Below are 255636 nucleotides of genomic sequence, written 5' to 3'. Positions count from 1 at the left end.
ACAATATTTTACAAGCAGTTATCTACACTGCTGTTATAACACACTGGAACGTGAACAACAGACAGCATCACCTCTGCATCTTCCTGTTGGTTTCCATATGTAATCATGTCACAACAAATGATCACACAATCTAAATTTTAACAGATCAACCCAAGGCTAATTATCAGTCCACTCTGGTGGTCTGTTTTTCAGGTACCTGAAAGCTTCCATAACTCCTCTGCAACATTCCCACAGTTCTCCGGAACACACTTCTGTTCCCTGGGAGGAATGTGCCATGAGATATGTGGGTATGGAGGCTCTATCTGGAGTTAATGGAAGCAGTTGGTTTGAGTGGCCTATTTAAGAGCACTTCATGTGAGTCATGAAGTCGTGAGGGCTCTCCAAACGTAGCTCCTATAGTACAGCTCGCATCACAACAGCACAGCTTCAGGTGAGTAATGCTGTGAATGTGTGCTGGAAAACAGTATATGTCATTATTCAGGTACAAAAAGATGCCAAGCGCTAACATCTCTCTTCGATGTAGTGTCTACAAGTGAATTAAATGCATATTACTAAATTCTGTTTGAATCTTCCATACAAAGGAGCTTCCTTACACGGTGGAACATTATGTTTCCCGTCATAAAGTCTACCTTGATCCCAAGATAATCTCACTAAGTGCTTTCAACTCGCCTAATCCCTGCACTCTTTCCATTTTTCATCTTGTCTCTGGAGTTTTGCTTTGGTGTGACATCAAAGCAGCAGCACTGCGAGCACAACAAATGTCTCTTTTAGCTAATGGGAGATAATAGTGCATGATTTCAAAAATAAGCAAACTGACTAAGTAAGAATAATACTGAAACTTGGCAGGTAGGCTTTTTAACACAAGGAGCACTGATTTAAATTGTACATGTCAACAGAAGAACAGCAAAGAGATCATCCTGTAAATATGTGTGTATGGAAATAATCTGAACATGTCATTGAATTGCAACAATCTGGCATGTTCAAAAAACTCTAAATGGAATTGAGACTGAAGGATCAGAATTATCACTTTGCTGTTGACGACATGAATGCGCTTCAGATTCCAACACGTTCGGCTGAGCTCTCCCACACGACATGTGAAGCACAGAAGACAGACACCTATTTTTAGTGGTGGATATATTATGACATATCAAACTACATGAACATTCCCAAGGAGAGAAAATTGTAGCAGTAGAAGGCTTCTAAGCGGTGGAAAATGAGTCCTCTAGTCCTTTAATGTTTCGACCAAAACTACCCAATGCCAAGTAGAGTGGTGTCAGAATTTATCCTGTCAAAGCTATGATTTTGTACCCAAAGTGTAGAAAAATATTCCTATTTGTGTGTTCTTCTTCAGCAAGAACAGCTACACACAAATAGAACAAATGAATCCATGAGCTTTGTCGACTCAGTTGTTCTTGGACACAAGCTCAGTGTAAGTAATCCACCAGTGTGATCAAACTAGATAAAATGGAGTTTGTTATTATTAGAGGCACTAAATACACTGAAGAATGTCTGTTGATACATATATGAAATATTCAAAAGACGTTTATTGTTTTTATCAATGCTGACATAACAGTATATACAGATTCCGGCCATCATAGTGTGAGTAGAAACTAACAGCATTCTTGTCAACACACTTTGTAATCATTCTGGATTAAAAAGGTTATTGTCATTACTGATAAAAGAGCATAGTTAGAATACACACCGGGGGCCACGGCTGAAGAGAATCAGGCTGCAAATCATGGGTTCCAGGCAAACACAGGAAAAATGTATTTTTCATGAAATGGAAAACCTCCATTAATCACTGAATGTACAGTGCCTTGCGAAAGTATTGGTCTCCCACAAGAACGTTTTTGACATTTTGCCACATTTCAGACTTCAAACTTAAAGAAAACAAACTGAAAATATTTTTCATGAATCAACAACATGTGAGACACAATCGTGAAATTGAACCAAATTTATTCAACGTTTTATATTGTGTTTACAAATAAAAAACTGAAAAGTAGGATGTATAGAAGTATTGGCCCCCTGTTCTCTCAGCTCAGCTAACCAACTCCAGAAGTTCCCTGATGACTTCTGAATGATCCAATGCTGACCTAAATGACAACAATGACAAACAGAGTGCACCTGTGTGTCATTTGGTCTCACATTTGCACATCTTACTTTTCATTGTCTCACTTGTTGTCGATTCTTGAAAAATATTTTCAGTTTGTTATCTTTAAGTTTGAAGGCTGAAATGTGGCAAAATGTCAAAAAGTTTTTGGGGGGCCAATACTTTCACAAGGCAAGGTATAAATGCATGAGAATTTTCAGTCCTTGGTTTGAGGAACAGTAACCGTGAGAGGAAATGATCTGCAGTAAACATGAGACAGGTCAGGCTCTGTGCGTCAGCAGACGCATACAGTCTCAACCGACCACCTGAGCCCGTTCCGACATCATCATCATCATTATCATCACCATCCAGAGTTTCCTGTTCAAGTATCTCATCTCTCTTCTCGCTCCGTCTCCAGGTTCGCAGCTCTAAAACCCCTCCTGGAACACACGCACACACAAAAAATGGACATAACTCAGAACCTTTAGTGATTGATGCCCAGAGGATAAAAAAAAACTACCTGAATCATATTCTAAAAACCATATTTTCTTTTATTCACACAGAATCATTGGGTTATTATTCTTTCATGATGTTGTACACATACAGATTTATATACAATGGTACTTTCACCTCCATATTTCTTTCTGTGAATGGGCAAAAGATGATTAAATTCACATGAAAATCTAGACCGAAGAGCTGATCCAGGAATACTATAGTATTGAAAATAAATATTAGTTGGAAAATTTATGATTTTTGCTGACTTGATTATGGCTTCTTTAAGTTTTTGCCATAAATGCACTGACAAAAAGAAAAGCTGATGTTCACAAAACATTAATTAAATATGTTTTTTACATGTATTTTAAGAAACATCTTCCATCCCAGTACCGTAAATAGAATTCAATCACCCAATGGAATCCACTCATTGAACTGATGATGTGGTGATGCATTATATAAAGTAACAATCTGGTTGTGAGTCTTACAGAGGTAAAATGAACAACACAGGTGACAACGATGATGACGAGGCCGATGAAGATGGAGGCGACAGCAACGTAGAGAGCGTTCCTGCCCAGCCGCCAGGACCCGTCATAGTCGCCGTGATCGTAGCTGTTCCTAGACTGAGAGTAAGAAATCATTACACATTCAGGTTTTCTTGAAACATGTCACTAGTTTTAATGTAAAAACCAAACACAGCAAGCATTTAATCAGTCCAAGACTTAAAAATAAAAAGTCATTACATTTATTTTCTTTAAGATTTGTAAATTATGTGAAACTAAGCAAATCATCAGGGGATCCCAGTTGGTTATTAAATGTCCATCTATGAAACTTTTAAAAGGCCTGCAGACAAATTATCTGGTTTTTATTTTGTCCCATCATTTTTCATCATGGATGTCTTGTTTCATTTTGCAGCATGGCTGTTCCGTGTGGGTTAGTTTGACAGGCAGAGCAGCTGTGTGACCGGGTGACACGTCGGACGTGACTCACAACAGATCATTTCAGAGCAGCTGTGACTGAAACACGTCAAACGGTCTGAAGAGACAACATGTTATTCCTCCAGCAGGTTTTTCCTACAGATGATAACAACACACATGCTCACCATGATAGAGAAGATCAGGGCCACGATGTTGACGGGGTAAGCAGGACAGAAGCAGGTGAAAATAGTCAGACAGAGGTAGCTACGAAGAGGTGGTGGATGTTCCCGCTCCTCTATGGAAGTGTGGTCCAGAAAAGCGCTCCCACTCAGGGAACTTTTTACTTGCGAATTCAGAACTCCGAGGGCCATAGTATCTCACAGCAACGAGACATCAGTGAGTGAAAAATATCTGATGAGAAAGGGTCAAAAGGTACAAACAGGCTGATTAAAAAAATCCGGAACAACAGAGATTCACGTTGAGGAGAACGGCAACCCTCAAAACGCCTGTTTAGTGAGTCTGAGATGTGTTCATGGTTCTAGTCCTCTTTCAAAATGGAAAAATGAGATTTGTGGGGAAAGATACGAGTCGGAAAAACATGTGAGTGTATCATTAACCCTTCTGGCCTTCAACCAGGCCACAACCCTAAGATGAAGACTCAGTTTACTGCTGCTGGCATCCTCAGAGACACAACATGCTGACATGTAGAAACGATCCACATCAACAGTATGAATGGTGTCAACACAACAAATCATTCATCGTCTGACAGGATCAAAGATTTAAGTCCACAGTGTTTTCCCTCTCTTTGTGCTTCACTGGATCTGTCACAGTTTAAGTGAATAAAACACATCAAAACCCTTTTTAGAATATAAACAAGAACATTCTCTGTGCCTGGAATGTCATTTCATCTTCTCACATTGTAAACTTGGGTGAGATGTGTGCGTGTGTGTGTGTGTGTGTGTGTGTGTGTGTGTGCATGCGTGCGCATGTGTGTTAAACCCCCGACGGCTTCTCATTGCATTTTTCAAATTGCTGTGTTGGAAGTTTAGTTTACAGATAAATGTCACTGAAAATTTGTGGTTTGTTCCACGAATTTAATCGCCTGGCTGATGACGCTGTTTTTAAAAAAACAAGCACAATTAAATGCTTTAGAATAATTTATTAGGATTTTAAAATTGAAATTATCAGAAAAATAAAACAAAGGAAAAAAAAAAGAAAAGAGTTGCTGTAAAGCTTGGCGGGGGACAGCCCAAATCATTACATGAGCTCACTGGCTCCATCCAAAGCATTGGCCCTTTTCTTTACATCAACACAACAAAAGACATTATTTAAGTCAACAAACAAGGGGAACAAGATCTCAAAACAGAAAAATATAATTTCTTTTTTTTTTTCTGAAAATAAATCTTAATGCCGCAGAATTATGCACACATTGTCTGCTATAACCAATAATAGTACTATTTTCATTTGTAAGGTAAAAAATAACTTATTGCTTTATTGTAGGTTAAAAAGTTACAGTGTTGGTGTCCAGCAGTAGTTTTATGTCGTGTCCCAGGCGGTCTGACGCAGGAACTGCTGGCTGGATCAGGAAGATTTCTGCTGTGCTGAACATCAAACAGGCTGCAGAAGAAGGCTGAACAAACAGGCTTCTTGTTTTTGCAAACTCTGAATTTGTTCCTTTTTTTTTTTTTTTTTTTTTTACTTTTCCTGTCAGCCAGCGTCTTCTGATCTGAGGTCCCGGATCAGATCCGACTGGGAGCGAAACCCTGTTCCATTTCTGATTCGCTGCCCAAACCCCTCTGTTCACCACTACACAAGCAGCGACTGTATATAAACAATATGTCACTTCCAGAAGAGCACAAGTTCGTTCAAAAAAACTAAATATGAAATGAGAGGGAGGCGGGGGGAGAGGAGCAGATGAGCCAAAATAGAACAGGGCTTTTTTTTTTTTTTCAGTACCAAAAGATGGCAAAAGAAACACTCCTTCATCGCCAAAAGTAGTTCCATATTACACCTTGATGTATGAGCACACTCATTCACACACACTCAGATCAATAGTGATAAGAGGAAAGAACCTGATTGTGATGTTTTCTGCAATTGCTTTTCAGTGAATGTCCTTCATTTTGTTATCTAGGCGGAGAACACCGCATAAACGGATTTTCTTTTCTTTTTTTAAAAAAAACAGAAACAAAAACATTGAGAAGTGAATCGCGCAAAAAATATATATAATATTTTCAAAAAGAATTCAAGTCAACCCCCCCCCCCCCACCTTTCCCCCAAACCCGTGCACCCCCGGACTTCTCCTGCTGGGAGTTGTAACTGTCACCATCAAGCGAAATCAAAGTCGTTTTCGCTAAGGATTCCAGATATCTGGCTTATTCTGGTGTTAAAATGCTCGGATTTGAGAAGTAAAGCAAACGAAGTGATTACAGGACTTCTGTTTTGAACAATGATCCCACACAAACTCCTGGAAGTCATTTTCTCAAGAGCTGCAGACGACAGCCAAGGAGCTGTCCTTCACGTACGCCACATGCTTACTGGTAAAAGTAGTGAGATGACCTAACATGACATGTAGATGCTGTCAATCTTTTCCAAACCAACCTATGGCATGCCAGCCGGTTCAGTAACCCCTCCCCTCCCCACCCCAACCCACCAACCCTTCACCCCTTATGTACAATATCATACAGGAAGACATAAAAACATTGCTTTAAAACCAATTACAGAATAAAATACCTTACAGATTAGCATTATGTCAATATTAATAACAATATTACAAAGACTTTGTTTTTAAAGACTACCAAAATATACATTTTAGTTTTTTATCATGGTTTTTTTTTTTGTTTTTGTTTTTTTGCGATGCTCAAGTTAAAAAAGGACTGCTTGATTTGTTCTTCCTTTGTTAAAAACGGTTTTCAGACAAAGACCCATCTCACGCAGCTTCGTCTGTCCCTGTTCACATCGGCAACAGCTTTGAAGGATGTCATGATGAAACCATATATCACTTTAAAGTAATGGTTTTTTTTAAAAAAAAGAAAATCAAAAGAAGTCCTTGTCTTCATCAAAGATGACAAATGTTTCCTTGGAGATTTTTTTTTTTGTGTGTAGTTTCCTTTTTTCAGCTTCAGGGGGAAAAAATGGATAACGGAGGCAGGGACCTAGTTATTAGACTACATGAGAAGAGACAGGAACCTTATGTTGAAGTGAGTTAGTACAATAAAACAGAGTTCAGGATTTAAAAAGATATTCAGTCGGTCGGTGGAGCCACAGGGAGCCAGGGGAGCCTGTTTGAGCCTGTGGCCCGGCCAATCAAGTTGTGCCATCAGTGGGCAACCAGCTTTCTGATTGGCTTATCAGCAAAGGAGAATCCCTCCCATCATGAGTGACCTGAGACTTCTCAGTGGTAGCCATTAGTGAACGCAGTAGCAATCAGGGGACCCTAAAGAAGCACAGAGAGGAGAAAATAGACTTTCTTTTAGCTTTGTGAATAACATGTATCCATATACTGCAGTATATACCCATAACTATGTGTGTGTGTGAGTCGGTGAAGATGTGTGACATACCCCGAGACCATGGCCGAACCCTGTGCTGGGAGCAGGGCTGGCGGCGCTAATGTAACTGCTGACTCCTGAGTCCTGATTTGCTGCAGCGTACAAGTCAGCCATTGGTCCGGGGCTGCTAGTTCCCAGGAAACCAGCTGTGCGTGAAGGGGTGGAGCCTGAGAGAGAGGCGGGGGGGAGCCAGACTTTCAAAGTATTCCTTCACTTTCCTAGAAAGATGCACACAAATACAAAAACAAACTCACCTCGAACTACTGCTGCTGCGGCCGCTGCCATTGGTCCATATGCAGTGAGAGGAATGGCTGAGGGTCACAAGCACAAAAACAGTTACACATATTGCCTCAACAGATTATGAGCTACAACTTATAGCTCTGTGACAAATACTCATTTAAAAGAGCACCGCGTTAAAGAGGAGAATGATTCTAACTGTGCAGGTGCTGCAAAGAGCCACTAGATGGCGCTGTCAAGAAGGAGCAGCAGGAGTCACCTGGAAGTGCAGGCTAAGGAGAAACTCCAAAGCAGCTAGGAGGGACTCTAAAATTAAGGTTTCAGGTCTCAGTTACAAATTTAAGACTCCGATATTTTTGATCCAACAATGACGCACAAAAATAAAACTATGTTCTAATTCAAAGAAGAGCTAGACACTGGCCAAGACACACCAACTTGCAGTTATTCAAATGCTGCTAGTTTCACCTATTTTCAATTTCATTGAATTCTGATCCATTCAAATTTTTATTTAATTCCAACAGTTTTGTAAATAGTTCTTCAAAGGGAACTTTGCTTGGAGATTTTAGCATGATGAGGACTGATCAGTCTGGTGAGGCGCATGAGCCATATTTCCAGTGCACAGTGTTGACTGCTAAACAGTGGAAGTGGAAGCTTTTCTTTCAAACAGTTGTTTTAAAAGAATTATTTGCAAGATAACACAAACACTACTCAGGGATTTTATGAAAACTGAGGAATGGGTTGAGAATGTAGCAGGGAGCAACCCATTCCATTAGAGTTAATGGACATTGTCCTAAAAGAGGGAATCACCTGAATAGATCCAGAAAACAGTGTCAGTTTCAGTTTCTTATACATTGTGGTAACTCTGAGGGCCATGACTGTTAGAAGAGGTAATGTTTTCTGCTTTTCTAGTTCACTTCTTCTGAGACACTTTTTCACAGCAGCTGAAAAAACATTTGGGTAAAACATTTCATTGTTCTCAGTCTACTGAGTCTTTTTGTCAAATCCTAAGATAGTTACATTCAGTTAAATGCATAGTTTGACATTTCGGGAAATGTGCTTTTTGCTCTTTTGCCGTGGTTTTAATTTGACTCTCTGCTGCATAATAGCTTTTATTTTTCTCTTGGTGAGGAGCCACTGACCTGCGAGCTCAGGGGGGTGGGATGATGTCAGGAGGGGGGTCCTCTCTAAATGGAATTCTAGAAACAGAGAAGGTCAAAACAGAATACTTTAAAAGTACAGTCACCATCCACCAGCCAAAGTACAAAGCCACGTTCACTGAGACCTTAAGCCATTTAGCAGTACGCTAGCTTGGACTGAGAAAGTTTAAAGCCTAATGTGAGGACAGGCAGGAAGGTCAAAGCAAAGGAAAAGGAGGAGCAATACAGCCAAATGAAAGGGGTTTATATAAGCAGATAAAATAAACACAGATGAATATAAGGGGAAAATGGGCAAATAATAGGCAAGAAAGGGGGAGGACGTACTTTAGTAAAGGACGGTTAAGAAAAAAGAATTGAAAAATCACAAACTTAAATCTACAGGCAGCCATAATTTTTTAATTAAGACAGTGTGTATGTGTGTGTACGTAAATAATAGAATAGCTCTGCACTTAGTACACATTTCATGACCTTTATATTTAAATCAATGACACCATTCTGGACCTTGATGTGTTTGGACTGACCTGGGAACTGATAAGTGTAACCAGGAGCAATCCCAGAGTAACTGCGGCTGGTGTAGGTAGTAGTCTGGAAGCCTGGGTAGCCTGATAGGAGAGGAAAGTAAGCATCAGTTTAGTGTCTGGATAAAAACATTTAAAGACATGCAGAACGAGCATGGAGAGCAATTAATTCGGTGCTCAAGACACAAGTGTTACACCTTTAGCAAATGCTAACAAGGTCAGAGAAATTATGAATGAAAAAGACCTAATGAGGAACCGTAGCGCTGCAGTACCGTCATTATCTCAAGCGTCCAGTAGAGGGAGCCAAACACCCACAAGCGCACATGTAACTGAGTTTGTTTTCTCAATGGGGACGTTTTAAAGACTTTCCAATTGTCTATTGAGGTCTGGTACCGTTCATCCTGTGGTTTCTCATACGTTGTCAGTATGGTCTGAATTTAGTTTTCATTGCAACAACGGTGATAAAGCGTAATAAACTGGCCCAGACCGTAATAAACATGATTTAAACCTCAAACTGGTGACAGGCGTTGAGGTGAGCTCACTAATAGACAAAACATGGTGTTACTGAGCCGTTAAATATTTATGGTAACAAATAGAATGGCAGTAGCGTTCCCTTTGTGAAAGCTACCTCTGTATGAATAAATATATGAAATGGTTCTCCTAAAAACTAAATCCACTGCTTTGAAGTAAACATTTAAGGAGCGTCCCCAGATTTTCTGTGTGTATAAATGGGTGCTTCTGCTATATTTGAGACACTGAATTTGTTTCAGGAATATATGATTGAGGATCTTACCCAGCATGCCTATTCCCAGCATGAAGGCGTCCATCCCATAGGGCATTACCCTGGAGCGACCTCTGGCTGAGCCTGTTGGCGTCATCACCTCTTTGGGTTGGGCTTTCTTACACTCGACCTAAGGCAAGTCAGTGTTCAGTAATTCAGAGTAAATACTGAGATGAGAGCTGAAGCTATCACAGTCCCTGCATCCATGCATACCATTTTGTTGTTGATCTCATGGAAGTGGATCTCGCACACTTTTTCCACCACGTCTTCATTCTCAAAGGTAACGAAGCCAAAGCCTGGAGGAGACACAAACAGACTCATTGCTTCACTTCGCTCCACTGATTGTTTGCCGTCGCTATATTCCATGATTTGAGACAAAAACACGTAGTGGAGACCCCACAACCTCCAGTGTCTGGGATTAAACATCCCAGGAATATAATTTAATTACGATTCAATCATATGTAGACACCACCACACCATTTCTCCTTAGGTAAAACCGTGTTTACGGATAAATAAATGGAACTTTTTTTCATCCGAACGGAGAAGCATGTGAACACTGTGTGGAGGACAAACGCGTACGTACCTCTGTGTCTGTTGGTCGTTTTGTCAAACATAAGCATGGCATCATCGACCTACGAGAACAAAGCAAAGAATGGATGACCTTCGGTGTATTAACACACTCACACACACACTCACACACACAGCAAGGGGTGCCATTGTCCCTCCTTAGCATTGGAGTAAGATTGTAAAACAGATGGAGGTTGTGGAGGGAAGAGAGGGAGGGTGACAGGTGGAGAAAGGAGAAATAAAGAATGAGTGGGGAGAAAAAAGAAAAGAGTGATGGGGAAACAAGGGAGGGAGACACTGTATAAAAATAAAATCATCTCTATCAAGTTGAAAAAGGAGTGAACGCTTCCCATTCAGGAGGTGAAACTCTCCTCCATTCTTTGCTGCCTTTAGTTCTCACAAACTGCTCTCTCTCTCTCTCTTCTTCCTTCTTTCTTTTCTTTCTTTCATCCTTGCTGCCTTTTTTCTCTCCCCACAAAGTTTACTATTCCCATGGAGACCCTGTGAAGAATTTCAATTAGAAAAAAAAAAAAGTATACCCCCCCTCAACTAATTTCAATGAATAGAATAGAGAGACAGGAGGAACGGAGTGAGAGTAAGAATATAGAAAACAGAAAGAAATAAACACAGAAAAATAGAAAAAATAAGTTTTGATGGAGGTTAAAATCTGTGAAACATTTTGGATTTGAGTTTTGAACAAAGTGAATGGGGGTCTTTGTCAACACGCTCTCCTTTTATTCTCTTTTCCCTCCACTTTCCTCTTTACACTCCCTCCACTGCCCTATTCATATTCCTCCTCCTCCTCCTCCCCCTTTTCATTCTCTGTCCTCCCTCCCTTCCTCGCTAGTCCTTCACTGGCAGGAAAGTTAGCAGCTTGTGCTGGAACTCTCATGGCACGAGGAGAGAGGACTGAAGGCGAGGACGTGGTTCGGACAGATTGTAGATTCACAAAAAATCTGTGACTTAGCCTTTCCACATCCCAGGAACACACGCAGAACAACTACACACCTATTTTTATTAGCCAACAAGCAATGTAAGTCAAACCAGTGTATGAGTGACAGAGGCCTCTGATTGACTTGATTTCTATCCTTTACATCAGACGACAAGCAGATCAGCTCAACCAATCGGATTGAGGTTGCATGTGTGTGAATAAAGACGGAGACCTTTAGATTTTCCTTCCCAAAACGACGAATATGAGAAAAGCACATCCCTGACACTTTCAGCGCTCATCCTTGAACACAGACAGGGCAACCTCTCCTCTTTCTGTCCTTCATTCAGTTCTTACCCCCCCCCCCCCCTCCCTGCTGCATGCCTCTCAACCTTCCGGTTGTCCGAATTCAATGACACAGCAGAGAGCCAGGGAACAGGACAGTAAGTAGACAGCTGCAAGCCAACATGTTATCATAAGAGTAGAGTTACACGCACAGCTAGCCCTCCTGTTAGCATTAGTAACATCTATTCTGGACCAGCTGAACAGAGGTTAGCGTTACCAGCCTACGGCGCATTTTGAGCCGTGTGGCTCTGAAGCCAAATTTGAAACCAGGAAAGAGATAATACGCTGCTCAGAGATGTAAATACGGTTCATGTAATTGCCTCTGTCGCGTGTGCGCGCGCGTGTGTGTGTGTGTGTGTGTGTGTGCGTGAGACCTTATGCTGTGGTCACACAACAGCCCCTCGCCAAAACCAATAAGAAGACGAGCTCTGATGTTCATTTCCCTGGGTGCTGTAAGACAATCTGATTGGATAGCTGCGGGGGTCTGGGATTGGCTTAGCGGCGGCTCAGTCACCAAATATCCAACATGCATGTAGAGACTTAATAAAAGTTAAGGTCATACTCTCATGAAATTGTGACATTCTCAGACGGAGGCAAACAAGAGTCGACTGTGATCACGGCCAGCTTTCAGAGCATCCCGTTTTTAGTGAAGCACGCAGCTATTGTCTGAAGAACAAGCATTTACTGAGAAGTCCATTACACTATTTGCCCGATCATGAAAGGTAGCATTCACATTTTTTCTCCCCTTCTGTTTCACATCTCCCTCTTTCATTCTCACTCCCTCTCGCTCTCTCCAGCCATCTCTCTCTCTCTCTCTCTCTCTCTCTCTCTCTCTCTCTCTAAACAGGCCAGCAGACAAAGTGTTCAGTCAAGCCTCCTAATCGCCAGCTCACATGGGTGAGTGGAGTCCCAACTTTTCCCGTCTGCCCTGTCCATACTGCATATTTCTCCTTATCCACTCGCGCCTCCTTTGCTTGCTGCTCTGGCCTCCACTGAGTCTCCTCTCACGTGATTGACTAATCAGAAGAGTTTCAAAAACACCATTCTGCATGTGAGGTACTTTCAGGAAAGGAGCGCAACGAGGTAAAGAGAGGAGCATGAAAATTAGGGATTTCCTGCAGATTTAGTATAAATGACTGCGCGACTATAAAACACTGAAACGTTCATTATCAAATTAACTGCAACACGTTTTACGGCTCCACATGTTTCAGCCTCCGTCAAAAATAAGGGGGATGTTCTTGACTCTTCTCCAGATTCGGGGGGAGAGATTGCAAGACCTTCACCTCGGGCTTGTGACTCTTTTTCCCTCATACACATGGCTGCTGTGGCCTGATTGGCCGATGAACGTTTAGCTATAGGAGGTCACTTTTGTTCAGTGCTGACACCACGTGTTAAAATACGCCTGTAGCTCCTCAGTTTGGTTTGAAACATCTGAAATGTCAGCTGTGTGGTGTGATAAAGTTAGTGTAGGTGTGCTTTCTGAAGTAGAATCCTCCCTAAAAATAAATAATGGAACAGATCAAAGACTTGCAAAAGGTTAATAGTGTATTTTGTGTGTTCCTTAGTGAGGCAAAGCTACGGTAAGAAAATAAACAGGACATTAAGTCCTCCTCCATCCCAACCTGCACCTTGTAAACAGGCTCAGATAATAAACAAGAAATACCTCCCGCACAGCAGGAATGCACTGCGGGATTGGCGCTATCCTCCGTACAGCTTTGGTCTCACGTGTCCAAACAGTCCAAATATTCCCCCGTCCCGCGGAGGGAGTGTTGTCTTAAATACGAGTGTCTGCGATCAACAGAGAGAACCGATTCGACGCAGAGCTGCCATTTTAGGAGACACAGGCAGGAAGCGTGACAGATGTCAAACAGTGCACCTTGCAATTAGTGCGATGGGTAAACAAGCGCCGAAAATCAAAGACGCAAAATTACAGGAAGTTGAATTTGAATGGAATTAAATTCGAACGAGCACCTGAAATATGGTTGACTCAGAGGCCGATGGAGAGGAAACAAAGCTGGACGGGAAGCACACAGATTTGTGCTGTTAATTTCTTCCAACTCATTAGTCATGGCTCCTGAAGCCATGTTTCAGACAACTACACGCTTATTGTTTCCGACAACTGGATCACCGGTTGTGAATCTTGGAGCTGGCAAAAAAACAAAATGTGTCTAAACTTGCCTGGCTCCACAGGGACAGTACTGTCACACTTTCATGCTTGCACAAACTCTCCTCTTTCCATTCATGCAAATTTACACTTCTTACACTTTTTTAAAAGAAACAAAAAAAACCCCCACTGGATTACAGTGGGACAATGGGGGAAAGCAGGTCACCACGGCAACAAGCAGAGAGCGACTGGGGCAGGGTGTGTGTGTATGTGGGATGGAGGGAGATGGTGTCAGAGGTACTGATTTTGGATGAGATGGAGGGGGGGGGCTGTTACAGGAGCAGCTGTTGCATTTGATTAGTTAATAGAGAAGAGCCTGAACCCCCCTCCTCCCCAAAAAACAGTAGCAGGCTAAAAAGTAACCCGACATTTCATGCATGATGAACACACTGATGCATTTACAGCCCATCAGTTTGTTGTTTTCTCTTCTTCAATCACTTCTCCTCCTCACTATCTCAAAATTCCTCCCTTTCTCAGCCCTTCAACCCCTCTGAGCTCCCCTCCTTCTCTCTCCATGGGGGGCTTCTTCTTCCCTTACAGTCCCCCACCATCTTGCCTCTTGTCTTCCCCTCCTTTCGCTGCCGTGTTTTTTGTCCTTCCCTCTCCCCGGCCACTCATCTGTCTCCACAGCATGTGTTTGCCTTTCACCAAATTTCATTCAAAGGAGCTGAGCAGGACAAATGTAGAAGCCAAAAACACTAGGATGAGATGGGAAAAGACAAAAACACTTAACAAAAGTGATAAAATAACACACTAACTACTACTGGGTACACAGAGCAAACCATAAACCACCACACAGCATCTTTCCTTCCTTTCTCCTCTCTTCTAATCCTAATTTTCCCCTGAAAATTTCCTTTATACGCTTCTAAAATTTAGTACATTTTTCCCGAGGCTTGATTCTAATAAAAAAGCGACTACAAAACAAAAACAAGCTCAAGCTGAAAGATGAATAAGATAGAACCCAAAGATTAATAAAGTAAATCAAAGGCACAGAATCCACCAGTTACCACCGGGGTAGTTCTGCTGCTGGGATACATAATTAAGAATAGGACCAGTGATTTGTAACACTGATGAAAATTTTTTTATTTGATTTTAAAATCACTGAGTCAACTGTAACACTTGAACAGTACGGGTCGTGTTTGTGTTGGACAGCTAATTAGCACGCTAACAAAGATGAGCTAACTCAGCTATAGATGGATGGCTGAAATTGACTTCTAAATAAATAACAAATAAAATAGTGAACAATTTGTTAAATTGACAAATGTTTAAAGAAGGAACTACTGGTTAAAAACAACCACAAAAAAAAAGTGTAAAAATTAAGCAACAGCTAGCGAGGCTGACTCAGCATAAATTAAACGGGTGAAAAAGGCACATGTAAGCTAAAATCAATGTGACATAGATAGCTGGAAGTAATGGAAAAATATTAGAAATACATTATGAAGGTTCATTAGTGAATGATTGTTAAATTGATAACTAGCATAGAGTAAATTGCATTGAACAAAAAATGAAATGATTGACTTAAAATGAACCTGCAGCTAATGAGACTGAATTAGCTTGAAGCTAAAATAGCGCAAACTAACAGCGAAAGTTTAGAAACAGACACAGAATACATGGCTCAAATAGTTCAAGAATGGTTATACTCTTTTTGACATTGTTAGCTAATGAATGAATAATTAAATAAATAATGTAAGAATAACGTAATGTTGGGAAATAGTAATAAAAATGTGAGGTGCATCAAACCAGGAGAAAGCTAATGCTATAGTTGAAAACTACAGCGGGTGTAAATAGTACACAACAACACAAGTTCATCAAAAAGACCTAATAAAGTAAATAAATAATTTTAAATTTATACTGTCCAGGAATCCACTGAAACACAAATATACGCACCACTTCAATGACCCACAAGTTTTAGCCACTGTCTGAACCTGAAGCTAACGGGCCAACCCGGGACACAAGCATGAGATTCAACAACCATGTTTCTCACATTCAGCATAAACTAATCAGACATATAATGAATCTAAACAACATCCAATTAAACTCGGTTTGAACACATTAGTAAAAAGATGTTTGGGGGCTTGTTTTGAGTGGATATTGGCATTAATCCGGCGAGATTCCCCGTATGGCAGACGGCTGAGAAGCGTCGCGCTAGAGGATCTGAGTTTATCACAGACACACGCCAGTTCTGTGCATCGTTTACCTTTCCAAACTGGTCGAAGTAATGCTTCACATCTTCAATGGTGGTATTGACTGACAGTCCTCCCACAAAGATCTTCTTTGTCCGAGTCACCAGCTAGCAACACAGAAGAAGAAGAGAGCATCGTTTACCTCTAATCACATCAGGCGAGGGGAAGATGCTGGTGACAGAGAGGCTTGTGTTTGTTGGTGTTTATCTGATCTCACATGTTTGTGAACTGAAAGCTCCTTCTGAGCGTTCGGTTTTCAGTCTGTTTCATTTCGGGGCTCGGGGTGTGTGTCAGGTGTGGACACACAAAAATGTGTGTTTGTGCATAAGATATTAGCTGCTGATAGTTGGGGGGGATGGGTGGGGTCATGGGGGTCACGGTGTCAGGACAAACAAGTGGATTGCCGCTCCTCTTAGGTCACTGCCTAAATCTAATCTCAGCCAACCAGGGCTGAGGGATGAGGGGTGATGGATGACGTCATCATTACGCCTCCTTGCTTGTTAACCCTTTCAAGGCACACATACCTTAGGCTGCGCCCGGCGAGGGAACGCCACCTTTGGGTCGATCTGTGGAGGAGAGAGATGAGTGACGATGAGTTTAAAGATAATAGAATTACAGGAAAGACATTACAGTCATTACTTGAAATGTCTACATTACTTCAACACACCCCATTACGGGTTGGACTGCAGATTTGACAACTATGACAACAGTATATATTTACCGTATTTAAAGAATTCTATTAAAGAAGTGCTATTTTTTGACATTTGATTTTGCCTTGTTAGGAGATGCACAAACAAGCCCACTGCGGTACTACAAAAATAAGAACTGCACTTTTTTGAGCATCATTAAAAACTTAACTTTGACACAAACTAGGCTTTTATGAATGTGCTAAAACAGATGTGCATTGTTGTTAAACATGCATAGGTGAATGTATATTCCTTTAGTTAGCAGAATCTGTCACAAATATAGAACAGGTGAAAATGAATAACATGTCATCATATTTAAAATCTGAGGTTGTGGAATCTCAAAACAGAAGTACCGCAATTAGTTCATATTTATAAGATATACCTATAAAATTATGAAGGAGTGATGCGGTAAAAATTTTTAAATTATGCTGTTAAAGGTTTCAAAGGTGCTGAAAAAATATTAGGGATAAATAAAAAGGAGTTAAAATACGTTCCTGTCTTCTGAGACTGGGAGGTCGACCTCTTACTCACAGGGCTCTCTATTTAAATGCACCCGTCCAGTTTTTTTGGGCAATGACACCAAATCTGTACCTGCTCTGGATACGTCATGCACTTGTGCAAACTGATTTTTCGCTCTGGCCAGCGGTGAATTATCATGCTGTTAACTAGCTAGAATTAGTTACAAAACAGAGCCGCTAAGTCTGAACCAATCTGAAGGCCTGCAAATCCAAAAATAGAATGAATGCTAATCTGCAAGTATGTATAGTAGACCCTTGTTTATGCAAACCCCCCAAAAATCCAACACACCAACCAAACAAACAGGCTTACAGAACAAAATACACAGTGAGACGTGAATATGTACATTTACAAATTGACACGACCAAATGCGTCTCGGCCACAAAACTAGACAGAACAGCGCAGTCTGGAATCCAAAATGAGCATTTAATATTCTGAATACATTTCTGCTGGATATGTATGCTTCAAATCCCACATATTCAGACAACTTCCATTTTGGATTAGCCCGATTTGACTACATCCATATTTCTCCCAAAGCGGAGAAGTCTCAGCAGTGGTCAAGGTTATAGATAAAATTAAACGTAAATGAGTTTTGAATGAGCTGTCCTTTAATAATGCTAAATATGCAAAGCCTGTCGTGGCATTTTTTAATTTGTGAGGAATCTGGTGTTATTCTCACTCAAGCCAGCTAGAGAGAAGATTTTAGGTCACAGGACCTTGTAGTGTATTATGGTCTTAAAGTTCCATCTTTGTTCTAATAATTGGATGTGCGAAGCAAACCCCTTGTGTCTCACACGGCCACTATCAGCGATATTGAATTGATATTGGCAACTAAAAAGGGGCCTTTCAAATGGCCAGAAATAAGCACTTATTATGTGAATAATGCACACAATGCGAGGGAGGGTGTTCATTCAATATTCAAGCAATCCTTTCATCTCTTTCCTGTGATAATGACCTGCTTCTGATGACAAATCTACAGACAAAAATATCCCACAAGGACCTTTAAGAACCTCATATTTAACGCTGCTTCGAGAGCGCAGCACCGAGTAACTAAGATGCAGCTGCAGCGTCCTTGGAAGGGATTGCAGAAGGACTTTGCACCTTAAAGTGGGACGCAAAGATGAGGAGAGTCATGTCATCTCCAGCTGGTCTGAGCAAAAAGACAAAGGTGACAAGGACACTCAAAGCCACCAGTGACTATCGGCGAAAGCAGCGCACCAACAGACGGCGCTCAAAATGACAGCGAAGGATTTTTGCTAACATTCTATGTGCTACCTGGAAGTGGTTTCACTCCTATAGACCAGTGATTTGTTACGGAAGAAAATTACTATAAATTGCCTGCGTATTCTCTCTGTCCTCTGTTGTACTGATGGAGCTGTCCTACAACACCTCCTGTTATTTGGTTGGTTGCCATGCATTTAATGAAAGAAAATCGAGCAGATCGCGTTAAGTAAGGAGAAGCTGCAATGACCTCTAAAGCATAATACAATGTCAGAATTACTCTACTCTGTTTTCTTATGAATATTTTTAGAACAACACACATTTATCGCGTCCTGGTGTAGAATACTGTGAACAATACATGTGTCCAGTGTTTGCTCTGAACTAAAAACGCCAAGAGCAATACAACCTGGCGTCTGCGGGTTGTCGCACCGGCCTTTCGCTTTTTTAACAGGACTGGAGGTGAGGCGCTGCCCTGAGGCGAGTCTGTGACGCCGCGAGCTGACAATGACAGCGGACACAAACCAGGTCGCATCGGACGCAAGGCTGCAGTCACACACGATATGTGAAGGAGGCGGCAGAACATTCTCGACAAAATATGATGCTTTTTGTTAGGATTATATGTCAAGGTCGACATATATATAGATACACAAACTGAAATGAAAAGCTTTTTATTAACCGTATATTCTTTTTTTATCTGTTTACCCTTCAAGTAATTTCAGTACCTGTCAAATCAAAGTGTGACATCACATTGATGCCAGTCCAGTTATTACAATGTTATAACAGGTAGATCCCGAAGTGTTAATAATAAAGAAAATCCAATTATGGATAAATGTGGAGCTGAAAAATAACACTTAAAATGTTTCATCTATTTATCATCTATGTTTCTACCTACCTATCATTTATCTATTTAATCAGTAATTTATCAAGAGCTGGCAAATAGAGTCAACGAGTGCAACATCTGCATATTCATTCATCCTGTAGGCGACAGTGTGACCCTTAAAGATGGTTTGCAGGCCACCGATATACACAGAGAAGAAGAATACAAAAAACAAGAAGAAAAAGAAGAAGAGGAAAGTGATACATCCGTGATGTCAACCTCCTACGCCTGGGTAAAACCACACAGCGTAGCCTAGAAAGCCATGTTGACACCATGGTGGGGATTTTTCTTCCAAAACGGGGGGGGGGGGAGTGTATATGAATGTTAACACCTTCGAACCTTACTGGAGACACAGAATACTGCTGAATTGCTCTTTCATCCATTTTTAGACAGCCTTTGCCACCCTCAGGTTTCCATAAACCACATGTTATCATTGTATGGGTTACCTTTTTGTTATGAGGGACTGGAAACACTTTAACAGCTATGACATGGATCCATAATGTGCTTCCTATACATTATTATATACTGTACACATATAACCATTTCATAACTTTAAAATTACAAACAGTTATTTTCAAGCATGTTACCAACTAAACTACGTTAGGCCTAATGCAAGATCTGTAGTAGTGCTGCTACGGCTACATTCATGCCATGCAGTTAAATAAAAATAATCATTCCACGTCTGCAAAAGAAGAGAATTTATCAAAGAAAATTTCTATAACTGGCTATACTTTTTAAAAAAGCTGTAATAAATGAAAGCTATGCATCTAACAGACTGGGGGGGGGGAAATAGATACTTAGCCAGATCATCAGTTGCAACACTCAGAAATAATTCTTCAGGAGCTCAGTGTTTGTGTATCGGATCTGATCGGCAGTCATGAAAATGTTAGAACAATGTTAAAAAGAGTCCAAGGCCGACAAAGAAGAGTTACAACTGAGTGTTCATGAAATGGTCTGACTAACATTCTGCTTCATGACATCCAACCTCGGCTCAGTCTAGGTAGCACAGTTACGGCAGAGCCTACAATACCATGTAGGTGGTTTAGCTGAAGACTAAACTAATCTACTACCGATAGTCACCTCATGAGGCCCAGCGCATCCACCAGTGTTACAAACTGGAAAACAAAAAAATAAAAAAAGTCAAATTAATAAACTGATAGCGAGAGCAAGTAAGAAAATAAGAAAACCAAAAAAAAAAGAAAGAAAGAAAGAAAGAAAGACATGGCATTCATTTGGAAAACAGGGAGCCCATGAGAAAGTGGGCCTAACCAGTATAGCGGTGCAGCGAGGCCGTCCCAGCAGGCAGCCCCTGTGATTTCATTAATTAACAGGACAAAGAGTACAAAACAGATGGGCCCGTAGAGGAACTGGGGCTCCTGTGCAACCCCCACAGGCACACATGCAGTCACAAGCATCGTCCTAACGCAGCACCAACACCAACAGCAGCACACGTCTGCAAAGTGACACATACAGTATATGTCATTAAACAGGCAGGAACACATGGAACAATCTCAACGCTACCCAACAACAGACAACAAGTGTTTTCATCATGTATGCAGACGATCAAGCTCTTGCGTGTCAGATAATCTCCCACACATTATTACAACGTAATGGCAATCATCTACATTGATAAGCTATCAGACGCCGTCATGATGCATTATAATCAATGGAACCGCAACGGCATACAAAAGAAGTTGTTGTGTCGCTACGTCCACACAAAGTAGAGAAAGACTGTTTAAGCTCAGGCTGGCGGGGTCAATCTGTACAGACGGACAATGGTAGAGTAATTAGTTAACGAAGCTCACTAATGAGCCCATCCCCCCACACACACACACATACACACACACACAACTGAACCCTTCTAGGTTGCCGTATGTGGCAGTGGTACGGGGGAGCTTATGCAGCAGGTACAGAGAACCCTGGAGCCGCCGTTAGGGCAGGTCCAGACCTTATCCCCAGATCCGAGACTGCGTATGGACCCTGGAAGCCCAATCCAGTTTTGTCCCTTCAATCCGATTAGTTGGTTTTCAGATCTATACTAATTACCTCCCTCCCTCTCTGTCCTCCACCTTCTCCACCCCACCCCCCCAACCCCCCTCCGGTTTTGTCCACGTCAGCATTAACAGATAATCCCCCAGCCAGGAACAAGGAGCTATAGCACTAGCATCTCCGCTCCCTGCTGAACAGGTGTTAGACCAGTAGCCATGGCAGACCACGGAGTCACCGTTCCACAGGGGCCGCTTGTGTTGTGGAGGCACAGCCACAGACTGAAGCAGCTATATTTGCTCCATGCTGATGACTACAACTGTGGCTTCACTCCTCATCCTGTAGTCGCCACGCGATAGTACCTCATTTCCAAAGGGGAATTCCTGCTGAAGCCATGGGAAGGAAAACAAAACATCTTTATATGACCTTCATCCCATTCCTTGAAAAAAAAAAGTACTAATCTTTTAAGTACCGTTAGTTAAGTGTTACAGTTTGTGGAGTTAATTTTGGGTGCTGGTCCCCTGAAGCTGTTAATACGGGTGTTATCAAGGGAAATGAGGCTTCCTCCATGGCCTTAGTGAGACTAAAGTTGTGTTTAGTCTTCTTCAGAAGGACCTTAAAATACAGTATTTTCTGTACTGTAAGGCGCATCTTCAATGAATGGCCTATTCTAAAACTTTTTCATATATAAGGCACACTGGATTACAAGGTGCACTGTGTTTTTTTGAAAATATTAAAGGCTTTTAGGTGCGTCTTATAGTGTGGAAAATACTGTAATGATTCCATCTAAAAAAGGAAAAATCCATTTGTAGATATTTTTAAATATTGATGCTAGAACATATGGCTTGCCAAAAATTATAGAAAGGCCCAAACATCTAAAGACACAACTACTGTACGTCTCATAGGTAATATGTGTATGTCTGGTGAAGCTATGTATGTATGGTTTGCGAGATATGCTCTTGACAGAGAGACAAAAAATATTACGGCTACGCACAATTATACGTCACTTATTCACTCAAAGAGAAGAAAAATACTGCTGACGAATCTGGTATCACAAATATCATAAATTATCTTTTTCTCATTTTAAATGTGTTCTAACTAACACATCAAAGCCTAACATCATCCTGCAAGAAGAAGACGCTCTAACGTTTCAGATCGGGCCTCATCTTTTCCTCTTCCCATAAACTGGTTCCAGCGAAAGATCTCTCTAAGAAAATAAATAGCAGTTGTGCCTTTCTTCTCTGTCCAGGGACACAAAACGGCACACCACCGCCCTCAGGCCACACTCTAGCCCCACGAGGAAATTTAACCTCCAACAAAAACCAGAATCTCAACAGGACGTACTCCAAAAAAACAAAATCTCTTCATGTTTCATTTTTATTTTCGTCACACCGGGAACTATATTGTTTGATTAATTTGGCCCGCGGCTTTTGTCTTCAAGGAGCAATCCCAGACGAAACAGGACTGTAAATGTTTAATACCATGTGTAAACCAGTGGTGTGGACCTTTGGACCATCGGTTCATGTAGCTTCTCAACCTCAGTGTCCTCCTTCATGTGACGACTGCTCTTAGAAACCAAACACTCAAAGCATGAAAAATGAAAACAGAAATCTGAATGTCAAAAATTCTCCTGAATTCCAGGCAGGAATCCCCGTCTCACATCTCGTGATGATCAAACGTTCGGCGAGACAGGGAGAGGAGAAGCATCCAGGTGTGAGACAAATAGAGGAATAACTAAGGGTGGAAAATAATTCAAATGGGACGGCCGTGGGAATTACGATATTAAAAATGAACTCTTAAGTCGCTGTGTGTTTCAATAAAAAACTATTTCTGAAGCTTTACTCGTAAATATTTGCACCACATAAATGGGGATCATCCTAGCTAGTAGGGTTTGAATTAGGCGGGTGTTTCGGTACGTTGTTTTCACATTTTGCAGGAAATATTTTGTGCTTCTTTGACTGACAAAAATTCCGTTTGTGATCACTTTCTGTCTCAACAGTCTTGAAAAAATTTGCAAAGACATAAAAACCGTGCTGATATTTTCAAAATGAGATCGCAAAATGGCAACCATGACCCTGTTTGAAACGTGTGGTTGGATAAACCACCCCCCCCCCCATTAGACTGCTGCCACAATAACCTGAGCTACCAAATCCGCATCTGAGTGGGACGCGTTATTATTGTTTAGCCCGGTGCTGTATTTGGGTTTATAATAGGGCGACGCCTAACTCCACCAGACAGGCCTGCCAGACGCCATCGCCTCCAAACTACCGTTCATTTCACACACACACACACACACACACACACACACACACACACACACACACACACACACACACACACACACACACACACACACACACACAGTTTAGTTCATGAAGACCCAGACTGCAGGTTATATCGACTGAGTAACATCCAGTCACTACTCTGGACCCACTTTAAAGCTCACAGCTGACGACAACTGCACAGAAAGATCCAACTTTTACAGTAATTAAAAAAAAAAGTTCCTTGAAACACACCGATATGACATAACACCTTGTGAGCGTAGGTGTGTGAGTGTGTGTCAACGCTTGTCTCTACTACCCAGTCGGGGGGGGGGGTCTAAAGTTAATGCAAAATAGCTAAGAAGTTGTTATGGGGACATAAATCCCATCAGGCTGTGCAGTAACAGCGCTGTCTCCTGTGGCCGGTATCGCCCCTGGCAACAGGTTTGCTCCAACAACGAACCAACTCTACACCTTCCTCAGCCCCGGGCTCTGCTGCCTCAATGTTCCACAGATTTTCACTCTCAAATGATCCTAGTGTATGTGTCTGTGTGTGTGTGTGTGTGTGTGTGTATGTGTGTGTGTGTGTGGTTAAGGTCAGAACTTCAAATCTCCATAACCAAGACAGCAAGAATCACACCTTCATAGCTATTTAGATATGACTCAGCAGCTTTGAATCAGACGTACGCACTTTTCCTTCAGCGCTGATGTTGTGCTGCTGGACACAAACCCAACAACACACACACACAGACACACACACACACACACCCCAGGCCTCTGATTGGTGATTTATTTGTACCATTTACCCACATCCACAGGGTAAAGTGGGGGGAATCACAGAAGCACAGTTGCTCAAACAAACACCATCATCCATACCAATAATTAAATTAAACCAGGACTCATTTGAACCCCCCCACCCACCACCTCTCTGTCCAACCTCCCCCAACATGGGAATCATCCACTTCCTTCTGTCAAACTTTTCCTCTCCGCCACTAAAAAACTATTTGCTGTTATTTTCTGAGAGGAAAAAAAAAAAAAACTGGTGAACTCTCTGCATAAGCCCTTTGAGGGTTTTGCAGGGGCTCCTACCCTATTCAGGTCCCCAGGTAACCATGGCAATGAAGACCAAGAAAGAACGCTTTCATGTTGGCGCCCTGAACCGGGATTTGTAGGGGGAAATGAGCGGAGAGGAGGAGGGAGGAGTGTGTGTATGTGAGTGTGGGGAGGGGGGGGGGCTCTCCTCTCAACTTTACAAGCCATAAGGTGGAAAGTAAAATGCACTGAGGTGGGTTGGGGGGGGGGGGTATGCTACACAAAATCAGAAAAGTTATGGACAGCATCGGATATCCACTCACCGTTTTAGAATCCAACTCATGTCTGTTTTGCGCCAAAACCTTTTCCACGCCGGCCTGTTCGGCATACGTTACGAACCCAAAACCTCTGCGCCAAAGAAAGAAAGAAAGAAAGAAAGAAAAAGATATTCAATTCCTAAAAATAAAATTAAAATAAAATCACAATCCACAGCATGCAAACAAGTCTGATAGGAAAGCATGGACGGGCATGAGGCATCCGGTGATAGGACGGCGGAGCGCACACGCCTCCTTCTTACCTCGACCGCTTGGTAACGGGATCCCGCATCACCATACACTCCTTCACCTCGCCAAATTTACAGAAGTACTCCTTCAAGCCCTCTGCGGAGACAGCAAGGCGACGGTGGTTACAACACATCCATAAATCACAGGCGATTTCCCTACAGGCCACGGCGAGGTGATGCGGCGGGGGGCTACTGGCTGGAGCAGAGACAATGGGGTCGGCGGGCCACGTTGTGTTTGTGTCCCTCCAGAGACGGGGGCTATCTGGCTAGGCAAGCCTGATGGCCCCATTAAGGCCCCCTCAGATCACAAACACAAGCCCCACTTGGTGCCGATCGCTGTGTGGAAACACGCCGTGGCCGCGGCGGTCCAATAACGCGGGCCATCGCAACAAGAATAAACTGTATCCACGCACCAGCAGCGCTCACGGCTCGTCGGAGAAATGAATGGATTCACCGGAGCGCCACGAGAAAAGGGGGGAAAACAACCACGGGAAGGTTGAGGAGGAGGACCGGTCCGAGTCGAACTTCTTGCTTTAACGCGCAAATCATCGATCACTTTTTTTTTTTTTACTACGAATGTCTTTCTTGCGTTTATTATCGGTGCGTCATGCGCTCCGTGGAGCCTCGGACAAAGTCGATGAACGTGTGCACGCGTTTCCCGTGATAATCTCCCCGCGTCTCGGCAGGTCTAAATCCGAAAGAGCTGATCCTTAATGAATGAGAGGCTTTGGTTTAACTTCGGGAAGCCTGGCGGTGGAATATGGGACGCGTTATGGATCCGAATGGGAGACAAGAGAAGGGAAACAACCGGGCAACAGTCGGACTTATTAAAGTGGTGTGTGGGACAGCTCACCTTGTGTTGTCTGCCAGCTCAGACCCCCGATGAACATTTTGCTGAATGAGAGAAACACAAGGCGTAAATGAACACGGAACAACGCGCGTCTTTCACAACACAAAAACAGATGCGTTCAAGGTGGGGGGAAAAGGATGTGTGTTTATAGCATCAATAAAGTAAGAAGAGAGCATCGGCCATGTTGCGAAGTCACCGATCGGCCAGTCGGGCCGTCATAATCCCCTAGAGGAGTAAAAAAAAAAAAATAAAAATAAAAAAAAAAAAAAAAAAGAGAAAGAAGAGGATTTTCCAGTGTGATGGAGAAGTTGCGATGTAGCCTTCTGGATGAAAAATGAGATAAATAAACAAACAAGAGGAGGAGGAGGTGGAGGAGGAGGGGAGCAGAAAGCAGCGGCGCGTCTCCTCCACTGAGTGGATCCATCCCACACACACACACACACACACACACATACACACAAGAAAACACACGCACACACACGGCGTGCTTGTCTTTTGTCTCGACGCGGCTCCGCTCCCGCACAGAACTCAACTAAAGTCCAAGGTGAAGTCAAAGCGAGCCGAGAGGCGAGAGGAGAGCGGGGCGGCCGGGCTGAGGCTGTTACCAGGGGTCGTGGGGGGAGTTGTCCGTGCCGGAGGACAGGCTGCTCTGGCTCCCTTCCGTATCCATTCTGCTCTCCGCTGCTAGATTCCCGCACTGCGAGGCGAGGAGAGGCAGTGAAGCTACACACACACTGCTGCTGCTGCTGCTGCTGCTCCAGACTCAGGGGCGGGCAGGGGGGTGGGGGGGTGGGGATGGGGGGTGAGGGCAGAGAGAGAGAGAGAGAGGGGAGGGGGGAGGTGGAGGAGGGGCGAGCAAGGATACACACACACACACACACTCACACACACTCATAGATGCATGCATACGCGTTCACAGGGAAGCTCCGCCCCTACCTCGTTTTTCCCGTACCTCACCCGAGCCTCGGACCTCCCCCCTCCTCCTCCCCCATCCTCGTCCTTCCTCCTCCTCCTCCTCCTCCTCCTCTTCCTCCTCCTCCCCTCACTGCTGCACGTTGCCTGGTTTTATTCAGGCTGCTAGTGGCGCTCTCTCTGAGTTCCGACCATCGGCTGATCTCGTCTATTTGTATGTCTGGACATCCACAGGAGGATTTTTATATGTGCTGTCTGTTTTATATCATATCATTATAGTGAAAACAGGTAAAAAATAATAATAATTATAATTTAAAAAATATGGGGATCAGGAAAACATTCAAGTTTGTATTTTCAAAAAATCCATATCGGTTTCAAAAGCGCTTTAATATGACTTCCTCCTTTGAGTTTGTGCTATATCAGATAGCATGAAGCATTTCTAAGCAGCATAAACCTCCGAGATTCTTGGTTTTTTTAGAGGATTCCATGTGAGACTAGTGTTTGTTTATTTATTTGTGTGCAAGATATATTTTTTTAAAATCCATCAACAGATTTAGATGAAATTTTGATGAGTTGGGTGAAGTTCTTGAAGCGTCCCACAGATTCTGAATCACAAAATAAAATAGTGGGTTTTTTGGGGGGGTTTTACCAATAATATATATAATCTCACATAAAAAGAAAAAAAAAACAATAAGCCTTTTGGAATACATAACTGATTCAGATATGGATCATAATTGATTCGTGTATCTGTGAGAGATTAAAAAAAGTTACATCAAAAGGGAAAATAACTCTATAGATCCATTCTGATGGGAAATTATGTGTTGATGACTGATTCTAATGCTAATAGTAAGATAACATGTTAAAGGGCTTAAATGGTGATTGTTAACTTAACCACTGGGTTCACAACTACTGGCGATCCCCTCATGGTGGAACCATGACGCACACATTGCGCATGCTTAGTTCCATCAGAGGCCCCACATGCTGGTGGAAATTAGGCTCCTTGTGAGAAACCATGAATATGCAGTAACACGGCAATGTCAAGTGACAATGTAGTTTGCGGCTCTGTGAGTGTTTTCTGGCGTCACTTAATGTTACGCTCAAAGTTTTGATGGCTGAGTCCAGATGCAAGGAGGCTGCATCTGACTGGACCTGGATCAGTAAAAATCCATCAGTCCATCACTAGATTCAACCTCATGATGATGTTTGACATTGAAAATTCCTTGAGCGCCCAATTCAACTCAGAGATCAGTAAAATCCATCCATCATTTTCCTGAAATGTTCCTCTTCTGTTTAAACATTCGGCTTCTTTTGTTCTGCGGTGTAGAACATGTTGATCTTTTACATCTCATTTCCACATTAAACTTCTGAGTCGTCCACAGGCACGAGGCATTAGCATTGATGACATAACGTAATTTAAATGACACTCAAATGGAGCTGCTAGTTTCCATGCAACCAGTATCTTTGTACCAAATATTATTCCAAACCTGACAATGGACTGTGAAGGATCACAGCAGAATTCATGCATTTCATGTCACACAAAGTTGTTCTGAGGGACACTTTTAGCCTGTGGGAAGAATTCAAGAACTAAGTGTACTAAGATCCCACATGTAATATTGAATTTGATAATACTATTTACTTTATAATGTGAGATCTAATGTGATCTTATCAGACTCTGATGTGACCTTGAAGCAATGTGATGTGCTCTTGAATGATTTAATGTAATGTAATGTAATATGATCTGGAGGTGAGATGTTGTATTATGTCACAGTACATGTTATCATGTGTAGCCATGACAGTTCAGACGTCACCTGCAGTTGACGTATTCTTCATCAGCTTCTGAAAGTATTATCATCAGCATCTGAATATTCCAAAGCTTAATGAACCGTCTCTCCAATCCATCAATCATTTCTTCCAGGTCCCGCCCTCCACCCACCTGACCCCTCTGCCCAGAGATCATCCCCGATCCGTCACATCCTCAGCAGCTGCTGTCACCACTTCTTACCCGATTCTACCAATCATCTCTCTCTCTCTCTCTCTCTCTCTCTCTCTCTCTCTCTCTCTCTCTCTCTCTCTCTCTCTCTCTCTCTCTCTGTCTCTCTCTCTCTCTCTGTCGCTCTCTCTTTTCCTCCAATGTGACAGACCTTCAGAGCCAGCTAAGTTGAAGATTAGCAGCAGGTCGGCCTCCCTCTCGTCCCGGGGGCAAGTCTGGTCAACTGAGCAGTTTCGTCACACACCTCGCCTGCTCTGACAAAAGTGAAACTAATGCTCACACGGTTAAATGCACTTTCTCCACTCATCAAACCATGACCTTGGTACACAAAAACCAACACCTTACAGCAAACATGTACAACACGGTTCAAGAATGATGACATCATATCCATTGGAGGCACAGGTGAACGGGAACAAACTGAGATGTAAAGTTTTCTGAATTTTGTCACCTGTTTACAGCAACACAGAATATTCGTCGCTGTTGAGTTAGTTTCAGTATTTTCCGCATTATAAGGCGCACTGGATTATAAGGTGCACCTTCAATAAATGGCATTTTATTAAAAAAACATTCATACATAAGGCGTACTGGATTACAAGCACACTCTCGGTTTTTGAGAAAATTAAATGTTTTTAGGTGTGCCTTATAGTGCGGAAAATACTGCAAATTAGATGGTAGAGCAGAAGAGAGAGAAATTAGTTTAAAAAAAACAACATATCAAATCCCTTCTTCACCTGCTGGAACTGTTTTGGTAGAGATGAGCTAACATTCCCAGCACCACATGATGACCTCTGCATATGCTGGTTCTGTGATGAGCTGCAGGGGGTTTGTGTGTGTGTGTGTGTGTCTGTGTGTTTGTGTGTGTGGCAGCAGGGGGGGAAGTCGGCGAGTGGGAGGCAGATCAGGGGGAGGGACTGTGACTGTGGCCTGGTGGACCATAGCGAGAGAACAGTATGTAGGACAGGGCCTTGTGCTAGCTAACCTATCCTGGCTATGGTTGGGCGTGCTGAATTTCTGCATGCATGATCAATGGCACTGAATAAAAAAGAGGGGAGAAAGACAGCGGCGTGGGGGAAGGGATGGAACAAGTTAGAGTGATCTGAAGAGATATGGCTTGGACAACGGGCCAACACTTGTATTTACTTGTGATTTCATGCTAAAATGAGTGAATGTTTGTCAGAGATTCCTCATTTAAAGTAGTAAAAGTGAGCACGGAGGACAAAGAGGCGGATCTTGTTTTAGGTCGATGTTGAGACAAGCAATAGTTTCCTCCCATATTTAAATGCATGTATGAGAGAAAGTTTTTCACTTAACTCTCTTACACTTTTTATCTGTGCCTTTTCTCCATCGCAATTTCAGTTCCTCTGTGCTGTTGTCACGCCGCCACCTGAAAACACTGACAGGTTGTCCAAAACCAAGCCATCACTGCTTTTGTTTCTTTGACCGCGGCTGACCCAGAGAGGGAACCTATTGTTTGCGTGCAACCTTTGACCTGTCAGGGCCTGGGACCTGCTCCCGCCACCCTCCAGGCAGTTTGAAAAGGAGCCCAAAGAAAGAAGGAAGAAAGGCAACTTCTGACCATCTGTAAAGCTAGTAGCTGTGTCAGCCATATGCCTCAGATGTGGCAGCAGCCTTTGGAGCCATATTTGCATGTGATGCAAAATGTAAACCAGCAACAAGTAGCGCCAGGAAGATCTCTGTGAAAGAAATGGAGGTTAAAAAAAATAATAAGCAGGATAGAAAAGGAATGTTTTACAAAACAAGAGTCGAACAAAACAAGCCACAGGTCTTTTAAGGTGTAAGCCAGCAGACTATTTTAAGGTGCTTCATTTGCTGCGGGTGTTTTATCCACCTGGCAGGTGGTGAGCCAAAGAAATCATTACATGAGAGAGGAGAAGGGAGGAAACAAGCACACCTGTGGTTTGAGCCAAAAGCCCCACCTCCGTTCTCCGATCACAATCCCTTCATTCCCCAGGGGAAGGTGTGGCAAAGGGAGAGAGATAAAGGGAGGAGAGAAAGGGAGAGGAAGGAAGAGATTGTGGGAGAGATTTACAGGCCTCTCCAACAGTTGATTTAACCTTTTATTAATCGTACGCACGCAAAACAAACTGGACTGATGGTGGATGAAGGCTCAGACAGGCTTCCGAGTGCAGCTGTGTACTTCCTGCTCGCGCAAACAGACCACAACCTATTTACCCTGATGACACTGGACTATTTCTGTCTGCTGGCTGTCTGGAGTGGAAGCAGCAGCAGCAGGAGCAGCAGGAGCAGCAGGAGCAGCAGTGGAGGAGATCTAAATTGTAATACCATACAGAGGGTTGGGCTAACTAATGCAGGGAAACACACACAGACAGCGCACAAAGGCGCTTGGTTACAAATCAGCAGAGCACTGTCACTTAAAGACAGATCGTCAATACTGCACTTGACACCATGGAAATTGGTACCGGAACCACACTTTGTTAAGGGACTGTCTATCCATCACTACCGCACCACATTATTAACTCCAGGATAACTAATTATCTGTTATCTGTTGTCACCACAACAAAGCTCCGCATGGGATCACATTAAATTACAGAATGTACTTAAGATAAAATGAGATGTTCCATTTAAATCTGAAGCCTTAATTTTTTTTCCTGTTTGACATCGATTAAAAAGGCGCTGATGATAAATGAGCCTCCACATCCACACTTATTCATATTTAAATGCAGCCTCTCCATTCGCAGCCTCACATCTTCCTCAACCCCTTTTCAGGGATAGGATGATGTCACTAAGCGGTTGCTGGAAATGACATCATGACATATGCGGATAGAGTCATGACCATCTTTGTGACCGTTGCCGTGTCGACCCAGAGGGGAGGGCTGAGCTGTGACGCATCATCTCTTTGTAGGGTGAGGCGCCACTGGTATTGTTATGTTAACAGATGATGTATTTCAAGCCGGGGCTTCGGAAGCGGGACATAAAGAAGAGAAGAAAAGGAGGGTGACATGGAGGAAGAAGAAGAAGTAGAGGATGGAGAAGCAGGAGGAGAAAGGATGGATGGTGTTTTTGTCAGGGAGGGATGTCAGAGGAAGAGAGAGATCTGCCTATAGCAAGAAATTCATAAAACCTCTCTCCAAAGTTTCTCTGACACAAACACACAAACTCTATCTGACACACATATGCACGTGCGCACACACACACACACACACACACACACACACACACACACACACACACACAGATGAACAAGCACTGCATCTCTGTGTCTCTTTTAATCCTTTTTCCACTCCCCCCTCCATTTCTTTTCACAGGACCTATCAACGCCATTCCTAGCTGCTATTTATAGGAGACCACTATCCCCCCGTCCCTTTGCCTGAGTGTAGATGTCTCTATGTGTGTGTGTGTGTGTGTGTGTGTGTGTGTGTGTGTGTGTGTGTGTGTGTGTGTATGTGCGTGTTTCAAGGAACCTCAATAAACCAGAGGGTCACACTCTCAGTATCAATATGAAGCAATTCAACGAACAGGATATCTGGGAAAACCGGTTACTAAAATAGGTGTTTGTGTGAGCGTGTGGCGGGACGAGGGTCAGTGAGGCTGATTTATCCCACCTGTCCAGTTGTTTCCGGCACGTGTGCACTGATGCACGACTGACTGCTGAAATATGTTCCACGACGGCCTGGGAACACAGATCATCCCCAGGAAGTTTGTAAAGTGTGTAGTTATAGCTATGGATGTGCATGTGTGCATGTGTGTGTGTGTGTGTGTGTGTGTGTGTGTGTGTGTGTGTGTGTGTGTGTGTGTGTGTGTGTGTGTGTGTGTGTGTGTGTGTGTGTGTGTGTGCATATTCTGCTTGAAAACGCTCAAGCTGGGAATATTGAGATTTATATGAGGGAAACACGGTACAGCTGCTGTACTTGCATGCAGGAGTGTGCAGGCCCTACAGGCTGATGGGAGGTTGAGTCCATTGATTTATGAACTCAGTTAAATTGTACCCTGCTTTGTGCTCCAATCAGCAGCTTCACACCATCGGTTTTCACGAATGATAAAGGGATGATTCACTTTTTGGAGCACTACTCTGCTCAAGATTAGCTTTCTTAAATGTATAGAAGATCTTTTGATTCCCATAAGGACAAAACGTGATATTAGCACCAGTTGTCTTTGTTGCTAAATGCATAAAATAGTATGCAATAAAGTGAAAGCAAACTTAGTGACAGAATTAGTGGCCACTAACTTATCGTTGCAGTTTCTTTGTTTATATAGAGGTGATAAGTCAGCATTAAAGCAGCAGTAATAAATAAATCTTTATAAATACAGAGGACCAATTAATATTTAAAATGTAAAAACGGTCAGTTGTGCTGACAAAGGATCAGAATCACCTGTGATTCCCCTCAAGTCGACTCCATGCTTTAAAGTGGTTCAGCTTGTGTATTTGTTTTATAACTCCCTTCTTCAGTGACGGGTTTTAGTCTTAGTGCTCTTATTACATCCCGCAAAGCGGTGATGTATTGTAATTTTCAGTGTTTGTGTGTTCGTCTGTCCGTCCACCAAATATCTTCACAACCGTGACCTTGAAAAACTAGGTCAAGGTCAAATCTTCCCTTTTACACCTTTTTAGGTACACATCTCTGAAACATGATGAGATATAATCACAAAACAAAAAGCAGCATTTTCAGGAGTCTAGGGATTTTGCAGTCTGATGCCTTGTTAGTGTTGTGTATGGTTACAGCAAGGAATTTATTTTTTGTAAAAACCTATAATAAACCTCATGTACACAAACTGGAGGCACCAAGAGGCAGAATAATCAGCCCTCAACCAGCTGATAGTGATAGGTAGTGGAACATTAAGCCACTGAAGGGGTCACAAATACAACTCATAAATCTTGAGGAATCCTTACGTTGTTTTATATCTGCAGCTTTGGATAGGAAACACTTTCCTGACATGCTGTTAGTTTTTGGATTAGAATTGCACTAAAAAGTTCTTACAAATGTCAAGAAGTTTTTGTTATTAGACTTATTATTATTATTAAACATATCCTGTTTGCATGAAGTCACTACCATCAAAACAGATTCCCACCAAGAGACGCGCTGAGCAGGGTACATAACTCTACCAAATGACTTCCCTCAGGGTCATCATAATGTTTAAAATGTTAAAACAAAAAGCCATCATGGATCCACTGCTTTATATGGATTGACTTAGAAATTCAGTGGTTCCCTTTTGGGATAATGTTCACCCTTCCACCAAATGTCCTTGCAATCCATCAAGTAATTTAAGCAGAACTGACACAAAGGCGAGAAAAGCCCCATCTTGCAATGTCCAAATAAGTGGAAAAAATCCTGAATCCTTCCCTGTATATGGATCCACTCCAGATAGATTTTAGAAGAAACTCTACTGATGTCTGTGTAGGTTCTCAGTCATCCAGGTCATGGAGACTTCTTCAGTCTCTGAAGAAGTCTCTTGGATGAGAGACGAAACGTCTTCAAGAACTTTCTTAACGTCCAGTGGATCAACTCAACAGCTTTTGGATAACTCTACTGAGTTTCTTCTAAAATCCAACTGGTAGTTTTTGTACAATCCTTCTCCCAGACAAACAGTGCAGTTTCAAACAGTATTCTGTGTCATGAACGTCTCACGGTTAATTGACCCTCAGGTGCAGAAACACAATACTTTTCAAAATGTTTTTATGACCTGGGAGGATTAAGGAAACTACACCTGAGGAGTCACAGCAGAAATGTTCTTTTCTGATGAAAACATTTCATTTCATTTTATACCCTTGATAATTTTATTATTATTATTATTATTATTATTATTATCATTATTACGTTGATATTGTGGAATCCCTCTCAAGTGCCCAGTTTTTTTAAACATGTATCTCCTTAAAGTAATCAAACAGCTTAAAAATTTTAATCAAATGAAGGCTGTCACTGTGAACACAAAAAGTGAAGCAGAAGTTGAAAAGAATGGATCCGACTGGAGAAAATGTGAAACACACACAGAGAGAAGTGAAAGAGATTAATGAGAGGGCAAATTCAGAAAAGCCAATAAGACAAAAAGAGAGCACAACATGTATCCATATATAATTCAGCATATGTTTGTGTGTCTGTGTGTGCAGCTGTTTTGTCACAGTGAAGGGAGGAGAGAACAGAGGGGGTCCATTATTGGTCTTTGTGTAGCTCAGATTGTCCTCTTCTCTGGGAAAGTGGAAACTCAACACTCCTCTCCAGAGGTCTGGTTACCAGGTGAGAGGGGAGAAAAGAAAAGGGAAAAACAGATCAGGAGAGCGAGGGATGGAGAGCTACATAGGTGTGGAGGGGAAAACAGAAAAGGAGAGGCGAGGGAGAAAAGGCCACAAGGTTTTGGGCATGGGAGTTGGAAAGTGAGAGAGGCTCAGAGTGAACAAGAGATGAACACAGAGATAGGAAGAACCAGCCAGGAAGGGAAAAACAGACTCAGATTGTGTTTAACTGCCACAAGACTCAACAAATGGATGATCAAGGAGTAATAATCCTGAACAAATTTATAATATATCATAGGTTGTGGATGTTTGCCACATGTAGATAAAGTAGTGAAGTTGAATTAACTTGTGGTAAAATCATCACCATAAAAAAATGGACATGGATCGGGTCACGACTTGATGTACAGTTTTGAAAAAAATATCAGAATGTCAACACGCTCACAGATAATAAAACCACAGCTGTGATCTTCTCCACGAACTAAAACTAACAAAACTAAAAGCAGTTCCACTCTTTAGCAACCTAGCTGTGATTTGTCTCCCCCCGGTGGTCATCTTTGGAACTACTCATCCTGTACCACCAAGATCAGCCCAAGTCCAGTTTCTGACATCCATGCAAATGAATGCAAATGAAAACAAGGCACACATTTTGATTTGGATCTGCAAATGTACATTTATTTTTAAGTAGCTATTATGTACATTTTTACAAACTCTCTCCCCCCCCCTCTCTATACACACACACACACACACACACACACACACACACACACACACAAAACAAACACCACCCTTAAATCCTGAACACCAAAGTTTACAAGGGGCAGTACACTAGCTAGAAGATCACTCAGTTTCCAGACATTTTTCAACTCTTGTTTTCTGTTATGAGTAACAAAGCATTAAAAAATACAATTAAACATAATTTTTTTAAAAACATAATTGTACTCATCTTTTCCATTTTCGTCTTCGAAATGAATTCCAAATGATTTCTTATAAAATATTTCCCTTTTTTGTTTTGCATCATCTCGTACGTCAAGGTGTCATATCCTCTCTGAAATTCTCTGAAATCATGAACATTTTCTACGTGACTTTTCCTTTTTCATGCTCCCTGACATGATGTAATTTTTACAACTGAATCCATCAGCAGTTATTGGCTTCAGATCCATAACGCTGTAAATACACAAATTATAGCAATAAAATTGGACACCTTTGATTAGGCTCATATACCCCTGGTGTTGTTGTGACTCTCTGCAGGAGAGGAGGAGGAGGAGGAGGAGGAGGAGGAGGAGGAGGAGAGAGAGGAGGAGGAGGAGGAGGATGAGAGGGAGGTGGGCTCTCAGGAGTGACCATATGTGTTTGACAGGAGTGTTTTCGTGGATGATTTGTTTTTTTCCTTTAACGATATTGTCTAGAGTGGATCGCTGAGGCACTGCTGTGAGGACAGCTGCTTCTGACACACACTGCGTAACAAAAACATGTACAGTATCACATTTGGGATTGAGTGAGTAGTATGCATACTGAGGCGAGGGGGGTGATAGGATTATTAAGAAGAGACTTGTCATCTATCGAAGAAATGTTTGATTGGTCAATAAATACAAACAAATCAACCCATTTCGAGTCTTTTACGATCAGAAGCTTCACATTTCAAAGCATAAGTAGCGATCAATCTGCAAAAATCAAACAAATCCCCTATAAAATGACACCAGTGAAAAAAGAATTCCTTCCAAACACAGGTAGTTTTCTGCGAATGACTACGTTCAGCCATGTATGTATGCATGTGTCTACAGGTAGTCCTCAACATATGAACACAACTGGTTTGGTTTGGTTGTTCGCAAGCTGAATTGTTCGTAAGTCGTCATTTATTAAATTTTATCTATAACTGCTGTTTTAGGTCATTTAAATACCATTACTACTCTAAATACGAAAGTATTATTCCCTAAGACCAGAAACAATTACAGGACATAAAAACAACATAGTACAAGGTAATTAAGTAAAATACATGTGCAGGTTGTTTTTGAGTTAAGTCGTACGCAATAATATGTCGAATTTTTAAAAAAAATACACAGAAAAAAAAAATTCAAGTCAACATCATTTCACTCCACTTAACGGCTGTCCACCACAAATATTGGACTACTAAAATCAATTGAAAACAGTTAAAAGCACATAATTTTGTAATAACCCTGCTATTAACTGCAACTGCAGTAGAGACGGAACCCAAAGACACAGGCTTTATCAGGCTTCATTCATCTCTTTACACAAGAACTCCAAACAAACGCCCGCACATAACTCACTGATTTTCGTTTCCTTTTCCCAAGTCTCACGAACTTCCTCCAGCCCAACACATGTGAAGCCTACGGCTCAAGGCAATATCACAGTCACAGTCTGCATAAGCACAGGCTATCACGATATCATGTTACTGTACAATAAATAATAATCAAAAAAATATAATCACATTAAAATATGTATGTATAATTCCAATATCTACTGTTAAGCGTCAATCGTGATTCATGCGTTTTGAATTCAGATTAGTTTATGCACGGTAAGATTTTACTGTATTACTTAAACTTTAATCCTTGAGGAGGATGTGGAGAAGAAGAAAACACTTCAAGGAACTCTCAACCAGTATTGTATGCGTATCCAACAACAACAGCCAGTCTGCTATTGATTTTGACGATCCACTGTACTGTAATGTAGTAACATATAGTTTGTAATTTACCGGTACCTTTAGCGCGAAGGAAGAGGAGATGGAGGGGGGAGTTATTGTCTGTGAGAGGCAGTGTTGTCATCAGAGAGATAGTCAGCAGGAGAACTGCAGTACAATAGTCAAGATGTAGGGGCATGCATTTGTTCGTACCTGCGAATGTTTGTAAGTCAAATGTTCGTATGTTGAGGACTACCTGTATATGTATATCTATCAACATGAGGAAATATGTATGCACGCATTTTTTCTTGATGTGTGTGTGTGTGTGTGTGTGTCTGTGTGGGGTAGATATCACTGTCCTCCATTGTAGGCATAGTCCGCTTTATTGTGCATGACCAGTCTGTCCTCCACGAAATAGAAGCTGTCCGACCGGGTCTCATAAGGACACTCCACCATCTGACGGACTGAAACACAACGAGACACGAGCACATCATCCATCCAAACACAGACACTCATAAATATCCATGCCCAAGAAGATCGAATCAGTGATATCGATTAAGATCTTGAGATGTCCAAGGGAGTTTTTTCTTAACCAGACTTTCACTGCAAACATGTTCCTCCACTCGCATAAATAATGTCACAATACAATCAGTATGAAATTAATCGGAAAACGCTGATGTGGCATAATTTGTTTTACACAGAGTTAACCTCATTTCAACATGGAGTATTTCTCTCATGTGACTCACCCATGCTGTCAGACAGCTGGGGGAACTCGTAGATGTGCTCACACGTGTTTTGGCTGTTTGGGATACAGAAGCCAAAGTCAAAGTCGAAGCTCTTCAGCAGGTGGTCGCGGAAGTAGTGCCTCTCGATCATTCGGAAGTTGTTCAGGGGCCGGTTTCCGACTGTGAATTCGACCCTGGTTGGATGACACAGAAAGGAAGGAGACTGGGATGGCCTGCAAGACCAGAAGGCCTGCTCTTTGTATTAATGCTTCTACAGTCCTACAGTAGGACTTCTCTAACCGCGAGAGTCCCGTTGGAGACAATGCATCAGTTGTAATGCAACATGTCCTTCACTCCTCCACATATAGAACAACAAGAATATGAACCCAATTATTTCAAAGGTAAATAATGCAACATGTCCTTCACTCAGTGTCGCAGTTGTCCTGAAGAAAAACTGCGTGCATGCATATTTCCTTACGTTGATAAGTGTGTGTGTGTGTGTGTCTGGTGTGTGTGTTTTGGGGATGTGTGAGTCACTCACGTCGCTCCCACAGTCCTCAGTCTCAGGAAGGCTGGGGTGAACTGGTAACGCACAAATCGACCTGCACTGGCATCAGCATCTCGGTTGTCCTCGTCGTCATCTGAGACACACAGACACTTAAAATGAGTCACACTGACAACAGAACCACATCGAGCTGCTTTTCTCTTTAGCAGAGATTTTAAGATGATGATGACAACCAGTTGTCAGCAGGGCCAGTGGCACATACTTCACAGCTGACAGCTTCATTTGCATCACAGAGCCAAGGAGTGGGTTGGAGAACAGTACCTATGTGGGGGGGTTTGGCGATCTCAAACAGGACCGTGCTCGTCTCCAGGTCTCTGATCTTAAAGCGCACGAAGTCGACATTGTACACGTTGTCCTCAGGTTTACAGAGGTACCCTGTAAAAGATATAAGCCGGATATGACAGCACTTTAGAAATATTAGAACAAATATATTACATATCCAATCCGATCCAATCCACTTTATTTATAAAGCACAATTTATATAAACACAAGGTTTCCAAAGTGCTGCACAGCAACTGGATAAAAAACAGAACAGACATGCCATAAAACCATGAACATAATGCAGTTAAATAAAATATCAAAATAAAAATCCAACAAAACAATTTAAAATAAGTTAAAAGCGGAAATAAAATCAGATAAAAACAATTAAAATAATGTGAAGTAATACACAAAAACACTCTAAAAGGTGTCAAACGCCAGGGAAAAGAGGTACATACACCCTTAAATGTTCCCTATATGTCCACATGTAGAGCAACAAGAATATGATCGAATAATATGAATTATTTCATAGTTTAATAATGCAACATGTCCTTCACTCAGTCTCACAGTTGTCTTTTATTTCAGATGTCAGATGAAACACGACGAAAACACTGATGACAGTCTAACTTGTCACATTATAACTATGAATGAATTAAGACCACATTATGTGTCTGGTTTAGGTGATCACATCGCTTTGAAACAGGAACAAGGTGACAGAAAACGATGTCAAACAAGTTTGTCAGGTCTTGTATTTTCTTAGATAATTAGAACAAGTGGCATCCACAGTGTTAAATGTTAAACCGGGTGTGTGCTGTATAGTAAGTAGATTATGATCAGGCGTAAATAAGAGAGAACAGCAGAAACCTCGGGTAGCCCCACTCAGCCTCAGCACATCTTCCGGCGTGATGTGTGCGCTCTGTGCGCGCAGGTCTTCCTCCGTGACGGGCCTGCCGTCCAGCTGGCTCCTCCGGGACTTGAGCCTCTTCAGAACGCTACCACCGGGCTTTCGGTCACGCGGAGGAGCCGCGGTGCCGTGCCCCACACCGGAGACGTTGTCAGCAACAGGCGCGTCGCCGCGGGCTTTGGTTCCTCGCATCGCTGACGTTCCTCGGCCTTGAGCTTCTCCGTCTCCTTCTCTGATTAATGCCAGAAGAAGAAAATGGCGTCGTAGATGTCGAATGTCGAGAGAAGTGTCGGCGAACGGTCAAGCTCTTGTTTTTGTAAGCACATGCTGTACAGTTGCCATGACAACTTGTCCTGTGAGTCAGAGGAGGGGGATGAGGAGGTTCTGCAAAATTTCCAGCAGGGGGCGATGGCGATCGAAAAGTTTTGACACTACACGTTTCAAGGTTTAGTGACTTCTGGATTTAAAACAGTATAAGTATTTTAAAAATGAAGTTATTATTTATAGCTTTGAAGGTGAAATCACGAAATACTTAATATAAAAATTACTATTAAAATGATTTTCGAAATATTTTTATTTCATGTTAATTTTTAGTCTGTTGACAAATCAATCAATTTAGTCTACTTATTTCAGCTGCACATATTTAAAGGGTCTTCTTCTTTTCCTTTCGGCTTTTCCCTTCAGGGGTCGCCACAGCGAATCAATTGCCTCCACCTAACCCTGTCGTCTGCATCCTCTTCTCTCACATCAACTACCTTCATGTCCTCTTTGGTCTTCCTCTAGGCCTCCAGCCTGGCAGTTCAAAACTCAGCATTCTTCTACCAAAATATTCACTATCTCCTCTGGACATGTCCAAACCATCACCTACACCTACTGTACACCTACAGCACACCTCACCACTGTCTTACTGTCCTCATACATGTCCTGCACCACTCTAACATACTTCTTTGCCACTCCAGACTTCCTCATACAATACCACAGTTCCTCTGTGGGCACCCTGTCATAAGCTTTCTCCAGATCTACAAAAACACAATGCAGCTCTGTTTGGTCTTCTCTGTACTTCTCTATCAACATCCTCAAAGCAAATAATGCATCTGTAGTACTCTTTTTTTGGCATGAAACCATAGTGCTGCCCTAGGTCTAGCTTCCACTACTCTTTCCCATAACTTCATTGTATGGCTCATCAGCTTTATTCCTCTGCATTTGCCACAACTCTGCATGTCTCCCTTGGTCTTAAAAATGGGCACCAGCACACTTCTCCTCCATTCCTCACACATCTTCTCACTATCTAAGATCCTGTTGAACAACTCAGTCAGAAACTTTACTGCCACCTCTCCTAGACACTTCCAAACCTCTACAGGTATATCATCAGGACCAACTGCCTTTCCACTCTTCATCCTTTTCAATGCCCTCCTCACTTCATCCTGACTAATCTTTGCTACTTCCTGGTCTACAACAGTCACCTCTTCTAGTCTTTGTTCTCTCTCATTTTCCATGTTCATCAACTCTTCAAAGTACTCTTTCCATCTTCCCATCACACTACTGGCACCTGTCAATAGACTTCCATCCCTATTCTTAATCAACCTAACCTGCTACACGTCCTTCCCATCTCTGTATCTCTGTCTTGCCAACCGGTATAGATCAGTCTCTCCCTCCTTACTGTCCAACCTAGCATACAAGTCATCATAAGCCCCTTGTTTGGCCTTTGCTACCTCTACCTTCACTTTACGCTGCATCTCCCTGTGCTCCTGTCTACTCTCCTCAGTCCTCTCAGTGTCCCACTTCTTCTTACCTAACCTCTTTCTCTGTATACACTCCTGTACCTCCTCATTCCACCACCAAGTCTCCTTATCTACTTTCCTTCCAGATGACACACCGAGTACTCTCCTACTGTCTCCCTGATCACATTAGCTGTAGTTGTCCAGTCATCTGGAAGCACCTCCTGACCACCCAGAGCCTGTCTTAACTCCTTCCTAAAAGTCATGCAACACTCTTCCTTTTCCAGCTTCCACCATTTCATCCTCTGCTCTGCCTTTGCCCTCTTCATCTTCTTCACCACCAGAGTCATCCTACACACCACCATCCTATGCTGTTTGACTACACTCTCGCCTGCCACTACTTTGCAGTCACTGATCTTCTTCAGATTACATCGTCTACACAAGATGTAGTCTACCTGTGTGCTCCTACCATCACTCTTAGAGGTCACCCTATGTTCCTGCCTCTTCTGGAAGAAAGTATTCACTATAGCCATTTCCATCCTTTTCGCAAAGTCAACTACCATCTGTCCTTCTGCGTTCCTCTCCAGGATACCAAACCGTTTATTATTTTTCTCGAGTGCCATAATCGCATGATAATCTGGTAATAACAACATTTTTACAATATCTCCAGTAGCTCCAGACATTAATTAATTATCCACTAAACCTTGGGAATTCAGAATAAATACTATGGGTTGTCTGACAATGATCTTACCTTCAAATCTCTGTGGAAATCCTCCGAGTTAAAGTGTTCATGAAGATCCTCGGATCCTGGGTCATTTTGACCCAGTTTATCCGTGCTCTCCATCTCCTTCCTAGCTTCCCAGAAGGTATTCTAAAGAACGACAGGTCCTTGTCTTCGCGTCCTTTTGCTGTTCTGTTGACACAACCGTTCACCGCACATATAACCATGATAGTTTTGGAGTTAATCACATCTAGAATTGCATTGTTTCTTATGGCTGCTAAGCTATTTTGGGCGCCAGTGACGTACGACGCCCACGTGACCACTGAATGCGGAAGCTGCTGCGGCGCAGATTTTGAGCTTTTTTGACCAAACGGATGATGCTACACATATAAAATTTATTTTTTCTTCTATTTTTCATTATGATGAATAACATATATGTCACTTAAAATTAACTTTACTGTCCCTTTAAAGTAGTACTAACTTCAACCAAATTGCCAACCAATCTAAAACTACCTATTACTCTGATTTACTAAACGTCAGAGACGACTTAACTTTTGTCGGCATACTCTTGCTCTCAATCACTGGCAACGCAAATGAGCGCTTTAAATGTGCAGGTGTTATGCAAATAAAAGTTTTTGTGAAATTTGATTGGACGCGCAGCAGTTGAGACACTCTGGATGACCTCAGTTTTCTCCATGAAGCAGTGAGAGCTCCAGGCATCCATTTTCTTCTCACTGTTTGTCAAGGTGGCTTTCACCTGGCTGAGAACCTGTTAATCCAGTCAATTGACCCAAAGGCGTCACCAAACGTGCAGTTAAATAACAGCACGTTTCCGGTTTCTACTGTCAAAATAAAAGACAACCTTAGTTCAAATTTCAATCTATTAATTTAAATGATAGTTACTCGGTTCAGCCCATTTATTAAATAAAATTTATTATATTTCTTGGGTGTTACAGAAAGGCTTATGACTGATTAATCCATTCATCCATCTTCTCATCTTCAAGAGGACCACAATCGTCCCGTCTACAGCCGCTGTGTGGGTCACGGATGTCCTGGAGTCTATCCCAACTGAATATAGGCGAGAGGTGCATTGTAGAACACATGAAAGCCAAATACTCACTCATGCATACATTTACATCTTAATTGCGTGTTTTTGGAGGTGGGAGAAAACCAGAGTACCCGGGGAGAACATACAAACTCTGCACAGAAATCTCTCAAACCCAGACCCTTCTTGCTATGAGGCAACAGTGCCCCTAATTATTCAATCAATGAATTCATACCTGATTAACTGCAAAAATAGGAAAAAGAAGAAACAAAAACTGTAATATTATAATCACCTTTGTTTTATCTTAGATTCAGGCTAGACATTTTTCATACATATTTTTAAAATGGGTGAACTGTACTGATATGATACATAAATACTGATTACAGAGTCATATCCTGCAGATAATAAAGCTTTCTGTACAAAAGGCAGCCATGGCAGAGGTATATGCACTCCAACGCCCTCTAAGTTTAATTATCAGGCCAATATTTTCCCTGAATGCAAATTCATGTGCTGCCTAAAATGAAATCATGCGCCTCTTTATGGACCAGGGGCGTCACCAGACCATTTTGTTTTAAAATGTGCCCCCATCGTAGACTCAGTGGCTCAGTAAAACCTGATATTCTTTTCAGCATGCTCCTTTACATGCATTATTGAACAGAACATTTAGCAAACATTAGTAGACTTAGCATGATCAAACATGATTATCCTGTTGACTTTTCTTGTGACCAACTAACATCTTACCAAACTCATTTCCAGATAGGGGAAGAAGCGGTTCGTAAAGTGAATGAACGAATGAACGAATGAACGAATGAATGAATGAATGAATGAATGAATGAATGAATGAAATAATTCCAGTTTGTATGATGATGTTTTGACAGTATTACACTTTTATTGTGAAATCAATACACCCAATTTCCGGTTGCGTCCTTGTATGAGCTTGACGTGGGAGCAGCGTGGCTCAACCTGAGGCGGGCGGAGGGAGTGTCTGCTGGGTGTAGGAGCAGTCTCATGTCTCGTTAGTGTGAATTACTTGGGGAAAACAGTCTGACAACAGAAAGGCAGGCAGGACGACCGCGGAAACCAGAGAAACACTTTTCTTTCGTAACTCTGCTGCTTCCTTCTTTGCTCTACCTGCATGTCTGCGTGAAGACACAACGTAAGAAACTTTATATGTATTCTTTTAACAACCCCGTGGAGAAGTTTGCAAACTTCGCGCACCGTAGTTGTTACTAGGTTTGTAACGAAATAATTCGGAGGAAACGACTCTTTATTTTCATTGAAGAGTCATTTCCTCCATTCATTAATCTAATTTCCAGTGGCAGGGACACGCTACTGGTTCAGTGACTGGGAGTTCAATGTCGACCTGTTTATTAGTAACCTATTAACAACCTGTAATGAAGAAACATATGGACTGATAATGCGTTGATTTCTCCTTTAATTTTGCAGTACAAGTCGTTACTGTATGATATGTGGGTCTCAAAGGACCAGCGCCCCTCACCTCCCCTCCAAATTAAGAAGTTAACTTTCCACCATCTTTATCAGCATCTTTTAAATAAGTAAATAAATGTGAAAGACAAACAGTGTCGGGTTGGTCTTGGGCGGGCTGACCGGGTAAAGTGGTTCAAGGCTGACGCGAAATGATTTTTTTTCCCCCCCACTGAGTCCTGTAAGAGAAAACATTTAACTCCAGCTTTGTCAGCCAGACACTGTTAACATACCAGGAATTAATTTGCTACAAAAGCAAAAGGGAAGCTCGTACAAACAGGTGAGATGAACTTCGATGGGTGTTGCACGGAGCTGCCGGTGTCCCCGTTTCCGAGGGTACCTCCACATGCATACCTGTAGTCTCTGATCAGTGCCGCAGAAAGTTATGACGTCATTAATCTCAGACACAGGTTCCTATCTGTAATAAGGTGCACCTGTTGCTTCTAATGTCAGACTGACATGGTGAGCGCTTTGCTGACACACTTACAAAGCATTTGATTAAACTCCTGGGCGTGGAGTTACCGGTTTGTGCAAAAGTCTTACAGGTCAAACTACATACCTCTTGGTAGTTGGAGTAACAAATATGGAAATATTACTGTTATCGTTTTCCACTGTGTATATATGGCCTTTGGTTTTGTGTCACCTCTGTGGCAGTGCTTGCATCGAAGCTCGTATCTCCAGTGGTTTTGATTCAAATGTAAATGGAGGTGATAGTGTGTTCCCTGCAGACCGTACTGCTGATGACTCTAATTGTATGTTTGATTTCATTATTTAACATTAAAAGTGCAACACATTTTATTTCTGCTGTCAAAAATCACATATTTACGTGCAATATTGTACCCCATGTCATTATTTAATTCTTCTATATTTTACAAAAGTTTGTGTTTCAGGAGTGGTATTACATGATCACATGATCACAGCTGCTTAGTTGCCGACAGCACTTGAAATCCATCATGAACCTACTACAGATCTGCAGAATGCTGAATACAATAGTATTGGAAATACTTGGAACTAGTTTGTTGTCTGTGAATGTGTGGAAACCGCAGTGACTCTAGGTGTGTTCATGCTTTTTATTCTTTGTCCAATAGCTCTCCATTCATTTAGATTGACTTCAGGTCAGCTTTTGGAAATACAGGAGAGCCCATACTTGCAAAATGACAGTTGTTCCGTAGGCTATAAATGAAATAGGTGGTCATTTTTAACCATTTAAAACTTAACCTTTGAGGAAAACTGAATAAGGAAATAAAGAGTATTTCTGGTCTTTGTTTGGAATGAGTGATGAGTATCTGTTTACTTCTGCACAGATAATGTGTTTTCAAGAGACTTATCTAGTCATCTTGGTGTCAACAGGCATTGTGTCTGCTGTGTGTTCTTTCATTGTGAAAATGTAACTTGCTTTATGTTAATTCTTCTTCCTCTTCTATTTCAGCCACTTCAGTTATGGAGGGCTCGATTCAAGCTCCCCAAACCAAAGGCGTATCCAATCCCAAGCCTCCTCTTGGACCTAAGCCTCTGCTTGCCCCCAAACCTTTTTCTCTGCAGAAGAACACCAGCATTCACTCCATCCATGCACCAAAGATCGTCACTGCCACCTCTAAGCCAACAACAACACGGCAGAGTGGAAAATCTGAAGCCACGGGGGTCCCCAGAAAGACTGTGCCCATCCCTGCCCAGAAACCCTCCGTCCCTGATTCTAAACCAAATTCTCATGTTGTCCCCAGGAAAGAGAAACCCAAAATACCCAAAGAAACCAAAGTGAGTCAGCCTGACTCACATGTAGAAAAACCAGTTCCAGTCCCAAAAACCACTCCATCCAAAGAGATATCCAAGTCTGAATCTATCGTTAAAGACAATGTGGTCCAAACAAAGCATAAAGCACCCACAGATACCAGCACCAGCTCAGAACAAAAGGACCAAAAAAAGAAAGAAGATGAAAGTCAGACTTCAGTCTCCCAAAAACTTGAAGAATCAAATAATGACATTTCATCGACATCCAAGTCTGAATATCGTTGGGGCAGCACCAGGAAGCGCCTGTCCATGGAGCTCACTTCAATGTTTGAAAACAGTGGCCCTCCTCAGCAGTCCCAGCCCAGTTTTGCAATGTCTTCAACCAGCAGCAAAGATTGTACAAAAAAGCCAAAGTCCTCCAACACAGAGCAGAACCAGATGGCAGCCGATCCAACTACCAAAGCAAGTGATGAAGGTGGGCCGAGTGAGGAGTACGGCAGTGGAGGAAGTATAAAAAACAGAATCAGTCTTTTGTTTGACTCAGCATCGAGGCCAGAAGTCCCAATAAAGAAGGAGGAGCCAGAAATCATAAACAGTACAGGAGGTGTCAGGGCCAGAATCAAAAGCTGGGACATGGAAACAAGCTTTGAGGATCCAAAATCTGACAGAAAGCCTCAGGTTGTGCCACGACCTCGCCCTAAGAGGTAAGTGAGCCTGCTGTCAGCAGTGTGGTTCGCGTTTGCTGACATGTTAAGACATGAATAAAAGATAAGTTCATTTTATTACAAGTGTAATGGAGCAAGAAGTTTACTTTAAGGTTAATGGCACATATTATGGTTTGGTTTTATGGGCCAGGATTTTGCATTTCATTTCAAATCAATCTCTTTTAATTCCAAATCTTTTTCTTATCTTCACTTGTTGTAAACTGTCGTACCTGATCAGCGTTTCTTGTGCAAAGCTTCATTTGGTGCTTATAATGTTCACATTTCAGGGGAAAGAGGAGGATTGTGTTGCTTTATTTGTTTGGTTTCCTTGGAGAGAGGAAAGTTTCTCCAGTATTTTCACTATGCCTCCCAGCTTTGTGTAAAATAATCATGGACAGATAAGTGAACGTTAAGAACCGTTGATGCAGGAACTTTAAGTGCCTGTGGCAAAGTGGTCTTTTTCTTTTTTTTCTCCTGACATGCTGGTCTTTGTATGAATGGTAATAAGGGTGTGGTAATAGACTGATACACATGTAATGAAATACTGACATTTAAATAAGCATGTACACAGTGTATTAATTTGCTCATGCTGCCTGCAGCATTGAAAACACAAAAACATTTCACACTATTAGAGATTCTACTTTCAGCGTTCTGTACACTGCACATTGAGTGAAATCCAGAGATGAAGGTCTTAAAATTAGAGACAATCAAGTGTAGAGTGCTTTTTTTTGTTTGAACTAACTCTTAAAGCAATGGTTTGGCATTTATGACTGAGATGACACATAATTGGGAGATACATGAAATCTCTTTCTCAATGAGAAACAGGTAAAAGGGATTGATGCCACGCTCATGTCTGCACAATGTGCAGCACATATGACTAGAGCCCCCAGATGATTACTTTAGCTTAGCATTAAAACTGGTCAATAAGCCCGGTTCTATCCATTCTCTTTAGAATGCAGGATTTACACAGATCACCTGGCATGATCACTTTAATGGCAAGATTACAGCACAGCACCACATTAAAAAATATTCCAGCACTTCATGAAACCACAACTTGTTACTGTTACATTTTTTTGCATTTTTCTTTTCAATTGAACAGATACAGAGTTCAAGTCATGTACACAGTATAATTAGTTTTTACCTCTTCCACAGCTTTGGGGCAGAGACCCCTCCAGCAGCTAAGGAAGCGTTGAAAGCACCACCTGTTGAACCTACTGCAACCGATATATCCCCCCCTCAGGCTGTGGATCCTCCTGCAAAGGTCTCACCTACTGCACAACCCCAGGAAACCCAGATGAAAACATCTGAAGGTGCTCTTGTTGTAGATGAGTCACCAGGAAGTCATAGAGGAGCATCAGGAGAGCATTTGCAGAATGAAGTACCAGAGGTTGAGGTCAAACTGCGCAGACGCAGCCCTTCAGGAAGCCAAGCTGCTGCTGTTGCTGATCAGGCAGACTCAGAGGCCAATGAAAGCACTCAACAGCTTCCCAAGAAGACTCTTGTCAAACGGCGTTCTGTTCGCTTTGGTGTCGTAGAAAGAGATGATGGCATGCCGCCGTTGGTCTTAGGCTCAGAGTCTGACTCCAGTGAAGAAGAAGTAAAAAAAGAAGGTTCCAAGAATGAAACCGAGGAACACATCTGCATTTCATCACATGAGAAAGAGGAGGCAGAGCGACTGAAACATTTGGAGTTTGAAAAACGGCGGCGGGCAGAGGAGGCTGAAGAGGCAAGGCTTAGGCATGAAGAGGAGCTGAAACAAAAAGAAGAAGAAGAAGAAAGGGAGAAAGAAAAGGCAAGGCAGAGGGAAGAGAAGGAAAGGGAAAAAGAGAGGCTGCAGGAAGAGGAAATTGAGAGACAGAAGAAAGAGGAGTGGGAGAGAGAAAGGTTGAAAGAAGAGATGGAAAGGCTGAGAAAAGAAGAGTTGGAGAGGGAAAGACAGGTAGAGCTGATGTTGCAGAAACAGAGGGAGGAGGAAAGAGAGAGAGCAAAACAGAAAGAAGAGAGACTTAAACAAGAGCAAGAGGAGAGGGAACGAGAAAGGCTGAGAGAAGAGAGGGAACGGGAAAGGTTGAGAGAAGAAGAGATGGAGAAGGAAAGACAGATAGAGCTGATGTTGCAGAAACAGAGGGAGGAGGAAAGAGAGAGAGCAAAACAGAAAGAAGAGAGACTTAAACAAGAGCAAGAGGAGAGGGAACGAGAAAGGCTGAGAAAAGACAGGGAACGGGAAAGGTTGAGAGAAGAAGAGATGGAGAAGGAAAGACAGATAGAGCTGATGTTGCAGAAACAGAGAGAGGAGGAAAGAGAGAGAGCAAAACAGAAAGAAGAGAGACTTAAACAAGAGCTAGAGGAGAGGGAACAGGAAAGGCTGAGAGAAGAGAGGGAACGAGAAAGGCTGAGAGAAGAGAAGGAACGAGAAAGGCTGAGAGAAGAGAGGGAACGGGAAAGGCTGAGAGAAGAGAGGGAACGAGAAAGGCTGAGAGAAGAGAAGGAACGGGAAAGGCTGAGAGAAGAGAGGGAACGGGAAAGGCTGAGAGAAGAGATGGAGAGGGAAAGACAGCTCATTTTGTTGAAACAGAGAGAAGATGAAAGACTTAGACAGGAACAAGATGAGAAGGAAAAAGAGGAGAATAAGGAGAGGTTGATTCTCGAAGATGAGGGTAATAAATTGGAGGAAAAACTCAGAAAGGGAAAGAGTAAAAATAAACAGAGAGAGGAAGAGTGGGAAAAAGAGTGGGTGAGAAAGACAGAGAATATGGGAGGAGTAGTAGAAGATGAAAAAGAGAAAGAGTTGGAGTTAATGTGGCAGAGAAAGGTGGAGGAGGACAGGGAGAGGGCTCGACAGAAAGAGGAGAGTCTCAGAAGAGAGGAGATGGAGAAAGAAAGGTCAGGAAAAGAGGAGGAAAAAAAGAATGAGGAGAGGTTGATTATCGATGATGAGGGTCATAAACAGGAGGAAAAACTCAGAAAAGGGGGACTGAATAAAAGTAAACAAAGAGAAGAAGAGTGGGAAAAAGAGTGGGTGAGAAAGACAGAGGACATGGGAGGAGTAGTAGAAGATGAAAGAGAGAAAGAGTTGGAGTTAATGTGGCAGAGAAAGGTGGAGGAGGACAGGGAGAGGGCTCGACAGAAAGAGGAGAATCTCAGAAGAGAGGAGATGGAGAGGGAAGGATTAGGAAAAGAGGAGGAAAACCAGTGGAAAAGACACACTGATAACCTGGAGAGACAAATGCAAGATGAACTGGAGAGAAAACAAAAGCAAGATCAAGAAGAAAAGCCCAGAATGGAGAAAGAGAGAGAAAGGGAGTGTCTGACCACTAAGAAAGGAGAGAGTACATTGGGTGATGTAGAAACAAGTCTAATCAGCTTTGACTCTGAACATGTGCCCCCAAAGTCACCATCACTGTGCCCTTCCCACGAGTCCATAGAGAGTACAATTGAGGTTCCTTACGAGGACTTTTCTGTCAAAAGGTCTTTGATTGATGTAGATTTTGATGATTTTTCTGTTAAACCGAAGAGTTGGGGTTCACAGGCCAAAGTAGAAACCAGTGAGACCATTCAGAGTGAACCAGGAGACCTCATGGGTAAAGAAGAACAGGGAATGAATGTGCTGGTGCCCCTCAGTATCGGTCATCATGAAGAAGAGCCTGAGCAGGTGGAGAAAACAAAGAGTCCAGAGCCTATTCTACCAATGGAAAGAAAGGTAGTGGAGGAACAGCTCATCTCCTTTGAGGTTGAGGAAGAGAAAAACGACAGGGAAAGAAAGGTGGAGGTGGGACAGCTCATCTCCTTTGACGGTGAGGAAGAGGAACTCAAGATGGAAAGAAAGGTAGAGGAGGAACAGCTCATCTCCTTTACGGTAGAGGAAGAGGAAAAGCAGCTGGAGGAGTCAAAGGAAGACAAAGTCGACGAAGATGACCACAAGGAGGTAAATGCGCCTGGATTTGTAATCACGCTTGACAAATGTTTTTTTGGGAACCTTTGGCACAGATATGTGAATAGTTTATGGGAAAATGTACGGATGTGTGGCGTTCGTGTCCATGCAGGTAGATTAGTCCACATCAGCCACACACTCCTGCATCTCCATATTGTCATCCGTGTAGCACACAGAAGAACATACTTATAATTGTGTGTGTGTGTGTGTGTGTGTGTGTGTGTGTGTGTGTGTGTGTGTGTGTGTGTGTGTGTGTGTGTGTGTGTGTGTGTGTGTGTGTGTGTGTGTGTGTGTGTGTGTGTGTGTGTGTGAGAAAGAGAGTGGTACATTATCAGCCATTCTAACAGGGAGAAAGTATTAATTACATAACCACTGTAGTCTTTGTTAGACAAATTTAAGTATTGATTTAGGAGGTGTAACCATAAAAAGCAAAGCTGTGACTTTGCATGTTTCTAAATTGTGCTGTCACATTGCTGCCACTGAAGATAAGTTAGGAATGAGCAAAAGTATGCGTGTCATAAATGTTACAGTCCCTTTAGCTTAGGGCGTCCTACAGTCTGAGAACTGCAAGTGTAGATTTTTTGTAGTCGAATGCTTTCAGTCAGTTTTTTATTTCTGGGTGCATTTTCTGAAGCTTCCAGGCAATAATCCTTCTGTTTGCGTGTCAGTCCATGTAAATACTGGGGCGTAGGTGTGTGGTTATGACAGTTAGTAATCTAAATGTACATGCTTTCAGTTTTCCTTTCGTAATTGTAGTTCAAAATAGTAATTGTTAAAGTCAGAAAAGGCAGAAAATAAAAAAAAAATTACAATGATTATTTCACATCAGCATCTTGGATGTGTTTGATACAGCAGCTGTGGGTGATCTTTACAGATGAAAATGTTATCTTAAATATGTTAACAGCTTTACCGTGAATTGCAAAGTCAGCTCAGAGATGTGCACTTTGAACAAGATTCAGCAATAAGTGTTTGATATCTGTGTTCGTTTCGACACAATAACTTGGCTGTTAGCTGTAAAGACTGCTGTTTACTGAACTAATTAAAGCAACATTGAATATCCCACACAGAATAATTCAAGGTCTGTGGCTGTGTCAATGGTAAGACTTACACATGAGTTTTCCATTATATTAAAGTATATTAAATCTTATTTAGACTGAACTGAGTCAGCCGTTTAAAGTCTTTAGAGCAAGGGTCACCAACCTTTTAGAAACCGAGAACTCCATCTTGTGTACTGATTAATCGAAGGGATACCACTTTGTTACACACTTGTGAACAACAAATTAAGCAAATAACAAATTTGCTTAATTTCCCTTTAATTCTATGTTATCATTAATAATTAATGTTATTCATCTATGTAAAGACAATTAATTATTAATTAATAATCTTTTCACAATAATCATCAGCAATGATTTAAAAAGGAAGGAAACGGCTACATATCAATAAGCAACACATTATTTCTATAAATCTTTGCAATATTTTCATTTTCAAATAATCACTTCTATAACATTCCTAGGAAATCAAAAGATTCCGTTTTACCGAGCCACTAACAATTTTTAACAAATCATGCCCTACGTTGTACCATGTTGGTACAAATTATCAACTATTTAACAAAAAAAATCTGCTTTTGGATGTTCTTAAGAATTCTTAACACATTTTGAACCTATCACCAATCCTGCAGCATTTTTCACAAAATTATCAAAATTAACACTTTTGTCACAATTTTTCAATGTTTGAATTCAGCTTTGCCGTGGCACTGCCATGCTATCTCTGAGAACATCTGGTGTGTTTCCTTATCTGTTAGTGGGAAGCCTGACATTGCTTGCTGTTCACCAGTGTATTGTAATCTGGTGTGGAATTTGACACTGCAACTCTCAGTGAGTCGTGCAGATGTGCACCATTGAGACGTGTTCTGTGTTTGTTCTTGATGAAGTTCATGTCAGAAAAGGCTGAATCAGAGTTACGTTGAACCAAACAGGCTGGCAACATTCATAGCTGCTGTGCATACACCGCTGTACTTTTCTGTGTCAACAAGGCACCACATGTTCAGTGCAGCCTGATGGAGGAGGTAGAAGCCATTTTGCTATGTTAGTTTTAAACTCCACCTGTCCAGCATCCAAGCTGAATATTGCACCTAGTTGTTCAGAAATACATGTTGTGACCACGTTCATCTTCTACTTTAAGATATTAATTTACCCTCATTGTTAATTTGAGCCTGTAAAGATGAGGCCAATCTGAATGCTGAAAAAAATCCTACTTGCAATTTTAGTGGCAGTTAATGACCATTATTAAATGAATAGATAGCAACAGAAGGGAAAAACAAAATTCTGATTGTGTAATGTAGTTATAGAGAAATGCAAGTCTAAGTTGCCATCAAAGATAATTCCAGGATAATGGAATAAAGACTGAGATACTTAAGTGGTGTAAGAGCCGACAGTACTAGTTAAGACACATCAGTTCACCACCTGTTTGAACACGCAACATTTTTGCAGTTAATGAAGGCTGAATGCTGGAGCCTTGTGTGCATCCCTGTCATATTGTACTTCTGTTTGCTGCGTGCACGCAGGAGCAAACTGCAAGCAGCATACAAAGCCAGTGCTGTAAGGAGGCTTTACACTGTATTGTATAACACTATGGGTGCTGAAGCACTGACGTAGAGAGAGTTCCAGCTTTCACATATTGTACTTCAATAAGTGACACACACTATGGACATCTTTCTCCCAATCCTGACCTACAGGTTATGTACTGTACTTCACTGAGTGACACACGCTCCAGACATCTTCCTCCCAATCCTTACCCGCAGGACGTTTTGTGCTTGAATAAGTTAGGTGTATCCTTTCAGTTGCTGTGGTTTCGCCACTGAGAGGTGCTGCTGCTCTGTGAGAACGCCTGTCCTTGTTTGTCTCCACAGAAGTCCAAAGTTCTATTTGACAACACCTTACAGTGCTGTAATGTCATCAACACAATATCACGTAGCTTATCATGTGACTTGTAGCCTCTTGCAAATATGCACAACAAAGACACGTGTGTAGCAAAGAGTGCCTTTCTAGTTTGGCAGAGTCCAATGAAGAAAATATTTACAGGGCAAACTCAAGCTGTGTAGCAAACTGATGCCTTCAGTCAGGCTACTGACTCAAAGGTACAGACAGACTGATGGTTGATGTTACTATAAGGGAGGTTTGAGGTCATCCATGTCCTCATTTGGATCTGGTCAACAGGGCACAGTGTCAGAATGACCATACATGGTGCCCCTCTTTCCCTGTTTCCCTCTCTTCTCAACCTCTCCACCCCATTTTGAACCCTCCTACACACACACACACACACACACACACACACACACACACACACACACACACACACACAACACACACACACACACAGAGGATGGGCTCATATGCATACAATAAAGTCATCCTCTGTCCTTTCTGTTGGTCATCCAGGAAATCCCTGTTGCTCTCAGCTTTCTGAACGTTGCTCTGCACTCTTCTGCCTTCTGGTCTCAGAAAAGACAGGGTCCATTCAGTTAACCACAGTTTACCTACAGGAAGAGATCAGGTACAGACAGCACCTCGGACCAGCCTGCTGAACCTTCTGCTCCCCAGGAGACCTCAGCCTTTTTTTTTTTTTTTCTACAGTCAGTCAGTACAAGAAGCGATAGGGGAGGGTCTACTTCTCTCTACCTGTTTGACGATTGCAGTGGCACAAATTTCTCATCATACTTTTTTTGTAGTTTTTTTCCTGACTGGACAACAAACTGGGATGTAAAAGGAAACTGGTTTGACTGCAGCAGAACTATTCTCAACACACAGGAGACAGAAGCTGCGTATTTAAAAGAAATGTAATCCTTTCTGGTGCAGGACTACAAACCTCTTTGAAATTTTTATTTACTTTGAAAGTTGTGGATTTTTTTGTATAGGCTGTGCCTTTAAAATGGGTGACGATGCAATGATGGGAAAGTCTTTCAGGATTTTGCCATGTAGCGTAGCACATCAGTCATAGTCAATGCTGCAGTAAAATACTGTTGTCACTGTGCAAACACTTGCCCAGTCAGACTATTTACTTCCATACTGACAGCAAATAATACTTCAAGGAAGCTTATGTGTGTGGCATCAAAGAAATGTGGAGAGAAGCTGGATCCTGCTCAAATGAAAGACGGACTACATTCCATTTTTTATGATTTTAAAAAAGGTCTTACAAAAGGCAGTTTGAAATCGAGGTCAAAGACTGCTTTCTGACCGGCCCAAAAAGTCCTTGCATTTCAAACCAAGTTTCTGCAGTGACCCTGATCTTATAGTAGCCCTGATGGTTGTACAACCAGCTGTGTGAACTATGCAGTACTGGGGAGGGAAACTGTCGGCAGCCCAGCTACAAGTAGCTGGCTGGGTGCGCAGCCTTCAACGCTCCCTGCAAGGAGGTCTGGATCTGGTGTGGGGAGCCGCAGAGAAGAAACAGGAGGAGGAGATAGAGGGAGAAGATGTGGAAGAAAAGTTTCATAGAGCCTTGTCACCGCTTCGTAACTTCACCAGACGTAGCAGGAAATCCTTGAGTCGCTTCTCCATCAGGAGTCGGCCACCGCCACAGAGAAGCAACAAAACCTGCTTTGTAAGAATTAACACAGCAGTTCAATAGATGTCTATGAAATGATCTTCTCTCATAACATCCACATAGTCTATTTGATCGAAAGCTTTTTACATGAATTATCTTATGAATTGTCTAGCTAATTTAGACAGATAGATGTACTTTAATGATTCTGAACTGGGAAATTCACAACATTTCACCTAACATCAGGTGAGATTAAACCATAAATGAATGAAGCGTCTCATCGAGCCTGAGCTGATCCCAAGTAACTTATGCATTAGTCACATATTTGTTATCTAGGGGTTTATAGATAACCCTGCAAATGGGAGTACAGCAGACATTGGCTGTCTTTTTCAGGAAGGACAAGCTGCTCAGATAAGGTTGACCAAATGTACTGTTTTATCAGCGTACATGCCTTTTTCCTCCGTGGTTGATAAAACAGAGGACTACTACAAAATGTGACATAGGGTGTGTGTGTGTGTGTGTGTGTGTTGTTTTTTGCGTAAAATTAACAGCAGGGTTATTCCTGTTTGAAATGACTTGGGTAATGCATCCATGCATTTTTATACATTTCATTTCTTGATTGGGTGGTGAGGTTTTATTTGATTTATGCTTTGTTGAAGATATTTTAATATGTTTGCATTAATTTTAATAGTTCATTACTGTTTGGAAGGGTGCACTTACATTACAATCCTATTATGCTGTCATTTTGTCAGTAATGACTAAAATGATTATTCTATGGGTTATTGCCATTGCTCTGAGGCAATTTAATATCCACATATAATCCTGACAGCTATAATTAACCACAGAGACAAACCCAGAGCAAATGATTACAACACTCCTCAATGAATGAGCATTTCAGCAGCTTTCATACATTGCTTTGCGCTTGATTCACTCTCAGCTGGAAGTGAATGGAGGTGTCTGGGTGTCCACAAACATCTGCAGTAGACTTGTCCTCCACTTCCTCATCTACATCCTACTGATGTCCAGACGTGATGTCTGGACAGTCAACCTCAATAGGCTTTCATGTCGTAAAATATATCAACATACATGAAAATTGCAAAAATTGACCTCTTTGCATCATTCACAACATTTGTGTCACCCACTGCTTTGCATTGGGTTAATTTCCCACCATCAAAATTTGCATTGGTGTGAGTGCAAGTCCAGAAATATTGTCAACTGTAGAAAATGAATTTAATGTTTCTCCGTCTCCACTTCTTATTCACCATATTCGGTTTATTTATTGATAACAGGTTAATGTGCCATATACATATCAAGAAGAATCAACTGGACTTGCTACTGGACTGAAGAAGAAATATTAGCATAATAAGGTTGTTTTCTCTTTGAATTCACATATTTTGAAACTGGGAGTCATATAATGTCCTGATTAAAAAAAACATCAGCTAGTTCATAAAAAGCGGTAGAACTGATTTTTCTTTATGGTTGTAGGAAAATTACTGGAAGTCCATTCATTCACACTATGATTCAACACATCACAGGCATTGAGTGAATGAAGCTGCTTTGTGAGTCCTGTGTCATAAATGAACTTATGAAGGGGATGAGATGTGTATGACATCATATGGAGGGCAGGAGTGTTTACAGTTGTGTTGTTATGTATCCAAGTGACCGTATTAGACAAAACATTGGGATGTGGCCCTTGACAAAATGTTAAGTGAGCTCAAAGGAATGTTTGTGATGAAGTACACCGTTGCTATTTGTGTGTGTGCGTGTGTGTGTGTATGTGTGTGTGTGTGTGTGTAAGATAGGGTGTGTGCATGCATTCACATGCTCATGGTTTGTACTAAGGACAGCCCAGTCTCTGTGACCAGCTCATTAAAAGATGCATGCTTGGCTAGCCCTTACTCTTCACTCTCTGTGTAGGAACTGATTTTGTCTCAGTACTTGGTTCATTTTCTCCTTGCATCAGCTCCATAATCTGAAGTTCATATGTGCTGATTTATACGTCAAGACATTGATTTCTATAATACCATGCACTTGGGTCAACAGAGAAACACAATAGGAGTCGTATCAGTGTATATCTTCTAATATCTCTGTTTGCAATGAATGTTTTCTTGTTCTCTACTCTGCTTATATGACTGTTTCTTTCTGTTTCTCAGGTCCAGGTTAGCACTTATTCAAATGAGGATGACAGAGACCCTGATGTTTTGATAGACAATGAGCCAGACCGGCAGAATGATGCCTGTGAACAAACAACTGAACACACGTCTGAAGATGAGAGGTAGGCAAGAGGTTGCACTGTAATGCAATTAAAAGCTAAACACGTTTGGGGCAACAAAGATTTTTCTGATGGGTACTTTCAGCAGGCCTGAGAAGCACGTGTAAAATAACCAAATAAATGATGCATTAACAGTCCAAACACATTAGGTACTGACCCGTTTCCAAGCACCTTAATTTCCTTCATTTAGTCTGATGGAGACAAACGGGACCAAACTGGTTTTAGTGTCATTCTTTGTCTCGAATTGAAGGTGTGGCTTCAGGGCACGTGTATGTGTAAGACTTCAGAACTGCCATTCTAGGAGCACATATGTTTTTGTGTTCATACAGCACTGAAAAATATAAAGATTTGAGACACTTCAATCTGACAGTGAGACATAGGCTTAAGGTGCAGTTTGGAGGACCTGGTTTATCACTGGTTTCTTATTATATATCACTTCAGTGTGCATCGTATTCAATAATAGCTCTCTGTGTTTCTGAACCAAAATAAATGTATCTTGTGATGATGTAATTTGGTGTAACTATTGAACCAAAGTTCAATATTGAACCAAAGTTCAATAGTGTTTTCCAGATTTTAGCTTCATGTGCCCCCTTGTGGTCAACAGAGAGACAAGACAGAAATTGTCGATCTGGACTTTGTGAAACTGGACAAGATAAGACCTGAGATCATTTTAAACTTCACACCTGAATTGAATAACCTTTGTCTTTGTCTTGTCTCGTCTCAGTTCAAGGACCATCCCTGACAACGTTCCTGAAGTCTCCTCTGAAGATCCTGATACCACTGATTTTCCCAGGGAGATAGAGCTGCCGCCATTCCCTGAGGTTATTCCTTACAGTCCTTTTTTTTTTTTTAATTAATGATGACAATTGGCATCTGTATCATTGCCTGCAAACTCTGCTCAATAGTGACATTCTCTACCTGCAAGTGAAAATGTGCACCTTTGCATACCTGTGTCTGCAATGTTCTGGTGTGACAGCATGTCAGCACACCTGTGAATGCAGTTGAAATCAGTTCTGAATGTCTGTGCACAGAATTCCACTCGCCTCCTCGACACCAGTGCACAAAGAGCGAGGGCAGACCTGGGCAAGAGTCGACGTCGAGCACGTCCATCACGTTCTCTCCGAACGGGTTTGTCACAGAAGAAAACCCAAAACTGGAGGATCTGTGACTCCTCAGGTTAGGACTACACTCAAATGTCACTATCAAACACATTTATACATGTAAAGTAGTTTAGAATGGTTTACTGTATATTCCGATTGACCTGTTTTATAATTTTAGAAAATACAGAAGCATCTTCTAAGCAAACTGAAATAGACTCTGAGGATGAGCAGCCTAAACAGAAGATGGCCCGTTCTCCTCCTTCCTCCTCTCAGAGAGTCCCAATGTTCCCCGGGTTGAGCCCTGCAGCCTTACTTGTGAGTATTGTTTTTATAATGTACACTAATGCAAATTGGTGACGTCTTAATCAGGTTAAGTGTATCTACATTATTTCAAAAGGCTCAGATAAAAAAGAAAACGAGTCCGGGAGGACCTGGAGGACAAGATGAAACAGAGGAAGATGAGACAAGAGAAGAGAAGGAAGGTCAAATTGAGGAAGAAACACCATCACCTTTCCAACCGTCCCGTTCTGCCCGCTCCCCTGCACATCTAGCTGGTGCAGCGCGAGTCCTTCCGCCTTTAAGTGGTGCAGACGAAGGGTAATAAAAAATGCATGGTTGCACATTTTAAAAGAGATTATGAGGAAATAGTTAAACACTTGGTCTGTGTGTGTTTGTGTGTCATTCAGTGCTGCCTCCTGTCCTTCATGGCTGAAAGAACTGAAGTCTAAAAAGCGCATGAATCAACAGGATGATGAGGTCTAGCAGGTGACAGGTGAGTGACAGAGTGATGATTACTCCATCACTACTTACTCAACCAAAACTATAATTCTTCTTCCACAATCAGGAATATGAATTATTCAGTAATTTTTAAGAGGACCAATTTGCCTTTTTAGAGATTACGCAGCTTAATAGTTTTGTAGTAAAAGAAAAACAATGTTTTAAACTTCAAAGTATTTTTTGGTTGTCATGATCAGACCTGTGCAGAGACTGAAACCATTCACGTTGCAGGGCAATACTTAATATTCTTTTTACCACTGAATCAAAAGCACATGTTGGTCGGTCGAAGATTTGAGGTCTACTTGGTCTGTGCTAGAAATTCCTTCAGTCATAGTAGTGGAGAGAACCATCATTTTTTTTCATGATCATTGTCTAATGCACTGATTTCTCCTGTAGTCTGTTATTTGGAAATGTTAATCTTTTTTTTTTTTCTGTTTAGGAGACTGCTGTTGCTGTTTGGAAAGAATTAGTCCTCCTGAGCTGCTGCTGTCAAAGCACCATTATTTCATTGCCATTATTTCCTCCCTTTTGCACACAGAGTGCCTGATTTTGGACGTTTAATGTGATATGCAGGACATCGAGATTTTTTTAAATGAAATATATTCTCATGGTTAAGTGCCAAGACTTGTTTGTTAATGCCAGTGAAACTTCAATTTATGTTTGTACAGACTCTTAATGGGAGTGATTGTATAGTTTGAATGTGTCCATCTTATACTGAAGTGGACTGATGGCACCTGGCCTTCAACAGGGAATCTACATATTTACATACACAGACACAATCACACATATTTTACCAAAGTACTGAATATATACTAATAACACCCTTGTGTGGATTTAGTTAACAATTGCACAAAAAAACCTATATCTCTTTCCGATCAAATTCGTTTTCAAGTACACGTTTTTGCACTTTAAAAACAGTTAAAAAAATCATGTGCAAGCAATGGAATCATCCGCTCCCTAACTCTAGTAACATGGTCATGGGAATGTTTCTTTTTTTTAAATATGAATGTCTACTGTTTAAAATATGGACTCTTACAACTACAAATATCGAATCAGGAAGGGTGTTTTTTAATTATTCGCTCTCAATTCTTTTCTGTACCTTTTTAATTGTTGGAGAATTGCATGTTATCAGTGCTGTACTCATGTATTATCCACCAACTCTATGGTCAGAGGAATTTGAGGGAACTTTATTGAATAAAGTTTTTCTATGAAATACTGGTATTGTGTTTTTTGAGGGGAAATCTCAACACAACACACAAAGTTGGCTGGGAGAAGAGTATGACGCAACCTGAAAATGTTTCATGTTGCAAGTAGCTTTTTGAATCCTGGATGAAGGCAAAGAAATGGGTAGAAGACAAAGCTGGAGAGAAAGGTAGCTATGTGGCGTCGCGTCGATACCGTGAGTGAGACAAATTTCTCATCTGTCTCTTGGCTGGCAGGCAGTTTTTGTGCCCACTAGGTTCTTGGTTAGCATGGCAGCATGAGCAGAGCTGGCCAGTGTTACCAGTATGCCAGGGAGAGAGGTGCAAGCCTATTGAGAAGATGTGTTGGACACAATGAGTGTGACAGATTCCCTGCATCAATACCCTTTTTGCTGCTGTGGCAAGAAAAAAAAAATCAGATACTCCCATTGGCTTCCACCGACCACTTGCCAGGCCTCCACAGACTGTCACAAACACGCGCTGAGAGAGACATTAGAAAGGAAAGACGGTGAGTGTGGCTTGTATGTGGTGTAGTGAACCAAAACCCATCCAGGTAAAATGTACGTAATCCCTTTTTCCAGAAGACCTTTCGCTGTTGCTGTCCCGTCCTATCAACATGTACATGCTCCTTTAGTATTTTGTGCTTTATTAATGTGTTATTTGTACATATATGACTAACATATTTATATAAGATTTGCTTAAATGTATTAAAAGTACAAATGTTTTAGAGATTTGTGAGATTGAGATATTTCTCTCGTTACATATGTATACACACACACACACACACACACACACACACACACACACACAATCATTCACAAACCATAAAGGACTATTAAAATAAAACATTAGGAATATGTTTTACTTTATTGTATGTAGTGACTGTGTGATTACCATTAGTAATAACTAGTACCTAATACATTATAATTTACACTCAAACGGCAATAAAAGGATTGGTAGTCATTTACTAAATGTTACACCTCAGGGATCATAAAAAATGGTATATTGTGAGTGCCTGCACTGCTCCTTCTCTTCAACTTTCACTTAAAAATTGAAATTTGTGTCTCAAAGATATTCTGTTAGGAATAAGAAACTGCATTTGAAAAACGGACAATTTTTACGTAATAGCCTTGATAATGAAAGAACATTTACTTACGACTCATGATAAATGTATTTGTCTTGTCAGGGCGTACTTGGTCTCTTCATTTCTTTATTTTTTATAAGTCTTGAAAGTGAAGGCTGTACCAAAGTGGAGTAAGAAATAATGTTTAAATAATGTTTAAAGACCCTATTTCAGCACATTATAACACTGGTTTAAGATGGTACTGACAGGTAGACACAATTGGTCATTACACTTTTTTAAACAAAGATTTTCCCTTTGGTACATTTTGTTGTGGAAAACTAACTTCCTGGTGTAAGACGCTGTCATGAGAGTCTTTCTTTCATCGCGAGCCGCTAAAGAGTAAAGCATCAGTCATTGGCTCATTTTCACTCTTCTACCCGCCCATATATTCCACCGTGTCCAATCAAACGTCAACGTAATTCAGGAAACTCCAGAGGTGGGCGGTGAACGCGCAAAATTTGAAAGTTCACCGGAAATAACGTTAAACGGGAGGAAAACGGCACCCTACCGCACGTTGTTGTTTTTGCTGGTATTAAATACTATAAAATAGTTCCCTACATGGCCGTCTGGTGAGTAATTTCATACCCAATTAATTATCAGTTGCTAACTAACGTGAACACACTATGTGTGGTAACGAGGCGCACTGTTGACATTTGTTGACATTCTCACTTCGTTGATCTGAAGTCGCTCAACTGAGCCTCCGGGTTTACCGTAGAACTGAAACCGACCCGGTGTACCTCTTAATCGGCAAACGGTTACTGCTGTCTGCGACCCACTTTCATTGTGAAAATGCAATTAAGGGACACTATATCACATCTTCACCCACAACACTTTGGGAAATCTGTGATTATGTCATAAAAATATTCTCTAAATGAGTGGATCCTTTACATGTGAAAATACATAAAAAGTTGATTTACCTTTTTTTTTTTGCAAAACGAACAAAGTCTCTTTCAGAAACTTTATTGATGGTTACAGCAACGTGTTAAAAATTATTTTCTCATTTTCTAATCACTGTTTTGATTTTGGAGAGAAGACTGTATATCTTTTGGAACAGTGTTCCCACAATAGGAGTTGTATGAATTATGGAAGTTGGGTTGGAGAAAAACTATATTAAAGGTCTGGATTCTTCTGAATAGTCCTGTACAATACATTAATAAGTAGCATACAAATTTGATGCCCTAAATCTGTATTTTCAGTAATTCCATGGGGATCAAACGGATATAAAAACAATGCGGAAAAAAGGTGCTGGTAGAAAACGTCAGAGAAAGAAACCAAACAAATGTGAAGGGCAGGAAGTTGGAGATAATAGTAACAGCCAAGGAACAGGTGAAGAGAGATAGGAAGTGTAAAGAAAAATGAAAAGATAGGGAAAGTAAAACAACTGATAAAGAACTAGAAGGATTAATAAAAGCTATCCACATGACACAAAGGCAGGAATAAGAAAAAGCCACATTGTATCTAGTGTCTTCACATTAAATTAATAAGTACTGTATTAGGTTTTTTCTAATTTCAATAATAAGGTATAAATTTTACAAATTTGAAGATATTCTTAAAATGATTTTAACCTCAGTGATAGTCATGTCCATATTTGAGTCATCTACTCATATTGGGCTTTGAAAGAAAGCTGCTTCAAAATGGCATCAATGGGGGAAAACAAAAGTGAAATTTCTCTTAATTGCAGTTTCAAAAAAGACAGCAACACAGTTTTAAAGTCCAATATGTTTTTGCGACAGTAAGAGGTTCAGAAACACAGATTATCAATCTCTGATTTGTACCTAACCTAACCTATGAAATGTAGTCTGGAAATCAGAAGCTAACTTCAGCGTTATTTGTGTCTTTCTATTCTAGTACATTCTTCTGGTCACATTGACCCAGTGTATGTCATTTGTCTAGCTTGTCTACTATCAAGAGGCCATGTTGAAGTTCAAATATGTTAGTCAGGGAAACCTGAAAACGGCATCAACTTCTGAGGACCCAATCACCAGCCGCAGCTCACGACTCAATCAGGTGTTTCAGGTAAAGTAATGAATATACTCTTTCCTGATGACATGAACTGATAACGATTTTACAGTGACTTTGCACACTTCAAAACCAGCTTTATTAACAACCAGGAGCTGATTTTGTGTTTGTGTGTTGTCTTTAGGGCAAAGTCAGCCTATTTGGGCTGCGGGGAGGATGCACTTTAGGTCGGGAAGAATTTCTAGAGGCTCTGCTGCTTCTTTATGAAGAGTGCACTGCTCCAGACCTTATGAAGATACATAATGTGGCGAACTTTGTCAACAAGTGTAAGATTACATTTTTATATTTGTTGCGTTCATTAAGGTTTTATTTTAGATTAAGGTGGTTTCAATTTGTGCCTTTGGTTTGCTATTGCTGTTTGCTTTTAAATACAAGTGTACATTTTACACATTATTTACCGTGTAAATTGATAGCCCACAAAGAAAAAATACATTCAGATGCTAAAATTAGCAAATACGTCTAATGAAAATATTTTATAACATGAAATATTTTATATTTAATTCCAGTTTTAGGAGAATTGATTTAATTTTCTTATTAGTTGTAGTACAGTATTTACATGCAATTGTATATCTCTAATAGAACATGGTCTTGTAACTGGTATATTGGCAATTGTACACTCTAAATGTAATTTCACTTCATTTCTCAGAATGAATAGGAGTAAATCATCAGGGCTTTGTGTCAATTTATTTTGTTAAACAGTTTCTGAAGTTGTTGCAGAGCTGCAGACTCTGCAGCCAAACCTACATGACTTTGAAGTCAGAGCGTTGGTGGGCCAAGGTCACTTCGCGGAAGTCCGAGTGGTCCGAGAAAAGGCCACGGGTGATGTCTTTGCGCTGAAGGTCATGAAGAAGGCAATTTTACACTCTCAAAAAAATGTAAGATTCCAATGGCTTATTTTATTGAAATAAAGGACATTTCTCCATTTCATTTTCCAACCAGAATCAATGGCTAAGCCAAGTTCGTCAATAGTTTTATCAGTTATTGTGTAGGGTTTGCATTGATGATAAACACATTTCAGAAAATCAAGTGGTTGCTTTTCAAATAAAACCAAGGTTGATTTTTTTTAAATAACATTGACAGTCATAAATGCTATTGACAAATTTGTTCTTTTTAGTTCTGAATAGCTCAAATACGTAGAAGAAGATCAAAGATTAAACACAATTTTATTGTCCCCAAACAGGGAAATTATCTTTTCACTCCACACTGTAAATACTATACATATATGTTAACATGCATACAAATTCTTGTACACACCCCTGAAACAAACACACAAATTTTGCTGAGAAGCAACATTTATGAGCAACGGCATTTGTAGCCTCTTCAGACTGGCACAACCCTTTTTATTATGTTGTTTTTCAAACTCTTTAACCAACCCCACTGGAGGGTGCTGCAGAGTTAAAATTTCAACAACAAAATGTAGCTGCATTATTCTGCAGCTGCATACCCTGACATGTGACTAATACAACAGATATGAGTCAGAATGATTTTTGAGCTCCAAATTCTGAAGTGAACTATACAATTAACAGATGTATTTACCACACTAGTCACAACGTGACGTAATTTCAACAATATCCCACCAAGTTTGCTTTTTTTATCCATTAAATTGCTGAAGATGCCAGCTGGTTAGTGTTTTACACAGATTATGTGGCAGATACATTACTTCTAATATGTGCAGCACTGCTGTTGCTTACGTATAATAAGTATGTATCACTGATGACAGTCACCATTTCAATTCCTCTCAAGATGGTGTTTCATGAAGAGGAAAGGAGAATCCTGTCTGTAAATAGCAGTCCTTGGATACCACAGCTTCTCTATGCATTTCAGGATAAAGAACATGTCTACCTGGTAAGGGTGATGGGCTTTTTCCTGTCATATGAATGTTGAACTAATTTTATAATTTTACATTCACCATTTCTCTCATTTCACTCATGGCACTAGTTGATGAATAATATACATTCTAATAACTGAGGCGAAAGGCCAAGCCCGTATGGTGCAATCAAATTTTTCAGCTAGTCGTCTGATTGACGTACATAATAGCTGCAACTGTGGCATGATTTAAGGGTGATTTTAAAATGGGCATATTGTACGGTCTTTATATTTGTTGGTAGTTGAGTTAAAATTATGCTCCTAAATTTTACTTTATATATATATATATATATATATATATATATATATATATATATATATATATAAAATGTTTAATAACTAGTTTCTTACACAGCTGTGATTTCCAGAATATCAGGAATACAACAGTTGGATCAGTCAGAATAGGATATATGAGATGCTACAGGACGGTATCTGAAGTGAGCAGTGCAAAGAACAACTTGCATGAAGAAATGCTTTGAAGTATGGAGGAATACTTGGCCTCATTTATCAAGTAATAACAAAATAATCTACTTTCAGGAGCTTGAGCATGGTTGTGGTGTCACATGCAGTAAGCAGGGTTTTATTCAATGACAATGTTGCATTAGAAGTCTTTGTGATCATGTGTGCAGTATTGAGCCTAGCTGATATTTTCAAAACATGGACAACATTCAAGAGTGGAGCTAGCATTTTCCTCATCTCCGTGTGTTATAGCTTTGGCATAAGACCTTTTCAGTATCTACATTTAAAGCGAAAATTAAGAATTAATGAGCATTCATCAAATTTGATTCATCATTCCCAAAAGGTTGATATCCTTGTAATAGCTGAATCTCAAATCAAGAAGCACATGGTCAGGTTTGTATTCACAGATAACGTCTAATGTTCTCATCAAGGAGGCTGTTTATTTTTTCCATGATCTGAAAGACTTTCATATGGCGTAGGTAAAAGGCATATTGTATACTACGCTTTGTTTTTCTTCAACTGAACCTTTGCTTATACCTGCCACCGTGTCGTCGTTATGTATATCCACTCTTCTTTCTTTTCAATCCTGTCTGTCTTACCCTGCTCCCTTACTGAGCATGGAGGAAAATACAAAGCATCCATCTTTATCCATGTGTCAGAGAGGCACCCAGTCTTCTTGTTGCTAGGTAACACTGGAGAAAGCTCCCTTTCATTCAGACTCACCGACCATTCATGCGCCAGCAACTCTTCTGTTACGACCTCCACCATATAGCTCAATTCAGCTTGACTAATACCTTAAATCTCATGTAACAAGAACTTGGTCCAAACATGGCTAAGGTTGATTTGTGTTTGACATTATATGATTAATGGGATATTGTCATTTTTTGTTGTGGTATGTTGCTTTGAATGTAAACATATGTTGTTTCAACCTGTGATCACGAATGCAAAAGGCTGTCACAGTTATGCCTAGGGTATTATTAGCTTTTGAAGACCAGCTTTTTCACCACAATATCACAGATGAATCTGCATTAATATCCTGCTGTGTTGCATAACTGAATTTATAATGAAAAGAGCCACACTATAAGATTAAGCTGATGAGCACTTTGATCTAAGCTCAAACACATGCGCTCCTACACATGTTGCTTTATTTTTTTCTTCATTTTGTCCTATTTCACATGCATTTATAAATGTATAAAAAGAAAATTATATCTCTTCATATTACTAATGATAAATAAATCCGATTAATAAATAATACATTTAGAATTTAAATCCAAGCGATGGCCATAGCTTTATACTGTCAAATATTGACTGCTTACATACATATGCTTCTTCAGGCGATGGAGTACTTGCCGGGTGGGGATCTGATGTCACTGCTGAACCGATACGAGGAACAGTTTGATGAGTCCATGGCTCAATTCTACTTGGCTGAGCTGGTAGAGGCCATTCACTCTGTCCACCAGCTAGGATATGTCCACAGGTTAGCCACCAGCTACTGAAGCTCACCTCTCACTGATGAAATATACAGTACATGTGGCAAGGCCTTGAGGAATAACACAATCTCAGATCGCTATGATAGCTTCACTAGATATCATTCTTCACGTGTCTTTCTTTCACTGAAGGTCAGGATCCTTTATTCAGAAAAATTGGACATGATAAATGCAGCATCGTTTTTTAACCTAGAGCAGTGAGCGCGGTGTAATATACACAAAGGCGTGTTTCCATCACCGTTGCAGTGGCAATGTTACAGTGCTCAGGCAGAATGCAGATCTGTAATAGAAGTCTCAAATCCTTCCTAAACTATCCACTTGCAGAGATGTCAAACCGGAGAATGTTCTCATTGATCGGACTGGTCACATTAAGCTGGCAGACTTTGGATCAGCTGCCAGGCTGACGGCTAACAAAACAGTGAGTGGATTACAGAGTTTGCTCTGTGTATTAACTATGGCATGTTTGACAGTGGCTTCATTGCATTTCAAGGTTGCAGCTCCCACAGTACCTGTTGGCACGCAGGACTTCCTCTCACCTGAGGTCTTGGCAGCTATGACTGGAGGCTCACACAACACATACGGGGTTGAGTGTGACTGGTGGTCCCTTGGGGTCATAGCCTATGAGATGATCTATTCCAAGTTGCCCTTTTCTGAAGGCACGGCTACCAAGACAATCCACAAGATCCTCAACGTGCAGGTATATATTACAGATTCATCTCAAATAAAATATGCTGCCTGATATAAATGAAACAATATACAGTATTTGGAATTATATTATAAATCTGTGCTATATGGTTTACTTCCAGCACTTTCTTAAGTTTCCAGAGGAGCCTCGGACCAGTAAATCATTTGTAGACCTGCTGCACAGATTGCTGTGTGGAGCCAAAGATCGACTGGGTTACCAGGGACTCCGTTGTCACTCTTTCTTCTCTAGCGTAGACTGGAACAACCTAAGACAAGGTGTGGATAAACTCTTGAGACAGCTCCAGTGAAAATGGTTAATTTGTCTTAAATTACAACATTGGACAAATGATATATGAGTAGTCATCAAATGTTAATTTTCACTATGTGAATGTGGTTGAAAATAGACTATCACCATTTGCATTACCAGGGGTGTTTTCTGTGATAAAATAACAGGATCTTGTGTACCACTGGCAGTAAGCCAGCTCCTCCCTATGGAGGAGTTTGGGAGGGACGCAGAAGTAAGAAATGATGCAGATGGAATAAAGATTTGCAAATCATCTTCTCAACAGCAGCTGCACAAATCTTTTACATTGAGGAGACCAGAAATGGTCTTTGATGTGGAAATGCATCTGTGTCATATCATTGATAACATTAAATCTGAGGTTCAATGACAGTTTGAAATTTCCATCTGACCAGCTGTGGCCAACAATTACCTTAAGGATAAATGAAGCAATTTTCAGTGAAGCGTGGTCACAATGAAGAACTATAATTCCACAGTGGATCTGTAATTCAAAGCATTTAGCCGCAGGGGTGGTCAGTGATTTTGCAACTGTTTTTGCAACTGTGAAATACTCGCCAAATATTGCAATGCTAGTCATTTTCCCTGATTTGTTAGAATGCTATCCTCACTAATGATTAATGGGGTTGTAATCTTCGTGATGATCAGTAGACTATGCAGTGTTTGAAATGTTGAAGAGAAGATGTGTAGACTTATATTAAAATTATATCAATTGGATGTCCAGTTTAAAAAAAAAAAAGAATAACATACAAAAATATGAGTGTTAAAATACAGAATTTCTTGATTGATTATTGGCTAATTGGAGCTTCAGCTTTAGCTCCAGCTGATTAGCTTCTTCTGCTGCAGTAAAGAAGAATGAGAGAGCATGTGTATGAGGGAGGGAGAGAGAGAGAAGAGGGAGGGAGGGAGGGACAGAGAGGCAGCATGTGCATCAACGCGCGACTTACCGCACTCTAGGTTTCAGCCACTGCTCTGTTCCTCCTCCCCTCCTTTCTCTCCCCTTTCTCCTTGTTGTGTTTTTTTTAATTTATCCATTTTTTTTTTACAACTTGGTCGCTCACTGCCTCCTTTTTTCCTTCCCTTCTCTTACTCCCTCCTCTCGTCCGTTCTCCTGCAGTTCTCCCGCCTTTTGTTCCTGTACTGCATGCCGAAGATGACACCTCTAATTTTGAGGAGCCAGAGCAGGCAGCCTCCCGGCCAGGCTCAGCAGCCCAGCGAGGAGGTCTGCCATCGGGCTTCCAGGGCCAGGATCTGCCCTTTCTAGGCTGGTTCTTCAGCAGACCATTGACAACATTGGCTAAAACTGAGTAAGTGCTACCTGTTTTTTCATGAATTGTTTGGCTTTTTTTTTTCTCTTTTCAAAAACAACCTCTTTTTTTGTCACCACAAAGACCTCCTGCATGCACATCTTTCAAACACCTTAGTTGGTTAAAGACCTGATGATATCATTAGCTGCTGTTCTACCATTTAACTCCTCCTTACCATCACCACAATTCCAGATAGCATTCTTATAGGAAGACCTGATGTAGTGCCCCAGGCAGTTAGTGTTATGTTCCTGTCATTAGTGTTATGCCTGTTGGAACCAAAATGGGTTTGGCCATATGCAGTGTCAGATAGGCAACGATGGAGGAAAGGGATTTCCCTGTTCTCTGGTGCTCTTCCTCCTCTGAGCTTGGATTTTGGGCTTTTGAATCACATGTAGATGATCCAATGCTTAGATGGATCAAATGAATGTACCAGCGGATGTGAGCTGGCGTTATCTCGCCATGAGTGCTGATTGGTATGCGGCTGAGTGTGTCAATGAGGTTTGCTGAGAGGTGGAACCCCAGACATAGACACACTCCCTCCCTTGCTGCTATTATTGTGCTTTCTCTGCTACTGTGTAGCATAATGGGATTCTGACTTTTATAGCATGGGTTTGGGACTGTAATCATCCCTAATGGTGTTTGGCTTCTTAACCTCTGATAATAATACAAGAGGATGGGTTTCATTGCTGTAGCCCCATGGCAGTGCTCTAGCCAGTTAATGGTCCTGGAGACTGCGGATCATGACAGCAGCAGCAACAGACAGGGAAGGAAATGCGTTAGCAGATTAAACAGCGAAAGGGATGGGATCTTAGATTTCTATGGTTAGAACTGCTTTTTTTCCCCAATCCCCACCCCCACCTTTATCCATCTCATCTCTTGTTTTGTTTTTTTCACCCACTTCTAGTGTCTCTGTCTTTGCTGTTAAACCATCGGTCAACTGATATAATTTTTCATACAAGCCAGTCATTTTCTTTGCTGCATTTGATTTAGAAGAAATGAGCGCTCATAGAATGTGTCAAATCTTTGTGCAGGCGCATGCTTATGTGTTTACATAGTCATCACATCCCCCCCAAAAAAGGAAAGAGAGCTGAATGAATTCAGGGCAATGCATAATGAATTACTAATACATTTTTGGGATTCCCGCTATTCTGTTTTTTGTTTTTTTTTCTGTATTACTTAGTTTGCCTGTTTGCTTGGTTAATTTGTTATGCAATATGCGTATGTGTGTGTGTGTGTGTGTGTGTGTGTGTGTGTGTTTGTGTGTCTGTGTAAACATGCATGCACACACATTTTTTTAAACAAATTGTTTTTAATTCTTTGGACTTTGAGCTGGATGGTTAATCTGGCTAATCAGCTGTTACGCCTTTTTAGTCGCTATGAACCCAAGAGGCAGATCCTGGTTATTTGGGGATGTTACGGCCAGACCCACTTTTTCTGTTTGGGGAAATAGGGCTTTTCTGTTATCATGCAGAAGCTACCTAACATATTTTCATCACATTTGGTAGAAGGGTTGAGCTGCAGCAAGGACAAACCCATTAAATTTTGGTGCACAGCTGGATAAAAAGATGGATATTTCTTAATTTTCTGCTCAGGAAAGCTGAGCAGAAAATGTGTGGAAGTCTTTGGTCTTAGTAGTAGTATGTGCTTTTAATGACCCCAATGATATTAGTGCCACCATTGGGTCAAACTTTCCAATTGGGCCAACATGAATATTAATTGTCCACAGCTTCTGGATCTGATAAGAGAAGCCTAATTCTAAATGTAAATAAATCAGAGACTTATGTTGTCAATCAAAAGTTTCAGTCTAGTGATTACAACAATCTGCAGTTGTTTAGCATGATTGCTCCTTAATGTCAACCACTGTAGTGCATCAAAATTTCCTCCTACTCACTCTATTGAGCAGGCTCGGTAATCAGCGATAGATTGTCTTGCCATGTTATGTACAGTGTCGCCCTTGTTGAGAATCTTTACTGTTCTGTACATGCGCTGTCATTCTCTGCTTCACATCCGAGTTTTGTATTGCCACAGTATGTAATGACCATTATACATCATTCCCCATCATAAGTTTCAGTGTGACTGATCTTGTTTTTGTGTACTTGCTATACACAGCCATGTGCCATTTTATATTTTCTTCTCTAATGGCTGAATCATGTTACCTACAGTTTCTTGTGAACCAAATCTTCTATTTCTGGCTGAAAGTGAGCTTTGGCTTTAAGGCACATTGCTGTAAAGGAAATAATTGAAGCTTCCTTTTGCAACCCCACTTGTGTGTTGTGTGTATATTTGTGTGTGTGTGTTTGTGTGTGTGTTTGCATTGTCTTCAGTGTGTGCGCAAAGCCTTTATCTTCCGTACTTTCCCTGATTCCCCCGTCGCTCTTTGAATCTCTTCAATAATGCAGCCTGCACTGGCTACTCATTTATTTTCTCTCCACAGTACAAAGAAAAGACAGCTATCTCATTCCTCAGTCAGGTGGAGAGTGGCCTGATATATTCTGTCTTATAAAAATGTGAAATGTTTGATTTTTACTTTCAATTATACATAATAAGAAATGAGTGGGGAGAACATCTAAAACAGTAATGAAGAAATTCATCCATCTTCCATACTGTTGGGTTTAAAATTCGCCAATAATTTTGGCTAAAACATAAGAAAACAGATAAGTGGAAATACAACAGAACTGAAGGCAATACACTCCAGCTGAATACATTTAAAGTATCATACTGTTATTTAGAATATCCCCCCCAAAACTGTTCAATGAGGCACTGGAGGACTTGATGAATTGTACTGTCTAACATCGGTTGTTATTTTGCAACAGATTCAGCTAACTCGAAAACCTTTAGGCAAGGTCTTAAGAACATGTTCTAGTTTTTATTAGTGGTATGACTCAATGCATATTTCTTTTTTTTATGTCTGCATGGTCCCTTTACATGCTTTAAATTTAAGTTGTATGTGTTTGCACACAAATGGATGTTTGTCAATGCAGAGAAGGGAAGACTGCGTCGCTTGTTTTCCTGAAAATTTTGTAATAATGTGACTCAGACTGACTCAATTTTATTAAAGATCCTGCTGCTGTATTTGTGAGATGTTTCATACTGGCTCATTCATTTTATTTGGAAGACTTCTGGTTCACTATTTCTGGACATGAAGAATATGAAAATTAAGTTAGCTGCAGATTATTCCCAGAATGCAAACAAAATGGGACATCACCAGAGAAACAAGAAAACTGAGTGCATGCGAGCCACTCCACAGCTCTGTGTAGACCGACCCCAGACAAAAGCACAGTTCGTATTATCCTGTGACATTATTTTATCAGGAATACAGCTAATGTTCCCAGTTCTACACAAAGATTTGTTCTATTTCTTCCTGAGTGTATTGCAATGAATGGAATATTGTCAGCTGTTTCTCACTTTGAAAATGGTCTGTTTTAGTGCTATCCTAATTGTCTGTATCCTTTTTGTATGAGTACATGCTCAATTATTTTCTTTTCCAGAAAACTTTAGTCTGTGCTTATTTTTATGCTGTCTGAGTTTGTTGCTCATTCATAATGTGTGGGTGTTTGGTCTTTATTTCAGCCAGCTAAATTACAGCTACAAAACATTGAAGGCTTGCCATTACATGATGTGACTTTGTCGAGACAAGCTGATATATCTGAGCATATGCAATCCAATGAATTGTCATCACATTCTTACATGACATTGTTATTGTTTAGTTGTTTGAATTGTGTAGATCGCTGTGCTGAAAAGAGTCAACTGGACTTGTAGGAAAAGCTTGAGGATGTTTTACATCTCATGCAAAAGATTTTTTCAATCCTGTACAGTTGGTGGGGAGTTTTTAACTTAGTGAGAGTTGTCAAGTTTTTGTCGTAAAAAGAATTGTTGACACCCGGTCATACAGACTTCACTATGGGCTGTAGGCTGCCACCCCCAGGAAGTGGGGGTCACCTGGCAGTCGATTTGATGATGCTTCACAGCTTTAACAAAGGCCTAGGTGGGATATCTACATTCGGAGTGTATTTGATGTGTTTCTTTTCTTTCACTTTCTCCTCTGCAGTTGAGGGTATGTTTTGGACTCAGTGGCCTGGTGGCTCTAGTTTGTGTCTCCCTAGTCATTTGAATGACTAGAAAGAAAACTACACAATCATCATTCAAACGACTGCCAGGTGACTCTAACCTCCATGGGAAGGGAGACTACAACCTGTAGGTGAAACCTATATAACTGGGTTTCAATAAGTCTCTATGATATATTGACCTTGGCAGGTACATTCAATATCTAGAACTTCCCACCACACGTCTTCAAGGTTTTCCTTCAAGTGCAGTTGACTTTATTCAGCACAAAGTTCTATCAGACTGAAAATCTTCACGGATATTCTAAATTTGTTTATTTACACACAATATACACACAAGTGATGTCCTATTCCTGAGCATTAGGGTCAATATGAAGTTAGTCTACCCTTTGACCAAGTCTTCCAGAAGCACATTTGCAAGGTCACACACTGATACTGGACAAGAAGGCCTGGCTCTCAGTTCTAGCTCTTATTCATCCCAAAGGTGTTCTATCGGGTTGAGGTCAGGTCAGGCAAGTTCATCCACACCAAGACTCTGTCATCCATGTCTTCATGAACCTTGCTTTGTGCACTGGTGAACAGTCATGTTGGAAGAGGAAGGGGCCAGCTCCAACTCGGAGCATGGAGTTTTGGCTGAAACATTCAGAGTTATTTTGTCTTAAACATCACAAATGTTTGTAAAAGCAGTCTGCATGCCTAGGTGCTTGATTTTATACATCTGTGGCCATGGAAGGAATTCGAACACCTGATTCTGGTTATTTGGGTGGCTGATCAAACACTTTTGGTAATATGTGTACTATGCAAGTTTGGTAAAATATTCTGCAGAATTACACTTAGTGTATCCTTTTTATTTTGAAGTGCATCATCAAATGTGATCTGGCCTGTTGTACTGGTATCTGGCTTGAATAGAACTGGAGACCATCTTCATGACATCTATTACTATCCTCAGGTCAGTGTCGGCAGGCCTCAATTCTCCTGCTAAGACCAACTCCATGGAAAAGAAATTACACCTTAAAAGCAGAGAACTACAAGAAACTCAAGACAAATGTCACAAGGTAATCATGTTCCTTTTAGTCTTTATTTCATTCTATTATTTCAATATTTTCTTACAGGAAAACAAAATGAGTCCCTCTCAAAGTAAACCAAAGCAGCCCAGAGTAGGTCCACTGCTGGCCAAATAAAAGTGTTCTGTTTGTTATATTTCCATTTTGAATAACCTTGTTTTGAACAAATTTTTTTAACAAGAATTTTATGACCAGACATGCAGTTTGTGCTGACATTACACAGATAAAACAATCTTCAGTTTATTCTGTAAGGTTAATTTAACAGTTGTCCAACATTATAGCAAAATTCTTTTCGCTGGGCATCCTGAGGTGGGGGGGGGGGGTTATCAGTGGAATCTGTAGTTAATAGACAAGTTATACAACTTCATCATAGTTAGAATGAAACTGTGCTGTTTCATCCAGATGGAACAGGAGATCTCCAGGTTCCAGCGTAAAATGACTGACCTGGAGTCAGTGCTCCACCAAAAAGATGTGGAGCTCAAGGCGTCTGAGACTCAGAGGAGCATTCTGGAACAAGACCTCGCCACCTACATTACTGAGTGCAGTGTGAGTCTTAATAACAACTTTGTGCATGTGGGTGTGGGTGCAAAATTCAAAAACGTTTTTTTTAACATTATGCTCCTGGGTATGTTTGTGTTTGAAGAGTCGTCCTCAAGACCTCAAAAATCAGCTTTGATTTGAATGAACATTGTCCTGGCGCTGATGTGCACACATGTATTTGCAGAGCCTAAAGCGAAGCTTGGAGGAGGCACGTGTGGAGGTCTCAAGAGAAGATGACAAGGCCATGCAGCTGCTGCACGACATCCGTGAGCAGAGCAACAAGCTGCAGGAAATTAAAGAGCAAGTATGTAAATCTGTTCGTTCCAACGGTCCCCTCCTCCTCATCACTTTAATGATGTGGTGCATTTGGAGTGTTTTTAAAAAAAGCACTTCAGGATATTTATGCTAAAAAAAATGTGTAGTGGAAAGGAAATAATGCCTTCACCGTGCATCCAAATCTGTCGTTGTATTTTTAGAGTTTCTTCATGTTATTCCTATACCATCGTGGTGGACAAAGGAATTACAGAAGCAGCAGGGAGAGTGTAATTATACTGTCAACCTCACAGTGTGTCCCTGTTACACATGCAGGGGCCTCCCCTCTGAGGACTCCCTTGTCTTGAACGCTCACGTAGGTCATCCTTGCAAGGTGTGAAAGTGCAGGAGACTTTGATCATTCCCCAAGAGATTCCCCCACCATCCTCCCTTTCCCTTTAGGATTGACCCACTAAATTAACATTGTCTTGTCAACATTTATAATTCAAATAACTGATTGAGTTAGGACTGGTATATTTTTACATAGCAAACATAAACAAAACGACGAATCATCCGTTGTGATTAAGACCCATACTAAGCGCTACTTATCCAAGAGTAAAGAGTTAACATGTTTTCTTACAACTATTTTTTCATAAATTGAAGCAGATATTTGTCCGTTTGTTGGTGGTCTCTGTTTAGAGAATGTGTTGACATTTTGTAAAAAAAAAATATCATTCCTACAGTGGCTTTTCATTTATGAAGGAGTGTATAGCATCGGCAGCATTTCTTGTGAAATTGCTGAATTTAATCATTTTGTAACCTGATGTGGTACGTTGATGTCATCACGACTTTGTGCCGTCAATGAATTCAGGAGTACCATGCCCAGCTGGAGGAGATGCAGGTGACCATCAGACAGCTTGAAGAGGACCTGTCAGCTGCCCGACGCCGCAGCGACCTCTACGAGTCTGAACTAAGAGACTCCAGGCAAACAAGTGAGGAACTCAAAAGAAAGGCTGTCGAATACCAACAGAGAATCCAGAAGGTATGTTTGCTGCAGAGATGCTCATCCAAAAAAAAAAAAGTCCATTAATGTGTGAAGTATGTATTTTTACTGGAATCATAGTTCGTTTCACTGACCACCTATTTAATGTGATGACTAAAATTTGTGTAGTAATATTATATTTGAGACTGCACTTGTTTTAAGTTTGTTGTTTCCTTAATGTCACTCCTGAAAATATCAATTTTTTTATATTCAGCACAAAGGCATACCTCTCTATTAGTAGGAAGGAATAGACATTGGCCTACAGATTCCAAACACTATGAAATATTTTATTACAAGATGTATATTTTATTTGACTGAGAGCATATTTCTAAATTAAAATAAATATGCATGGTGGCCTGGGAGCTTTTGGTGATTCTTCAGGAGGGACTAGAGGAAAGTTTTATTGAAAGTGCTGCATGCTGTATGTTTGTTGATGTGACCACTGGAAGACAGAAGGATTGATCTGTATTAATCATCCTTTGCTATGTTCCAATTATTCTGCAGGCAAAAGAGCAAGGAAAAGCTGAGGTGGAGGAGCTTCTCTCCAAACTAGAGAAGGTAACTGATCAGGCTTGTCAGTTTATTCTATATGCCAATTGTACTTGCCCTTAAATGCCCTGATTTGACTGGGGGTTTTTTTTCTAGACCAATTTAGAGCAGCAGGTAAAAATCCAGGAGCTCCAGGACAAACTGTCCAAGGTAAATTAATTATTAAATAAATTGTAATTATGTGATATTGAAACATATATTTTAATAACTTGGAATATTTTTAATATTTTCTATATCAATAGTTTTACTTAAATATTATTTCATTTTCAAAAATTCCATTTCTTTTTTAATCAAAATGGATCCTTTTGATTTGTTGAATTTTCCTGAACATCATATCAATACAGTTAACAAGCATAAAGATACAATCTAGCCATTTTTCCAATGTGTGCAGACTATAATGGTTCACCGTTTACAATACCTTTTATTACTATTGTCTCTGCGGGGAGGAATTACTCAAGCATATCAAGACAATTGTCTTGGGGTCCACTCACAACGTTTGACCTCCTGACCTCCCACAGGCAGTGAAAGCGAGCACAGAAGCCACTGAGCTGCTGCAGAATGTTCGGCAGGCCAAAGAGCGCCTGGAACGAGACCTGGAGCGTCTGCGAGGAAAATCTGACTCAAGTGACACTTTAAAACGCCGCCTAAGAGAGACAGAGGTACCAGATTAAGCACTAAATCATGCAAATGCATTAAAAAAATATCAGCTTATTACATAACATACCATGGCGCAGGTTGCATTTTCTGTGTGGTTGCTCTTATGTTATTGTTTTTAATGTGTAAGCAGGAGGGCAGGAAGACCCTGGAGAACCAGGTAAAGAGGCTGGAGATGGTCGAGAGACGGGAGAATAAGCTAAAAGACGACATTCAGACCAAGTCTCAGCAGATCCAGCAGATGGCTGAAAAGATCCTGGTGAGATAGCGACAGATAAGACTTGCTAATCCAGCCTCTGTAACCCCCCCCCTCCAAATTAACACACACACATGAAACATGCACATTCAATCATCCAACTCTCTTTCATTCACTTCTCAGTCAGTTACGGTAGACTTCATCACACACTTCTGTCTAGTTTAGCTGATCAGTGTCATTACATGCACAGATCTTAACATACGTGTACGTGCGTCAACATGAGCAGGCGACGCTGCAGCCGTCTTTTGGATTTCCAGCTTTTCAGTGCAAGTTTCTTTATTTTTATTTTTATCTATTTTAATTTTTTTATTATGGTACAAATACAGTATTTGGTTTTTTATTGGTTATTGGTTTTTAGTAGCTTGTGATATCATGTGTTTTTTTGATCTTTTTAGGCTATGTGAAGCAGTTTACATTAGATTATATTAATATTAATGTAGGAAATGTATATTGGCCACAATATCAGATGTCTCCAGTTATATTTGGAAGGTAACTCATTCCAGGAACTGGAGGAAAACTTGAGGGATGCCCAGTCGACAGCCCAGAGGATGGAAACCCAGCTGGTTCAAAAAGAGCGGTTATATGAAGACAAAATCAAGGTGAGCCAGCCCTTAACGTTTTGGCTCCTGAAAACTAGAAAATTGGCAGTGTTTTTATGAAAATATAGCTATACCTTGTCAGTCTTTCCATTTTGGACTTCTTTTACAGCACCCCATCACCAGAGCTCTCACATGTTGTACAATAATGCCTAGATGTCACAAAGTGTATTATTTGATGGCCCTGTCTGATCAAGGTTCTGGAGGCTCAGATGAAGGTGGACCTGGCTGACAAGGAGAGCCTTGAGGCAAAAAGGGCCCAGCAGGAGGAGGAGTCCAGAGAGAACTGCAAACTCATCAGTGAACAGAAAGCAGTAAGGACATGCAACAGGCTTTTAAAAAATTATATCTATTTAGACATTAGTCCCAAGCTTTACATCCTACAATCTAGTTTATTTTACTGGGTTATTTTGTAATATAGGAAAGAAGAAAATGCATAATATAATTTTCTGATGTGAAGTTTTATCCTTCTCAATTATATAATGCAAGTCACTGTTTCTCGGGGGGTTAAAGTTGTTTCTGAACAAACATACCTTTCCATTCTCCTCTGAATTTGTTCTTTGAATTTGACATTTGGACTCCATCAAAGCTTTTCCCTGTACAGTCATTTGATAGAGTGGTTTGACTGTATTGGAAGGTCCGTGTGGATTAAATCGTAATATGCTTCATATTCTACTATAAAGCCTGGGCTAAAGTCCTAATCTGGTTAATGTGGTAGAATCGAAGCACATAAGAAGCTTTTAAAGGCAGTCATCCGACATTGACAGTAGAAGATTGAAGCAACACCTCAATGGACTCTAATAGGATTTCATTGCTCCACAGAATTCTGTTTTCTGTAAGCATTGCTGCTGTGCAACATGATTCTTAGCTATTAATGAAATGGGAATATATTTCTTGCAGTAGAACCTGTTTGTTGAAATGTGATTTCCACCAGGTTATTTTGTCTCCAATTTCAACAGACAATTAATGCAATGGATTCCAAGATGAAGAACCTGGAGCAACGCATCGCTGAGCTGTCAGAGGCTAACAAGCTGGCCGCTAACAGCAGCATCTACACTCAGAAGAATATGTGAGTTGACTACACCCTCTGCCCACACCGTGCTTTTATGATTTCCCCAGCCCACACTGATTCTAACTCCTTAAGCATCCAATTGCTTCATTAGTGTGTACTTGCACCTTTGTGTACTTTAGCGTCTCTGTTTCCCTTGTGTAAACTGCAACATAAATAAATATTTAATATTAATAATATAAAAATAAAAGTAGTGGATTCCATATGTGTTTTAAGTATGGAAAAATAAATACCTTAACAAGACTTACTGTCTTGGTGGTTTTGGTTGTTTGTTGTTTTCTGCTCCAAAAGGGGTGTAAGCATCTGGACTTCTTACCAGTCAGTTAGAACAGAAGGAGCCTCTTGGATGAGAGTCAAATATCTTCAATCAACCTTAATCAAGTCCAGTTGATTCTTTTTTTTTTTTTTTTTGCTCTACACAAACATTGGATTCATTTTAATCATGCCCCACTTATACTTCTCATCTAAAAACAGCCAGTTTTTGGGAGACCTCTTCTTCTAAACAGAGGTTGCAATAGACACTTGTGTGTTCATATTTTTGTCAGGAAAGCCCAGGAGGAGATGATCTCAGAGCTTCGGCAGCAAAAGTTCTATTTGGAATCTCAGGCAGGCAAGCTGGAGGCCCAAAATGCTAAACTAGAGGAGCACCTGGAGAAGATGAGCCAACAGGAGCAGACCAAGAGGACCAGGCTGCTGGAGCTGGAGAGTAGGCTACGGGAGGTAGGCTGTCGGGGAGCAGGGGCACAGCTTAAAATCTCTTTGCTCAAGATTAAGTAATTCGCTCTAACTACCAAAGTTTAGCCTTTCATTATTACTATTCTACTAAGGGGATTACGGTAGCTGATCAGCTCACAAATACAGATCCCTTTCAGATGAACAGCTAATTAAATAACAAATGTTCTTTTAACTGCAGTCTAAGAGATTGACACTGGGTTTGTACAGATGCTGCATGCAGTGAAACTGGCAGATACTATTTATTTATTTATTTATTCATTTTTAATCTCTGGTACATTTATGTTGCCTTGGGTATCTCACACACACACACACACACACACACACACACACACACACACACACACACACACACACACACACACACACACACACACACACACACACACACACACACACACACACACACACACACACACACACACACACACACACACACACACACGGGGCCTGTAAGCATTACAAGAATACTGAGGCTAATATATATATTACATAGCATAATAAACAATTTGTTGGGGTCAGTACCTTGCTCAAGGGCATCTCAGCAATACTCAGGAGGTGAACTGATTCCTCTCAAGCTACATTATTAAAAAGAAAGAAATATTGTTCTTTTCACCTATTTTAGAATTTGATATTGAGGTGTAAATTCTGACTACGGCTTTAAGGCTTTAAACCAGGTCATAGCTTTTTACATATAAATGCTACTAAATCTTTCTGATAGGTGATCAGCTGTTTGCGCTTCCAGCCTGAACCTACTCCATAAAAATATGTTTTGACTTAACTGTGAACCGCAATTCCCCCGACTGCTGTTTGAGAGCCCTGACAGCCCTGTTGTACTGTCTGCTGACTGGTTATCCAATTTCTACTTCCACACAATCTTCCCTACTGAGCTGTGATGTGCAGTTTGGCGCTAATTTCTGGCCTATTTGCACATTTACATTCACACAATATCCTGCAATATCCGGCTCACACACAAATAGCTATTTTCACATGAGAGCTCCAGTTCTGTCACTATTGTAGTCAGAAACCTATGGGAAGCTAAGTGCTCCCTTGTAGTTTTTCCGATTTTATTTGCTTCACAATTATTACATGTATTATTTCACTAACAATTTAATAGGTTTATTATTTATTCAATATTTATATTTTTGTTCCTTTTTTTAAAATTGTCTGGGGTCTCATATCTCACTTTGCATGTATTTGTGTTTGTATTTTTTTATTATACTGTTCATTCAGATTGAAATACTTGAAATACTTGAGATTAAATACTTTTTCAGCTTTATTATTTGGTTTTTATATTTGATGCTAATTTATCATGACAGTAAACACACTGAAGGGAGTCAGCGATTCCAATATAGTATATGATTTCAAGTAGTGCTTTGTGTTATTTTAAATCAGTTTTTAGATTCCCTCGAATGATATCTTTTGGTTCTCTGATTAGAACAAAATACTGAATATTATATATACATACAAACTGCTCCAGTTCAGATGACACTAATATATACACAGCATTCAGACTACTCCTGTTCTCACTACATCCATAAACCTCCTCTTTGGTCTTCCTCTAGGCCTCCTGCTTTTCAGTTCAAAACTCAGCATCCTTCTACCAATATATTCACTATCACTCCTGTTTCCTTGTAGATGGGCCTAGAACATGAAGAAGAGAAGCTAGAGATCAAGCGACAGGTGTCGGAGTTGACCCTCTCCTTGCAGGAGCGTGAGTCCCAGATTAGCAGCCTGCAGGCTGCACGTCTCGCCCTAGAGAGTCAGCTTCAGCAAGCAAAGACTGAGCTGGAGGAGACCACCGCTGAGGCTGAGGAGGAGATCACCGCCCTCAGGGTAAGATGAAGAAGTGCAATCAGTCACTCATTGAAGCGCAGGTGTACATATACTGTATACATATACAGTATATTAGCCTCAGTATTCTTATTGTTCTTATTATTGTTCTTATACAAGGACCATGATTACTACTGTTTACAAGGAATAGGTGTGAGGAGGAGTCAGCTTATAGCATGTTGAGCACTTTGTGTTACATTTATTGAATGAAAATTGTTCAAAAATATCGATTGATTGATCAATGTGTACTTTATTTTGGCAATCTGTATTTTGCATGAACTCAGAAGGAAATCAGCATTGCAACATTCTTTATTTAATGTAGCAGTTGTATTTCTTCATAATTTTGCTCTTGTTTTTTTACAGAATCACAGAGATGAGATTCAGCGTAAATTTGGTGCCTTGAGAGACAGTTGCTCAGTAAGTGCTGCCAAAGTCTTTCGTCTCACACAAAAGATGCTATTTGACCACTGGCTCAGTCATATATGTTATCCATATTTCATATGTACAAACATAGGTTTCGTGCAAGTGGCATTAGGAATTAGAATTATTAGAATAATTAGAATTAGAATTATCAGTAGCACCACTGTGATTTACTTGATATGATTCTCTGTGTTCAAAATCTAAAAATGTATATTCTCCCCCATAAGCATGACTAACTCATCTCCACATATCTTGTGTTGACTCAGGTGATCACCGACCTTGAGGAACAGCTAACACAGTTGAGCCAGGAGAATGCTGAGTTGAACCGCCAGAATTTCTACCTGTCCAAACAGCTTGATGAAGCATCCGATGACAGAGAAGACCAGCTGCAGCTCAGCCAGGAAGTAGACAGGCTGAGGAGGGAAGTGGCTGACCGGGAGATGCACCTCAACAACCAGAAACAGGTGAGACCCTTGCATACCTAATGTAACGTAAAGTTTAGATATTCTGGGAAGCAGAATTTTTTCTGTATATTATATTTCTGATAGATGTCTGAATTTTTTCTTTTTAACCATATTTAATCTTAGCTGGGAGACCAAAGATGACATGAACATTTAAATCTCATTATACTGTGCTGTCTTTGAAGATGCATGAGAACTAGCAATCGTGGTTTCACCTAAAAGCTGTGAAAGATGTTCTCTTCATTCTGTACTTTCGTTCCTTCTTCCAGAACATTGAGACACTGAAGACAACATGCAGCATGCTGGAGGAGCAGGTGGTGGAGCTGGAGTCTTTAAATGACGAGCTGCTGGAGAAGGAGAGGCAGTGGGAGGCTTGGAGGGGTGCCCTGGAAGATGAAAAAAGCCAAGCTGAGAGACGTACTAGAGACCTACAGAGACTATTAGACAATGAGAAACAGAACAGGTAACATACAAGCAAGATCTCCACTAGATATGGTTGTACAACTTGAAAGAAACTGTGGCATTCATTAACATGCATTGCTGTTGTAAAACCTATAATTTTCATCAATTTTAGGTTGCGTGCCGACCAGCGCAGCACTGAGTCTCGCCAGGCAGTGGAACTGGCAGTCAAAGAGCACAAGGCTGAGATACTGGCTTTACAGCAGGCACTGAAAGAGCAGCGACTGAAGGCTGAAAGTCTGTCAGATACCGTGAGTTCCAAGAGTTAGTGTGTCCATCTCCCAGAAGTCTCTTGAAGCGACATAAATATTTGTATTAACTCTGTGTTTGTGTTTGTGATTCAGCTTTTAGTTGTGACAGTTTGATATACACTCACATGTTCTTATAGCTGAATGATTTGGAGAAGAAACATGCCATGCTGGAGATGAATGCCCGTACCTTACAGCAGAAACTGGAGACGGAGAGAGAACTTAAACAGAGGCTGATGGAGGAGGTAGACAATGAAATACCAGTGCATGAACATGTCTTTAATTTATATTATGTTTTGGATTTGTGGATTATAACTCAATCATTCAGAACATGAAAACAAATTCCATATATTTTAAATATGTTAAATCAAAGTACATCTGTTGTCTAAAATGGTCTTCTGTTGGGGACATCTGTTCGGTTCAGATGAGACAGGTTTTCCCTTAATTAAGCTATTTCCTACCAGGCTGAGGTGTAGCTGGTTTTAAACAGGTTTCCTAATTTAAATATCTGTTTGCTGATGGCCCCACAGCAGGGGAAACTGCAGCAGCAGATGGACCTCCAAAAGAGCCACATATTCCGTCTGACCCAAGGCCTGCAAGATGCCCTGGACCAGACTGACATGCTCAAGACGGAAAGGACGGATCTGGAGTACCAGCTGGAGAATATTCAGGTGCTCAAAAACAATGCCTTTGCAATGTGATGAAATTCAGGTAGAAGGATAATCGGTATTTGGATGGATTGATTAATTTAAGTGGCAAAATAAGTTTCTAATCAAGAGCGTTCTTTTCTATTCAGAGATTTAACCCCCTTAGATCTGTTTTCTTTTCTGCAGGCTGTATACTCCCATGAGAAGGTAAAAATGGAGGGGACCATCTCCCAGCAGACCAAGCTCATTGACTTCCTCCAGGCCAAAATGGACCAGCCTACAAAGAAAAAGAAGGTCTCTGAAAATGTTAAGCATAATTAGACGGAAAGCTTCTATATTGAAAATTGTCATAATTCTGTTGAAAAGTATTGCTAACATCTTTCGTATTTTCACAGGGTATATTTGGACGGCGGCGGGAAGATGTAGGCACTACAACTAACGGAGCAATAGCTCCACAGGCCCAGCCGGCCATTCCCATGCAATATGGTGATATGAAGCTGGCTTGGGAGAAGGAACGCTTGAGGTGTTCAGAGCTTGAAGAGGCTCTGCAGAAGATGAGAATAGAGCTACGGTCCCTCAGAGAAGAGGGTAGGTATTGGTGTTAGGCAGCAGAATTACTGCATCACTTATGACTCACCCTGGATTATCATACTCACATAAAGAGGGTAAATGCTGTAATTAAGAGGACTTTAATTAATGTTGACAAAGAGTTATTGATTTATCTCTACTTAATATCAAATCAATGCCTCCTTGTCATCACCAGCCTTGCAGAGTAATATTAGCTGAAAATTATGCAATTTGGAACATGAACTAAAACCCATCTTTTAAATCCATGATAACATAATTTAAAGGTTGAAATGTATACACTTATTTTTACTACCTATCTATTATTATTATTACATTTCATCAGCACTTGTAAAACGGTTTGTATCACAGACATAGAAAAGATTCTACACAAGGAAAGTTTGACTTATTGATGTAGTGATTTTTCAGTCAGCCTTCCACTTCATTAAACAGGCTGGTTCCATCGTTTTTACTGATCTATCATTCGCTCATTTGTTTCTGATCATATAGCAGCTCATTTCAAAGTCCAGGAACATGTGGCTCCATCCACGCCCGCCCAGGCTCGACATCAGATCCTCATGTCAGCCATTGTCAAATCCCCAGAACATCAACCCAACCCCAGCGGCCTGCTCAACCCATCTACCCGCTGCAAAGAGACCTCCACACCTGAAGGTTAGCACCATACACACAAAATACGAACACATACGTAAACTAAACCACGTGCCCATCAGGGTGAGTTTGGACCCAGTATTTCCTATGTTGAAGGTACCATTTCCCTGTCAGGAGTTGTTCCGTCTTAAGTCATCAGTGTCAAAAATGGATTCTTTGTTCACATATTTTGTCAAAGTGGTGTCTTTGTGTGTTTTTTATGGCCTGTCTCATAAAACAGGATTAAGATGTTGGATAACCGTGCTCATTTATGTTTAACTCGGAACTCCCCCTCAACCATAGACTGTTTTTATTTGTTGAGCATTTATCCAGGTAACATTATAATCCTGCTTGGGTCTGCCTCACAAAGTAAGAATGAAGCATTCAGCAGTCAATTGTTTTTAATCCAGCCTTAGATAGATTGGAAAATAGCAGCCTGACTAAAGGTATCTTGCTTTGTGATTCAGTCTCAGGACTGTTCCTTTACTTTCATGTAGCCATTGTTAGACTGCTGTCTCCCTTCTGTCTCTTTCCTCTTGCTCCTCACAGAAAAGAGGAGAGTCACCTTTGAAAGTAAGTTAGCGGTCACAATTGGGTCATCTTTCATTTATTCATTCATTTGATCATTCACATGCACGTTTTTAGTGTATACACATATCAGTATTACTCCTTATATCCGTCGGACTGTCTCATTGTCAAGCTTTAACTTGACCAATGATTTTATGCTTTGAGATCAAGGTTAATGTAATACATTCTTTATTTACTTTCAAATTTTTGCTGGAATTGTAATGTATATTGCTAAGTAGTGAGCTTTTCACCCAGACAGAATCCCATGGTCAATTTATTTCTGACAATATTAATATATTTGAACCTTGATATACCTGCTTAGAAATTTTTCATTCATTTTTTTTTAATTTGGCTCATGCTGCTTGAAAAAACCTTGTGGCTTACAGTTGACTTTGGAAGTGGTTTAATAAACTATCATCATTGTTTTTTTCTCGTTCAGTAGTACCTATCACTGCAACTCCGCTCCCCTTCTTCCATTGCAGAGTTTGGCCGTCGTGTGAAAGAAAGAATGCATCACAACATCCCCCATCGTTTCACTGTGGGCCTCAATATGAGAGCTGCCAAGTGTGCCGTCTGCCTGGACACTGTGCATTTTGGACGGCAGGCTGCCACTTGTCTAGGTTTGTATCCTGCTTTTTAGCTTGGTGTGAAATTATTTAAGAGGACACATTTATTGGCCAGCATGAGCATACATACTATAAATCCTTCTGGCCATCACATTACTTTCTGTTCCTCTTTTCACACACAGTCTAGATGCACTTTTAAAGCGAGTTTAAAAGAACAGTTGTGCTTTATGGTTGTATATTTTATGCTATATATATTTATACTCTATTTTTATACTTTAAAAAGCAAAGGATGGATGGACGCATTGATAGAGTGAGAGAAAGAGAGCAGCATTAGGGATAAATATTAACTAACCCATTATCAATCAATCATTATCAAAAAGACTTCTATGTAGGGTTTGAAGACATTTCACCTCATCCAAGAAACATCTTCAGTTCTAACTGACTGGTGGGGAGAACAGATATTGAAGACACAAGCAGTTGTTTTTTTCTAATGTGGCATCGTGTGAGGCAGTCATTGTCATTTCATTTGACTCATAGGGTAAACAGTTGTGAAGATATGCTAATACTACATCTTATATGGGTAATAGGTGGTGGTGTAGACCCCCACTTCTGTTTAGACATGGTTATCATTAGATGAGTGGACAAGAACAACTTCATGAGGGAGGATGTCAGGCAGACGCAGCTTCCCCTGCTGGAGTGCGCAGTAGAGGTAGATGGATGGAAGAGTAAATGTTTATCGGAAGCCTACACACACAAATCAATACCTGCTTTTGACTCACAGTTCATGTCTGTTGGTAGGTTGTTTATGTCTGTGGTGCATTGCTTCCAGGGTTTGACATTAATTTGTCTTCAGCTTTCATGTAGCTGAGATAACTGTTCTTGTTATGGCTGGTTGTATATTTTAATTTAATTACCCCTAACACTGACAGGCTTTACTCTCTCGTGCAAGTTGTAAACATTTCAAAATTAATACCCAACATTTTTTCTCTCCCCTTTCTTTGTTCCTTTATAGAGTGTCACACCTTATGTCATCCTAAATGCTCACCGTGTCTGCCTGCCACCTGTGGTCTGCCAGCTGAGTATGCAACTCACTTCTCAGAGGCTTTGTGTCGAGAGAAGGCAAACTCTCCTGCCCTGCAGGTCAAAGAGGCCAGTGGGCATGTTCGCTTGGAGGGATGGATGAAACAACCCCGGTAATCTCAGGACTTTTACAATCATGTTGGCAGAGTACCTTTTTTCCCCCACAGCTTTAACAGTATCATGCATTTGTGTGTTTGTTCACCCAGAAATGGGAAGCGTGGTCAGCAGGGCTGGGAGAGGAAATATGTGGTGCTTGATGGAACTAAAATATCCATCTATGATACAGAGCCCAGGGAAGGTCAGTCCTTTCCTGATTTGAGAGAAACATTGCGGATCCATTCTTGCATTAGATCACTAGTAAGCAGTTAAGCCTTTGTAATACATCCAGTGTGTTGATCTTCTAGACTCAATAAAATTTGAGGAGGAGTTTGAGCTCTGTCTGCCCGATGGGGAGGTGACCGTTCATGGAGCAGTTGGAGCATCAGAGCTCATCAACACTGCAAAATCAGGTACCTGATCAGTAACACCTAATCCTGATATACAGTCAGCTTATTGTAGGATTTAAAGTATTTCACTTTCTCCCCAATTTGGAGACAATACCCACTTATTTTATATATACAAAATACACTTTCAAATGTAAAAAGATATATCTTGATTCACCTCAGCAGCAACATTAAGTTGTTAGTAGGATAACAATCTCATCTGTGTCTGCATGAAGACATCCCGTATGTGCTGAAGCTGGAGTCACATCCCCACACCACCTGCTGGCCAGGCCAGTCTCTCTACTTCATGGCTCCCAGCTTCCCTGACAAGCAACGCTGGGTGGCTGTTCTGGAGTCAGTGGTGGCTGGTAGCCGTGGATCCCGAGACAAAGTGGATGCCGATGCTGTAAGTATTGTGTTTTTCTTATCAGCTTTCATCTCAAATGTGTAAAAAAAAAAAAAAAAAAGATAGCCTAGTGTCTCCTTCATACAAAAAAACCCTCAATAGTAACTTTTTCAGCATACAACAGGGTGGCTGTATTGTATAGTGTGAACATTGGGCAAAATATATTGAATGCCTCCATTAAACATCAGCTAGTTTCTTCATTGCTTTTTCTCTCCCTTCCTCTTCTTTCTCTCTCCGCATGTTCTCAATATCCATGTCTCCTTGTGTGTTGTCATCATCTTTGTTCATGTGGTTAAACTGTGCGTTTGTATCTCCATTCAACTCGGTTGTGTGGATCATATTATAGGCAGGTGTTTCTAAAAGACAGAAGAACCTATCCCCTCTGGTTCAGGTACAGTAAGTGGCTGCACGAATGCTTGGGCTTCAGTCAACCGACCAGCTAAGCATGCAGTAGCTGTCACCTCTACACATACAGCACTGATACTGTTCAGTGCAGGTTAACACAGTCCCAGGCTGACTGACTGGAAACATTCCACGAAAGGAACTGCCCTGTGAAAATTGCATTCAGTGGTCACACAATGCACATCAATTACATCATACACTCATAAACTTGCATAGTGCATGAATGTGAACAGGCACTGCTTTGCACCTCTGGTCTGGTGTCATGCACTATGTCATGCATGTTTCATAAAAGCCATGTACTGCTCGCAATAGCCTTCTTCACGGCAACCTGATAGACATCCTACGCCTGCAGGCTTCCGCTGTTGGTGTACGTGTTTTTTGTATTGAATTATCCATTTCTCCTTATATCCCAGAATAAGTTATTATGGATGTTGTTGGGTTTTTTGTTTTTTTGCTTTACTACAGAATATGCTACATGGCCAAACATGGGAATACATGTACTCATTTTAACATAATGTCCAGGTGTGATTCTTGGACATCATGTTCAAAGTCGCTAGATTCTTAAGGTTTCACATTTACATTTCATTTCTAAGATTTTCACACATTAAAATGTAACCCAAATTTTGACAGGATTAATTTTATGGCTCTATTTAAGGGAGTAAAGGTTGTCGAGTCACTAGTGTATTGTAGTCAAGGGGCCTGGTTCATATACACTACATTCATTTAGCATCAGTTTATTTTAGTTAAATGAGAAACCTGTCACACCTGCTCTCCAATCAACATGTGCAAAGTACTGTATAAAACATATTCACTAGAACACAGTTGCACATGCTTAATAGTGTCACAGTATGAATTAGAAAGACGTGCAGAGCACATACATCTGCCAAAGAACAATAAGCTATGGGATTAAATCCCACAGTTTGCCTGGCCCATTCTCCACTTCTCTCAATGCTTTGGAAGCATAAAAGCAAAATCTTGGAACTGCCCCCTGTCTGGTCTGCGTTCAATTTATTGGGTTCCTGCTTATTTCATATCTCTCGCGCCTCTAAAAAATATTGTGGAAATTGCTTCAGTCAGTTTTTTCTTCGTCTGGGGAATCGGGGAAGTATTGATAAATACCCTAACTAACCCTTATATTAAAGGAAGTGGAAAAGCCCCAGTCGTCCAAGTTTCATAGAAATCTGTCACATGTAATTTTTGGGAATTGAAACAAACATCTCTAGACCAGAAGTATTAAAAAATGTATGGACATTTAGTCTAAATACTTTTGGCCACATAGTGTATTTATCTTCTGTAATGCGCCTTTTCAGTCCCATCGTTCTGATTCACACTGCAGCTCATATCTTCAGCCAGACGTAGTCTTCACCATATAATCTGAGGTGAAGAGCATCCATAAAGCTTTAAACACTAAAAATAACTAGACTGGCACTCATCAGTGAACCAGTGCTAAAACTGAACCATCATGCTCATCTGTGTAACTTGCTTGGCCCATGCCCCAAACGCCAGTTTCATCAAAATCAGTTCAGTAGTTTTGCCTAACTAGAGAAAAAAAACCAGAAGAATACTCAAATGTTGAAACTTTACACAAAGTTTCAGAAAAGAATTCTTGGATCCTCACCAAAATTTATTGGACTCCTTGATTTCAACTGCTTTCCATGACCTTTGCTGACCATTGCTGCTGCTGTGAATCTTTTGTTTCTATGGCCACCCAGAAACATTTGCACAGCTTTAAACACACTGATTTTTCTGTCCACATTATTGAATGAATAGAGAGATAAAAATAGATAGTTAGGAAATTATGAATATCAGAAACTGGCAAATAATCAAAATTTGCTTCAAATGCATTCTCACCTCCAATTCTTTTTTCATTTATTGGAATTTGTTCAAATTTATGGACCTTAGTACCATATTCAGTGAATTCAACGTGGATGGGTTGTTTTTGGAATACCCCAAAATACAAAAAAGAAATCTGTGTTGCTGTCAGTCTTGCAGGGATACCTTTTATTGCTCTAAACGGATAATTGGTGGAAGATGTTTAAGCTGTCTTCTCCCTCTGTTCCGTGTCTCTCTCTCTTTCTGATTCTTGTCATAATAGAAACTTCTGGGTAATTCTCTGCTGAAGCTGGAGGGTGATGACCGTTTGGACATCAATTGCACTCTGCCTCTCACTGACCAGGTACCAACAGGAACATAATGCAGTTGAATTAAACTTTTGCTCAGTCTAAAGCCTTTCTGCTATAGAATGAAATTCCAACGTCTCCCTTTTCCTCTCCTTCAGATTGTGTTGGTCGGCTCTGAAGAGGGTTTGTACGCTCTTAACGTCATTAAGAACTCTTTGACCCACATTCCAGGACTGACCTCAGTCTTCCAGATCCAGATCTTGAAGGATCTTGATAAGCTGTTGATGATCACTGGTCAGTAACAGATTTTATGTGACATCCATTAAAAATTTAAAAGTAGATTTTAGTTGTCTTGTATCAGTGCAAGCTTGTCTGTATTGATCCTTCTTTTCTTACACAGCTTTTTGATGTATTAGTTGTTTTGAACCTAAGACCTGGAGGGTAAATGTAGCTTTGCTGGTTGATGATAATAATGCGAATCTACTGAAGTAAACAGCTTTTCTTGTGTTTTTGATCAGTTTTTGTTCTGCCTTCCAGGAGAGGACAGGGCTTTGTGTCTGGTGGAGATCAAGAAGATTAAACAGTCGCTGTCTCAGTCCCATCTCCCAGCTCAGCCCGACCTCAACCCTTTTATCTTTGAGACAGTGAAGGGATGCCACCTCTTCTCCTCAGGGAAGGTGGGTAAAGAAATCGCTGCAACCTATGGCTGCTGATAAAATTAACATCACACAAAAAGCATAGCAGTATTCCATCCTGAGTGGAGCGTTAATCTTTCTTCACAGATTGATAATGGGATGTGTATCTGTGCTGCAATGCCCAATAAGATTACAATCCTGCGACACAATGAAAGTCTCAACAAGTTCTGCATCAGAAAGGTGGGTGGCCTTTAACGATTGATAAATAAATAATAATACCATTGATGAATGGCAGTGGTTTTGAGCAATGCAGATGGTTCTCATTCTCAGGTGATGAATGCGTTTGAAAAAGTTTTTCTTGATTTTCGCAGGAAATCGAGACATCAGAGCCATGCAGCTGCATCCACTTCACTGGCTACAGTATCATTATCGGCACCAACAAGTTCTATGAGATTGAGATGAAGCAGTACGTACTTGAAGGTAAGTCACCTCTCGATGTCACTCACTTATATAGAATCCTAGTTTTTTAAAATGAAATCTTTCATCAAGCAGTTGACCTTATAAGCAAGTATAAACAATCGTGTTTACATCATTGTTAGTTTTCAGCATTAACAAACGGACTCACGGTGATGTGATGTTTTTCAGAGTTCCTGGATAAAAACGATGTGACGCTAGCTTCAGCTGTCTTCGCTGCATCCTCCCACAGCTTCCCTATCTCCATCATCCAGGTCACTACAGCTCCACAGAAGGATGAATACCTGCTATGTTTCCATGGTTAGACTCCTGGTTTCTCTCTGTGTTGGCACATTGTACCTTTTGTATCTTTCAGAAAACCTGAATTTAATATAGTGGAATAGATTTCTTTCGTCTGTTGATTTGTGTTGTCGTCTAAAGGAAGGATATTTGTGTGATAGTTGTGATTATATTTTTCAGAGTTTGGTGTGTTTGTGGATGCATATGGCCGCAGGAGCAGAACTGATGATATCAAATGGAGCCGTCTGCCTCTCTCATTCGGTCAGTGGGAATCACAATATCTTCCACATAGCTTTAAAAATGTCTTCAGTCTGATTTATCACATGATGTGTGGATGTTTGATTGCCAGCCTACAGAGAGCCTTACCTGTTTGTGACCTACTTCAACTCTCTGGACGTTATTGAAATTCTTGGACACGCTGCTCTGGGGTAAGATTGCCTTCTGCTCTTCTGACAGTACCAATATATCAGTGAAGTCATTTTTACTCATAATCATATTTTTATGGATCTTTACTCAGCATCATTGTGTATTGTTGTGACTGAATAGTTAATTTCCTATTTCTGCCAAGGCTCAATATCTACCGTGTTAAGTATCATCCATCTTACGATAGTGTCTGTTTTCATCTCTCTCCAGGCCCCATTCGTACGCACACCTGGACATCCCAAACCCACGCTACCTGGGCCCAGCCATCTCATCTGGGGCGATCTACCTGGCCTCCTCCTACCAGAACAAACTGCGGGTCATTTGCTGCAAAGGCAACTTAGTCCAGTGTCAAGAGGGTATGGGAGACCTCCAGCGCAACGGCTCTGGACGCAGGTGAGAACTCTTACTATAATACACTAACTAACACTAACGATTAGTTAAACCTTTATCAGGTCACTTGTTCTGGCTGTTCCTCCAAGTTGTCTAAAATCTGCTCATTTACCAAACTATTCTTAGCTAGTGTCCTAAATAATGTGCTGTGACAAGTCAAAATAACAAATTATAATTTGGTCACTGCACAAAAATGTGATATTAAAGTAACGGACAAACATAACTATACCTTTCCTTCATGTAAGATGTCTTCCTACCTCCTGTTTTATGTAACGCTACTGTGTTTAGAGAGTTTGTATCATGTGACAAATGACTAAATATAACTCCAAGATGCCTCAATGAAGTTTATGTTTAATTGGATAATAATGAATTCAGGACAGATGAATTCAGGACATTTCACTTACTGAATAATTAAATGCCTTATTTTGTTTTAGGAATAGAAATAAATCAAACTTCAAGAAAAGTCCTGCTAAATTAAACCTAAAAATTATTTTTACTGAAGGAAAGTTTAGTTATTTTTGTCCTTTGATTCACTTTTTTATCTTCATGCAATGTTTTGTCTTCATTGTCATGCAGACATTGCACAGTATGAGCACACTGTCATTTATCCCATGCACACTGGTGGTGTTAAGGGCCAGTAGGGCATGCTGGCACTGTTGGGCACAGGGTGGCATCCTAAAGTGGTGATGGATTAAGTGTAGTGTCTATGTTTGCTGTTTTTGAAACAGAAGCATAACAACTTTATTTTGCTCTTTACAGGAGGAAGAGCTCATTTTTTATCTGTAACAAATCTTGAGGTGTAAAATTTTAGATTAAAAGACTATTAAATGCCTCCTGTCAAATGTAGAAAGGAAACTGTTGAATAAAGACTGACTTGATTTTGCTGTTCTGAGACTGGTCTATCACTCTGTGCTGATTTTGAAAACTGGTTTTAGAAGCCATTCAAAAGTTTTCTTTTGAGTTATTACTATTATTATTCTTACTCAGAGAAAACCAGATTGAGTTGGTGGGAGTAATTTCTACTTATTGTGAATAATAATGCACCACAGCTCATCATTTTGAGCTTAGATGGTGAGCCCGTCATCCTCACCACATCTGCTCACTGACCTGACGGTGCCAAGCAAAGCCCACAATCCGAGACACCACCCCTCTTCACCTTTTCACCAAACCTTCCTGCTGGTCTTTACGCCTCGGTTCTTCCTTAACAGCCCCAACAAGCGTGGGCCTCCTTCTTACAATGAGCACATCTCCAAACGGCTGGCGGCCAACCCCCTAGTTCACGGAGATCCCGGCACACCCCACCGCTACCGAGAGGCCCGCACAGAGTTCCGACGGGACAAATCGCCCAGCCGTCCATTAGAGAGAGAGAAGTCTCCTGCCAGAATGCTGGAGAGTCGGATAGCGGGGTCTCCAGGCAGGGCCATGGTTGACCCTCGTTTAGAACGCTCTCCAGGCAGGGCCATGGCAGACCCTCGAATGGACCGTTCTCCTGGCCGAATGATGGACGTCCGTAGGGAGAGGTCGCCTGGGCGATTCGAAGAGCATCAAAGGCTTCACACTGGCTCTGGACGCACACCCATAAACCCCATAAACAAGGTGGGTCGAGCAGTAGGTTGATTTTTGCTGCTTTGCATTTCATACTCTTGTCATGGATGCGGCTTTACTTTTCGTACAGTTCTTGCATGAATATTCAGTAATCTGACTTACTTTATTTGAATTAATCTCACAGGTATGGGACCAATCCTCTGTTTGAGGGACAGCGGAGCGACGTAGACAGGAATCCGTCTTTGGAAAAGAGGAAGAGAGAAGCAGAAAATCAGTGAGAATGTCAAGAAGTCATGATGAAACACTGCCACACATCACGTTTGACTGACATATGAGCTGACAAACCCACAGAAGAAAACAACTGTATCTATCAGAATGGAGAGAACTAAATAGATGTCATTAGAATCAGGTTATTTTTTTCTCAATGTACTGACCCAAGTCAATAAAGGTCAAAAAAACGCCATATTGAATAACTTTTTTAGCCTGCTTTTATGAGATATATTTGGGCATGCGCTCTGAGAAAGAATTAGTCATTGATTGGCTTCAAAGAGAAAATATGAGGTATGATTTCTCCACTTTAGATCTGGCTCTGTAGGTTTTTCTGGGTTTTTTGGTTAAATAAAGACAGCAGTGAATATGAAACATAAGCACAGCCGCAGCAACTTCATTAAAGCCTAAATATTTCCAAAGTCAGTCGCTAGTGAAAATGGCAAAAAGAATCATAGCTGTAAAACATCCGGTCCTTTACACCCTCGGCTCTGTTCTTCGTAGCCTCACATCAGGGCAGGAGCATTCTGTGCATCGAATAGCATTTCTGGCTACAGCCCTGTGCTGTTGTGTCAACACACAATCGTCCTCTGCTAATTACAATCATTTCCTGTAAAGATCAGTCTTTTATCAAGACTGTGCTTTAACACGGTGACAGGATCTGGCTGGAGCACAAACAAATTTAAATGAACCCTCCCTGACCTGTAGAACCACACGTGAATGATTGTCTGCCCTCAGATAGGTTGAGACTAAAACTGCACTACCCACAATCCTCAGCAGGACTTTCTAATCCTTCAGAATGCTATCTGACTGTAAATAGACAAGACATAATTTTATATATATTGAGAAGGAATTTCAAGGCTGGACAAGCCATGTCTATTTTTGTTAAAGAAAAAAAGTGATTGTGTCCTCTTGAATGTCCTATGAGTATTATTTTAATATGTCCAAACATTCTTTATCAAGTGGGTGATTGTATCTGATCAAACTCATGTATGCACTTCATTCTGTCAGAGACAAAACCTCAGTGCTAAACTATATGACAGGAAGGGGGGGAAAAAAGATAATCTTTGAAGCTTACAACATAGTACTTGAGCATTTCCTCTTGTATATTACCCCAAACTGTTTTAGGTGAAGATAATAATCTATGTTTTGTTCCTGATTCGTAAATGGCATGGATATGTATAACTGAAATTAAACGGAGTGTTGTCTTCTGCTTCCGCCTCCTTTTGAATTATATTTAATTCTACCACTGAACAGCGAAGCACGTGAAAAACATCTTTATTTTAACAGTTTACTATTTGCACAGTAGATTCATCATATTATTGTCATGAAAATAACTGTTTAAAGATGAAGCAGACCGTCCTAAATGACTGTCCAGCTGCTGAGACTGATGGTCACATCATCATTTTATTTCTGTATCGTTTTCATTTTTTTATTTTATTTATAGAATTATGAATATTTCTGCAGTTTTCATGTGTTTAGAGAACAAAAAAAAACACCCTTTACGTTCCTAGTACGTCTACTGGCAGTAGGAAAGTCTTGTTTCTTCAATTCTAAATCCAAGCTGAATCTATTCAAGCCTAAATGAAACCAACTGATTGGTGACAAATGTTGCAGATTCCATACAAAGCCCTGTCTCTATGGGAATGGTGCCCCATCCTGTTTGTTTACTCTTGGTTGTCATCTGTTTGTTTTTCCAAGAATCATAAATGCCGTAATGCTGGATGTGATATTGGTGTCTGCTATCAAATGTTTTATTAGCCTTCCCTGTAGAGGTTTTGTCACAGAATATTAAACTGAACCATTTCATTTCACTTCTACTTGACCTCCTTATTGTGTGCTTGTCTGCTTGAACAAGCAATATTATTTGTTTTATTATAAATTACACGCAGAAAGAAGTAAACATGTTGTATCTGATGCCCTTTTGCCCCGGTTCTGTCTACCCATCTTAGTGGCTGCTTATGAAGTGGCCATTTGTCTACATCCTTTGTTTTGGAAGAGGCTATGCTATTTATAGATGTCTGATCCCGATGCGATGATGGCCTGCCATTCCAGTCATGGTAGCTGCAGAGGCTGCTTGGACCAGAATCTGAGAAGAGCCCGAGGAGATCTTAACAATAGCATCTGCCTGGTTAACAATAACTTTTCTAAATCTGGCCGTCGTCTCACCGCGCTGTGAGACGACACCACTGACATCTGCTGTTTGTTCATCAACTGTGTTTTACTTGACAGTGAACGGTCTGAATGCAGGAAGGCTTTCAGCACCTCTCTTAATATAGATTTCCCGCTGAAGGCCTCGCATCTTTGCTCAGGCCCATTCAGCTCATTTTCACAGACTGTCACTTTTCTTGACCTGGGACCTATAAGTGGTGCTGAATGACTTGTTAATGGTCAGGAGACATGTAGCACATTGTAAGGATGTGTTCCGTGTCAGCAGTATTGCACTTGAGTATGTTGCACTTGCTGCTGTTGACAAATTTGAGCTCAGATTCACAAGTTGTTTAGTCTCCAGTGTGAATTGCAGAGTAGATCTAAGACATCTTTTAATGCATGGTCTACACTGGTCTCTCTTTTTATTTCAGATGCAGTGTGAGTCAGATATATCTATGCACGTGTCAAATTATGTCAGTTATGTGAGGAAGTCAGAGACAAATGTGACCTCCTTACCTGAACTGACCTGACCAATGAAAGTGCTTCTCAGGTAGTATGATCCTGACAGGTCAGAAAATTTAAATGAGCTGGTGAGTTTAAAGTTCTCTCAGAATGACTTGTGTCCAGTGAGGAGCTGAAGGTAACGCAGAAGGCTGTGAAGTAACAATTCCATCTCAATCTTTCAAAAACATACTTATGTTTAAGATCTTTTATCTTGTCCCTTCATGCCTTCCGAAATATATTTGTTAAAAACAGCATATAGACAATTTTAATGTCAGTGTAGGTTTTGTTCTATATTTAAGTGATGTATTCATTATATCTTTGACATCAGTTACATCACACTGGGGAGGATTAGGGTTGGTTATGGGGTTTTATTGTGACCATCAACTATGGGTCCAATGACTGGTAAGCTTAAAGAAACCTACCTGATCTGATATAATAAGTCTGTGAATTAATCACATCAACAATTTCATTAACACTCACAACTTTTAAACACAGTTGTTGTTTTTTTAAAAATACGGATTTATAATTCAGAAGATTGATTTTTCTCTTTTGTCTTACCTTCCTGACATCACATTCATTAATGCCAAGATGTAGAAAGTTCAAAGTGATTGTGATTGAAACGGCAGACTCAAGGTTATAACACAATGTCATGACAAAACAGCCCGACTGGTCATTAATGTGTGGGTGTGTGTGTGTTATTAGTGTGTGTGTGTGTGTGTATGTGTGTCTACATTTTTAGCATGTAATACTGTATGTGCTGTATGTAGCATCATTTACCTGTCACTTCCAAAAGAGGACATCGTTTATAAATATCGTCCAGTAGCACAGAGGGATGGGGCTACAAAAGGATACCCGCGATGTCCCCATTGTTCACTGGCATCATTGTCAGACTGACCCCCCAGCCACTCAGCCATGGTAAGCCAGTATGTGTGTGTAGTATGTGGCGACATTCCTCTTGCTTCAAAGATGCTAACTAACGTAAAGATTGTATACTTTCAATATGAAAATAGAGACAGTCCTGAGTTGAATGGGTGGCTTAATGAGATGTACTCCATGCTAATAATTAAAAGTCTTTTATTGTGTTTTTAAAATTTCCTCACCATGTACTGAATGTGTTGTCTTGATACGAAATGCATCCTAGATTATATTAAAAATGTATTTTTAAAATAAAAATTGTAACAAAATTTGATTTGTTAACAGTCAGCTAGTTTTGATACATTCTGATATCCTTGGCTTGAAGTGTAAGCACATGTATGTATTGATTCCTTAACATTTTGGTTATTAATTCTTACATTCATACTATCAGACGTTACTGTACAGGCTCCCTCCTCACCCTTCCTCCTTTCTTTGTTCCAAAAGGCCCCCAAGAAAGCAAAGAGGAGGACGGCAGAGGGAGCCAACTCCAATGTCTTCTCAATGTTTGAGCAAGCTCAGATCCAGGAATTTAAAGAGGTGAAAGACTGATTTATTTGTTGCTCATTTAAATTCATCTGACTGTGGACATTGTATATGAACATACATGCAGGCTCTGATTTAAATTACTTAGCAACACACGCGTTCAGGTCTCCATTTCCTCCCTGTGTCCTTCTCCGCATCTTCATTTCCACTGTTCATCGCTGTAGTATGTCCACCTGTCTATTTTTCTGCTCCTGGCTTGACAGAAGAGAGACTTGTGGTATGCTGGTATGAGAGTCAGCAGTGCCCAGACATCCAGACTGTCATCAGTGATTAGGGGGCAGATAAACTGCTGGGCATGTCCTGAATGCCAGGAGGCTCACGAGTTATAAATACTTAATAGTGTTCACTTAAAAAGATGGTAGACGGAGTCGTCAAGGGAACCTAAAAGAGTGTGTGCCAAAGATTGGACCTTATTCTTAAAGCATAACCTCCTTTTTCTTTTATGTCTGTTATAAATGTAATTATATATACATCTATGCAATGTACATGTGTAATGAAAGGGTTAAAACATTAATTTCATTATGTCAACATAAAGTCCTTTGAAACAAGGAGACTCATTGATACCCACTGTCCTGTGCCCTGACCTCAGGCCTTCACCATCATGGACCAGAACAGAGATGGCTTCATTGACAAGAATGACTTGAGGGACACTTTTGCTGCTTTGGGTATGTCTATTAGTTTCTGTTCTTATTCACTGTGGTTGCAGATAGAGTCTCTGAGGCGTGAACGAGCAGCAGCTGAATCTGCCTAATCTACCAATGTCATGTTCTTGTTCAATGTTTGCTGCCGCAGGACGTCTCAACGTGAAACAAGAGGAACTGGATGAGATGCTCAAAGAGGCTCCCGGCCCAATCAACTTTACCGTCTTCCTCACCATGTTTGGAGAGAAGCTGAAAGGTGATGATGATGCTCGATAATCACAAAAACCTTATCCAAGTTATACAAGCAGAGGATTGATTTAAAGATATTTTTTGTATAACTGTACCATTTGGATCGGTCCAGGAGCTGATCCAGAGGAGACAATCCTTAACGCGTTCAAAGTCTTTGACCCTGAGGGAAAAGGTGTGCTGAGGAAGGACTAGTAAGTGACTGAACACACTCCACTCCACCCAACATGTCTGCAATTAGCACATTTATTGCAGGGGGTGGATGTAATATTACTGTATCCATCCATTCATCCCAGTAGGAGTCCACTATCAGCCACATTCATTCCCTCCTGCAGTGAACAGCTCATGATGTGTTTTTCCCTTCTCCTGCTGTTCAGTGTGACACAGATGCTGACAACACAAGCCGACCGATTCTCCCGCGACGAGGTACACTCTAGTGCTTTTACACCACTCATCATTCTCACGTCAGATGGGTTTGTGCGTGTGAAAGATGAGCGTCGTTATGACGATCATCAGCATCCACATCATAAACACTTTTGTACAGGAAATCTTAACTCTGTGTTGCCATTGTCAAAGCTCTGATAATAGCATTGCTCATGCTTTTTGTTGTCTAGATGGAGCAGATGTTCACAGCCTTCCCCCCAGATGTGGCTGGGAACCTGGACTATAAGAACCTGGTGCACATCATCACCCACGGGGAGGAAAAGGACCAGGAGTAACACTTTTGTCAACATGTTCATCAAATAAATAGTCCATCATCTACCTGAGCATGGTTTGAAACCAGCCTGCTGCCCTCGGAGATATGGAGTATCGTCACATCTTAATGTTAGCTGTATCGTGTCTGTACAGTACTCAGCAGTACTTAGACAAATCAGCAGCATCAACATAATGAACTGTCTCACTCCCTTTCAGCCTCTTTTTTTCACACCATGTTCTTACATTCAGCTGACAACCACTTAAATTATTGTTCATTATCCACACAAATCCACCTCTGCAGTCTGCTCATGTTCACCTAATAAAAGTTTTCAAATAAATACAAGGAGTCGGCTTCTTTCTGTTTTGTTTTGGGGTTTTTTTTTAAAAACATTTTCTGAAGATGTGAAGAAAGTAGCTGCAGAGAGAAAGCAGATGAGTTTTTATTCTTGTTACTTACATGTGACTGCAGAGAAAGCAAAATCATGAACAACAATTTCCTTCAAACCTGAAGCTTCAGTTTTAAGTGGGAAGGAATGCATCTCATTGCTGAGAGGATAGCTGACCTCAGGTTTCGGCACTGAGTTTGCACAAGTGCCTTGTGTGCATGAGTAAAAGCAATGGTGGGATTTTAATGAGATAACAGCCTGTTCTTATTTGAGTGTTGTGATAATATAAGAAGGGTAATGCTATACCCTGAAGTCTGAGCAATAGATACATGGGATGCCACCAAGTGATCCTTACCGCCCTCACCTTCCTTACTTGCCAGACCTTGACGGGGTGATTATTCCAGGGAGAGTGCTCGAGGCAGGTGGGAAGCCGGCTTGTCAAATCCAGACTAACGAATTGCTTTCTGAAGAGGAGAAATGTCAGGAATGGTGAGGGATAAGTGCTTGGATCAGCGCTTGGATCAACTCAACATCTGAGCTCACATCACATGTCCTTTTTTAACAATCTCTAGCAACAGAAAGGCCGTTGAAGGAGAGGAACTTGAGGAGGAAATAAGCATTGGTCTGATGGCTATTTTTTTTCCAGTAATGTATCAATACACTACACGGAAAATGAAGGGATATTCAGTCAGCAGTATAAAATATAACAATCTTTTATATTTACTTCATCTCTTTAGGGGGCACAAGTTATTGGAAGTCGCTTTCAACCTGCTTTGGTGTAAATGAAAGTGACAACAGGTGCGATGGGGAGGCAGTGCAGGACACCGCCCTAAAAGGGAATGGTTTAGCGTGCAGTGACCAGAGACAGTTGCTCTCCTTATCCTTCCTGATTGATTTCTTTCTAGTACTGTATTGTTGGTTTCCTCCAGCCAAATCAGGTTGCAGTGGTAATCCATCTCCTGCAGGATGGCACATCCATAGATGTGGTCACATCAGGCGCATGGTGGAGATGGCAGACCAGCTGCGCGCGTTTCCGCTCAAACTCTTAAGGGCCCGACGCCCTCTGGTGGGACCTCTGGTGGCCCACAGACCAGCACCAGGCATGTACTGTACTATCATTCACCAGAGAGCACCAGAAGTAGCACGTCCACCACTGATGTTGTTCTCTTCATGTATGAGGGGATGTCCATTAAAATGTAAAATGTGGGTTATTAAAAAGTTTTTACTATGATTATCACTACAATTTGTTCAGTTTCCAGTGACTGTTATGTCATTTTTTTCTCAAAACATTTAACAATGTACAGAATGTCAATGAATGAACTTATGTGAGTTTCTCCTGTTATTTTGAGCAGTGCATTTTAAGATTGCTTTCAACCAGAAATTAATAGATATGTTCTCACTGAGGTGCAGATATATTGTCATGAAACTTTGCATTATGTATCAATCAGATGCTGGAGTGGTGTCTTTTCCTTATATATTCATGATATGCTCTCAGAAATATGCTGTATCTTTATGTGAAAATTCACAATTCTTACTTTTGGATGAAATGTTCAAATAAAATACATCTCCCACATGTATATTCACGCTTTCAGCTATAAACGCCATATTCCTTGGATTTTTTTCAGTGGAAACATTATTAACCCTCCACCCAACCGAGACTACTGACCTTTTATTGGAGAAACATTCAACTATCACTCAATCTGACATTTTGCATAATTCATCACGCAAACACACCCTAATGACCAAGTGGGAAAATAAATGATGGTATATCAAATGAACGTATAAAATGATCAGCAGGAGCTAATGCTCAGAACATGCCCTTATCAGAAATAAATTACATCATCTTTATAAATGTTGAACATTATTCTACAATTGTAGCTTCTGTGAAATAGTCGCTATCATCTGACTGCTGAGCAGCAGATCCTCCATCCCGTTGGGAATATTAAAGGAATATTACACCAATCATTGACCAGTAGAAGCATTTTATAGTGTGCTGAGATTGCAATAATAGATTTGTCCGTGAGAATTATAATAAGATTTTAAGTTAGTTCTTAAGTGCCATTTAGTCCATAACCTCCATTTAGAAATAATGGATGAATTTTCCATTAGAATACATTTTATACCTGGTGTGTGTTACGCTATTCATCCACACGGCAATATCTTATAGTTGGAACTACGTAATGCAACTGTCATTCCATGTTATTATAATGAATACTGTACTATTTTTTGGTATATACCACAGTGCACTGGCCCAGAGTTCCCCCCGCCTCACGCCCTCAGTCAAGTGGGATAGGCTCCAACCCCCCGCGACCCGCCACAGTGGATGAAGCGGTTGACAATGAATGAATGTTATATACTAATATACTGACGTAAAAAAATCTACTGTGCTCTTTCAGTCTTATATACCTCTGGGGAAAAAATGACTAAATCCATTCATAACTTTCTTCAAAATACTGCAAACACCAGCATACATGTAACCCCTTGTTGAAAAAGACTAGAATACACAGCCGGCTAGAATTCACATCATGCCTTTTTCTTTGGTTTTAGGCATTTGGATGACTGTTTTAATTTGGTTTATATCCTTGTTATTCATCCTGACTTTGACATGGAAAAAAACATCTTACAGCAGCTTCATCCATGTAGTGTGGTTCGTCTGCATCTAGGATTATCCTGCTGAGTTTAACAATAAATGCATACATTAATTACCAACCCCTACCTGCCCAATCTTATTGGACATGTTTGATGAATCAGCTGAACCTCTTAAATTGTACTAGACCTTCGCCCGTATCTTAGTGTCCTATATTTCTGAAAAGAAACGCCCCGTCCATCTGGATCAATTTTTCTTCTAGCATCAGTACATTAAATCCATTCAAACGGTTCTGAATCTTCATTATTGCTTCTACTTATTGAGACCCAATATTTATTGTCCCCTCTACACATACTGTATATCACCCCTGTCTAGCTCATTATCCTGTGGAACAGTTTTGATTTGATTGGCCTATTATTATTATTTTTCAAATTATTGAAGAAAATTATTCAGAAAAACAAAACAAAACCTTGAAATGTTGAAAGAAATCTCTCTCTAAATTAAATCTGCACCACTTGCCACAATACAATTTAACAGCTGGCTGGCGCGTCTCTTCAGTTCCGCTCTCTACCGCTAGATGTCGCTGCTCGTTACGTGTAGGAGATGGCAGCCAGTCTGAGGGGGGGCTGGATACGGACCGCCGGAGACTCCAGGGGGCCGGCAGGGGATGTGACTGTTTTCGTCGAGGAGCAACGGAACTTAAAAACTTCCGTGCTTTCAGCGAGGAAGAGGGGAGATTTGGCGATTCGTTTGGCTCCGGTAATCGACAGAGGAGGATCGGTCCGGGTCGTTTGAACGATTTCCGGTCAACATGGATGATTTAGGTAAGTTCGCTCGCGCTGAAAGCAACATCTAACGTTCCGCCGCGCGTGTCCGCAGCGACAGTGTGAACGCGTCACGCCGAGATTAGAGACGGACAGCCGGGGACGGACCGGGGCGGTGACTGGTGGTCCGTTTGGGTCACAAGCAGCTGGACCTGGGGGGGTCCAGGTGGGTCCAGCACGAGGTGATGACGTCAGAAAGGCCCCCGCGAAATGTCCAACATCAGACTCATTACGATCACCCGCGTAGCGACCACGCTTGTCGGCTGTTACGGGGAAAGTACCGGTCGTCTCGGTTGGGGAGGACATGGCTCTCCGACCGCGGTGATCGTGGACTGGTGACACCTCCTCTTCCCCCCCACGTCACGGAACTCGGCACGTTGGGTTCGGTGGGACTCCAGTAACTTTTATCGAGCTCCAAACTGGTTTAATTGTGGACATTTCCCGCAGGTCTTTGGATTAGATAAGTCCCTCTAGAACAGCTGGACTCTGGGATCAAATCCTCTGTAGCCCATTTAAAGCCCCGTGGAAGTCATTTTCAGCTCGACTCCAGCTGATGGTCACAGTTTGGATTTGGTTGCCCTCATGCGCAGATGAATCCACCAGAACTCCTCTACCTCTGAGGATTAACTGGAGTTCCAGAATTACAGTTTAGCATTGCCTGAGGGCATAAAAAAAGCCCTTCCTGGTTCCCAGATTTTGTCTTGAACTGTTTCTTTACTTTTATTATAGTCTTATACATTTCTAATATGTTAATAAAATACTAACTCTGCCTGTAGGAACTGGTTGTATGATCATCCACTTTTTTCGCAAGATATTCTGAAAATTTAGTACTGTAAATTAGGTTTTTTTTTTGTATGGGTGGATTTTTGGCAAAGGGAGAATACATTTTTTCCTCAAGCAGATCCAGGTGTGGTTGCAGGAACATTGCGATATGGAGACTTGTTTTGGGGGTTTTGGGTTTTTTTTAAATATTTTGTCAGTATACTGAAAATTATTTTTTTTTAAAAGATTGGTGTTCATTACCAAGAGCCAACAGCCTTATCTAAAATCAGAAGAATTACCTTGTAATCAGAATTAACTCAATCCGGATGATCCTTTTATTTTGATTCTCACCAAATTGTACAAAGTTGTGGACACCAAGCATTAAGAGCCGTGGATCAATTAATCATATCTGGAGAAAGTAAAGAATATGTTGCCATATCTCACAGCATTAAATGAAACAAACAAAAAAGATTTCTATGGTCACCACAGTTTTATTGTCAGGATCATCGACGTTTGTACTCCTGCCCGGTTGACTGCGCTTTGAGTTTACGAGGCTTTGACTTTTACCCTGGCAACTGTAAGGATATGTTTAGCAAGAAATTCAAGTAATGCAGTCGGGTTCGTTGGATGCTAAAAAAAAATACCAGTCAGAGATGTCAAGTCAAAGAAGATAAATGTGGTACAAAAGCCATGCGGCCTTCTGTGAGCTGCAGGTGGACATGTTTTTAGAAGAGCTGTCGCTCTGCGCTGCAATGTTAGAACGTCCTTCCAGACAGGACAAGGCTGTTTGCTCGGATTCTGTTTGTGCTTTTTGACCTTGTGCCTTAAAGTTGAGTCTTTATTTAGCTGTTGCCATAATATTTTCTCCACAGTAGAACACCTGTATATGTTTCAGTTGGGTCAAAACCCGCTCTGCGGTTGACATCTCAGTAGTAAGAGTGAGGCTGTGCCAAGAATATTGGTCATTCTATATCCAGTCAATATTTATGGATACCTTCTCACCTTACGTGGTTTAAGGGCTTTCCTTAAAATGGCTGCTTAAAAAAGAGTGTTACACAATCCAGTGTAATTACCATGTCAAAGAGGTTATAAATTCTGTCATCGTTTAAGCAGAGACCTGTAAAAAAACATACTCAAACTAAGAGAAATATAGTGTCCACGTTCCACCCTGTCCAGTGTTGTACAGACAATGCTGAGAAGGAAGTCAGAAAATGTAAGGTGTTGAAGTGAGAAATCCATCCGTCCATCTCACACTTCAGAGAGGACAAGAAACAGAGAGTACATGTATATTTAGTATAGGAGTCCTTCTCAAGTGCTGAACCAGCAGCACTAAGAAAACTTCCACCAACCAGCTCCCATTCCCTCGATGTTATTGTTTGTTTTCAACTGTCCTCCCTGTTCCCATGCCGCTCCAACACTTGTCACACGAAAACACGTAATCTGACTGTCCAACCCCACTAAAATCCTTTTCACTATCATTCTCAATTTGTTATGAGCTCATGCTTCCAACATCACCAGACCCACACTGCTTGCAGGCAGGGCATTGGGATGGATCAGACCCACATGCAGAGACTGGGCCTCAGCCAAATTGTATTCTGCTTAAACACTGCACTGCCCCACCCTCCTCCTCCCTACTCCCACCATTCCTATGGTGAACCACATAGGAAGCTGCAGGATGCAATCTATTGACGGTTGAAGGCTGACAGACTTTGCAGGAGATCAGTCCAGCCAGACTTGAAGATCCCTGGATTTAACAAACAGGGGATTGATTTTAACACGTGTTGTCGTTCGTCTCCCTTTTTCTTGTGCAATCTGCAGTTCAGATGTTATGGCACAAAGCAAACTTTATCAATGCTGCCAGGCGTTGCTCCTGACTTCACTGCTCTGGGCTTGCACCAACAAGACCTGAATGTCAAATAGCCTCTGAAGTTTATATCCTTGTACAGACTCAGAGCCACGGTGCAGTTCAGCGTTTCTCCAAAGCTGTTTGAATCAATCTACTGGACTTAAGACAGTTTCTTGAAGATGTTTTACTTCTCACCCAAGAGGCTTCTTCAGTTCTGAAGCCAGTTCTTGGATGAGAGGTGAAACTTCTTTAGGAAACTTTCTTAAAGTCCAGTGGATTGATTCAAACAGCTTTGGATAAGCATGACCTGGATAACTGAGAACCTACACAGACTTTTCAGCGTTTGATTTTTTTTTTTTCTGCGAATTCAGTCAGTGTTTGTCGATCTGTCTTACCATTTCCTTTGTGGCATCATTTGAAGTGAAGCGATTCCCTGTAGCCCTGTCAGCACATCAGCTACAACGTTGGAGATGGCACCCTTTGAGTGGGCGATGCCAAAGTAGCTTTTAAACAACTCCAAATGAGATCTGACATAGCCTAGAGACTTAGCCAATCTAAATTTAGGTCGGCTCATTGTTTGTACACCAAAGAAAAATACTAACAGTTCACGTGAGAACATTTGACAAATTCACTGTAAATACAGAGGAATTGTTTTTAACTTTCAGTGACGGATTGGATAATAACCCAACATTTCCAGTGCTGCCTTGTCAGCCTCTTTAGTTTTCAACAACTGTCAATCTTCCTCAGACTCTACACAAAACATTCCCTCCACACCTTGAGGGAGGATGGGTTTGTGGTCTGAATACACCCCATGAAATTTTGCTGTATTCCAGAGAAACGGAAGGGATCTAGTTTTGTTTTTGTTTGTTTTTTTGACAGGACTGTGAGTTTGATTTTGGATGAGGTCTGTTTTATCTAAAGGGAACTTTTTGGTCATATGCTTATTTACATATTATAAGTGTCCCTCCAATGTGCCTCTACAGTGTAATTACTAGATAATTAGATCAGTTTTAAAAGCATCTTTTTTGAATCTATGAAGTCAAAATATTGCCGCCTTTGTATAGAATTCATAAATGTGTCTTTATCTGTCTTTTGTTGGACACAAAGTGGTTCTCACCACACATTTAAACATTTACACTAAATGTCATTGATGCCATGAAATGTGAACCTGTAGCTGTTAGCTTCTTAGCTTAACGCAAAGACTGGAAATGACAAATAGCCGTTTCCAGAGGTAACAAAGTTTCTGTAAGATGTAAAATGTAACGAACATGTTAATCATGGTCCTCAGACAGGCTGGTAAGTGAAGCTGGTAACGGTTTGGCAACGTTTTTTCCCCTGGTTCCAATTTTATGCTTTACTGCCTGGTGTGTATGTTATTTTGTAAGAAGAATAACTGAAAAAGTTTTGAACAGATTTCAGTGAATTGTGTGGAAAGGTGTGCTGTGACAAGTGACACAAGAGTAGGTAGTGATGTGGTGTCGCCATAGTTGGTTTTCCAAATTCACTTGGCTGTGGCATGCGCTATAATTCCCCTTGAGTTGATTTTAAACCTTAACCTTAATAAAGGAACTAAAAGTCACATCTTTGTCTCTCCTCCTTTTATTTATGACTTACTTTTTTTGAGTCATGGAAACTAATAAATAGAGGTTCCCATTTTCAAAAAATAAAAAAAAGTCCCTTCATTGAACTTCTCTTCTCAGTTCATGTGAATCATATTTCCAGTAACCGTGGGCTTAATGCAGCGAGGCTCATGCACTACACAAGATGACTTCTTGTGTGCAATGTGTGCATATAAATCAAACACCAAATCAATGTCTGTATGCTTGAGAGAATCCCTCCAGATCCCTGGCAGTGTTTGTCCATCTGTTGAATTTAAAAATGAAAATGCTAAAGGGCTTTGAAACATGGTGCATACACACAAACAAAACACACCCACACAGACACACAAAAACGCATACACCCTCCTGATTCAAGACTACTAGTATAGACAGACAGCTCTGAAAGGGAAGCTGACTAAGCAGTGACAGCTCTGCACTCGGCCAGCCGTCATGTCATCTCATGCACCCACTGCACTGTAACAACGGCCTGCAGGCTCTACATCCAAACAGCTACTGTGGGCTTTTGGACAGTGTGTTGATGTGGGAATAGATCTAGAGTCCAAAAAACGCATTTAGAATCTGGAGTTCCATTGTGGAGATCTGTGTGGATTTTACAACACACCAGGATGTCTTAGACAGTATATTTACTACATATTCTACCTATGGCCTCCTGTCTTGCTTCTGGTCAGCTGTGCTCCATGACTTAGTTTTTTCTTGAGCATCTTTTTGTCTTTCTGACCACATGACAGGAGTTGTGTGACAGTGGCATTCTGGAGGATGTTGTGTTGATAATCAAGAGAATAACCCACCATAGGCATCAGACATTAATTTAGTCATGCTATGTTCTGGACGTGTCTCATTCTGTCCTATTTTTGTTGCTTTCTGGTTGTAAGAACTGGGTTGTGTTTGGTCTTATTATAAATTTTTACTCTCATTGGCTGTTCTTGATTTGGTGATTGAGGAAATCAATCAGAAGTGGGAGAAAATAACACGCGGTCACATGTTATGACATTTTATGTTATTAACCACTGAGATAAATTGAATGCTGAATTGGTGAGACACTCATCCTGGGACTTGATCTGACATTCACTGATGGTTTGGTTTATGTCACGCTGCTGATCCTCTGACACAAGCTACAAAAGGAAAACAGCTGGATAGCAAAGAATAAAGATACAAATTGCGGTAATTGCAATATATATTAGGTGATACCAGCATAAATCTACCTCCGTGTTTGTAAAGGAAACCCCTGTGCTCGTGTTTGTTGAATGCTTATTAGTCACAATGTCAGAGGGCGGTTTTTTCAGCGTTTCCTCTAATTGGCTCCTTACTGTCATTTCCATGACAAGTGTACGTTTGGGGTGACTCAGCTGACGCATCGCTGGTTAATAAGGATTTTTTTTTTAAGGACTTTTGTTTTTACCTGGCAGGTTTCTTCTAGCTGTAAAGTGGGATTAAATAGTCATGAAAACAGTGCTGACGCTGATTGATATGGAATATAGAGCCAATAAATGACCTTGGGTGCATTTGGAGGGGGTGGGCTATGTGTGTGCGTGTGCGTGTGTGTGTGTGCATGCGTTTGTGTGTCTGTGTTTATAGGGTTTATTATGGAGCCCCATCTGGACCCCATTCGGGTTAATGATACCACCAATAAAGATGCAACCAGGATTACTCCGTAGGTTTATATGAGTGTACATCCATCCGTGTACATATGCTTGTTCTGTCCTCCATATCAAGTTGACTGTTAACCTCAGAATCCCTCCTCTCCTTCCTCTTCCCTCTGTCCTCATCCTGCCAGAAGGGGACAATGAGCAGCTTGTTTGTGGTGCTGTGACCTACTTCAACCCAGAAAAGACAGAACCAGACAGAATTATCAGAAGAAAAAAAACTCTCCATTCATCCATCCACCCATCCATCCATCTATCCATCCATTTATTTCTTCAATTTCATGGCTCTGCTTAGCCAAGACCACTGCAGGTCAATGTTTAGGATTTCCTAAGAAGTATAGCACGGTTGTTATTTTTAATGGCGTCGAAACTCTTCGTTTAGAAATGATTTTCAGGAGGAGCACCAAAACACATTTTGCTTCTGTTTGCACTCAAACAAAACACTCATTACCATTTTTAAAGAAATGCAACCTCAGTACAGCTGAAATTCTTCTCACCTCTGAGGCGTGAACACGGATGCTCAAAATAACCACAGGGTCAACATTTAAACCACAGGAAAGCTTTGTGTCCACAGTCGACTGCTGTGTTTGTCTGTGAGCCTTTCACTGTGAAGAAGAAGGGGGGGAGCCGGGTAAGAGACGACAAGAGTAGAGTGGTTTTTAAAAAAAAATCTTTAATATGATGAAGATGCTCACCTCACCCTTGACTGTAAGTTCCTGCTTGTCAGTTAAAGTATTATTCACACGATCAAAAACCCTTTAATGTAGTGCGTGTACTCTCGTGTAATGTAGTGAAGGAAATAGGTATTGGTCCTGTTGAATATGGTTTGCAAATAACAGGCAAAAAAAGGCAATGCAAAGGAAAGTGCATGTTCTTCAAACCCCTTTTCTTTTTACACAAAGAAACAGAAAAGAAAACACACCATCATATTTATCATGAGGTCTTTCCCTCTCATGCTAAGTACAGCCTATAAAGTAGAGATTGAGAGATGATTGAAGATCTCACATCATCCTTTGAGTACAGTACGGAGATGCTGTCATTTCTGAGTTTACTGCGTTGTAAGAGATGCCGAAATGATTGAGCAGAAGAATCAAGGGAAAATGAAATAGATATGTTTTTGCGTGAGCTGGGTGGGTGGGTGGGGGTCTGTGTCCTCAGAAAGAAATATTCTAGCTCATAATTTGAATAATGTCACTCTGTGGTGGTGTCAGTTTACGCTATAAGACATGATAACATGGCTCCGTTCAGATTATCATCAGCACTCTCCTCAGGAACCACTCTCCGTTTGAGACTCGCTCTAATTGTATTGAATTTTTTTATGGTGCAACACAAGCTGCTGTGTTAGCAGATCATTTTATTGCTTCTTTAGGCTGTGGTTGTTTTCTTTTGATAGCATTAGTTGCAGCAACACCTTACGCTAACCACATGATGCTTTGAAGCAGCACTGCAGATGTAATGTGTTGGTGGTTAGCACAAGCCTGATGGGTGGTCTGTAATCCCGACTGCTGCATGGCCATCCATCATCTACTGTATGTCTTCTCCCACAGGTCAGGGTCAGGCGGGGGTGTATTTATAGAAGGCCAGGACGCCTCGGTCTATTGCCGGTATGTGTGTGTGGCCATAGCCGAGAGGCACCTGTGTATTGCAATTTTATTGTGTATTTCTACTGTGATTTCATTTTGTGTGCGCTCCAGACCAACTCAGAAGTCACCCGTGGGCTCAGTTATTTTAATTGTTTAATTTTCAAATATTGCATTCAGACAAAATATTTGCAAAATAGTTGCCTAGTAGTTGACATTATCTCTTTTCCTCCATCCGACTTTGCTATTAGTTCCTGTGTTTCTGTGTGATCATGCTGTTGTGTTCCACCGGCACGCACCTCACATTTTTCTCCAAGTCTCTCACTTTCTTTCTAATTCTAAAGACGAGCTGCGGCACGCTTGGAATTCATATCAGCCAGCACACACCTTGCAGTGCATCAGGTGCAGAGCAAAGGGATTAAAGGAGTGAGGGTACGGAGATGCAGAAATCAGGTCAGGGAACCTCTGGTAAAGTTGCTGCACAGACAGAATCCTGCAGCTGATATCAGTACGGTTAGTTTCTCTTCTGTCAGCTCATATTTCAGCGAATACTTCAGTATTTATTAGTCCTCGCACATAAAGCTCGTTGTTTATCATCCTGTAGAAGAAAGCAGCCGGTATTGACTCAACATCTCCCCCTGCAGGCTTTTTAAAACTGCTTTTGCTACTTGACATTTGATTGGGTCTGAGATGAACCTCGACCTAATGTGATGAAGCATTGACCAGCAGTGAGCTCTGTGTGCCGCGTCAGGAAGACAGGATGTCCTGTCAGGAATAAGAGGACAAGAAGCTTCCCTCTGCTGATGTTCACAACTTCACTGTCGCTCGAACTTTATTAAAGCACTTCATGAGCATGTAGTCTAAATTGTATTCATATTCTTTAAACGGGGTTCAAACAAAATACTGATCCAACATCCGTCCCTCCTGATTTTTGTCATTGTTTCCCTTCATCCAGCCGCCTTCATTCCTTATTTCCCCATCTGATACATTCCTTTTCCTCGGCCACCACGATCTTCCCAATGCGTTCCTTTTATCTCTCCCTGTCTCTTTCCTGTAATGAGCCCCTTGCAGAGCAGCATTGGTGTAATTAAAATGCACACTATTCATCTGGGAGGAAGGGAGGCTCCTTAATCTGCGTCAACCCATATTCCCGCCTCTGAGGATTTTCACCACATGTGCACACACACACACACACACACACACACACACACACACACACACACACACACACACACACACACACACACACACAATCTAGGAGAATGCTGTTGTCTTCTACTAGCTGTGAATAAAGACACTGTCAGGCATATGATGTGGATTCCAGGCAGGTTTGTTGTTTGTGTTGCAGGTACTCTATTTTTTGTTCCCCCAGGCTTTTACTGTGTTGTTTTTTTCTTCCAACACTCCCATTACACTAGAATTCATCATTTCCTGGCTGAATCATCCAAATTTTGACAAAAGATATTCTGAAATATACTTCAAAAAGGTGAGAATGATTCAGGAGACTCATTTTGAAGACGGAGGAACACGGAAGTGTTCTACGAGTTCCTTGTTTTCCTGTAGTTCCATGTTTGGTCACTGGGGAATGAGTCTGAGCTCTGAACTCCATGGTGTGTGTCACGGTATGTTTCCTTGGCAGAGGAGGTGGACACGCCTCGGTGGGTTTGTAGTTGGTGGATGGGCTGGAGCACGCCTAGAAAACTTCACAATGAACAAAGGCAAACCTCATGCTGCTAAATTATGTTTCATGATGCAAGACTTGATCAGCATTAACATAACTGATCTCCCACACGTCACGCCAAACACATTATGCGATTGATATAGCTTGGAGGTTGGTGTTTTACCACGGCTACATTCTGGGACAGCTGATTCTTTATAACAGGGTTAAAAGCCAGTTCAGCTCGAGAGCTAAGTTGATTAACATCTCTTGTGTAAACCATCTGGATGAACATCTGCTGACTGAGATCTCCAGCGATCACAGTAAAAACCATGACATCAGCAGCAGATATGGGCCCACAATTCATGTAATCCCCGTTGCTGAGAAGTATCTGATACTTTTTTAGCATTTTTATGATTTAAACTGTCTTACCACATCATCACAGTGACAGAAGACATTATTCATTTGTTAAAAACCATCAGTAAGAAATCTGTTCCCTACAAACAGGCATGAAAAACAAGTGCAAGATGGGTTCAGAAATATTCAGCTCTTTTATCCCCTGTCAAGCATCATTGCACCTGTCTGAGACAATAAACATTCATCTCGGCTCAAGACGGAGGAGGATTAGTTACATCCTGATGCGTTTGGTGTCTAGTGTCTAACTTGTCGCGGAGGTTTCGATGGTGTTCCATCTTCAGAGTTGTTGATGCAGTACAAGTTGTTTTCCCTTCCCTGTGCCAAATGTCATGACAGTAGACATAAGTTGGAGGTCTCAGTTTTTTTCTACACACAAAAATCTCTTAGAATAAATTTGACTCTTTTTTGTTTTCTCTTCTTCTGGACCAGCAGTCGTCAGCGCATCGGCTTGTTGGTTGGGTTGCGTTATCTGTTTAATGGTAGGTTTTTATCTCTGTGTGATCTGTTGATAATGACAGCTGTGTTGTTTCTGCCGCTTTACCTCTCTGGGTGCGTGTTTTTCCTCCCCTTAAACCCAGAGCTGGCAGCAGTCGTGTAAACAGTGGACTGTGTTGCATCCGCAATGAAGCTCAGTGGAATGCGCTCAGACTTCTGAGCTGAGAAAGGAGTCTCTGCTGTGAAACCCAGTCTGTTGGCATGTTAACCATGCTAATCATGCTAATGCAAAGTTTGGCCAAGTGGATCTGGCGCTGACCGGACTCTCTGCTGTGTCTCCTCTCAGTCTAGGAAACGGTGTGGTCCCAGCAAGCATACTGTAACAGACATAAGCTCTGGTGCGGATCCACCTGTGATGTCATCCTTGCACTTTAGATGTACCTTTATCATGGGGGAAACTTCAACTAATATCTGGGAGTGTGTGACTGAATACAAAATGTTTTCATAAAGTCAAGGAGAGGTCTAAGTATCAGTTCTGGTGCATTTTCTGGTAATTCTGGTCATTAATTTGTAATTTTGACACTCAAAACCGATCAAGTTTTAAGAATTTGATCCCAACTGACCTTCAAAGCTAAATATAATTTAACCTGTAACTTTAAAATGCGACAGACAGTGAGTGTGAGTCACAAGCATGTGGTGCATGAAGGTGAGGCTTATTTGACTTTATATACCTTTGTGATACCATTCCCTCTGTTGAGCTTGCTTCTGCTGATAAGAGATCTGCTCCCAGCGCTTCCTCGTCATAACCGGTGTGTAGTCCTCCTGTCTGAAGTGTCGGCGTCAGCCTCCTGAAGTCACACCGTTTAGAGCGGGGTGTCATTTGTGAGTAGTATTTTCACCCTACCCTTTGCTCTCCTCCTCCTCCTCCTCCTGCTCCTGTTCTATCGTGATGGTACAGTTATGAAAGGCAGTTCCTGCCAGGCAGACGGTCTGTTTGGATTCCCCTCTTCCTCCGCCACTCATTTTTCTTTCCATTATCTCCTCTTCACTTCATCTGGTCTTGACTTGTTTCCAAAGGTACATCTCATCTTTATCTTAAGCTGTGTGAATTTATTTTTAAAGTGGTACTGTTGTCTTTTCTTTTTAATAATACAGGTTATTTATTTTTGTGATTTATTTTGATTATGATTCATTTTCACTAAAAAAACAACTCACAATTGAGTGCAGTGTGATACATCTTCAGTAAGCTGGTCTGTTAACCAATCAGTCTTTATTGTTATAGATTTACTGTTTTCTAGCTATGGTTGGTTTAGTTTTCCTTTGTTGGGTGTAATATAGAATTTTACATTAGTTCACGAACTTCATGTTGAGAACGCTGTCTTTAAAATCCGTAATTAATTGGTGTATAATTAAAAATCTGTCATTGAATGTAAGTTGCGTATTTAATATTTACTTAACTCTTGCTCAAAAAAATTAGTAAAGTTGAGGGTTTTATTTTTTAGGACTTGTGAAATTCTGGAGGAGAAACTGAACACTGCTGTGGTGAGTGAGCGTGCTAAAATAAGCTCAAGTGTTCAGTAATATAGTCTGAGCTCTTCCTTAAATCCCCTTTAACGTTATACCTGTAGGTCCTTCTATCTACTGCTTAGGCCTCCTTAATTATTAGTGGTAGAAATCCTCCCTGCATTTTAAATAAACCCCTCATGCAAAGACGGCAGCTATTAGTTAGTATTCAGTAAGTATGAGCATGTCTGACCTGATCGCACACAGATGAGGGTCAATGAGTAACCAGAGGAGTGGCTGTGAGAGGCTGCATGATTCAACCATTACAACTGATGTCAGTGCAGACGTGTTGCAAGAGAAGTTGTGGTTATATAGTCATGTTTCTATGCAGCTGGTAACATGCACGCATTACAAAAGTAGAGCTGAATCCTAACATTGGACAGGTTGATGTTGATAAAGCTGTCGGAACTAATACACCTGATCACCATTATTAGAGCTAACCTCAATTATTTTGTTATACTGTACTGCTTCTGGAAATTACAGACGGAAACTTTTTACTAGTAGCAGACAGGAGTGTCTGCTGTAGGCTAAAATAGTGAATCTACATCTTTGAATATTTGAATTACTTGTAAAAAAAATTCCATCAAACATTTACTGATCTGTAACATTATTTCTGGCCTAATGATCTAACTAGTAATTCCATGTGACCCTGTACATTCTATCACACGGTACTGACTGTTCATTCACCTGACACTATGTGAGAACATGGTTAACTTCAGACGGTTACAGTGTGTGCTTTGTACTTCCATAGATGCTCTGTTGGCAGACCTTGAATCCACAACATCCCACATTTCTAAGCGTCCGCTCTTCCTGTCTGACGATACTGCCTACTCCGTCCCTGTTGGGAGTCAGACTCCGCAAGACACCTGCTCTCTGAACCAAGTCCCGCAGACTCTTTCAGAGTCAAACGGAGTAGATGAAACGGAGGTAAGTCCATGCGTAGGGTAGAGTATACTTTACACATGTTAATTATATAATTTGATTCAAATTTATGTTTAATTTCATGAGGAAAAAAACATAATTTAGTTGTTCGCCTTGTTGATTTGTTGTCCTCAGTCTGGCAGCTCAGCTCAGAGAAGCCCCTGGTCTAGAGAGAGCATCAGTCCAACCCAGCACATCGGTGAAGAGGACCACGTGTACAGGTGTGTCAACAGATCATAAACAGCGTCACAAAAACATGCTCATAAAGGTGAGGAGACTGTAGCTAAACTTACACCGTAGTTGTAAGGAGCTCTTTTGTTCCATATGGAAAACATTAGAGCTCACCAAAGAAGACAAAAGACATTGTACTTCTAAAGATTTGATTTTGAATTTTGACTCGTGAATTAGCCAGAAATGCCGTCCAAATTATGCCACTGTTGAAACAAAGCCATGATCTCAGTCAGTAGCTGTTAAATTAAATGCTGTTTTTCGTCTTCACCCTGCAGCTTCCCTAACAAGCAGAAGAGCAGTGAGTCATCAGCTGTTGCCATGAATTCAGCCGTAGGTAGTAACCTGTCTGAACTGGACCGTCTGCTGTTGGAACTCAATGCTGTCCAGCAAAGCACACCTGCTTTCCCCATAGAAGGTATACAAAAAAAAACTATAGTACTATTTACAAAATTCTGCTTTTTCTCTTACATAACTTCCTGTTGCAATCTTAATTTGCTGCTGCTGTGTGTGATACTGTCCTTTCGCTCTACTGCAGTTTGGGGTTTACAATAAACCAAAGCAGATCTATGATGTCAAATATGTGTCACTTTTTTTCTGTAATTTAAGAAGCAGCTCCCCCGCTGCCTACCAGCAGCATAATCCACCAGGTTCCAGAGAACGGAGTTACTACTGCAAGCAAGACAGGACCATCTGTACTGGAGAAGCCTAAAATTAATGTGACACTTAGAGGAATAGATGATGTACGACCAAGTGTGGAGAGCCTTCTGGATGAGCTGGAAAGTTCTGTGCCCTCAGCTACGTAAGTTTTAAAAAACATTGAATCAACATATAAATATGAAATTGGAGGCATTTCTTTAAATTAACAGTCAAGAACATTACATGAACAGCTCGTAGTTGATATCATTTGTTTCTTCCATAGTCCCACACCCCTGGTTGCACCAGATGAGCAGACACTTGGGCAAGAGGAAACACCAGCGCAGCAGCAAGCCAGAATGTCTGCCTCCTCTGCCACACGAGAGCTGGATGAGCTGATGGCTTCCCTGTCTGACTTCAAAGTCCAAAGCAATGTGAGTGTGTTTAATGAGCATGTAAATTTTTGGGTCATGAGTCTTTGCACATTTGTTGGGTAACATTTGCAACAACTGAGGTCCATGCTACGAATGCATGAGGGATTTCACACTTATTTTAGGAGCATTGCAGTAGTCTCATTTGTTCTGTGTCTTTCCCATATTTATGTTATTTTTGAAGGTACTTCTGCCACAGGCAACATTCACAATAAAAATTCCCATATTTTTCTGTCAGAAGACCTTCTGCTGTTTTGCAGTTTCCATGTAAATTGCTTACAAGTGCAAACCTTTGTAATGTTACACTGGCATATTGGTTTGTAGAAAGCCCTGTTTCCTTTTTCATTCACTTTTTAATGCAAACACACACGGCATTAAATGACAGTGTGGACAGAGTAACAGATGCAAAGTTGAAATGGTATTGATGAAGGTGTTGTTTTAAAGAAAAGGTAATAGAACAGGAAACAAACTAAACAATGCCAATAATAGGGATTATGATCAGTTTGATTTTAGATGAATTTCAGGGTAGTTTTATCAATTGGGTTTCTTAAAAAAAAAAAAAATCACTTTGTTCATAAACATACATTCACACATACACCTTCCACATTCATACATTTACTATTTTTCCCTCTTATTCAGAACCATTACTTAACAGACAATTTCCCACAAAATGCCATTATTATTTTAATGATTAATTTTGTTGCAACCTTGCAATCAACAAAGACAAAGTTTATTTTCCATCAATGCCTATGAAGACTTAACAATCAATGCTATCTTTGTACCTTTGACTACAGTATTTAGTTTTCTTGAGACTTGAATGAAGTGATTCACTCTTCCTGTTTAATAGCAATGAATACATTGTTAGATTGTTAACTGGCCTTGCTTGGCTTTGTGAGATGACTTTTATTTCATTCCCTTCATGCTCAATGTGTTGTCCTCGGTCTTTTTCTCTTTTCTCTACCACTCTGTATGTCTCGTCTTTGTTTGAACTTGATCTTGACCTTGTTTTGCCCAATTCAGTCTGGTTCTCAGCTCTCTATGTGTCATGAAGAAGCAGACCTTACATTGGTTGCTCTTTCACCTCAGTCAGAAACCAACCCCTCTGAAATTCCTACTACTAATTCAGATACCATTGTCCCTTGTAGTTACTCTGCTCCAGTATGTGCTCCCCTTCAGTGGGAACTCCATATCGATGAAGATGCTTGTTCAGCCCCTGCAACTTCAGATTGCTCCACAGTAGTGCTTGAATCCTCCAGTAGCTATCAGTCCTCCCAGATGCAACAGTTAGATGATGGTGGAAGGGTCGCTGAAACCTCTCATGTTGAGAGCCTCAATATCTCTAGAACCACATGGTCTCCTAGCCAAACAGATGATTCTGTTATTAGAAGTTCTAGTCCTGTACTTACTACTCAACGTACAGCAGATAGTCCCATTCTTGAATCCGAGAGCCCTTCTGACCCTAAACACTCAAATCCAGATCAGTCTGAGAAAAGTCCAACACCAGCACCTAAAACTGACAGTTCAATTTCCTTAAGTCATAGTCCAAATGCAAACGCTGCTAGTCCGGTCACAGTTCCTAAGCTTTCAAGTCCAGTTCCAAAAAGTGCCAGTCCAGTGAGAGTACCTGATAGCTCCAGTTTGGTAGCTATTCCAAAAAGTCCCGGTCCAGAAACAGTTCCAAAGAGTGCTAGTCCAGTGACACTCCCTAACATATCTAGTTCAGTGGCTGTCCTGAAAAACAGTAGTTCAGAAACATTTCCAAAGAGTTCTAGTCCAGTGTCAATTCCTAGACTTTCAAGTCCACTTCCAAAGATTGCCAGTCCTCTGACGGTGCCTAACACCTCTATTTTGGCCAGTGTCCCAAAGAGTCCACCTTTAGTCACCAGAAAAACATACACAATTCCAGGCACCAGTAGTCCCAGAGCTTCGCCAGTTCATTCAGTTGGAAAATCAAATAGACTGTCCATTTCTCCTTTAGAAAAGCAGAAAGATCAAATAGTGTATTTAACATGGCCATGTCGGGAGCCTTTATTTGATGATGCTTTAGACAAACTGTTATCCCCTGACTCCATCCAACTGAGTTACAACCAGCTACCGGCCTCGGTTTTGCCTGGGGATGAAGACAGGTCCTGGGAGGAGGAGGATGGGTTGTACCCCGATTTCAGCCGAGAGGGAACGCTGACACCCATGACAGAGTCCAGCTGGATAGATGAGTGTTTCACCCCCTCCACCTGTCCTGGGACACCCGATGCAACGCTGGACCTTCCCACTCAGCAGCCCTCTGCTGTCGAGCGACTATCTGCTTCTGGCCAAGTAGGATGCTGAAGTTGAATGTCCCAAAATAAGTTTGATAGCCTTTATTTCTTCATGTGGTCTTTCTTTTTGGCCATGTACCCAAAAATCTCTCACAAAAACGGTAGTAATGGCAGATAATTATTCAGAGTTCATATCAAGTCACTGAAGCTTATTTTGGGAACGCAGCCATTATAAACTCACACATAGCTTTGCAAAAGTACAAAAAGGCAGTGTCTTGTTGGAGAGATATATTTCCGTCTATGTGGTTTGAAGCATGTAGTGTCATCACATAAGAGTTGCAAAATGATTTGAGAGAGAAATCTCCCTTGTGTAACTTTGTGGCCGATGTTGAAGGCTTGGCTGAAAGGATGATTCTGCACGCCCCCACTTGCCTCAAACAGCAATGCTTCGTATCGCACAGGGCTTGGACTGTAATGTTTATGCAATATGAAATACAGATATTGGCCTTCTTTTGCAAATGCATACATGCACAAAAAATCTGCACAACTAATTAAAATCATGAAAAAAACTGCTTCCTTAATCCATGGTCATGGTTTGGCACATGCAGACTTTTGTGCAAGCATTTTGTGACAGACTTGTGTTGTCTTGATTTCAGCTTTTCAACATGTTATGTCACAGACACCTTAGCAACTTTCAGTAAACTTGACAGTAGATGCAGCAAAGTTTCCAGAGCCCCTGCAGGTACGTTGATTTGGCTGCCTGACAAATTTTTCTGAATAATTTACAACGGTATTTTCTGGAGCCAGTGCTTGAGCATTTTGCCCCTTGAGTGAGACGTCCTATTTTGGGCCTGTTCTGCTTGAGCTTGTAGCTAAACATGAACTTTCTTTTGAATGGTCCAAACCCAGTTTCTCCAAACCTTGTACCACCCACTTTCCAGCTCAAGTCTGTTATCCGTCGCACCAAAGAGACCATCAATGTGCATCCAATGTATAGGGAGGGAATGTTGAGACGTAAAATGGGACCGATCATTGTCAATAAAAGCAACTCACAAGACCGATTGATTGAGGAACTGCAGGGGAAACTAGGAATTGGGCGAACAGAGAGAACCATCCGACGTAAACATGAGCCAGACGATTGGTTGACAGAGGGAGTCATCGTTACATCCAACCCACAGAAAACACGAGAAGATTGGGCCCACCCTTCTGTGGACAAGGTAGACATCGGAGGTGCATAGCAGGAGTCAGTTAAACAAACCAAGAGTCATAAATTATATTTCACTCTTATTGCTGATGTTTTCTGGCCTATAAACATATATAATGTTTCATCACATTGTGGTAGGAATTCTATATCTTTCTCAGTCACTTTTTCAGTTTGTATTACCACTTTGTTTCTTTTTCCTTCTTCTTTCTGACTCCTGTCTTTGTTCATTATCTTGCTCTCCTCTCTGCTCTGTCCCTTCTCTTTCCCCTAGATAGTACGCCCTCCAGAATCTCCTGCCCCACAGAGAAAAGTCATCTCCCCTCCACAATCTCCCCCAGCACCAAAAAAGCCACCCCCAGCCAAGCAGACTCCTCCACCACTACCCTTACCACCTCCTCCACCAACCCCTCCCCCTCCGCGAGAACCTACCCCTCCCCCCCCAAAGGAGCCTACGCTTCCCCCCATGGAACCTACACCTCCTCCTGTCCAGCCCCCTCCTTCACCTAGTCCCCCTCCCAAGCCTGTCACACCACCTCCACCTCCCAAAGTCTTTGTGTCAGTGGGTTGTCAGACAGAGTACGACCCCATCTTCCCACCACTGCAGGCATGTTTTTTCACCTCACCTTTTCTCTGACGTCCACTTTCCAATGCTTCACTTGACACTTTGAGTTGTACCGGTACTTCAGTGTGTTTGTGGGTCATCTGGTTCAAATCTAAGTAGTTGCATCTCTGTATAATTTGTCTTGTCACTGACTCCGTTTTCAAACCGTGGTGTTCCTTCATGCCAGTTTGCAACTAGAAAAGCTTTGTCTCAGATGCATTCAGTTCAAGTTATGTGTGGTGCTGACATTCAAGCTAGCAAGGTTGAGCCCCCTTTCTAATTTTGACATCTGACGGCGCCATAGGCAGTGTGTTCAGGGTGGAGTAGAGTTTGAGAGCTTAAAGGCAAGAGGATGGTAACCCCCACCCTCCAAATGTTCCCGTTACGCTAACTGTCCCACGATGCACAGGAATGGCAGGCTTGCAGTGCAACTGAAACCCTATCTACCACATGACAGGACAGTTACCATCACAATTATAGCATCTCCCTGAAGACTTCCGTCAACATGCCCCACTTGGTTAGATACCAGGCTGTTGAAGTTAAATGCCAAGTACCATCATGTATTTTAGAATCCTCAGTGTCTTTGTTGATGTAGTTTGAACATTTTTAGAGATTGATATGAAGACTAGGGCAAATATATAGTCCAGTCAAAGGACTGTCAATGTGCACTTGACCATTTTTAGTGCGTATACTCCCTCTCAGACATCCTTTCTATCCTTCACCCCTTCAACAAGACCAGTTATCCCCACCAGTCTTTATGTGCCAAAACATAATTAAATTGTCTCTTAAGGGTGGGGTACAATTGAACTGGGTGTGGTTAAGGATAAAGTGTGCGTAAAGGCTTTTCACAATGAAAGGAAGAGTCCTTGTGTGCGAGTGTGAGAAAGAGAGAGATTACATGGAGCTGTGATGCTATTTTCCCTCACACAGGAATGTAAGAGGCATGAAGCTTCAATAACTTCACCATCGGAGAAGGTCTGTTTGCTTACATTACAGAAGCCAGAAACATTCAGCTCACATTAACACTCACTTGATAGTAAAGACTGTTCATCAAAGGCAGTAGACATTTATTAGTGTTGATGTGAATGTAATTTGTACTGATTGATATGTCCTTGGCTTCTCCACGTTACTTATATCTTTGTAGGAGAAAGCGGATCACCACTACATAGATAGTTTGTTGTTCTACCATCCGTCAAAGTCAAAGACAGTGGTATCAAGAATTATATTAGCATTACTAAAGTAGGCCATGTGACATGGAGGTAAGTCCAAAAAAGGATAATCATCAATGGGAACACATGTTGAGAAACAAAATGTAAACATCATGTGATACGATTCATATATTTTAATGGCATATGATGTCCTACTACATGTCAACTTGGTAATTAATTGTGTTTTCTCAACTTTTTAAAGAGACCACTATCTGTCACTGGATTTAACTAGTTTGATCAGTTAGCTGTACAAGCAAATATCTGTTAAACCCATCCCACTGTGCAAGAACAGACGCTTGAGTGGAAATCCAAGAGTTGCCATCAAGTCAGTAAATCATCATAAAGGGTATAGGAGTTATTTTCAGGTAAAAAATAATCTAGTGTTACTTCAATAGAGAATAAGGGTGACCCGTAACTATAATAGTACAAACTATGGCTGCAGAAACAAACCGTGGCTTTGATTGAGAAGCTCTGACTGTCATGAGTTTCTCCTACAAGTGTTAATCAAGAGGGCAATATTGTTATTTTAAGAAGCTTTTCATTATCTAAATGGTAAAGTGATTCCATTTGGGTTTTCCATTTCCATCAGATCCAGTCCCAGGGAATGACTTCCCCCACCAGCCCCCCCAAACCAGCCAACAAGTTGGACAACATGTTGGGTAGTCTCCAGTCTGACCTCAATAGACTCGGAGTCCAGACGGTGGCTAAAGGTGTCTGCGGAGCCTGCAAGAAACCCATCGTTGGACAGGTGATGATATTACAAATATTAAAGCAAGAGTTCATTAATGTACATGTGAACTGGCATATTACAAAGCATAATGTTGTTTAGACAGTCGAATAGACTTACAAACGTTTTCATAGGCAGAAATTGGTGGACAGGAAGGATAGTACATCTGATCTTCAATGAAGCTTTTATTCCACATATCACCAGCGGCTTGCATAAAGGTCAAGTCCAATCGATTTACCAATAAATCAGTGTTTAGTTAACAGTAAATCAGTTATTTGGGTAAAATGAAGCTTGAAGTGTTGATATAAACAACCTATGTATTTACAACAAGGTGTGAATGCAAAAATGTTGCTTTGTAAATCAGATCTGACTCGTGCACGTTTTCATTAGATAGGGATACATACATGACTTGTGGTCATGCCACATGAAAGTGATCAGGCAGATCAAAACTCTAGTGTCTTTTTGCATGTACACATGTGCTGGTGCTATCAAAATCAACCAGAACCAGCAGCACGATAACATGAAATGACCAGAGAGGTGACGCCAGTGCGGAGCATCAGCTGTTTGCCATCTGCTGCAGAATAGATTGTGATGAAATGATCACTGTCCTCCAGAGCAAAATGTCAAGCATAAGTCCCCCACTGGTGCATTCATTTCAGTCTGAACTACCATCATTTGCCCTACAAATAGGGGTTTTTTACCGTTGGGGATGCAAAGAATTTACCGTTTTGAAGGATAGATGAATGGATCACTTGTAGGCAGCCAAAATAACTACATCTAATGTGAATCGAAAAAAAATCTGAAAATTACGTCTTACAAGTGATTTCATTTTCCTGAGCCGAGGCCCTTGAAGCTCGTTCTAATTTCGCGCAATGTTTCTCCCCACACCAGGTGGTAACTGCCATGGGCAGAACGTGGCACCCTGAGCACTTTGTCTGCACCCACTGCCAGGAGGAGATAGGCTCCAGGAACTTCTTCGAGCGGGAGGGGCAGCCTTACTGTGAGAAAGACTACCACAGCCTCTTTTCTCCACGATGCCACTACTGTAATGGACCCATACTGGATGTTAGTAATTCATACATTAACACACTCGCATGCATAACATACACTGGCGGACCACAGATGTTCCATAGATGGGGAAGATAATGATATTTATTTATTTATAACCTAATGGATTATGTACTTACTGGAAAAATCACTGCCTGTCGGAAAACGTCTTATCTGTCAGGCACACAGACACGCAGAGGAAGCCCTGCAGGCGGTTGATGAGAGGGACTTAGACTCGCCTTGTTCGTGCGAACAGATTCTCGTGTCCACTGTCATGTCGCCTCATCCTCTCCTCTGTCTCCTGTCAGCACTCTAAAACAAACCCATCAATGATTTTCGGTCTTTCTTTCATCCTGTCTTTAGTTCACAGTCAAAACCTTATTTTTGTGGGGCTTCAAGTGGTGTGCAATGATTGTGTTCTAAATAAGCTATGTGTAAAAAATTATTGCAGTGTATGCAGGGTATGTATTTGTGCTTGTGTTGGCATTTAAATTTCTGAGACCATTATGAGTTTTTCAATTGTTGTATTTTCATTTATTTTGACCTGAACCTTAACCCCCTTTGTCAGCTCTGCATTCCCTGGTAGCAAAGCCATGAATCAGATGCGGTCTACATTGTAAAAGGGTGTGTAACAGTGGTTTACATGGTGTTTTTCTAACTGTGCTGCAGAAACTAGGCAAGTGTGAATATTTTAAAACTTTGTGTTAAAAGGACAGCGAGGACTATGTGTTCTTACAGCCCACAATCACAAATCACAATACGCCTTAGGGGGCTTTACAATCAGCACAGCATGGTGAGCATCATTCCAGCTGAAGCTCCTCGGAAAACATGAGGTAACAGTCGTAGCATTGAGCACCTCCCACTCTGCATCGGTGGACCTCGTCTGCCCTCTCCTGGCCTCAGACTTCCTGACATTATTTTCTTCTATCAAAGTCAAATTCAACTTTATAATGATGAACATAATGATAATAATACATAGCTGTCATGTAGAGCCGTATGACTACCTTCTTTCTCATTTGTCACCTTTAAATAGAAACTGACTGATCATTTGGTATCCTGTATTTCACAGAAAGTAGTGACTGCGTTGGACAAGACTTGGCATCCAGAGCACTTCTTCTGTGCCCAGTGTGGAGCTTTTTTCGGACCAGAAGGTACCAACTGCTCATAAATGATTAAGATAACAACTTGTTCTGAAGGAAAAGAGCAGTGTTGAGTAACAAGCATATTGAGAATGAATGTGTTGCACTGTAGGGTTTCATGAGAAGGATGGAAAGGCTTACTGCAGAAAGGACTACTTCGACATGTTTGCTCCTAAATGTGGTGGCTGTGCTCGGGCCATCCTAGAGAACTACATCTCCGCTCTCAACTCCCTCTGGCATCCTGAATGCTTCGTCTGCAGAGTCAGTCCCTTCACACTAACTGTAATAAAGGTGAACATTTTGTTTCTTCCCATTCCTCACAAATTCTTCTTATCCTCTGATTTTCCCAGGAATGCTTCACACCATTTGTAAATGGCAGCTTCTTTGATCACGACGGCCAGCCCTACTGTGAGTCTCACTATCATGAGCGGCGTGGCTCCATGTGCTCCGGCTGCCAGAAGCCTATCACCGGCCGCTGCATCACCGCCATGGGCAAGAAGTTCCACCCAGAGCATTTTGTGTGCGCTTTCTGCCTCAAGCAACTGAACAAAGGCACTTTCAAGGAGCAGAATGAAAAACCTTACTGCCAAGGCTGCTTTTTTAAACTGTTCAGTTAGACTATGCATTTGTGTATTAGCGTGTGTACACTATCCACGTGTTATTTACGTGTCAGATTGCACATGTGGATTTACACTCATGTCTACTGTAGCATGTATGAGTCAGTGATACATTTTGAGACTGGGGGCATTGTTGTGGTGGTGGATCTCATCGTAAGGGTGAGACATTCTCTGTTATTGACCCTTGACACTGTCCAACCTCTCAGGTTTGGCGTTTTACACTCTTGCTAAAAACATTTTTAATGGAGCCCAAAGAGATTTTTATTTAAAGTTTAAATTCCCGTGTGCATCAGAGAACCTATCGTACCTTTTCCCTTCTGCATGTGTATATATACATTATAAGCATATGAGGGTTGAATTAAGAGCCCCAGTTTGTAAATGATTTTATTCCTCCATTGCAAGGCGAGTCCTTGCACTATGTGATGGTTTTATGCAGTTAAGACCTTGCTTGATCGCAAGGACCACGGGGAGTTATTCTGAAGTAGTTTTAAGATATATGGATTATTGAAAGTGCAGCGCTTGGCCAATGACTGTTGGGATAATCTGTTTAAATGATCTATTTTTCTATTGACGTGCCATGAAAACACTCCATACGTTCATGCACACAGACACACTGAACTCTACATTTTTTAAAAGTTCAAACTCGGTGCACACTCGAACCACAGATCTCTTGATGAGACCGTCTTAAGGTGCATTTTACATTGTCAGCAAGACATTAATTAGTACGTATTTTTCTACTATTTTACAATAAAAATTAACCAAGACATTTTTTCATTTTGAGCATATATTTTATTTAAGTAGGCATCTTTTTTTCCCTGTTGCAACTTTTAATTTCACTTAGTCTTTGTATCATTTTCACTATTGCCATTTAAAAAAATCACTGTTTTCAACTACTTACAGAAAGTAGGTCAGTAATAGGTATTATTACTGATGTTGTACTTAATGATGCAGTTTAAAACATTTCAAAACAGTGCTGTGTTTTCTCTGTTTAAAAGTGTCTTCACTGCTGGAGATACACTGATGTCAGATAGAATCAGAGAACTGCGCTGACATCCATTAAGAACTAAATGAGATATCCTGCTAACATACAAATAGACAATGGTTATGATGATGATGCATGCTTTTTTATCAAGTGTTTTCTCAGCACTAGCTGCCACTTGCGATTACAATCAGAAATAAATTTATACCCCTGTAATTTGTTCATCTTCGTGACAGAACTGTGTTCTGTGTGATATACTGTATTTTGAGCTGTTTGGGCTCACACTGATATGCAAAGAGCTGGCTCTATTGGCATGTAGACTAACCATAATTTACCTGAGTCATACAACACATATCAGCTTGGATTGCACATCCTAGAAACCACAGCCCTTATTATAAGCAGTTATGATCCTGCTGTCTGCATTGAGCTGGTCAGGAATCACAATATAAGATCAAGCTGGGGGCTAAGCCTTTTGCAAACTTTGTGAAATCGCCCAGTTCATTTTTATTTTCCATACAGCTTTTTTTTTGCAACATGTGTAAGACAATGTGTGATTGTACTTTATTTTTGAAATATTTTGTCTTGTTTTTTTTAAGTGTAGACATTGTGTTTTTAATTATCGGTATTTGCTCGTGCCAAATGTGTCAATGCAATAAGGTCTTATACACTGTGGAGCTCTCAATCTATTTAGATTTAACTCTTTATGGGCTCAATTCTGAGAGAGTCTTCATCTGCTGTGGTGCAGCTTAACTCCTAATACCCAGACGTTTACACTGTATTACACAAGGCGACCTTCTGTACTGGATAACAGCTGACAGTTTGGCTGATAGTCTACGCTTGTGGCTGAATCACATTTGTAATTCAGATTTGATTCATGTATATTTATCTACTTAGTTTTTTCTTTTGTCAAGGAATCATGAAAAAAAAAATCCATTTTACTGTTGATTGGATTAAGTGAATATTACTTTGTAAAAGATGATCATGTGATCTTTTTTTTCTCTAATTCTATTTGCTATGTGTTTGGGTGGGGTGTAAACTCATGTGGGTACTGATAACTGATTATTGTAACTGCTGAAAATAAAATAAGTTCATTTCTGTGATTGGTTTGTCTGTAATCTTGGTATTTTTCAATATTTGGCATTTAATCCGATGTACATGCAGAAATGTAAAAAAAAATAAAATCAAAACACAGTAGAATTACTGGTAGGTTGTATGTAGGATTGTGGATTCAAAAGTATTGATCTGAACTTTGGATGAAATTAAGAGGTTCTCTTTATCCCAGTAATACATAAAGAATATTTAGCTAAATCACTCAGCCCGTTTTAATGAGGCTTATTAGTAAAACCTGTTAGCCGTTTCCAATAACCAGATCAAATGATCATGAAGTAGCTAAATTCAGAAGATTCTCTATCTTTGTAAATATGAAACAAAATTCTAATTATATAGACTATATCATTCTCAAGATTAGTTCTCCCCTTCATATTAAATCTAATACTTTGTAGAGCACACCTTTCGGTGCAATGACAAACTGAAAACATGATACCTACAGTAGTCAAACAGCTACTACCCAGAAGGTTGTATAGACATATGCCAGATATGGAACCATTATGTAAATGTAGGCCTGAACAGATTAAAATAAAGCATAAAGAACTACACAGCTAAATTAAGTATTTGAATATTGGGATGATGTTTCAACAACACCTGATTTGGACCATGTTATGTGTGCTCTTATTTGTGGTGCTGAAATGAGTTTGAAAATCAGTATGCCAACACAATTCTTTAATAATCCTGCTAAATGTAGGAACATACACAAGACAATACATCCGTCTTCCTCCGAGAGATCTGAAATCTGTCATGTGTGAGAGCACGGAGCTTTCCACTCAGCTCAGGCAGATGCGAGATGTTATCCAGAATCTCCAAGTATTCCAGGTCCTGCAGCTGATGTAGTTCTAACAAATATTTCTCTTCAACATGTTCAAGGCATAGCTTGAGACTTTTAAGCTTTGGGAAAAAATGTGGAATCCGAGCTGTGAGAGCTCCCAAATGTGAGCGCTGGGTTTCTATGTGAAGGTGCAGGAGATTTGGCACCTGCTTCGAAATGGTTGCCATGTCCCCGGAGGATAATCCTGCGACACAAATTGTGAGACTAGTGACAGTGGAGGGAATGGAGGTGACATATGTATTAATAGGTGGGCCTTTGACAATGACCAGGGTTGACAGGTGAGGAAGATCACTCAGCCATGTTTTCAGGTGACATGTGGGTGACGTCCATCTTTCTGCCATCTCCTGGTTTGACTGCTTGTAGTAAACAGACAAACTCTTCAGGTCAGGCATCAGCTTCATTGCATTTTCTGGTAATGTGTGATCCGTGCAGTTAATAAGTTCCAAAATGGACAAAGATGAGGCATCGAAGGGCCCCGGGTCAGGGGGAGGACGCCCTAACAGTATGGGCACAGCGGACAATGAGAGATGCTTCAGTTTGTGCATGCGAGCCAGTATGGAGCGAACCATCCAAAATATTTTGTCATAGCTCCCTTTATTATGAAGGACCAGCGATGTTAGCTCTGTAAACTGGGAAACAGCAGAAATGAAGCCTTCTGTGGTTGTGGCAGGATATTTAACATCACACATGGTGAGGTGAGTGAGCTGCTGTGGTTGACACAGCATGGAAGCATCTGGCAAACGAGTAGTGCTGCTGTGTCTCATAATCAGGCGCTCCAGGTTTGTAAAGTCCTTCAAGTAGAGGAGGCTGAACTGAGATCCATGCTCGATTATGATTGTCGTGAGAGCAGGAAGCGACAGGGACAGTTCTTTCCAACCCTTGGCTTTACTGCTCCTCACCACCACAGTGGTCACTTCTCTGCGTCGAAGAGTGGCCCAGAATTGACTGTTGTAAGCGTGTTTTTTAAAAACAAGAACGACTGAGCAATTTTTCCAAAGAGATCTGTGGTCAATAAGTTTCTTGAAATACCTGCTGCATGCCCGGACGCTCAACTTGTCTCCTGCGGACAGATACCGAAAAACGTGGTTCCATATTTCTGCAGGAAGCACAGTTGTCGTCCCCGTCATGATTTGCCTCGAAAATCGGTTATTTTAGCAGGCTTGGCTTATTTCAATAAGTGTGTTACGAGTTACCGTTTCTATCTACTTTGGTGGGTAGTGGCAACATTTTCCTCGACGTGAACCCGGTTGCTTAACTTTGACACCGGATATAGTTCATGTGACGTTGGTAAAGTAGGTGGACCAATTTTATTGGTGACGTGAGTGGCACAACAATCACCCAATAGCTACACAGATAAAGCCTATCGCTCTATCGTGATTGGACACTTTTTTCTATATTAACCCCTCGTGACTGCCGTCTTCCTCTTTCTTCCACGCGCCCTTGTGTGTCAGGTATGCTTTGCTTCTCCTCTCTAAACTACCATATTGAAGTAATTTCATGTCACGTTGTTGTACACAGTGTTTCAAATCACAAGTTTTAATGCCCATAACATAATAAGGTGGTTTTGTGTCCCGTTCTAAGTGCGGTGGCACGATTCTACCGGGCGCGGCCTTTCAAGCCATTGCTAGTTTAGCAGTCAACGCGCGCTAGCTGTTAGCCGTTAACGCGCTAGCTGTTAGCAGTTAGCACTCGAACTGCTAATTGTTGGACTGTACTGTTTAGATTATGAGTTATTTTTTTTGATTTTTGATTAATATGTTTTAACATGATCGTTGTGTGGTTTTAGGAACTACCTTGTCTTTAAACCGGCTGTCAAGCGATCCTTGGAAGCACTGCAAAGATGCCCAGGGAAGACAGGGCCACGTGGAAGTCCAACTATTTTATGAAAATCATCGTAAGTGTGACTACGTTTACATGTGTTTTTAATTTTAATCTAGTGCACTCTTTTTATTGTATCAGTTGAATTATGTATAGGCATGATATGAATATGTAAAACTTGATATGTGCCTTACAGCAATTACTGGATGATTATCCAAAATGCTTCATTGTGGGAGCGGACAATGTGGGCTCCAAGCAGATGCAGACCATCCGTGTCTCCATGCGTCACAAGGCTGTGGTGTTGATGGGTAAAAACACCATGATGCGCAAGGCTATTCGTGGCCACCTGGAGAACAACCCAGCGCTGGAGAAGTGAGTAGACTCATCACTCTTTCCTGTACTTGTGTATAGCAGGATAAGTTACAATGCAGCTGTTTTAGTGCTGCCTTGTCGTTCCCCCTGCAAATAGCAACCTGTTTCCAGCTATCCCTGTATGTCTAGATTCGCCTGGCAACCAGGGACGCAAGGTTTCAGACACTGAAGTGCTCAATCGTTTCTTGAAATGTTGATTGCTGACATTTGTAACATCCAGCGCTGTGCTTTGACAGACTCCTGCCTCACATCAAGGGTAATGTGGGCTTTGTCTTCACCAAAGAGGATCTGGTTGAAATCAGAGACATGCTGCTGGAGAACAAGGCAAGTTCTCAACATCATGATTTACAAACAATAACTGTTTACTAGTTCTACAATAATGGAATGTCATATATTGCTACTTAAATCATTTTGCTTGTCATGGTACTAAATGGATGTTTGGCAACATGAAGTTTTCAAATACAAATCTTAAACTGCAAAATAATACTTGATCTATTGAGCAACACTAGCTACTTTCCATTTTTTAATACACAACTGAAGCATTCAGTCTGAGCAGTTTGCAGGTTAAGTTACAATGTGGCTTATGTGGTACTGCATTGTCGTTCCCCCTGCACACAATAATCTGTTTCCTCGCTATACCTGTCACGTCAGTATTCCTTGACTGCCAGGGACGTAAGGTTTCAGACACAGAATAAATCTTGGGCATAAAACCCATGTTCATACCTGCTGCTGGAAACGTAACTGATTTTATTTAAACCCAGGTGCCTGCAGCTGCCCGTGCTGGAGCCATTGCCCCTTGTGATGTTACGGTGCCTGCCCAGAACACTGGCCTGGGTCCCGAGAAGACCTCTTTCTTCCAAGCTCTTGGTATCACCACCAAGATCTCCAGGGGAACCATTGAAATCTTGGTGAGTTTAGCATTGATTTTTGCTTTCTGCTCAAGTTGCAAGATGGATCCCCACATGTTCAATACAGATTAAAGTCCTGGACTGCGAGCATATGGAACTCAAAGATTCATCCGTGCATATACACATGTGTCACTAATCTCTTGTGTTCCCAGAGTGATGTCAGTCTGATCAAGACTGGGGACAAGGTTGGTGCCAGCGAGGCCACTCTGCTCAACATGCTGAACATCTCGCCCTTCTCGTACGGGCTCATCATCCAGCAGGTGTATGACAATGGCAGTGTGTACAGCCCTGAAGTGCTTGACATTACAGAGGCTGCTCTGCATGCCCGTTTCCTGGAGGTGAGATGCACCACTCCTTTCAATAATCGATGCCTAGTATTAAAATAAAGTAGTATATCACATTAAACTTTTTTCCAAATTAACGTATTTAGGGTGTGAGGAACATCGCTAGTGTGTGTTTGGAGATTGGCTACCCCACTTTGGCCTCTGTGCCCCACTCTATCATCAATGGTTACAAGAGAGTCCTGGCTGTTGCTGTGGAGACTGACTATTCCTTCCCACTGGCAGACAAGGTATGTCTGTCTAACCAGTATCTTACTGATTATCTTGAATGACTGATTGAGATCAACCTGTGAAAATCCTTTTCAGTGTGACCATCCCTGACAGCCCTTACATATTAACATGTTTCATCAGCTTTGATGATCAAAAAAAATCCACTCTGCATTATTGTGAGATAATATCTTTCTTGCATCTTTCATCACAGGTCAAGGCTTTCCTGGCTGACCCCTCTGCTTTTGCTGCTGTTGCAGCACCTGCAGCAGAGGTGGCTGCAGCTCCAGCTGCGGTCAAGGAGGAAGTTAAGGAGGAGTCTGAGGAGTCCGATGATGATATGGGCTTCGGTCTGTTTGACTAAATTTGAAACAGCAAACGGAACCATGAATCAATGACATGATTCAATAAAAAAATGTAAAACCTAATAGCTTGTGAGTTTGTTAAATTTGAAACTGAGGTAGGATGTATTGACTAATATTTTTGGGAGGGATAATGAGGACATCTAAATACTGTACTCGGGTTCACTTTTTAATGGGTGTCTTAAAGTTTCATGAAAGGGTCAAAGTTGACACTGATTTGATGTATTTTTGAGGGATGTCAAATGTAGGTATTCTAATAGTGCCACAGCACATTAAATGAACTTGGAAGTGTTATGACCTGTAAACAGACTTTGAATGAAATAGAAACTCCTCAAAGGCAGTTGACCAAGATAATTGTTAATTGCTTTAAATTGGAAGCTGGAGAGATCTATTAAAATGTGGCATGAGATTTCAAACAAACGTGATACCTGTCACATCTGACTTCACTAGACTCAAATCATTTTTATAAGAGGTTCAGAAAGCTCCATTGCAACACCCATAATTTGATGTTTTCCATTGTAACTCAGTGACAGGTGTCCAGCCAATGATACGATAAGGTTCAATGACTGCGCAGCCAATCTGCATTGACGGAGCTGCTGTGCACCCTGCGGTATGCGCCGTGCAGGTTAACTAGTTCACAACAGTGCGACTCAAATGCTAACCCTTTATCATGGCTAAACGAACGCGCAGCGACACCAAGCCAAAGTAAAAAAGAAATTCAGTTCTTTTATGACAAAATTGCAGTCGGAGTTCATGTACTGTATAAAGAAGTACAAGCTGTGAAACTGGGTGAGATTTTTTTTCCGAGTGAAAAGTCAAATCAAGAAGCAGACGAAGCCATTAACCTGGACAAAGTGTACAACCACGTGAAAAATAATGTAAAATTTAAGCCAGATTTCTGCATATTTTTCTGACATGAAGATTATTAATGGATATTAATCATTAACTTCTGTTCTTCTCCTTTTGGCTTTTCCCCTTGGATCGTCACAGCTAATCAGTTGACTCCATCTCACCCTGTCTTCTGCATCCTCTCCTCTCACACCAACTACCTTCATGTCTTTCACTACAATCATTAAATGCTGTTACTACTAGATAATTTATGGGTAGTAGAAATGCTCAGAAAAAAAGAAACTAGATATTTTATAGACAGTCATAGGAATTAATTTTGTATCACAAGCAACAGCACACATCATTGTTCAAAATATAAATGTTTTAATGTGAACAAAATGTTGTCTGACAGGTGTATACAGTATGCATCATTTCTTCCAGAACAGGACCCTAAGCCAGGCCACAACTGGACATCACCGACCAAAGCAGCACTCTTGAATGAATGAATACGTTAATAATCCCAAAGAGAAATTATTTGCCTCTGCTTAGACACAACAGTAACACAGTCAAGAGTACACAGTACCCAAGAATACACAGAAATATACAAGAATAGTCATAACAATAGTTATAACTCTTCCCATAGCCAAAGCAGGACCCTCACGTATAACATACAACATATCTCATGAAGAACAAAATTTGTGTCTTCCATTTCAAGTGGGTCAAATCACTTACATTAAAAACAAACCAATGAAAATTGCTGCTGTACTTTGGTTCTTTTAATATGCCAAGTAACTCGTGATCCATTCATTAGTCGCATCTATCCTCAGCAAACCTGGGCTTTGGCTCCTTCTTTTCCTTTCCGCTTTTCCCTCCAAGGGTCGCCAGTGAATCAATTGCCTCCATCGAGTGTTTCATAGATACAAGTGGGGGTCATTTTAAAAAGGGTTATACTGTATTATGGGGTGAGTTGGATGAAAGCCATCGTGACTATTATCTACCAAAACCAACATATAGATGCATAACTAATCTGAAAAAAAGAGAGAGAGAAAATTGTCTCCTGTTTATCATGTTTACGTGTAGTTTTAATCCACATATCAAATTCAAAGCAGTGATAATTGTGTTAATGGAATTTCCTTTTTGGTACAGAAGATAGTTTATTTTGAAAAGCCTAAACCGGAAGTTCTGTCACACTGGTAGAAAAGGGAGAAAAGCGAGAGGGGAAACGTCCGCAATGGCTGAGGTAGGGGATTACTGTGGAGTTAGCTGTTGTTAAATATTAGAAAATAAATACATATTTGAATATTTAAAATATGCATCACGTGTTATTTATACAACAGATGATTTAAATGCCAGCATCGCTATGGTTCTCATCGATGTTTGGGTTAGCAATATAAGCTAACATGTCGTTAGCTAGATAGCTGACATGACACTCAAGAAGGCTCGTAGTATTCATGATTATTTTACATCTGTTGTTTACTGTGTAACTACCAATAGCATTTTCAACGTGAGGCTGGTAATGTTTCCCGTTGGATTGGAGTGATTTTAATGGGAGTAACAACCTTTTTTTTTTTTTTTTTTAAATCTCATCCTTCAAATGTAGCTAGCTTTACAGTCGACACTACGATGCAAACAGTCAGACATCACCTCATGGAACAGTTGAATGAAAATGAATTTTTCTTTCAGACCCACAGCTTACAGGACCTTCAGCAGCCAGCTGTCTCTTCTAAAGTGTTCATCCAGAGAGACTACAGCTCAGGAACCATCTGCAAGTTCCAGACCAAATTCCCATCCGAACTTGAGTCAAGGGTGTGTACCATCTCTGCAATGGTGTCAATTGTTTTAGTTAGTGACATTGTTTGTTTTAGTTAGTTTAAAGATGGTTTACAGTGTGTGTGTGTGTGTGTGTGTGTGTGTGTGTGTGTGTGTGTGTGTGTGTGTGTGTGTGTGTGTGTGTGTGTGTTTTTAGATTGATAAGCAACAGTTTGAGGAGACCATTCAGGCTTTGAACAACCTTTATGCAGAGGCAGAGAAGCTTGGAGGAAAGTCTTATTTAGAGGGTTGCCTGGCTTGTCTCACTGCCTATACAATCTTCCTCTGTATGGAGACTCACTATGAAAAGGTAAAATTACAGTTAAATTGTCATTGTGGTTGGATAGTTACCATTTTTGCAATATTTTCTCAAAAAAGTGTTCTTTCTGCTTCAGTGCATCTGCTAAACAAAATGGTAAAGATCAACGAGATTTGTTGGATCCCATGACTTTTTTAAAATATGAGAACTGTATCCTATTGGTTCATGAGCTGATCATATTGACTCCACAGGGTGGTCAAGTGGTTTAAATGTGATTTTCTGTCTGTTCAGGTGTTAAAGAAGATTGCCAGATATATTAAGGACCAGAATGAGAAGGTGTATGCTCCCAGGGGCCTGCTACTGACTGACCCCATAGAGAGAGGTCTCAGAGTTGTATCCTTCACCAGAACAATTTATCTATTATTCTATCTCTTTGTTGTTTCTGCACAGACCAAATATTAATTCGACATTGTCACAAAATGATGTTGGTCAACTACTTTCTGCCTTTTTTAAAGTTGTATTTTAAGGGTCAGCCATATTTTTTTTTTCATTACAAAATTTAAAATAAAATTTTGACGTGTTGTAACAGTGTGTATCCTTAGAACAAGAAATAGATAATTAAATAAGAAAATGTTCATATAGTATCTGTTTTCCTTAATTGGCTTTTTTTAAAGGTTGAAATCACAATTTTCGAAGACAGAAGTATTGGCTCCGGAAGATAAAGAAACTTTTGGTATGTGGCTATTATAATGTGTTTTTAATGAAGTTTTACATTCACTGAAATGTTTGGGAGTACATCCTAATATTTTTGCCATTATTTACAAACGTAGGCTGATGCTCATTTTTTAGCTACGGTCACATTAATCTTGATTATTTTTAATTTATTTTCATTATGAGTGTTAAAAGAATTTTTGTCTTTCTTTGACTAGATACCCCTCTTCTGTCTGGCGGCATGTTTTCAGACATTGCTTCACCTGAATGGATGTACTGTATATAATTTTAATATGATCCTTTTCTGTTATTTATAAGTACTGTAATGTTTGCTTCTCCCCCTAAAATGTGTATTTCTTTGTCTTTTTATATGGTGTACATTGTCTAAATCAGGTCCTAATTGATCAAGACTGGTGAACAGTGCCATTGTGTTCAATTAAACTTTCCACCGTGATAAATACAAGTCATTTGACTTGAATATTGCTTTGCATATAACAAAATCACACACTTTTTGGGGGGGTGGGAGGGGATATGTTTTGTGGAACCTATTAGAGTTAACTAGTTTTTGTGACTTCATAAATAAAACATGTTTACTCCTATTCCAAAATAATAATGTTTAGTTCATTTTATTCCTGTCATTTATGTGTTATTGTATGCACTAAATCTGTCACACGATGATGGGCAGTCCTAGGATCCACTACCTGTATTCGAAATGTCATCTTGTCATTATTATAAGCTCAAAGAAACCTGAAATACATTAAATTCCACAAATGATTGCTAATATTAGTGTTTGATACAACTGATGTACTTTTCTTACAAATACTGTTTTGTTTTATCCAAATAAATTGCATTTTCCTCAATTCTGTTGTGCTCCCCTGTGTTTGACCTTTGTGTATCTGATGATATTAAGGATTGAGACTTTTGCTGATAGATAGATAGATATATACTTTATTAATCCCGGAGGAAATTGCAAATTGCTAGACTAGTAATGTTACTGTACTGCACTATTAATGTTAACTAGAATTAACTCATTGGGTTACCTCTGCTATCACCACCGTCACAATTACTTAAAACTGGAAAGAATGTTCCAGGTTATTCATTCATTAATTTTCTACTGCTGCATCCGTTGTGGCGGGGAGCTGGAGCCTATCCCGGCGGGGGAAACTCCGGGTGCGACGCCAGTGCACTGCGAAGCCACACAGACACGGACAAACACGCACACACACTGCATCAATTTGGGACCGGCCAATAAACCTGAAGGCATGTTCCAAGTTATGACAAAAATTGTAGAACGGCTGTTTATCATCAACCATTGAAAAGCATGGAGTTAGGATTTATTCATTTAAAAATATATTTTCACAAAGAATGTAAGTCTATAGAAATTATTTAATGCATATATTTTACAGTTAAACTGTTGAGCCTCATGCCAAATTAATTTCAGCAGCTCTTTGGTGACTCCCATGTTTCTACCCGTTAGTTAATGCATTTTAATATACTTAATGATCATGGAAAACAAATCAATGCTCCTTATCTCACACCTGGTAAAAGTAATCCTGAATCTGCATCATACCTGGATTCACCAAATGTTGCTTTGTGCAAAACACATCTGCAAGAAACCATCAGTTTGATGGCAACCTTTCCTTCCAGCTTCAGCGACGTCATGAGGTAAAGGAAGTAAATAATATGTGGTCAGCAGGTTCCAAAAATAGTATTTAGTTTTTGATAAATTAAAACAGATGCTAACTAGTATGATCCCTGAAGGGTGATATTAGGGTGGATGTTTGGACCATAATTTCCCTAGTGAAAAATATTTGTGTAAATCTACCCATTTTTATTTTCCACTTTCTTTACCTTTTTTACATTGTGAGTGAATTTCTTAGTGAATAACATGGATATCAATGAAAAGCTCACTCACAAAACTCAAATGTACAAAACGGGTTTGAAACAAAAGAAACAACATAAAACAAAAATATCTGTAGGAAGTTTTAAATTGTATTAGGTAAAAAAAAAATTTTTTTAAAAAGTCTTCATTTTCCAACGACTTTTCTCCAAAATGTGGGAAGTTGTAAAGAATTTTCGAGTTACTCAATATTTAAATAAATAATTTTGGGGTCTTTTTTGTGAAAATTTCTGAAACTTTTCTGATTTTTGCTATCTTTGTTTTTAAGAAATAAGACAGAATACAGTACATGAAAATGAATGAATGAATGAATGAATGAATGAATGAATGAATGAATGAATGAATGAATGAATAAAAGAACAAAACCGAAACCATTTTTTCCCGGAGAGCGGGGATGAATCCCACTATGGTGACAGTAAGGCTAACTATTGTCTAATTATGATTGGCTTATGGCGTTAACGCCCGAACCAATCATTACTCGTTACAACTAAATCTAACCAATAAATATTCAGAACTACACCATCCCTAAGAAAACCAGAGTTCAACCAATAGTAAAGCAAATATCTAACATTATAGCGTCAAGCTGACCAATCAGAGCCTAACCGTGGTGCGTCGTGTTTTCACCATAGTAAGATTCGTAACGTATCTTCCGGTGGCTAGCTAAACGGCTAACCACATAGCTTCCGGCTGCCGCTACGAATGGAGGGTGTGTGAGCACATCATCATATAAACAAGCCCAACAGTACACGTTAGCAGTAAGGGTAAGTCCTCTTAGCAGACTTGATACTGATTTACGTAATGTGACTGCCAAACGTTTAGCTAAAGTTGTTTGTGTTCAGTAGTAAATCAAACTGCATCACAACTAGCAAACTCTCTGCCTCTCGCTTCGAACTCCTGTATATTTAATAAAAACACTCAGGCTCAAATGTCAGTCAGTTCACGCTTAGCTAGCGTTATTCATTCATTTAACTTTTCTTTCTCATGAAGGACTAGATGTGCGGTTATTACACATTAATATCGAGTTAGCTAATTTTACCACGCTGCCCACAGGATCTGTGGTTTTTTTCCGCTCTGGATTTCCTTTTTCTCTCTCGATGGAATATAAATGTTATCTTCCAAAGCAAGAATGTCAGTTCATCCATTATGTCAAGGATGAGTTGGAAACGTACCAGCAGAAAGGAACCCGTAATTGGTAAGGCTCTGAACTTGATTACATTGAAATAAGGAGGGCATTGCTTCTACACTGATAGAAAACATTGGCTGTCTGTGTCCAGCGTGCTGCTGTTCCCCCCACTGCCGAGCAGACTGCGGTACCTGATCCACAGTCATGTGGAGGACCTGCCGGAGTTCTCCACCTTCTCAGTGGGAGAGAAGTCCTGTCGTAGGGTGGTGGTCTGCCATTCTGAACTCAGGTACTGAACCTCTATTAAAAACATCCAAGAACTTTGTAAACCCACTGTTTATTCATATGTGATTATTATGGTAATTTCTTCAACTAAACCGCCTTGTAAAAATGCATGGAGATCAGGGAGAAAATTATATCTGCAAGGTAACACAACCACTGTATTATATTGTCATGCTGGAGCCTGACGTTGTCTGCAGTCCAGCAGACAAGTTGCCTGGGCAGTGAATGCTTATTATGCAATATTGTGTTTATGCCAGTATAATGCAGCCAGAGGAATGAAGGTAGACCTCCTGTGACGTGTCTAACTACGTGCAACAGCCTAGAATCAGGACTGGCATACCTACCTGCTGGACCATAGAAAGAGGTTCTCACCAGCCCCCACTGTAGCAGATTGCAGGAGCCTGTAATCGTATGGTACTGTATATGCCAAAACAATGAGAAATCGGCTGGGTCCAATGATGGAGATCTGACCTAAACCCCGTTGAAAACCTGAGAATGTGACAGCATGGACACCTTATGCAGTCATGTAGAGTTGTAGTATACATTTCCGTAGACTGCTTTTTCATAGTAATAAGTTAAGTGTGTTCTTATAATTTTCTTTTTCTTGTAGGGGTGACATAGAGAAAGACAATGACTTGGAGAACAATGACAGCTCGTGTGCCGGGACCCCCAGATGTCGGGAGGCCGAAAGCAAGGCCAAACCTAAATCTTCAATCCCGTCACGAAGCCGAGGACCTAAAAGGCCAGATAAGCCCCTTTACATGCCACGAGCTGCTCGGGAGAGGCTGCACTTGGATAACCCACAAGGACTTACAGGAGACAAAGAGTTGTCTCCAGATTCATGTAGCTTTGGCCACATCAGTCCTTCGCCAGACTCTTGTTCCTGTCCTGAAACTACAGAAAGCACAGAATCCTCATCCAGCTGCAGAGAGGAATGTCCTCCCAGTGTAACGGATCATATCCTGAACCATGCTGCTGACAGTCCAGTGCTTTGTCCTGAAGTGCTGCCACTGAATGAACCCGAGTCCCAAGTGATTAACCACACTGTGTCCTCCTTTGCTGACATGACTCTGGAGAAGGATGAGAAAGACAAGCACGATGTTGCGAGCTTGTCATACAGGGATGTAACTGAAGAGGTATGCCCGCTTGCAGTTTTCATAATGAGTCAATGAACATTTGACCCCACAAATTGTGACTTATCTTGTGTTTGTTTTGTCAGATCAAGGCACATCTAAAGGAGCCAGTAACTGTTTCCATTGAGCATGTTCACAACGACTACTCCATGTATTTGACTCTGTGCACCAATATCAGCGCAGAGGATTTTCCCCACGTGATCGAGATCTATGACTTCCCACCCTTGTTCAAAACGGAGGATCTCCTGGATGCTTTTGCAGAGTACAGGTGGGAGCAGTGAGATTAGAAACACGTGTATAGATCTGTCAGATAAAGGAATTCTTTAAGTTTATGTTTCTTCCTTCATGAAATTTGTCAAAGCTGTAGTTCAGATTTTTTTTGTCTTTTCTCTGGAAAAAACATCCAGATTTTGTCAGATCTAAGTGAATCAAAACAATCTCATTTGTTTGATCTGGCTGCCCAGTTCATGAAGCTCTTTCTTGTCTGTCTCAGTGATAGTGGCATGAAGATCAGCTGGGTGGACAACACACATGCTCTGGGGGTTTTCTCCAGTGAGTCTGCAGGTGAGAGTCCCGCTACATCTTAAACATGGTGCTGGGATTAAAATACTACTGGGTTAAAAATATGCTGATGTATCGCAATCTTGTCTGCAGCGACCCATGCACTCTCCATCTGCCATCCATCGCTGAAGGTAAGACCACTCGTCGAAGGGAGTAAAAAAGCTAAAGTCAAGGCCATTAGATCAGCTGGTAAGTGATTCATTGTATTTATTCAAGCCCTCTATGTTTCTGTACTGGCAAGTCTTGGAAAAATGTTTTTAGTTCTTGACTGGATGTTCCTGTGCTCTATTCTAGAGTTTATCCAGCCTGTGAAGGAACGTCCCAGGACAGATTGTGCTGTTGCCCAGCGAATGGTCACCAGAGCCCTGGGGTTGCAGGGGAGAGGCAGAGTGCAGCGATATTAAATGGAGTTGCTAACCCTGTCAGCTTATGTAGGTGAACACACTAACACCAGTGATAAAGTTTAGACATCAAGAGTCCTTATAATAAGTACCTTCTACTTGGCTTTCTTTGATTGGTTGAAAATGAATGTTTTGTTAAAATCAGCTTGGGTTCTACACATTTTCTTGACAGGAAAAAAGTTTGGGTTGGGTCCTTTTCTGAGCTCTGTGAATTCCTATTTTTATGCATCAATTGAAAACCCTTTTAAACATAAAAAAAAAGAAGGTTGAAAAAAAAAAGCATTACAATGTCAATTCATTAAGATAACATGCTAATAGAGGAAAGCAGTTATGGGATTCACATCTAAGTACGTCCAGCAGTTTTTAAGGAGATGTGGACGAACGATCAACTTCTGTTATTTATGGACATACATACGTACAGAAAAGAGAAGAACAATATACCCTCCTTTAACCTTAATGGGACACAAAAAGTTCATGATGAACATGGGGATCTGCTTTGAACTTTTTATTTAAAAAAATGTAATGCTCATCCACATTTACCCATGCATGCAACATGAACACAGTCAGGTAGCAGGCATTAAGTACCCTTTTTAAAATGAAGGATCTTTCAGTCTTACATTAAAAATAATTTACAAGACAACAAGGCGGCATTTTCACATACACGTCTGGCTTTTACAGTACATCATAATGGTAACAGTCCCTGACAATCATGTAACAAAACTAAGACATGGAGATAGAGACCAAGGGGATCATGAACATGGAAATGTGTCTCATAAAGTAAACAAAAGAAAATCAATAAATATAACAATTTCAGATGTGAGCTCAGCTTGAATTTTTCATGTCCTAAAGTTTTTAATATGAAACTAATAGACAATGTAAAAAATAAATCCAATTACAGTTTTTGGTGCACGCTGCCATCCCTTGTAGAAAGTTAGAAATAGCCTCCATAAAAGCAGCAATTGTTTCCTTTATATTCTGTTATTTTAAGATACTTTTATTAACTTTATACATTGTTTTCAGTCTTTAGTTCAAGTGTGTAACTGCAGAAGCAACTGTGACTTAACCTCCCCTCCACTCAGATATTTTTGGGACGATTAGGTTATACAAATTGACCAGATTTACTAGTCAGTTTTCATCCATCCTGACCAAATCGAGACAATACATTTCTTTTGGTTTGAGTTTTATGCTCTAGGAGTCTTAAAACTTGGATAAGTCAAATTTTATATGCCTTTTGGACTGAACTCTCCCAGAAACCTCACATAACAAGCACCAAGTGAAAACCTTCATTTCACTAATGAAGACATGAGGACAAAAAGCAATTCTTAAAAAGTTTCATAGCGTTAAATGTTGTAAGTAAAGTTGGAAAATAGCTCATTTTCCCGTTGAAATTTTGTCCATTGTACCACTTGAGTCCTCGTTTTAGGGATCCAGAACTGCTCAAAGGAGCAGTCTAGCTCCCTCTAGTGGTTGTTGATTTTCATTCTGCACCTCCTAACGTCCGTCCATTGATGTCCATCGTGGGTCTACCTTTGTGAAAGTTGGTTGGTGAGCAATCCAGGGAAGGATGCATCTGTGTCTGAACTCATAGAGCCGCCTGTGAAAACAGACAGGAGGTGGATGAAAAGAAGAGAATTACTGAAATAAAATAAGAATAAAATACTGATCCCTTAATCAAACTAGTCAAAGCTTAAAACTGTATTGTTGGTAAAATTACACAGTCTTGAACGAGCTGTGCTGACAATGTGGCCTTGATATGTGGAGGTGATCACTAATGATCACTAATATGAAAACATAATGTGTAAGTTACTGAAAGTAAAGTGAGAGCCCACTGTTTAACATTTCCCATCACTTAACTTTTGCAAGCTTCATTTTATATCATGTTAGAATATGAATTAATGTCTAACAGTTGTCCCCTTTTCTACACAGAGATCCAAAAGAGGTCTGTGTCTGTCTCCATTGAGGGTCTGGAGTGACCACAAACTACTAAGTGATCATTAAAGATCAACAACAAAGTGACGAAAGAACAGCCTGAGAGAATGGAGGGCTACACGTACACAACATTTACCCTGTTAAAATCTCCATCAACGAGACTCTGAACCAATTGCAACTTCAAGCCTTGGCTCAGTCGTCAAACCTTTGGACATTATCATTTGATATACGTCAAAACACAAAGGGCACTGGAGAAAACGGAAGAAGCTCAGTTTGTTTGATTGCACGTTGTTTCAAAACTTAAGCATCTTTACAGAGTGTTGATTGGTCAAGCAGGAAAATGAGTCTTTGTTTCAGGTGAAGCAGGGTTTGATGCAGAATCTATGTGAGTCATGAATCAGTTTTAGCTCAATAACTATTTATTCTTCTGGATTTGGTTCAACAATTCCATAAAATCAAACACTGCAGCAACACACAGATTGTCATACGGAGTGCCCATCTGCACATGAGAAGTGTGATATAGAGCCATGGACACACCTCACCAGTTACGTATGTAACTCTAAACAGTATTAGTAATGACACAGTAAAAACACCTGCAACAGCAGTGTTATGCTGAACAACTACTTTTAGATGCTTTCATTTTATAACTTTATTTTTAAGAAAGTTATATGAGAGTTGTTTTAATACCTTCATTTAATGAACTCACAACTACCTTTGTTTTATTGCCAGGCAGAGTGCTGCCATCACACCAAAGGCAATATGAATTTTTTTGATTACACAGATACAATGAAATGTAAGTTAATGTGAATCTTCACCATGTGATGGGACTGGTAGGACTCAGATGACATTTTCTTTTGAAAAATTTCAGCTTCGGCAAAAAGCCAAGTGACGCTGAGTCACCAATCCCATCAACGTTCAGGTCTGTTAGCACAGTGTTATTGTTCAAAGTGGAGATTTTTGTTTTTTCTAATGTTCTATGTTAGCAAGCAATGCTGTCGAAACGATTCTTGCAGTCCAACGTTATTTTTTATATGTTCTTGATGCAAGTAAGGCAGTAACCACAATAGGAATTGTGTGAAGTCGAGTTATGATGTCATCATTTTCAGGATTACCTGTTCACATGGCAACACTACGGTGGTGTTTTCAAAAACTTACATGTTCTGACAAGATTGCGTTTTCATGCCCCAAAAATGTTCTTGTTGAAACAAAACGCCGAAACACAACAACTTTCACCATTGTTGGTGAAACGGTTGTCATGGAAACAGCCCCAGAGATCCTCCTTAGTTTCAATCCGCAGGAAACATTGTGGAGTTTTCGTTATATCACTGACAAAAGTAAACCTGGTCGATCTAATGGTGACATTCAAGTAAGTACAGTGAGTAAACTTGAAGGAGGACAGCGAGGCAGTGTGAACACAACACTAATAGGATTTCTTTTTCAACATTAAAATATTCATAAATGTGTATAGGGTAAAGGAAGATGTACAGTACTATTTTCTTTTGTCATTTTGAAATAGTACGTCTCATTGAGATGACACTTAGTGATGTGAGTTAAATGACCTGTTGTCCGGTGCATCGACTCATTATTTTGGTTGCTTGATCAGTTCCAGGGACAACAGGGCTTGATTGGAGCATTGGAATTAAAAAATACAAACATGAAAAGTACTGGTTTTGAATGTCATAAATTGTGTAAAAGCTGTGAATTTTACTCTAATAATTACACTAACACTGGTTTTTTTTTGGGAACTATATAAGGGCATTGTATTTTGACTGAAAAAGTCCAGACTAATATTTTAATGTGTGCATGCTGGCCTTTAAATCTGGTAAATGGTCTAAAATCCGTCTCCCAATTAATGTTGAAAGTAACACAATGTGTTCATGTCAAAAATTTGATGGCCAATTCTCTGCAGTCAGATAAAAATAAACTTCAAAAAACTTTAATTTCAAATTGAAATGTTTTCTTGATAACGACTAATCATTAAGTACAGTTAATATTTTAACCCTATTGATCACATGATCTTTAAGGGTAATGGTCTCACCTATGACACAGTTGTACGTCCATATCCGCTGTCCGTCGTACCGAGAGCGGCACTTCATAACGTTGTTGGTGTAATCTGATTCTGCAACCTCGTAGTTTGGATTGATCACAACCTGGAAGAGGAAAGATGTACCGTTCATATTTAATTCTCAATGCACACACAAACAGAATGAATGAATTGATCTGTATCTATAAAAGTATTGGCAGACAATGGGACAATGTTACAAGAGAGTATGTGCGTGTATGTGTGTTACATGTACTACAACTGGAAAAGCAGACTTAATATACCTGGAAGATGTAGTCACCGGGCTTCAGGTCTGTTACGTCGATCCACTGACAGTCGATGTCGTGTCTGTAGGTGTCTGAGCAGCCGACTGTGATTCCCTGTGCTCCAAAGTTAGCACATGCATACCTCTTCTGGATACCTGTTAGCATTCAGAGAGGTTTAGGTTTCTGTATTAAGCCATTAAGAATCTAGTTATATCCAGATTTGTTTTAATCAAATAAACAATTTTGTTCAATCATACTTGGTATTTTGAGATTTGAGCATAATTCCAAACAAAGCAGGAAGTAAAAAAAATATATTCATTATTATTTACCCTCATCGCAATGAGTGTCCTCCAGACAGAAGCTGGCTTTGTGTCCTTCAGCGACTTTCGTGCCGTTGAGATTCAGTAAGTCATAGTGGGTGAAAACTTCCATGCTGTGGTAATGTCTGGGTGGGACGAGGAAAACACACTGTTGAAATATTCTGTTCAAATCTAAATGAAGGAAGGATACTTTTAGCCGTGGTCACTTCAAACAGGAATTCAACAAGATTAGAGGAGAAAAGCTCCTTTGGGGATACGGCAATTTTTAGAGCAGTTCCACAGTTATTTGTTATTTTCCATTTTAAATCTGATGCCTTCAAAATGCTTTCATGAGAGAATTCTTTTAAATTGGCTAATTTTAGCATGAACGACATGTTTCCCTGTGTGCTATCATACAGTCACTATTACAAGCAGCAAACTACTAACTGTGTCCCACCTGTGACACTCATGCCAGACCCAGGACTGGTACGCCGCCCGTGGTCTGAAGTCTGAGTGGCCGTTGTTTTGGATTTGGGAGGAAAATCGCAGAAGGCGGCGATAAGAGCCGGGGTCAGCATCTTCAGCGGTAGTGGACAGACAGTTCTCCTCCTGAGCGCACTTCAGCAGATACATGGGTCTGTCCTCCAGGTAGGTGGTCTGCTCCACAACCTCTGCGTTGAGGACCAGGTCTGGGGCCGCTGGGATGGAGACGGAACAAATCACAATAGAAGACCCTTGAACTCATTTACTTTGTTATTTCACATGAACCAAACTACCTTAAAGACGCTAATCCTCACCATGAGTACAAGAGACCCCAGCAGCTAAGCGGCCTCCTCCTTTAGGACAGTCGACATGTTTCCCATGATGCAGACACTGATCCAGAGTCAGCTCAGTTCCTGAACATCTCACTCCACTCATCAGGACCGCCTTAGCGGAGGCATTCCCTTGCCAATAGAGTGTTTCCTGATAAAAGAGGCACAGAAATAAATACTGCTAAAATAACTGAGTGAATGCTGATGTTTAAATTTGTTTTTGGGATGTTATCATTAAAGTATTCACAAATATTTTCCCAAGCTGAAATCCTTTCATGAGTCTGAAGATGTAAAACTGTCTTGTCAGCAGTTTAATTTTCTGTCTAAAGAATAATCAAGCAATCAGACGATCGAGTAAAATGTGAGTTCAAATTCATCCTGAAGTCCTCATGTCTGTTAATGTTGTAGGAAATATAATGGCTCTCCCTGCTGAGGGTACGAGGGTAATTTCCTTGTTTCCATTGTGTGTGCTAGCTGCTGGCTGTGGCCTCATGTTTATAATATACCGTACATATAAGTGTGTTATCGTTCTTAATCTTAAACTCTCAAAGTGGATCAGAGTTTATGAAACATCTCACACAAAATAAGGATGATCTCTTTTCCTCTGAGCTCTGACTCATACTCAGGCCTCTAGAGCATGACCTGTAAAAACATCATCTTTTGAGGAAGCAGAGGAGTCATGGGAAACGAATTAAGCTAAGGGTAATGTATGTGGGAGTGCTTTCTGGTGGGTTTATGTGAACTGACATAAAGCTGTGTCATTCGTTCCATCTGGTGGTGGGGTCTGCCTGCACATCTATTTAAAAGTAAGACAGTAGAGCGTCTCTGGGGGGGTCCAACCCCCACTTTATAATGAGAAAAACGGCCTGTGATATTCTACCATCACACTTAAAATCATCACACTGTCTGTGATGACAAGGGCACATACTAGCATATTTTGATCTAATTATCTACCAAAGAATAAGGAAAAAAAAAAAAAGTTCTCACAGACATTTTATTTCAGTGTTTGACTGAACCACAATGTTGAACTTTAAAAAGTGAAGAGAACAGAGAACCAGAAGAACAAATGAGGCCAAAATAAAATAATGAGGCTAAAATAAAAATTAGTGAGATAAAACGCCACCAACAGGTCACTTCCAAGTTCCCCCTCATAAAACCACCAGCTATTATCAAAGCATGTCTCCATGATTCACACATACTTTCCAGACTGATATCAACTTTAACCACAAGTACGTGAGAGTAATCTTTAACTTCACCAGCCTCTCATCTCATGACCTAAAGGAAGCTGTGGGGTGTCCGTTAAAAAGCAGTAACCATAAGCAGGACAGGAATGTGACGCATCCGAGACACGCCGCCGTGATGAAGTACCAGAGTCGCTCTACTGAACTTCAAACAGCAAAAAGACAGCTTCCCCCATCACTCTTGCTGAGTTTAAAGCTCATCTGTGTTCTCAGGTTTACCATCCCCGACAAACTTTGTGCACTATTAGAATACGTATTTGATGTTTAAAAGACATTTACTTAAGTGCTTTGCCTTCTGAAGCCAATAAGCATCAGGTTTAAAAGAGTGAGAGTTAACGGCATCCAATGACCGCACAGACATAGCTTTAAAATAGGCAGCACTGCCATCATGGGACATTCGTAAAAGTTAAGCTAGAGGGCACAGACATAACCTGGTCCGAGATGGGGACAAACCCAGTACTACAAAACTGACAATTCATATTAAATGTGTTGAACTTAATTGATTTAATTTAACTTGGTGGTTAAAGTACACAAAATGCACAGACATCAAACTGGAGACAGATATGACTGCATTTCTACATACAGTACATGACAAAGCTATGGTTCAAAACTGTTTTTGAAAGCTGTTCCTGTTGGTGTGATGTGGCTTTGTGATGAGAAACACAACCCTAAAGAGGTTTTCTCCTAAATGGAAAAACATGATTGTAAAGAAACATTAAAAACAAAATAGACATTTTAATTTTAGAAACCCACAAATATATCAAATGAATTATGATGATTGCAGACTCTTAAATCCCCCTCAGAAAAGCTATGACAAAATGAATGAAGTACTCAAGTGCACAATCATCTCTTTAGTTCTCAAAGCTCAAGATTCTCTAATTGTGGATGTAAATGTGGACGTTACCTGGTAAGCATGGTTAGCAAAGCCTAAGCCGAGTTGTCTGCAGACCACCATGGCCTCTATGGTCCCCCAGCTGTCACTGCACACCTCGCCCCACTCCAGGGAGCCGTTCCTCTCAGCCAGAACCTCCACACGCCCCTCAAAGTGATTACGGCCACCGCTCAACCGAAGCTGAGGACAGAGATATGCAGGTGTGTCTTCTGGTTCAACATTAATCTTGAGGTTTTTGCACAAAACAGAAAGACGTTCTTACTCTTTTTTGGAAGCCCATGGCAGGAACGTTACACTTGACTGCTACGTCTTCTTCATGGCTGCAGCCCAGAGAGTCACGGTTGAAGTAGCACTCAGTCAATGACTTTTCAAATCCAGAACACTCCACCTCGTTCATGTGTACTGGCCCAATCCCTACAGACACACACACTAAAATCTGTCATTCTGACTTCCTGGCTGGATTTACCATGACTACAAACTGGATGAACACGTGCAGCATTAAGGAAAATAGTATTCAAAGAGCTGTCAACTATTGCCATTAGTGGAAAAAAACAAAACACAATCTGACGGTTACTCAATGTTTTTAGGAAACATGATCTTGTACTGCCAACCATTCCTGAGAAGTCCTGCCTGTATGAACGCTTTGTAGGAATAGCAAATCAATCTTAAGACAGATGGAGTATTTCCTGTTCCATGGAATTACAGCATTAAAAAACAGGCAGACAGGTGTGTTAAATGAAAATAGGACTCAAGAGGCTTGGGAAAAAAAACTGATCCTGATGCTTTTTCCAAGTAAAAAAAAGAAAGAAAAAGCTTATTTTCATCCCATGTGACCAATCAGGAATGTTTCTAGTGATGTGAGCTCTAAAACTGCAGCAAGAGATGGATGGTTGGCCAGCAGGCCAAAAGAACTTCTCAACAGCAGCAGCACTACAGCAGCTGCTCCAGGTCTGACAGAAAAAAAAGCAACTTGTCAAGAAACGAAGCTGTATAATTCATCAGAGTTTTTAAAAATGCAAGCATATAAAAGTGTGCAGGTTTCACAAGAACTCCTGCAGAACCAGACCAAATCTGGAAACCATTCTTTAGCCAAGGTATTTCAACACTTAAAGAGTGTGTGTGGTTCCATTTTTGGATCCAGTGGTCAGCTCATAAAGAAATCCCTGAAATAATCTTCGCTGCTCTCCAACAAAGAATTCCAACTCAGAACCCATAAAGGTTTTTCTTCGTGGGAATATTTGGTACGCTTTGTACACTCGTTGTGTTTTGCTAAGAGAATAAGGCAGAGCAGAAACCAACTGTTCTAATGTACATATGATTCTTACAATATTAACATTAAAGTGCAACTCCATATATTCTCTGGTGCCCTGTTGTGCTGACTCCACGTCTGGACCGAATGAAGACAAAGGCAGGTTGTGATACAGAGGTCATAGATGAGGTGGAGGTGGAGGTTTCTGGTTTCAGTTCACGCTTTTCATTTTCACAGCTGGAAATGAGTTCTACTAAACTTTCTGCTGAGGTTTGTTGAGTGAGTGTAATATAAGCGAAAGATCTGCAAAGCTAAAAAAAAAAATCTGCAGATCAGAAATTTTAGGCCTGTTGTCTCAAGACCATTTCAGAATGTGTGTAGGACATGTCTTACAGTAATCTCTATAGTCAGATAATAATACATGATTTGCTGATTTTTAAAACAGCTTTGAAAAGCATTAAAAAAAATCTATTTTTAAGTTTTTGTTTTATTTTCTTTATTACTACCTTGAAACCAAAACTAGGGATCCTTTGAACCAAGGCATATGCTGAACTATGTTATGGAAAAACTCCCGTCGGTCCAACTGTAAGATTTAAAATGCGCTTAGTTCTTAAAATTTTAAAAACACATCAACCAAACACAGCAGCATTATGTTATGGAATGAATGACCTTCATACCCTGTCCCATTCGAGCGTCGGTCAAGGCCTCTTTGGCGCTTCCAAACCCCAGCTCCCGACACACCACTGTGGCCGCTCGGATGTTCCAGTTGTCGCCACAGACTGTACCCCACTCTCCGTTCTTCAACACCTCCACTCGCCCCTCACCGATCATAGCACCGCCTCTGAGACGCACCAAGGGTTGCTATGGAAACAGGCCATCAAAATTTAAAGGTCCCATATGCTTTTTTTAATTCATGTCATTCAGCTGCCAGATTTTTATTGAAGTTTGCCAGTACTTAATTTGCGGCGACATGTGACTTGTTGATATTTTCATTCTGAACTCTTTGTCCGTAAGTCAGCACTGATCTCCTGGTGGGGTTACACTCATTAGACTTCACATCTATAAGTCAGATCTAAGTGTTTGCATGATATTCTGCTAACATTCACACGTCCAATCTAATCTAGTTGAGTTTTTATTCCTGTCTTACTGTTTCATGCACTGTTGCAATGAGTGAGGAAGCTATCTGTCCTTTCAAAAATTCCATTAAGACAGATTCTTGGACAGAAATGATAACTATTGCGGCCAATAACTCAAAAGAACTGCTAAATGGTTGCTGATGCTTGTTCATCGCCCAAGTACTGAAATAAGAAGCTAATTCCAAACAGAGGTTGAGGGCTGAGTTGAAAAGCAGGACTTTCTCACTTTGAAGCTAACCACTAACCACTGACCCACCTCCACCCTGTAGGCCTTCCTGAAGCCGGCGCTGACGCTGGGAGCGAAGGCACGTCCAGGCACACAGCTGATCACTACAGGCATGCCCTGCTCACAAGTGTGGTTGCCCTTCAGCTCTATCGCTCGACCCAGCTTACAATCCGCCAGTTCGGCCTCATTGCCGGTGCAGTTGACATGGAAACCCCAGTAGTTCTTCTTACGACGTTTGGCAAGCAATCTGGGAATACACAATACAATAATACATTACAATTTATCCTGTTTGGTTTGTGTCTGTTTACAGGACTGCAAACAATATCAGGTCATCCTTTTTTAAATTTTTTATGTACCTACGGTTATCCATTCACACCAAAACCTGCAACCTCCAGACATTATTCATAAAACCAGTCCATCAATGGCAAACAGGCCACAAAAAGCATCAAAAACCAGATAATAATTTCACATCAAGTTAAATGCTGTTTCTTTCTTGACTTATTTTGTAAATTCTTCATTCCCATCCTACACAATGGGAGCATTGTTGTGACCCCTTATTTAAAAGAAAAGCTTACTGAGTAGAAAACAGCAGTGGACTTGAAGCAGGTCCTGATGTTCAGAGAATCTGACCGTTTCTTAAATCCAGCATGAGCTGCATTCACAGCCTTTCAGCCAGTTCTCACAGCTCATACAGATACTCTAAACACGTAGCTCACGTTGGTTTTGAGGAAGAATTTTTGGGCTGTAAACTTGAAACGAAGCTAATTTTGATAAGCATGTTTATGTATACAGTTGGATCTCTCCTGGCATATTTGGTCAGCAGAAATGTCTTTTAATGCATGAGATGAAAGCTAAATAACCTTTCCCCGCTGTAACCCACGATAAAACTACATAATCTCTCTGATTTTAAGGAATAAGTAAATACATAAAAAAGAACAGACTGTAAAAAAACACTCCTAATTTGCCTTAATCATTTCACATCATATAGACATCGGTTAGAGTCCATGTGGAACCCTGACCACATTGCACATGAACACTCTTTTGACTCTCACAGCCTTTGTGATGTCTTTCCAGTCTTGATGTTACTTTTGTCAGACTGTTGTTGAACCTTTAAGAAGATTTTAGACACTAACACAAACAGGTATTTAAAATTTATTTTGTGTAAACCTCACTGAAGACCAAAGCAATCAACATATGTTCATTGTTTACGACAGGTATCCACATTTATCTGCAAATGTTCAAAAGGTCTCCTGCTCTCTTCTGTGTGGTTATCTTCAGAGATCTGAGATTAAATTTGCTCCTCATCCTCGTTGTTCTCTCATGTGCCTTAAGATTCTATTTCCTTTCAAAACAAAAAATATTACACGAAAGATCTCATTATCCATTTTGAAAACATACAACATATTCGTTGATGGAAAGAATTGGATGCAGTGACAGGTTCCAAGTTTATTGCGCTCAGCTGTTTTTCAGAAAAGCCATTTCTTCATCCACTCAATCCTCCTCCGGCAGTGTTTGGCTTCTTGTCAAGAATCTCCAGACTCCGGTCTGTTAAATCTCAGTGTGCAAGAGGGAAGAAAGCTGATTGACGACAAGTCCAAACTAATGTGATTATGTAATTTTTCCTAAGTCAGTTTGACATGTACAAAATTCCAAATTAACAAAATTAACTCAGCATCGTATAGGAATGTGGGGAATCCCTTTTTATTCACATTTTATAAAACCGGCAGTTCAAACCCATTTTCTCATTGCTCTGTGTATAAGTATATGTGAAAATAAGAAACTGCTTCTCCTGTGTTCCAGCAATACAAAGTGTAATTACATAACCTACTTGAACCCTGGTATTATTACTTACTTGTAGGGTCGTAAATTGACCCGTTTGTCCGAGGGGAAGCCATACATGCCACAGATGACTCTGCTGTTCTTCTCTGTCCACTCCTCGTTGCAGATCTGCCTCCACTTGCCTCCGTCTTTCACCTCCAAAAAGCCGTCAGTAATGGGAATCCTTTTTCTGTGAGAGTAGGTGGCCCTGATCCTCACATCCTCCACCTGCACCGTCAAACCCTGAGGATCACAGGAAAAGCTTTATCACTAAATTGAATGAGAATCCCAATGATCCTAACGACAACAATGGATTACCATATTATTAGGTGATGACATACAAGCTCTTATCAAGCTCTGTAAAAGAGTACTCTAACCTTAAATGTACTGTTTGACTTGAAATATTGTATAAACGATACTGATAGTGGGTCATGAAGTGTGAAGGAACGCATAAGCAAGACAAAAATCATATTGTAGGTTTTTGAGGAACGCACAGTAGAAATTAAAAAGAAAAATCTGAAGATGAAATCTTTGTTTAAACTTGCTCCTGGGAGGCTTTTGGAAGTTGGATGAATGCCAAGAATTTTCCCTCAGTCTCAGTTTGTGTTAGAGTTTGGAGGTGTATAGGCCAGGCTTGTGGGTCAAAAGAAGACAATAATTATCAAACAAATAGCTCATGGGAGTAAATATTAATTTTCAGGCATAACATACTTGATGAAAAGTAAAATAGGAGTTTAGAAGTGAGCCAAGACTCCGGAGCAAACCAGTGCTGCACATAATGGGATTTTGTTTTTCTCTACATGGAAGCCTCTGTGTTTTATTAAAACGCTTATTCACACCTAGACTGTGACTTTCTTTGACATAAAATGAGATAGCAAGAAAAACCTTACAATAAAATTTTAACAAACCAAGTTTTAAAGGCAGAAGCTGTGAGTTAGGTTTGGGAAAGAGTCTGTGGGTGGTCTAAGACGAGCTTTTAAATCAATTGTTCAAACCAGAGGTCACTGCAGTTTGCATCATATGTCCTGAAAAGCCCTAAATCTGGGCAGAAGCAGCCTTTTGACCTCTAGGGCTTTAAGAGAAGCTAATAACTCTACTATTGTTCATTTCCTTTCTTGGACCAAGTTTTGCAGTTCATTCCTAGCAAGGCGTGAACCCGTGCTCTGGATGCCAAAAAGAGCTAAGCACTGCCCTGCAGAACACAGATGTTGATCTCAGTAATTTTATAACAGCCAACTTCTGTAATGTAAAAAAAGGCATGTCTCCTAGAAGTATTAACGTTTGCCCACAGGGTGGTTTCCTTAGATGGCGTCAGCCTAAGGGAATGTTTGAGGCGTCAAGGTCTTTATCCACCTAAGGAGGAGCCACAACTAAGTCATCCTGTTCCTACAGTGACCCCAGTCCTCCTGCTGACCGCAGCCGCTGGAGTGGCAGAAGCTACTCTTTCATGGAGAGATTCCTGCTGGCCATAGCATGACAGAGTGTTTTCCGTCTGCGCCTGGTAGGAGGGGAAGGGAAGGAAACGTGATCATGTTCAGAGACATGGTGTTCTCTCTTACTAGTTAGATTTTCTCCACTTTGGTGTTAAACATAACGAATAAACATTACGCAGTTACAAACATGAAGTTAATTAAATGAATGAAACAGCAAAAAGAAACAAGGAAATGTAACACCATATAGAGATATAGGCATGTATAAAGGGCAAGCCATATAGAAAATGTGTAGCCATGTGTGGAGAGACTACCAGAATATCCCACAGGACAGTATGAAACAGGGCACTGAGATGGGTCTCAACAGTGTTGTATTTGGCACACATGGAGGAAACTGGTCGTCTGAATGTGTGAGACAGCTCAGATCAACTTCCCCCCCACCCAGACCACCAGACATAAACTCAGTAGAGTGCTGTTTGGCATGAGCCCAAATCTACAGATTGTAGACTTCTGTGGGACTTTTTATGGAAAAACACAAGAAAACTGACACAACCATATAGTTTATGGTAATCTAGACATGAATAGTGACCTGATCCCCTTCAGATCCAATGGAATAATAGAAAGAAGCGAAAGAAGGAGAGAGTGGAGTGAATCCTTTGTACAGCTTGGGGTGGAAGTAGGATAACAGAACTTCCTGAGTGCCTGCTTGTTTTTGGCAGTAATTAAGAGGAACTGTTCTATGACAACAACAACAACAACAAAAATGATTAAAAGACACCAGCAGCTGGTAGTGATCATTTAAGTGGCATTAGACGAAGAATGGGATATAGTGGTTAAAGGCCAAGCTCCAGCAGAGAGCTTCTGACAGGGTATCAAAGGGTTTGTGGTTGCTTTTATAATTAAACATGAGTCTGACGGTTAATTAATAAGTTCTTGAGCAGCAGACACCAAAGAATTGACAGAGGTCAGGGTTGATGTGGAGAGCTTTAAAGATGCTGGTCAGATTTTGAAAAGCCACAACCTTTTCCTGGTGTGTTTGATGGGTTATGGTTAGGGTTAGGGCCGTCGCCATGTGAAGGTGGAACTCCTCTTCCAAAATCCAACTGTTGTTGACAAAGATCCTAGATAATATAACTTATACCAATATGTGTTCTGGTTGCATTACTACTGAAATACTTGGACTGCTTGGACCTTGGTATCCTGGTGTTGGGAGCCTCACCAAAGACTGATGTGAGTCCTGGACGGGGTCACACAGCCAGGCTGAGGCTGGTGGGAGGATGCATTGGTACTCTATTGATTATTTGTCCTAGTAAAGGTTGTTTGCTGGGGCTGATTAGGAAAAAACGTGGAGGAGATTCCTGGAAAAAAAAGTGTTTTTTATTTAACAAACGAGTAACTGAAGAATACTGATGATAAGAAGTTGTTGCTGTAGATGTTGCTTTACTGCAGCGATAACTTGTTATGGGGATTCATTGTGATGCTGTAGTGACAATTTTGAAATGGATTTTACGTTAAGATGTTAGCCTGTAGGGACCTGGCATTGGATAGCATTGGATAGTGAACTTTATTATTTTGTGTTTATTAAAGTTTGGTTACAGTCTAGTAAAAATGTGCATAAAGGCTCATTGTTGATGGTGGGGGTGAGCACAGTGGGGTTTGGGGAATCCTGGACTCTTGGTGAGTTTTCCATGTCTTCTCTGATTAGAAGACATGGAGTTGAAGTTTTTGGTTTCTGATGTTGTATCTGCTAGTCTGGGATTATTCATGTTGAGTCCTGGTTGCCTTGATTTTGACAGAACAGACTGTGGTCTATGTTTGACATAAGATGAGCAGATGTGTAATATTTTTAAAGTTAATAACTCAACTTGCGGAAAATAGTTTAGTAGAAGTTGAGCCTCATTTCTGGTGCAGGATTTAAGAATGAGAGACGGTTAAATGGGTTTACTCTGTTTTTACACCAGTGGAGGTGAAGCTGAGGTTTGCTCCAGTTCCTTGAATTCTGCTAGATCGCTTCAACATGAAGCAACCACCAGCAGCCAGACCTGTTTCCAGTAGCTTTGCATAAAGACTGGAAAACGACATTCAGTCTAGACGTATGATGGAGGTATGTAATGAGTGCAGGCTTTCCACTCTGCAGGTCATATTGAGGATAACTCTTAACTGAATATTTCTATTAAATTGCTTCATCTTGAATTTGATCGCTGGATGTAGTGCTGAATGGATTCATTGAGCCTTCTGTTTACATACTAATGGACCTGATTCAATCATTACAGTCTGAAAGAAATAAGTCCTAACACAAACATTGATAATTAGATATTTTTCAAAATAAATATTTATTGCAATATTTCTAAAGTACACTTACATTCCTGTTTTTTTTTTTAAATAGGTGAGTTAGAAAGAGAAAAAAACTTTCCTTGTGTAGCTCAATTCATGACTGTCCTCTGAAGTGAGCTTTGGTCATTACTGAACTATTTCCGACTTGAGGGCAGACTTGTTTATCGGACCGGGTCTCCTTAAATAAGTAGATGTGTGAACATGAATCTTTGGTCTAGTCGGTGTCTGACTAAAGTTTCCATTACTGTGCATTTCTTCCGCTTTATTCATCATTCCGGCCCCACAGCACGTTTATCTTCACTTGCTACCAGACACCCACCCACACGTCCTCGACACACCTTAAAAAAACATGGCGAGTATGAACGATAATCAAGCCACAGTTTCAACAAAAAGCAAGAGAGCTGCAAATGACTTTCACATCTGTCGCACCTCATTTTTTTGACTGACGATGCCATAATTGCATCGTCAGTCAGAAACAAATGGCAACAAATAGGTAAAAAATAATTAAAATAGGTCGACTAGCAGTATAATTATTATTTAAAGTCCTCACAGTCTCATCTTAAATTATTTCATATAATTAAATGGATAAGAAAATGAAAATTTGGGAAATAATTTTGTCATTTACTTGTTGGGACTGAGCAAAGACAGCAGAACCACTCTTAACTTTAGTCCTACATTCAAGCAAGACCAGGAGATGATTATTTTATATAAGCATGAAGACTGAGAAAAGAAGAAAAGAGTCTGGCTCCAACCAAAAGGTAAAAATTTCCCTTCCAGTGCATCAAAAGCTCACAAATGAACATGTTGAATCATGGTTCTACGATCAGTGCAAACACAGAAAGAACAAATTACACAGGATTATAGTTTCTCAAGAACAAACATACTTCCTGTACTTTGGATCCAGTCGTTTGCTCAAGGCTAAATGGAGGTCTAGCACAAAAGCCTTTGTGATTAATCATTTCATCACTTCAGTATGTGTATTATCTAAATGCACATGACATAAAATATTTTAGTAATACATGTTTTAGAGGTATACGTCAGTTTTCTTTTCTAAATCCATAATTTAAATAGTTTCAGCCTCAGAAAAGAGGTGTTTTTGAATTGCTTACATTCTGTAATAGGGTCTAGATCCATCTGTACCCCACTCACACAATAAGTCAGTATGAAAATATTAATCATAATGGAGTATGAATACTAAAAAAGAAGACTAAGATCAGTTTTCATCCCAATGGAGAGCAAAGGCCTCGTGTGAACCCAGCTGTTGAACATGTGGTGGATCTATTTGCAAGTCTATCTGCAGGAAAGGGACTAGTTTCAGTGTTCTCACAAGGAAGAACCTTATCTCCCCTCGATCATTCTCCCCCTGACAAGCCTCTTACATCATGCTGGTGTAGAATCCAACTTTGTCTCGGGTTTCCTTTTGCTGTATAGCCACAAATGTAGACATTTTAAATTCCTGCAAGCAGAAACTGACATGTATAATGGAGAAGTGCAACCTTTGCCCTGTTTAGATGTGCAAAGAAGCAAAACATTTTTAACCACCACATTCTGGTAACACCACTAGTTTCTGACATTTTTGTTTTGATTATAGAAGTGTTTAGTTAATGTGAACGCACTAAATATACAAAGAGTGTCTGGGCCAATGCAGCTGTTGGGAGCTCTTTTTTTCTTCCTCAGTTTTTTAAAACATTTTAAAACCAAACTTATTTGTGGTTGTTAAATGGAAGTTAACCTTCTAAAACTAAGCGACAAACTTAATTTCCCATTTCCAGAAAACAAACTTGCCTTGTTTTTTTTTTCTTTTTTTTCTTTTGCTTTTGTCTCTCTTTCAAACATAATGCCGATTGAATGATGTTCATGCACTAGTTAAACTAAGACAGATGGAAAACCGTTTACATGCCAACATCTGGAACTTTAACCAGCATCACTGAATCCCATCGGAAAATGGGCAAAAAAACCCGGTGTTTTTATGTGTGTTTAATTTTTCAATCACTGTTGATTGGGGCTGGAGTCAAAAAATACCTGTGACTACTGCCGAGTCAATTGACTTATTATTTTAGAATGAATGCAGATTCTTCCTTTTTCCACTGAAAACAAAAGCCAGATGTTACTGGGCGTTTTTTTTCTTCTGTTATCACTTATATAAAAAAACATACAGAAATTTCAGCCATACTCTAATGAATAAAAAACATACATATCAATAATTCTATGGGCACATGTGACACATGTATTGTGAAATTAACACATGAACTGAACATGAACATCACCTACAAACACATGATGCAGACCTGTTCCTGTTCTGCTGTCAAATGTAACCCCTCCCCAATCAGGACCCAGGAATCTATGGTGCTGCTGTGTGCTAAGAGTGTTGCACAACCATCTGACAAAAACTTTTCTTTTGTCCTCCCTGGACAGATCAGTAGCAGACAGCATGGGGAGTGGCTTATGAAAAGCTGCAGTTAAGAAGTTGAAGTGACCGATTTGACAGAAGCTTGGACCGCCTGTGAACACACCCATTGATTAGTTTTTAGCAAATCTCCATAGTGACTTTATAGCTCATAAATGCCATAACATTAGTTCTGCTCATACAGCAGCTCATATTCCATTCCAAAGTACGCCAATGGAAGCTGATATTTTCTGTAGACTATTATTTGTGGTCAAAGCTTGACTTGCCAGTGAGTTCCTCTGGTCTGTTCTTAACATACTGTACACATATTGTACATCATGGTAGTTTGAACTAACCTTTAAATAAAGCACTGAAAAACAACTTTATACTTTCTGATAATTTAAGTTCTATAACTGAAACTTGAAATCTCTTAACATGAGACACATCACTGACACTATTTAAAAGCCTGAAGTACTGACAAAGCCCCAGTAAACTGATATCTTCATATATCGGACAGTTAGAGATTTTTTAAACATTTTCAAAATTGTACAGTGATCACATGGAAAATAAAATATCAATCGCTCTACTCTCTTAGCCGTGACCTTACGTGGACTGTAGCACACTCACTGTTAGGGTGTGAACTTTCCAGATTGAACACAGAATGCCAATTCATGCTGTGCATAAACAGATTGAAGGAACAGTGCTACCCATTGCTGACGTCAGCCCCAGCATAGTTAAAGAGGTGTAGCTACACCTTTTACCTTTCCTCTCCCCATGACTTAAAAGGCTACAGCCAGACTGGGGAAATATTTACAGGGTGGGGTACTGAACAGCAGCAATACCACAGAGACCTCACATAAACAAAATAAATTTAGAACAAGAAGGTGCTGCTTAGATACACAACCTGTAAAAAGAAATCATCTCAAATATGGGTTCAGTAGTGCATGATTAAAGATTTCTTATGTCGTCCATTCCTCCATTCTGATGACTCAACTCAAAGGGATAATTAAATGAGTCCCATGTCTGAATAAACACAAAACAGAGTCACTGCTGTGGATGATGGAGAAATTCAGTTCATACAAATACCCACAAACTCCTGGTATTAATAGACTAAATGTTCTGGTATGAATGCCATCACAAGTTTTTAAGTTTTAAAACCTCTCTGTGTTGTTTAACAGTTTGCTCTGAGAGAAGTTCTTGCCCCCTTTCTCATGTTCATCACGCTCAGACCCATGCTAACTTTCCATCCAATACACAAAGTCTTCTCTACTGCCAGAAAAGTTTCCTACTCCTCATTGAATCATCACAAATGCTCCCAGGCTGCAGACAGGGGGTCTGGTGTGGGCAAGCAGAAACGATGAACAGGCTATCAACAGTCAGTGCTGGAGCGGACAGCTGAACATTACAGCCTGACTAGTGGATTATTAGAGTGGCGTCATGTCATGGTGGATGTGACCACCTCAACAGATGTCTTATTTTTCCAGAGAAACCACTTTAGTAACTATTAGCCAGTGGTTTTTATTAGTAGATGTAGACTCTGAATTATACAGAATACAGAAAAGCCTAGTATCAGTTCAAAGCAAATGTTTAGCAAGTTCAGACTGACACTTTAATAACTTAAATGAGTTTGACACATGCTAATTTGTAGACAAAATTTTCTGGTATGTACATATCTGCAGCTACTAAGTTTGTTTCAGTGACAAAACTAACATCAGCTTGCTAATATTTTTACAGAGTGAGAGTAAGGCCATAAATTTGTTCCATAAAGGTCTCCAGCTGCACACGACCGCATCTGCAAAGCCGGTACAAAAGAACTGGTCAGAGCGTTTCTGTGACCACTACCAGACTAAATGATCATATGTGATTAAGAGTTTGCATATTTCCAGATTTATTCTAATCTCAAAGATATGGACATACAATACATCTGCAAAAGTCCACCTGAAGTAAGACTGAAACATGTGGTACCTACATTTTCAAACGATTGATTGAGAGGTTTGAAACTTCTTTTGTCCTCCTGAATCTGTGCCATAAAGTTGCAGCTCGCTACAAAACATGTCCTGTTTTTCATAGTTGTTTGCTTTGAAGAGAGTGACAAAATGTTTTTTACAACCTGGTTTACTCTGACGTTACCTAGTGTAAACCCTCCATGAAATCACCGTGGTTTGTGGAATTTATGTTTTCAAGCCTCAATTACGCACAATTACACAAGACTGTGACACACACTGATGCGCCTCCATCCTGTTTGACTCCGAATGAGAACCCAAAGGGCGAACCGAACAAGCCGCAGTAGCGACTTTTCAATTACAGAGCAGCCACTCGAAAATGGGACCATGCTTAACAAACCTCAAAACAAGGGTTCAAGGAAAAGATTTGAGAACATAAACTCCTTAGAAAAGTCTTCACTGAAAAACACCTTTCTGGTTTCTACATATATATATATATAGTGGTCCTCCCCAACAGGGACCCATTTGTTTTTTTCTAGCATGAAAAAAACCAATGGGTCCCTGCAGCCTCCCTCCCCCATTGGTCAAACGGTGCTCAAACTTGCTGCTCAGACTCCAATCGTGACATTATGAGTGATATGCATAGCCCTGCCCGTCTGCACGAGAACACTTCCCTCTCCCCGGGTAAGGGCATGTTAATTCACGAGGTCCAGTTTGGTGTGTCCAATGGTAAGGTAGCAGTGTGTCCCTAGGTGATAGACACGCATGTTGCTCAGCTGTTGGTGGTATTAATCAACAGAAGTGTTTATATTCCGTTCCAGCCAAAGGAGAACAGAAGAGTAAACATTAGCCTATGTTACCATTAGCCACATTCTCTCTGTGAGAGGAGTATTTACAGGTTGACAGACGGAGGTCATTACCACATAAAGGTGCAGAAACAGAAACAACCTGTTTTCAGTAGAGCTCATTTGAGTGACTTTTAGACAGCTGAAATTCAGGATGCCGGACCACAGTTTGGGGCAATTTATTTCAAATAGAGTGTAGAACATCTGACAGCTGTGTCAAATTGATTAAAAAGGGTGTAATATAGGACCTATAAATCAAATTGAGTAGTCGTGGTCTCATTACTGCTCATACCTTTTGACTTTTGCACTTAGCATTAGCCACTAAAGAGAGAAAATAGAGATGTACAAATAGCTTTGACCCGGCCCTTTAAAGCATTGCCATAGAGATTAGTAGAGTGAAACAAAAACACAGAAATTTGGTGACTCAAGGAATCTTCGGAATTTAGTTGAAGGCATGTTTCATCGATTCAATGGTAAACCACAAGGACTGCAAGAATGAAAAATATTGTTTCTTTTACTCTATTCAGTCCAGTGGTGTGTGTGTCTGGTCAGATTTCGAGGAAACATTCACTTGGAGCTCCGAGACAAATACTCTCGCTCCTTATTTTATTGTGCTAAACATCTACTTCAGCTACATGTGGGTACTTGAATCATGTGTGAATGCTTCAATGCCTTACTGTTAATTAGGTAAAGAACCAATGTCATTCTGATATTTATACCCATTAAATGACTGATCTACTAACTATCAGTGAACTATGTGACTGCAGATTTAGTGGAAGGTGTGGTATTCTTTGGGATCCTACCTCCTCACCACCCTGCTTCCGTACGAACTTGAAGCCTGGAATGCGTTTTTGGGAGCAGACTACGCTGACGTCTTCTGAATGCTTGCAGTCCGACACTCCAAAGCCATTTGAATGACACTCAGCAAGGCTCTTTTCTCCACCAGTGCAGTGCACATTGTCCAGCCAGATATGGCCTGGAAAGGAGGACAAAGCATACAAACTGACATACTGTATGTCCTGTTGCAGAAAAGATTGTTTTGCACCAGATTGTCTAGCACCACTTGTTGTACCTAATAGACAGGATAACACCAGTGAACATGATGGATTTACTTGGCTGCATTATACTTATACTGTTCATAAATTTGTCATGACTTGTGTAATATTTCTTTTTCTTTTTCAAATCAGAAAATAGGTTTAGAGTGTTCTGATAAAATGAACAACTATATTTATCATCTGCCTTATCAATGACCATTACATAAATGCTTGGTCTCCAATGTGACCAAATGCATTCCTTAATATGATATGATGCATATTTTAAGCAAAACTCTGCCCAATAAATAAGTCACCGCTAAAGTGGATCATCTGCTCTACAGCTGGCTGTTCTGAGTCAGCCATGAAGGAAACATCATAACTGGCCATGGAAGCCATCAGGCTGCTCATGGCTCCGATGTTCTCCGCATGTTTTCAGAGAAACATCTTGGTCTAGAAAGAGAATGGATGTTGTACAATAATCAAACCTCCTCCTCATAGAGACATGATTACTTTTGGAACATTTTAACAATACCCTGCCTCTCGCCCATAGTCAGCAGGAATAGGTTCCAGCAACACCCGTGACCAGCAAAACGGAAGAAGCGGCTGTAGACGAGACAATTACTGTCATCTCCTCTATAAGAAAATATGTGGATGCATGTTTTTGGCCATAAATTAAGTAGCTTCCATCTTTTCTTATTTATTTCAGTCACTGCTGTTCTTTTGGTAAAGCAACAGGGAATTTTGGTGTGTTCTTTCACTGCAGCATAACTCACAATGATGGGAAATGGAAAAATGTCCTTGATCACTTTTAAAGCCTTGTGTCTCCATCAACAGGATTAAAGAGATTTAAATCATTCAGAATTGGATTAAATATGTTTCTACCAGCAGAGCATCAATAACTAAACAACGTTATGTGTGAAAATGTGGTTTTATTGTGGTAAATGAACATTCTTTCTTTCTATGTTACGTTAATCTACAACTTAAAAATATTCAAAGTGACACAACTGCCTGTTAGTAATGTTTAACAATTTCCAGTGACATCCATCTCTATATACCCTATCCAAAGCTAAAATGTTGAGCAAGCATTGGCATGCTTGTTAACTCTTTGGAACATTTTTACTATGTGTAACATTAGATGCATGGAATGTATTTCTTCATGGATGTTTTATCTTTAAATTGTTATAATCGGAAACATGCGAGTATGTTTATTACTTCACGTTTATAGTGGCTGGATAAGTGTGAAAACAGGAATTCATAAGAAGTGACAAGTTAATGAACAGCTTTCAACAGAAATCTGCCATCAGCAGCCAGTTACAGCTGGGAATTTGAATAATGTGTCATCAGTGATGGAGGAATCCACACTGGATAAAATGACAAGAGATGAGATTATGTCTGTCTGGTTTACACACCCACTTTTTCCAGTCCCCCGCCCTCAGCACCAATGCTAGCAACTAATAGCCTGTTTCAGTTCTCCACTAATTGAGAAACCAGTGCCTGGGGGTATTAGTTGACGGGGCTAGACAGGAAGAAATGAGTCCCTCGTTCAAGGATTTTATGGAGGTTCTGACGAGGTCTAAAGGGATTAAGGCTAACACCTTTAAATGAATGCAAGTCAAACTCACATTTTTTTGCTTTCAGACTTTTAGACTAATGGATTTTATCAGTATTGATCTTTGAAACCAAAATGATATCCACCTCTGGGATCAATAAAGTATTCTGATTATAATCAGATTAATCAGATAATAATCTTTTTTTTTTACCTTCTCCTTTTCCATACTTGGCTGAAGGTATCCAAGCCTCGGCGTCCATGAAGCCCAACTCTCGGCACACCACTTGTGCGGAGGAGATGCTGAAGTCATCATCACACACTGTCCCCCACTCTCCATTGTAGAAAATCTCCACCCGTCCCTCATAGTGTTTCCTCTTCTCGCCAGCAAGACGTACCTGGATTACCGGGGTGTTAGATTCTGATTGGGCGTTGCACATCACCCAAATGCATAGCAAGGTGGACAAGAGGCCATAAATGGCACCTGGACATGGCATGACTGAAGGAGTGGGGAACAGTGATCTAGAAAGGGATCAAAAGACAAAAGACTGTAAGCTTTACAAAGCCCGATTTCCACAGATTCACCAGCATTATCATCACCAGTATCATTTCATCAGTCACTAGCCAACACCACAGATTAACTCTCATGTGTCATCTACTGATATAAACAGTAGTCTGAAGCTCATTAACATATTGAAGGCTGAATGCTGCAAAGGCAGATGAAACATGGTAGTTTTGTGCAGGAGAGTGACAACGGAATATGCTTTGTGTCATAACAGTTCAGTTTGGCCATGATCAGAACCCAAGGGACCTTTATTGGTCTAAATGCAATCACAAGTATAAGCTTTCAAATCATTCACAGAATTCATAACAATTTCACAGTAAACTGAGAAAACAACAAAAATGTCTTTGAAAAACATTAAGAGGAAGAAAGAGGGTTCAGAGAGTTTGGGGAAAAACAAAGTTATGTAGCTGATACCAGGATTCCTCTCTGTCTTTATGACAGCTTGATGGCCCCTGCAGGCTGGTGTTTTGCACCCATTTCTCTCCTAATCATCTCCCAGAGGCGACACAAAAAAACTTCAGAGGAAAAGTTGTCTTCACCTCAATATTTCATGCAACCATAAAAAGCCACGCATGAGGGGGGCCTGGGAACTGCTAAAACAATATGACTGGAGGAATGTTCCTGGAGAATAAAGGAAGGAGAGAAAAGCAGTGAAAGTAAGGAGACCTCCAAGTGTTACGTGTCCAAAGGAGGGGGGGGGGAGAAGGTTGCTTCTGAGCTGACATCATACTAACCAGACAAACAAACTGCAGAGGCACAGCCTTACTAAAACACACCGTGTCACCCAGTACACAAGCTATATATTCAGACTGTGCAGCATGACAGCTTGTAATGCTCAGCCAGAAACATCTGCTTTCTCTTCCCATGAAAGGAACAGTTCAGGAGTGACGAATCAGCACACATAAGTTTTACATTAGTCCGTTATAGGATTCATAGAGGACCTCTGATCAGATCAGAGTGTTTGAAAACATGACACTGACACAGTCTTTCATCTCCACACCAATTTAGAAGAAAGAAAAAAAAATCAACACTTTTTAAAATAGTCTGTGACACATCCATTTCTACAGAAAGACATGATTGTCATTTTCATCCAGCTAAGAATCAAATTTCTATTTACCACTTGTAAATGGAACATTCTGGATCATGCAATTAAGCATCGGGGGGGGGGGGGAATAAAGGCAAATAATAAATGAAAAATGCCTGTTTGCGGACAAATTCAAAATTCCATATGCAAAATAAGTTGCTCTTTCATTCCAAGCTTTGCAATAATAATCTCTGTTGCGACGGAGCAACAAGCTGCTGTAAAGTCAGTTTGTGTTTTAAATAAAGTTCATTCTTTGGAGCCGAGACAACAAACAAAATGGAAATAAGCGTATAAAGCGAGAACAACGCTGTTAGACCCTTTTTAAACCCACAGTAATAGAACACACACACACACACACACACACACACACACACACACACACACACACACACACACACACACACACACACACACTTCTCAGGTAAGACTTTGTCACGTGCGGGCCAACCTCCCAGCTGAGGCGCGTGAGCCGTGAACACACCACCTACCTTGACAGGAGGAGAAGAAGGAGTCAAAAGATGTCCAAGAAGCAGGCTGAGCGTCTCAACCTGTCTGTGTGGAGGGTTGAGATGTTCCGCCGCGGTTCTTGGTTCTTTCTGGACTGTCCTGACCCGTTTTCGCTTCTCGCCTCACAGCTGCGTGCGCGCTCCCGTCGCGCCCCTCGGCCCACAGCGAAGCCAATGAGAATACGCCTCAGCATCCTGGACCCGCCCCCTCCGGTCCGGTCACTAGGGTTACAAAAGCACTGGACTGTGGGGATCATGCTCCTCAAACCTAAACCAATGGCAGCTGTTCACTTGAGGTGAGTTTTGAGATCCAGCATACATAAATCTCTACATATTTGTACACTCTACTGATGTTACTCTACTTATATCTACAAATACCAAGTAATATCAAGTAATGTCAACTAATTCATTGACCTCATAAAACTACTGGTGGCTTGTGGAATTCTGTGTTTATCACCAGTAGTTAAATAGTGTTCAACAGAATTTATATTCCATGAGGCAGAGCCAGATTTGTTATTTTTTAGTCCAGATGGGATTTCTTACCTTTCGCAGATCCATGAAATCGATTTAAATGACCCTGAAGCTACATTATGTCAACTGCACACTGGTGGCAATGATATGTCAAAACACTCTTCCAGATTGTGATCAATGGATCTGGATGTACTATTGGTGGAACATAAAGAGTTGTACCAAAAAGGGAATTTTGGGGGGATTTTACCTATTATTATTATTTTTGTTATACTGTATTGAATTTTTTTTTAAAAAACAAAAAACGTAGCTATCATCATTGACGTGAAAATGTGATCCAGAATCAGCATCTGCACCTAAATCCATCTCAGCATTAAATCAACTCATCCCTGGCCAAAGATCCACTCCTGCAAAATATATAATTCTAGTCTGCTTGAAATCTTTCAAAACATACAGTATTTTTAGTGAAACAGGCAGACACACTAACAATCAAGGGTGATCATGATGATGATGATGATGATTAACGGCTTTTGCTGTCACTAGTTCCCTGAATTAAAATCAATAATAGTAATAGAATCCTTGTAATCTATCAGCATGAACGCTTCCTAAGGTCCTGATGGGTGGAGTGGTTATCAGCACCAACAACAATCCTTACTGCCCACGTTTGTTAAACTATGCTTGGTTTAGCTGCAGGGGGGTGTTTTAGAAACCAATTACAATTTAATGAGGATTACTTCTTGTTTTGTCTGAGTAAACATCATTAAGTCATCTGCTGTGAACAGTGAAGTGAAGAATAACAGCAGGTTGCCTATTTATTTGCTTCACTTTTCGCATACTGTATGGCTAGATGTTTCAACACAACAGGCCAAACCCTGCACACCACTTTGTTGATGCATTTATGAATGGGTTGTTGTAAATGTCAAGTGTGACTGCTTTGGGACACTGCAGGGTCTCAGCTAACAAACAAAACACCACTAATTACACACCAGTAAAAAGTGCTTTGACCGCAAGTGAAAGAAATTACACTTAAACTGTCTGGTGGAACAGTGATGAATTCCCAAGTGTTCATGTTCACTAAAAGTTATCTTGTTATGTGCAAAGAACGATTCAGGCCAACAAGGAGAATGTATATTAAATCTTTACATTTACTCAGTAATGCACAAAATATAGCAAGTAACACATAATATGAATATAGATTTCATTTTACAGACTTGGAGCAAAATTCATAAAATATAGCATTTTCACATGTTGTACTGTAACAATAGGTTTGCATTGGGAAGCATCTTCAAGCTGATGTCACATCACTATAACAGGACGGTCACAATGAAAGCCATCCCATTTTACAATGACATTTGGCAATTGATTGTGCTGATATGAAAGAGGTTCCACAAACAACTCTGTCCTTCGATCTATCTGTCTATCTATCTATATACTGTACATACAGTATGTAATATATATATATGTGTGTGTGTGTGTGTGTGTGTGTGTGTGTGTGTGTGTGTGTGTGTGTGTGTGTGTGTGTGTGTGTGTATTCTTAGCAGAGTACACTTTGGCAACAGAGTTTGGAAACAACATGAAAGAAGACATTTTTACAGAATAGACCAGAGAAAGGCACACAAGCAACATTTGGGTTTGCAGATAAAATGAATCCAAACCAATGGTGTGTACATGTGATTCTAACTTTTCCCATAAATAAACACAGAGCAACAAAATGAAGCCTTACACATAGTTTAACTTTACACCATGATGAGAATAAAGTTTTTACGCAATGCAAGCTTCCAGCCAGACATTCATCCATTGCCGTCAAACATTCATCAAATTAATAATGAAACATAAGCAAAGGTATGATTCTTTTAAGCACTCTTACTACAATCAATAACATATTTTTTGTTTGGGGGGATGCTACACATCATATTCCGAGCTCTGCATAACCGGGAATTTATATATCAATAAGAAGCCAAACAATCTCAAATGCAAGTTATAAATGCTTTGTGGTATTCCTTTAAATTCATTTGCTGATAAAAGGTGATCACTGAACTGCTTAACCACCAAACTGTTTCACCGAAGGGATAACTAAAAGAACAAAATCTACAATCCAGAAAATAAATACTGATCAGTTTAGGCACTCAATGGAGAAATGTGCTTTATCTGAAGACATGAACTTCACACAATAGCATTGTACTAAAAAATGTCTGTCCTGTGCCATCTTTACCTTATTTCCAACATTATTTTCTACAGGTTTGTGTGAAACATGCTATATAAAATACTCAATTCTTCGTGATAAAAGTAGCTATGTTTTTTATTGCAAGCACATCTGAGTTTGAAACAGGCTAATTATGTAAACTATAAACTGTCTTTGCAAATCTTTAAACAAGATAAAAAATCCTGGCACTTCTCCTTCAAAATAATAAGAGTACATCTCACCAGAACCTGTGCTTCTTCAGCTGTCAATGACATTATAAAAACTATGGTCATGAATAATTCTGATTCAACCTCTGGAGAGATTGATGCAGTTAATACGGAGAAGATCATGTGTGCTTAAAGTGATCATATACAGTAAGGAATTTACAAAGGTTGCTGCACTCTTTAGATTGAGGCTCCTCATTGTGTTCCCAGTTTAGCAATCAGTTCATCACAGATTTTAGTGAGCTCCTCGATCTCCTGATTCTGTGAGTGACAGAGAGAGGAGAATGTTAGGACTTTCACAGCAAAGATAAAATATCAAAACAGAAACACACATTTACAAAATTACTAGACAATATACACACCTTAATAAACCCAAATATCCATTGTATTATGGTAAACACTAACAGGAGGGGAATGTCACTATGAAATTTTTCTTAAATTATATTTACTTAAATGTCTTAAGTATAATTTTGACACACTTGTACTTTTGTGTTTTTTAGATTTTCTTTTCTCTGCACTACATTTAGTCCATGCCACTGTTTAACCCATTACCTTTTAAGGAACATTATAGGCTCACATGATGTAATACCACACTTAACTATGTACAAGTACTTAGAATAAAACTATATGACTACTAAAACACTTTGAAAAGAGTTTGTTTGTATCACAGTCATAGTACTTTTGCATGGCCAGCATATTTTGTTGATAAAGTTTTTACTCAAGTAATATTTGGACCAATCCTTGTAGTGGATTATTTAAGACTTTCTTCTTTTTTTTTTACTGATCTGAGTACATCTTCCTCCACAGAAACAGGGAGGAGGTCACTCATTGAGGCTTATATCGATCAAAAAAGCTTAAGATATACAGTATAACTATATATAAGACCAAAATGTGCTTCTCACTACACATTTTTATAGGGATTAATAATATTTATTGAGATGTCTTTTTACGTATATGTCGGTCTGTCATAGATAAGTGGAATGACGCCCTCTAGTGTTACCCATCAGTATGTTAACAGTTAAAATTTTTTAGTAAAAACCTGCCATGCACACAATATTTGCACACTCTGAAATTTGAATATTAATTTTACAGACTGGTGTAAATACGTCACTTTTCTTAAATCCCTGTCATGAAACATCATTATTTAGCTTTTAATTTTTTAAAATCTTTTCCACTAAAAAACTACTTCTACTCTACAAAACAGAAAAATAATATCTTCAATCCAACACAAATTCTTTTGAGGCAACAGAGAAAGCAAGCAGAGGGGCAGAAACAGAAAATTGGGACAAGAAAAACATGTTGATATTAATGTTAGAAAACAACAGTGATGTAATCTAAGTATAGTACTTGTGTGAAGTTTAACTGACAAAAAAAAATCTCAAATCTGCACTTGTTCTACCTTTTGAAGAACGGCTCTTTCGAGTGATTCCACCTTCATCTGCTCCTTCCTAAGGCTGGCATTAAGTGCAATACCCTCAGCAGTGGCCTTGGATCGTACCTGGGCTATATCCTCATTGGCCCTGTGAGACAGAGTGAGGATGTCTAATGAGAGGCAGTGTCTAGACTTTAAATATAAAACAATTTTTCTAAGTCCTGATGTCTAATGGTTGGTTCCTGGAATCAAATAGCAGATATTGAACCTTACTTGTCCAGTTTCTCCTCAGCATGCACCTTGAGGGTTTGGTATCGCTGCTCCTCCTGCTTGATTCGCATTAGGTACTCCTGCGCACATTTCTTCAACACCTCTTCATTCTTAACAAATGCACATAAAAAATATTTGGTGGAGTGGCTGTAATCCAGAGCTTCCTCTGATGATAGACATACCAGGGTTCTACTGACCTTCTTGAAGCCCTCCAGAACTCCCTTCATGTTCTCATACCGCCTGAAGAGGTCAGCGAAGGAGCGCTCCACAGAGTTGAGGTCAGCTACAGCCTGATCTCTCTCTGCGCTCAACTGCCTGATAGACTTGTTGCCAGACAAGTTCTTATGCTGCTGCTCGTCCTCTGCGAAGACATGAGTCAAAATACAGTATAGCAAGTTGAGTCTAATGGGAGAGCAAATAAATGCTTTTACTATGTACCACCAGCAGGTGGCAGCAACTTACCAATCATCTGTGCAACTGTTTTCTCATATTCTGCCACTATTTTCCTGTCAGCAGAAGTATACAAGTAAAATATTAGGGAACCTTTTCATGAAATACTTGATGCACAATTCAGGGGAACAAGGTGAAGAACCATACCTCATCTCCAAAACCTCAGCTCTGCTTTCCTCATATTTCCTCTTCCACTCATTGACCTCAATTTCTTTAGTGATTATCTTGATTGCAATAGAAGGAGAGACAAAAGTGCAGCTCTAGAAATCTAATCACTTAATAAAAGATACATAATCCCTCACATTTGGGTGTATAACAGTCTCATACCTCTTCTCTGATCAGGGTGAGCACTCCAGCCTTGTCCATCTCACTAAGTGGTATGCTGTCCTGGGAAAAGACTGGTATGTCTGGGCCGTCACCGCTGGCCATTTTTGTTGTTTGGCTTGTTGATATCTCACTCTATGGAACATGGAGAAAATGATCACTTTAAGATCAGACAAGAACATCCAAAGTCCTCAAGTAAGTAGATCTCTTACAAATTGTCACAAATACTTATTCACGTGTTGTTTTAATTGATAATTTCTGATCACATGATGTCTTTGCTGAGAGAGCTCTGGGAAAACAGTTCTATTTGCTTTATTAATCAAACATCAGAATAACCTGGAAAGCTTATCTTAGAAAAATACTACAGGACTAAAAACTATGCTACCAACAAGACAAGAGAAAAAAAAGTCCCTAGTCTCCTTAGGCTGTGTGTAAAACACATGTTGACCGCTGTCTCAGTATGAAATAAAAAGAACTCAGAGGTAGCATACATCCGCCAATATCCCCGCCATCATGTCGGCCCTATGAAAGTGTTAATTATCAGTACTTTTTAAGTTAAACAAAAATATTATTTTCCATAATGGCTGAAAGCTAGACCTGTTAGATATAGGTACAGGAAATAGGTACAGGAAAAGTATTTGAATTTCTGAATCGGCTTTATCTCAGCTACAAATCGGTGCCATGTCTCTTCCCCTCTGTTATCATACTGTGATCTAGTAAATATGGTCCCTGTCTCAGGTCTGGATCTGGATGGAACTACGCGTAGCAGGGGTTATCACGAGTTGTCGTAGAAAGGGAAAAAGTGATCTGGAATTAGAATCCATACATGAGGTGTACGTCATGCCGTCCTTAACCAAAGAACCACATCCTCTCAAAAAATCATCAAAACTCTACTTTTTGAGACATCTTGTGTTCAACCAGACACAAACAAAAGAGTGTGATTGGATAATTTCCTCCTGACTCTCATTGGGAGAGGTAACAAAATGAGCTCAACAGGCCAACAATAGTGAACAGCTGGTACAAAACATACCAGTCAAGTACTGTATAAACATAGGCTGCTCCTTCCCACTGGTTCCTATGGTCCATACTCACTATATCATCTTTCAGACTGCAGACATCCTCAGCATGATCCTCAGTCTTGGTTTCAGGACCTGTGATGAGAAAAACACATTTTTTATATTAGAAATGATAACAGTTGGTCAATCATAAGTCGGTTACAAAGATGAATAACATTAACATCTATAATCAATGTCAGAAATGTCCCTGAATTTCATTAATGAGGCCATGGGAACTGTCTCTATGCCTTCAATTGACAGGACAGCTGAAAGTGACAGGAAATTGGAGCGAGAGTAAGTGGGTAGGCACGGGGCAAAGAGTGGAATCCAGCCCATGGCCTTGTCGTGAGGACGGCAGCCTCTGTGCACCGGGTGCACGCCTAAACCACTGATCTCGCTGCACTGCTCATTTTTCCTTCTTTGTAACACTTGACACATTTTTGAGGTTTTGTGGTCTCCTATTCTCTAGCAGTAGCCTTCTCGCTGAGAATATTATATAACTGATCCACTCTTCTTATGAAGTTTCCAATCCAGCCTGGCAAAATACTAATTATATAAACATGCATGGAAAAAAAATCCCTTTATATGTCAAATAAACTTCTAGTAACTAAAAACAATACAGTTACACTTCAAGGGGAACATTGGGAGAAGCAGGGATGAACTATGTTTACCCAAAATGGGTTTCCCAAGTGTTGCCAAATCCATGCAGTAATATCCATTACACAACGATGTTGTGTTTAACCCTGCGCTGCCTGAGGGATCGACAGCCTTCAGCATTGGTTTTCATCCTTGCTCCTTATGTGCACAGGCTTTTCTGTATACTCCCTACAATATGCCAAAATCAATATTTACTTATAAATTGTTCAACTACTGTCACACTTATGTTTTGCACATTTAAACCTTGCATTATTTTTTCTTGGAAATGACAGAACCTTTCAAAGATACCCAGTTCATGCCCAATATTCACTCACATGTTAACAATTACCGCTATATAAGCTCCAAATAGGTGTGATTTGATCAATACAACAGAAAGGTGCAGAATCTGCAAAAATGACAAACTCCGTAACAGTCTGTGTTTGTCTTTCAGCTAGTATCATATTACATTAGTAATGAATAAATCAACCTCGGAAGAGTTACAGTAGATGCTACTCTTTGTCAAACATACCGTCTTTAACAGAAATATCATTGCCTGGCGGCTTCTTTGCAGGCTTGTTGTTGCACTCAGGTTCTCCTTTCTCCTCCTTGCTGTCAGGTATCGAACCCATACTGCCTGTGGAGGCGAGCTTCTCCTCATCAGTGGCATGATGGACTTGCTGGGTAATCTCTGGGGTCTGAACCACCACCTCCTCCTCTTCCTGGGGGTGAAGAAGAAAGATGCTGGATTTATTTCACATGCAGGTTCATGTAGTTAAATATATTCTGAGGACATGAGAGGTGGCCTGAATGACACACGGGACAGTGACTAATGTGATGGGTGAGATAAGTCACACCTCTGTCGCCATGGCCAGCTAGCAGTGCAAGGTTTGTTTACGTCTGTGTTTGAAGAGGTTAGACAACTGCTGAATAATGGACTGCGCCATGTCAGTGTGGAAAGGTGTTATGTTTCAGCTGGGACACAACACACACATGCAAACATACGTTACCTCACGGCATGCATCAAGTGCCGAGGGCTGGCTCTCATCGTGTTTCTGGACTTTACAGGTATTCCTACAGAAGAGGCACACAACGACAATACAAGTGTCACAACGCATAGATCTCAAAGTAGTGATCCCAAAACATTTGAATTCCCTTTGCTCTTTGTATAAAAAAGTAATTTGAGCTTATGGTGGTGCTGTTACGGACACAGCTAATATAACCACACAGTGCTACCCAGGGTTTGGAGGGATCATAAAATGGGTCAAATTAACTTGTTGATGCAACACAGGAATGATCATGTGACTTGAGGTGAAACTGAGGAAGACGCTATTTCCGTAACATGCACCTTCAACAGGTTAGTTCTGGCCACAATGACAGTAAAATAAAAGAACAGCATGCAGGAAAGAAAGACAGCATCGGCAGTGAGAGTACTTACAACAGAAAACAGAGAAACTTGACTTGTTCAGAAGTCCTGGGGCTAATCGATGTGGACAAAAGCAGAAGTTGTGTAACGCACAAGAGAAGGAAGGATGAAGGGGATATTGATTTAGGGAATGAAGAAAGGAGCAGGGAGAAAAGACAAAAGAGTGTGTGAGTGCCTACAGGTGTTCAGCCTAGCATGTTAGATACTCAGCAGCAGACGTTTGAGTTTGAGCCTTAACTTTAGATGCAGACAGGCTGGGAAAAGCTGAAAATAGGGTAAATGTTGCAGCAGCAAGCACTTTTATATAATCTAGGAAGCAGTGTTTTTGTAATGTTTTAACATATTGTTAGGTATGCATTTACACACCTTGTACGAGAGTTGTATATTGTGACAATGTGTTTCTGTATAATTGCTGATGTTTCAGCATTACTTTTGCAAACTCCTGGACATGAGAGAAAGACTTACGGGGCTGTCCTCAATTTGCTCTTCTTTGGAATCAGCTTTTTCTTCTCCCCCGCTGGCTGCACCGCCTTCTGTTTAGGTTTATCTTTTTCTTTCTTGTCCGGCTGAGGAGTGCTGTTTGATGAGTCGTCTGTGCTTATGGTTTTGGAGGGTTTAAAGGGGTCCACAGTGTCGTCAAAATTGTCTGGATTAAAACTATAGGAGCTCTTTTTGAGCACTGGAGAGGTTCCCATATTATTATTGCTACCAAATGGATTAAAGTTGGGGTCGTCCCACTGACTGGGGTCAAAGTTGTACGTTCCCGTCTTAGGAATAGGAACATCGTCAAGGTTCAAAGGTGCAGTAGAGTCTGATGATGGCAATGCAGTTTCTGGAAGACGATCTGAAAGTGTTTCTGATGCTGGTTGACAAGCTGGTTCTAACCCTGTGGGTTCTGGTGCTGGTTTGGTGGAAGCGTCTGATCCTTTTGACTTCTGTTTCTTTGTCCCAAGTTTGCTGACTGTCTTTTTGCCACCTAATTTCCTCTGAGGTGGTTTCTTGACTGGCTCCTCATTCTGACCAAACTCCCCCATCACTGTCTTCGTATTTGATGAGGATTCCATCATCTCTGCATCTGCTAAAATAGCTGAGCTGGCATTGCAGACAGGCAGTGAGTCACCGAGTGGCTCAAGTCTTGCGAAAGAATTTGGATCACATGGTGGTGGAGAGTTGGGGATTCTAGATCCACCACTGGTGAAGGGGTTGAAGCTGTCATCCATCTTGTCAAGGTCAAATTTGTAAGATCCCTTGGGAATAAGAAGGTCTTGTTCTTCATTTGTTTGGGCAAGATCATTTAATGAGACATTCACGTTCAGCGGTGGAGGTTTAGATTCCTTGGTTTTAGTTTTCTTAGAGGGCTCTGTGTGGTTGAGGCCATTGCTATATGGTTCTGGTTCAGCAGGAGGTTTCTGCTCAGGGAGTTCCAGAGTCGAGCTGGAGGCAAGTTCATTGATATGAACTGAGTCTGGTTCTAGGGTTGGAGCTGGGGATGGACTCACATCAGGGACAGAATCTGCCACAAGGACAGGGAATAGGTCTTGTTCAAATGAAGGGACAATACATTTAGTCGCTTCACTTATGTCCATCACCATGGTTGAAGCTGGAACAAGTTCAGAGCTCAGAACCTCTGGAAGATTATCTGATTGTTCAGCTTCTAGGGTCTGGATGTTTTCCTTCAGGGGGCCGCCCATGGGGTCTGCAGGTTCGTCCTGACCCATGTCGTGGTTCAGCAAAATATCCTGTTGCCAAACAGGAGCAGTCACTATCAGGTGCTCCTCTTGATCCACATCTGAATAAGAAATGAGAACAAAACCAACAGACATTACTATAAATACACAACATGCACAAACAGGACGCACACTTCTTCTACCTCTGATAATCTCACCAATCACATCTAAACTCAGATACAGTTAACATCTGATTGGTTACAAGCCAGGCAACTGTTCCGATCTACTGCTGTTGCCATGGTGATGTTCCACTATGAGAGTCATGATGATCAAACCAAATAGTGCGTTAGAAAAATGTAGAGAAGATAAAAGGAAAGCTATGGTTTGTCTTGTGCTGTGTGTATATAATAGTTACATCATTGCCTCGAGAGAACCCTTCAACACATAAACCTGTTCAGTGTGCCTGTCATACTCACCATAATCATGTAATATTATGTTGCTAGGAGACAAGCAGAGCCTGCTGTCTTTCTACCTACTTCCATGCATATTAGCATGTTCCCTGAGTGTCACTTCAAAGTGTGCCTGCAAATATATTCTTACCCAAAGAATACTTCACAGCAGGGGAGAAAAGACACTCTGCTGAAATAATACACAAACATGGACAAATTTGATTAACAGAACTAGCTGTTTTGCATGTTTACCTTGGTTATACATGTGAGACCTCTGCCAATATTTTTACTGGCAGTAATTGGTCTGTCTCTGTCCGTCTGATAAACCTTAACTCTTTCTTATACAAGCTGACATTGTCATGCAGACTTTGGATGGGTGCAAGCAAATATAGCCATCAGCATGTTTGGTTTCTAAAGGCACTTCACCTACGTATTGCCAGGATTTAATTTCCTCATTTACAACAGAAAAGGGATGTTTGTCGTTCAAACAGAAGTAGTTAACTATGTTCTAGTCAACTCTCACATCGTACACTTCTGAAAAATGTTGATGGAGCTGTTCTTCCAATAAAAAAAGTCACACTTCAACCACCAGTCTCCAAAAAACCTCCTTCTAAAAAGAGCTGTGTGACAGCTTCGATCTGATAACAAGCTTTGTTCAGTCACTCCCCTCATTGTGACCGTTATCATTTGAAAATGGAGCGAATGGGAGCCTTTGTTGAACCTGCTGAATTCCAGAGCAAAGGCCATTCCCACACTCTGTCACAGACTCCTCCTCTCGGCGAGTCAAATGACAATGGCAACGCTTCTGCCTACATCACCGCCAAAAATAAGACACATCAGTGTGCTTAGAGCTAAAACGCAGAAGGTACTGTAGGTACAGTCTTCAGTCACACAGACATACAGCGTTTATCCAAACCTGATGCGGCTCAGGCCAGTTGGAATTCATATGCCAGTGTCTACGCTTTAAATGTAATAATTGCTGCATCAGAGAAAAATTCTTTAGTTGACAATGACAACAAAAATATGAGAAGTTTGAGCATTTACAAATGTCATCAGTTTTCATGGCAACTCCAGGAATGGTGAAGATGCTGTTTAATATTTGTAACGTTAATGACAGTGTTTGAACACCCTGAGGGATTAAGAGGGTGTACTGAACTGTATTCAACCATTCGTCTCTGTGACTGTAGTTCACTCAGCAGTGGCCTCACCTGTTTTGTTTGGGTCCGTGTTGTTGTTCTCCACCTCTCCTGGTAAGGGTGGAGGGACGCGAACAGGAGTTGCTGCTTCAGGAGTGTCAAAATGACCCTCTGACTCAGAGCTGAGGAAGCCAAGAACACAGAGAGAGATCATGAACTTCACTAACATTTCAAATATGAGGAAGTAAGAGTACAGATGTAACCGGTCCACAGCATAAACGCTGAGAACTGCTGTGACAATTCTGAACAAACAAAGTTACACACACTACAAATGTGCAAGAAGGACAAATTAAAATATTTGCATAATCTCAAGAACTTGTTTGAATGAATTTATGTCAGTCTGACCCCTTATCACAGCAGGATGGAGTTCAACCAAAGACAGTGTTTCATCCTATGCTTTTGGACAGAGGGAGAAAAGAGCAGATGTGAAATCAGGAAAGAGGTAAGAGTAAGAGGTGCAACACCAAGCAAAATTGCCTGCTGTGATCTAACAGAGAGTTCCTCCTCTGATGTATTTGGTAACTCTCAGCCCTGTTTGATTCATGCCAAATGCATATGACTGAGAAAATCAAATGAAACGGAAGTTACACGCCTTCCTGTCATGTCTTCAGCACTAACATCAAGCGTAAATGCGCCATGAATGCATTGTTAATATACAATATGAACAGTCTGATCATTCTATCACTGCGGAGCTGTGACATTTACAGTTTGATCTGATCAAGAAGGTGCTTTGCAGTGTGACAATCAATTGACGTGACTATTGGGATAACTGCTGATGATAAACAACTGCTGACAGTAAACAAAGTTGATTTAGTAGAATAATGACCTCAACCAGTTGATAAAACAACAAAGTTGATTTAGTAGAATAATGACCTCAACCAGTTGATAAAACATCAGCGAATAAAAGTAGGCAAGAATCACGTGTTTACACTTGTAACTACCAGGATGACATTTTCTCAAAGCAGACACAAAGGGTGGAGACAAAAAAAAAGGCCTGATGCTATGAGCATGTGTCATGTTTGCCTTATGAAACCATGGCTGGCTGCAAGACTGCAGGGTGTGAAGCCACAGAAATGAGGGTGCACCAGTGAGATGGAGAAAAACAGTTCAAACTGTCAGAGCTGTGGCATGTGTCAGCGCTGAACACTTACATAACGCTGTGGACCTTCCAGCATATTCTTCTTCATATCTAGCTGTCATAATATTAGAGGTATGATTGCTCAACTTGACAGTTCAACACACACTCACACAAACACCAGAGGAAATGCCTCTTTCTCCAGGCCACACGGTTTTACCACTCTCAGGGCTCCAACACAACACTTGCCTGCAGCCTTGAGATATTCCCTCCTCCTCCTCCTCCTCCTCCTCCTCCTCCTCTCCTCTCTCTCCACGTCGCTCCCTTTCCTCGCCGGCCTCAAGTGCCTTTTTATCCTCCTCCTGCTCCTCTCCCTCTCCCCCTCGCACTGCCGTCCACGTCCATTTGGCCCATGACACGGGTGACAGCCAAGACATCCCTGAACCTTCCACAGGGGCGATTCAACCCTCTGACTCACTGGGCAGAGCCTGATGGATCCTTTGCTGTGTGTTCCTTTAGGTTTCCACCCTCGGCCAACAGCTCTCACATCTTTCCAAAGAGCTTCTCCTCACATAAGTTTTAAATTGGTCCTTAAAGAGAGATTTCTTTTCCACTCCTGAGGATAACCTGAATCACAAAAGAAAGGAAGATCGCTGCAATCTTCACTCCCTTTCTAAGCTTTCCTCCTCTCATCAATCCTCTCCCTCTGCCTCTGTGGCTGAATACCACAGCTCTGATCAGCTGGATTTCAAAATGCTATTTCACTCTCTCCTCCCCTCAATGCTCCCTCCAACCAGTCCCCTTCACCTCGGGCCAGTCCACTGACTAAAAACACAGCAGGGGAGGTAGGAAGCTCCAAACCAAGGAAATGAAGCCGCGTCTCTTTACTCAACTGAATGAGCAACCCTGTGGTTGGACAATGGTACATCCCTCCCAGGCTGCTCCTGCCCTCTGAAGCAGAAGGAGGGAGTCAGAAAATAAACACAGAAAGAAGAGAGAGGAGGGTTGAACTGTTGGGGCTCTACATTTTATAGTCCAGAGAGAGGTAAAGAATGTGGGGCCGACTCTTTCTGCCTCCTTCGCTCCCCTTCAGGCTGTTTAGCAGTTAAGTGTTGCTCCCATCCAGAACCAGGCATGCATGACTAGAGGAACCAGTTCTTATGGTTAGCTCCAGGATATTTACCTAGCTGGATCGAATTTGTCTAAGGTAACTTTTGAAACCACTTCAATGAACTAAGTAAAAAGTGGTAGAATCTTGTGTCAATGACATGCCCAACAATGTAATCACAACTAAAAGGTATCTGTTCACTCATTTTTATATAGTGGATCATGAAATGTCATGACAACTGATTCTGCCTCAGAGACACAAATCAGACTTGTCGAGCAGATCTATTCAATTTGTGATGGACTCCATTTGTGGTGTTCCTCAAGGCTCCATCCATAACGCCTTGTTATCCTCAGAACACAACCACACAACAGGAAATCAGGGGCTAAATTTATGTTGCCATTTGATGGTTCATAAATAAGTATTTTATATGAACTCTGAACTATATTGACAAGTGAGTGCTGCATGACAATAGGGTTTAATAATATAATAAAGAATACAACAGTGACGATCATTTGCACATGCACCTCTACAGACATCAGCAATGATGACAAGGGTTAGAAGGAAAGACACATTCTTATGTTGGAAACAACCAACAGGGACTAATCAGTCTCAGTCCAATGATAAATAATTCTGAACAAGAGGTGGTCTACTTTTTGTTAAAGGTGTTCTATAAGTATTTTTTTTCTTATTCTGTCTTCCTCCCCCAGAAACTTCTGCAGGGTTTGCAGCTTAACTCCTCCCAAATACCAATGGAAGATCAGAGACACACGTGGCTCAGTCAGAGTTTCCACACTGGAACCGAATGGGTGGAGTTTGTCCTGCTCTCACTTATTTACTGTCTGCTGGAGCTTGAGGTTAGTGATGAGGAGGATCCCTTCTTGAGCTGACTGCTGCGCAACTAATAGTTTTTTTTACTGTCTTACTATTAATGCCCGTAAAATAGGAACCACAATCCTTGCTAATAATCCTTGATCAGCATCCAAATCAAATTTGATTGAGTATCAAAAGCCACAATAGATTAAGGACCTGAAAACGAATGGAAGGAAAGGCATCACACTCTTTCCACAGATTATTGAATCATTCTTGATAGCAGTGAGAGGCCTATAAAGACTCTAGGTTGCCAAAAATAAGTAGGTCACATAAAAAAGTATTTGTTGTCTGTGTCTAAGAAAGACACTAAATAAAATGAAAGGAAACATTTTATCCATACCATTCATTTAACAACAAACAAGTTACTCTCAGATGAAAGTGTGATGCTTGCTTTCTAGTCTAAAAACAGCACCAGTAAATGCCAGTGAATGGCGTGAGGCAGCTGTGTGTCCACAGATAAAAGACCAGCCCGTTCTTACAGTCTGCTCTGCTCCCAATATCTACACCAGAAGTCTTGCCAAGGAGCTTGGTGTTCCACCAAAGTTCAAACATTACTGAAAAGAGCTCAGATTTCATGCAGTGGAAAAATCCAAAAAGCTTTTTTTTTTTTTTTTTAAACAACAGTCAACAAAACTGGAACAAAAACAATCCTTTGCTTCTTGACCTAATGTAAAATTTGTATCATTTGGAAACGCAGTTTTGGTTCTCCCTGTGAATTTTATTAGATAAAATTGCTGGTTAACATCAAATCAGAAGGTTTTGAAACAACAATACAATTTGCAATACAATGTGGTACATATACTCCCACTAACAATCTGTTCAACCACACACAACATTTCTTCCTTCTTTTGCTGATGTGTAGACAAACATCTAAGGAATTAATATGTGGTCAGAAGACATAGTACGAGGGTTTTTGAAGAAGAGAGGAAGATGAACGACAAGTACAGCAATGACCAATGATTGAGATGATTTATGTAACAGTCTATATCTTTAGCCTATGATAGCCTTCAGCAGTCCAGATTTATGCCTTATCACACCCGTGGGGTAAACCAAAGTCTCAACCCTCTAACAGAAAACACCTATCACAAGACAAACAGTATGAGATGAATATTCACCATATAACAGCTAAAACTGCTTATGAAAAAATATTTTGCTTCCAGTTAAAACTGAACTGATGTCAGCTTATTGTCTTCTGAAGGGCAAAGAAAGTTTCTTCAACTCACGTCTGTTCTGCAGCGAGATACAGGATCAGTGGTAACAGCGACATCTGGTGGTTAGAGCATTTAATGGCGCAAAGGTGCGCATCAAGAAGAAACTACTTTATTTCTGAAAGAGCTAGTTACAATTCCTAACAAGCATCACCAAATAAATTACTGCACGTAATTTAAAAATTAAAACCACTGAGAGCAGAACAACAATGCTAAAATCGGTCCCGAGTATTTTATTTAAATATTATGATAGAATTTTTTTTTTTTTCATGATCTTTCCTAAACTCTGCTTCTGTGCCTGGATCTGCCTCAAATTCTAATCAACTCTACACAGGTCCGTAATCCACACCTACACAAAATTTCATTTTCAGTTATATTCCATACAGGAAACCTCCTTCAGTTCTGCTGGTAATAAGAAGCATATTATGTCATATTATGTGAGTTCAGTATAAACTAAAATTATTTTTAACATTTCTATGATTGCACCCAATAATGTGCATCATAAAGTAATTTATGTGTTTGATAATTGATTGAGGAAAGTAGAGGTTTTCATACTTAAAAAAAGGTAAAAGATAAAACATTAAAGTAAATGAGGCAACAGACACGTTTTTGATGAAAAACATTGGAAAAAAGTTTGTCGATAGGTGGAAGTAAATGTTTCCGCGATATGTCAGCTGTGCAGAAGTAAAGTAGGTCCTCCAAGCCCGAAGAAGAACTGCTTCCGGTAAAGGTCTGTGACGTAATCGGCTAATAGTAAATGGCGGTCGCGAAAGACTGAACAGTAAACGTTACAACGGTTATTAACTGTAACTGTCTAATTATCATCAAAAAACATGTACTCGACTGTGTCGAAAACTGAGGGTAGTTATAAAATGTCCCTTTTCAACTTTCAGGTCGTTCACAGCGTCGAGCTGACAGAAAATTCGCTCCCAAAGAGACGGAAACGGGACAGAACGGTAAGAACAGCAGCGATGTCTCCGCTCATGGCGCAGCAGCGATGCGTTCGAAGCCTTCACGGCGACCTTAAGTGTCTCCGCGTCAACAACTTGTCTACGGAGTCATTTTAAATCTAAAAACTAGCAGAAGCAACAGCTATACACCGTTACACTACAATCCCAAAGCTGGTTTCCTATTTTGAGGAAACTGAAATGACCGTCTTTACCGTTCCAACACGGGTTTTCTGCGCCTGTACGGGTTGACGCCCCTCGGCTGACTGTACAGGCTGTGTTTGGGCATGTTGTCCGGACGCCTCCTAGAACTGAATGGCTGATTCGATGTCGGTGGGGTTTTATATGAACAACTATAAAAGGAGACATTAAAATGGGTCTTTGTGCTTTGAAAGTCCCACTTGGAGATTGAATGTCGTGAAAACATCAAAGCAAATTTTTAAATCAATAAATAAATGTGTGAGTGTGTTAAGAGTACACAAACGTTCTATGCAGGCCCCTTGAAACAAACACTACATACTAGGAGCCTGCAGGCATGCAATTAATAACAACAATCATTACAGGGGGAGGCAGAGAGACGGATCACGATTTCAGGGTGCGCCCCAAATGAGCAGCTTGTAAGGGGGGGGGGGTGCCTTGCTCAAGGGCGCCTCGGCAATGGCTGGAAGGTGAGCTGACACCTCCCACTGTCAGCTCACACTCCCAAGGATGGCTTGATGGGAGCGGGAATCGAACCGCAGATCTCCGATCGTAGGGCGGGCGCTCTACCGCTGAGCTACTGCCGTCCCAAATGATGTCAGAAACGTAAAAGTAGCCGCTCTGTGTCGCTGCAGTTTGTTGTTCATCGTTGCTATGGAGACAGAGTCCACTGACCGACGAGAGTATCTCCAAGTGCATTTTGAGCATGTGAAGGCAGCACGCCCTCTCGCCCTAAGTTCGCTGGGATAGGCTCCAGCAACCCCGCGAGGGCGGAAGAAGCGGGTATAGAAAATGAATAAATGCTTTCCTGATCTGTTATGGCTTAGCTTACTCGCAAAGTTGAAAATCGTTGAACATCACTATCCCCAGTGGAACTAATGGAGCAGGAGGATGGAGAAATGGACGCGGAGTCTGAAGAGGCTCAGCTCCGTCTGAAAATCGAGTCACTGCAACAGGAGCTTTACAAGTGCAGAGCCGAGATTGTCAAGTTACAGAAACAACTCAACCAGTCTGAAAGACTGCAGAGAAGCACAGAGACCTACAATGAAGACCTCAGGAAACAGGTCAGTGTAAACCAACCTCAACCGACTCGACAGACCAGTGTGATTTTTTTTAGCGGAAATGGTCTTTAATGGTATTTGTAAACACAGCTGTTTATACTGCACTTACTCTGGGTCTGTAAAAATGTGTTTTGTTTTTCATTCTTTCTCCAACATGTAGCTTTATCCTATATGTGTATTGTTTATTATCAATATATAATCATTTCATACCAATTTTTTTATGTGAGTTGGACGACAACGTTGTAACACTGCAAGAACTATAATCAATGAATCTTTAGAATGTATAATGCATTGCATTATTATGATGGTATGTGTTGTATCAGATTGACACGCTGAGCGCAGAAATCCATGAACGGAAGAAGAAGGACAAGGAAAGAGTGGACAATGAAACTCAGACAGAGGAATATGTATGGACAGAAAGTGGTGCGTGAGCTTTGTACATACATTTATTCGATCTGATGATTTCCAGGCAATCAGAAAACAAGAAAGCTGTTACTGTATTGCTTTTCAGATTATTACAACTACTACTACGGAGGTTACTCTCAGAATTCAGAGGCTACAGACGTTCAGGAAGGCCTGAGCACAGTAGCAGCAGTGGATGCAGCTGGTAGCAGTGAAACAGCAGAGGTTTCAACAGCAAATGACGAGCAAGCAACTGCTGAAGTTTCTGTTCAGCCTGACAACAGCGTTGCAGTGACAGAGGTTTACTTTTTTACATACTGGTTATATTAAATGCTTAGTTTAGGCAAAACCTTGTTTGTATATCGTGTCAGAATTTGAATTCATTGATTCTTTTTTTAATGATAATGTATTGGTCTCCACTGATCCAGATCATTATAATAAGTAGATGTTACTTTGAATAGTTACATTGACTTACCTAAGATAGAATCTACAATGCAAATAATAAATGGTATTATGTATTTCAGGAGGGTGATGGGGGATCCATAGCCGACATGTTGAGAGTTACTGCGGAACAGGCCATGACACAGACTGGATTTGTCTTTGATGAGTCTACTGGGATGTATTATGACCACAGCACAGGTTTCTACTACGACTCGGTTTGTAAAACAATTTTTTCAAAGAAATCAGGTTGTTGCTCAGTTAATTTAGGGTAGCACTTAGCAACTCGGTTCCACATTGAGAAACAGTGTGAAAGATCTAATGGGTGTTTTATTGTCTTCCTCAGGCCAGCCAGTTGTACTATGATAACAACACAGGCATCTATTACTACTATGATGCAGAGAGTGGGCGGTACCAGTTTCATTCCAGGATTGAGGTCCCTGCGGCACAAACCCCTTCAGATCCAGGCCAAGACAAGAGCACAGATGAAAACAAGGGCAGAAAGCATAAAAAATGGTTCAGGAAGACGTCATACCAGGACGATAAGGTATGGAACATGTACTAGATATGATGCATGATGTGACAGTTTTATATTTGATGGCTGACAGCTGGCTTTGACTTTGTAGTTCCCATTATAAAAATTATGTTTCAAAAACTCCTGATTTAACTGGTCTCAGTCTTTAAATTCCTAGCTGTTTGTGTAAATATAAAGCTAACTGACTGAAAGATTATCTTCTGACTCAGGTGCAAAAGCTGACTAACTCATTGGCAAATATGAAGATTTCTTCTTACCGGAATACAGCTTCCCACAGAGGTACCTCAAATATTATGGAAAGCTATTCAAATGAAAACTTCTTGAAAGTTGGTTTTTATTGCCAAACTTAAATAATTCAATCATTTTTTGGTCATAATAGTCTGAATAAATACTTATAAATCACTCATACAATTCCAGGCTAAAGATATCAGACTCTGTTATCCATACAAAACTATTTCAGAGCTATGTCAGATGTCATGATTCACAGTGTTGTAAAATGTACATACATCTCTAGATCAAGTGCTGAACTTTTAATATAATCAACATTGTGGTGGCCAGACTCAGAAATGAATACACAGTTTGACATATTTTTTGTAGGACGTTATGTATTTTTCGTATAATTCAACATCTCTTTTTAAAATTGGTATTTTTTTACTCCATACATCCCAATGAAACACAAATTATTTGAGGACTCTGTCACCTGGACTTGTAAATTTGAGTGCAAAGCAAAATTTAGGTCACTGAAGATTTACTTACTAATACTGTAATTGGTCTTTGGAGACTGAAACCATGTACTACAACAGTACCAGACACAGCATGGAGTTTGGGATCTACAAAGCCAGATTGTACGCTGTCAGTGAAAATCACCAGAAACGGTTACTATGGACTGTTTAATGGCAGGAACTGACATATGATGAGTTTAACTCAGAAGAAAAAGGAAGCGACTGGGATGGACAACAGGCAGCTAAGAGGACCACAGAGTCACGTAAACTAAAGCAAAGATCTTGCAGTCCAGATGTGTCTACGCATAGAAAAGACTCCTCCAAACACCACGACGAGGAGGGCAGATCTACATCAAAGAGGAAGAAGCACAGCAATGGAACACACTCAGAAGATAGGAAGAAATCGAAGAAAAAACGAAAGAAATCCAAGTCGAAAAAAAAGAAGAAAAAGAGCAAAACTCGGACTGATTCTGAAGAGAACAGTGAACCAGAAGAGGGTGAGATCACAGAGTCGGAGATAGAAGAGTGGGAGTCTGCTCCCTCTATTTCATCACGTTCTAGCTCCCCCTCTAAAGAAAGCACAGAGTCCAAAATGGAGACACAGGGTCAGGAAGGTGAGAAAAAAGGAGGCTACTTTGGATACTGTAAAATGCTACATCTTTTAATACTTCTGTAAATTTGTTGAATATTAGTAACACATGATTCAGTTAAATGTATGAATCATCAGCTATTTCTTCCTACCACCGGAGCTTTCTGAGACTGCTATGTTCCTGTTTAAATGCAGTGTCTTTCTTTTTCTTCAGGCAAAGACATCTGGCCACCCTGTGTCAGAGTGACAGTAGTCAGATCTCCAGTGCTGCAGGTGGGAACTCTATTCATCATCACTGCTGACTCTCCGGCCACTATTGGCAGGTTTGTGTCACTTTCATTTCATTGTCATGAATCAGCAGGTCCTATATTTAGGTTTACATAAAAGATTATTTCCACATCAAGCAAACAGTGCACACTATTCTATAGTGGTAAACCATGCTAAGGCTGCAGAAACTAAGAACGACTAGGCTTGAGAAAGAACATTCAAGAGAATAGAAGCAGTGTCTCACTGTAGGAACATGAGACATATCTCAAAAACCCCTTTGGTGTGTTTCTGTTGCAGAGAGAAAGATATGGATCATGCAATTCGAATACCAGAAGTAGGCGTCAGTAAGGTAGGTCTGTTATTTTTCTCCTGGGATAAACACATTACATTAAGTACATTTCCATATTGCAAGGAGGTGACCTTTATAACTGAACAACTTTTGGTTCCAGTTCCATGCCGAAGTGTACTTTGACCAGGAGAAGCAGGGCTACATGTTAGTGGACCAGGGAAGCCAGAATGGAACTGTTATCAATGGCACCAGAATCATACAGGTCAGCATTCACTCTCCATCTGCTTCTGATAAATAAGCCAGAAACCCTTAAACAAAGTACTGATAACGCCTTTTTTTTTGCAGCCCAAAACCAAGTGTGAGCCACATGCACTGATGCACGGAGATGAGGTAAAAATGGGGGAGACTGTGCTGTCCTTCCACATCCACACAGGGACTGATACTTGTGATGGCTGTGAACCCGGTCAGGTGATGGCTCACCTCAGCAAGCACAGAAGAGAGGAGAACACAGGTGAGCTGCCAGTGAAATGTTGAGCCTAAACATCTCTCAAAGGGTTGCTACTCCTCAAAAAAACATCTAAGTAAGATTTTCTTCAATTTACATTAACTTTATCCTGTGAGAAGAGAATTTAGCTTTATCTTTTAATTCTCAAAGGCCCCGCTGTCTCAAAAGAGGACAAAGAAGCGCTCAGACAAAAGGAGCTGAAGCAGATGAAGGCCAAATATGGTCTGCAAGTGAGTGTTTGGAAGACCCCCAGCAGCCTTTTTTAAGTTTAAACCATCTTCTCATTCGGCCGATCACAATCATGCTTTTCTGTGAACAGAGCAACCAGGAGGCCAAAGCCAATAGGAGCAACAAATACAAGGACCGAGCAGAGTCTCGAAGACAAACGGTGGGCAGCGAGGGTGTCTTCCAACGAGATGATGCTCCCGCTTCTGTTCACGAGTAAATATTTTGTTCTGAAAAATATTTCATAAGGAAGACAGTGGATATAACCATATGTCATGTCTGACTTCTTAAAGGGAAATCAGCGAAGTCAATAAAGGTCGAAAAATGCTGGAGAAGATGGGCTGGAAGAAAGGAGAGGGACTGGGTAAAGAGGGAACTGGAATGAAAAACCCGGTGAGACAATCTGACAAGTTCCTGTTTTGTATCAAATATAGTGTAAAACAACAAAAAGATTTCATTTCTGGCTGCTCATTTTCTTCAACAGATTGAACTGAAAATCAGAAATTCCCAGTCAGGTTTGGGGACTGGTGCCGCCACGTCTGTGGATGTTGTCTGTATAAACAGATCCAAGTCCCAGGTGAACTGGGAGAAAGCACGCGAGAGGTTTGCTGTTTCACACCAGCCTGACATGCAGTCAACCAACACACAGGTGGACAGGACAACCAAAACCTGGGTGAAGGCTGAAGAGGAAGAGACGAGTGACACACAAGCAGAACAATGTTAGAAATGAATGATGTACTGTATATGGTAATCATGGATTGAAAGACAAAGGGGGAGATCAATGCATGTGACTAACATCTTACTGAGAACATGTGATGTAATGAAAATGCTGTAAATTAAAGTGAGCATAAAGATGGGTGTTATTTTCCTTGTTTCTCTTTACTTAGAAGAGGACAAACACATACACTATCCATCTAACGCTTCTCTCATATTGTGCTTTGGTCGAAGTTGTAGAAGTCTGACTGCTGTACCTCTCAAAACTTAAAGCATGAATCGACTTAAGCAAACATTTACACAGTGAGGCTATATTTCTCAGTGAGCTCATGCTATGGATGCGACATGCATGCTTCAACACCTTATCCACTTTTTTAAAAAAGTTGCACACCAAATTTTCACACTCAGACTTGCAGGTCAAAGTATGTGCTTTGTCACCAGCTTTTCTTCATTCTTGGAAATGAACACACCCACATCCACGACTCATAAAGGCCAATAAGTGTATTTGACTGTGGATATATTCCATGGGCGTGTGAATATTTACATGTGTGTGTGCACAAGTTGGTGCTCGGACAGAGGTCACTCTTGCACCGAATGAAACGAGAAAGCATTAACTTCTGTTGTCACGCTTGTAATCAGATTTAAAATAACTGAGTAGTTAGTAATGTAGGAGAAATTAAAAAAAACCTTCCATGTGCTGTTCAGCCGCGAGCTTTTTAGTGAAATCATGAGAACAAAGAAGAAATGAAACAGGTTATTGATCTGACTCACGTGACACTCTCTGCGTGTCTCCTTAAGCTGGTTTTCTTGCTGCCCTTCTTCTGACTTGCACTGTTACCCATTTTGATCTTCCCTCTCTGGAATGGATGTGTGGGACCTCCCGTTTAGTCTGTTTCTTATCTGTTAGTCATTGCTACCCATACGCTCTGACTCCTCTGTCGGTGGCAGCGGTGCTCTGCTCTCAGGCTTCTGTTGCCCTTGACAGGTGGGTCCTCCCACCTCAAGTCTCCACCCTTAATGTCACACACTGACAGAATGCAATCAGTGCTGCAAAAAATACCCGAGGAGTCGGCCCTGTGTCCCATATGTCTGATTGTGTTGGACAGGAATTTGCAGCCATAAAAAGACGTGTCATGAGATTAAATGGGGGATTTCATTTTTTATGAGGATGTGGCTCAAGGCTTTTGGCAGAGCAAGTTATTGACACTGAAAGCATTCAGACAAACACCGGACAACTGTTCTTTAGAATTCAGTCTTCATAATACAGATATGTAGACCATGTGGAGTGATTTGAAGCCCTTTATAGCAAAAAGGACAGATCTGAGTTCTTCAAGAACTTTCTTAACGTGCAGTGGATTGACTGAAACAGCTTTGGATAACCATGACCTGGATAACTAAGAACCTACACAGACATATAGCCTGTTTTGAAGTAATTGTTATACGCCATCATAATTTTGATTTTATTGAAGTTCCTTTTTCAAAGTGATAGTGTGAACAGAGTGTGTACAGATTGCATTTGTGGAACACAAACACTGCTAGAACGTCTGGGTCATTTCAGAAAGACAGACCTCAACTCTTCTCACAGTGTGAAAGAAGGATGACTCCTGAGGCAACTGCTGTTACTGAGTTGTACCTACAAAGACAAGTGGAAACAGGTTTTCTTCAGTTCGGCACTTGAACACAAACTGGGTTGTGTGACAGACAAGAAATGAGCGCACGATCCTTTTGATTTTTAATGAGAGCCTCAGAAAGAACATAAGCAGATACATGTATGTTTCTGGAGGTACATCTTGGCTGTGTTCTTTGGTGCGATCAAAGAATTTTCATTGTAAGAAAGACTTCAAATTTTTTGCACCATCATAAAACCTTGCCTTCACATTGCCCGACACACAGAAGCCCCGTTGTGTTCCACCCCTCCCTGTTTCCAGCTGTACACAGGTCAAAGTTCAAGAAGCAAAACCAGGTCATCTCCATATCACACTGGCATCACACATGCACACACACCCAGTCTTAGGCTGGTGAAGAACACTGTTGTACGCTGATATTTCAAATAAGATCAGACAGAAAGGAACGTCTCATGTGCAGATAACAGAGGTATGTTTCTGACAATGTTTCAGGTGTTCAGATGAAGTCTTTGTCTCCATTCCCAGTCCGCACAGCTGAATCATAAGATACAGACAAAAGAAAAACATTCTTTTACTATTATATGAATATTTCCGTGCAAAGTTTAATTTACAGTCGAAGAGTCGACACTGAGTTCACATACCTCCTTTCCCACAATGGAATAGATATGTTACATGATTTTTTTTTAATAGGGCATCTTATATTTACTTTTCCTTGAGTCTATCATATCATGTCAGTTCAGCTGCATAGTTAAATTTCAGGCCAAACTTAATGGGTTTATGTTGAATTCCAGGTGGTTTTCACTCACTGTTGCATTTGTATCCCAGTCATATTCCCAAAATGTGTTATTTTGTTTATTTTTTAAACTTCCTTTATTTTCCTCGCATGAAATGCTAGATAGTTGGGGGTTTTAAAAAATAAATAAAAATCAATTCACAAACCTACAGAAATGTTTTCTAAGGGATTTGTAGATGACAGATCTGTATTACTGAATGTTAAATAATGTTATGATTGTTATTTTGATTGGACCCAGTGCTAAACATGACCATTCATATTACATTAAATTTATAAACATTAGTTTATCAATCTTTAAAAATCTGCCTCTATTGAAACAAATTTTCTGAAATCCAGCATCTTAATAATCCTTGTTTGTTACCTGACTCATACACTCAAGGATTACACCCAACAGTGCACTGGTGTCACACCGGAGTGTACCCTGCCTCACGCCCCAGGTCTGCTGGGATAAAATCCAGCAAACCTGAAAATGAATGACGGTAAAAACACCCTGCCACCTTGTGGAAAGTTTGAAGAGTTTGTCAAGATGAGCAGGTTGTTCTGAGTCAGTGGCTGAAGCCTGACATCAACTGGCAGGCTGTGAACACTACCAGAGTAGAGGTGCTATAAATTACCCTAACTGTGGGTCAGGGCAACTGCACAGTAATAGCAATGGAGCGACTCTTCATCATTGTCAATCTTACTGTCCCGAAATGTTATGCATTTCTCTGGCTTTCCTTCCTGGTTGAGGGCTGGGCTTGGCTTTGCTGCCAGCAGTAATCAGTGGCTCCTATAATTATGGAAATTGTGCCTCGGAAATACAGACTGGTGACGAGAAAGTCATGGCGGTTTCTTTGCTGAAAAACTCTGAGATGTATGTGTTACCGGCTCGTACATCTGGTACTTTGCCTCTGCAGTTGCATCATTTTAATCAAAGTGAGTCAAACAGCTGTGTGTAAGAGCGAGATCTTCATGCAAAATCCTCTCATCCTAGTCTGTGATGTTTGGATCGCCTTGGAAAAGATGACCACTTTGTGCTATTTAATGAACTGCTGTTGATCTCATGTTGCATATGTTTCTCTCTGGCAGCTTATTAAAGGGGATAAAAGATATTTTATTAGGTCTGTCTCGGTTACACTTGTATTTCACCACAGCAAAAGCAGAGAATCACCCATTTCAACCTTCATTTTTGCCGGACCACGTCTATTGGTCTGTATTTCTAAGTCCCTGTCATCAGAATCTCAGTCTGTACTCTATTCCGTTGAAAGGCATAAGACCAGAAGGGACAAAGTCTGAGAAACAATCCTGTGTTGACTCACCCTCTCCCCCAACCCCCACACCCGGTCTCCTTCACTTCCTCCTCACTCAGCCCTCCCAGCCATGTCCTCTATAAATCAGAACATAGCACACAGGCAAAAAAAAGCCTTGTTCAATGTGAGGAATCGATGGGTCAAGAAATTAGGGTTTAAGTGCTCCCAGAAGTTAAGAGGCCATCCAGCTCGATCAATCTACATGAGGGGAAATGATCCTTGTTCCAAACATTCTGGCATGAAAATATAATTTTAACTCAAACAAATACAGCTTGTTTAGATGGGCCTTTTCAAAATACACCCCGCTATTTTTGTAGGGGGAAACCACATTATGTAATCCAAATAAAACTATCATAAGATCTCTGTTTGTGTGTTCCAGGGGTAAAAGACTCCCATGTGTCTCAGTATGAATACCACCCAAATACCACAAGTGAATGAAAACTCCTATTAAACTACGCCTTCCATTGGCAAGTGATTCAGTCTGAGCCAGTGTTGAACGTCTCCCAGCCCCGGCTTTTCCTACTGGAATCCCGATCCTGTGGGTGTGCCTCCCTGTGACCTCATCCTCCCATAAACTCCTCCAAGTCTGGACTCAGTCGCTCACATGATGTAGCCTCAGTTTAAAAAACATCTGAGCTGATCATGGTGCAGGTGCCCAAAGCTGTTTATTCAACCACAGCATTAGATGGTGTGTGTGTGTGTGTGTGTGTGTGTGTGTGTGTGTGTGTGTGTGTGTGTGTGTGTGTGTGTGTGTGTGTGTGTGTGTGTGTGTGTGTGTGTGTGTGTGTGTGTTTGTGTATGCAAAGCAATATCCTGTTAATGCAGCCTGGATGCTGCTGCCTGTCATGAGAACTTGAACAAATAAAACTTTCATTGTGAACCTGACTGACAAAGTTCATTTCATTCAAATCTCTAGGACTATTTTTCCTCGAGGGTAAAATTCTCCTGCCTATTTATATTTGATTACTGAGCAGCTACAGTACATCACACACCACTGCTTTGTCGACTGCTGATAGGAATTCTAGATTTGTGAAAAGAGGCTTTGTGTTTATACAGAAGACAATAGCTCCCACCTGGCAGCGGGGCTAGCTTACATTGCACCCCAGCACATGTGACACACTGTCCAAAAGCAGGCAGATCAGTACCAGAAAACAACAGATAACTCTAGCAAAGCGTATTATAGTCAAACCACAGTGCACGTGAAAGGCAGACTCACTCTACCAGTTCCAGAAGATAAATCATACCTCAGCTTCTTTGAAGACTCAAAGCCTGATGGGAGGTTTATGTGATTCACAGAACGCTGCAGCAGGCCGTGGTCAGTGACAAAGATCCTTCAAGGAGTCTGTCCTCAGACTGCAGTTGGATGTGCCGCTCTCCGAGAGAAAATTGCTTGCTCTTTCTGTGTGGCGGGGCTTATTCCATGTGACTGGATGGGAAATGGGAAATGAACTTTCTGGGCAAAGGGCCAAGAGCAGAGTGGGTTTTAAAGACATAGCAGTTTGAAGTATGCTGTGTATGGTTTGGTCACTCTGTACTCTGTAATTTACAAGTAAATATATTTCGAGCTCCTGTATTTATCAGTGGCATGCATGCTGCACACCACTGTTACTTCATAGTAGGCCTAACTGCTACAGGATATAAAAGTTACAGGCATCATTGCATAGTCATTCATTCACCACATGGATGATAATTCACAAACAATAACGTATCACAGAAAATCCTTACAATTACCATCAAAGTTATACATGTTAAGTGACATACATCTTTATAATTTAATAACAATTCGATAGCAGAATATGCATTACTCTGGAAATGGATCATTCTCCATATGATGACTTTTGGAGTTTAGGTATACTGTATTTTGATGTTGACTTTATTTTTAATGTCAAACTTCTGATAACTGAACATTTTCATGTTGTTGTGTTGAGACTTTTACCTAAATTATCTTAGAACCTCTGCCTCCACTGCCCTCTTTGGTGATTTCAGCCCCATCCGGCTCCGCCTCCCGCAAGTGACAAGCCGCACAAAATGAACTGACGCCTCCGAGCTCACAGTGGGCGGGAACGTGATTGTGATAGTCTCTTGTGATTGGTTATTTGCTGGTCACTGGTCCAGGGCGTGCCCCGCCTCTTTTTGCTCAAAGTTGGCTTGGATAGGCTTCAGCCTTCCACGTGACCCCCGCACAGGAAAAGCGGCGACGGAAAATCGATTGTCTGACTGAATTAATGAATTGACTGCGTTAGTCTCCCTCTAGTGGTCGAATATGAGAAGGCAACTACAGCGCAAGGTCCTGTGGCACAATCCTGCTGCTGTGACCAAAAATTATTAGTCCCTGAATCTAAATTATGTTTTATTTATACCACAGTTGTTCATTAGTCATCAGATACATTCAACATTTTCTTGTCGGATTTCAATGGAACGTGGTTAAACAATTTTGCATATAGTAAAGAATTAAAAACGTATTACATGTTGGAATGAATCTGGCTAAAAGGGTAATTAAATAAATGTTTTGGGACATTGCAACACAGGATCTTTTAAATGTTTTTTATCAGTTATAGGCATTGAGCTTGTGTCTCTGCCAGTTTAAATAATGAATAAGACACAGCATCACCAGCAGACATTATATCTTACATCAAACATTGATGGCTGACTGTCTTGACCTACATTCTGGGAAACTATATTATCTATATAAAAATAAAAGAATCTTCTTCAGCATTCTATTTGCAACAGGCTGATCACGTACACAAACTAAAACTACTCAGTCGAGCATGAACCTCCACCGAGCCCAACGAGCCCATTTAATTCAATCAAGCCGGATTAAAAAAACCCCACATAAACCTTGAAACATAATTTACATTAACTGGATTTTTAACAAGCAAGAATTTAATTCTAGTGGATATGGATTTTATTTGCATATGTACCAATTACAGAGATTCATAGATACCAACCCCCTTTAATATGCTAGATTTTTTTCTGTGAAACTTCATGCATTATTCCCTGAGAAAGTAAGGACAATATTTCAAAGATTCTTATCTGGCAATGTTAAAAAATGTGAAAAAAATATCTTGACTTCATCCTTTCATCTGGATCTGTATGAAATATTAATGGAGTCTATTCTGACTCAAGACCCATCCTCCCACCAACTTTCACATAATTCTGCTCTGCAAGATCTACATTTTCCTGTTGACAAATAAAAACCTTAGGTGGTGATAAAAAAGACTACATCCATTGATTTTTTTTTTAATTTTTGACATTAACTTGTCTCTAATGCTGCTGCTTCCAAAATTAATAGTTCATGTATGATCTGTAAGAATACATTCAAATTCAAAATATTGCTTTTCACCACACAACCCTGAATTTATTTGGAATTTTAAGGATTGGCATAGCCATTATAACACATTGCCACTACATAGTTGAGTCATCACCATGGTTGCTTTCAGGAAACATAATGACTTCATCTCTTGGGCCACAAGGAAGAAAACCCTGCTTGCTAATGACTCTGCATTACAGACTCATCACACAAAGCTCTTTATCAGATAAGCCACAAGCAAGCAACATCACATAGAGACACTGTTTGCACCTCAGTATGTGATGAGATGATGGAGACTTTCTCTTCTTCCTCCTCCTCACTATGAATTAATGAGTCGGACATATTCATGTATGCATCATCTCCTTATCCGCTTTCTTTCATGCTGTAGCCTGGCAACCAAATACTCAATAATATGCACGGACATGATGAGCAGTGAAATCAATAATGCAGTGTATGCTAAGGCATGACAAAGAATTTGATTTATATTACATATAGAATAAAACAATAAGGAGCAAACAACGAGTTTCTTCATTATCACAAAGTGCTTTTTAAGCTCAAAATCATGTATAATATTTTGTGTTGCACGCTGGAATATAGATGTTTGTGATCTGCTGTGATGAATCCTACACCAGTTGGCACATAGGAGAGAAGCACTGCTGCGAGTCACTTTGACAAATCTGTAAGAGAAAATAAGAGAAATATGCTCATATGCTCTAACATATTAAAGATACATAATTAGGATTTATTTAGAATTATGGGCTCTCTCTTCTGCTTTAGTCTCGAGCAGTAAATTTTTTAAAAAAAAGTATATTCTCTGTAGTTTCATCACTAGAATTAATCTCATTGACACATTAGTTTTATCTCTCTAAAGACAACGTAACAATTGAACCGCTGGATTATATATATAGAGGATTTAAGATATGAAAACATTAGGCAATCAACAATCAGTTCAACTGAAACTAATATTTATTTATTTTTAAACTCAACTTATTTGAATGTTTTTATTTTATTTACTTAAATTCCATCCATCCTTTAGATGCAAATTCATCATTCATCACATGACAGATCAGTAAAACGCTCTGATACAGGGTCAGTGATTTCCACACACACACACACACACACACACACCCGTTCAAACCTTACACTTTAATAATTGACATTCCCCTCACAAACAAGTCGCTGGAGGAGAACCAGCAGCTCACGGGTTACTGTTGATGCTCGGCTCGCATTGATGCTTCATCACTTGCAGTGCAGCCAGACGCCAGCAGCAGCATCCAGCTCAGAGGGAACCAGGCGCACCAGGCTGGCCATATTGCGCACTTGCTCTCCGCAAACCGACTGCGTCACACCGAACAAAAACACACACACACAAAAAAAAAACCCCTAGAAGAACTGGTGGAGAAATAAAGACACCACAGCAGGAGAAACAACCTGTTTAAAAACGGTACCCGACTGAGCCGGTGAGTGAAATGGATGCGGTCTTTTTTTTTTTTTTTTTTTTCTTTCTTCCTTGACGGTGATGCATCATCGATTATGTCGATGCTTTTTTGTGGTTGACGGGCTTCCTCCTGGCCCCTCAGAGCGACGCTCGTCATTCGGTTTGATTTTCGAGCTGCTGTTTTTTGAAACATCATAATTACACAGGATGGTTTTTAACGTGACACGTTTGATTCCTTCAACGATTGATGCGATGTTGATGAGTAAAATACGTGCTTGTTTGTTTACCCTCCAGGTTGGTGTGTGTGTGTGTGTGTGTGCGTGTGTGTGTGTGTGTGTGTTTTTTTTTCGTGTTGGGAAAAATGGTGAAACTGGGGAATAATTTCAGCGAGAAAAATAACGGGAAGGTGGTTTCTGAGGACGGATTTGACACCATCCCTCTCATAACCCCATTAGATGCGAGTCAGCTGCAGTTTCCACCACCAGATAAGGTAAAATGTGTTGAATGCTTATTACCCATTCATATAGAGTCACAGTGATTATTCCTTAATTTTCCTCATCATTAAAGTACATCCAATCAGGAGTGCGGAAAAAAAAAAGAGCTAAATATGTCTGGTAACCCATAATCACATTACAGACGTGTTATTTTCACAAGTAGAGCAAGACAAATGTTCACCATTCTGCCACCGTGACAGTTCCTCCTGAACTGTAGATGCAAGACAGTTGGATCACCTCTGGTTTTATGTGTTTTCTGCCAGGTGGTGGTGAAGACAAAGGCCGACTATGATGGCGAGACCAAGAAGGGAAAGCTACGGTCTCCCAAAATCGCAGAGTTTTCCATCAGCATCATTGAAGGCGTATCTGAGCGACTCAAAGTAAGAATAATGTCTGTGTCATCATCTGTGGCTCATCTATCATCCCTCACAATTTTGGATATGCCGCAGGCTGGATCTCGGGACGGTTGTCACAGCCATCATAATGTTCCTCTTCTAATCCACATTACACTCCTCTTTGTTCAGGCCACCTTCATCTCCTTGTCAGGGTTGCACAGGGAGACGTAATGGACAATGATTCACTTAACCCCGCCCCAAAAACCAGCGTTAATTCAGCTGCTGCCATGGTGATGGCCTCCAAACGGCAACATCTCTCCTACCTTCCTTGAAACCCGTCTTGGTCGGAAGACACGCTCAGCCGTTCACAACGTATAAAATGATTAAAACGCATTCTAATAGAAAAAAGCAAAAGCACAATCCACAGCTGTAGTTATGTGAAACGGCTGATTTGCATCAGAGGACATTTTTCCCCCCCTGAATCAACAGTTGTGCGTGTTTATTTGTGAGGTGTCAGGCCTCTCAGATGTAGAGCTTTAATTCTCAAACATCTTAAAAGCGAGGAGCATCAATGCCTCAAAACACAGCTCACATTCTCACACCGCCACTTTGAAATGTTGCAGGGAGCCTTTTTCTGCAGATAGTCTCTTTCATAATCTCTTGTTGCTTTGCTTTGTATGTACGTGTCATATTGTCTGCTCTGCTGCACTGCTCCGTGATTCGTACTGACAGATAAAAACAATATCCCTTAAGACATATTCTGTTAACAAACTGAGCAAACCTTTCGTGGAGGGACGGAACAAAAAGTCCTCGCTGCGTTGCCTTTGCTATCGGCAGGAAATCTTCCAGGCAGATCATTTGTTCTGACATGAATTTACAAATTCTCTGTCAGTGAAATAATGTATTTCCCTGCATGTGTAAAACAGTGATCATTATGAATCCTAAAATCAAGTTGCACACAACTTGGGGCTGAAGGAGGCGATTTCTCAGACACCTTGTCTAATTCCCCTCCCACCCCTTAGAAACACCAGTAGCAGTTATATAACTCCCCCGAGAAGTGAGAGCTGGGCTGCACAGATGGCCACACAAGCCATCCTCCTAGTGAGTTATTAAACAGAATATTCTGCTGCCCTGACTGGCTGTCGTTTACTGTAGTACATACAGTACATCCACATATTTACAGTAGATATAGAACATTATGCATATCTAATCCACACCCATATGCAGCTCAGCTCAGCCTTGTGCTGCAGTTTCATCTGTGATGTATTCTGTTCCTGCCTTTCCACACATGTCTTCCGTGAACACGTGCACGATGGATTTGTGGTGTCCCTTCACATTGTACAAGAGTTATTCAACTGAAGGAGCTGTCTTTGTGTCCTTCAGGTGACTCTGCTGGTGATCTGTGCCCTGGCGTTCCTGGTGTGTGTGGTGTTCCTTGTCGTCTACAAGATCTACCAGTATGAGCAACCTTGCCCTGACAGCTTTGTCTACTCGGTAAATGAGCGTCTTTGTCTCTGTCGCTTCCTGATGCTGGGGAGAGGAACATTTCTGTGTATTGTTACGAGGGGTTACTCAACGCCTTTCACTTTGTGAAGCGTGTTCAGCATCGCTGTGAAGTGATTAAAATAGCTAGAAAGAGGAAATCGCTCACAAAAGGCATGTCTGATAACCTAGAAACCACCTGTCATTCAAAGACAGATGTAACTTACCTTTCACAGAGACAGAGTGCGCTACATGCTGTAGTTCCATATTCCTACACCTCAGCATTAGTGAGCTAATGTCTAAATCTAAATTAATGTCTAAATCTAGATTTTAGTCTTCTAGAATCAGGAATTTAGATTCCAAAAGTCTCTTCTGAACAGAGTCCTTTGATATCGTACTTGAATGCACAATATTTTGTTCACTACTATCCTCCAGAATCAGATTTTATTTTCTCCGTGAATGAATTTAAAACTTTAATCATAACTTGCTACCATTCACATTGTCCCAATCTGGGCATCTTTAATCTGGTTTCTTCTCTCTTTGGAACAGCAAGGACGCTGCATGCCGGCTGGGATGTACGGCAGCTACCCCCCTCAGGGCCCTGGGGGCCGCGGCCGCCTCTTCACCCTGATTAACCACTACAACATAGCCAAGCAGACCATCACCCGGTCAGTATCACCTTGGATGACCATTATGTCTGAGGAGAAAGTCACTCAGCAGGAGACGGAAACTGCTCAGAAACTGGCTTAACCCCCCCGACGATCAGAAGGTGTCCTCACATTTGCAGGAATAAATAAATAATATGGTTTGTGCCATTCAAGCAAACCTCAGACTCGCGTAACTCTGGGTTAAAAATCCCCTTCTGTTGCCCTGGGGGGGCCTCTGATGCTTTGTTGATGTAGTTTGGTCAGCTGATGTGTAGTGTAGGTGGAAATCTGTAGAAATCTTAAACACATTTGCAGCAAAGTGGCTGATTCATGGTTTGTTTGAAGAGCATATACTATTATTTATTTACATTTTGAAACAGAGTGGTAAATGTTTAAATACAGCCACAGGAAAACACACACACTCACCATCTTTGTACATACACACATCTATCAGAGCTCAATTTAGTCGTCACATTGTGAAATGACTGTGAACCATTTTGTGTCTGCGATGCTTGTTTTAACGCACACGCACGCATGACTCTAAAAACACTTCTTTTCTTGTTTAGTTTTGCTTTAAACCTTGTTCCATTCAATACTTTAGAGCAGAAGATGCATGCCGGACAAGGGGAAGTCCAGCAAAGTGAAAATATTTAATGACATGACAACATTTGTAGTTAATTTGTGGCTGGGATTATGTGTGTCAAAAGATTTTACAGTCAGGTTATTGTGTATAAATTAAGCTTGACCTGGAAGAAATTCTTTATCCAGCAGTAAAAAAAAAAATCGACTGTATTCATGACGTTTTGATGCAGCCCACACTGCTTTCTGCATTGATCGCTGTTAAAGAATTCTTAGTATGACGCAGATCTTTTTAACCAGCATTTAATGATTGTCTTATTCATTTGAACTCTTCGTGAACACCACATGCTTTTGATTTTTGCAGGCTACGACTTATCAGTTACTTTGTTTAGCATACATTTTAGGCTACTGTATTGAATGTTTTTGCATTGCTAGTGAAGAGACTGTATTGTACAATGCTTTGCATTAATTAATGTCACCGTAGATGACTGTTGGTAGCCTTCACAGATACTAGACTTAGGTTGATGTAGTGGAACAATCTGAAAGTAGTCACTTGTCCTGTTGCTTTTTTCTGTATTTGCCATTTAACTTAAAGTGTCACAAAAAATGTAACTTTTTCAAACAATGTAATGAATACCATTGAAGTGCATTTGATACATAAAATGTTAAATGAAAACTGAAATAAAGTGCCCACATTTCACACCAATGTCCAAAGATAATTTTTAAGAGCGATTTCTCTGAATCGCATTTTCTGCTACAAGAATGTCTTGAAGGGATCATTTTCGTCACCAACTCGCCACACTAGAGAGAAAAACATTCCTTTCGCTGGGGAAAGTCTCTGGGTCTGCACTCTAGTTTGCGAATACAATATGACACAAACATAATTGTCTCAAATAAAAAACACACAGCAGAATAAAAGGCCATCTCCTGTGGAATTCTAATTATATATTACAACTTGAAATATTCCAAAGGAAAACAAAAAATATATGAAGGACTTGATGGCGTGGAAGAAATACTAGTTGAAGAAAATAAACTGAGGAGAAGCGTAATGACAGTCTCTGTCCTACTCTTCCATCCTGGAACACACGAGGGTATGAAGGCCTGAACTAAGAGAGATACTGTACAAAGAAAATATTTAGCAGCTAATCAAACCCTCATTATGAGGAAAAAGGAGACAATTTTGAGCCCAGAAAACTTTGATCCATAGTTGACTGACGTCCAAAACAAAATTACAACACAGAGTTGTTTTAGGACAACAACCATGACGTATTTCTTTGGATGAAAGAGTTCAACAAGAAAGAACTAAGCTCTACACTCCAAGTCACGGTCGAGTCACATCATAAACTCCTTGAGACCAAACTGAGAACTCAAGTGCCCTTGAACTTCAGGAGATCTTTCATCTACAGCTATGTTATATTGAGCTCCAGTACAAAGCCACTACAGTGGTGGGGTCAGAGATTAAAGGAGACTGAAGTCTTCCTACAATCAATAAATAAATCAATATAACTGGTAGTTTGCCTCTTTATTAATACCAGACTAATAGATTTTTTTTTCTAAGCCAGATATCAGTTTATCAGGAACAGGGGACACCCATTTTATTGGCATAACATGGATGACCCAATAATGGTGGTCCAAAGGGTAACGGTTTTAATTTTTGACAATTGGCTGGCCCAGTCAGTCGTGTCATTGAACATTATTTTTGCAGCAAAGAAACAGAAATGTTAGCAGGTTTAGAATTTGGCCTGTCCCTTAATTTTTGTTGAACAGCTTCCATATTTAATTTAATAGACTGTTATAATCCCCGAAGGGAAATTAAAAACGCACACTCTAGTTTTTGTTAGTCAATCAAATCAAATCATATGTATGCATATTAGTGTGTACAGGCCCCTGTAATACACACACCACACACAAGGGGGCCTGTAGGCATGCAAGGGAGGTAGAGTGGCAGGCAGCTCCTTCTTGGTGCGCCTCAAATGAGCAATTTTGTAAAGGGGACGGCACCTTGCTCAAGGGTGCCTCGGCAGTGCTCCGGAGGTGAGCTGACACCTCCCACTGTCAGCTCATCTCCGGGTACTTTTTTTTGGGTGGGAGTGAGAATCGAACCGCCGATCTTGAATCATGGGACGACCCGCTCTACTGCCCACTTTACCACTGAGCCACGCCGCCCCATATTGTTGGGTTTGTTGGGTTTTTCTCAGTAAAAGCACTTAGAAATGTCTGTTGAAGTGATTACGCTCTCTACAAATAAAAGTTGATTGATTGATCATCGTAACTTTAAAATTTATCGACCTATAATTGTATTTTACATTGCTTTTCAATGTTAAAAATAGATGTTCTCCTCCTGATTTGTTCTTTGGTGGCCCCTGGTGGACAGCTGATGCAGGCCGTCCAGGATAGAACAGAATCTACAAAATCATTACATCAGAGTGAATGTGATCCACAACTTCCCAAAAAAGTAACTCCAGCCAGCTGTTTGACCGAACCCTGTTATTAAATCTGAGTGCAGAAAATCCAGGATAATTGTGCATTATCTTTTCTTAACTCAGCAGGGACAAATGCTCTTTCCATTTACAAGTTTTGTCAATATCCTATAACAGAATATATTATTTCCATGGGCACACAACCTAAGGCAGACTTAACACTTATTATCTTTAAGAAATACATTTTTAATTTGTAGCGAACTAATCGAACATAAATGTGGCTCATGTTAACATGTTTTCTCTTATGCTTGAGGACAAATCCCCAGACAAACAGGCACATTAAATATCTCCTGGTAACAACTCCAGGCGAGAAAGTAACCCAGAGTATAAACTGTGTCTACAACGAGGTGTGCTCCTCAAGCCACTCCATTCTGGCTGCATTCCATACTGTATTGAATGTTTTCACTAATGAAGTGTATGTATTTATGTGGTGCACACACACACACACACGCACACATCTGTTTTAAGTGTGAATCTTGTCAATGATGTTGAAACCCAGCACAGAAAACAAGTACAGCAATCAGTTCCAGTTCCCTTCAGTTCAGATACACGAAATGTTTTTAATACTATAATGCTGAGCAGAAATATTAGGAAGCTCTGCGAATCAAATCTCTTGCATGTCGACGGTTTCGTTCCCATGGTTGACATGAACTAAGACAGCCAGTGACTTTCTGCAACTTTGATGCTATCTGAAAGTGCAATTCAGTCTGTAAAATCACGTCCTGAAGTAAAGGCAGGATACAGACTTTAAGATGACTGCTTCCATTTACTAGAAATGATTGGTACAGTTAAACCTGATAGTCGTTAAATTATTTGTTCAGCTGATTGAAAAAGCATGAAAAAAAGAAAAACTCCACACTTGACACTGAAATATTTATGTGTCACGGAAATTTAATTTGACAGAATACATGAAACAGCCGATCTGCATATATCTTTTAGTATGTCCTGAAAGGGGATCAAATAGTGAAAAAAGAGACGGTGTGAATCATAGACCAATCTGCCATTGGAACATAAACGTTCATGAAGAACACTTTGTAAGGTCTCAGTCTCAGTGTTGTCATCGTTTTTTAATGAAATAACAACTAAGTGCCAAAGCCACGGTTTCAAGTCCATGTTGAACAGCGGTGTTAGCTGTCATACCAATCCAGGAAGAGAAGGGAGAAAGAGCACATGACCAGGAAAAACAGGATCCACACCCTGAAGCCAGCGTTGTTTTTAATCGCCTGTGGTGGAAATAAGCAAAATTACATTTTTAGGGTCAGATGAACTGCTACGAATGGAAAATAACATGAAATATGGAGGAAAAAAAAGGATCTGTTGCTAACACTCAGTGGGCTTCACCTCTCGTATATCTTCATTGCCGTCTTTGACATTTTCTGTAGCGCCAACAACCAGCTGATGAATGCTGTCTATCTCTGTTTCCTGTCACGTAGAATAAAATACAGAGTTGGCTGGTGTGAGCCTTGTCCTCAAATTATGGTGAATTTTAAGTGAATAGAGAGGAAGAAAGTAAACTCACTTGCTGCAGGACTTTCTCAGCAAAGATCTCTTGCAGTCGAGAGATCTCCACCACTTTCCCCTCGATTTGCCTAAAGTATGCAAAAGAACAGATGAATTATCAACTGACAAGCGTGCATAGCATATCTAAACCTTTCTAGATGACATCTGGATTATAGGTAATTCAGGTCTTTGGTAATTTTGCCTTCAGGACTATTTTGTTCCAGCTGTAACATTGATATTTTTTTTCTGGTTACCATGGTTATAATGTCAGCTACAAACACCTTGGGTCATTTTAAAATGTCTGATTCACATCTTGTTGCCTCAAATGGTATTCTAACCACTAGCTGGTATTGTTTAGGGGAGGGGGGTTGACACTGTGTTACAATTTCATGTCTGGTTTTCATCTCAGTTCCCCAAGAAAATTTTTTTTGTGTTCACATCACTGTTTCACACCAGTGATGTGAACAACATGAAAATGCAGATAGCTCCTGTTAATATTCATGAGCGGGACTCACCTCACTTCGTCCACCAGGGTGTTCATCTCACTCACCAACCTCTGGTTCTCCTGTTCAAACTGGACACACACACATGCACACACACACTGCTGTTATCTAGTTGTTGGGGATTTAAAAGCTACTTCAATTTTTTAAAATGAAAATCAATGCATTGTGTTTCACAAGTCATGCTGTTTACAAAGCTTTACACTGAGAATTTAGACCAAGTGAAACTGTTCATTCATGAGAAATGACTGAAACAAATCTGTCTGTACCACATGACATGAATAGTGATTACCATCTGAATCTCCTCAGGAGAGAGCTCGTCCTCCACCCGACCCTCCTCCCACGGGTTGAAGGTGACGTCCTGGACTTCTGACGTACTCTTCTCTGTAGGAAAAAAAGACAACTTCAACTTTCGTGTAACTCCCACTTCTATTTATTCCCTCATTCCCTTCCGAGTCACTCATGCTGCTGGTAATTTTATATTTGAAGGGAGAACTGGAAAGTTGTGTGGATACTTGATTTATTCCTATGTGATTCACTTTATTTTTCACCTCCTTGGCCTTGAAGAAGTCAGGTTTGAAATATTGAAATGGTGAGAGACGACTTAAAATATTGTGGTGATTACTCAACGTCATGAGACATTATTCATGGGAAACATGAAAAGGAGCTTCTCCAACCAGGTGTAGTACTGTCATCTGATCATTAGCCATGTTAATAGCGAAATACATTAAACCTCCTACGGCCCAAGCTGTTTTTTCACATCCATTTTTTATTTCTTTTTGCTATTTGGGTTTAGGGTTGAAGGTTAAGGGTTAGGCTTGGGGTTAAGGTTTAAACTTAGGGGTTAGGGTTAGGGGTTAAGGGTTAGGTCAAGGGTTAGTTAAGGACAAATTGCTTGAAAGTGAAATTCCTAACCCTAACCCTAAATATGTCCACATATGTGGCCACTAAGCCTTAGGGGGCTTAGTGGCCACATATCTAATGAGTACAGTATAAAAGCTAATGAGTACAGTATAAAAGCTTTTTGCAATTTTCAACTGAAAATGAGTAAAGTCACTACAACATTGGAGGGCTTCACTTTGTTGAATCATAAGAGCAGATTCTTTTACATTATGATCCTGTTAAAACGAAAAACTGCAGCGCACTTTGACCCATTAGAAATCCCTTTATACAACACTACTTTTATTACTATTATCATGTTTGTATTAATTTTCTATTGACGATTTTCCATTCTGTTGTCTTTAATTAAGGACTTAGCAGGTCCATATCATGTCTTTGCTGTCAAGTATTTTGAGCTTTATTTCTTGTGTGAAAGGTGCCATACAATAACATTTATGTATGCCAGGCAGCGTGACAAAAACGTTTTGGACTAGTTCTCGTCTTTCCACATGGTCCAGTGTCTCAGAGGACCCATGAACTTACCAGAACCTTCCTCCTTGACAGTCTTCTCCTCTGTGGGCTCCACCTCCAGTGTCTTCTCTACTTTACTGTGGTGCTCTGAAGATATTCTTGACCTGAAACCACATAACACAGGTTCATAAAAGTCAAGGATTTGATTTTGCAAAAGAGGAAGCAAAAACAAGATGCTGCAAATTACTGGAGAGCACACACAAAAGGTGATTTTTGCTGATACTCACTGCCTCTTTTTATCTACCATTCTCTTGACTCTCATTGCTCTCTGCTCGGAGTACAGCTTACATACTCCTTCAAAAGAGTCAAGACACATGATGTCACCGTGCTGTGCTGTTACAAATTAATGCTTTCTCAATGGTCTACAGTAAAAACAAATTTTAGACATGCGGTCTAATTGTAACAATGACCATGTGCCTACCTTTTAGATAAGTCTCAATGAGATCCAGCACAGCCTCTCTGTGCACTTTTATCTGGGATGGTGCCACTTGTTTCTCTGCTGTGATGACATTATTAACATTTACTGATCAAAGACAAACATACTAATTTTTGTACAGTGAAAAAACATTAAACAAAATTTTGAAAGTCTTTATAACTGAAAGACAAGCCTGATCAAAAAAGAGTTGCATCTTTAAAGAATGGTGCATAATTTACTACAAAGCTCTACCATGTTTCCAGCGACACTGTTAAAGAAGCTGATGCATTGCATAGAGAAACACACAAACACCTTCATTTCGTAGCTGCTTGATGGCCTCGGAACACGTCCTCATAAAGATCTGAGCATCCTGGTCGATCTGATCTCGCTCACTGTCTGTCATAGGACTGAGATCTGATGAGATGAGGCTATGGTACACAAGCAAATACATTTTATTACCCAATTATCAACGGCTGACTGCAATGAAAAGCTTTTCTAAAAGTGTTATATTCAGACATGCATTCCTCTTCCCAAATATTTCTTCACCTAACCATCAACCAGTGCCTGCAGAGCAGAATCCTAACCCATAATGAGCGGGACTCATCTGCACGGACCTCTGGACTACTACATAGAAAATACAATACTATGATCCAAACATGGGGTGTTCCGTAGAGACTGAATGTGCCACCATAGCGTGAATGCCAGCAGGTTCCAGTATGAACATGAAAGGTGTGATTATGGTATTCTGGTGTGAAGGAGGACTTTGACTGGTTTGATTGGATTTTGAATTAACTTGATTGGATTAATCAAACTAAATCTAGCAATAAGTATAATTTGTAACTCAAAATCAAATATAATAAAACAAGAACTGTAATACGACCCTAACCAGTAGCTGCAGCCTCTAAAGACAACAAACATGAAACAGAAAAGAAGCAGTGATAATCATCTTTTGTTATAAAATGGCCTGTAGAAAGTTTAAGGTCATGGCTGTTTTGAATACATTTTATTAGACAAAGGCACCAACGATCAGGCTTTTACATAAATGTCAACCTTACTTAATCTGAAACGATGAGCCGTCGCACTAATTTTATAAACATTGAGAAGCAAATTTATGGTTATAATTACGTACGTACTGTGTCTGTAGAGGATATAAAGGAAGTAGATAAGAAAATTGGAAGGCAGGAATGGCTAATGACAAGGTAAATGAGACTTCCTCACAGCAGTGTCGGCTATGGATTTTCCCACCACTGTAAACAGCTGTACTTCAACCACACACCACTGACATCTCCAATGTTTATAGGTTAATGTGTTCTATTGAGGTCTTATCAGCACACCTAACAAAACACAGGCGATTCTGAACACCCACAACTACAAAACGCAGACAGGACCCTGGTGGGTGGAAGGCCTGAATCAGTCCCATGCTATCATTCCTTCTTCACTTTGGTTGCAGCTCAATTATTCCAGATAATTAGGCTGGAGCTTGCCGCTGCGGACCACCCTACTTACTGCCGACCTTGTGCTGACAGGCAGATTCCTGCACCATAAACGTACACACTGCAGACATGTTTGACGGTACCTTCAAGGAGCCCTGACTCATGACCTTCTCTGAATTTCACCAGAATCAAAGTGTCCATCTCCCCTCTGGCATCCCCGGCAGCCTTGAAGGCGTTCACCGGTGCTGCTGATTGTGGAGGGGTACTGCCACCGCTGGACAGGCTTACCTTCCGGCACTGATGTAATCATTCCTGTGTTTTAGTAGAAAGTCTTTCAATTTGGTGATGTTTGTGATCTGTCAAAATAAAATGAGATGTAACATTACCTGTTTGCATTATTTCTATGCCAGCAAGTTTCTTTAACAGCTTGAGAAAGAGTTTTTAGACACGTACCAGAATCTGTTTTTCCACCAAAATACATTTGGACAGAGCCAGAATAAATGTATGACTTTGTATTTAATGGGTGAGACAGGAAACCAATGTCCATCTTTATGATTTCTCAATATTAGCTTTTGACAATTCATGAAGTCAGAGACATTAAAAAAAAAGTCAAATCTGCAATTTCCCCGTCACACAACTCTCATAAATAACGTCATGCGTGGGTGAATGAAGAGCAGCAACAGAGCCACAGCTTCCAATTCATGACCTGTTACTATTTATCACTGAGAAAATGACCAAGTGCGTGTGTACACTGGGAAACCAGAGGAAACTCGGTTTAATCCAATATTTGCTCCGGTAATTTGGTCAAATATTAAAAAAGACCAAATTGCTTCCCAGTCCACAGAGCGGTGCTGGCAGAGTACAAGTGGGTGTGAACATACACACAGCGGGCTCTGTTAGATCCACAAGAAGACACAAGTCAGACAAGCTGAGGATTGAAAAATGACACAATGAGTTTGACTGTGACAGCGACCCCAGAGCGTGGGAGATTATTTTGATAGCCTCACGATTCTGTCTTCGGCCTTCAGCTTGTTCCCTCTAACAACCTCAATTATCAAATTGCCTTGGCTGTATGGGGTAACCTGGCACCAGCCTTCTAATAATGTCTCCAAGCATTCATTCCAAACGTCCCTATGCACTAAAGCAGTGTTTTATTTGAGTTTGTCAAGTTTTAAAATGCAGACAGAAGGTGTCAGGGTAAACTCAGCTGAGCAACGTGTTAGAAAGCTACAGCTACTTCTTTCATTAGGAGGGGAATTTGGTGATGTATGGCTCTGCTGTTTGTGAGTCCATCCTTGTAATAATACAATTATTTGAGGGTTAAGGGTTAATTGTTGCTCAAAACAGTTGAACTCATAAGGGGTTCAGGGTCAAACAAAAACAAACTTTCTATCAGTTAAAAGTTTTAACTATCTATTTTAGTTTTAATTTATCAATTACACTTTGTCAGTTTATAGACCCTGTAAATGAGGAATAAATGAATTTTCTAAATCTGAAGCTGCATTTTATTATATGACCTGCATTGGATGGGAAGGATCTTTTTAGAAAAGCTGATCAGTTTAATTTGCTTTCAAAAACACAAATATTTCAATGGCTGATGAATAATTTAAAAAAAACCCCAACCACAATTAGCATAATAGATAGTTTCTGACTATTTAACACAAATTAAAATAGTTTTCCTTGAGTCTACATATAATTCAACTGAAATTATAATAACTTCAAGTCTTTTGTACATGAAATATATTGGCTGTACAACTCTACCTGTAGTACATCCCGTTCCTGACCAGCAGGTGGTGCTAAACCCACAGCAGTAACGCACACCAGCTCAGGCGACCACTGGCGGCCTGAGAGAATACTTGTTGTGGGGGTCCCGGGGAGTGTCAAGAGTGCTGCTCTGGGGGTTGAGCTGTCTCCTGTGTGTATACATTGGATCTCAAATTTCCAGCACAACCTCAAGGGTTTGCAGGGGGTCAGTGGGATCAATTGCTCTTGTAACTTAAGACCCTAAAGAGCAAGTAATTCCTCAACAATGAGAAAGGGGGTGGCCTTGCACATGTAGCTCACCACATGTGTGTATGCAGCTAGACGCGAGTGTGTGTGTGCATACGTGTAACTATCATAGGTGTGTGTAAGGCAGAAGGAGACAGTCTGCCGGGCTGCATCTAATCTCGTCATCATCAAAGACCCCCACTTTTCCTCCTCACTTTCTCCTTCCCCTACTTCCCTCCAGCCCCGATTGAGCCCAAACAAACCATCAGGGGGGATTATTATGAGGAAGAAAAGAGAAAAGGCTTAGCTAGCAGATTTCTAAAGGGCTTGGATGGCTCTTTGTTTTGTTAAATCCAGGTAACTGACAGAATTCAATGATGACTGCACTGCTTTGGTTTAAGTCCCTGTGTGTCCTGACCGAAGGCGATCCATACTGACGCCAGGCCATGTTGTGTTTAGGTATGAGGGTCTGATACAGAGAGGGCGCTCCAGCAGAGAAGACTGCTGCACGTTGATTTTATTATCATGTTTATGTCTGACGCTAATGGGTTCAGCTCTGTCTTCTTATGTCTGTTCAAAGTTAGAGTGCCATCGTCAGGTCCACGAACAAACAAACAGAAAACTTTTTTATATTTTTGATGAACAGGGTCTTTGACTTTCTGCAAAATATGCTGAAATTGCATTAATGTGTCTTTGTTCTACAGTATATTTAATATATATTGAAGACTGCATGTAAAAATATCATTATGAGCACCATAGGTAGAGACATTTAGTGATATTTAGAGTATGAGTCCCGTAATATTGACGTCTTTATATTTCTCACATTTCAACAATCACTTTCATAAGAAACACATGCATTTGCTGGGGCTGTCACAATTAAATGACAAACTGTGGACAGCTCAGCCTCCTGCGTGTGTCCAACCATGTGTTCAGCATTGAGCAGTGATTATTTTTATTTGTCTGGCATAGATATTTACTTGTCCCAACACAAACTGTTATATTTATTAGCGGTCATCTAAAAGCAACAAAAACTGAAGTTGAGGGTGGTGTTACTCTTCTTGTCTCGCTCTAAAACTTGAGGCACCCAACCGCTACCCAAGTAAATGCCAGTTTCCATGATAATTTACTTGTCAAAAGCACTTCATCGGCATTCTCATCTGAGTTCACGATCAGCACCAACATCTTAACTCTCAACAGTGAAAGCAGTCTGATGGCTGACTCCTACGGTACTTCCATAATCAGTTCTGGAAAAAAAAAACATAGTCCTTGTCACAAAAAGATCCTGCGATAGCACCTCAGCAACAAACCTCCTCTAGAATATGATGCCACTGGTTGTTTATACTTAAAAAACAACAACAGCACAATGTTACTTCACTATAAAGAACAGAATAACATGATAATTTAAGTTCATTCCTGCATCACCCTCTGTGTTTAAGGTTAAGATAGAAAAAGTGAGATAGTCTACTTTAAGATCTTAGTTAGGTAGCCCAAAATTAAATCTACATTTGGCTGTGAAAAAGACGGTCCTCTTAGTCCTCCTTCTGATTACTCCTTTATAAACTTGGTCTCTGGGTGACTTCGAGGACGAGTGTTCTGTCACCATCAGGCCTCAGTCCTTAACCAATAAACATACATTACAATTGGGAAAGTGGGTCGATGGATTTACTAGGCCAGTGAGATATTTAAAATATTTTGCATGTGAACTACATTAAAAAATGTACACTACATTTGGTTGGATGCATCTCCTCAACATCCTAACCACAGTAATAAAAAAAAAATTAAGTTCGTAAAATATCTTAGCTGTTTGAGTTTCTATAACTATTGATTTGTGCCGTGCTGACCTATTACCTGCTCTGCTCACATGGAAGACAAGGAAAGTTATCATCTATCATCTAGAAGGGGGGGTACTGGTTAATTAGTTTTTGACACGCTAAACCACTTGTTGCTAAAACTGCTTTACACATAAGTTACATGTCACAGTAAACCTGATGCAGTTGGGTTAGATTTCTTGCATTCTTTGCTTACATAAAATAAACTCACATGTCTGCGTGACAACGTTCAAAGTGAATTTTTCTAAGCTCAAGTCATGACTGACTAGTTCTGATTTGACCGGTGCATAATGTTGTTACCTATGTGTGCAGTTTGTGACATCATGTGTGTCGTTTACTCTTGAGAATACCTTCAATTTATATAGCTGTGCCTTTTAAATTTGGTTAAATACAACAACAACAAGCAAACAAATCAAATCAAATCAAGAAAGTGATTGTACAAACCATTTAACTTTTTGGTCTTTCTTTGAAATTTGTACGATTTAAATGATCCCAGTATACTTCATTCGGAAAATATTTTAATTTCATACTCATAATATGACATTATTTGTTCTGATCCAATCCAGAGTATGTCCAAAAAAATAAATTTGATGGACTGGAAAATGTTACAAAAACATTTTTGTGTTTGAAACTTGACCACCGCTAACAAAATAATCAAGTAAACCAGACTGCTAAAAGTTTTGAGACTATATGAACATACTGTTTCAATGTGAAAGTTGTCATAGTGAAGAGCCCCACCAGCCTTGGGAAGCACAACATACTCTTAAGTGCTGGCCAAGAGCCACATTTTTCAGTTTCTAAGAAAACACCATGAGAAGGAGCCAATTTTGGACAAGCTATACTAAAGGCACAGTTGGAAGCCGAGCACTATTTTCTACACACAATTTACCAATTTTAAAGTGACCTCGTCCATTTAAACTTGAGAGGGGCTGCATGCTGCGGAGAGAGACGAGGTGAGCTGTGAAATGGAGATCACAGCGCTCCAAACCAACCCCTGTGAGGTAAAAGATTCCTCTGACCACACCACACCCTGCAAACACTGGCCCTTTTATTACACAATCAAGCCTTTTTTGTGTTGCCTTCTAAGATGCTACAATTCCTTTTCCATTGAGTTGCCTTTTGAGAGAAAAACAAAACAACAAAAAAGCCCCACACACACATAGGATCACTGTGTATTTGTTAACTTTGATGTTTTCCTCTTATTTTGTGAAGCGTCAGTGGGAACTTGGAGAGTTATGTATGTCTTGAAGGGCACTCACATCTGTTGTGCATTAGGTGCCGGCCAACAACATTGTTACTGAGGACCTAATTTAATATTCTCTCTGTTTTGATCTTCCACCTTTAATCACTGGCTCTTGCGTGGATCGACTTTCCCCAAGAAATTGCCGGAGAGCTGAAAGAAAATGTTATTGCAGCATGTTTATAGAGACATACGTACAAAGACGGGACTTGAACATAAAAAAAATGCTGCCTAACTAAGACTGCGGAAAAAAGAACGGATAGTTGAGTTGTGGGTAGAAACCGCAAAATACTGTGAGTACTCAGGGTATTCCAAACTCGCAATTTCAATTTCTACAAAAGCTGCTTGACTGAGATGGCTCGAGATGATATCAGCAGTGTGAGGGAGACAGCAGTGGGGGGGGGGGGCAGAGGACCTGCACCACAGGATAAGTTTATGTTTCTTTGAATCAGCATCGCTGCTTTTATTAAACCACCATTTCTAATATCAATGTAACAGGACATAACAGAAACCCGGTTGTGCAGGGTTGCTTTGGCTGGGCTCCCTTTTACCTCAGACAGATGGCATCAGATAAAATTTAAATTCCTTACTCCCTCAGGGAAACGTAAAGTAGTTCTTCATGGTGCCTTTGAAGAGGTTTCTATCCATGATATTAATGTCAGGTAAAGAACTTCTGGCTGTAGAAGTACACTCAGACATGGAACATAAACTTTTAGTTCCCAGTGATCCAACTCCTACTCCCGCCAACCATTTAGAATGTCTGCAATGTCAGTCAATGGTGGAATAAGTTTCGCTGAACTAACTAAAAGCCAATGTTACCAAGACAAAACATTCTTCATGAATGTATTTAAGCTCCAGTCAAATTTCCTATATCTTTTTAAGAGTAGAACAGAAGTCAGATACAGAAATTAAACTTTTCTTGCTATTAAAGTTATTACAACGTCCTGTGACGGCAATATGTGTGCTGTTAATTTAACGTGTGTCATTTAATGCCTGTTTTAAATCATTCCATACAATCTTAGAAAATTTCAAGGGACTTTTTAAAAAGAATTTTATCAATGTCATTTTACAGATGTAGCAATTAAAAATAAATCAGGTTATGATTTTTTTTTCTTTTCTTAAATGTTACCAACCATATTACAACTTTTCAGAAATTTGACAATTGCATTCAGGAAATTAGCTTTCTGTTGCTGTCCTATTACATTCTTCTCACTCTGATGAAACCTATATAGTATCATATACCACACTACAATGCTTCAGAATGTACTTCTCAAGGTGTGAGACATATCTGTCTTCTCATTTTCTCATCTGTGTTGTCAGTAAACATGAATAAACACAGCAGCTCTGAAATTGATATTTGGATCACCAAAACCACATGCAACTGCAATAGATGAGAAAATCTGTATGCAGTAAAGAACAGGCCTTCATCGCAGCAGTAGGAAATTGTCATGGTATGATAACCATCTTACAAAATTTTACAGAGTCAGGTTATACAGTGTTAGATTGATAAAATGGTATCAAAGTGTGTTTTGTGAAAAAAGATTAAAAGCACTTTGGCTTTGTTTTATCAGCTCTTTTCTTCAATTCTACTTTTGGATGATACCTGACAATGTCGAGTTGATAATCTATGAGTTTGGTATCGTGCTGCTGCACAATGTGATTTTTTTCTAAATCTGACTTCAAACTAAAGCAGTTATTTGAAAGCTATGGTACTCTGAGTTTTAAACACAGTATGCAAAGTGACATTTTTAACACTGAAATGTTTTTATGGGGATGCATTTAGTAGTTAATGTTTAGGGTTTATTTAATATATAAAAAATGTATCTTAATACATCAAAATAAATTCTGACAGGTCCACATTAAATACATTTCGTCTGTTATATACATGGATGGGCAATGCTTCCTGCAACCTGCACATTTTTTCTAAATTAAGAAAGGCATTAAAGCAGACATTAAAACAGACCAAAGGAACATAATTTCATTTAAAAGAGGTGTACAGAACTCTATCAATGATTGCTTGCATATTGATAAATACCATGTTGGCCAATAAACCCAAACGTACAATGGAGGCTGAATAATATTGTTTCCAAGACAAGATGACACCGTCAACAACACTTGTCAAACACTTTATACAAAGATAGCTTTCCCTTCTGGGTGCATTGGTAAATGTCAAAAATCAAAAGACTTCTTTGTGCTAACTGTGAAATTGAGTATATTCATAATTAAAGTCCAGCATTTTTTTTGCCGTTAGACGGCACTTAGCGTGACTGCTAGCTGATTAGCGAATGTTAGCTTGAGGACACACTCACCACTTCTTTCGCCTTCGGAGAAAAGCCGCTCTTGGGTCGGCTTCTCTTCAAAATGTCATCTTTGGTGGAGTCAAAGCCTATTCCTATTGCCTTGTTCCTGGTTTTGACTGTCTTGACGCTGGCTTTGAAAAGCAGAGTTATATTCACAGCCATGTCTGTGTAGCAACTTGCGCACAGGACCGGCTGCTGTAAACAAATGGACACGTCATGGACTGGTGACGTCAATATCCTGCGACGCTATAGATTTTTTCCCTGACGGAGATGGAAGCATGGCATTTCACTTTAACGTTTTATGAGCAACAGTTTGCTATCGCGGGTACTGTACCTCATAGAATTTGTGTTGTGTAGTTTTCTAACCTGAATCAAGTTATCGTTCACATTAATTTGCCTGCAAGTGTCAGATATTTTAAACCTTCAAGAATCTCTTAAATATAATTACTAATGCTTAAAGAGACCTTAGTGGAAGGCTTTACTTGTAAGTAGACTATATTCAGGTTAAATGAAGTTGAATATCCTGCCACAAATTTATGCATTTTTAAGAATGCAATAGGATGGAATATTGTCTTGCAGACAGATAATCTGAATCCAACATTTAGTCAGTCTTATCAGTATTTTTTTTTCCTCTATGTCTGATTGAAAGGATGTCCACCAGAACAAGAAGACCTAACTGGACAGACGAGGAGTGTCTTCTCCTGGCTCAGTTAATGCAGGAGAGGAAAGACATAGTCAGAAGGAGGTGCAGCAATGGAATTTCAACACAGGACAAAAGACAAGCCTGGAAAGAGATAGCCCAAGCTATTAATACTACCTTTCCACAGATTCAGCATACAGTCTTTGACTGTGTCAAAAAATGTGACAATCTTGTGGCAAAGTCAAGAGATGAGATCAAAAGACAGAAAAGACAAATGGGTGCAGGTGAGCATCTGTTTGCATGAAAAATCATGAAATAACCGCTATAGCGGGAAAGAGAGGAGCCGCTGCATGTGCACGCTTCCCCATCCTATCCTATCCCAATAGGCAACAGAACCCAACAGAAACCATCAGAACCCAATACAAATAGACCTTTTTTTGCACTGTAATTAATAACATTAAATGTACGATCTTGTTAAATAAACAAATAGGGTGCACAAGAATATACTTTTTTCTCAGACAGAAATAAATCCATGTTCATGTTTAGTAATTCAGTTATTGTGTCATGTTAATACATGCATGATATTGTTAATTCACAGAAGGCCTTTCCGTTGATCAATTCAGTGCTGTGGATCAATTAGTTATTTCTGTCATGAACTTCTCAGATGCACTGCAATGGGATGAAGAACACTGTTCACTGTCAGAGTTGGTGGAAATTCAACAAAAAAAATAATTTATCTTTTCTTCTTTTGATTGTATCCAAGCTCAACATACATTTTTTTACAATAATATATTTAGAAAATGTAATTTTGCTACCTTTATCCAAATAATAAACTGTATTTTTGGTTCTTACATCGAAAGTCCCAGTTATATTTGGATAACCTGTCACTGTTAACAGTTTACCTAACTATTCCCCCTGAAAACTCTACTCAGTGTGGTCTGTGGATTATTTAAGGCAGCATGGCTGCTTTTTGCTTATGTCAAAAATATTCTTTCATCTCAACTCACGGGGTGGAGATGGAAACTCAGAGGTTTAATCTCTGACAAATTGAATAATTCTTTTTGTAATTTGGATTAACCAACACTCTATAATGCAGATTATTGTAAAATAAATTCATGGACAAGTTTAGTTTTCTTTTTCAGCTGTAAAAAAGATGGACATGACCACACAACAGATGAAAGCTTCTCAGACAAACAAGAGCTTGATCTCCCTAAATATCTATACAGTATCCAAGCAATTCCCCAGCAAAACAAAATATGCTTTTTAATAAAATAATTCATTGTGCAGCTAACATTACTGCACCAGCAGAACGACAAGAAACTCCCTGCCCTGGCTCTCCACCCTCAGCACATAGCCTATACTTGCAAGAAAAACTGGGTTTGGAAATGTCTGTGCTGAGAAGACAAGAGGTGGTCCTCAAGCTGCAAGAGGAATATTATACACTGAAAATCAAGGTGATGAGAAAGCAAATGGAAGAGCCACTTAAAAAAGACTGAACTGGATGTCTGTCTGTGATTTGTGTCTGCCTGTGAAATGTAACTGATCAAATCTAGAGAAGTGTTTGCACTCAGTTTGGGTAAAATCTAGAGGTTCAGGTGATTGTTTCTATCTTTTGTGAAGAAAGCATGATGGGGTCATTTATTGTTTTGAGTTGTATATAATAATGAGAGATTGAAACTGCAAATATATCTTTTAAAAAAACAATAAAATCATTCTTTGTAGGAAGTGTTATTTAGTGTATCTCGCAGGTCTTTCCAACGCATAAGGATAACTTTACATGCTTAAATACTTAGTTTATTTGCTTATTCGTGCCATTTACTCCTAAGTGCGAATTTGGAAGCTGTAAATGTTTGACAAACACCAATACAAACATGCCAATGTAAGTAAAGTTACAATGAAGTCTTGTCTGGACAAACGTGGCAAATTTGGTCTAATATTCTGCATAAATCCATCTATTTGTAAGTGATGGAGGTTGGCTCTCAGATGTGAGCAGTAGGGCCCAAAGTGTTGAATAAATGTCTTATTTGCTGTGTGGTTTGCTCATTTCCTTTGTTAGTGTTGTGCCAGAGTGTTACAACTAAGCGGTGGGACCGTCTGCACCTTTTTGCTGCCTCAGCACTGTGGGAAGAGAGGACCTTTTCAAGGACATGACTGTCTTAAGATTTAATGTGCTGATAAAAGAAGTGCAATGAAGCATTGAAGTTCCAAACATTTATTTTACCATAACATCCAGAAGCTTTGGACTGTGTTCCTCAGCTGAATCCTTTGTCATGAAGGCTAAAATGCTCTGATATTGTGAATCAAATCTGTCTGATGTACTGTTCTCCTGAAGTCCTCTGAGATGATCTCAAGAAGCCCCTCTGAGTTGAGAGTATGGATGCCTAACCAGAGTAAGCCTGGTTTATTTGGTAAGATTGGTTTATAAAATGTAGATGATTTAGAAATGGGTATTTTAGTAGCTGCAGTATATCTTTACATAATATTTTATTACTCTAAAAGTATCACACATTTCAGAAATATTGTGAAATTCAAATGTAGTGATGTGGTAGACTACTGATGAAAAGCTAAGCAACGGACTAAGCATGCCTTACAGGCATTTCTAGATGCTATCTGTCTCTTGGATGGAGCATCGGTCAAGGTATCCATTCCTCTTATCCTTGACAGGTGAGCCATGTTTTGGAGTGTCCTCTAGGCAGTCCACTTATTACCTGAAAAGAACCCCCTTAATCCCCACTTTCTCTTTGTTTGGACTATTATCAGGCCCGTCAGTCGTGGGTATCTTATCTTCACGAACCTCATCTATTGGCTGTTTGACGTTGGCTTAATTCTATCAAAGACCCTTATTTCTGGTTTGCCTGAGGACGTACCCTTCCTCTGATGTACTACAGTGGTCCCTGCTCTGATAAGAGGTGATATTGAGATGAATAAATCCCTTTGTATGAAGCCATCAATGCATGAAGTTGACTTATTGCCCCATGCTTTCTTGTTGAGTTTTTCTTGCTCACAGTTCTTCTGTGCACTGCTTTTCCTTTTTGCATTTTTAAATAATGGGTGCAGTCTGACACCTGAGAAAATTACACAATAACACCCCATCAACCATGACTGACAGACAGTCCCCTTTGATGGCAGTTAACTTTCTTGTGACAGTAGTCACATGAAACAGTGAAGGAATGTCTTGCAGCTTGATCTGATGAAGAGCAATTTCATGGGAGGGAGTTGTTGACTTTAAGGTGGAAGCTTACCTGCCACACCCAAAAGTCTTACAAAAAGCCCTCTAGCCACATACTACATTTGTGAGAATGGTCCCTCTTTGTCTTCCTTCTGTTGACTACAGATCTGACACGGCTTGACAGGTGGGAGTTTAGCCTAACATGCAGGTTGAGATGGTGAATTAACTCAGCTACCTTGTCAATGAAACAATAAAGATGACTTTTGAGAGAACAGAGTTGAAGATATTTAGCGCTTGGATAACGGTTGCGGCACATCCTAATCATGTGAGTCACTGTTTTTTACTGATAAAGACTTGATTAACAATGACATAGAAAACTGCATTATGTAGTTATTTTCAAAAAATGCAAGTCAACCAAAGAGGTGCATAGGTACTGCATCTGTGCCCATAAGTTACATTATGAGAGAAGAATGATTTTATTGTGTACATCTAATACTCTGAATCTCTGTTACACAGTATGTAGGTTGTGCACATAAATAAGTTTCCAGGTAGACTAATCATGAAAATAAATGCAGCTGAGCTGCTTGAACCATTGTCTCTACCCAAACGTCTTGTACAGATGTTGCAATCACATATTGGATTTTCCACAGTGCAGTCACTAGCCATTAGAACAGGCTTCAGGCGCAATGTCTATGTTTGAGGGATTAACCACACTTATTGTGATTCAGTTGGAATAGTGACAGCCAGGAAGCGGAAACTTTTTAAAAAGACACGTACCAGGGAATCTTACTCTGCACTAACAAATGATCTTACCTATCACCATAAGAATAAACAAAATCCTTATTCCAGAAGCTCCTCTTTTGACATTGAGTGATTTCATCAGGTTGTTTTACAGAGGGAGTTTGAAATGGGATTTAATCACGCCATAGCCACATTGCAACAGTCCACATTTAAGCATTCTGGATATGCTTGAGTTGAACATTTCCCATAATGATCTTCAGAAATGAACAGCAATTGGCCCACCAGTGAAAGGGGATCCTCTTTGTAATTAAACCTGGTAGAAAATTGGATCATTTTTTGCCTGGACAGCTTTCACATTCCAGCCTAATATGACATCGGAAGCTTTTGAAGTTAACGTACTGGGAGTCCCAAATTATACCTTTCATCAGCCAATCACAGCAAAATGGCAACCTGACTTTACCAATTGCAACTTTTAAGCTAGACTTCATATAATGAAGCAGAAGCGCATGATACCTACTGACAAATCGACCATGAATACTAGAATTACAATTTCCCTTTTCTTACCAAAGGAATGTTTTAAGATTGACGTAACATTTTTGGTTGATCCACCAAAGTCAAATACATGGTATTATCTCTGAAAGGATTATTACTAATTCTTAGCAGTGTTGTCCAAATCCACAATTTAATTTGACTTGACTTGATTTTAAGGCCATGTTTCATTTACTTTACAATTTAAATCAGTTTTTCCTGCAGTCGTGTCATTTGTGCATCTGGATCCGTGAAGGTCAGCAAATCATTATTGCATGACTGTACTGACAACTGCTATTTACATTTTCAAATTCTTCTTTGAAAAAGAGAAAAGTGTGCTGTTGTTTTTTCTACAAATCACCACTTCACAAAAAAAAAACAACTGAAAATCTCTACAAGTCTTTTTTGTTCCCATTTTTATGGCTAACATCTATTAGCTATTATTGCTATTGATTATTTGCTTTAAAATGTACTCTTAGTCAGTTATGGAAATTATATTGCATTGGGCAATGACCTGTTTTTGTTGTTGAATAAATCGTCCTGCATGTTAATTAGGTGATTTATGAATGATTGCTCAACTGTTGATTTCTGGCTCACTCAATGACCTTTGACATGTCTTGTGTTTCCTTTATGATATGCAGCTTTCTGTAAATTCACACGTTGAAATTTTGATTGTTTTCTTTCTCGCCAGACGATGAGCCATTGGACATTCCCAAAGCTATCTTCACCATAGCAACACCATGCTTTTCATTTTTTTTTTGAACATGATCTCATAGTGCCTTGGTATTCTTTTTGTTGTTCCTCTGTTTCTAAGGTAAATAAAAACACAAAAAGACAGTTGGACCATTCTCGTCAATTTTCTTATCATTGATTGATTCCTAATATGGATTATTACATTTCAGATAAAATACAAAGTCTAAACTTGACAGTTCCGTCCTGTCTTGCTGCCACACTGGCTTACTATGATGCTTCCTTTTGTTTGAAGAGATCAGATAGTCAGCAGGAGAGCAGAATGACTTATCAGTGATTTTAAAAATTACCATGTCTGTCCTGTGATATTTAATTCGTCTCGTAAGTCTACTTGTAGTATTCAAGGAGATAAATGCAATGCCTTTCAGGGCGATTAGTTTTTATTTGTTTGTGTTTAATTTTTTAAATCGAACTTCCTGCTGTCCACACCAATCACTGCAGTTAGCGTGAATTTCAGTGATGCAGCTAGTAAACAGGCTATTGGTGTTAGCCTTCTATGAAAATCATCACTTTAATGGCGTTTACTATGCGTCATCACTTTGAGGCGTTTACTTTTGTGTAGTATGTGCATAGGAGCATAAAACCTACCATACTGACTGCGGTGGAAGTAGAGACTGAAGTGGGGGATATGAACTGTCAAACTGAATTTCTACAATAAAGGCGCTTCTCTTTTTCTTTTAGATGCTTTGAACAACATTCCTCAAATTTGTCGTCTGTCATGAGTGTAACATACGGACAGTAATATTTGCTTTCACAGTTTGTCACACAACCAAAAAAAACGATCAAACAAGAAAAAAACACTTTTGATGGTCTAAAATGTTAAATCCACTTACTGTTAAAGTATTAACCAAAGTATAAAAAGGTTTAGTGTAATATTACAGCAAGTATTATTAAGTCAGTGTGTTGGTCAGTGTTAATCATGTTACTCTGACACTACTGTAATGGACAGTTACATTGCTGCGCCCTCTGAGCACATTTGTTGGGAATTCACTAAACAGTTTTTTGCAACTTTAACACGGTCAACAAACTCCAACTCGCCAGAGCTGACAAACACAAGTACATTCATGCTGACATAATTTTCTCTGAGGGGTAAAAAGCTTCATGGAAGTATTTACAGAGCAGGTCACTGGTCGCCCCATTACCTCATCCTCGCTGGACAGCTGAAATTAAACTGTAATGTTGTCTTTGAGACAGCTGGAAAAGTTATGGGCGTTAGCACTAATCAGTGGATCCCCAGGAAAAAACTGTTTTATTGCAATGTTATTCTACTATATACAGCAATTTTCTCCTCCATCAATATACTGTAACCATCTGCTATTTTGGTATAATCTTCACTGACCTACAACATACATCCATGAACTTCATCCCACATAACAATTGGCCATTTGAGGTCAGTTAAACATGTGTTCTACTGCTGAGAGACTGTTGGATGACCAGCAGATCACCAAAACAATGGCCTCCATTATACATCCTGTGTAATCTCTACTGTACAGGCGCATACTTGTCGCACAACAAACCAAAGCCTCCTTGAGGACACTGGAAAGATACATGAACTAATTTGTGTCTCTGTGGTTTCTCCCATACTTAACCCCAGGCTCTGACCAAGGCCAGAATGTCAGCTTCATGTATTTATAAAAATAGGAAAAGAAAAGGGTAAAGAGAGAAATGAGTCCAACAGATGACTGAAACCATATGGACGTGGTAGAGAGTAACTTATCTTGTGACAACATAGCATACAGCTTCCTCCTACCTCCCCAACCCGCACCCAAAAGTCCCACTCTGTCTCATGTCACAGCCGTTCCTGAAAGTCTGCAACTGGAGAAGGTCAATCACAATCGGTGGCTGGGGCGAAGAACAAAGTCATCGTGATTTTCAAAAAGTGCATGTGGGATCTGAGGAGGAAATGTATTTGCCAAAACTCAAATACACATAATTACAATAATTCAACCCTGGAGGATGGTTTATTCCATTTTATTATGAGGTTCGCTCTTTCATGTTGTGTGGTGGTGGTGGTGGTGCTGGTGGTGGAGGGGGGCGGGTGCTCATGAACAGCGACAGGGACTACGTGAAACAGATACTTGGTCCCTCTGATTGCTTTCATTTTTTCCCCTTTCATGTCCTGCAGGAGTTGAGCCCGTGGACAATTTTTTTTTTTCTGAAATGCCTGTCATGACCTTTATGCACAATGAAAATATGAGCCATGAAAGGCTGAATGTCCGAAACATTTCAAATATAATTTGTCCAATTCTGGTTTATGACTAGACTAGTACATTACAGGAAAGATATCGCCAGTTGTTGTGTTGACTGGATATTCACTGCTTATCTGAAGTTTTCTGTGGTAGTTTCCTCAAATTTGTTGTTAAAATCTCTTGGAGCAGCAGATCAGATGCCATTGCTATGTTATGTTTTCTCAAAGAAAAAAATGTACTCAGTTTTCCAACCATCCATCCATTTTCTTTATGTTTGCTGCCACGGGTCGCGGGGTGCTGGAACCTGAGACAGGGGACACTCTGGGCATGACCCCAGTGCACCGCAAGACCACTGAACTCAGTTGTAAGAACTTTAATTTCTATTCATGTACTGGGATGTTTTTACAGTATTTGAGTTGTACTTGCAGCTCTCATCTGTTAACTCGCCCTTCTCTTTCATCTGTCTCTCTTCTTGGGACACTTTAACTCATGACTTGGAACATTGAGAGTTTTTCTTCTGTGTTCCACACAGCATAAACATTAACCTTTAAAAAAAAAAATTTTTTTTAAACATTCAGGGATGTTGGAACTACTTTCTGGAATGGGAAGGGAAGGACTAGCTATTTTATCCCAAATAGCAGCGGTGATTATGCTAAACTACCAATAAACCTTACTCAAAACTATAATTTTAAATAATTTGATAAGTATACAGCTATTAGATATTAAGACGTAATTTTTCACTAAGCATCTTTAATGTTATGATGATTTAAAAAATATAGCCACTGTGGTGTCATTTGAGGCAATTTCTTTCACTGGTTCCAGAGCCAGAGGCAACATTATACAGTACAATTATTTGCACAAGCCAGTGCTCCAAATGACAATCTTACTGCAGTTTCAAAAAATATTCTTATTCAAACAAAACGGCACAACATATTTTGCAACAAAATAACCGTGTTTGCCTGTTTGCATGTTGGCAATATCTGATTCTTGCTCACTCTAGCGTTTAACTTAAAAGCTCTGACTCACATTGTGTTCATTTGTTTTGGGTGTTTTCATTCAACAGAGGGTGGTTGTGCATTTCCACTGAAGCATCTTCACAAAGGACAAAGACCTACTCACTGTCGGAGCAACTGAACTTTGTGACTCTCAGCTTTGAGAGTTAAAGGTTTCCCAGTATCACTGGAAATTAAACCTTCTATTCTAAACACACATTCAAATATCAGCCCACTCTGCTGCAGGGTTAGACCGCTGAACATCCAGGTCCACACCACACCCCGAATAGAAGACTGAGAACTCTGTGATTGGAAGTCACTTTTAATTTTGTTTAAGGATCTCTGTGTGCTTCTCGGCTGAAATATAGGCCTCTTAACAAGACTGAATCACAGACGTGGGCAGAGAGGAGGCTTTGAAATGCGGCAACCCCTGAACCAGAAAATAATCAAGGGGACTTAGGCATGGCACTGTGGCCGGAAATTCACTGTGAATACTGGTTTCAACCATGACCATTTGAGAGCCCAACTTTTTGGCTTTCGCATTGATTTCAAACCCCCCTTCTCCTGTCTCCCTCTTGGCTGCCTGTCACATTCTCAGTTTGGGCTCCCTCTGACCTAAAAGTTGATGAGTAGTGTCTCTGTTTTCTGGGCAGCTCTTGTCAGCAAAAAAATAACTAATGCATGCCTTGAGTTCACTTGTGACACACACAAATGTGCACATGGATGCCCACAGGTACATGTGCATGCACGCACGCCTGCATGCGCACACACACACACACACACACACACACACACACACACACACACACACACACACACACACACAGGCACACAAACACATGCGCACACACATGCACAGTGGGTCCTTTTTAGCCCTGGGGCTTGCCTCTGTTCTTCACAGCACATCACAAGGATGGCTACTTTTCTGCTCGTCCAGCAAAAATGTTCACTCACCGTTTCCCCAACTCTTATTCCTCCTTGTCTTCTTCCACTCCAAAGGAAGAAATTGTGGTTGAGAGTTTAGGCCAAGTCTCCCCACAGCTTGTCCTGATTACTAAATAGACAAGTACCCATGATTCGATGGAACCGGGTCTCTCTGGCCCTCATTTCCCCTGCTTCATGTATCGGAGTCTCTTTGGTTACTGCCATGGATAATGGTCTCCAACGTGTTGTGGATGGGTTTAATCGTTCATATGCACTACATGGACATTATGATAGTGTGGGCCAAATCAGCAATAAACTGGGTCATGAACTCAGTCAACATGTAGGAATACACAGTGTAATTAAGCTCTGAATAAACAGGGTTTGACTGCATGTCACTGTCTGGCATGTCTTGGTAATCTTAATGCCCTCATCAGCCCCTAGAAAGCCAACCAACCATGCATTTTTTTAATCTGCAGTTTCCACTCCTCCTGTCCTTTTCCCCACATCTCCTCCTCTGATCACTGTTTTCCCTCTGAATTGTATCAGCAGCTTTCTGCCTTCCAACCAATTAGTAAGGGCAAACACAACAACAATCAGTCTCTTGACTTAATGTAACCCACCTCTTCAGCAGTAAATACCAAATGATTCCTCAAAGTAATGTCATTCAGAAGGGCCCCGCTGGCTCTGGGCTTTGTCATGAGGAGAAGTCCCCTTTGAAATGGCAGACCTCACTACAAACAGTTATTTGAGAGAGAGAGAGAGACAGAGAGAGAGAGAGAGGGAGAGAGAGAGAGAGAGGGAGAGAGAGAGAGAGGGAGAGAGAGAGAGAGACAGAGAGAGAGGGAGAGAGAGAGAGAGACAGAGAGACAGAGAGAGAGGGAAAGGAGACAAAGGCTAAAGGGAATTTCACAATGGCTGTTGGAGTCTGATAAAGGCAGATTATGGTTAACTGGCCATTTCATTAGCTTAAGAGGGAATGTGTTTTATGGTTTAACTAGGATGTGTCATGACAAAGGCCAGACCAATTGACCAGTGCCACAGCTCCCAGTGTCAATAGTCTGGGCTCAGGCTTTACAGATGTAACAAATATATTTCCTTTTTGGGGAACATCTCTGTTTGAATAAGGAAAATGAAGTACAACTATCTTATAAAGCAACAGATGGAAGATATTTTCCGTTCAAATGGTTACAGGACTCTTTTAGAATACTGGATATACCCTCAGTACAGCTCCAAGTCTTGTTAAAGAACGAGTGCTTAACAAAAATGATTAACTTTAAAGCTATGTCAGAGGTCATGGGTGAGAGAGTTTCATTAGAACGAAGAGGAAAAAGCCAAGGTAAAAAGGAAAAAATGCTTTGTATTTAAATCAGCTGAGTCTCCTTGGCATCATGTGAAAGTATGCAAGAGTGAAAAGAATCTCAGGCATGTTGCTGGTATGAGAAGGTCCCGACGCCAGACCGACTGACGGTGCCATTGTCAATTTGTCCATCAGAAGCACAGGGAAAGATGGAGGGATGGGAACAAAGGAAATGATGGGTCGACAGGAAGATGACAAGAAAAGGATGAAAAGAAGGACAGTGTGATCTAAGGGAGGGGGGGAGATAGAGAAAAAGAGAAACTTGGAAGCAGACTATCTGGGGGAGACAGGTGCCTGGAGGCTATGATGGAGACTGAGGGAAAGGGAGGAGGCGAACCGAGAAGATGGATGACGCGGACCCCTGCTGCATGTCTGCCGCAGACTCCTGTCTCTGGCTCCTCTGTGCTCCTGTGAGCACAGCGGGAGACACAGGAATACCGCAGCCCCTCACTATCCCTTTCTTTTTATTTTTATGCTTCTCTTATGTTTTCTTCCTGTTCTCCTTCATATAAACACATGCCATCCTCACACATGTGCACTTTCATGCTTTCCCCATCCTCCCTACCTCTTTCCCTTGCTTTTTCTATCACTCCCTCTCGCTCATTAGGGACCATTTTCACTTCAAAGCTCCTCCATTATCTACCATCTCTGAGGGCAATTAGGAATGGGTGACTTTGAGCGGCAGGCACGGCCACAGCTTTATAACTACTCATCCTCTGTCATGAGAGCCTTTGTGGGGGCCCTCGACATTGATGGAGCAGTACAGAGGCTGGGGGGATACACAGAGGGGCCCCCTACCTCCACCCCAACCTCCTCTTACCCCTCCATATACCCCCAGCCAGCCCCTCCTTTTGACTGTTAAACTGTGGAGTAAAACGGTGTGTAATTAAGTGGCAGTCAAAGCAGGTCTTCTTTGGCCTTGTGATGGAGCTTGGCAGGGGAGAGTTGGGCTTGAAGCAGGCGACAGTTTGGGGTGAATGAGAATAGTGAGAACACAATAGGGGGGCTATGAAGCGCAGAAGGGAAAAACCCACTTTGGATAAAATAAAGTCAATGTTTACTTACCTACAGTTGCTCCGTGTTGAAAAAGGGAGTGAAGGTTGTAAAAGTAGTCTCGTACTCCAGCACAAACCAAAGGAAACACCCATGAATAACACATTTATAAATGTTTTAGAGCAACAGTTCCTTAAAGTACGTTGACCCTAAAAAGAGCTCGGTACAAGAGTTACGGCCTCTTAAATCAAATCACTGTCCATGTACATGACTTCCATTTCTCCATGTATGCCATCTCTTTTTATGAGTGTGAAACAGGCAGAGTGAGTGAAGCTGTCACCAAATAAATGTCTCATTATATTCGCTTTTCCTTTCCACAAACACTTTAAGAGCTCCATACTGATGGAAGTACTGTATGCGCCCAGGCCTCCTCCCTGTGTGTGCTGAGTGGTATATGAGCTATTTCTAAGTCATGAAAAGAGTGTAAAGTAAACTACAAATCAAAGACAGCTGTATTGTTCAACACTGTTAGGTTGGCATATGTGTATATTTGCTTAATATTGGAGAATTTGAGAATTATGTTGATTATCAAATTAAGTATTCCAGGTTTTTAGACAAAGGCACTTTTTAAAAAAAATTGTTTTAACTTCCTTCAGTATCTTCACCTTGAAGGAATGCAGCCACTGCTCTAAAGTGGAAGGGAGCTTATTTAGCCGTTCTTTGATGACCCCACTAGTTAGCCATCTCCCACTGAGCACTGACATCCTGTCAGCGTGAAACCTCTTCTCATCCCCCGAGTTTGTCACTACATGACCTCAAGATGTTAGTGAGTGTGTGTCTGTGTTTATGAGAGAGAGGGAGAGAGAGAGAGGGAGAGAGAGAGAGAGAGAGAGAGAGAGAGAGAGAGAGAGGGAGGGAGGGAGAGAGAGAGAGAGAGAGAGAGAGAGAGAGAGAGAGAGAGAGAGAGAGAGAGAGAGAGAGAGAGAGAGAGGAGAGAGAGAGAGAGAGAGAGAGAGAGAGAGAGAGAGAGAGAGAGAGAGAGAGAGGAATCGTTTGGGTGCTTTTACCGAGTTCCGGAGTTTTTCAAAATACATCGAAACGATGCTCCAGCAGACAGCTATTCCTAAATGCGATGCACCTACAAACTGTTTGCCAGTCACCATAAAACTGTTTTAACTCTCTTAAATCTTTTTTGTGATGAATGTCATGAATAAAAAACATACAGTGATAAAACTATGCTGCTATGTGAGTAATTGTAGTTTAACCAATAAATCGCCATATAAATTTGTCATTATAAAAATAGAACTACAATAAAGTTTTTTTTTCTTTCTATTTTTTTTTGAAAGACAAAAACAAGTAATCCTCAGCATCTCCTGCAACGTGCTGTTGTTCCTAATGTACATATTCTTGCATGTTGCAGAATAAGTTGAATGAAACAATAGTGACAGATGTGTAGAATAAAAATGTCACAATAAATGATCTGGTAGCAGCAGATCCTAACACCAGGCTTCAACTGAGTAGATACATGTTTTAGACAGGAGTAGGGTTAAAAGTGTTGTTTTTAACTTTACCTTACTCACCAACGTTTTTCCTGCTAGGTGAAGCCTTTAAAGAAATTGCATGCATTATTTATTGTTTGTTGAGTCAACTGTATATTTTACTTCAGCTTTTAAGTTTTCATAGATCTTTATGAGCAAACAAAGAATTCGAGCCAGAGTCTTGAGTTAATATCCTGAAGACAGGGTGGAATTAATTTCAAGTTCTTTTTCACATAATTATAAATTCTCAGCAAGGCCATTCACACACCCCTCCAGGGCAGTTAACGTTGTTAGAATTAGTGTGAAGCAAACCTAGGTCTCAGAGCAACTTAATTGTGTGGTACAGGTGCCTGTGGGTGGTGTAGGTTTCAAATAGCCCTAATTGACGCTGAAGTAACAAATAGGTAATAGAATCATGGGGAAAGCACTGCCATAGACAAACAGTAACCCACTCTGCTCCCCTCTGTGTGTTTGACAGGGGAATGATGGGAACCCCCCCCCTTCACATCCAAACACGAACTTCCCGTCTACTCCTATATTTCCAAACACCAAATGTGCTAATGAGTAATAATCCCTATTCTCACTTCAACTAAAAGGGAGAGCCAAGCAGCGCGACTGAAACTGGTTTTCAACAGTGTGTTCAAAAGATTAAACAAACACTGGTAATTGCCCCTGAGATCAGGTTCTGTTTTGACTGTCTGTCGTCCTGGTGCTGCTTGACATGTATTTGATCTGCAGTTGGATGGCAGCAGTGCTCCTTGTTCACTCCCCGGATCTCAGCTCCATGCAGAGAGACAGCAAACTATCAGGTGATCAGGGAGTCTGGGCTCTCAGACACACACACACACACACACACACACACACACACACACACACACACACACACGCGCGCACACGTACCTGAACGCATTCACACGCGTACACAATTTGGTAGGGTGTGAAATAGCAGCTGCAGGAAACATGATGCATACATGTAGTATAATGCATGTCATCTGATTGACTAGTCTCATGTATATAAATAATATGCTTCCATAAATACAAATTTAAATATAACAAGAACAAAATCAAGCCTATTTCAAATGAGGTTTAATTACATTTCATTATCTCAACCTGATATTGGAGTCCTCACTGGAAAAAATACATTAAAATTTCATGCTTCCACGGTGGATAAAATGGTTATTAAAAACGAGCAATTTTTGGCAACTTTATTGCTGCAAACAAATCGTGTCCAGAAGACTGAAATAAGCACCACTAACAAGACTCGGTTCTCTGCTTGAGTAAGTCGCACAATGACGGTTAGAAATCAAATCCCATAACTGTGGAAATAGAAAGGGGAGATTGAATACTATTTCTAAACCACAGATGCAACCCCGTGATGCGGATGTCTCTGCAGAGTAAAAGTATTTTAAAATGAGACAATAAATTGCATTGCTTAAAAGTGGAAGCCACATGTCTAAAAGCAATTTGTGGGTGTTTATAAAAATGCTCTGTTTACGTGCCAGCGGTAGATTATCAAACATCATTTTTTATAATATTTGGCTTATTTTCAAGCAACCGTCATGTTGGTGCTATGTGAAATGCTGATAAATGATTGCTCAGATGATTCAAGAGTGCTTTGCAGTCAGTCAAGACAACCTCTCAGCCGTTTACAGCTGACCTTGTCAACAGACTCGCATCAAACCAGTCAGAAACTGTTTCAGTAGCTGGGCCTGACCTGAGGGGATCAAACCAGAGGTGGGGTTAATGCCTGCAGGAATAATCAATCTGCTTTTCATTTCCAAACTGCTGGATCATCACAGCCTGTGAAAAAGGTCTCTGTCAAAGGGGAATGTTTTGAGTCATTCTGACACGCCAATTATTTGGGATTTTTCGTTATTAGGCTGATTGCTTCAGTGAATCCACCCAGTGAGCTTCCTGGCTCAAAGGAGCATTTGACATTTCTTTCAGCTTGAATGATAAAAGAAACCTGGAAATATGTTTGTATATCATTATATAAATTTAACCTAACAACATAGAATTTGAAGTTAAGTTATCATTTGCTTGTGGAAATTCTTGTTTTCAAAAATCCTTGAGACATTGAGAAGAAAAGATATTTAGCATGAGATGCATCTTTTAATATTCCCTTAGGATATTCTGTATTTGACCTCACTAAAGTATAGCTGGTAGGTTACTTTTAAGTCAAGTTTTGAAGATGATTTGATCAAACACTGTAGCTCACAACATTAAACAAGCTTTAACGATTAGATGATAAATAAGTATTAAAGTCATGGGGTTTTGAGTTATGACTTGACAGCCATGGGAAGAGTTCAGCCTCCAAATGAGGCACGATGATAGCCTGTAGGATAAGCTAATAGTAATAAAACTGCCTGACAATGCTGCAGGAATGTTGCCACAATTAATGAAACCTGCCAGCCTCTCATATGTCTGGTGCCAAGGAACATGTGGAACCTCTAAAAGCCTCTGTTTCTGGTGGAGTGAATTGTCCCCTCTAACCAGTCACACCAGGATATCAGGATGCAGAGCTGACTGAAGTTAAAAAGGCCCGATCCCCTTAGAGCTTAGTGTACTCACGAAAACTTACAGGGAAACCTTGTGTATGCTGAAACCCAAAATATAGAGACACAAACACTAAGTACAGTTAAGAGAGAGATGGAATATGCTCCCAATGGATTTTCCCCTATTTTGCAACTGAAATTACTTTTGCAGCCACTAATATTTAACATTTGGAGACATAGTACATACGATATTATATCCCACTTTGTGTTCAGCATTAGCTGTTTTTCAATAAAATACTATAGTGGAACAATAATTGAAATAAGTTAACGTGGAGGAACATCAACCAGTCCCAACTCCACCGCGGACTGAGTTTCCCACGCTGCTAAAGAAATCACGATCTCACCAGTTTGTGTCAGGTCATCAAACAAACACAAACCCCGACGATGTGTTACGTCATATGGATTGAGAAATTGGAACACACAAATCTGTCATTCACAGATGGCTAAATATCGTTTGTGAAACGTATAAATTGCTTTCACAGCTCAACTCAAATGGATCCTGGCAGCAGAAAAGCTAAATGTTTGATTATACCAAATTTTATGTAATGATAAATAAAACAACATCTTGGTGTAGCTATTGTGACGATCAACCAATAATTATAATGTGCTGAAATTAATGACAATATTCTTTAATGATAGTTATTAAGTAAAATTCTAATTTAGTGTAATTTACCATTTTTATGATATAAACAAGCAAGTCTGTGCCTGATTTATAATTAACAGGAAGCAGCAGTTTGGCTGTTGGCTATACCTTGAAAAACCAAATGTATTACAGGTAATTTAATTTTCATAAACATGTCATAATCCAAAAGTGTCTCAATATATGAGAGAAGGATTTGTACACAAGACTAAATCAAGGACCCTTTTAAAACAGGTCCAACAATGACCCCTAACCACCTTAACTGCCATTCAGAACAATGATGGTGCACCAGGAATCATTTTGAACAGGCTGTGTACAAACAGCTATTGGAAAATGAAGAAAAATCTTTGAGGGTCACACAATTGGCAATGAAAATACTGTACACTGGAAACATTCCAAACCCGAGACATTCAGACCTATGTGTGCAAACATGATGATGTCGGGTTGGCAGGCCTTCCACGGATAATTGGACGCTGATCGCGAGGCTTCCATGGTGCTGCTTTCATGGATCAATGTCTCTGATAACCGAAGGCCATGATTAAGGAGTCAGACCGTCCCCTCAGTAATTTGGAATTGCTTTCAGTTTTTTTGCTGAGCCACACCTGTCACACAGACCATCATACAGTAGAGTTCAGAGGAACAAAATGGAGGTCCCACAACAACACTGTAGGAACTGATGGATGAACTTCCTCACATCTGAACTAAGCATAGTTTTTGAGAAGCTAGTTGTCAACTTCATGTCACACATTACCGTCACTGTTCTCACGTCTCAGGTTCAAAAGTTTCACAATGCTTTGACTGCCATTTTTCTCTTTATTTTTAGCTAACGAAATATCTAAAACAAAAAAGATGAATGGATTTCGATTACATTTTCTCCCCCAGACCTAGGGAAGAAGTGATGTGATTTTGAGGTGGATCAGGATTGAGGTCCAGTTCCAGGAAATGTTTTGCAGCCCTTGAGGAGGTATGTGCTCTGAGCGGCCTTATGATTTCTGTCTATAACGATCATCTTTATTGTGTGTGTATTAATGAGTAAACCTGTATTCCCTGTCCTTGAATGCGTGTGCGTGTTTGTGTGTGTGTTTATTGCTGTGAGGTCCAGTGGCTGCTGACTGATGCCTACCTTTGGTAAAACACCATAGTTAACACAGTCGGTCTGGCTCCACAGTGGGTGGAGTCCCCAGACAACATAACTATGCTGTGCAACCTGTAATTAGCCTTATTGAAGCTGTCACTCAATGAGCCGCCCTGATCCGGTCCCAGATGCTCACATCAAGGAGAAGGTGCTAGGGGGTGAGGCCCAAGAGCCGATGGCCCTGCAACGTTAAGAGCAGCTATCTGTTACTGCTTTAATAACACCGCTGACAGTCCCTTCTGTTTTCAGCCATTCTTCCACACACTAGCTTTTCTCATGCCTTCTCTTGGAGTTCAGAAATGTCTTTTGACAAACTGGCTGGTCGTTGGCATGACGTGATGTAACGAGGGACACATGTTGCCGGGAATGAGGACGAATATGAACGTTACTTCAAAGAGAGGGAAATCAGATCTCAGACGCAACCCAAATGTAGACCGAAATAAGACTTGGAAATATGTTTATGTATCTCAATGAAGATGTTTTCAATTGGGAGTAATGTAGAGCTCAGATACGAAAGCATTCAGGAGTGTGGTTTGAGTAGAATAACAAAGCCCGCATGAAGTAAAACATGCTGCGTCCAAAAGGCTCGTGGATGTCTGTTGTTCCCCTTAAAGTCACATGTAGTTTTCTTTGCTCTTACTGTGGTGCTGACATCCCTTTATTAATATGCCATGTCAAAAAGGAACACAATGCAAGGTGATTCCCACAAACAAGAACACACCCACACTGAACATCAGGCAGTAAATACCTTCTGCTAGTTGAGCATGTAATTCATTGTGTTATGAATTGAGATGAGTTGCTCGTTTCATGAATGATCAGAGAGAAACAATTTAAACTGTGTTTAAATATACTGAGGATGATACGGATAGTTCGCTTCAGCTCTCATTCTATTAGAGAACTTTTATCATCTAATATACAAACCCCCCCACACACACACACCCCCAGTCCCCTTTTATAATAACTAGTGCCAACACAAGTTCTCACTTGCACTCAAAATGATTTAAAAAAGGCGATAGGCCGTCATGTAGAGTGATTCTGTTCACAGGTACTTGATCTGGATCTTTGGGGATGGCTGCATGTAGTACCTGATGAAATCATTCTAGGTGTAACAGTTTTTTTTTTAATTTTCAAAACTTCGCATGCCAAAGAGTGTGTCAAAGACTCAGTAACTAAAACATAAGCAAACAGGTATTAGGGTAAACTGCCTGTCAACAACATTTGAAAACACTCAATGTGTCATGTGTTTTGACAACATTGACCGGTTGTGATAAAATTGACTTGTTGTGTTGTGTAAATAATGTGAATAAAGAGCAGTTAGATGAACAAAACCGTTCTTCATAATCACGTGGTTTCTTTTCTGTCCAGGATTTGGTTTAGTTGGTTGAGTAGAGATTATCGAGCCCTTATTCATAGAACAATAAAAGAGAGACAGACAACACAACATTTGTAATAAAACATTCAGTGATTGAAGGAGAGTTGTGCCAGTTTGACACACAAAGTCTGTTTACAGGTCTTAGAGGGACATTGTCAAAAAACCCCACACAAAGCCTTTGTGGCTCCAGAGAGAGAGAAGTAAACAGAAAAGCAAAGACAAACTGCCTGAAGTAATGTCACGAGCCAAAATCGTTTGGAGCTGAAGATGTCCTGTTGTGAAAAGAAGAAGGCTCTACTTAGATGTTTGAGGCTACATTTGCGCCACCAGCATAACTAACTGGAATCTCTCCCACTGAACAGCTGGTAATCGAGCAGCATTGTGGGTAGCAACTTTTAACTGGGCTGAAGAATATGTGGAATAAATTAAAAAAATAACATTACTGATAGCTTGTTTCTGATATCAGCTATTATTGTATTGACATGTCCAATTGCGCATACTGCTATATAATGCTGATTTACAAACAATAAGGACATCCATACCTTTGGTGGGCGGCAGTGGCTCAGCGTCTAATGATCACAGGATCGGCGGTTTGATTCCTGCTCCCACCCAGCCACCATGAGCATGAGTTGACAGTGGGAGGTGTCACCTCACCTCCCGAACACTGCTGGGGCACCCTTGAGCAAGGTGCCGTCCCGCTTTACAAGTTGCTCATTTGGGGTGCACCATGCAGGAGCTGCCGGCAACTCTATATCCCACTGCATGCGTACAGGCCCCTTGTGTGTGTGTGTTACAGGGCCTGTACACAGCATATACGTGTATGTGATCGACTAACAGTGCAACTAGATTGTGCTACTAATTTCCCCTCGGGGATTATTACGATATATAAAATAATAAAATTAAGCAATAAAATAAAGATTGATTCACTTATTTTCCTGGTGTGAATGAGAAAAGGACCTAAACTTTGTGACATGAGAATTCATGAGAATTATTCTAAAGTCAATTTTTAGCAGATTTTTTTGAATTGTCACGAATCCCATGTATGTGTATAAATGTATGTATGCGTGTGTATACATGTATGTATATACACGCACAAACACAAACACAAACACAAACACAAATATATATATATATATATATATATATATATATATATATATATATATACACTGTACATATACATACATACATATTTAATTTTTAGTCAGATTGTTGTTTATTCACTTTTATGATTGTGAATTTTATTAATTTATGTAATGTTTGTTCTATATCAATGCATAATCACGAGTGTTTTTCTCAACAGCCTTTTGGTACAAATGCATGTAAGCTAAAATGACATGTTGTATTGTTCATTACTGATTCTAGGTCTTTCACCATTTACTGTTAAATTAAACGCTGTTAAATGCAGTGAACACTTTGTTTCTAAAGCTAGGAGTGTTGTGGACTTAATTATATTCATTTGACTCTTGGCTTTTTGATGGGAAAACATTAAGGTTAGAAATTTTCATTCCTTTTACTATTGTAATGAATACAAAACAATAATCGTTTCTCACCCGCCCACTTGCCACTACTTGGGCTTTTTAATTTTTAAGTGTCTGTAACAAATGTTCTTTAGGTATTGTTGAAACTCTGGGAAAGCTTTGACTGGAGTTAAATGCATATAATCTTAAATGCTTCCTGGGATTTGTCAAAAGCTCACTCTAGCCATAGATCCTTTTAAGTAGGTAACAAAAGAATCCCATGCAATGCTTTTTGTAATTAAAATTGTTATTTTATGATGCCTCCCCTCACAGCATCTTTCTGCTTTTTTCGGGGAAAGCGATCACTCAAAGGTAATTAAAGACTAAACTCACATTCTGTATCAGCCACATCTATCACAGCTGTATTTTAATGATGAAAATACTGGTCTTGTAATTATTGCTTTAGTATTTTCACAAAAGAAACACTGAGCAATATCTCAAGTGGATTGTAACTGAAGGGAAAATCTGGCAGCAACCAGAACAAAGGATTCGAGGAAAATACATTGCACGCAGAGAAAGCAGCCCGTTGGCACGAAAGGAGCATTATTACCTTGTTGCTTGGTGGTGAATCACTCCCTGACAAGTCATGATGATTACCTACATGTGTCATCACACAAAAATTAAAATTGCAGCAGGATGTACCTAAGTTTCTGTGAGAGCAATAACAGGAGTATGTAATGACCCTTTACTTCTCTGAACAAGAAATACTTGTCCGTTTTTTTTAATGTGCTGATTAATTGCATCAAACGTTAGTCTATAAAATCTAATTGCAAGGCATACATGACAGTTCTTTGTGTAATTTAAAGGTACATTCATTTTAAAAGTACTGGATCCAGTCCACAGTGAACTGTTGAGTAACATTTTCTACTGTGTTTGCCAGCTTTTAAATGCTCAGTATTATAAGCCATCAATATATGTTGATGTAGCTGTTTCCTTCACAGCTGTTTAAACAGCTGAAATGTTTTCTTCTATATAGACTTTGCTATCAGTTTTTAACTAATCCCAATGACAAATTAACACTGATGACTTGTTAGCAGCGTCTGGATGTGTGTTTGGTGTGTCAGAACAATCAGACCAACACTGAATGCTGTTGTCAGCACTTTGCAAAGGAGCTGCATTAGTCAGACTGAACACTGGGGAGAGCCCCTCCGCTCTGGCTCCATGCACCTCTCCCCTCCAGGTGCAACAGAAATCGCTTTGTACTATTTTGTGGTTTCATTCGTTTGTTTTGACAAGATTATTAACCTTCAAAATCACACCTTTAAAGTGTGGGATCAGCTGGAAACAAATAAAGACAGAATTATGAGAAATTAGTTCATGGACAGACTTCAGGAGACGTTGTTGGCAGATGGTCACATCAGTTATCTCACTCTGAACTTTCATGTGAGAAAAGATAAGTGACTTAATTCAACTTATAAGACAAAATAAGCTGCCAGGATTCCCTTATAAAACGTTTACTGTACTTCCAGTAAAGTATTCTTTTTTCTAAGGCAAACTGACACCATACAAAGACAGAGCATCAAACTGTGTGCCACATAATGAGCATCCATTTACTTTCTTTTTTTTTTTCCCTTTACATGTGTGATTGCTCTGTTATGGGTGGTCCTGCCATCACATTCTCTCTTTAACGTGAACAAACATCAGAGACGTTAGAAGACACAATCAAGATGTAACAATAATGACTTGCTACGTACATAAACACACGCTTTATATAGAAGATTTTACCCAAACAAATTTCAAGTCTACTTAAATCACGTATGGTTTCTGTAGCTCAGCAGGAAATCATCATTGTGAGCCACATTGTGAGCCCTAACCCTAACTCTATGGTGGTTTCAGACTTTATCTGTTTGTGTATGGATTTTGATTTTTCGATTACATTTTGAGAAATTAGATGAAAAAAAGACACTTGATCTCATGGGAACAGGACAATACATGCATGGCATGTAGACCTGCACAATAGGACAAAGGAGTTTCTACATATGAGAATGACACAAACACAAAACTCCTCAACAAGTGTTTAGTTCGTGAGTCATCATGTGAATAGAGTGACAGATTGCTGAAAGACAGAGCGGTGTAAATAAAGCACTAATGACAATATAATGGCTCATTAGGTTTGGATGTGGGAAGCATTGTGTTCATGCAGATATGTGAATGTGTGAGCGTGTGTGTGTCTGTGTGTGTTTACGTGTGTGTTTGTGAGTGTGTGGGTGAAATACTTGACAAGGTGAGACTCTCTGGCACCAACGTATCAGTGCAGCCCCAAGGGGAGCTGTACTGGTGCGTGTGCATGTGCGCGCGCGCACACACACACACACACACACACACACACACAGGCGTACACATGTGTCTGCATGCACACATGCGAAGGGAAGGCAGAGTTCTGTATTTGTTTCGGTGTGGCTTTGTTTAAAGCCATAAAAAACTAGTACATAACAAGATAAATTCTGCTTTAATTAGAAATTTCCACACTGTCCAGAACACAGAATTTTTAAAGACAGTTGCATCCTTCCGTGTTCCCATTATTAAATGTGTTACACTTAACAGACCACTGAAAACGTAACCTTCTGCTCATTGGGGAGAGTCTGGGATCAGGTGTCCTCATGTATTTGACATTATTAGCAGAGCTACCATATAATCCAGACCCAATCCTCGAGCCAATGAGACTTTATTGGGGGTAAAGGGTGAGGTTATGGAAGCTATTAGGCAATAATGTAATAAACTCCCCTCTAACTTGTTCTGTCCCAGGAGGATTGTCCTTCTCCGCTAAAGTTCCTTATCGCTCTGACTTTAGATGGAATTGATGACATACCTAAAAAGGTTTGCGGAGCTCTCATTTAAAAGCAAATCACAAAGCCTCATAATCCCTGTTTTGAGTTATGATTTTAAGTTTGGTAATCGTAGTGAGTGCTTTCCCAGGGTTAGAGCAGAAGGGAGGGATGGGTTCAGGAGATACGATCATTGACTAAACTATGAGGACGTTGGACACTAACTTTTTAATTATCTCTTTTGCTTAAAAAAAAAATTCTCTCCTTTGTTTAATCACAATTGCTGCATATTTGTGGACCAGTTCAAGCAGAGAGCTCTGCTTAACTCACCGCAGAAAGAAAGGATCTAGCAGAGATTCCCCTTTCAGTCAAGCATGACTGTTATAAATCACACTAAAAAGAACAAAAACACAACACATTCCTGCAACACATTCCTGCTTAGTCCAAAGGCACGTCATAATTACGAGGAGTCTCCTCTCTCAGTACATCTGGATTATTATCCGTCATTAGCATCTATTACACGCTAAACTGTTGCAACGATCATCTTTTTAGGAATGGCCATAATTACATGGGAGGTTGCCAAAAAGGTTTTGAAACATCCAAAACAATATGGTATGATGAAGATAAATTCACTATAGGTTGCCTCCACTCAGTGGTTGCTCTTTATTTTTTCAAAAGGAGAATGGTGCGATAGGCCTGCACAGCCAGCTGCCTCCTGTTGCATTGTGCAGTTTATCAGTCACAAACCTACTTCATCAATCTACTTCAAAAGGGAGCATAAATCTAAATATCATCATATATAGGTTACAAAATTCAATGAACCATCCTTTCAGAATAAAATCTAAGTCTACCTGTGCTTTCTCCCACTCGTTCATCCCCAGAGCAGAAGGAGCCTAACCGGTGTAGGTCCCTCGAAGCCTGCGGTGGGGCGTTTTCTGTGAGAACACGGCGCGGAGGCTAAGCCTCCTCTTCCACTGGAACGTGTTTTCATTTCTCCATGTTTGGACACACAGCAGACAAGTGGAGGTTAGGACAACACTCTACTAGGAGCCAAAAGGCTTATCCGACAAGTAATTAGGAGCGGGGTCAAGTTGAGAGAACTAAGCCCTGTAATTCCCCCTCCAATGCCACGGGTGAGGTAAGGCCTGACTGGAGATCCTTTTCCTCATGAGCACCGAGAGACAGAAGGAGATAGAGAGAGAGATAGACGAGTAAATTGAACAGAAAGAACAGAAGATTAGAAAAAATCATGATAATGTCAGGTTTGAGATTTTATTAAATAAAATCCTGCTGCTATTTATTTACTTTTTCCTGAAGCAAAGTTAACATGACTCAAATTTTGTGGAAATATAAAGTGAGTGCTGGCAACATTAACTCTGACTTTGAATGCAGAATAGTTAAATAAATCAACCATAGAGGAGATTAGAAAAAGGGAGTAACTTAAATAAAAAACTTTATACTGAATTATTCATTTTTTATTATCATTCAATTAGTTTCAATAATAAACATCAGCTGGCAGGTTGTCATTTTACTTTTAAAACATTTAAACTGGGGTTCCTTAGGTTTCTGCAGTGCATGATGTGGTCAGGGTTTTATCTTGTGTTTTTCCTAAATTAGACCACTTAATTCTCATCCATTAATATTAGACACAATATAATTTCTTGTGTTACTGCAACATGTCGAAATTGGTTCCATTACACAAATGCAATTTTAGAATCTTTCCATATAGAAGGAAGAAAATGACTGAATGTACTTAAACATAGACGTCTTCAGTCAGTAAATGTTTCCATTAAATGCTGCAACGTATTTATAACTCACTGTATTTAAGTGGAAACATTTAGTTTTTCACTTGCTTTGTTTATGTAGACTTCAAAAATGAAACATATTGAAACTCTTAATTGTTATATGTTAACCATTCAGTCTATAAAGTAGCTCAAAACTAAAAATAACTGCATTGACTGTTAAAATGCAGCAGAAAAAGATATGTTTATGCATCAAAATAAATAAAAAAGGTATAACATCTGTCAGAACATATCACATAATGTGTTCTTCGTTTGAAGCACATGTTGGGTTTACTTTTTACTTAAGTAAAATCTTTAAATGAAACTTTATTAGATTAACAGGGAAAGAAGCAAACGTATGATGGATTGTTGTCCTACTTTATATCAATGTGAAATTACCAGGTGATGAAAAATTCTGTTTGCGTTTTTAGGCAAACGCTCCCTTTGATAGCGGTGCTGCATAATGCCTGGTCTGTCCTTTTAGCCCGGTGTGTTCATGGGGCCTATTGAGAAAACACCTCTTCACAGCCACAGGAAGCCTGTGCTATTGACTTTCACCTCAGCTTTCATGTGGCCAAATCCTAAAGCAAACCTCTGAACCCACAACATGTTCATAACTCAGTTGGTCAGGACTGATGCAGAGGCAATCATTCAGATTTGAAGCAACACAAAGAGCAAAACATGTCTGAAAAGAACGAACGAACTGAAGAGTTGATGGCCACATTGTTTTTTCACTTTATGAAACGACAAAATACCCTCTGAAATATAATGTTGCATTGAAATATAAATTTAAGAAGTACTTTTCTTCCTCCAAATTGCCTAACATTTCTGGCTCTGTTAAAGAAAGCCATTACATTGATTTATATCCAATGTCACAAACACCTAAGAGCAGCTTCATGTCATCTGTAGAAAGGTAACTAACTATCTGCCAACCAAGAGGTTATGGATTTATTGATTGAGTCTTTCAAAAGACCAGTTTCTCAGGAAAATGCTAATCTCCTTTCACATGAGTTGGAATTGAGATGAGACTGAAAGAAGTGTATGAAATATTTTTATGAGAAATGTGCAAATGTGCCATTTGTTGTTGTTTCAATACATTCTGTGGATCTGTTTCCCATTACATCTGCCAAGGACCTCAAATTTTTACCTGTTGGTTAGTTGGTTGGATGGTTGGTCAACAGGATTACACAAAAACAACAGGATTAATCCACATGAAACTTGAATGCATATACAAACTGGTTCAATTTTGTAGTGGATCCAGTAGATAAAGACAAATCCCGGATTTAGTTTCCTGCTTTATTGTGTCAAAACACATTTTTCATGAGTCTACCTGATAAGCATAAAGAACGGTAGACGGGTGGGACATGGGTCAGGCAAGTTTGACAGAAATGTAAACGACTGTTCAAACTTGTTTTTCTTGCTTTTGGTTGTTATTCAAAGTTCAAAGTCAGCTTTATTGTCGGTTCTGCTACATGCATACACATACCTGGAACTGAAATTGTATTTCTCTCAAATCCTATAAACATAAAACTAAGAACAAAAACTTTGTATGCAATCAAACATGGGAGAAAAAACAGTTTGCCAACACCAGTCCTTATCTAATCTACATAGTTATTAATGGTTATCTTACATCCACCACCAGCTTTAAATGGTATATGAATGTCCACAGCTACCATATACATTATAACCTGTGGTGTGGCTACATGCTAACAAGTGCTGCTATCTGGACATGCCTGTATATTTGTTGTCTTCGCTTTGCAGCGTTAGTGGAGAACGTCATGGAAGGATGAATCAGCCATCTCAGCGATGGATTAGGTTGGACTCGGAGTCTCTGCAGGGGAACAAGGCTTTAATTAGAAAAATGGGAAATAGACCTCCATTTCATAAAGAGCCATTAGTGTTTAGTGATGAGACTAATGTGTGTGTTTAAACTAAATTAGGAGGGGAAAGGCCATGCTTTAGGGGAGCTGGTGATGAAAGGCTTTCATTAATGTGAATGGTGGACGGACTGCTGTTTTTCATTTAACTGACGGCTTCGAACCGCAAGCATGCATACCTACATACACTACCTACTTAGATATACTGTATACTGTACATACTGACACTCTCTCTCACACAAATACACATAAACACACACCAGTCATCCCTCTCAGCAGCAAACACATGTAAGTCATATACTCAGCAGAGCAGGCCTGGCGCCCGGGGAGAGCAGCCTGGAATTGCCCCTAAGAAACCAAATCCACTTTATCAAACTGCCAGATGTCACTACCAATCGTCCTCCACTGGACACTACTTTCACCAGGCAGCAGCATGGAGACACAGAGCCTGATGGAGCCGCTGGAGCCGGACGCAGAACAAAAATAAATACTAAGCGGTACATGTCTGTTCATTTTAGACGTGCATTATCTGTTAACTTTTTCTTTGAATGATCCAAAAAAAAAGAAGAAGCTCTATCTAGGTTGAAATGAATTTTTTTCAGAATTAATTTTGAAACCTTCATACAGTATGCACTTTTGCAAATTGCATTTTACATGCAACATGCAAGCACAGTGCACATTATGCACACGGGCCATCTGTGTTTTTCATCGGTTTGTTTGGCTGTTTGGCGACAAATTGTCTTCAACTAGACCATTGTGTTTAATGAATGTTTATTTAATTATTCCCTTATGTTTCTCTGTATCGTCCCTCTCAGCAATCAAATGAAAATAAAGCATAGTATAATGAAATTTAACATTTTCCTTTTATGTTGGTCCAAAACCATAATTTCAGGGGCTAAATGTCCTAAGTGCTATTTCCCTTCACCCTTTCATATTACTGCCTCAGTTGTATGTTGCTGTTGTAAATAACGCATGAACAAAAAAACGAACTTTCCTAAATGGTAAATTATTCTTCATTATATCAGGATCACAGTTACAGGAGATGCCAGACTAAGCAAACACTTTTCAAAGTCCAACAGCTCCCTTGACGGCTCGGGTGCCGGCTCAGATTGAACAGGAAGTTAGCGGTAATTTGCCATGAGTTCTGTCCAGCGTCAGAACTCCCAGACATTGTGTCGTCTAATTAGAGCACAGTCACATGGTTGCAGAGTTAGAGAGCCAATGGGTCAGAAAGTTGATATGGATTCCTTCCATTCCTAGACAGCTGTTGATTGAGATCCTGTTCTTCTGAATGCTGAAATATTCTTTTCCCTTTGTCATCTTTTGGTCATGAATGTGTGCATGTGTTTTATATAAATGAGCCTTATGGATCTGAAAAGTCATCTGCAAATGCTACAACCAAGGAGAATATGTTTCAAAAATAAAATACTCTGTTATGGGTGCTTTGAAGAATGAAAATGGTAATGGGGACACGCAATGTGAACAATGTGGTTTGAATCAGGACAACCTTATTTTGCCATGATTACGAAACTAATTACATTTCAGGCTTTTCCATTTTGAAAGTGGATGTTCTGTTCAATGGGAGAGAGACATTATAACGCATTTCCATGCCATAATTAATTAGTTCCACTTAATAGCTTGGAAAAGGTCCCTGATTGTACTCACAACATGCTACCTTTCGTCATCATATCCAGACACAATTATTGATCAGAACAGAATAGAATAGAAAGCCTTTATTGTCAGTCGCACCAGTAGGATCGTAGAATGCTTTTGCAAAGTCGAAATGCTTCGTTTTTATTTCAAGACCTGCAATTTGTAATTGTAAAGACAAATTATTTCACACATATTTATTAAATTTTATTTTGTACCAATACCAGAATGTAATTGTGCGCTTATTATTATACTACTTATTTAGACTAGAACCACACCCTGAAATAAAGTTTTGTTTCATTTATTCGGTTCCATTTTGCCAACTGGTAAATTCATATTATTCACAAACTAATATAATTTTAATTATGTTTTTTACATAAGTTGAGTTCACTGGCATTCATAAGTTGAATGTGCTTATTATTAATTTTAAACGATCTTTAGAATAACAGATTTCCTCCCATCCTTGCATTTAAAATTCACAGCTTCATGCTGCTCCATTGGGAAAGCCACTCTCATGTACTGTATGTATTGTAATTTCGGTTTTCAGACCGTGAACTGGATGGCGGAAACATTTAACCAATAAGTTTAACTGCTCAGACTGATTGAAGAATGGTGTTAAAGGATATTCCTAAAATGTCAAAGGCACCCACACTTACTTCATACACAAAGTTAACCTTGTATTTTCATCTCCTGCAAAATAAAATCATGTTTTTTCTCATCATACACAGGAAGTGGTTTCTCATCCATCACACTCCCAAGTTGCCATGGGTAATATGACGTTTCCTCACCACCTCTTCACCGTCTTCATTTTTATCCTCTTTCTCTCACTTGTTTGTTTGTTTCCATGATGTTTTTATTTAAGGCATCAAAAGAGAGCCCCCGCCTCCCTCCCTCACAATGTCCCCTCCAAGCCCCAGAGCAGTCAGAATGATTTGTAAACTTCAAACGGCTGAGAGTCCTAGCCTGGTCTCCTCTGCTCATTTAGGTAATTCAATAAGCCAGGGGGGACAAGCACAGCGGCGCACTGCTTCCCCCTCCTGCCCTCTGCCCCCTCGCTCTTCCGCTGAAGCCTCTGTAGGCTATCTGCAACAAATGTCAGCATGCAGGGGAAGGAGCTTCTGTTAATAAAAGATCCACTATACAGAGATGCCGCCGATATTTTAACCAGTAACATGTTGGGTTTTCCTTTTTAAGAAAAAAGATGACAGCATGTCATTTATGCGAAATTCAAAATTTGTCTCCCTTTTTCCCTTTCCCTTTATCTACATCCTTTTCAATTCTCCCAGTGACCTATGAATAGAGGCCCTCGTGCTTTGCTCTGATATTAATGCCTGTGTTCCGTCTGATAAACTAAAAACAGACAATGGTCTGACAGGGACACCCCGGGGAAACCCTCTCCACAGCTGACACATCCTCACCTCTTCATGGTAAATGTTTTATCAACGGGGTCACTGCATGTGGAGAGTCAGTCTATCACTGTTTGGGTCTCAGAAAGCAAGATGTTGTTGATAGAGTGGAGGGGTGGAGGGGGTGGGGGTGGGGCAGTCTTTATTAACATCCACCTCCCTCCCAGCTTGTTGAGTCGGCGGTGGTGGCAGGTCTGAGTAGGTATGGCCACAATGGCCCAGACCCATGAATGCTGGAAGAACATAAATCTCTATCTTTATCAAAACCACACAGAGACACGGGAGGCCACGCCCCTCTGTGGCGGCCCTTACTGGCTAAATCTGCATCTGATAAACGCCCCCCTCCCTCCCTGCTCACTGTTCCACTTCAGACACAGCTAATAATGCCACACGAAACCTGGTAGGAGATCAAAATGCTGCTTACACTGGCACCATGGTCCACATAAAATTAAATGGATTTACCAGCAGCTCACACAGAAAAGATAAATCAATGAGTTGCTCTACTCCCATAAATCAGTTCTCATTGTAAATAACAAATAAATGCAATGCTAAAGAAAAATGGCATCCTTGTAGGAACTGAGACGGTGTGTTTTTAGCTACTTCCTGCTTCAATGACTGATGATGTTTTTGTTTCCAGAAAAGAAAAATCCAGCTTGTAGAGAAATGTTTTATTATTTTGGGAACATTGTAAAAAGCTCCACCTCGGCACCCACATTCGGACAGGAGAAGGACAGCATCCTGTTCACTAAGCCTGCAGTTTCTTGCTCCCTCCCGGCCTCGGCCCACCCCCAGAGGAGACAGCAAATGGCCCGTTTTATCTCTTTTCCGTCAACCATGACTGAAAGAGCACCAGATTGTAATCTTAAGGGGGGGGGTGGGTGTAGTAAAAACAACTTAACTGCCCCTAGAATTTTTTTCTCAAAGTTGTCCCAAAAACTTTAAAAGCAAAGTCCGATTGAGATGAAATTGCACAGCCTCTTCCGCAGGAAGGCAAAGCTGAATAATCACCTCATCATTAATGCTGAGGCTCATCGAGGTCCTGCTGGTCCCGCCCACATGACCACGCAGACGGCCGCCGTCACGGCGGGGCTGGCCAGTTGTTTGCTCTGAAGTGTAAAACAGCTCATAGACAATATTTGGATTGTGATGTTTAAATATTTGGAGCGCCCTGACTCGGCTGCCACCAACCAGAGCTGGCAAAGGCAGAGCCTCTCTCTAATTGGTTTAATTATCAGTAATTACCCAACTGTTTTGGTGCACGTCCTGCACTGGGAAAGAGAACTGACATGGGCTAGGGGGTGGGGTGGGGTGGGTGGGTTCCGAGTTAATGATGTGTTTCCATCTCATTTAATGCTGTGGTCCAGTCTGGTTGATGTGCAGGCATACAGACACATATGTGTAATTTTGTGGAGACTGACACAGGTCGCCACTGAGGGTGGCAGTCTGACAAGAGATGGAATGAGTGAAAGGTGAATTGATTTGCTGAGCTGTAGAGGAAGTTTTATTAACATTAAATTCTCTGCGACATTTGGACTCTTTTTTAACGTCAGATAATGGCCATGGAGACGTTGCTCTTAAAAGTGCACTGATAGCCACGCAATTAACACAAAGGTTATGTGTGTGTTGTGCACGTGAGCTCCTTTGCGTCTGAGAGCGAGGGTGGAGGGAGTTGTTAAAAGCCATGAGTTCTAGCCTGTAAATGTCATGTTTAGTCAAAGATTTCCGTTTCTGCCTTCTAATTGGTGTCGGGGGATTTTGGTTTTTAAAAGGAGAAGGTAAAAAAAAAAAATCTAGTGGGGAAGTGAGGAGGGGGAAAATGAGCCCGAGAACTCAGAGTTGCATTGAACCCAGTCTAGGTTTTAATGGCTGCTACTCCAGGAGAGCATGGCTCGGGTCATTAAAACGGGAAAATGGGGTCACGCTAGCAAAATAGTGCCCCGCTTTTATTTGACAGCACAAGAAAAACATTGTGTCAACACATAAAAGAGGTTAGTGGTGCTCGTAAAGAACATTTGCTGATCAAAAAGCGTGGAGGAGGAGGTGTTACTGAGATGACAACTTCAGTGCGGGTATAAAAAGATTTGAAATTGGAGAAGGAGGAGCATTCGGACCTTCTTCATCAGGGCTTTTCTTCATTTCAACAAAGTACCTCCTCCAGTGGAGCTGCATTGTGACGGTGAGCTGTTGTCTTTGTTGATGTATAAATCTGTTAAGTATTTTCTCTTTCACACAAACCATGATTCAACAGAAACCACCCTTCAACCCCCACGTCTCCTCTCCTCCCACCCCCTGGTTCAGTCTCTACAGTGAGTGGGTTACTCTACTGTTTACAATATTTCCAATTCCCTCTCCAGTGTTTGGCTTGGCTGCTTGTCCGGCCTTTTCCTTAGCAATTACAGGCTTGCTGGGTTTCTCAAATGGGGCTTTTGAAGAAATAACACTTTTCTCCTGGAGCTCAAGGGAAAAAACTGAGACATTTGGCCAACACCTCATACAGTCAATCACACAGACCGAGTTCAAGCTCTGTCTGACGCACTTGGCTACTAAAATATCCTCAAACCTTGTGTGTGTGGAGACACAAAGATAGACAGACACTTTTCGGAACTCACAGTCGGTCACAAATTTACTTTCAGAGTGTCAATTATGTAATAGAATATGAAGAATTGACGGAAAATGTCCTAATTGTTCTAATTTAATAAGCAACATTTTAAATTGTAAGAAGTATTTAATTAAAAAGATATAAGACTAACAATATCGGTTCCAAATAGTCCGCAGGTGTGTGCTTGAGTCTTCTTCTTTTCCTTTCGGCTTTTCGCTTCAGGGGTCGCCACAGCGAATCCATTGCCTCCATCTAACCCTGTCTTCTGCATCCTCTTCTCTCACACCGACTACCTTCATGTCCTCCCTCATTACATCCATAAACCTCCTCTTTGGTCTTCCTCTAGGCCTCCTGCCTGGCAGTTCAAAACTCAGCATCCTTCTAACAATATATTCACTATCTCTCCTCTGGACATGTCCAAACCATCTCAGTCTGGCCTCTCTGACTTTATCTCCAAAACCTCTAACATGTGCTGTCCCTCTGATGTACTCATTCCTGATCCTATCCTTCCTGGTCACTCCCAGAGAGAACCTCAGCATCTTCATCTCAAGTGTGTGCTTGAGTGATTTACAGTGATTTACTGTAAATCACTGAGTAAAGATACTGTCAGTACAATTTGCTATTACAATAAGTTATCTCATTTATGTACAAAAATAGATATGGTATATACATACAGTACATGCTTCCATGTATCCTTCGGTGTGGATACATCAGCAAAATTTCAGTAAAATTAATTATGGATGATGAATGATGAATTATCTTACACCACCCAAACCATTTCCAGCAACATTGCTCTGAAAATGTGCACACTTGCACACAAAATTAAGGCAGACTAAAAGCGGAAGGCCTCGTACGAATTTGCATACTTATGTAATGTTGAGCATGATAATCTGGCCTTTAAAATCTCTGCATGTGCTCTCTGCAATGGAAAATTAAATTATAAAAATTACCTGGTATCCAAAAATAAATTCAAGTGAGTAAAAACGACCTATGTTATGCAATGGAAACATGGTTTAATGGCCAGTACACATACTAGCAATCTTGCATGGCTGTACTAAACATGGGGTGCTTGAAACGCCTGCCTTCATCCCAATGACAAATATGTACGAACCGCATGACACGGCTGGTTATTATCCTGCCAGAGGCAACAATGCACCACAAGGAAGCAGGCATAAGAGAAAACCTGCTGTCATAATGTTATGTATTGTCTGATGAAAAATGATTCGCAGTTAACGCATTGTGCTTTTTCCGCAGTTACTGGTTGCACACATACCTATCAATAGCTTCATGCTAGCTGATGCTAGCATTATGGGCTATCATTTTTGATCGTTGCACTATAACACGTCAGATGCTGCTTCATGGGGTGTTGTGCAAGTTCACTCTTCAAAGAATCTAGTTTAGTTCAGTTCATACAGATTACACAGTACTCAGTTCATTATGTAACTGGATAGTTAAAGACTAGCTGGAATAATGATGGACAGCCAGCATTTAGTTACTTTAATACTTTAAGAAAGTCAAAGAACCGACAACTGTCAGCTAGTTCACGTCTGCAGTTACCTGTGCCAAGCTGTGGTGGAGTAAGCTGCCCTTCCAGTTTGTGACATAATAAAAGAACCCACGTGTTGCGCTACAGTCATTTAGTACTCAAACACGCATACACACACACACACACACACACACACTGAGACAATCAGTGACACCGACATTGTAAAACCTTCATGAGATGAAAACGATGCGTTCATGTTGCCAACGTGCAAAGTGATGTGTTCAGTTCACAAAAACACAAGCACGCTGAGTGAACATGTTCTTTCTCACGCATTCATACATAACATCATCAGCGTGTCTGTCTGATTGGTTGCTATTTTTATGCAATCACTAATTTTAAACTCTCAAATGCCAAAAGTGTTTGAGGCAATTGGGTCAAACCTGTTGAGTCAGTGATTATCAAGACTCCATTAGTGTGAGCATTAGCTGTGCTTTTGTCTATTATGCTTATAATGAAAATGTAGTTGGGCGGCACGGTGGCGCAGTGGTTAGCGCTGTCGCCTCACAACACGGCGGGTTCAGGTTCGAGTACCGCTCTGTGCGGAGTTTGCATGTTCTCCCCGTGTCTCCGGGTTCTCCGGCTTCCTCCCACCTCCAAAAGCATGCGCTTCAGGTTGATTGGCCGGTCCCAAAATGCCCGTAGGAGTGAGTGTGTGTGCATGGTTGTCCTTCTTTGTGTATGGTTCCGCGGTGCACTGGCGTCGTGCCCAGAGTGTTCCCCGCCTCACGCCCTATTCCAGCTGAGTTAGGCTCCCCGTGACCCGGTACGGCGGATGAAGCGGCAGAAGATGAATGAATGAATAAAAATGTAGTTGGGCAAATTTTAAACAAGTCAATCCTATAATAATGTCATAATTATATACATAGATTTAAAAAAAAACAAACTTAATTAATTTGACAGTTTGTCATGTTAATATCCTCTAATTTAGCATGCTAACATTGACAACTAATCACTGTCTAAAGCTGAGGTGTATTCATATATTCAACCTTGGCGTTCAGTTCTATTCCACATCACAGAAGTAATCAAACTTAAGATGTTACTGTATTGAATGAATGGATGATTCCAAGTTGTTGAGATATGTTTTCTAGTATACTATCGACTCATGAAATCTCATAATATCCACCGAGTAAACTATTTTATTTCTTATATCACAGCTGT

At 40.5% G+C, this 255636-nt stretch overlaps 16 protein-coding genes across 30 annotated transcripts; 10 read left to right on the top strand and 6 right to left on the bottom strand.

Annotated features, from left to right (window-relative positions):
* Positions 1-1530: 1530 nt before the first annotated feature.
* Positions 1531-5672, bottom strand: LOC137595335 (transmembrane protein 233-like). The gene is made up of 3 exons (XM_068315367.1): positions 3684-5672; positions 3070-3204; positions 1531-2529 (listed from the first exon to the last, which is right to left on the bottom strand). Exons 1-3 carry the CDS (start codon positions 3867-3869, stop codon positions 2518-2520), a joined length of 333 nt encoding a protein of 110 aa, XP_068171468.1. The 5' UTR covers positions 3870-5672; the 3' UTR covers positions 1531-2517.
* A 501-nt stretch (positions 5673-6173) lies between these two features.
* LOC137595334 (RNA-binding protein Musashi homolog 1) lies at positions 6174-26675 on the bottom strand. Of its 2 annotated transcripts, XM_068315365.1 has the most exons (14): positions 26520-26675; positions 25918-25958; positions 25080-25161; positions 24826-24910; positions 16448-16489; positions 15938-16030; positions 10320-10368; positions 9950-10032; positions 9749-9866; positions 8959-9039; positions 8420-8476; positions 7298-7354; positions 7056-7210; positions 6174-6931 (listed from the first exon to the last, which is right to left on the bottom strand). In XM_068315365.1, the coding sequence occupies exons 1-14, from the start codon at positions 26582-26584 to the stop codon at positions 6890-6892; spliced, it is 1050 nt and encodes a 349-aa protein (XP_068171466.1). In that variant the 5' UTR covers positions 26585-26675; the 3' UTR covers positions 6174-6889. The 2 variants fall into 2 exon arrangements, with proteins under 2 accessions (XP_068171466.1, XP_068171467.1); XM_068315366.1 differs by lacking the exons at positions 24826-24910; positions 25080-25161; positions 25918-25958; positions 26520-26675 and adding exons at positions 20304-20338; positions 20493-21047.
* Positions 26676-35759: 9084 nt separating this feature from the next.
* Positions 35760-40392, bottom strand: LOC137595294 (protein unc-119 homolog B-like). The gene is made up of 5 exons (XM_068315285.1): positions 40072-40392; positions 39211-39324; positions 38926-39025; positions 38406-38578; positions 35760-38123 (listed from the first exon to the last, which is right to left on the bottom strand). Exons 1-5 carry the CDS (start codon positions 40301-40303, stop codon positions 38011-38013), a joined length of 732 nt encoding a protein of 243 aa, XP_068171386.1. The 5' UTR covers positions 40304-40392; the 3' UTR covers positions 35760-38010.
* Positions 40393-44577: 4185 nt separating this feature from the next.
* Positions 44578-61346, top strand: LOC137595765 (trichohyalin-like). 3 transcript variants are annotated; one of them, XM_068316037.1, is made up of 11 exons: positions 44578-44751; positions 46510-47512; positions 48665-49579; positions 49877-51437; positions 58136-58257; positions 58979-59075; positions 59286-59430; positions 59533-59669; positions 59752-59951; positions 60041-60126; positions 60571-61346. In XM_068316037.1, exons 2-10 carry the CDS (start codon positions 46521-46523, stop codon positions 60114-60116), a joined length of 4245 nt encoding a protein of 1414 aa, XP_068172138.1. In that variant the 5' UTR covers positions 44578-44751; positions 46510-46520; the 3' UTR covers positions 60117-60126; positions 60571-61346. The 3 variants fall into 3 exon arrangements, with proteins under 3 accessions (XP_068172138.1, XP_068172137.1, XP_068172136.1); XM_068316036.1 differs by adding an exon at positions 45959-46135 and having other exon boundaries at positions 48665-51437; XM_068316035.1 differs by having other exon boundaries at positions 48665-51437.
* A 1603-nt stretch (positions 61347-62949) lies between these two features.
* cita (citron rho-interacting serine/threonine kinase a) lies at positions 62950-98103 on the top strand. The gene is made up of 50 exons (XM_068315053.1): positions 62950-63025; positions 64305-64472; positions 64600-64741; positions 65175-65350; positions 66219-66320; positions 68135-68277; positions 68612-68705; positions 68778-68984; positions 69094-69247; positions 70387-70576; positions 75587-75692; positions 76104-76247; positions 76426-76545; positions 77365-77535; positions 78040-78093; positions 78181-78234; positions 78603-78743; positions 78872-78997; positions 79498-79593; positions 79788-79904; positions 80550-80659; positions 81205-81379; positions 83030-83227; positions 83588-83641; positions 83911-84108; positions 84375-84568; positions 84680-84815; positions 84953-85057; positions 85343-85483; positions 85646-85753; positions 85855-86047; positions 86534-86695; positions 87221-87244; positions 87721-87858; positions 88817-88997; positions 89091-89182; positions 89289-89393; positions 89603-89772; positions 90119-90163; positions 92270-92350; positions 92453-92588; positions 92832-92971; positions 93077-93169; positions 93301-93409; positions 93575-93703; positions 93863-93943; positions 94032-94110; positions 94316-94498; positions 95704-96091; positions 96225-98103. Exons 2-50 carry the CDS (start codon positions 64371-64373, stop codon positions 96246-96248), a joined length of 6411 nt encoding a protein of 2136 aa, XP_068171154.1. The 5' UTR covers positions 62950-63025; positions 64305-64370; the 3' UTR covers positions 96249-98103.
* Positions 98104-99812: 1709 nt separating this feature from the next.
* Positions 99813-102354, top strand: myl2a (myosin, light chain 2a, regulatory, cardiac, slow). The gene is made up of 7 exons (XM_068314970.1): positions 99813-99877; positions 100322-100414; positions 101010-101085; positions 101213-101317; positions 101423-101501; positions 101685-101733; positions 101922-102354. The coding sequence occupies exons 1-7, from the start codon at positions 99875-99877 to the stop codon at positions 102024-102026; spliced, it is 510 nt and encodes a 169-aa protein (XP_068171071.1). The 5' UTR covers positions 99813-99874; the 3' UTR covers positions 102027-102354.
* A 3132-nt stretch (positions 102355-105486) lies between these two features.
* LOC137595281 (paxillin-like) lies at positions 105487-130415 on the top strand. 4 transcript variants are annotated; one of them, XM_068315264.1, is made up of 11 exons: positions 105561-105800; positions 118074-118249; positions 118379-118464; positions 118750-118889; positions 119081-119273; positions 119394-119541; positions 125396-125554; positions 126425-126598; positions 127650-127731; positions 127832-127980; positions 128070-130415. In XM_068315264.1, the coding sequence occupies exons 1-11, from the start codon at positions 105788-105790 to the stop codon at positions 128334-128336; spliced, it is 1587 nt and encodes a 528-aa protein (XP_068171365.1). In that variant the 5' UTR covers positions 105561-105787; the 3' UTR covers positions 128337-130415. The 4 variants fall into 4 exon arrangements, with proteins under 4 accessions (XP_068171364.1, XP_068171363.1, XP_068171362.1 ...); XM_068315262.1 differs by lacking the exons at positions 125396-125554; positions 126425-126598; positions 127650-127731; positions 127832-127980; positions 128070-130415 and adding exons at positions 120559-121851; positions 122450-122535; positions 122735-122824 and having other exon boundaries at positions 105488-105800; XM_068315263.1 differs by lacking the exons at positions 125396-125554; positions 126425-126598; positions 127650-127731; positions 127832-127980; positions 128070-130415 and adding exons at positions 120559-121851; positions 122450-122628 and having other exon boundaries at positions 105487-105800; positions 119084-119273.
* On the top strand, positions 122653-125376 carry LOC137595282 (arp2/3 complex-activating protein rickA-like). Its single transcript, XM_068315265.1, has 2 exons — positions 122653-123010; positions 123269-125376. The coding sequence occupies exons 1-2, from the start codon at positions 122672-122674 to the stop codon at positions 123629-123631; spliced, it is 702 nt and encodes a 233-aa protein (XP_068171366.1). The 5' UTR covers positions 122653-122671; the 3' UTR covers positions 123632-125376.
* A 2245-nt stretch (positions 130416-132660) lies between the features above and the next one.
* On the top strand, positions 132661-135331 carry rplp0 (ribosomal protein, large, P0). The gene is made up of 8 exons (XM_068315411.1): positions 132661-132708; positions 133044-133151; positions 133272-133447; positions 133684-133771; positions 134209-134355; positions 134508-134693; positions 134786-134926; positions 135118-135331. Exons 2-8 carry the CDS (start codon positions 133098-133100, stop codon positions 135265-135267), a joined length of 942 nt encoding a protein of 313 aa, XP_068171512.1. The 5' UTR covers positions 132661-132708; positions 133044-133097; the 3' UTR covers positions 135268-135331.
* Positions 135332-135484: 153 nt separating this feature from the next.
* Positions 135485-139381, top strand: golga7 (golgin A7). The gene is made up of 6 exons (XM_068315412.1): positions 135485-137333; positions 137777-137899; positions 138060-138212; positions 138453-138554; positions 138836-138894; positions 139091-139381. Exons 1-5 carry the CDS (start codon positions 137325-137327, stop codon positions 138881-138883), a joined length of 435 nt encoding a protein of 144 aa, XP_068171513.1. The 5' UTR covers positions 135485-137324; the 3' UTR covers positions 138884-138894; positions 139091-139381.
* Positions 139382-141448: 2067 nt separating this feature from the next.
* Positions 141449-148233, top strand: r3hcc1 (R3H domain and coiled-coil containing 1). Of its 3 annotated transcripts, none has more exons than XR_011035473.1 (9): positions 141449-141533; positions 141823-141964; positions 142047-142184; positions 142788-143313; positions 143397-143578; positions 143804-143874; positions 143965-144002; positions 144166-144302; positions 146199-148233. XR_011035473.1 is itself a non-coding variant. In XM_068316261.1 (9 exons), exons 2-8 carry the CDS (start codon positions 141867-141869, stop codon positions 144273-144275), a joined length of 1221 nt encoding a protein of 406 aa, XP_068172362.1. In that variant the 5' UTR covers positions 141449-141533; positions 141823-141866; the 3' UTR covers positions 144276-144302; positions 146199-148233. The 3 variants fall into 3 exon arrangements, 2 of the variants coding, with proteins under 2 accessions (XP_068172362.1, XP_068172363.1); XM_068316261.1 differs by having other exon boundaries at positions 143965-144060; XM_068316262.1 differs by lacking the exons at positions 141449-141533; positions 141823-141964; positions 142047-142184 and adding an exon at positions 142454-142703 and having other exon boundaries at positions 143965-144060.
* On the bottom strand, positions 144763-169984 carry LOC137595897 (lysyl oxidase homolog 2A-like). Its single transcript, XM_068316260.1, has 14 exons — positions 169837-169984; positions 167914-168221; positions 165923-166095; positions 156216-156424; positions 154394-154610; positions 153679-153862; positions 152015-152166; positions 151765-151932; positions 149605-149770; positions 149265-149505; positions 148838-148953; positions 148527-148663; positions 148240-148351; positions 144763-145866 (listed from the first exon to the last, which is right to left on the bottom strand). The coding sequence occupies exons 2-14, from the start codon at positions 168194-168196 to the stop codon at positions 145796-145798; spliced, it is 2229 nt and encodes a 742-aa protein (XP_068172361.1). The 5' UTR covers positions 168197-168221; positions 169837-169984; the 3' UTR covers positions 144763-145795.
* Positions 169985-171449: 1465 nt separating this feature from the next.
* Positions 171450-197802, bottom strand: tacc1 (transforming, acidic coiled-coil containing protein 1). Of its 3 annotated transcripts, none has more exons than XM_068316259.1 (13): positions 197675-197802; positions 181583-181692; positions 178724-180047; positions 177843-177906; positions 177365-177554; positions 176237-176295; positions 175148-175279; positions 174968-175044; positions 174833-174876; positions 174568-174731; positions 174374-174480; positions 174128-174248; positions 171450-172989 (listed from the first exon to the last, which is right to left on the bottom strand). In XM_068316259.1, exons 3-13 carry the CDS (start codon positions 179974-179976, stop codon positions 172924-172926), a joined length of 2277 nt encoding a protein of 758 aa, XP_068172360.1. In that variant the 5' UTR covers positions 179977-180047; positions 181583-181692; positions 197675-197802; the 3' UTR covers positions 171450-172923. The 3 variants fall into 3 exon arrangements, with proteins under 3 accessions (XP_068172360.1, XP_068172359.1, XP_068172358.1); XM_068316258.1 differs by lacking the exon at positions 197675-197802 and adding an exon at positions 193495-193654; XM_068316257.1 differs by lacking the exon at positions 197675-197802 and adding an exon at positions 182895-183381.
* Positions 186564-192861, top strand: aggf1 (angiogenic factor with G patch and FHA domains 1). 3 transcript variants are annotated; one of them, XM_068316243.1, is made up of 16 exons: positions 186564-186637; positions 186725-186787; positions 187847-188040; positions 188361-188460; positions 188549-188739; positions 188964-189095; positions 189224-189424; positions 190313-190748; positions 190938-191046; positions 191288-191339; positions 191440-191541; positions 191625-191790; positions 191935-192014; positions 192104-192225; positions 192303-192402; positions 192494-192861. In XM_068316243.1, exons 3-16 carry the CDS (start codon positions 187855-187857, stop codon positions 192731-192733), a joined length of 2217 nt encoding a protein of 738 aa, XP_068172344.1. In that variant the 5' UTR covers positions 186564-186637; positions 186725-186787; positions 187847-187854; the 3' UTR covers positions 192734-192861. The 3 variants fall into 3 exon arrangements, with proteins under 3 accessions (XP_068172344.1, XP_068172343.1, XP_068172346.1); XM_068316242.1 differs by having other exon boundaries at positions 186568-186787; XM_068316245.1 differs by lacking the exon at positions 190313-190748 and adding an exon at positions 189622-189691 and having other exon boundaries at positions 186568-186787.
* A 3243-nt stretch (positions 197803-201045) lies between the features above and the next one.
* Positions 201046-205403, top strand: LOC137595687 (neuronal vesicle trafficking-associated protein 1-like). Its single transcript, XM_068315923.1, has 5 exons — positions 201046-201200; positions 201473-201668; positions 201936-202052; positions 203391-203501; positions 204039-205403. Exons 2-5 carry the CDS (start codon positions 201540-201542, stop codon positions 204237-204239), a joined length of 558 nt encoding a protein of 185 aa, XP_068172024.1. The 5' UTR covers positions 201046-201200; positions 201473-201539; the 3' UTR covers positions 204240-205403.
* A 2665-nt stretch (positions 205404-208068) lies between these two features.
* stx18 (syntaxin 18) lies at positions 208069-220003 on the bottom strand. Of its 3 annotated transcripts, none has more exons than XM_068315278.1 (11): positions 219821-220003; positions 212742-212809; positions 211333-211448; positions 211027-211104; positions 210833-210899; positions 210618-210709; positions 209488-209579; positions 209211-209269; positions 208715-208784; positions 208537-208617; positions 208069-208418 (listed from the first exon to the last, which is right to left on the bottom strand). In XM_068315278.1, the coding sequence occupies exons 1-11, from the start codon at positions 219971-219973 to the stop codon at positions 208323-208325; spliced, it is 972 nt and encodes a 323-aa protein (XP_068171379.1). In that variant the 5' UTR covers positions 219974-220003; the 3' UTR covers positions 208069-208322. The 3 variants fall into 3 exon arrangements, with proteins under 3 accessions (XP_068171379.1, XP_068171380.1, XP_068171381.1); XM_068315279.1 differs by having other exon boundaries at positions 211027-211101; XM_068315280.1 differs by lacking the exon at positions 219821-220003 and adding an exon at positions 217531-217609.
* Positions 220004-255636: the final 35633 nt, after the last annotated feature.

The sequence above is a fragment of the Antennarius striatus genome, chromosome 5 (assembly GCF_040054535.1).
Source record: "Antennarius striatus isolate MH-2024 chromosome 5, ASM4005453v1, whole genome shotgun sequence".
NCBI lineage: Eukaryota > Metazoa > Chordata > Actinopteri > Lophiiformes > Antennariidae > Antennarius > Antennarius striatus.
The sequence above is the reverse complement of the archived record's forward strand: the minus strand, read 5'-3'. Positions and strand labels throughout refer to the sequence as shown.

Excerpts from the sequence above, each read along its gene's own strand:
- LOC137595335 (XM_068315367.1), bottom strand. The coding sequence starts at position 3,869 with ATGGCCCTCGGAGTTCTGAATTCGCAAGTAAAAAGTTCCCTGAGTGGG. Across the intron at positions 3,205-3,683 it reads CCCTGATCTTCTCTATCATG|TCTAGGAACAGCTACGATCA; the intron begins GTGAGCATGTGT and ends TCTTACTCTCAG.
- LOC137595334 (XM_068315365.1), bottom strand. The coding sequence starts at position 26,584 with ATGGATACGGAAGGGAGCCAGAGCAGCCTGTCCTCCGGCACGGACAAC. Across the intron at positions 9,040-9,748 it reads GCTGGGAATAGGCATGCTGG|GCTACCCAGGCTTCCAGACT; the intron begins GTAAGATCCTCA and ends CTCTCCTATCAG. Across the intron at positions 6,932-7,055 it reads GGTTCGGCCATGGTCTCGGG|GGTCCCCTGATTGCTACTGC; the intron begins GTATGTCACACA and ends GTGCTTCTTTAG.
- LOC137595294 (XM_068315285.1), bottom strand. The coding sequence starts at position 40,303 with ATGCGAGGAACCAAAGCCCGCGGCGACGCGCCTGTTGCTGACAACGTC. Across the intron at positions 39,325-40,071 it reads GCTGAGTGGGGCTACCCGAG|GGTACCTCTGTAAACCTGAG; the intron begins GTTTCTGCTGTT and ends TATCTTTTACAG. Across the intron at positions 38,579-38,925 it reads CTGAGGACTGTGGGAGCGAC|GGTCGAATTCACAGTCGGAA; the intron begins GTGAGTGACTCA and ends TCATCCAACCAG.
- LOC137595765 (XM_068316035.1), top strand. The coding sequence starts at position 46,521 with ATGGAGGGCTCGATTCAAGCTCCCCAAACCAAAGGCGTATCCAATCCC. Across the intron at positions 59,431-59,532 it reads GAGGATCTGTGACTCCTCAG|AAAATACAGAAGCATCTTCT; the intron begins GTTAGGACTACA and ends TTATAATTTTAG. Across the intron at positions 59,670-59,751 it reads TGAGCCCTGCAGCCTTACTT|GCTCAGATAAAAAAGAAAAC; the intron begins GTGAGTATTGTT and ends TTATTTCAAAAG.
- cita (XM_068315053.1), top strand. The coding sequence starts at position 64,371 with ATGTTGAAGTTCAAATATGTTAGTCAGGGAAACCTGAAAACGGCATCA. Across the intron at positions 79,905-80,549 it reads TCATCAGTGAACAGAAAGCA|ACAATTAATGCAATGGATTC; the intron begins GTAAGGACATGC and ends CAATTTCAACAG. Across the intron at positions 83,228-83,587 it reads AGGAGATCACCGCCCTCAGG|AATCACAGAGATGAGATTCA; the intron begins GTAAGATGAAGA and ends GTTTTTTTACAG.
- myl2a (XM_068314970.1), top strand. Across the intron at positions 101,318-101,422 it reads GTTTGGAGAGAAGCTGAAAG|GAGCTGATCCAGAGGAGACA; the intron begins GTGATGATGATG and ends GGATCGGTCCAG. Across the intron at positions 101,502-101,684 it reads GGTGTGCTGAGGAAGGACTA|TGTGACACAGATGCTGACAA; the intron begins GTAAGTGACTGA and ends CCTGCTGTTCAG.
- LOC137595281 (XM_068315262.1), top strand. Across the intron at positions 118,250-118,378 it reads ACGGAGTAGATGAAACGGAG|TCTGGCAGCTCAGCTCAGAG; the intron begins GTAAGTCCATGC and ends TGTTGTCCTCAG. Across the intron at positions 119,274-119,393 it reads AGTTCTGTGCCCTCAGCTAC|TCCCACACCCCTGGTTGCAC; the intron begins GTAAGTTTTAAA and ends TTTCTTCCATAG.
- LOC137595282 (XM_068315265.1), top strand. The coding sequence starts at position 122,672 with ATGAACTTTCTTTTGAATGGTCCAAACCCAGTTTCTCCAAACCTTGTA. Across the intron at positions 123,011-123,268 it reads CCCACCCTTCTGTGGACAAG|ATAGTACGCCCTCCAGAATC; the intron begins GTAGACATCGGA and ends TCTTTCCCCTAG.
- rplp0 (XM_068315411.1), top strand. The coding sequence starts at position 133,098 with ATGCCCAGGGAAGACAGGGCCACGTGGAAGTCCAACTATTTTATGAAA. Across the intron at positions 133,448-133,683 it reads AACAACCCAGCGCTGGAGAA|ACTCCTGCCTCACATCAAGG; the intron begins GTGAGTAGACTC and ends GTGCTTTGACAG. Across the intron at positions 134,694-134,785 it reads TGCATGCCCGTTTCCTGGAG|GGTGTGAGGAACATCGCTAG; the intron begins GTGAGATGCACC and ends TAACGTATTTAG.
- golga7 (XM_068315412.1), top strand. Across the intron at positions 137,900-138,059 it reads CATCCGAACTTGAGTCAAGG|ATTGATAAGCAACAGTTTGA; the intron begins GTGTGTACCATC and ends GTGTGTTTTTAG. Across the intron at positions 138,555-138,835 it reads TAGAGAGAGGTCTCAGAGTT|GTTGAAATCACAATTTTCGA; the intron begins GTATCCTTCACC and ends CTTTTTTTAAAG.
- r3hcc1 (XM_068316261.1), top strand. The coding sequence starts at position 141,867 with ATGGAATATAAATGTTATCTTCCAAAGCAAGAATGTCAGTTCATCCAT. Across the intron at positions 142,185-142,787 it reads GTCTGCCATTCTGAACTCAG|GGGTGACATAGAGAAAGACA; the intron begins GTACTGAACCTC and ends TTTTTCTTGTAG. Across the intron at positions 143,314-143,396 it reads ACAGGGATGTAACTGAAGAG|ATCAAGGCACATCTAAAGGA; the intron begins GTATGCCCGCTT and ends TTGTTTTGTCAG.
- LOC137595897 (XM_068316260.1), bottom strand. The coding sequence starts at position 168,196 with ATGCCATGTCCAGGTGCCATTTATGGCCTCTTGTCCACCTTGCTATGC. Across the intron at positions 153,863-154,393 it reads GGAAGGCCTACAGGGTGGAG|CAACCCTTGGTGCGTCTCAG; the intron begins GTGGGTCAGTGG and ends CTGTTTCCATAG. Across the intron at positions 149,506-149,604 it reads TGGGGTCTCTTGTACTCATG|CGGCCCCAGACCTGGTCCTC; the intron begins GTGAGGATTAGC and ends TCTCCATCCCAG.
- tacc1 (XM_068316257.1), bottom strand. The coding sequence starts at position 183,082 with ATGTCTTGGCTGTCACCCGTGTCATGGGCCAAATGGACGTGGACGGCA. Across the intron at positions 180,048-181,582 it reads CACGGACCCAAACAAAACAG|ATGTGGATCAAGAGGAGCAC; the intron begins GTGAGGCCACTG and ends TTTCTTATTCAG. Across the intron at positions 174,732-174,832 it reads AACAGTTGCACAGATGATTG|AGGACGAGCAGCAGCATAAG; the intron begins GTAAGTTGCTGC and ends ATGTCTTCGCAG.
- aggf1 (XM_068316243.1), top strand. The coding sequence starts at position 187,855 with ATGGAGCAGGAGGATGGAGAAATGGACGCGGAGTCTGAAGAGGCTCAG. Across the intron at positions 188,041-188,360 it reads ATGAAGACCTCAGGAAACAG|ATTGACACGCTGAGCGCAGA; the intron begins GTCAGTGTAAAC and ends GTGTTGTATCAG. Across the intron at positions 188,461-188,548 it reads ATATGTATGGACAGAAAGTG|ATTATTACAACTACTACTAC; the intron begins GTGCGTGAGCTT and ends ATTGCTTTTCAG.
- LOC137595687 (XM_068315923.1), top strand. The coding sequence starts at position 201,540 with ATGGTGAAACTGGGGAATAATTTCAGCGAGAAAAATAACGGGAAGGTG. Across the intron at positions 201,669-201,935 it reads AGTTTCCACCACCAGATAAG|GTGGTGGTGAAGACAAAGGC; the intron begins GTAAAATGTGTT and ends GTTTTCTGCCAG. Across the intron at positions 202,053-203,390 it reads GCGTATCTGAGCGACTCAAA|GTGACTCTGCTGGTGATCTG; the intron begins GTAAGAATAATG and ends TGTGTCCTTCAG.
- stx18 (XM_068315278.1), bottom strand. The coding sequence starts at position 219,973 with ATGGCTGTGAATATAACTCTGCTTTTCAAAGCCAGCGTCAAGACAGTC. Across the intron at positions 208,785-209,210 it reads ACCCTGGTGGACGAAGTGAG|GCAAATCGAGGGGAAAGTGG; the intron begins GTGAGTCCCGCT and ends TGCATACTTTAG. Across the intron at positions 208,618-208,714 it reads CTGAGAAAGTCCTGCAGCAA|GAAACAGAGATAGACAGCAT; the intron begins GTGAGTTTACTT and ends TCTACGTGACAG.